The 288,358-nt window shown below is 31.0% G+C and overlaps 5 protein-coding genes and 1 non-coding gene across 6 annotated transcripts; 4 read left to right on the forward strand and 2 right to left on the reverse strand.

Moving 5' to 3' along the window:
• Window positions 1-3,700: 3,700 nt before the first annotated feature.
• Window positions 3,701-131,982, reverse strand: Fur2 (furin-like protease 2). Its single transcript, XM_088235057.1, has 17 exons — window positions 131,881-131,982; window positions 100,909-101,094; window positions 89,323-89,457; window positions 37,737-37,896; window positions 32,843-33,146; window positions 29,537-30,703; window positions 29,267-29,454; window positions 29,022-29,178; window positions 28,787-28,942; window positions 28,552-28,667; window positions 26,941-27,103; window positions 25,763-25,933; window positions 24,957-25,099; window positions 23,944-24,139; window positions 19,885-20,018; window positions 18,227-18,462; window positions 3,701-7,404 (listed from the first exon to the last, which is right to left on the reverse strand). Exons 1-17 carry the CDS (start codon window positions 131,920-131,922, stop codon window positions 7,222-7,224), a joined length of 3,837 nt encoding a protein of 1,278 aa, XP_088091183.1. The 5' UTR covers window positions 131,923-131,982; the 3' UTR covers window positions 3,701-7,221.
• LOC148275900 (transmembrane protease serine 9-like) lies at window positions 42,265-53,317 on the forward strand. The gene is made up of 10 exons (XM_088235053.1): window positions 42,265-42,333; window positions 43,514-43,694; window positions 44,549-44,789; window positions 47,406-47,552; window positions 47,665-47,804; window positions 49,736-49,740; window positions 50,243-50,450; window positions 51,025-51,280; window positions 51,448-51,594; window positions 53,119-53,317. The coding sequence occupies exons 1-10, from the start codon at window positions 42,273-42,275 to the stop codon at window positions 53,260-53,262; spliced, it is 1,530 nt and encodes a 509-aa protein (XP_088091179.1). The 5' UTR covers window positions 42,265-42,272; the 3' UTR covers window positions 53,263-53,317.
• LOC148275901 (chymotrypsin-2-like) lies at window positions 55,543-72,259 on the forward strand. The gene is made up of 7 exons (XM_088235054.1): window positions 55,543-58,373; window positions 60,422-60,660; window positions 60,883-61,029; window positions 64,234-64,441; window positions 65,403-65,649; window positions 71,760-71,906; window positions 72,047-72,259. Exons 3-7 carry the CDS (start codon window positions 61,023-61,025, stop codon window positions 72,212-72,214), a joined length of 777 nt encoding a protein of 258 aa, XP_088091180.1. The 5' UTR covers window positions 55,543-58,373; window positions 60,422-60,660; window positions 60,883-61,022; the 3' UTR covers window positions 72,215-72,259.
• On the forward strand, window positions 77,496-83,338 carry LOC148275902 (chymotrypsin-1-like). The gene is made up of 3 exons (XM_088235055.1): window positions 77,496-77,726; window positions 79,079-79,241; window positions 83,187-83,338. Exons 1-3 carry the CDS (start codon window positions 77,496-77,498, stop codon window positions 83,336-83,338), a joined length of 546 nt encoding a protein of 181 aa, XP_088091181.1.
• Window positions 131,983-142,650: 10,668 nt separating the features above from the next.
• Window positions 142,651-142,732, reverse strand: TRNAL-AAG (transfer RNA leucine (anticodon AAG)). Its single transcript has one exon. It is a non-coding gene; the product is annotated as a tRNA-Leu (tRNA).
• A 56,081-nt stretch (window positions 142,733-198,813) lies between these two features.
• On the forward strand, window positions 198,814-199,779 carry LOC148275904 (histone-lysine N-methyltransferase SETMAR-like). Its single transcript, XM_088235056.1, has one exon. It carries the CDS (start codon window positions 198,814-198,816, stop codon window positions 199,777-199,779), a length of 966 nt encoding a protein of 321 aa, XP_088091182.1.
• Window positions 199,780-288,358: the final 88,579 nt, after the last annotated feature.

Consider the following 288,358-nt stretch of genomic DNA (forward strand, 5'->3'; position numbering starts at 1 on the left):
CGGAAATACCAAGAGGCTTTTTAGCCCTATAGGAAGTTGTTGCGTCCGTTCTTAGAGTTCTATATTAATTATAAAACCAAATCAACTTACCTTATTTTCTTCTCCAAGGACTCTTACTTTAAAATCATTTGTTGTTATTTTAAATTTAGTAAAGTGCCAGAATTTTTACTCATACTCACGTATTATGCCGGGAAAATTATTAAAGTTGATTGAAATATTGATAATAATAATCAGCATTTCGTTTTGATCAAGTAGCACATAGCACTGAGAATATCAAAATCAAATGTAAATTTGGTGACAGTTCAGTTGTTATTGGGCTGGAGAGGAAAAAATTGTGACCACAGTAGTATGGTCCCAATATTTAAACTAGGGCTCAGTACGTAGCAATAAATTTAACAAATGGCAAATGTGGCTTAACCAGTGACTAAGGATGTTATCATTTATATATTGTCCAATGTTCATTTTACTTCCTCACGAGATTTTGAGGTAGTAAACTAAATTCCGTGTTTCTCAGCGATTGTATATCCGCTCATATCAGTAATTAAACGCAGTTGTGCAGAAAGCAGCCAGCCATAGAAAAGTGAAACTGAGATAATAGCACTTTTGTGAAAAAGGTGAATAATCGAATCTACACAACAGTTGGAATGTTTTTGACTTTAATAAATGATAAACAATGAATACACTTGTTATTCTACGTTAAAAACAAGAATCTTATTTTTTATTTAACCAGTTGTAATGATTTTTAAAGAACCGTAAGACTTTTATAGTTTTGCGGGTGTTTTCTGCAAATTGAGAAATGCCATTTTTGAGATATATACCATTTTCAAAAGGTAAATAATCACCTAATACAGCTATTTTGTATGAAAGCGGTCTAGCATTTTTTATCAGAACATAAAATTGACCTTGCTGAACCCGATAACGTCAATATCTAATTTTTTGAAAATTATAGGGTGGCTGTTTTCTGCATAACTGCGTTCAATTTATTAATATTTAAATAATTGTTTTACAAACTAATTGTTTACATACAGAAAATGTATGATTTTTTTTCTGCTCTGTTCTTGATAGGACTGTGTTCTCAGTAGAATTGATTTTCAGGTGACTATTACTAACATATTATTAATAATATTTATATGTAGTTCATATTAAATAATACTATGTTGTTTTATATTGTTTACTAACATCTGTATTATTAATTATTATTTTTCTACATTCTTCTAATTTTGAGATTTTTTTTAATATAACCGATGGGAAAAAATGAATTTCTGTTCTCTCTACTTGAATATATGTACGTATGTACTATATGTAAGATTAGTTTTATATGTTTTTATTTTCTTTTTTATATTACTTCATTTTTTATTTTTTGCTACTTTTGTGTAAAATATGTCTGTTTTTTCATATATAAATATCTGTAAAAGCTTACAAGGCGTCGAAATAAATAAATATTAAATGTGCTTAGATATAAATTGTATCAATTTATCTATGGAAGTAAACAATTAATTCATAATGTTCAAATGAATTTACGATCTTTGCGCCAATAATGTTTTTTCGGTTATTTCAATCCAGCCAAAGATTTTCTGTCGGTCCAGTTCGTGTGAATTTGGCGTTATGTAAGTGAACGCAATTTACACTAATTCCGTTGGGAACGCACTACCGGAGTTGATGGGTTATGTTGATGTGGGTGCCAGGGAAGTTGTACGTAGATACACATATACTCGTACATACACGCAAGTTCTAGCAATCAAATTAATTGGCGGTTTGTTGAACACGCCGTAGTCATCCGACACAGTTCGACTTGGGAAACTGGAGGAAATTGCGTGAATGTGCAAAATTAAAGCAAATTATTACAACACGAATCTTATGAAATAATTGAGCCATGATAGCCAAAACATCGTCACCGACAGGAACAATATTTTACGGGAGAACACTTATTTCTTTCAATTTTGTTTGTGTATTTATTAAACTCTTGTGTGGCTGTGATGTCACACTAGTCTGAATCTGATACGAACATCGAATGTTAGATTTGTGAGCACTCTGACAATTTATGAACACATAGAGACAATCAGAATGCATTGAAGATGTTTGTTCTGCGTACTGCCAGGGTTTTCGAATATTTTCGAAAACCCTGGCGTACTGAGAACTCTTTACAACTCCTTGGTGCGAAGTAGACTCGATGATTTGGGGACCACATGAACTGAAAAACTCTCTTATGATAGAGAAAATCCAAAAGAAGTTTCTGAGATATTTCTACATGAGAGAGTCCGGGTATTATTCTTGGCTCTACCCGACCGAGTTTCTCCAGAGTATGCTTGGCTACAGCAGTTTAGAGACTAGAAGGAATGTGTATTTGACTACATATTTTTATCGATTGTTGCGCGGTATGATCGATAATTCTGAAATTATGATGAACATTGGTTTGTATGTTCCTGATAATTACCTAAGATAGCGTCAGCATAGATTGTTTCATATTCCAATATTCAGGACCAACTTGCCTATGGTTATGCCTGTTGGAAGGGCTACCGCTATGCTGAACAACATCGCTCTGGATATTGATCTGTTCCATGTATCCGAAGGGGTTTTCCGGAGCAGGATTCTCCTACTACTTTGATTTGACATGAGTCTCTCTCGTGTATTTTTTTTTCTATTTTTTAATATGTACGTATTGAATATATTTTTGTAATGTATATGTAATATTTAAAATAAATTAATTGAATTGAATAGTCGACATAAGACACAAGATTTGGTTTATCTCTCTTATTTTTTTTAACGATGAATTAGTATTTTTTGTAATCTTCACATGAACATTTTCACACCGGATTTAGAGAGTAAAATTTGTGTAACTACGCTGGATTTATTGGATGGACAAAAAATATTTATTCTTGATACACGAAGAATGAATGTCCGCTAATTCAGTAACACATCTGTATAAGAGAGAGAGCATGAAGATAGAACTCATAACAAGGAAGACAGAGATGCTGTTCTTTGACGTGTGTTGTGTAAAACAGATTCAGTCTTCAGTCGGTTAATGAAAGTGATGGGGGATGCACGAGCGTAATATAGCGGCGTATTTGTGATTTTTATTTTATTTTGCTATGGCAACATACAACTTGGCCTTGTTATAACAAGGCTCAATTGTATGTTTATTTGCATAAATTACGAAAAAGGAATTATTAAACTTATTGTTTTTTTTTTCAATTGTCTGAAATTTAGAATATTCTGTTTTTTACTAGTGGTAACACAATGTTACATCACTGCGCGCAAAGGGATTATTTACCACAGTATTTAAACCCATTCTGCATATTAAACACATAAGTTGATATGGCAGACATACAGTTTATAGTAACACAACCAGGAACGACCCATGCCTGTGAATTTACCCCGATTTGCTAAAAAATCCATGTTGATTCGGAACACAACAAGGTATTTCTATACAGAAAGTTTTAGACTTTCAAGTCTTTCTAAAAAGAAAAAAAACAAAATTGGTCAGTTTTGGGATGCGGAAATCGGGAATACGAGACCTCGATTTTGTCGATTCCTGTTAGGCACAATCAGTCCGACGCAACGTGCAGTTGTCTTTTTTGCTCAAAATATCAATTCATAAAACTCCTCTTCACCGCATATCATCTTAAGCATTTTCAATTTTAGCCCATGAAATATCATTGAATTTTAAAATAATTATATATATCAAATAAAAAAACACCAGTAAAAAGTACTTTTTTATTTTGTCGTATTAATAATAGATTACAACTTTTACACATTTACTTCTTCATTCTTTCCTTTCCCATCGAAATATATATTTATAAATATCTTACAGTTTGAGAAACATGCCCTGTTACAGTTCTGTATACAAATCAGTGTTGGTCAATAGTTATCAACAAAGTCAACTCTTATATTCAACAACAATAAATTTATATTTACAAAATGACACGCGGATTACAATTTTACGTAATTTAAAACAATATGACAACGCTTTGTAAAACTAGTAAAAAGGAAACACTTATGTATTATGTTGAAAAATTGTGAAATTAAAAACCATTTAGGTAAAAAAAACCACAACTAGACAGAAACGAGTCCAAAAATACTTATTTGAAAAAATAAAATTATTTAACACTTTGAGTAAAACTGAGTTGAGTCATTTGTTAGGGTAATTTTTCTGCGCGTGTCGAGAGTCGGTTCGGGATATTGAAGTGGCTTTATTCTGTAATCAATTCATTTCGTAAATTCATTTGTTTCGTATGAAAAGGAACGAGAGCAAAATACTGCGTTAGATTGAGATTGAAATGGCATATGACGAACGAACGAATTTACAAAACGGAATTGTGACATAATAAGCGCGCAGATTTGGTACGCCGCGTTGAAAATTATATTACCACTTTATGTAAAATTTAGAGAATATGTAAAGCATGTCACAGTTTAACAAAATTAGACTTACTGCACATCTAAGATCATCGGAAGAATAATCTCAAGTTTACAGTACCTGTTGTTCTGTTTTGAAACCATCAACAGTATTTAAAACTTTTTGTAGAATTCAAAGACATTTTTAGGCGGCCTCCGTGGTGTAAGGGTCAAGATGCTTGATTCACACACGGAACGTTCCGGGATCGATTCCCGGTGAGAACACAAAAACTTAACGTGATGTTTCTTAAGCTTGCGTGTTCTGTGATGTAATTCACCACTAGAATTGGGACCCTCGCCTGTTGTGGTGCAAAAAAAATCATTTGAATTATCATAAATTAAACTTTTTATTCATTTACACGTAAATCATACATTTTACAATTAAATTCGGATATTTTAGCATAATCAATTCAGTAATAAAGAATAAACATTTTCTATCTGTTCAAAGTGGTTTTAATTTTACAATTTCTGTATTTTAATAAATATTTTGGACTTATTTCTAGTCTAATCAAAAAATTGAATGAATTGTAGTATAATTGTTGCAAAATTAATGTAAATAGTATTTCTAAATCATATTTGATAAAAATTAACATTAAAATAAATAAAAAGTGTGCAAAAAAGTTTGTGTCATGATATAAAGTAGCAACTAAATATTACCAAAAAAATTATAAAATAGATCATCAAATAGATAAAATACTGTCGAAAAACATACAAAACACCAACAATAATAAACTAATTAATTTGATAAAGTTTTAAACACACTTTCATGAATTTTTCATCTAATTGTATTACACCATTGAGTCAAGTAGACAGTTAATGTACGAAATATGAGTTATGATGTAGATTTAATTTATTTATAATATGGACACAGATTAAAATAGGTAAGTCTATTAATTTAATAGTAGAAAAAACTAAATTTAATAATTTATTTACATTAACCCTCAAAATAACACCGAATCACGATATATATAATTTTTAATTATCCATTTGATCACTATTTTTGATTTTATTAATGTTGTTCATTGGATAATCATAAGATGTTTTTAAATTAAATCGATATAAAAACAAATATTGTAAAACAAATAATATTTAAAAAAATAATAATATGTTGAAACATTGCTAAAAACGTGTTGAAACCATAGAATTGTAATACACCAGAAAGCGCGAAGACCCGACATCCCGCCTGCGCCCATGCGTGAAGTGGACTCGTATTATTGGCAGACCGTGAACAATATACACAAATACAAGATAATTTTGTGTTATGTTATATTTTACCGACTGGACAGTAAAAGAAAACAGGTACTTTTATGAGGCAAACGTAAAAAAATTCATTTAATAGTCATTTGGTAAATAAGTAAATTAATACCGTTTAATATTAAACTAAGACTTTATTAATAATTTTCTATTGAAAGCCGGGTAAAAAATTAGACTAAGGTCAAAGCACCAGTAAATGACCACCCCCCAGTAAATGACCATTGGTTAATAAAACTATAATAATAATTGCTACATATGTCAAGTCAAAAAACTTTTAACACTAGAAACTATGACAAAATCAGTAGGCGGACACATCTTTTCGTAAGAAACAAATCCTTCAGTTTTAAACTGTGAGTTGTCAAAAGGTAATAGTGCGTCTTCCCATTATTGTTATGAGATTGATTGTATTTTTATAAAGAAAGGTGTGATAAGTATTTTATTTGATGCTTTTTCTTATGCAATTCTTTGAATATATCGGTATTCTAATGTGTGAGGGTGTTTTATAATATTATGATGTAACTCAATCTTAGAATTATTTTTACTGGAGAAGTAGTGGTCATTCACAGGTGATTCTGCTATTTTTTTAGAGTAATATTAATTATTACTCGTATTTCAATAAAACGGTAAAAGTACTTAGAAAAATTGAAGCTCGCTTCTTACACATGAAATGGTATTACCGTATTTCCTTTTAATCCCAGCAGTTTTTTGACACTTGCAAACGACACAACATGGAAAATTTGAATTTAAATCGGCAGTTGCGCACTAAACGACGTCTACACATGGCTAAATCGTAATATTATGCATTTGTGAGTTGTATAGTCGGAATCAGCCTGATGTGCGTATGCAGTTTCTGGACTATTCTAATTTTATGGTTGAAACATTAGTTTAAAGCAAGTTAAAACATGTTTCATCTTCTAATCAAACTGTATTTAAAAGTTGTGTAATTCTTTCAATTAATATAATTTTACTACCACTTATGAACATTTTTAAAATACCAAGAGTAATTAAGTATTTCTACTAACTCAATATTAAAGCTCTTTTTCAGATTTTCAAGAAGGTCTTTAGAAATTTATATCTACACCTTTTGTTTTTTATGCTCCTGACTCAGCTTATATTTTTTTCAAAGTCTCACGTTTAGCACAAATTATGTTTTAATTTATTAATTGTTAATTCGTCATTATATTTACGGAAGTGTTTTGTAATAAAAATTATGTGAGATTTTATGAGATTTCTGATTATAAATCAATTACATTTCGTTAATAAAATGAAAAAAAAATTCATCGAGGAAACAACATAAATAATAGAGTATTTTAACAGAACAAAGTAAATTTTTAAAACTGATACATAAGTAATAGCAAAATTAGATAACACTGTTGTAAGTGAAAAAAATATTCAAATTACCAACATTAAAAATCACATTTACATTGAGTTACATTTAAAAGCCCATTGGACTGCACCATTTATTTAAGTATAAAAATCATTTAGCCTAAGTAACGCCTTGTATTTTAGAAAATAAAAATTGGTACAATTATCAATAATATTAATTATTTAGCTATCTATACAGTGGATAAGGCGCTATGTCCTGGTTACAAGGGTTGTTTCTTCATTATCACTGAAGCCTTCGGGGTCCAGTGAGGCTTCGCTCTCCACCAACAGAACCTTCTTCTCCAACAGCAAGGAACCCTGGCTCTCTTCCTGGGACGGAAGGCGGGCATAACTCACCCCTCTATTGCCAGGGGTCGAAGGCTTTGATCGCTTCTGAAAATGAAAAGGAAATTTGTTGAATGTTTATGTTGAAAACCAGTAGATGAGAATTGCCAATACTCAATTTCAAGATTAAACGCATGTGCATTTTGGAAGTCACCCAAGTTTGTTTGATAATTTAAAATACCATAAATGTTATTTATCGGATTTTTAAAAATGGTATTTTACAAAAATTACATAAAATTCGTTTTTGCTACCGGTTGTGTTGTAATAGCAATACGATCATGGGGAAGAATAACAGATTCAACTTACGTCTGTTATACAAATAAGCAAACACATGATGCAAAAACTATGAAAACTACTGTTTACTGAGTTGAATAAGATTGAAATTGCTGTATTTGAAATTGACATTGAAAAAAGCAACATGATTTAAAAAATCCAATGCTTTTAGTATAAACGAAGCCGATAGAATGACCCTTGGTCTTTAACTCTCAAAAGACTATGATAAATAACTCCTTTGCGTGCTGTGGTGAAACATCGTGTTAATAAAAGCAAAAAACAATATTCTAATGTTCAGAAATTCAAAAAAAAAAAAACATAAAGACATACTTTTCAATAATTTGTTTTCCATTATTTATAAAAATTAACATTTTATGTAGCCCTGTTATGGAAAAATTAATTAAAACCTATAAATACGCCGGTCATCTCCTATCACTTGTCCGTTCAGACATTTGAAAAAAAAAGCATGGAGACATACTGTTTAATAATTATTTTTTCATACTTTATGCAAATAAACATATATAATTTAGCCCCGTTATAGCAAAATAAATTTAAAATCATAAATACGCCGCTCATATTACGCGGCTTCACATGACACCCGCAAGAGCCTTTTTGTCTTCCTTGTTTTGAGTTCTATCTTCATGCTCCCTCTTAAACAGATGTCTTGCTGAATTAGCCGACAAGAATTTTTTTTCTTCTGTTAACATCCAGCATAGTTATACACATTTTACTTTCTAAAACCGGTGTGAAAATGTCAATTTGAAGATAACCAAAAATATGATTCCATCATTTAAAAAAATTAGAGAGATATATCAAGTCTTGTATTCTATGTCAACTAGTGTGACATCACGGCCACACAAGAGTTAAGGGTTTCTTACATGGAATTTTTCTCCGTTGAGTCAAAAACTCTCGTCCAGGTTTTCTATTAACATATATATCCAAAATATTTAAATGAATCTAAAATTTTGATTTAATTATTTCAAGTGGATTGAATATCAGTTAAATTTGTAAATTTACAAGTGTTAAAATGATATCATTTTTTACAAACACCACTCAAAAATAGTCTTACGATCTATTTAAATTTATACAAAACATGCTTTTCTTAGACGTTTTAAGATCCAAAATTACTCATTACAGGTATATCTTTTTGATTAATTTTCATAACCAATACGTTATATATTTTTTTGTTGTTAGCAAAAGAATAAACATAATTAATTAAAGAAATAATAATTATTCCCACGAGGTACAGAAACCACAAACTAAATTGATGATCCTGGAGTTACTTCAATTATTTTGCTAGATATTTACGTTTATATTTTCGTTATAACAAATAAATCAAAGTTAGCCCATGTGGGCAGGTAAGATAAAATAAAATAACTCGATAAATAAGGATAAAGTGATTTTTCAAGCTTGATAAAGGGAAAATTTAATATTTGTGTATCTCAAAAATCTACAACTTATGATTGATAATATAAAAGTGGCAGGAAAATAAATATGAATTGATTGATTGAGGCGTCAAAGATTTTTATTAGATTTAAGAAAATATTACGGCCAAATAAATTTCTTTTGTAAAATATTAGTTATACGGCTTCTAAACTTAACTGTTTTAGATATATTTTTCTGAAAGTAAATTTATAATTTTATATACTTGTTTCGGGTTGTGAGGTCACGTGGAAATGTGTTGATGATTCAAAGATCAGAAGTTCGAACCCCACATGATAATAATGGGATTCCATTTTTTTATTACCGCAAAATTACCACCCAATAAAAAATATGAATAAATAAATACTGATAAAACCTTCTAAATGATAAAGTTTGAGAAAACAAGTTGTAAATGCAGTTGTATGTCATTGTTAGAGCTTTATCAATTGAAAACATTTTTTTAAAAAAAAACTTAAGCATTGGTTTATTACTAAGTATTTAAAAAAGCTTTTACTATTGAAAACTATTAATTAATTTTTTTTCGGTTCTCATCCATTGAAACAATTTAAATGAACTAAGATGGTTTTATAAGTATATATTATGCTAAAAATTTAAAGTGATTTTTCATCAGTACAGTCAATTTAGAGGTTTTTGCCAATATACTGATGATATTATATATTAATTTTTAAAATAATACGAAAGCAATATATATTTAAATATGCAGATGAATTCAAGCGAATAGGTATAATACAAGTATAAAAATGCATTTTTCTGACTAGCTAAAAAAACGTCCTGATGAAAAAAATGGTACATCTTGAAACCGGTATACATAGAAAAGTCAATAAGTGGTTACATACAAATATTTATTTAAAAAAAAACGCTACATTCTGATATCAGAATGCATCCGAATTGCAAAATAATAAAAAAAACTAATAAAAATATAACCATAATCCTAAACAATACTTACACAAATAGGATAGTAATATTTATATAAAATTATTTATCATTAGCCTACGATTTTATGTGACGTTTACGTTTAATTTTGTAGTAATAATATTTTAACGTCACAATAACTCTTCAAATACTGATTTAAAAAATCTCACATTCGATACTATTTCCGGGGTATGTTTTATTTGTTGTTTCATTAAAGCGTATATGTATTCTTTAACTTTCTCATACTTATAATTAAGAGCCAAAATCACTTGCAAGCGAATTGAGTCGAACGTATGAAAAAAAGGATCAGGTTTCCATTTACACAGAATGCGAAGTCGAAAAATTCAATTTTATAAAGTACCAAATTTATTTATTTATTTATTAACGGACATTGTCCATGTATACAATTTATAAGGTTTAAATATTACAATAAAAGAATAGTTTAAAACATTTAAAGAAAAAAGAAAGAAGCATTGACAAACATAAGGGACATCGAGACAAGATCTGGACTATTTATTTAGTGCTCGTTTAAATCGTTGTAAACTTAAACCAAAAAAGTCCAGATCCTGTCTTGAGTTAACAATACGACAAAGGCGGGTCATTGGAGAATTTGGGCCATAGTTTGTTATATGCTGATCGATGAACAGTACTTCATTGTTTCTCAATCTACGAGTCAGAATATGGAATTTTACTTGTCCCAGTAATGATGGAACATCGATTATACCATTTAGTATGCCGAACATATATATGGAGTCAATATTAGTTCTACGTTTTTGTAGACTAGAAATATTTAACATTGACTCTATTTCAGCATAAGAATAATTATCTCTCTCTAGTCCAAGCATCCACGCTATTTTTCGAAGCAAGCGATGTTGGACTGATTCAATGTGATTTATGCGATTGACATAGAATGGAGACCAGACCACTGAGGCATATTCAAGATTTGAACACATTGTTGACATTGTGTGTTCAATAATTTAAAACTGGCATATGTTTCATGTTATTATCAGAGCACATATTAAAATGTTTATGTGTATACTAATTCAAGATATTTATAAAATAAAATCCCTTTTTATATGGAATGTTTCGTTATTTTATTTATATAAACGCCCAATGGGCATATTTAAGACATAAAGAAAATTATTACATATAAAAAATTATTGTAAAAGAAAGTAGAAAGACACAACGGCATAAATAATATTTGGTGGTAATAAAAGCAAGAGAGAAGCGTTTCTAATTAAATTTGATTCAGAGATCTAATGAAAAAAGACAACTTGTTATCAAAGAAATCATGACTGGACTGTTTGTTGGCCGACCTAAGAATTTCGGGCATAGAAAAATGAAAACCAAAGTTAATTCTATGTTTATCGGTATGAATACACCTAGTTTTGTCTAAGGTTTCTATTCTAGTTGAAATATTTAATTTTACTGACCTCAGTAGTTCAGGCGCATCAAAGAGTGTGTTGAATATTTTAAATAGGACTAGAAGGTCGAATTTATTTCGACGGTCTTGAAGAGAAGATATATTTAAGTTAGTTTGTAAATCATTATACGCCCATAGGCCCCTCCAGCCTGTTTTCTTACAAATCGATGTTGAACTAATTCAATATTTTTGATGTGAACATCATATTATGGAGACTAGATAACAGAAGAACACTCTAGATGCGGGTGAACTAGGGAACAGAAGAGAGTTTTGTTATTGATCATGTCATTGTCCATATCGTCCACTATTTCTAGATAGTTAAGTGTTTAAAATGAATTACAAGAAATTAGGTTTTCATTTGTTCATTAAGGTTTTTTTGTTTGTTTTTTATATTAAAATATTTATAATGAGAATTTTTTATTGTGTACGTGCTGTGACGTTAAACTAATTTAATCATGTATACCCATGCACAAGCTATGCTTATGTATATTTTCTGTTTTTATTGTGTTTAACGTTATGTTTGTATCCATCTGTGCCATCTTGATGTGCCATATATATATTTTTTTAAAATTATTTTCATGTTTCTGATCCTTTATTTGTGCTAATATATTCATCTCAACACAGGACTTTTAGTCTCATGGAGTTGGAACTTATATATCAAATAATGTGCAATTAGCTTATTTATGTTAATAAATAAATAGTTATAATGTAATTATAAAAAAAACGAAACAGTTATACTGCCGTCATAAAAAAGAAGGAAGCATCTAACATTTTTTTTGAAAATGAGTTAAATTCATATTCGGAATCAGGAAAAAAATACGCATCGACTAAAAATACACCTATCTTCCTCAAATAACCACAACCCAATCATTTTTTCTAATACATGAGACTAAACTGCAAAAAGTCTTGAAGATTACTAAATGTAAAAGGCTGTTTGGACTTTAATAATTATTAAAAACTGTAATCAGTTCAATCAGTAATAATTCTAATAAATACTTATTTTTTCTTCTCTTCCGTTTTTAAAAACATCTGAAATGAATGTACCTACGCGTTTTCAATTAAATTAAAAATCTGCTGGTAATTTCGAAGTAAATTGATTATTAAGTCGGCGTTATTGGTTTGAAAAACAGCTAATAGCCAGTAACGTCTATTTTATTTAGTTGAGTAGAATCAATTGGCATATTAACACTGAAAAAAGACGTTTACTTAATTACTTGATAAAAAGGGCTAGAAACGTCTTTTCATTGAAGAAAAACATATTTCCTTGTAATTTTTTTTACTAAAAAGAAGATAAAAATGATTTTTTTTAAATATGTGACTTTTAAAAATTTTTTTTACATATATTCCGTTGAGGAAAATCTTAATACATACTGTCGCAAAATAATATACTCAATTTTTATAGCATTTTATACACAGCGAATTTTTCAATCTCTGAGTTACAAAATATTTATTTTGTCCGTTTTTTATTTTTTGTAGAAACGTCCTTCTTTCTTATGACGGCAGTAAAGGAGGATAACATTTTCTTTAGTATTTAATATTAAATACAGCAAAATTATGCGCACTAGTGATAAATCGATTTATCGAGTATTAAACTTATGACGTTATTATATCGGAATATATATACTTCTCTAATAGTTCTGTTTACAGTTTCAGGAGGCGTAATGGCTTAACTATGGTGAGTTTGTATCACGTGTTTGTCACATGACTATTATAATTATTGCCTACACCCTTCAGTTGATACTCTTATACAACGTATCTGGGGATATCAGAGTTAGAACTCGAAGTAAATTATATCAAAGGTGATTAAGAGGATTAAGAGATTTAATAAATCAAGTTGTGGAGATGATACATATACCATATGAATACTACCTTGACTAAGTCCAAATCCATGTGGACGAGAACTGGATTTAACCCCTAGGGATTTGTCAACGATAAATAATTATGAACTTAATATTAAATCAAACACTGATTTGAGTCAACGTATTTTATATATATTTTTAGTAAATATTTTCTAAAATATTTTTTATAGACGTTTACTAATTTGCTAATTATTTTAATTACTTATCAAGTGAACTTATGTGAAGTAATGCAGAAAGCAGTCAGTCCAATATTTAAAAAATAATATATTTATTTATTTATTAATTTACACACCCTACGTGCTTTAACATATATTAGAAATACATTTGAGTGCAGCAATGAAACATAAGTATGTACACAAGTTAAAGTTAAAGATAACATAAGAATAACTATTAGATACAATAATAAGTAAAAATAAGGAAATGTACCAACATATGTAGGTATATGGGTACATGGAAAAATATTTAATAAATTTACATATGAAAACACACTCACACACATACACATGCATACATACAAACACATATACATACATATGCATACATACACACACATATGCATACATGCATATATATTCATACACATACACACATATTGATGTTATCGGGTGCAGGAATGTCAATTCTATGTTCTGCTAAAAATAGTCAGGCCCCTTTCATACAAAAAATATAATTACCTACTGAAATTAGTGTTGATCACAAAAACGACCGTTTTCAGTTAGCTGAAATATTTTTTAGAGTTAGTAATTGAAAAAAAAACATAATTTTTCAGGCATTTTAAACGTAAATGGACGTAAAATAGTACATTTGTGGTAAAACCGAAGACGAACCTCGGACTTAATGATCCGGAGTCCACGACTCTTTCATTGTATCACAAACCATCTCGAAATCATAAAAATATCACGAAAACTATTGATGAATGTTTTTTCTAAGAAAATTTTTCCAAAAAAATAAAACAAGAAATAAAATTCACGAGGGATGAAAAGATCTCAATCTTGTTTTGAGTTACAAAGGACAACGATGAGATGATTAATGTTCGGAAAATATCGAGATGTCGCCATTATCGGGCGGGTTGATATTTATTTCTTAACTATTAGGTTTATTACACATTTTTCGTAAACCCGCTAAAGACCAGCCGTCATCGCGTGAAAATAGACCCGGTAAAGATACGCGTAGCTTGACACTAATATTCAAACCGGTATTAAAATGACAGGTGAGATAATGATAAATGACACGTGACACCTCAAACACAAATTTGATGTCGCCGTTTTGTAAAGCGGTATTATGGTGCGTGTGAAAAGGGTTAAATACAAGTATCATTTACCATAGTGAATTAACGATATTTTTTTTTTACGGTTTTTATACATACGATATTTGATTATAATTAGAAGGTTAGTATTACGTTGACACTTTTTGATACCCGAAAATTATTTTGAGTGATTTTTTTTTGCTTTATACATAGATAAACTCTTGTGTGGCTGTGATCCCACACTAGTTTACATACGATAAAATATTTTATAAATATCTCTCATTTTTAAAAATGATAAAATTGTATTTTTGCTACCCTAATTTGAAGTGAAAATGTCTACTTAGACATTTCCGGTGTGAAAAGTTAAATTTGTATAACTATGCTGGTTTTTAATACGAAAATGTTTATCCTTGATACGCGAAGAATAAATGTGACACCAATAAAGCAATAAATCTGCATAAGAGAGAGTACAAATAAAGAACTCATAACAAGAAAGACAGAGACGCTGTTTTGTTGCCGGTGTTCGTGAGAAAATAAATTTAGTCTGTCAATACAGTATGAGGAATGCACGCACGCACGTAAGATGACCGGCGTATTTATGATTTTTTACTATAACAGGGTTGAATATGTTTATTTTTATAAATTATGGAAAAAGAATTTCTAAACAGTATGTCTCCATTTTTTTTTTTCAAATTACTTAACTTTAGAATATTCTGTCATTTGTAATTGTAATGCATTTATTTACATAGTTGTAGAAATAAAATTTGAACAACTAGTCATGGCTTAACTAATAAACAATAAATATACAAAAATAATTTTAAAAACAAAACATTATTATAAAATCCAAACGCTTTCCAAAGACACTCTATCTACCAACGTGGTTTTTAATTTTTAAAAGACTGTGGTAAATAATCCCTTTGCGCGCGGTGATGTAACATCGTAAAACTTTACCACAAGTAAAAAATGGAATATTCTAAAGTTTTTTTTTGTTTATTTTTCCATAGATATATTTTTATAGAATTTTAATTACAAATATACACTTAAATACATCTAAAAGGCTATAACAAAATTTGGAAAAAAATGGCCACAAAGACTTCAGTGTCTGAGCGTAAGCCATTCCTTTTTTAATGATTTATAAGTCTGTAGTACATGAATATGGTATGATATGACCATGAACAAAATAAATCATGATTAACATACGCTGATAGAACAAAAACAGGATTTATTTGCAGTATGCCTTTCATTTTAATATTTTTTTTTTTTTTAAAGAAGGTGTCTATTTATTCCTTCCATGCTAATCCAAGACCTCATACCTACTTTAAACGGTATCAGTGATTAAATGTTTTGTATTTACTTAGGTAGAAGATTGAAGGATATTGGACCAACATGAAGGGAGTGCCTCTGTGAGAACTTAATTCTGCATCCTGAAACTGACAGTACGCAATCGAATCTATTGCAATTTAAATTATTACTTTATAATTCCCTATTTAAGTAAACAAATTTCAGGCACTGAAACTAATATCATTTTCTAAAACGAAAGAGTCCACTCTCTACGTATAGTTCATAACTAGGAAATAGTCTATATTTTTTGTACATGATCTTAATAATACTTTTCTGTGCAATTTCTTTCGACTATGCACGTCCAAGACTCCTCCCCATCCTATATTACCATATGTAATTGGAGATTGACCGGTTTTTATATACGAGGTGTCACATTTAGAGCAACAATACTTTTCGATTGATGTTTCCCACTTCCTTGTAATTACTGATCGACTGTACGTTATTCCTTTGTGATTTCAGGAGATTAATTAATATAATTTTAAACTACATAAGAACGAAGAATAAGTTATTATCGTATCCGATAGTTTGTTCGCTTTGCAAGTTCCAAAGATTCCAAACCTTTTTTTAAATAGTCAAACGATCCTCAAACTTAATATTAATCGAAAAGTAATTGAAATAAAAAATATTTAATTCTTCGAAGACTCGGGTAAATTCCAATAAAAGTTGAAATTAGTTTCTGCCATTGGCAATTTTAATGAATAATTTCCATTAAATACTGTAATAAAAGCATTTGAAGTTCCGCTATTTCAATTTTTGCAGCGCAAATACTTGAGGTTAATAAATTAAACATATTTCACAATTATTGGTTTTATCTGCTTCGTCGTCTACTGGTTATGGTGTTTATTTATCATGCAAAAGATTCAATTTCTTACAAAATTGATAGTAAATATGAATTTCAAAAGTTATATTTACACTTATATACTTATTTATACTTATAAGCACACTTACACATACTCAATTTCTTGTTTTAGGTCTTTTACCTGAGAGTAGCTATTAACATAAAAACACGTTGCGAAAGTAATTTAACACAGACACAATAAATATGAATATATTTTTTTTGATTTGGTTCATCGGGAATTTTTTGAGATTAACACATTTGTACATTTATTGAGAGAGGGGATCCGTTGAGATAGTCAATTTCAAGTTTAAACAAGTTGTGATTTCTCATTCAGCTTCTGGCTCTGGAGCCAGAAGAGAGAGATCGTGTTTACCGCGTCTGTCGCGCATCATGGATTTCTAACAAAACGTTAATATTAAATTACTCAAAAGTGTAAAAAAAAACACATGAAATATATATGGCAATAATATAGTGGCTCAAACAAGTAGGCAATTTGAAAGTGGAAATGAGTCGGCTGAAGACGAGCAACGGTCAAAACGCCCATTAACCTCAAAAATAGACTAAAATGTGCGAAAAGTTTCAAAAATGATTAATTACTTAATTACAATTGAACGTAGTTATGCAGAAAGCAGCCATTCCACAATTTAGAAAAAATAAGATATTGTTGTTTTTGGGTGCAGTTAGCTCAATTTTATGTTCTGCCAAAACAGCCAGACGGTTTTCATACAGTTAAACTGTAATAATCACCTACTAAAAAAAGTGTCGATCACAAAAACGGCTTTTCTCAATTTGCAAAAAATACCCACAGCACTAGAAAAATCTGACTACTTTAAAAATCATTAAAGCTGGTTAAATACACATTATATTCTTGTTTGTAATGAAAAAAAACTAATGTATTCATTGTTTAACATTTGTCAAAATCGAAAACATTCCAACTGTCGTGAAGATTTGATCATTTACTCGTTTCATAAAGGTGCTATTATATCAGTTTTACTTTTCTATGGCTTTCTGCATAAATACGTCCAATTAATTGATTAATAACAAAACCAGCAATTATTTGAGAGCTTACTAAAGAACACAACATCTCCATACAAAGCATTAAACATATAATTTTCAAATGAGATGAGTGAGTACAAAATTTGTTTCCAGACTTTGTTTGTACCTCGCTTCTGATCCACGAGTTTTTGACCGGAAAAAATATTCCTGTCTATCCATATCCACTTAAATCCCAAGATTTGTGCTGTAATTTCTGGCTCTTCTTAAAAATGAAAATCGCGATAAAGAGAATACACCATTTCCGACATTAAAAGGGCCACGACAGAACAGCTGAAGACCCTTCCGAAAGAAGCTTCCAGAAATGCTTCCAAGCATGGAATCAACATTTTGATCAATGGGTCGCTATCCATATTTTGAAGGAGATCAATTCAATTTTGATGTACGTTTATCAATTCATTCGTAATAAAATTATTCACTGTATTTTTTAATCAAAGGTTAATTGGATGTTTAGTCTAATATATAAAAAATATGTAACAAACCTGAAGCACTAGGAAGATGATGACAAACGCCATGACAACACAGAGGCACGCGGCCACCGCAAGGCCAGTTATGGCCGTGAGGCTGGCTATGGGTGCTGACGAAGCCCCAGGAGGGGCCAGCACGGCCGAACCATCCACGGGCATCTCTGCAGAACCCAGTACCTGGAAGGCCTCAGCCCTTTCAGCAGAGACTGCTATCCGCCGCTTGCCCGCGGGAGAGGAGTTCTGGCAACCACCTGAAAATATTAATTAAGTTCTAAATTTCTAAAATTCCAAAATGATGTATGCTATTTTATTATTAAAATAAATAAATATGAAAACAATATTTGCATTTGATGCAACAGAGAGGAAAAACATTTTGGAGAAGGAAATATGCAAGTCTAGGCATTTACAGGGCCTATTGTCATTGGCTGGTTTAAGTGGCCACTTTACACACCGTGTAAAATTCACCATTCTGCGTATGTTTAAACATCCACATTTACTCAACTCTTCCATCTGTTGACTTTTGTGAAGTAAATGAGCTGAAACCTTTATCATGTGGGTGAGATTCATCCGGCTGGACCAATTCACCTACTAGGCAACGCCTAAAAACTATTTTCCAATTTTCGTACTTTTTTTTCACATTTTTGAGAACAAATTAAGATCTGAATAACTCTCTAGGGAGATCCAGCCAGTCTGCAAACATTTGGACATACTCAAAACACTGTTGAATCAACTAACTGGTAAAAGAAGAAATACAAAAATTGGAAAATTAATTTCAGAAAAAAGTTTTCACAAAAAAAGTTAACAGATAGAAGAGTTGAGGAAATTTGGATGTTTAAACATAGGCAAAATGGTGAATGTTACACAGTGTGTAAAATGGCCACTTAAATCAGTCAACGACAGGTCAAAAGCCTCTCAAATGCATAGACTTCCCTTTTCAAAAATGTTTTCTCCTTGTTGCAACAAATTTAGATCTGAATAACTCCCTAGGGAGAAATCCAGCCAGTCTGCAAACATTTAGACATACTTAAAGCATTATTTATTTTGAATTTAATTTAGTGTCCTATTCATATAATTTAGTTTGTAATAAATTCAAATTAATATTTGTGATATAAAGTGATAAGTTTTTTGCACGTAGACATTTCTATGCCCGCTCCCTAGTTGAAGTATTTGGTGCCATAGCGTACAACCAATGAAAAGAAAAAAATGTGCCAAATTCCGAACTGAAAGAGAAAAAACTAGCTGTGCTAAAGAAACCTAATTATTCTACCCATCCATAAAACGTACATCACCTATATCATTTGCATAGCCCTGCATAACGTACACTATTGAATAACCCATCAGCGCCTTACGCAGGATAGAAACTTGGTTACGTTTAACAATGATAGAAAATCAGCCAGTTGGTCTCTGTATGATAAGTATGTTCCAAAAAGAGAGGGTCCTAAAACCTAAAAATATTTTTGGAAAATAAATTTTGTAAAAATTTTGTTAAAACTCACGTATGCTAGTGCTAAAATAAGATTAGGATAAGTTCAAAAAGCATAAATGTTTAAATAAAACCAACTAACAAAAAACTGTATGCTGGAGAAAATTCTGGTTACGCCCTTGTCTGGTGCCCACAAATATTCTCCAGGTAAAGCAAACACCCGCGCTATAGTCCTAATCAGATTTCTTACCAGTCTCCTTGTCACATTTGCAGCAGTCTCCCGGCCCTGCGATGGGCGTCCCCCCTGGGCCGGTGGCTATGCTGGCATTAGCGGCCAGTGGAGGGGCGTTCTCAGCGCAACATGGCACGCATTGGTTGTTCAGTCTGCGAAAAATGTGAAAGAAATATATCGCACCAGTCCCAAGAGTTGCAGCATTCATAACATTGGAGTCAGTTTCGATGGCCATATTTATTATACTGAACGTGTAATATCGTCGGATTTCTGACACAAGTTGGTAACTACAAATTTTAGAAAAACCTGTTTATAAATGGCATGAAATAACCTTTGTTTAAAAAGTAAATAAAAATATGTTATATTTTATAGATACACAAAAGCAATATGTTAAAATTAACAGCTCCCCAGGTAGTTGAATCCAGTCCTTGTCTGCAAAAATTTAGACAAACTCAAAATATTGTTGATAAATCCACCTGGTCCATGAAGAAGTGTAGAAATTGAAAAATAAAATTTTCAGGCGTTGTCTAGTATGTAGGTGAAATAATTTAATTAAATGAATCTCACTCGCATAAATAAAAGTTTCAGCTCTTTAACTTCACAAACATTAACAGATGAACGAATTGAAGAAATATAGATGTTAATAATAAGCCTTGTAGATGCCTAGACTTCTCTTTTATCTTCCCCAAAATGTTCTTCATCCCGGTTGTAATATGTTGCAATTTTTTATAGGTACAAACTTGTAATTTGTACCGTGTCGCAGTCGGCACATTTCGTGTCATTTCCGTAGTGTGTATTGCCGGGAACCATGTTGAGCTTACTTTTAGTCAGTCGGTTTATGTTATTTGGGTGTTTGTGTATTTCAATCAGAACGTCTGCTGACAAAATTAAAATGACCATGTTGATGGCAAACCTCTACCATGGAGTGGTACCATAAGAAAAAGAAGAAAGAAAAACATTTGTTATTCAGAAATATTTAAATATAAACTTGGCACTACAGCTCTGAAATTGTAATGCAGTTATTTCTGCTGCCTATTCGATTTGATTGCGAATTCAATTGCAGGAAAATTACAAAGGAACGGGAAAATTAATTATAAATTTTCCTAACTGTTTTGAACCCTAATTGAACCGGTAAACAGCCCAACTCTGACAGCGCAATGCTGAATATTATTATACCAGACAATGGCACTTTTTACGGTTCAAGTGTATTGTCAACGCTGATTCGAGAGCAAATTAAAAAAATAATTGTTCTGATTTCATTAGTATTTCCGTTTCATTGTTTGATATCAAAATTTTAGAGTGGAATGCTTTTGAGCCAAAGAATCCAATTTGAAATTATCAAAGGTGTAAAAATGAATTTTAAAGGGAAAATGTCTTGGAAAGATCTGAAAAAATGACAGTTCAAATACTTTCTAAAATTTAAAATTATATTCCTCGGTTGAATTTCACGTCTCAACAAAAAATTTACGGTCATAGAACATTCCAAGTTTGCTGTGGAACCTTAATATCATCGTCGTCATCATGATTTTATTTTCTGCACCCAGAGGCGCATGGGGCATCTCATTGCTACTATATATCTCAATCATCTAGCATCAATCAACTGTTAAGTGAAATTTTTTTATCTGTATAATTTCCCTATCCGCACGCAGTGATGCAGATTATTCCAGCATATTCGAATATTTTTGTTGCATGAAAACTAAGGTGATCAGTCTTTCGCTTTAAGCGCCTGTCCCGGGACAATGAAATATTACAGTGAAGAATCACCATTGAATGCAATAGAGTCGAATGTATTTGCCCAAGGTTCTGGTTTACTTCAAACACAGAATTATATTTTTTCTTACACAGACACATAAAATTGCTTAATAATATTATGAGTTTTTCTTAACTTTGTCAATTTATAAATTTTTGTAACTTAAAATCTGAAATATATATTCATGGCCATAAGTTTTCTCCTGTATCATTATTAATCACAATAACATGTTAGTATATTGATGCCCGTATTTAGAGATAAAACTCAAGATGAGGAAAATAAATTCCATTGCCCTTACCTTCAAGTTATTCTAGGCATATTTCTTTATTCATTTAAATACATAAGTTTACTGTACATTATTTGAGACATGAGTCCCAACTCAATGGGACTAAAAGTCCCGTGTTGAGATGGGACTAGCAATTAGATGACGCAGACACAGAAGTATATCACCACAAATATAGAACCATAAAAAAATAATTTAAAAATAAATATATATATATATTTGTGGCACATCAATATTAAACTCAACAGTAAACTCAAACATTCGGAAAATCATCAAGGAGTTTCCTACTGAAATTCTTCTTACTAAGGAAAATCCAGTCCTTTCTTGAAAATAGTTTTTGTCCTTGAGAGCTTAATACGCTCTTCCAAAATATTGAATGCTCTCGGTGCGATAAATGATATAAGTCTCTGTGCAAAAGTCTTACGGGTTTTGGGTATGTCATAATTCGTGCTCTGGGAAAACCTCGTACGGACATTTTGCTGAGACCTCTCCTTATTGTTTGTCCAGAAGTTTGTAAGTGCTTCTTTTAGGTACAGCTGTCTCATACCTAGCTCTTTCATGTATTGGAACAACTGTTCTGACGGGTATGTTGAAGTGCGCCGGAATATTATTCTCAATAATAATTTCTGTGAAATTATAAGAGGTTTGAAAATAGATGCCGCGTAACTCCCCCAATCAGTTATTCCATAGGTTGCAGTGGATTGAAACAGAGCAAAATACTCACTTCTGAGAGTGCCAATATCAAGAATGTCTCTAAGAGAGCAGAATAGATGGCACAGATTTCTCAACCTAGAGTTTAGTGACTGGACCTGAGCCTCCCATCGCAAATTCCTATCAATGATAACACCAAGGTATTTTATGGAATCTACCCGTTGCAGAAGTTGTTATGTTATTATACAAAATTATTAAAATAATATAATATAAAAAGAATTATTATTTAAACGAAATGCAGATATTTTGTTTAATTTATATTAAGTGTAAGAAAATTCTCATCTAGCCATTATTTAACAATGTTTTTACCACAGTTTGCTTTCTGAAAGACAGAATTCTAGTCACCAGCCTCAAATAACAAAACCGTGTCGTCGGCAAACGAAATAATTTTTCCGACATTGTTTATTTCGCAAAGAGAGTTTATGTAGACTTAACATGAGTATGAGATCAGAATGTACTTTCTTTACTTTAAGTTTAGTCTCTGAATACGGGAGTGAATTTTTCTACTGACATTTTTTGGTGGAACTGCATTTGAATGAAATAATCTCCTAGTAGCATTTATTGTTGGCAATCAGTACGGCCGACGTGACTTACATTGGCCTTACTGATTGCCAACAATAAATGCTTCTAGGGTAATATTACTACATTTAGTTTTTTTAGTTTTATTATTAATTTTAACCAGTAACCGACACCAGTCTGACGATGTCAGTAACGAATAAACCGGGTCACTGCTGAAAATTCAAATTAAAAACTAAATTCAGTATTTTAATTTTCATAACATTGTATTTTTATTATTCAGAAAACACTTTCTGGTGTACTCAATGATAAAAAGGATGCTTATTAGATTTAAAAACAAAGTTTACAAAATAGAGGTAAGACTGCAACGTTTTATAGTGCAGATTGCTGGACACCATCCCAAGGAACAATTGCTGCACTCAATGATTATATTAAAGGGTCATTCAAAGTAACACTGATAGCTTAAAAGCTGAAAAAAAACAGGATATGCAGAGAGTATTAACATCCCTGAGGTAGAGACAATAAACCCCCAGCAACATGGCGGTCTTATATTATTAAGGAGTTGGCGGCCCAAAATGTCCCCGTAATGTCAACTTAGGAGAGAAAATCTTGGCGCTTTCGTGTAAGGAAGCCCAACTCTGGATGAACCTGTTTAGAGATGCACGGAAATAATAATTTAATAATTGAAATAACGTTCAAATAATGAAATAACTAGTTATAATCGCGTTCGTCTGAATATCTCCGCATACAAAATATTCTAACGAGTCTTTTGTAAAAAATGATAAATACGAGATACGAGTATTTAAGGAACGCTCACCTGTCCAACCGGAGCGGATACGCGCACGCGATGCAACTGAACGCTCCCGGTCCCGAGCACGACCGGCACGCCTCGTGGCACGTCCGGCACAGCTGTGTCGGTGTGTCGTAGTACTGCGAGCCGAGGCACTCCATACACAGACCCCCGTCCAACATGAAATGTGGCGGACATGACGTACACTTCAATGGACCCTCGCCTGAAAGAAAAAACAGTTTCTAAGTATAACATTATTAATTAAATTTTAATTCAGAAAAAAAAATCGATAATTGAGGGTATTAGAAGCAAACGAAGAAATCTCCATTAAAAGAGTTACTGAGATATTTGCGAAAAATTTTGGAAAAAAAAGTTGTGAGATTTGTTAAAATTGTGCTTCACTAACTCGATGGAGAATTTTTAGTTTGCGGTATCAAGTAGTATAATTGAAATCCGTTTTTGCAAGATTTAGAGACGGTTCTTAATTACGCTATTTTTAAGATAAGTTGGTTTTTATGCACAGTTTATTTTGGCATCAATAGTTTTTCAGTTTTTGGTAAAGATTTCTAAGTTTGCTTTTTATACCCTCAATTACATATCTAATTAGAATGAAAAAAACAATAGACAAAATACAAACTTGAAATTTTAAATTTAAAAAATGAGCAGCTACCGTCCACGGACGACAATGAGTAAAATATTTTTGCCAAGGTTGATTTAAGTGCTCTGTTCCCAACACTTGTCTTCCTTTAAATATCTTTTTCAGTCTTTCCATTCCGTATAAACAAACTTACCAGGTACACATTCATTCACTTTATTCAGAATATTTCCGTCCACAATGACCTCACATTAGGTCATTCTTTCATAGCTTTCAAATACCATTTTTTTTTCATTTATCAACAGCAAAACATTATCCTTACATACACCGTAGACCTTTGTTGTCAATAATTGCAGATCATCTTCATTGCTAGCAAAAAGCAGAATCATGAAAATAGTTTGTGAAAATTTATATAGTGACTTGACGTAAAGCTCAAATCCTTTACCGTGGCAGTTTCTGCAGTAGTGATGGCACTTCTGGCACCCATAGTCAGACTTAAAGAATCCTTCAGGACACTCTGGGTGGCACTCTCCTGCTGCCAACTGCCATCCTGCAGGACAGCTCACGCACTGATCCCTGCGAGGACCTCTGAAAAACGGATAAAACAATTGTGATAAATATAGGGTTTTTTTTAGATTGGTAAAAATTTACGTAAAATTATATGAATTAATAAACGCTGTCCACTGCTAAAAAAATGTAGGCAAGATATGCCAGAACTATAGGACGCGAGCTTGATTAGAAAGAGGCTTGATATGAAGGCTGTTTGTTTTAACCATATCCTCTAACAAAAGAACGAAGATTTTTTTATGTTGCATTGTTATAATTTGTAATTCCGACTTCCGTCTGAAACAGATTTTTTTCCATCCCGTGGATACAAATTAAGCATTCTTTCGAAATATCGTAAATATTACAAACAGTATAAAAATTAATCAAAAACCGAAAACATTCATTTTGTGTAAATTAATTATGGAGAATAGACAAAAGCACACGGTTAGCTAGCAGGTTAATAATAAACATTGTTGAAAACAAGTCATTGGTTTACTTTTATTCAACTAGTCAAATCATTATAATATGATTTGTTGAATCATGACTTTTCCTTAATAATTGAAGCATTGATAGAGGAACATAAAAAAAACTTATTTAGTGAGTTATTAACAAATGCTATTTTGAAGCTGCCTAGTTGTAGTAATTACCAAGCAAAATGGAAAATATACTGCTACAAAATAAGTGCATACGCAAAATCATAATTACCCGCAAGTTTGACAACTCAGGTAACACTTGGAGCAAACTCCTCTATCACTATAGTACCCGGGTGCGCATGACACTCTGCATTCCCCGCTTTGCAACTTCAACCCGGGTGCACACGTCGTGCAGTTCAGGCGCGACACGCATGCCGTGCACGCGTGCAAACACGGGGCGCACCTGAAATAATAAAAACAATCACTATGTTAAATACATGGAATCGCCATTTCATTTCCGCGATTTTTAAAATTGATTATTTAATAAAGAAACCTTTTGGTTTATATATTTTATTTTATTTTTATTTTATTTTTGTTTTATTTTTATTTTATTTTTATTTTATTATTTTTTCACGCCCATAAGGCTTTTACATACATGAAAGTTATAAAAATATAAGTATATAAACAACATTAAATTTAAAAAATACAATATAAAGCAACAAAAGATAGAACAGTGTTAAGAAGTAAAGTTGGTATAAAAAAGAAGATGAGTATATAAACAACATAGATTTAAAAAAAAAAAATTAAAAAAAACACAATATAAAGAAATAAAATAAAGGAACAAAATAAAGGAACAGTGTTAAGAAGTATAGTTGGTATAAAAATAAAAAGATGAGTGTATTAACAACATATTTTTTTTTTAAAATACAATATACTGTAATAAAATATAGAACTGTGTTTAAAAGTTAAGTTGGTTTTAAAAAAATTAAAGCAATATATATATATTTCTATTTTTTTTTTTATAAGCTAAAGAAATACAATTAAAGGTTTAAAGCAGCTAGGTACATAATGTTATAAAATACAATATGAACAGAATATTAAGTTCTATTTGATAAGGAACATATACATTGATATTTAAAATTTACAAGACTCACGCTAAAGACATCGATGTTGTTAGCATATTGGTTCGCGAGTACATGCATCCGCATTACTGGCGAATTCGTAAGTTATATAGTTTATTTATTTATATTGTTTATATATAAAACAAAGTTTTTGATTTAAAAAAAGACAAGATAAAGTCACCATTAATGAAACTGTTGATATGAATTGTCCATGTCTATTGTTTTATACTTTTTAAAAGTTAAATGATTTTTTTTTTTTAAGCCAAAATGATAAATACGATAATAATCAATAATTTAAAAAATATGTGGAAAGATTTTTTTTTTTTTTTCAATTTAAAATATGCATTACCGCCCAGCTTCCTGATACGCCCCTGCTCCACACACTGCAACGCAAGAACCATCCTGTAGAAGTAAAGGAGAAGCGCAGGTCAAGCAGTTATTTTCTGTGCCGCCATTACACGTCTCACATGTCGAGTGACAGCCTCTACAGTGCCCGTCAGAGTAGTACTCAGCTATAAAGGAAGAAAAACAGTAAAATCAGTTATTTGTTGAAAAAGCATAATAAATGAAAAAAAAATATGAGCAAAAAATGCAGTGTCGTCTAGTGACCGACCGAAACAATATTTTCATCCAAAACCGAACCCGAATTTCGGCTTCTGTTCTAGTTAAGTACTCAGCCTCGTAGCGTAATAATCAGCGCGTTTGCCTACCATGCAAGAGGTCTCAGGTTCGATTCGCGACATGGTAAATATATAATATTTATTTAAAAATTGTGTCTATACACTAGAATACTTCATGGTTTTTCAAGCGTAAGACTGATCATCTTACTTCCATGTAACAAAAACGATAAAGATACGCCTTGATTGGTTTACCATTGCAGTGTCTTATGCACTATAAGGCGCGGAAAGAGGAATGATGTTCTAGTTTCAGCCGAAACAGAAATTTATTTTAAAAAGATAAAAGTCACTTCAAAACGCCTAAAATTATGTGTTTTTATTATTCAACATTATAAACTCATTGAATAAAGCGACAAATAAAATGCACAATGAAATACAAGGCTTAAATTAAATGAATAAATTACTTTATTTTTGGCAATTTTTGGTTCGTTTTTATGTTATACATATAACATAGGTTATATATAACAGTTTTTCAGTGTATTTTATAGGAACTTTAACTTATAAAAGAATTACAAAAATAAAAATTTGAAAGATTTTAGAACTACTAACGATAGTCAATAAATCGCAAAAAAAAACAGTCTACTTTTTATGTTAGACAATGGCAATACGCGGTACAAAAACTAATTATTTGAATAGACAACGATCCAATATCTCCAATTGTGCTGGTTTTTTCATATTTGACAGTAATGTGAAAAACTGAAACAAATTAAAGGTCACAGATCACAAGCCATAAAATGCACCCGAGTACGCCGAACGTAATCCGACACATCCCGGCCAATTTTTGGTCGAAACCGGAACGCCAGTCGCAACTTGTTTTACTAGCCGAAACCGGCCAAAACCGAAACTGAAAACAAAACTTCGGTCGGTCACCAGTTATGTCATTTTTCGAGCTTTTTTAACTGATAAAATCCTCTCAACCTCCGAGGTTTTGTTTCAAAGTAAGCATGTACACAAACCCACTAAAGGTACTTTTTTTTCCTAGAATGTATTCTAGTCTTTTAAATGGTATTTTTATTTTAAGCCATTAAATTCATAATATAAAATATATTTTTTTAACAATATTATGTATTTACTCTCTATTTGATAATGACTAACACTAATGTCTGGGCACCCGATGGCAAACTATGAATAAGTCAATATTTTACCGGGACAAATGTTGTTAAATATTATATGTTTTATTATGTAAAATAATTAACATGTGTACCTATTTACATTAAAAAAATAAAGAATCTCCTTAGTTTAAATAAATGAACACAAAGCAAAAGTGAATAATTCGAAATTACCTTGGTCGCAGTGGGAGCTTCCTTCAGGAACGCATTTTCCTTTTTTATTAAGTGTCCATTCAGGATCACAAGTTTGACATATGGCACTGTTACAAGTTGCACAGCCAACGGGGCACCTGTTGGAGAAATGCCATGGTTAAAATCGGTCAAAACGTATGTAAAAAAAAATACTCGTCATGTAGACAAAGGTTCGGAATTAAGAAATCTGTCCATTTTAATTATCAATGTTACTTACGTAAGGCACTCTCTCCTCTTTTTATCAGCATAATATCGATCTGGGCAGGTTGGTAAACACTTTCCGTCAAGAGAGTACTTTCCTGGTCTGCAGGATATGCACTGGCTTTCGGAAGAACCATTGCACGTCTCGCAAGAAACATGACAAGATGCACAGCTAAAATAAAATACGTTATGAGTAAGAAGATAAGAATAGGTGTGATTTTTATATATTCATTGACACAAAAAAGACATACTTGTAGTCTTCAGTTTCATAAGTGAAAGGTGGACAAGCTGCATAGCACTTTTGCTCATGCATAACCAAATGATGATCACATGATAAACACATATCTGGTCTTTCTTGACACGAACCGCAGTTGGCAGAGCAAGGAACGCATGTATTCTGGTTAAAATCTACGAAACAAAATATTGTTTTAGTTAACTTATGTATTTTACAAAAAAGGTATCGGTTTGATCGAAAACAATCAATTATTTTTCTTACTCTCATAGTATCCATCTGGACACTGTTGAAGACAGACAGCCAAGTCTGTAACGCGTAAGTGAGCAGGTGCACATGTAAGGCATGAATCTTGTCCAGCTCCAGCACAGGTTTCGCAAGATTCGTGACATGGCCAGCATACTCCACCTTGATTGGGGAAACTTCTAGGCGGGCAACGACTGACGCAACTACTGTAAGAATAAATACAAAAATTTATTTTTTCTCAAATCTCAAAACATATTATGTAATTGAAAAATGCGAATTTAAACTTACTTATCGAGACGATAATGTTTACAAGCGACGCATTGAGTTGGTCCTTTTCCGTAGCAACCCTGCTGATCACATTCTGGATCACAACTGTGTAAAACTCTTTTATTGTTAGCATCAGCCATTACATTTTCTCTTTGAGCAGTAGGAATATTATGTCCGTCCAAAGTGGCTACAACTTTGTCGATTTCGGAACCAGCAGCAGTGTAAATATTTTGATCATTTTGGAAATTGGTATTGTAATTATAGAAAAAGTTTCCTTCGGCGTTACCGGGAGGTGAATGCAAAATTCCATCCGAAGCAGTGGGAAAAGTAATAGGAATAGAGGAATGGATACCATTTATATTAGATATTTGAGAAGTTAATCTTATTGGATTCGTAGAAGTTCCATAAAATATCAGTTGCCACTTCCGTAAAAGTCCAGGTTGATTAACGTGTCTGTTTCCGGCATTTACAACTTGTAAAGTCCACCGACCTTCTGCTTTCTCGCCCCAGAAGTGCACGCTTAGGAATGGCCATTCATCATAGTTTGAATTAACGACATCTCTCGGTCTCTCAAAAAGTAATGTTGAAGTTGTTCCCATTGGAGACGTAAGGAGAATTCTCAAGTTACCTCTTGGGAAGAATCTGAGTGAAATCTTGCATTGTACATGTTCTAAGAATCTAACTTCATTTACAGTCCCACTGCAACCATTTATATCCATGTGTACCGTCTTTGTGAAACCGTATGTTGTGTCTATACTCATGTCTTCATTAATTTCTTGCGATTTGCAGATATGTTGCGGAGGGACAGTTGTCCATTGTTCGGCCAAACTTACCATCGCTCCAGCGTCCATCAAACCATATCCAAATTTGTGGCTAAATTTTCTTTTAACTCCATTTACAATCCAACCGGTTTCTTTCTCGAGAGGTGCATATCGAGAAGTCATGACAACTAAGTATTGCATGTCTCTCCACGTAAGGTTGGGATTAGCTTCAAGAGCCAGAGCGCATATCCCAGCAGCAAGGGGAGCCGAAGCTGACGTACCAGTATGTTCTACGGTACAAATGTAATCAGGTCTAAGTTTCCCATCCATGTCAACTGTTGCAATACTTTTATCGTGACCGGGAGTACCTGAACTGTAAGTTGAAGCTAAAGTAGATGCACATTCTTCCAAATACCATGGTTTATATCTGAAAAGAGATAACAAAATATGCTCTTTAGTTTAGAAAGTGAATAAAAAAAAGTATCAACTGCTGGGTGTATATTAAAATTGGAAGATGTTCATATTTAAACTTTGTTAAAATAATCTGACCAATACACTGGAAAATGATCAGATAAAATATTCCATATTTCCAGTACATTTGACAAGATAAAAAAGGGACCAGATGGTGTGATGGGCTTTCTCTTAAAGTTGTACGAAAAAGATAAAAGTTCGGACCCTAATAAAGTTTGAAAATAAAAAGGGGCTTTTGGAAATGGAATTTATTCCTCTTCACAGTTTTCTACCTAAAGTGGTGTTCAAATAAAGCGTTTATTATGAAAGGAAAAAAAAATATCTCAAAATGTTTATTTTGCAGCATTCAAAACCGAGGTATAAAATATTTTTGTTTCATGTAAAATAAATAAGTATTTGAGAAATGTAAAAGTACGCTTATTCAGTCAAAAATATAAAAAGAAAAAAACCATTCGTGTTTATTGTGTTATATTCAATTACATTTAATTATCACTTAAGACCAAAGGTCAGCACACTTATATAAGTCGATTATTTTCAGCATTAAACTTTCATTTCTTGACGTCAATGAAAAGTTGTTTATTGGAAATTTTCGTGTTACACGATTATTACGTTTGGCATTTGAAAAATATCGATTTTCAACTTCTTTAACTGAATACAATACAAAATAATTGGCTTAAGAATTTAATCAATAACTGCGAATGCGTAATGAACGGCACTTAAGCTCCAGTGCCAGTGGTTTGAAAATCAGTTTGTTTAAAAGCAAAGCGCGTGAATACAATTTATATTAATATTCTTTCATGAAATAAAAAATACAGAATTTTAATACTGTTCTCATTTTACTACTAACATGATAAGCATATTTTATCGAAAATTTGAAAGGAATAAAAAAATGAAATTAAAGACTAATATGAAAGTTCTGTTAAAATTTCTGCAAAAACACATGTTATGTTTGTCTTGTGCACATAACGATCGTCAAATGTCGAGTACATTATATTATGGTAACGTGTCAAACAAGTCGGCTGTCAAATATCAAAACCTATTAAGCGTATTGCAGGAAAACATTCAGGAGGGCCAAAAAATAAATTAAATTCGAACTACATATATCCAAAAACTAAATGTTTAGGCTGAACAATTTAAATGACTTGTGAAATTTAAAATTCGAAGCACTGAAAAATTTATATTTTTTTTTAAATGACATTATAATATATAATTTATTGTGTTTACACGTGCTTAGAAAACAACAAGCCAAAGCTTCGTTTCTTCTCACTTTTATCGTTTCTCCATCCGCACTTAGTGGTTAAGGTATAAAGAGCACTACATTGGCACTCAAATTGCAGCTGTCTAGATAATTTATGTAATAAAGAGAGTAAGGTGATCGATAGTTGGCTTCAGGTGCCAGTCCAAGAACATGCCGTTTAGAAAAACCTTTTAAAAATTTCATGTCCAGTTTATGTAATGTAATGTATTTATTTTAAATAATCGTACAAAAATATATATGAATTTAAAAAACTTATTATTCTATAACGAATAAAAAATACATTCAATTGTTTTTTCAAAAACAAAACATTGTTATTAAAACCAGACGCTTTCCGATGGAATTTGATCTACCCATAGGGATGTGTGTTTTTAACGAAAACCATTATCCCACAAAACGATAATCTAGACTCACCTTCCCTAATCTCTTTCGGAAATAAACTACCTTTTTAAATCAATAGGTAAGATCTAATTAATGCAAAAAATTGGTCAACAATATCAAAACCTGGTATGAGCCGTTACGCAGTAAGTGGCTATTGGTTACTAGGTTTTTATATTTTTGCTGTGACATACGAGCTTTCAAATCTGTTACTTAGGAATGGAATGTTCTTTGCTAGATTTCGGACTTTTAAATTTACCTTATACAAAATAATTCCAAAAAAAATTAATAGTAACCACAGAATAACAAAAACATGCATATTCAAAAATATTTCCATTACTGAGTTGTAAAATTTGCCAGCCGAAATTACGAACGTTAAACACCGTGAGTATCCGGTAGCCACTCGCAATATTTGACGATCAAATTTGGAGTTGTGTGTAATAACTTCATCAAATAACTTACCCTCCTTGAGTGGCGCTGGAGATCGAAAGGGTGAATATACTATTCGTGTATCCATCACAATTGCAACTGTCTATATGCCTTCCTCCATTTCCCGACGCCCAGACAAAGATGGAGCCTTTTCCTTTCCTTCCGCTGGTCACTCCGTAGATGAAGGCCCTTCTAGCTAGAGGTCCTGGACCGTCGACAGTCTTGCCGTCATCCTCGGGACCCCAAGAGGCGCTGTATATATCGATGTGGTCAGGATTCAGGCCGAGGGCTCTGGCCTCCACAGCGTCGTTGACAGTGCCGTCCAGCATACGAACGCCTGAAAAAATATACCAAATAAGAATAACGTCAATGGAAATTGAAAGTGCTGTAAGGCACAAAGCGAAAATAATTCAAGAGAAAGAAAAAAAAAAAAATAATAATGCAAAAATACCACCTCCCTCTTATCAGCTCTCAATCGTGTTTAGAACAGCAGCTTGTCCTAATAGATTTTGTTGTTAAATGTATTAATTTATTTACTGTATGGACATATTTCGTATTTGGGTATATACTTAACGCCCTAAAGGCTTTTACACAATAAATGTACATATTAAGGGAGAGGGTGTATTGTCAAAAGGTAACCTTTTTTACCTAACCAAACCATTAGATTTGTAAAAAAAAAAACTTGGTAAATATAGACACACTAAAGTTTAATAAAAACATTTCATTTAAGAGAAAAGTAAAATTGACACTTTCCCTTAATATAAGAATGGGGTGAAGTGAGAACGAATGATGGAAATGAGGAAACGAATGGAAAAACTAAAATATTGAAAAAATAACATTTCAACCATAATTTTAATGTAGTAGTCATGACTTTTTTATGAAAAAAAATTATGGACGTTTTAATGATTTAACCGAATATTTTATTTTTGGGGGCATTTTCAACGAGTTGTAAATAACACACTATTAGAAAATGGGAATTAATTTTGGGTAGAGTGGGGTTTGACCTTAGACCTTTGATCCGGGAGTCCCCAACATTAGCCAGGAGACCACAACCCGATTCAAGTCTTTGCCTTAGTAGATTATTCCACAATCTAGCAGCTACAAAGGTAAAGGCAGAGGTAAAATAATTATTTATTTATTTATTTGACACTTTATATACATATACAATAAATATACATATAAGGGCGGGCATATTGCCTTAAGGCAATTTTTTCTTACCTACCCAAACCGTTCAATTTGAGAAAATTATAAATACATGGACATATTGAATCTTACAATTTTATACAAAAATTAAAAGCAAAGATTAACAAAAATAAATATAAATATATATATAAAAAAAATAAAAAATATCACTATACTATGAAGAGAGGAGAGGGGATGGGAAGGAAAGAAGAAGGATAAAGGAACAATTTAAATATTTAGATAGTGACATTTCAATCTAGACTTAAATGTAAATAATTAATAATTAGAGCAGAGGATAAAACGATCAGGTCTTCGCTTCACACTACAAAGATTTACATGCATAAATTGGAATCGAATTAACGGGCAAAAAAGTTACAGATTATTATAATACTAGTTATTTCCACATTTTTACTTAGTAGTGTATGGCAGCGGTGGCCAACCGGTGGATCGCGGCTCTTAGGCCTTTCGATCGTGACAAGGGAAAGAAATTGCTCGGTTGATTAAATTGATCAGTTATGATGCCTTTAAAAATGATATTTATAACACTTACAAAATGTCACACCAATTTACAGAGATGTTTTAAAAGAACTGTTTTAACGGAAAATGAAATTCTCTATCGGCGATGCAAAATATTTCTGAAAGCAAGGTCAAGTCAGGTTCTGGTCTAGATTTCAAGACATTGGTTTCCAAAGAGGAACATTTAAATTTTAAAAAAATATGCTGAACAATAATTTAACGTAGTTATGCAGAAAGCAGCCAGCCATAAAAAAGCGAAACTGAGATAATAGCACCTCTGTAAAAAAAAATGTGAATAATCAAATTTACACAACAGTTGGAGTGTATGTGACTTTGACAAATGATAAACAATTAATTAAAACATAAGTGTTTTTATATTACAAACAAAAATTAAATGACGTTTTCAAAAACGTAGTAGTGTATGGTCAAGGTAAACCTTTTAATGGATTTTAAAGTATCGTTAGATTTTTCTAGTGCTGTGAGTGTTTTCTGCGAATTGAGAAATGACGTTTTTGTGATCGACACTATTTTCAGAAGGTGATTATTACAGTTTTTTGTATGGAAGCGGGCCGGCTGTTTTAGCAAAACATAGAATTCACCCACTGCATCCGATAACACGAATATCTATTTTTTTCAAAATTGTGGACTGCCTGTTTTCTGCAATATAACGTTTCATTGCGTTTTGGTTCAAAATATTTATGTGAGTCGGCATTTTCACACTTAAAGCAAACAAAAAATTAAACACTGTTTTTGCTTTATAGACGCTCGTATGTTAGATTCTTTAAAGTTGGCAATAACCAACTAAAAACCTGACTTCATTACTCAAGAGAAATATGCTCACACTAAATTACTAAACGAATACCATTTACTAAACGAATTTAAAAAATCGAATACTTCGTTTAATGTATCTTATCATATTGTATGCGCAGTAAAAAATAAATTTTTAGATCCCACAGACTCAGGAAAGTGAAAAGTAAATCTCGGATCCGATTTAGTTGTCCACCCCTGGGGAGTGGTTAATTTGGGGATTTTAATTCTTTAAATGCAACGGTACGTTGCTTCCATATAATAGCCAGACTGGTGATTAAACGTCAAATTATGTATAAAATTGTATAGAAATAAACGAATTCGGTTTGTTCAATGCGTTATATTTAAATGTTTGGGTAATGATTACGACCCCTGGTGTAAAGGACTATAGAGCACTGCATTGATATTTAAATCCTTACAAACACTGAGCGTAAAATCTGTCAAAAATTAGAATAAAAACTAATTTTCTTCAGCCTTATTATCTCCACTGCTGGCCTCTTCCAAACGTCTCTATTCCTTCTTATCACCCGCTTTCATCATCCATGTTTTACCGGCAATAGAGGCGATAAAATCGACCCATCTTTTCAGTGACCTTCCAACAATACTTTTGTTTGCTCATGGTCTCCACTTTATTATTCTGGGTGTCCATTTGCCATAATTTTACCTCGCTAGGTGTCCTGCTCACTGCCATTTCAATTTTGCTGCACGATACATAATATACACGACTCCGGTTCGGGGCCTTATTTCTTCATTTCTTATTTTGCGAAATTTCTCTTAGACATACACCGAGCATCTGTCTTCCCATGGATCGTTGCGTGCATTATAATTTCTGGCTACTTTTTTGTGTTACGGACATGGTTTCTAGTCCGTTTGTTGTCACCGGCAATATGCACGATTCATTCGACTGCGACTAAAAACTAATAATAAATATTATTTTTAGCCGCAGATTCTTAAAACGAATTAATGAGAATACTTTTAACCGTCCGGTCTGAATGACGGAATATTTAATATGACTTCGGCATGTTTTTTTACTGCTCAAACTATTGTATGTAAAAGAATAACTTAGAATTCCGCACTATTAATAAGGCTTGCCCCGAAAGTTAGGCCAAGACGTGTCAGTTTATCGAAATAGGTAACTCGATTCTCCCAACTTCAGAGTAACTTGCGGATATTTTATACAAAGAGGACTTCCAAAATACTTCGCAAGCGTTACAAACTTTTAATAGAGTGGGAACGTTGTCTGCAATATATTTGTTTAGGGAGAATTTATTTATTTGTTTTATTCATCGAGAACTTTAAATCTTTATTTTCAAAGTCAATTATAAAAAGACGTAAAAATATCGTAAAAAGACTCAAAGACATATTTACAAATAAAATAATAGACTTGCATTGTGCCACTGAATGTCAAAATTATAAAATCCGTTTTTGATTAAAAAATATTTCTTATTACAAAGCTATGAAAACTTTGATAGTTTATATTTTTTTATATCTAAAGTGGTAAGTTTCAACGTTTAACTATGAAAAATCCAATTCAAAATTTAATTTTACATCAAAATTGGTTTTTTCCGTACCATGTTTTATTCAAAAACCAGCGATATCTGATGTGGCTAATCCTCAAAGTAATTATGCGTAACCTAGAGAGAAGCCCTATCACTATGTTTTATACAACGCAAGCAATGTTGGTTTGTTGGTAAGCAACCAATTGGTGGTCGTTTTATTTGACAACATAAACATAACGGTTCGATCGGATGCTTTTGTAGCTGTGCTTGGCTTTATTCGTAAATAACTTGGATATGTACGTTATAATAAATAAAAATCGACTATGGTGAATTGCAGTATGTTTGGTTGCAGCAGTAGGAGCGTCAAATGTGTTAAAGAAGTCAGTTTTCACAGATAATTGATTCCGAATACTTTCCCGTGATTTACATTGATTTTTAGCATTTATTGTCCCGACACGTGTATTATGTTGCTTGAAAACTTTCCTTATATCAACATATTTACTTCAGATACTATTTTTTCTCATTTAAGGGGATAAATTTGTGAATGAAAGTATGTTAACTGTTGATAATGACAGTTGATTATGGGCAATATGTCAGGGGCGCACTAGGCATCCATATAAAAATTGAGTTTTTATCGAGTAGAGGTCGATTAAAATTTTACTCGAAAATAGCAACGTTAACCTTGAAATCGCATCTAATATTACGTTTAATATAATTTTTAAAAATATGACTATTTGTTGGGATTCGGAAGCCTTTTCAACCATCAAATATGCATTTTTTTTATTTTGCCAAGATCAGAGTTAAACCAGCCAATGACAGGTAAATCTTAGGTTATGTAAATGCCAAGACTTCCGTACGGCCTTGTCATAAATATCATACATCTGCATTGTAATATGTTATTATAACTTAAGGTGGTTATCTACCTCCGATGCTGGCGTTGTACGCGACGCCTATGCCGCAGAAAAGGTTGAAAGCGACTGCGGCCACTTCGCCCGCACACCTGGTCCCGTGCTTATTATCTCCATCGTCTTGCGGCATTGGATCCGCATCATTCCCGTTGATGTCCGTCGACGCTGATGGATCCTGTGGACAAACATACAAAAACATTTAATAATACTGTCGATAAAAATTGTACCTTCAATAGAAAGCAGGGCCTGGGAAAATTTTGAAATCTTTTAAGCAAAGTACTGAAATGTTAACTGTTTTAAAATTATATGTAGACTGACAGTCATGAATTTATTTTAACTCTTAAGACTGCTAAAAAACTATTTTGCACGCGGTGCAGTAACATTGTGTTACCTCAAGCAAAAGACAGAATATTCTGAAGTTCAGAAATAAAAAAAATAAAATATATAGACACACTGTTAAATAATTATTTGTCATGCAAAATACATTAAAAATCATATATACGCCGGTCATTTAACTAGCGTGTACTGTCGCTTACTGCCAATAACCTGCCACAGAACAGCATATCTGTCTTCCTTGTTATAATTTCTATTCAGTTTAACAGATTTATTGTGATTTTGGCATTACTTTCACTCATTCAATTATTTTTCGCATGGTGAGGATAAACATTTTTTGTACCAAAATCCAGCATATTTATAAAAATTTAACTTCCGTAATCCGGTGTGAAAATGTCCATTTGAAGATTACAAAAATAAAAGTTTCATTTTTAAGTATGGTAAAAAATATAAAGTATTGTATCCTACGTAGACTCGTGTTACAGCACAGTCACATAAGAGTTTAAAATATGCATGTAAGGCATTCATGTCTTATGACCTCTCACTATCTGGTTTTTGCAAACACTTCAGTTGGTGCCAAACATGGCCTAAGTAAAAGAAACGGATTCAAAACCGTATGAGAATAAACAAATAAACCATCACGCCTTTTTTTCGTAAGGGTAGGCAGAGGGGATATAATGCCACATCACTCTTTCTTTGTATACATTTTTCGCTTCCTCTCTACATTCATACATCGTCTCATGCACGCGCGCCGATTATTCCTACTTCTAACATGTCCATCTTTCAATATTTGTTAGATTTAGTAATGCCATGTCTTTTTCGGTTGTCTTCTAGAAGTGTCACATCAAAGAACAACGCGTTTATATGTATTTATTTAATCAAAGCTTTAAGTACAAAGAATTGCGGGCTTTGGTGGACTAATTGCTAAAAGCAACATCTTCCAGCCAACCAAAAACCGACTGGTCAAAAGAAGAGTTGTTCAAAAATGTGTACCAAGAAACCATAAATATATGTCAACAGATACATACATAAAACAAACCTAATTAATTAAAAAATAACAGCTGTTTTTCAATTGGGAGATAAAGCTTGCACGTATTAACTTTCTTAAAAAGTACATTATGTTATAAAACTTTTAAATAATGATGAATGTGGAATCAGATGAGTTTAGAAAGGAGAAAGAAAAAAAAACCATGAAAAAAAAAAGGAACTAAGGAAAGAAAAAGGGATAAAAATACATATATAAAAAAACAGTAAAATTTAGTGAACTCAGGATTAGAGGTGGCTAAAGAAGGTACATTTTTTATAAAAAGAGGTAGCTCATTCCAACGTCTAGCAACTTGGATAAATAAGGAATTTCTGAAAAATTATGTGCTGTGTGGAGGAATGGAAAGTGTTCTCTTCTAAGAAGATCGAAGCAAAAGACCATGATTGGAAGGTAAATGAAATTCTCAGTAAGATATTTGTAAGCGGAAGTGTTGTGAAGAATAATATTAAGAAGTGAGAACTTATGTGCTGATATAAACGAAGCCACTTAAGTTCCGAGGAAAAGAGTGATACATGGTCATACCTTTTTAGATTAAAAATTCAGCGTTTTCATTGTTGAGCAATATTTAAAAAATAATATGAGTGGATGTTGATTTTTCAAACAAAATCATTTTCAGCGATAAGGGTCCTTTTTTTATTTAAAGTTTCATTAATTGTCAAAATTGTCGCATTTGGGGTTCAAATGCATCCATAATGTCGGCCTCCGGTGTGTAGTGGTCAAGACGCTTGACTCACACACGAAAGGTTCCGTGTTCGATTCCCGGTGAGAACACAAATATGAAAATGTGATTTTTCTCAAGCCTGTATGTTCTGTGATGTAATTCACCTCTGTAATTGGGCTTCCTGGCCTGTTGTGGTGCAAAAAAAATGAATAAATAACAAATCACTTTTTGGTGTTGATTTTAGGCTGGAGGCATCATCGAACCATTATTTCTCAAAAATGCGGCTGGTCAGGCAATAACAGTTAATGATGCTAGCCATCGCGACATTATAATCCAGTTTTTTGTTCCTAAATTGTAATTTATATAATATGTGGACATGTGGTTTCAACAAAACGGTCCCACATTTCATACAGCCGGAGAAACAATTCAAATACTGCATGATTCATTTCCTGGTCGTATGATTTCCGGTTTTGGTGAGCAGTATTGGCTGCTTAAATCATGCGATTTAACGCCGTTGAATTTTTTTCTTATTTTAAATCCGAGGTTTATGCCAACAAGCCAACGACCATTAATACTAACGAAATTAAGCCACGTTAATGCAAAATATTATATTTTCATTTTAATTTTAACTTTTACTTTTAATTTTAAACATTTGATTTCAACTCCTAATTTATACTTACCTACATCTACTACCTGCATCGAATAATTTATTGTTGGTTGTGATTTTTTACAATTAAATTTAAATGTTCATGGAAACAGAGAGAGAGGGAGGAAAGTAGAGTAGCTTTACAATGTCTTCTCCTTTTTATGAACTTTTGATGTAATATTTTTATTTTTACTTTTTTAGAATTAAATTATTTTTCCCCTCTCCTCCTGCATTCATTAGTGTAAAATCTGTAATTGGTCTTACTTTTTTACATTGTTCTTTTGTACCTTGTTTTATATAAAGACTGTATGATTTCATTAATAAATAAATAAAAACGGTAGGGAAAAATTTCGACAAAAGAGTGCGTATGTACTAGCAAAGCCGTGGAGATTTTTTATCCTATTTGCTATTTCATATGTAAATGCACATAACTCCATTCTGTATACCTTATAAATCAATGAAAAAAACAATTTTAAATTTAATTTTGTGTTCTTGTATTTTCTGGCAAAACGACTTCTTTTACGAATTTTTGTGACACCTTTATAATATTAAGATAAACAATAAATTGGTACCTATCATGTAAATATTTCTTTACAAATTCCGTTTTTTTATCATTATTCAATATTTTTTTAATTTTCACGTCACTACTAAAAAATTTTTTTGGTCGCTCTTTATGATTTAGCTAGCAAAATTATTAAATAAATGTTTATTTGTATTGGATCATCATCGACAAGCCAATTTTAAAAAGCCAAAATAAACAATTTTATCAGAGAGCACAATTATAAATATCCCAACTTGTTAGAAAATTTCGTGTTATGTCGGGACTCTTCTATATATAAATCAAAAACACTTATTAACACATTAAACAATGTACAAAATAATAATAGAAAAATATAAATAAATAAATTTAAAGTAAATTTAAAGAAATTTTTTGAACGCGTGTAAAAACTACATTACATTTTAATTAGTATGAATGTATTATTGTTTTATGTTTTTTCTTTATATATATTCTATGTTTTTATTTTTATTCTATGTTTATATTTATATATTCTATGTTTTTACTTTCCAAGCACGAGAGTTAATTTCTTTTTTGTAGAGTTACAGTGATAACATTTACTAGATGTGTAAAAGAAGATATGTTTGGAATTTTTTAAAAATATGTACCTTTTATGAAATTTATTAATAAATTTCATAAAAGTATATAATAATTATAATTAAATTGGCTTGGTGAGTCTTGTAACTAATCACATTTGGATGTGTCATTATTTTGGTTACCTTGATTGTTTTACAAAATTCATGTTTTAAATAAATAAACAAACAGGCAAAATAATGAACGCAGGCAACGACAGATTTAACTATCTCTCGATAGTAAAAAAAGGGTTTATTAATTTTGACAAATGTCTTAATAAATATATAACATTAGATTGTAAAGAGGTTGACAACTTTTTAAGTCAATATTTTGAGAGTATTTTTCGAACGGTAATACTGTGTACTGCGTAGTTCATTAATAAATCAACTATTATCACCTTCAAAACACCTACATACCTATCGTATCTTTAAACCATGAATGATAAAATAATTTGACAAATTGAGGACAATCAGATGCATAATGTTCTCATTGTAATATCCTTATCATTTTATTTTGACAATGGTGCTGTCAAACTAGTTTGAGCATCAAAATTTTATTTTTAATTCGTTTGAGGGCCAGAACCTGCTTTTTATTACAGTTAATTATTTTGATTAAATAATCTTAATTATTTTGATCTAAAAAACCGTTATTTTTACAAGGTGTGTTTTCATTTTCGTTATAATATAAAACGAGGACTCGTCCTATATTTTGCATTCAAGTCACGTATTGTTAATACAATGGGTTACATAATATTTGTTTTGCTGTCTTTAAGTGTTTGCATAGCGTTTGTGAAATGCGGTAAGAGCACTCTAATATTTTTAAGTAATCTGCTTATTACAGATTTTATATCTATGGGGGGCGACTACTGACGCTAACTTTGTCGGTATGTATCGATGCAGTATTTGTATTAACTATCTCTATTTACCTAGGCATGACGAAGCTGGCTCTACCAACGTGTAAATACGTGTTTTCAGAAAGGTGAAAATGAAATAAAAATTATTTATGAAAAAAATAAAATAGTAATATTTATTTTTTACAGTGGCAACATTCCGCCCGTAAAACATTGGTAAGTGCATTTGTCTACCTAGTTCGAGGTCCTGGGTTAGATTCCTGGCAGGATAGACGTGGTTAAAAATAATGGTTTTAAAGGTGGTTCAAGACCGTAATATTTTAATGTTCCTGGACTGGCAGCTAAAGCATAAGACTGATCATTTTACCTTAAAAGTAACGAAATGATCGAGGTAAGTTGCAATTGGGATGCCAATGGAGTGCCTTATGCACTACCTGGTGCCGATATGGAATTGATTATTGATTGACTCAAAAGGTTTTTTCTACCTAACACCTATATAAAACAAGAAATAAACATGAAGTAAGACTACTATTTCGTAAGAAAACAACTACATATAACTCGTTGATGCACCGAGCTGTACAGTTATATTATAAGAAAATTCCATAAGAAATAAGAGAGAAAAAAAATATTATTTCATTCAAGTGTCAGTTAAAAAAACATGTGTTTAGCAGATAAGTTAGTTTTGAAAAAGCAATATTATTCGTGTTAGCTTTATAGGAGTTTTATTTTTAAGTGTTCGTATATTGATTAGAAATGTTGATAATTAGTATATGTTTTAATAATAGTTAGATATAAGTTGATATTAGGACATTCATTTATTATGTTTGTACTATTTTAAGACTAAATAAAAAAAATAAAAAAATGATTTTATATTACCGTCTGATTATTATAAATTAGAACATCATCATCACACCTCTTTTTAAAACCGATGGTGCATACGGCAATAAATTAATAAACTTAATTTAGCGTTGACCGAACATCTGTTACATCATTTTGATCAGCCTTACTTAAATAACCGCAAATATAAATTCTGATTCAAGTAAAATGTCAGTCATTAGGTTTAGCTTATATTTCTTTCTGCTTTTTCTTCGTGGAGTGATGTTTTTTTTCATAACATTTTCCTTTTAGGCTTTCCGATTACTTCAGACACATTTGACCTGATAGAACAGAGGGTTGTCGGAGGAGCCACAGCATCTGAAGCTGATTTTCCTTATCAGGTGTCCTTGAAGGACCAAAATCGTTACCACTTCTGTGGAGGAACTCTTCTAAATAACAAATGGATAGTCACTGCTGCGCATTGTGTTGTAAAGTAAGATTAACATCCTTAAAAACAAGTCAATTTACACATTAATTAAACAAAAACAAAAATTTGGATTTTGAAAAATTTAAATAATAGTGAACGTTAAACAGTATGTTTAACGTTCACTTAATTAAATCAGCAAACAAACAGTCGTAAATCTTGTAAATTTTAACCACTCATCTAATATATATTTCATCTTTGTTGTAATTCGTTTATCATAAATAAAATAAACCGATGATAGACCTATACACAATTAAAATATTAAAAATTCCCAACCTCATCATATAAATTGTAATAATTGTTTTAAAAAAATCAATTTAACTCAAATGTTTTCTAGCTATTTTAATAAATAACATATACGTACTGTTATTCCAGAAAACAAACTTAGAAATCGGTAAATACATACCTTAACTAAACACATTGCAGTTTCTATATTTGTGCAATAATTTATTCATGTTTTCACGTACAAATATTTTACTCATTCGTGTATTTTATTCATTTTTGTTAGTTTTCCAAATGCTAATGGTCATAAAGTTAAATTTAACCATGTTTTATTTACGTCTTTTTTTGGCTTAATTTGAAATGATTTGAAAATTTAAAAACAAAAACAGGAAAATACTTTTTCCTGTTAAATTCCCAATTGTAAACAAACATAGGGCATAAAGCTTTAATAATCCTCGAGTTATCGAATTAAAATTGGTCTATGGGGTATTTGAATTCCCCTTTTTAGTCAAGCTAGGTTAACCAAGAAATTAAACTGTTGAATTAAACAATTTTCTGTGAATTTATTTAAAAATTATCTTTTATAAATTAAACTATTTGACAAATATAATAAAAAATTATTTGTGTATGTTTTTTTACAGTTTGCGAACTGCAAGCATAGTCGTTGGTACAAACAAAAAAGATGCCGATGGGGATTTATACAAAATAAAAAGAATAATCCCACACCCTAATTACAATGGCACTACTAATCAGAATGATATAGCCCTTATTGAAACGTTGAAACAAATCCAATTTAGTAAAAAAATTCAGCCGGCAAAACTGCCAACCAAAAACACGAAGACAGGAACCATGCTGACTCTGTCGGGCTGGGGAAGAACGAGTGTAAGTAAAAGAAATTGCTGAAATTTTAAAAATCATTTTTAATTTTCAACTAATGGAAACAGCTTACTGCAATTGATTAACGAAACAATCGACCAAAACACCACTTAAAAAATATTTAATAAAAATTATACTGACTAAAAGGTCATGTGGGATAAGAAGGTCATACTTTTTTGTATATTCAAATTAAAAGCTCTCTATGTCCGAAATTTCGTTTTTTTTTTAAAACATTTTTTTACTTATAATCGAAAAATCTGCACTACTTTTCCTTTAGCCCCGTTACCCGGAGTAAAAGTATCTTAACAGGATATATCATAATGCGCCTTACTCATAAACTTGGTATAAAGTTACGCCTCGGCACAGTGGTAGAATACGGATGGGAATACCATCCTTATTATAGTGAAAGAATAAGACGAGTATTCCTATTTCCTTATTCTACTACTATGCCTAGGCGTACTGTTTAGCATATTGATGTTCCATATATTTATATGTTTTTTTGAATTATTTTTTGTGTTTCTGAACCTATATTTGTGGTGATGTATTCATGTGTCTGTGTCGACTAAATGCTCGTCCTATCTCAATAAAGGACTTTTGTCCCATGGAGTTAGGACTCATATCTCAAATAATGTGCAATGAACTAATCATAATATAGATATCATCTCATGAAACCCACTAAACCGCGAAACCGGTGTCAGTAATTACACTAAAATTCTAATCCCAGTTGATTATTGGAACTTCTATTGCAGTATTAACCCTAATGACAATACTTTCTTGAAGGTTGATTTTCAGTGCGATATAATTAAAAGCAAAGGTGGTGTAGACATCTTTAGATCTTTTATAATTATGGAGAAACACAAAAGGTATTTACATCTGAGACGGCTTCTTAGCATGTGCACAAGTGCAGTGAACTGCCAAATAAAAATACGTGTGAATAAATAAGGAATTAATATCAAACATATGTAATGTAAAAAAAAACAGAGATTCGTTGCAACGTTATATTTGTTCAACATTTATTCAATATTAGCGCCAAAAGATCTAGCGAGATCTAATCCAGCGGACGATTTTATAATCTTGTCTACGAATTCGCAATCGTCACAATGCACATTCTGTTTTACACAATCTTTAACACCGAATTTGTAAGAAAAATACCATATATGCTAAAACTGTGATTTGAGCGAGATAGACTACGCTTTATAACAATGAATCGTGCGTTAGAGGGAGAATACAATACATGTATTCTACAAGAATTGCCAACGCATACGCAAATTTGAAGTGTGACAGGCGCTTTGGTGCCGTTGGTTAGACGGCCAACTGTAAAACTGGCGTCGCGGGTTCGATTCAAGATCCAAATCCAAGAAAGATTTTTTCCTCAATTTTCGCATTTCGACAGCATTCAACCTACTTCCATCATTTTTCCAATTCCATACTTCGCTCCCATATATTTGAGTTGGCACTAGAACTCCGTTGTGAACTGCTAGTTTAGCCTCCTGCGATGAACATTTGTTTGCCAAAGTAGATTTCAGTGCACCGTTCCCCCTGTTTTTTTTCTTTTTTTTTCACATAAGCATTCTTCTGAACAATTTTTTTAATTCCCGCCAAACTCCAAAAGCATTTTTTTTGCAGGGATTTCTGTCTTTAAACATTTTGGTAACACAATATGTTTACAAACAATTTTTAAAAATCTTAAATATATCAATAAAATAAAAGTTTAAAAAAATTTAATACAAGTAAATCAAGTCTTTTAAACGAAATATATAAAAAATAATAAACAAACACTTTTTTTGACCCTGTTTAAAAAATTGTTTGGTTTCCCCATTTTTTAATTTTTTTTTTACACACTAAATTTAGAAGTTAAGAAAATGATTTTTAAAACCAATTTTACTCTGTTTTTATTTATATCACTGTTCTTTATTTCGTCCGGGAGTCTCTTTACTGTGCGAGGGAGTATATACGCCCTGGTCCTCTCTCCATATGCATTTATAGCTCTTCTTTCTGTGAAATTTCCTTTCACCTTTTGGCGCGTTTCATGCTTATGTGATATTGGCGTTTTGTAGAAATTCATGAAGTCCTCTGTTACCAGGTGATAGTATATCATATTATGTACCGTCAAATTTTTACACATCGGGAAAAGATTTTCCTAGTCATTTTGACAAATAATCATGTTGGTTTTACTTGCTAACATTTTAAGGAATCTAATTTGTAATTTTTTTATCCTATTTGGTTACGTTGGAAATGTTAGCCCGTAACAACTCACTCCATATGATATAATTGACTCAACCAGCGCATGGTGTGTTACCGGCACTCATCCTCCTTTCAATATATTTCTCGGCCTTTCCGTCCCTAGTAAACACACTTCCTAGGTACACAAATTCTTCTACCTGATTCAGAAAATCTCCGTTCACACTGATCTCACATTGAGTTATATTTTCATCCCTTAATATACAAGTTGACAAAATGTAAAAAAACGCACTACCAAGGATTTTGGTCAGAAACCACCAGTGATTTACATTATACCTTTGTACGCCAAGTGGTATTAAAAAATAAATAGTCAACAAATCCATAAAAAAAATAAAACATGTTTATTGATGAGTTTTGCATGTAATTCAAACTTTTTTTTAGTATCCCGGTGATCCTGCAAGCGATCTACAGTTTATCAAACTCCCTTCAATAAGTGTAGAGGAATGTAAGGACAAATTTTCAACAGTTAATCTTATAACTGACTCTCAAATATGCACTCTTTCCAAAGTGGGACAAGGAGCTTGTCATGTAAGTTAAATAAAAACAATTGTAATAATTGTAAAGTTCAAAAATTCCCAGGCATCGACCATTGAGTGGGGGAGTATATTACTGATTGAAAAGTTATAATTTCATTTTACAGGGGGACTCTGGTGGTCCTTTGGTTACCAATAATACTCTTATTGGGATTGTTTCATGGGGATACCCTTGCGCAAGAGGATATCCAGATGTTTTCACCAGAGTTTTCAAATTCGGAACTTGGATATCAAAACAAATGAAATCGTAAAATCAGGAAGAGTAACGATCATATGACAAAAATTAAAACATATATTAAAACTTGTATTTTATTGAAAATAAATTTGTGATGAAACTTGTACTTTTGTTTGTATGTGTAATTCCAGATATTCTATTAAACATTTTTTTGAGTTAATAAATGTTAATTTATTGATGCAGAGAAAAAATAGATCATCAAAAACTGAGATCAATTTTGAAAAATGTCTTCAATACTATTTAAAATCAAAATAGTCATACTATTTAAGTAAATGGTTGATTGTTCAATAGAATATTTTAAATAACCGTTAAAATTGGTAGTTTTAAGACAGTACAATTTTTTGAAATCATGGCACTGCATCTCCAAAAAGACGTTTTTACTGACAAATCTTACTTGCTTTGCATGAAAAAAATATAATTTTACGATAAAGATTTTTTATACAAAACCCAATTTTTTCTTATAGCAGAAATTAAGTGAAAATATAATTTTTCTAGAAAAATAATCACCAATTCAAGTAATCTTTAGAAATTCTTCATTCAATTTCTAAATTTTATAATATAAAAAAACAAAGATTTTAGGAAAAAAAAAATACATTATAAATCTTATTATCAAGTAATTTTATTTAACAAAATGTATAAGCTAAACACTTATCTATTGCAAAGTTATTGATACAACAAGACTAATTGAAAACGTAACTATATTTAATTCTGAAAATCTTATCTGTCATTGCAAACAAAATGACATTATTGAATTCAATTCAATTACTGTGACATGATAAGGATTCCTACTGCTCGAACCAATTTAAAACTATTTAATTTTCTCTGATAAAAAAATACCTTTACTATATAACGCTGCCGAACTCAATTGCTGTACAGGATAATTGAATCATTACTCATACCAACATGTCAATATGCTTGTTATTCTTCTGTTGTGTGAGCCTTGGATCTCTTGTGAGAGGTAATTCAAACTATTTTTTGTATTTCAAATAATATTAATAATTGTTTATTAGTTTTTTTTTCTTAGTTTTTTATTAAAGTCGCAACAACATTGCTATCCCACGATTAACATATGTAGTTCATAGTAGAATCTATTGCAACACTGAACATATTGTCAATATTTGTAATAATGTATTACATTTTTTTATTTTTTTTTTGCACCACAACAGGCCAGGAGGCCTAATTACAGTGGTGAGTTACATCACAGAGCACCCAAGCTTGAGAAAATTTACATTTTAATTTTTGTGTCCTCCCCGGGAATCGAACCCGGAACCTTCCGTGCGTGAGTCAAGCGTCTTGACCACTACACCACGGAGGCCGCCAATTATATTGTCTGTACTAAGTACTTATAAACATTTACAACATCAAAACATAGTCAAAATGCTAAAAATACTGATTTTGGCGGGAGCAATTTCACAGTTCTTGTTTTACGAACAAAATATCCTTGTGAGCCTTTCTTAAACCTTTGAAATTCACAAACCTGACTTAATTATGCGTTTAAATAGATTTTACTATTCTTAACCTCATCTAATTTCTAATTATTTTCTATAGAAGAGATGCCTCATTTTAAACGCAATTTACTTCTACTAGTTATCACATACAAACACTAATACTACGCCATTTCTATGTACGCATTGACAGATATAATGGTCTATTTTGTGTCTTCATGTGTCTATTTTGACGTATATTTCAAACTTCTTTCAATTTTGCAAGTCTTGTCATAAATGCCCTTCGATATTGATTGCCCTAGATCTAACCAGATTTAAAATTTTGAAAATATCAAGTTTTTATTTATTGTTTGTCCTCATCCTTTGTTACGATTTGTTCTTTCATATATATACAGAGCATTGAGTTTATTTATTTATTTGATTTATTTGACAGATTGTAGTTTGCATTACTTTGCGGGCTGTTTAACGTAATTCAGACTGTTAATATATTATCTGCAGAAGCCGTATTCAGCAAGCAAATTGCCTTATTAATAGGTGAATTCTGATTTGCATATTTACGGCTTCTGGCTGTGTAAAATAGTGCATGAGTTCTCGTTTTAGTTTAATTATTAGGAGCATACAAACTGAACTTTTTTGATTATAAACTTCAAAAAATCAACTTATAGAAATGTTTCCACAAAAAAATTGACGACGAGATTCAAGGGTGTAGTAATTCAGCATTTCTGCTAAAAACAGAACACCCAGACTTAAGAAAAATGACATTTAATTTTTGTGTTTTTACGGGAAATCATACCCCGGAACCTTCCGTGTGTGAGTCAAGCGTCTTGACCACCGCCTTTAATCTATCTGACCATGGTTTTGGCATTGTTTTCATTCACATCACCGCTTTTTCAATAAGTTATGACTTACTAAATACATGAACATCTTCTAATTATGTGATGCAAACTATCGCAATTTGTTATCTTTCAACGCAGTAATTAAAAAAACTTATTTTTTATTTTTAAGGGGATTCAATGGACTCCAGTAGACCGCTGCCAGAAGAACTACAAAGAGTATTAGAAGTGAAATATAGTGAAAGAATCGTTGGAGGAGAAATTGCTAAAGTAGGAATTGCACCGTATCAAGTTTCTCTAAGGACTCGCAATTTTCATTTCTGCGGAGGAAGTATCATAGATGAGAAATGGATTATGACAGCAGCTCATTGTTTGACTAGGTAAATGATACATATGATTTAAAACCCTCGTTTTAAACCAATTGTAAACGTATGGTTAAAAAAGTAAATATGAAAAAAAAAATTACAGAGGAAGCATGGAAAATATATAATGTTGTTATCATGCAGTGTTTAAAAGAATTTGCATCGATGTCATTGTACTTTTGATATTTTGAATTTATTTTTCTTTGCAAAAATAATAGAGGCAAGTAGAAACATAGTAATAATTCAAAAATATTTTTTTTTTAAAAATTAAAAGAAAGTACCTATAAAAGCATGCTGCAATGCAAAATCAAAAGTTTAACTTAGCGTAGTAAAAATAATATTGGGTGCAGTAAAAACTGCGAATCTAGAATGTTTGATCTACATTGAATTTTTTTGGTTGATGAACAGTGAGTTGTTTTCTCTTTTTACCCGTGTTTACGATCACATTGTATCATCAATAAAAAAAAATGAATCTGCATCTAAACGACCATGAAAATCGATGAAATTTAGATTACTTATGTTGCTTATTTTTCAAAATGAATCAAATGATAAATTTCTGAAACAAATTAAAAACATCGACTTTTATTTTTAGTTTTGAAGGCAAGGATAATCCAGATTTAAAAGTGGTGGTAGGAACCAACAAACTCAACTCTGGGGGAGTAAAGTATGGCGTTGAAAAGATCTATATCCACGAGGATTACGACCCTTCAATAATTGTAAATGACATTGGACTTATTCGTTTGAATAAATCAATCGGTTTTGATGATATGGTACAGCCTATTCCACTTCCAAAGGAAAATACCGAAGGAGGTGAAAAACTCACACTCACAGGATGGGGAACGACAACAGTACGTATTATCTTAACCCATATGTGAAATACATCGATGGCAAGGTGTGCAATTGTCCATGCACATACCAAACAATAATGCTTCAATTAGAAAGTTACGTATGAAGATAATATCTTTTTTACTGTTAAATGTGATGATTTTATTTGGAAATGTTTTTATTTTTAAAGTATCCCGGTAGTGCTCCCAATGATCTTCAAATCATACAGTTGAAATCTTTAGCTTACGAAGACTGTAAGAACAAACTCAAAGATGTCAATCAAGTATACGAAACTGAAATTTGTTCTTTGACAAGATCTGGAGAAGGAGCTTGCCATGTGAGATTTTTTTTTATTATTAGCATATCTCTTTGCCCCATTGAATTCATATTTTTCCCATGTCATCGTGGAACGTAAGATGCATCAAAGTCATCTATAATTGTCATCATCATGTACCTATCTGAACCTTGTAGTGTATAGAACACTGCTTTGGCAAACAAAGCGCAGTGAATTTCGATCGACAGTTACATGAAGGTAAAGTGATTAGTCTTAAGCTCCAGGTGCCAGTCTAGGAACAATGAAAAATTCCAGTGTAAAAACAACATTTCAATCAATATTTCATGTCAATTATTTTAGGAATCTAATCCAGCACCTTAAGGCTGTAGTCTGGTAAAACGAACGCAAAATTAGGAAATCATACGATTTTGCCATTTTAAAACAATTTTTTTTTTTTAATCGCGCTATTGACCTTCAGGCCAGCCCTTATCACGTAAAAGTCAATAAGATATTGTTTTAAATTAAACATTGCAACCAAAACTTTTTTTTTCAAAAAAAGAGAATAAAATCCTATAAAAAAAGGTTTCAATTAAAGATTTTTTTTTTTTTTAAGTATTTCTGAAGGCATATTTTAAAGTAGAAATAAAGGAAAATGTCACAAAAATATAAGTGATTTAAAATGCTTGTATTTTTTATTGAAACCAAAAATTCTAAATTTGATCGCGGCCACTTTTATGTTAAATTTATTATCTTCAAATTATTGAACATAGCATAAACCACTCAAGACGTACATTCAGCCACTATCCCAAATAATCAACTTCATGAAGAAATTTAGCGCAGTTAAAATGTCTACATCAATGCTGAGTTCATTCCAAATGTTTATACAAATACATGTACACATTTTCGAACAGAAAACTAGATTTTATTTAAAAGACAATTAAAGATAACTTAGTTCATTTTCCAATGTAATTGCAAACCTGGATGTAAAATACAACCAAAATCATTGAAGAGTGTTTTCAATTCCTTGCCTTGTTTTAGGGAAAAATCATTTCAAAAGTAGTCGAGTGGAATTATATCGCTACGTGAGTACTAAATAATGTGCATCTAATATTTTCGAGACCCCAGGTTGAAAGGTGTTTTTTCACTAAAATTTTTGATGTCCCCGAGCATGAAATTAATATGTTTGCCTTGAATATTACGAATAATTGCCGATTTGCTGCGATTGTAGTGCGAATGCAGTGCCCTAAACACCATTATGAGTAGGTTATTAAATAACGATATCGAACAAAACTTTTAAAGGCGTTAAAAACATTTTACGAACTGTACTAGAACAGTCAAATAACAGCCTGAATATGTCTTTGTATCTGTCATTATTTGTTTTATTCATGTATTATAAAATATTTACGCAAATACTGTTTTTAATGTGTCCCAGTCCTTCTGGGGTGTCCATGCTGAGGATACTTGGATCAAATAATTCAAAAATAAATATGTTCGTCATAAGATTTTATGTAATATATTATTATAACCCATTACCTTGCCTCCGTCTTGCTGGACTTAAATAAAACTTCATTTATTGTCTTATTTCAGGGAGACTCAGGAGGACCTTTGGTTAGTAAAGAAGCAGTTGTTGGTATTGTGTCCTGGGGGTTGTCTTGTGCTAGAGGTTATCCTGACGTATACACAAGAGTATATTCTTACATTTCATGGCTTAACAAAATTATGTCGGCCTAAATTTCATAACAAAAATCATGATAAATATTAAAGCTAAAAAAAATTTTAACTCTTACATGTACATTTGTTTTACTGTGTTATTTAAACATTTTTTTCTACTAAAACAACAATCAATTAGTATGCTGCGTTGTTGAAAAGCGGAACGATAGATATGTATGAACAATGAAGAAGTAATCGGCAAAACCTGATATGCATTTCAATTAAACTTTTTAGTAAAACGAGGTTTTCAATCACTCCTAAGTAGTAGTTTAATGAAAGTTATCCGATATGTACCAATCGTGTAAGTCTCTTTTTTTCACAATTCTTATTTATTTGACGTTTGGTAAGTAATTTTATTATTTTTATTTTTAAAAGAATTCAATTGCTGATTCTGTTAATTGTCTTTTTTTAAAACACGTTAATTTATAGAAATAAGGCCTTCCTGGTGTAATAGTTAAAACATTCGACTCACACGTCGAAGGTTTCGGGTTTAATTTCCGATGAGAACACAAACGTTTAAAGTTTTTTTCTCAAGTCCGATGTATAGTTGGGCTTCCTGGCCTGTTGAGGTGCAAAAAAACATTATAAATATGTCAATAAATTTGTTTTATTACTTTTGTTTGCTTCGCAACAGTAAGAAAGTATGAAAAAAATAAAACAAAAGGTTACATTGGTATGCAGTTTATTGATCGTGATCACTTTATCCATACCTGATAGTGCATAGGGCACTGCAATAGCAATTGAAGTAAAGAGTGTCACGATCGTCTATGAAAGTAAGGTAATCCTTGAAAGGTTGACACGAAATATTGTTTTTAAATTTGGTTTTACACTGTATTTCATTGTCACTGAAATGGTACTTGAAGTATAAGACTGATCTTCTTACTTTCCTGTGGCGGATGATAGTGATAACCTGCATTTATTTTGGCAATTCAGTGGCCTATACAACCCCAGGTGCGGATCGAGTTTGATAATGATAATTAATATTCAGTTACATTCATATATCCTCAAGAAAAAAAAACAATCTTACTCCGCATTTGGTGCACCAACGCAGTATCTTTTACACCACCTAATGTGGAGAAGAGATTGATTATGATAATAATATATTTATTTATTTATTTTATTTTATTTTATTAGGGAAATCAACAGTTCTACATACATATTTTTAGTAAACAAACAGATATAGTGTATAAACTCAGAACTAATAACAGATTTCCACATAGTATACAAAGTAAGTAAAGAAAATATATATTACATATCAAATAAATACATACAATTTATACATATAAAAATGTATAATTGAAAAGTCTACTAAACTCGTTTTATGTTCATATTATACCGACTTTTTCTTATCTTTTGTATGCTGACATATGAGTACATAATTGTTTATAACATTTTCTTGTGATTTTTATTTCTCTTTTTATATATCCATGTTTTTATAGATTTTTTGTTTTTATATAACTGAACTCATTAAAATAAAATATTTTATATTGTAAGAGGCACTTGTGATATATAATAAATTAATTAATTAACGGAATGTTTGGTTGATATAAACATATTATTTATAATGTTTTATTAAAACTATTGTTTGTTTTTAACTTAGATATGATGAAAAAGCCGACAGAACCATTTTTTAAAGATAAAATTACTGAAACACAAGAATTAGAAACCCATTTATTTGGTTCTGAAAAAAATAATATAGATAAAGCGACTTTTGCGGACACGGTAAAATCGGAGAAAAAAAATGACGGACCGGAAGATTTGCTAATATCCGATGAAAAAACTAGTAATAATAATAACGTTGAAGTACTTTTAAAAGGTGGTGGTGGCTATAGTAATAATGCATCGAAACTTCCAAAAGCGTTAAGTTTTAATGGCGACGTAGAAAAAAAGGTACTTGACAAAGACAAAAGCGTGAGTATTAAAAAGAAGAAAAATAAAGATATTTCAGCAAAATTAAGACCAAAAAGACAGATAAGTCTGATGGAACACCAAACCAAATTAAATTCAATAGATGTGCAAAATAAGAAGCTCGATGTAAAATCAAAGGTCATTGGTGGTACTACTGCCACGGACGATGATGCCTCTTACCAGGTTTCAATGATGAAATTTGGTAAACACTTTTGTGGAGGAGCTATTTACAACGAAAAGTGGGTCATAACCGCAGCTCACTGTGTAACAAGGTTCGAAAAATTGAAATTTATTTATATTTTATGTAATTATTTAGGTATTCGTAAATTTAGAGTGTTAGGTAAATTTATATCTAAATTTGCTCCAAGAGAGAAAAAAATAAAATTTTTGAGATGAACATGTGGAAGTCTAAGCATTTACAGGGTTTAAAACCTGAAAATGGCTGGTTTAAGCGCAAAAGTCAACAGATGCAAGAGTTGAAAAAATATGGATGTTTAAACAAAGACAGAATGGTAAATGTAACACAGTGTATTAAGCCAATGACAGGTCATAAGCCCTGTAAATGATTAGATTTCAGTATTTCCTTCTAAAAAATGTTTTTCCTCTCTGATCAACAAATTTAGATCTACTCCCTAAGGAATCCAGCCTGTTTGGACATTCTCAAAACATTGTTACATAAATTTACTTACCAAAGGTTGACTACCTTTACATGGCAGCTTGATGAAGACATAATCTCGGTTTATCATTGAATTAATTAAAGAAATGATTATATAAATGTCGCACAATGTTCCACTCCAAACGAACTTAGTAACAGGGTTGCGGGAAGCAAAAATGTAGGAAGTTTTTCTAGATTTTAACAATCACTAAGATAGACCAGATTTAGTTGTGGGGTAGTAATGATTATTTAATTTTTGTCAAAGCTTTAATTTTTTTACCACGTATTTTATTTCAATTGTACCTGTATGTATTATAGAGAAGTGTATTTACCATTTCTGAATGCCTGCCTCCGCATTTTAGTAAAAAAAGGCCACCTCCGTGGTACAATTGTTAAAACACTTGACTCACGCACGGAACATTCTGGGTTCGATTCCCGGTGAGAACACAAAAACTGACTGTGATTTGATTTAAGTCTGAGTGTTCTATGTTTGTAATACAACACTGTTATTGGGCTTCCTGGGCCCCGATTATTATGAGAAGATAAAAAAGTCATACCTTCACCTTGACGGTATAGTTGAAGATAAATTCCCTCTAGCGATTATAAAGATATACTACCAACCCCCCACAGTAAGTTTTGGGTAGGTACATCGATATGAATTAAGGGGAAGCGTACGTCACGGTACACATATTTACGCTCTAAAATGACATAACTTCAATATGACGTCATAGTTGAAGATAAAAGTCTCCCGACCGACTACAAACGTATAGTACCAATACCCTCTACCATCAGGTTTTGATGTAAGTACATCATTTTATACCGATGAGTCTAGAACCCCTCGATACGTTTATCTACGCATTAAAAGTGTCAAAAATTTTGTCTCACCGAGAAATTTTTCCTTTAATTTTGAATTATTAAAAATATTAACTGTTTTGAGGTTGGCACTTTTTTTTTCTTAAAAGCCTATTAAAAATTTGAGAAAGAAATAAGTAAGTTTTGAAGTCGAAATAAATTCCGACATAACTGTCACTTTAATAAAAGAAACTCCTAGATGTGAAATAATGTCACTAGGTTCTCTCCTATTATTAAATAAGAGTATCTAGGCGTCAGACACAGATTATATGCGTCAGAAAGTTACCACTCTGAAAAAATAATTTAGTTATTACATTTTTTCCATCTGTTTAACTATATTTTCTAGTGTATGTATCGAGACGTTATAGGAGCCGGCTTTGTATTCGATCGGTACATATTGGTAGATACATATAGACGATCGTTAAGTGTACCGTCTAGGTGATTTCCAAAAGTCATGCAAAATTCATGTTCAAGCGAGCACTTGTTGCTTGAATTGAGATTTATTGGAGTTTAAAATCGCTTTGAAGTGAGCACTTTTTATTACAGAAGCCTATTTAAAATATGCCAACTCTTGAGTGATCGCTAACGTCGGAGAGACCTGATATGGCTCAGAAAGAAGATTTTAGCTATAAATGAGAACTATTGTAAATGTTAATGACGTAAAGAACGCGGATTTATTGTTCGCGGTTATTCAATTGGCTTGTTTCGATTATATGATGTCGATATGATAAGTAGGTAGAACATACCGAGGTAAGATATAGATAGTTCAGAAGTTAAGTATACCGTCTCGATATAAACAGATGAAGATAGCGTTCATAATCGAGGCACTGGCCCGTAGTGGTGATAATAAATATACTTAATACGTACGCAAATAAATAAATAAATTAATAATTTATTGTTTTTTTTTTTTTTTAGTGAAAGCATGCTAAATTATGTTAAATTAGTGGTAGGAACCAAAAATTATAATACCGGTGGTCTTGTGCTTTGGGCGAGTAAATCATTTAAGCATAAAACTCAAGATTTGGCTATGATTCTGTTAAAAAAAAAACTAAAGTTCACAGACAAAATAAAGCCTGTGAAACTACCAGGACGAAAAATTCAAGATAAAGCCTTAGTAACGGCATCTGGGTGGGGACTTATTGACGTAGTCGTAAGTATATATTTTTAATTTAACAATAGGTACATTATTTGGCGTCCCTCTTTATGTAATAGCTATGTCATTTGTGTTAAGTACAGAGGGTTCCGAGTTCGTTCCCTGGTGAAGTCACACGAATCGAATGTGTTTTCTCAATCCTGGGTATTCTTTTTAGTAATTTATTACTATTATTAAGACTCCTGGCCTGTTGTTGTCCAAAAAAAAAAATGAAATTACAAACTTCTCATGGTCAATGTTGCATTGTTTGTTTGTTTGTTTTATATAAATATGTTTTGTAGGACGTTTTGTCGTTCTAGTAGATTATTCGTTGGAGCTCAACACAGGACTTTGGTCTCATGAAGTTAAGAATTGTGTCCACATAAAAGTAAATGAATAAATTATATGTGAATGAAAAAAAAAATTAAAGTTATAGCTGTATTGGTACGCGGAAAAAACCTATGTACATAATTTTAATATGATGATAATAAATTTATTCAAAAAAAGACCTAGAATATTGTACCTTGCAGCTTTTTAAAAAAATCATTCACTTTGGCGAGATTCAAACCGTTGACCTCAAAAATGGTAAGCAATCAAATCTTAATTAGTGCATCTATATAATTTATTTATTTGGCACTTTATATATTATATACGATTTTTATAAATATAAGGGCGGGCATATAATGTATCTGTATAAAAAATATTTTCCTAAAATTGCAACTCAACAATGATGGGCATTATTATTTAATTATTTTATTATTCAAATTTGACAGATAATTTTTTTTTCTGTTTCTGAAACAAAAGAATAGTATTTTAAAAGTTTTTCTATCATCATCATATTTTTTTCTATCCGCACACAGTGGTGTATCCAATTGAAGAGTATCTAGATCTTGTTTGTTACATGGAAGGCTAGGTGACCAGACTAACGCTTCAGGTGTCAGTCCAGGAAAAAAAAAATATTTCAATATAGAACCACCTTTGAAATCGATATTTCACATCCACCCTGCCAGGAATCTAATCCAGGACTTCTAGGATGGTAATTATAAATAAAAATTGTTATTAACTTTTGAAACATGCGACTTTGACACTTTAGCAAGACGGAGAATTGCTTTAGGAGTATATTGGTATAAAAAGATAATATATATATTTTTTTTAATGTATTACTAAAAAAAAGGCATCTTATATTTGTATTTTTAATAAATTTCATAAGATTAACTTTATATATTATTTAAAATAAACATAAAATTATAAGTGTGTAAATAAAAACGTGAAATAACAATAATGCTCTAAGTTAATGTAATCACAACTTAAAATGCATAAAACAGATACACTAATTATAATAATTTATTATAAGTTTTTAAACGATTTCCTAATTTGTTCAGTTTGAATCAAGATGCTCGTGAATATTTTGTACGGTAAAGGATATTCATTTTTCTTCAATTATGCCCGTAAGTTATTAAATGTTTTTCTATAAACATTTTCCCAGATTTACGAACAATTTTTTTGAAATTATTTTTTCTTTTTAATTCAGGCCATGATTTTCTCAATCAATGATGACACGTATTCTAAAGTCCGTTTTTGTATGATTTCTTCTAGTTTTGGTTTTGATTTGCTTATGCCACGATTTATTACTGTTTCGGAATTTGACGCCGGTAATATCAGGGATAGATAGTAATAGAAAAATGGTAGGCGAACGCATTAACCACTACTCAACGCGGATTTATATCCACACGTTAGACTTATTCAGAACTTATACTTAATAGTAGCCATATAATCAAAATCACTCGTCGAGGGTTCTGGTTCTATTTTACACACTGAACCGTACTCTTCATCTACCTGGACACAAAAAACCACTACAAGTTGTAACAGCCATTGTTCTTAAATTATTTAATCTCTTCATTTCGTAACAGGTAAAATTTTTATACATCCCAGAGGAACACTATTGTTTTTTAAATACGAAAAACTGTATTATAAATATAAAATGTTGCGTCTACAATCAATTTTTTTTTCAAATAATGGCGTAATAAAGGATCGTTATAACTGTGGTGAAAACAAAAATAAGGAAAATTATGGATTATACCACGTTTCCCTCCAAGACGAAAGTAATTTTCACCTTTAACCACCTTCTTAACAGATCAGTAGTGGGATGGCAAAAGAGCATATATGTCGTTTTTTTATTATGCAGGACAAGTCAAATAAGCTAAACCATTTATGACATAAGTGATATGAACAGATGAGCCCCATATTTTAATATGGCCATTTTAAGGAAAGCACTAGAGAGATATATTCCTCAGTTATACGAAAGAGTATCAGATTATAAAATGTCGGTTTTGGAAAAAGTGGCAGATTTACCCTTTTGCTATCATCACACTGGCAAAATATTTTATGTTGTCCCTCCTAGGAATCAAATCCAGGACCTGTAGCAAGCTATGCAAACATGTTGGATGAGTAATATTGGTTTTGCAAGTGCTTTTACAATGCAATATTGCATTGTTCCTGGACTAGCACCTGAACCACAAGTCTCACCTTACCTTCTGACTGTCATTGAAATCTTCCGCTTGTTTTTATACATTCGAATATGCTAAAAACGTAGTTTAAAAAAATATTATTTGTTTAATCAAACATCATTTTAGAGAAAAGGCAAGGGACGTGTTCATAGAAACTGTATGTTAATTGATAAACAATGGAGGAATTACTAAAGACATATATTAAATAATTATCCGCTCAAAATTCCAATGGCGTAAAAAACCACATCGCTTTTCTTAAGGCAATAAGAACCATCCAACTTAGTGAATTTGTTCAAACTGTTCTTTTACCAAAAAGGAGTCTCAAAAACAACATAACGGTAGAGGCTACCAGCTGGGGATTATCTGTAAGTACTGGTAATTGCTTAAAAAATAACTTGTCTTTACCCGCTCCCTATTGGATCTGTGGTATCAATAAAACCTATTCAAGTCACATGTGTTTTATCAAGTAAGATCTGCCAAGTCTACGTCTAGTGAGCATTTGCGTAAATATCCGACATGACGTGCGGAATATATCTAGTTTATTTGTATCCATGAATGATATTAAAAGCAAGTATTATTCCTTTCAGATGCTTGAAAATGGAGAAAAAGATATTGAACTGTTTACTATGGAATCAATGTTAATAAAATATTGCAAAAAACAGGTGTTTCCCAGTGAAAAATTTGATAATACCCACCTTTGTACAAAAACAAAGATGAAAGAAGCTAAATGCTTGGTAGGAAATTTATTTAAATTAAGACTTAAAGGTAGTTAGTTTAATATACAGAATCAGGCGCCATCTTTTTTTCGGGATGTAAACATTGAATAACTTTGACATTTATCAACCGATTGACTTGAATAAACATGTATTTGAAACGTCACTCCAGTATTATTTCATGAAACAACGCGCCAAAATAGAAACACTGTACATTGTACATAGTCGTTCAGTAGTGTTAACTCAACGTGCATAATATCGTCGAAAATATCGTGGCCAACAAGCACCATCTGACAACACTATTTGTCATTTGGTGTCAAATTTTCTTGAGCACGGGACAGTGAGAGATTATCACATGCCTTTAATCAACGCTCTAAATGTTCCAATGATCTAGTTAAAGCGGTAAGAGAGAGTGATGCCGAGAACGCACATGTGTCGTATCGTCACCGCGCTCAGCATTTTGGCGTTAGTGGAACCACTTTGCGGCGCATTTTCAAGGATGATTTGCATTTATTTCCATATAAAGTGCAATAGATTCAAATAATATTGTAAAGAGTTTTTGTCATTTGGAATACGGCCAAACAGCCGCTCGAATGGCTGACACTGAACCTGATTTTTATAAGCAAAATGACAGACGAGGCCCATTTTACATTTTCTGGCACCGTTAACAAGCAAAATTTCCACATATAGGGAAAGAAAAATCTAGAAAAAAAATATGAAAAACCATTGCATGGCCAAAAAGTGACTGTTTGGGCCAGCGTTTGCGCAAAAACTATTTATTATTGGGCCATTTTTTTTTCAGAGAAGGCAAAACAGTCGATAGGAATCCATATCGGTGAATGTCGACTCATTATGCCAGCCCACTAATGAGTAAAAAGGTCTAAACGGTTATTGGTTTCAACAAAACGGTGCGCCATGCAACACTGTAAATCAAACAATGCAGTTTCTGCAACGAAGATTCCTTAAATGTCAAAAAAGAGTGACATTGACTGGCCACCCCAGACCTCATGATTTGACCCCTCTGGGCGTCTTTTTGTGGAGTTATTTGAATAACAAACCAGCAAACCTCGGATCATTGACGAGCTCAAAGTAAATTTTTATGCCGAAATCATCGCTACATCACCCGAGATGCTCGAAAAAGTGAAGTGGAAAATGCAGAATAAACGGCAAAAATGGCACACTTTGCTTTGGCCAATAAAGGCGGCCACTTGATTGAAGTTGTATTCAAAATCTAAACCAAATCAAATAAAAATACCTCATATATGGAAATCACTTGTTTTAAAAAAAAAAGTTATTTAATATTCACATTCCGACAAAAAAAATGGCGCTTCCTGTGTACCTACACGCCCAGGTAAAAATACAAAGTTACTTGTGTAAAATACTGGGACAACAAAATGTTTCCTACAATTTGTGGGCAAATTTTTTATCTAGAATATTATTAAGAACAATCACCGCACGCGCGGATCATTTATGTAACTGTCCTTTGTTTTCTCCCTATATTTTTGCATGAGAAAGAAAGAGATGAAACGTATCGTATGTACATGAATATCAAAACATTTCACCCAAAATTATTTGAAACGCGGGAATTGTCCCGGTTGAGATAACAATATGAAATAAGAAAGATTAGAATAAGATTGATAATAGGAAATATAATATTGGCATTAGTCTAAACTGGAAGATATTCGATGATTTATGATTTCCAATGTATTTTACATACCAACACTAAAGAAGGACGAATTTGTTATTAGTTAGTATGTGAATATTAAGACCAAAAAAATAGTCAAATTGTTAAATGGTATTTTGTGAAACATTAACATAAACATAGGTAAGTAAATTCATGTATTTTTAGGAAAAAAATTAATGTGAAAATTATTGTGAAATGCATACTCGTGTGTACCTATTTAGTAAAAAAAAATTACCCCCCATTCTTTAATAAAAAGTTATTTTCTTTCGTACTTTAAAAAATTGTAGACTGTATTTGGTGACCACATAGAAGATTTTATATTAGATCTAAAATTTTAATGTGAAACACAATCCGATTATAATCACTACAGTAAATTTTGCAAAAACAGCATCATTCGTAAAACATGTGATATGATTTAAAAATATATATTACTGGAATTATATTCGCATTAATGTTAATTACGACCATGAAGATAATCAACCTCGATTAACTTAATTAACCATATTATTTCGATATCAAATTGTTTTCTCCTGGCGTGATATGAATTAACTAAGCAAAATATTCATTTGACTGATTACAGTATCGTTATGTTTTTTGTAAAAATGACCGCCCCACTATTAATCGCAATTTCGTTCGCAATACAATTACAATTGGGTAATTATTATTATATATTTCAAACAATTATGTCAATGGCTGTATGCATTGTTTTTGTGTTTGTGTACATATTTTTATTCATTGTCCTTTCGGATTTTATTCATAATATGCGCATTGTATTTGTGACCATATGTAACTTGTTTTCGGTCCATTTTACCATGTTTTGGTAGAAGGCCTCAATTAAGGTTCCGGGTACGATTTTCGTAAGAACTCCAAAATTTTATCTGATTTTTTCAAACCTGGGTGTTCTGTGTCACCACTGTAATTGCCCTCCCTGGCCTATTAGGTGCAAAAACTATTCTGTAGCGTTGTCATGTGTTTACGTTAAATCTCCATGGCAAAAAAACAGTAACTAAGATTTAATATTTCCAATAACTGTTATGGATTAGAAGGAAAAATATTTATTAAACGACTGTGTTGACCTTAGAGTAATAACCTAATTGAGTCGCCAATATGGATAAAAACTATACCACAATTATTGACCACAAAATTAACTACAGATTATAGTTATAATATAACGGACCTATAGGTACTTTTGTAGAAAATTGCGAGCGCTAACCGAAACCGTCCATTACACAAAAAATTTGGAACGCTTTTGTTCTATTCAATAAAGCTTTAAGGCTTCTCTATAGAATTATTACTCTGAAGTGTTGACTAATTTATATTCTATCTAGGCCTGGAGATTTTGTTATTTAAACAGAGCCCATAATATCCTGACTCTCAGTGGTAAACATGAACTATCAGATGAAATATCAGCAGCCTAACAAATCCAGGTGTTACGACTAAATACTAATTTCTGTAATAAATATTGATTGTATATTTAAGAGCTGTGCGAGATATTTTTACATAAAAACTTATTTATTTTTGCTAACCGTTTCTGATTGAAGGGGTTTTAGTGGATGCCGCTGGACCTCTATCAGAAAAACTTCGAATGATGCTAGAGATTAAAATATCAAGAAGGATCATTGGAGGAGAAGTTGCTCAAGAAGGAATTGCTCCGTATCAAGTTTCTTTAAGAACAGACAATTTTCACTTTTGCGGCGGGAGTATTATTGCTGAGAAATGGATTTTGACAGCAACCCACTGTTTAGAAGGGTAATAAATAAAATATAATTTTTCATACAACAAAACCAACGTTTCATAATCATAGAATAGGAAAGTCAGCTGTATTTAATTAGTCCAGTTACTTCAACTACCTCCCTAGTACCTGTCATACATTGATTCATAGTGCAGTTTGTCAAACGTATCTCCATCATATAATATAATGTGATGGATTGTCTGTTAGACCCCCTTAACACACTGGTTTAACAACTGCCCAACTTTTAGGGTGTCCAGAGTTCTTCCAACCCTTGTTTTCAAGATTTTGAAAGATTTCTAAATGAACCTTTTTACTGTGAGAGCTAGGGTATGGAGGTGTATTTTAACTGAGTTTGAAAAATCTTCCCTACCAAAAACAGAGTCTCGTTTTTTAAACACAATACAACTTAAAACGTTTACCCGCATGTATACAAAGGTATTAAATGAGAAAATATAAATTCTTTAACTGTTATTAATACTTTTTTACTTTGTGTAGTAATGAGGCTTCTGCCTACATTTCGGGCAAAACGATTGAAATCAACAAAATCGACGTTTTGCTGTCCCGTTTTTCAATTCTCAAAACTGAACCGATTTAAAAGTTTTTTTTGGAAAGTGTATCAAAATAAAAATTTTGTGTTGGTACCATTTTTTTTTAAAAATCATATTTGTATACTGTACATCCGAAGACGGCAGATAAAACTGGGTGCTCTTTTTAATTTTTTGATGGTTCTAGCTACCATAAAATACAAAATATTAATTTAAGAAAAACAATATCAGCTACCATAAAATAAAAAATATTAATAATAAAAAAACAATATCATAGACACACGCCAATTATAAATATTTACAGTGTTTTATTGCTTAAGTGCCACAATCCAAGGAGAAAACGAGGGACTACGTTTGTAAAAAGAAAATTTTGACGACGTTTCCTCTTAAAGCGACGATATGTAAAAAAAATATTAAATTTTCCTTATTTTAGTTGGAGGGCATCTCATATATCTGTGGTGGTAGGAACAAACAAACTCGACTCTGGAGGTGTGAGTTACGACGCTGAAAATATTATTTGCAACGAAAATTACGACCGTTCAGTCATTGTAAATGACATTGGACTTCTACGTTTGAAAGAATCAATATCTTTCGATGATTTAGTACAGCCAATTTCATTACCAGAAGAAAATACGGAAGGCGGAGAAGAAACGACATTGACAGGGTGGGGAACTACATCAGTAAGTGGTGTAAAATGCACATACTCATATATTCGTGTCGTAGAATAAACCAATTCATATTCTTTAAAAGGATTAACCAGCTTAGCTTGCGCAGCTTAGCAGGTGGAAAAGAGATGATACGGAAAAAGTATCCTAAAATACATAACACCTAGACCAGTGATCGCCACACGGTAGCTCGCCGAGCCATTTTCGGTGGCTCGCATAAGTTATTAAATTTGCCTAGTAAATGTTATTATTGAACTCCGAAAATAAATAAAAAATGTGCTAAATTTCAACGAAACGCTCAAAAAGTCGTTGTCAACGTTTTTCACTATGAAGTTTGTTAAGAGTAAGTATAGAAACAGACTCACAGATTTACATCTTGATGATTGCATTCAGATGGGAGTGACAAGGTACTCACCGTGACTTGAAAAAAATGTAGAGGAAAGTTAATGCCATTATTTTCACCAAATAGTTCTACACACCTATTTTCAATTATTATTTTGATTACAAATACATATTTAAAATACGCATAATACGTTTTATTGTTAATCTGATGTTCTGATTTATTTAAACTTCTTCTTCTTCTAATGTTTTCTCTCCCCGATGGAGGTTGAAAATCATCATTGCGATTCTTACTTTATTGGCAGCTGCCCTGAACAAGACTGAGTGCTGCAATGGAACCAGTCGCGCAAGTTCTTAAGCCAAGAGATGCGCCTTCTACCGGCACTGCGTCTCCCTTCAATCCTTCCCTGTAGAAAGACTTGTAAAATTTTATGTTTTTCACCTCTTATCACATGCCCAAAGTACTTAAGTTTTCTTTTCTTTATGATCTTCACTACCTCTTTATCTTTTTCCATCTATCGGAGAACATCATCGTTTCGGACTCTATCCACCCAGGAGATTTTTAATATTCTCTTGTAGCACCACATTCAAAGGCTTCGATCTTTTTTGAAGTGTTTTGGGTGAGTGTCTACGTTTCGACGCAGTAAAAATGATTTAAAAATATATTTGATTATTTAAACTAATATTAATATATAATGTATGGTACGATAAGGGCCGATGATTAAAACTATTAAGAGGAAATTTGTATGGGTAGCGTAGCTCATCAGACAAATTCAATTTCTGAAAGTAGCTCACATCCTTATTGAGTTTGGAGACCACTGACTTAGACGAATAATTGCAAAATAATCTTTCTTGGATTTTTTTCTTGCAATTGGTAAAATTCAAACCCGTGCCGCCAGATTCATTGAAAAAATCAGAATTCTGGACGTTTGTTGACAATGTCTAATGTCAGGTAAAAATCTTGTAAAAAAAATAGAATTGAGATTAGTTGGCCACGTGATGTACTGGCTAATGCGTTGTCTGCTATATGAACGCAGTTATACAGAAAACAGCCAGTCCACAATTTAAAAAAAAAATAGTTATTGGTGTTATCGGGTGCAATAAGGTCGATTCTATGTTCAGCTAAAAACAGCTAGACCATTTTGGATATAAAAAAAACTGTAATAATCACCTACTGAAAATAGTGTCGATCACAAAAATGGTATTTCTTAATTTGCAAAATATACTCACAATACTAGAAAACCCGTACGGTACTTTAAAAATCATAAAAACTGGTCAGATACACAATAAAATTCTTATTTATAGTTAAAAAAAAACTTACGTATTCATTGTTTATCATTTGCCAAAGGCAAAAACATTCGAACTGTTGTGTAGATTCGATTATTATATTTTTTCATAAAAATGCTATTATCTCAGTTTCTTTTTTCTACGGCTGGCTGCTTTCTGCTTATCTACGTTCATATCTGAGGTTTGAGTTCAATTACCGGCAGAATAAATATGATATATTTGCTTGAAACCTGATATTTTTCATGTAAGCAATTTCGCATAGCGAATAACCATTCGTAAAGGTAATCGTAAAATGTTCTTAAATATTTCGGTTCTTGTATTTAATCGTTTGTAATTATTTATATTTAAATATTAACATTTAGTTAAATTACAACTAATCAAAATCCCCCAAACTAATCCATAAACTCGCATTAGGCCACACGAAGGATAACGACATCTTACTTACGAAAATAACTGACATGTGCCATCACGATACGCCAAAACCAAACAGCAAAAACAAAAATAGAAAAACAAGGGAAATTTGCTAATTGGCAAAGACTGGAGAAGGATCTTGCTACGTAAGACATTTTTAAAAATTCAAATTAAACTTTTGTTCCATGGATTGAAAATACTTTCAAAATATGATACATTTGTTAAAAGTAAAAACATTTAGCATGGAAATCAAAATGTAAATTTAAAAAATAAATCAATCACGTCGGGGTCACCAATAATGTAGAGGATATTATTTCGTGTTCAATGAAATTTAATGTGTGTATTAATTAAATTTTTTAGGAGTTTTGCCGTAAGGTTGCGTGTTTAAATTAAAAATAAAGTTTTTTTTTTGCACCACAACAGGCCAGGATACCCAATAACAATAGTGAATTACATCACAGAACACCCAGGCTTACGAAAAATCACATCTAATTTTTGTGTTCTCATCGGAAATCGAACCCGGAACCGCCCACGTGATTCAAAGATCTGGACCACTACACAACGGAGGCCGCCATTGTGAACAAAACGTTAATTTAAGAATTTATTATATATTAAATAGCTTAAATAAAACACTAACTTAATATTAAATTAATATAGATATCTAGACAAAAACTGATTTTAAATTAAGCCACCCATAATATAATAAATTGATGAAGTCAGGTTTAACTAATAAGATTAAGAAAGGGACACTAAGATGGTTTGGACATGCAGAATTATTGGTTGACAAAAGAATTTTAAAACAGATATATATGGTGAAAATGAACGGTGAAATAGGACAAAAACGACCAAGTAAGATATGGCATGATTAGATAAACCAAAATCTTAAGTCTGGTCATGTTAAAAGCAGACTCAACCATAGGGCATGTATGACAAGATATATGAATGATGAATGTGGAAGAAGCTAGGAATGTATGCCAGTATAGACGTGTGTGGTGGTCTTTCTTTTCTGCTTACCTCTACGGGGAAATGTCGTAATGGTAGTAGATAAATATTTGTTATCTGTGACGTTTATAAATGCATCAGTAACCATCGGTCATGACCATGACAGATATGTTTACTAAATACAAACAACAATTGTTATATAGATTTCCTTTAAGCTAAAATTTCCATCTATTTAAAAACTTCCACATGGACCTGATTATATTTTCATCTTATTTCAGGGAGAGACTGGAGGACCTCTAGTCAGTAAAGGAGCATTTATAGGCATTGTATCGTGGGGTTTATCCTGCGCCTAAGGACATCCTGATGTTAATACAAGAGTTTTCTCCTACCTATAATGGATTAAACAAAAGATTGAAGAATACAGCACCAGTGGAAACGATGACTAATTAAAATAAAAATCCTAGATTCAATAAAAAAATATATCCAACAAACATATTTATTTGTTGTTCTTAAAACCTCTCATTATACTCAAAAGCATGAAACTTTAAATGTGTCTAGATGTCTTATTCAAAGACAACATTTGTGTGTAAAATTATATATTTTATGTGGTAAACTTTTAACGCAAAAGCGATTTGTGATACATTCGTAGTTTTAAAGAATTAACTAATTGCAGATTGAAATTACCGTTAAATATAATTCAATTTAAACATTTTTTAATTGACTCCTCTGAGGTTCTCTGAATATAATATTTCTGCATAACGTTTATATTATTTATTTTTAATTCACTTTTTGTAAACAGCAAATGTATGTTAATAAGCCTATTTCTTTGAGAAATATATTTCAACCAATCAAAAACAGACTGGTACTAATTTGTCACGTATTACTAACCGACTTACTGCTTTTAGGTACTAACAGTCAACTTCAAAAATTTAAAAACAATTTTAGCGCAATATTTTTTTTCGAGACACACAAGGCATTAGAAATAAAAAAAAATGTTGCTTCTAATACCAAAAAGATTTGTCTTAGATAGATAAATAATGTACTTCCTATTGTTAAATACTCATTGACGCAGTCTCACATTTTTCATTTAAGACGAATTTAATTGTTTTTACCAAAAAACTTTTTTTTAATATTCGTTTTATACTCTAACATGAAAAAAAATAATAACGCAACAAAGTCAACACAACAAAAAATTAGAGCATAACGAATCTGATGATCCAAATGCCACTTTTTCAAAATCAATAAACAAAATTCTACCATGTGCAAAAATTTGTATGAGGAGGAACAAACCATTTTTTTGGATGCTTAATTAACAATTGTTAGTCTGAGTTTCAATTCAACCTCTCCAACAATCAATTATTCGCATATCTAGGAAGATAAAAAAAAACTTATGTTTCAATTATACAATGAAGCCAGAATCCAGGACAAGTGATTTCTACTCGAGGGCAAATGTGAGCTTTAAACTCGTGTAGGTCTACCTCATATTATTTATTGTGTGGCTGTGATGTAACACTTGTTGACAAAGGACACATGACTTAAGATATCTCTCTTATTTTTTAAATGATTAATTCGTGTTTTTTGTAATCTTCAAATTTACATTTTCACACCCGATTTAGAAAGTGAAATTCCAATAACTATACCAAATGTTAAAACAAAAAATATTTATCCTTGCTAGGGGAAGAATGAATGTCCGCTAATTCAGCAACACATCTACACAGATACCTTATACAAGAGAGAGCATGAATATAGAAGTCATAACAAGGAAGACAATGACGCTGTTCTACTGCGGGTGTTGTCTAAAACAAATTTAGTCTTCATTCGGTTGATGACAGTGATGAGGGATGCACGCGCATAACATGGGTGGCGTTTTTGTGATTTCTAAATTATTTTGCTCTAACAGGGCAAAACTTTATGTTAATTTGCATAAATTATGGAAAAGAAATTATTAAACAGTATGACTCCATGTTTTTTTTTCAAATGTCTGAACTTAAAAATATTCCGTCTTTTGCTAGTGGTGACACGATGTTACATCACCGCGCGCAAGGGGATTATTTACCACAGTCTTTTAGAGTTAAAGTGATTGGCGCGTTATTTAATAACCTTGCAATAAAATATTCATAAAATATGGGAAAAAAATCATTTTCAATAAGTTTCAAGGTAGTGGTTCCTAACCTCTTCAAAGTCACGGTACACTTTTGATTACAAAAAAAGTTGCTGTGCAACAAAATAAAAAGGTCGGAAAACAAAGAAAATCATTCGAACATAACGTATGACAAATAAAACAGATTAGAGCTATTTTGGTTTTCGCTATTTGGCAAATATTTCTGGTTTTATCATTCAATCCTTCGTGGTGCAACAGTTAACCCGCCCGATCGTGTGATATAACCAGCGAAGTAAATTGACTTTTATTAATTAATACCTCGGCAACTGCTCTGAATATAACAACAATTTTTAAAAAAATCTTCAAGTAAACCTTTACACACACGCAAAAAATATATCACACATTTTGTATAATAATTCTAAAATATATTTTCCGTCAGGATATCCGAAAATGACAAAATATCGAATATCCTGAGACTGAAATAAAATTAAAAAAAATAATTTGAGAGAAAAAAAACTCTAATTATATCACTGAGCAAGACGCACATTCTAATAATTTTAATAAGACAAAAAGAGGCAGTGATTATCAGGCAATTATTTCCTAACCTCGAGTTAAGCTAGGGTTTCCTAGGACAGCGGTGCCCGTATCTTAACGGCCGTAGTGAACGGTGATGCGATGGACAGCCGTCGTAACGGTGACTAGAGAGTGGTTTCCTAGGAAAACGGTGTTAATAAATGTTATCAAAACAGTTTTCCTAGGAAACCACTCTCTAGTCACTGTTACAACGGCTGTCTACCGCATCACCGTTCACTACGGCCGTTAAGATACGGGCACCGCTGTCCTAGGAAACCCTAGCTTTACCACACAATTTAACCCAAGGTAAAGAAATACTAATTTTGTCATAGAATTTACGTTCTTAAACATTTCCTCTATTTTATTGTCTATAATTGATGTCCATATTAATTAATGAATTGATATTGTAATTAGATATAAATATTTTATTTATAAATGACATGAAGATATCCGTTTTTTTTTTTTTTTACAGTTTCCGGGAAGTTCTCCAAACAATCTTCAAATTATAAGACTGAAAACGATATCTTATGAAAAGTGCAGGCAAAGGCTGGCAAATATCAACAAAGTATTTGAAACTGAAATTTGCACACTGACAAAGGAAGACGAAGGATCTTGCCACGTAAGAAATTATAATATTACTTATTTTACCGTCTTATTTTCGGAAACAAATTTTTATTGTTTATTTATTTATTTATTTGGGATTCAGATATCCAGAAAAAGTATTTGTATGAACCTGCTGATAATAATTTATAATTTCAGGGAGACTCCGGAGGACCTCTGATGAATAAAGGTATTCTTATTGGTATTGTATCTTGGGGTTTGTCCTGTGCCAAAGGTTATCCGGATGTATACCGAGAGTGTTTTCCTTTGTACCATGGATTACTAAAAGGATGGAAGAATACGAAAAGAAATAATGGATACGCTTAAAAAAAAAAAAACAAAAATAATTAAAGTTATCTTAGTTATTCTTTAAACCGTTTCTTTAACTTAAAGGCGATTTACCTGGACATTTTTTTATAAATGTACCTATGATTCGAACAATACATTTTTCCAGAAATAAGTTTTTTATTGCTCAATCTGCGTACCTACTCTGTTACTTCCATAGTAAAAAAAACACTCTTTAAAAATGGTTTTATAAATGTTTTCATATAAAATTTATTTAAAGAAAACAACAGCCATTACAACAAAAAATACAGTATATACAAATAAACCAACATTTTAGGCCAATTATAGTTTTCTATATAAAAACTAAATAGAATGTAAAAAATTTTAAAAAAGCGTACCTGTATTAAGCCACTCCGTATCATATCACTTGCAAAAAATAAAAAAATTAATAATAACTAAAAGTACAAAATTTTATTTATTATTATAATTTTTAAATAATTTAAAAAAAAATCATTTTACGGATCCCCACGGAGTAGCTTCAGATCAGCTTTTCCTCTTAGACATAAATACATAAACAAATATTATAATAATATATATCTTATGTCGTCGTGTTTTTGTATTTTTTGCATATTAACTTATAATTATTTTTTTTGACTGTCTTAGAACAGTGTTATTAACTTAAGACAAAAGTAAGTCTTATATATTATTGTTATAAGGGTTTTATGTTTATACCTACACTTATAAGATATTTTTGTTTAAAATAAAAACAGCATAAGTTTCATTTCGAAAATTTTACAAGTAAATATTTGATTGATCTAATAATACAATTTGTATGTAACATTATTCTGAATTAATAAAGTAGCCGGTTCGATTGATGAAAACACGAGTACTTTTTGAAACCGGTACAAATAGAAAAATCAGTAAGTGTTTACCTACAAACAAATATTTAGTGCACTGTCTGAATCGTCACTAAACAAAATATTGAAATTCGTAAATTGACAAATTTTTCCCAAAAATTCTAATATTTTTTGTAATAAGATTAAATGGGTTCATGAAAGTTAGTTTGAAATTTATTTTTCCCGAAATTCTCATATTTGGATAAAAGAAGATGCGGAAATAAACAGGAATAGCATCATTGTTCCTTTACAATAATTGATGATCAGAGTGTGGGAAGAAGCGAGATGTCTGAAGAACTGCGTGATTTGGGAGAAATATGAATTGAAAACAAGGTTACTTATTTACCTGCGACAACTTTGGAGGCATTACGCTACATACTTAACCAGGTAAATGCCATAAGCACGTTGACGCGCTCTCTGTTTTCGTGCTCGAAGGGCAGGCCATACAGAAATAACGCGTAAAGACGCGTGCCTTTGTACAAGCTTTACGCGTCGGGGTCAAGAATTCTGAGTGATTTTAGATTTTGTATACAAGGAAAAATCTGTAAAAAGCTTGATGAAATACTATAAGACACGGGTAATCATCAACATTATCGACACGGCTGCACCAACGCAGCGGTTCAAAAAAGAGTTTCTAAAACTTGCCTAAAATTTTACAGCCTGCTGGGAACTTCCATTGCAATACTTAGCGGCACATAACGGGTTAATGTTTCGTGTTATTTGTAAATATGCTGCCAAATGGTCATTTGTCAAGCGAGATAGATTTTTTTAAATTTCATTCCTTGTAGGAAATGTAGACTCGCAGAGGAAAGTGAATCCAAAAAATGTTGTCAAATACGCCGCCGCCGCACGTCTCTGCCAGTGCCGCGATGGTGCTTTCAGTTTATGTTTCGAAAAATCTCTTATGGGGGTGGACAAAACTATGATGGAATCATTTATATGAAAGTTAAACAATAGGTATACACTCTTGTTATTTGACCGCGGAAAAAATGTACTGTATCTTATGAAATCGAGCAAATTGGTTTTTGCGTCGATGCATCAGACGGGCGAGCGACTAAGAATGGATATAAAGTATTTAACGAAAAAAGTTGAACAACTTAAAAACCTTTACTTAAATTTGAATCGCTTTTTTAATTTCCAAGATTTCTAAGTTGTCTAATTTTAATATTTTATTTTCAACATGTAGTACTTTTGATCCAGTGTCTTTATTGAAGTTATGATTACTTGGTGTTTTATTTTAAAATACATTAGGAAATATTTTTTTCTATGCTACGTTAACTAACTTTATTTTTATAAGTTTACAGCTTTGAATGAACTGCGTTTTGATATGGTAAAATTGTATAATTTCCTTCCGTTTTATCAAACTACACCCAGAAAACCTGTTCGTATCAAAAATAATCATTTAACAGGTTGCGTCGTATATAATATTATGTATGTAGCACCTACATAATAGATTAATTGTGCAAGATTTTTTAAATCACATTTTTCAATCCCAAAGAATAATAAAAAAAAAATAAAAAAATCTACGTGATTTTGTAACGTGTTTCAATATTAACAAAATGAGGAAGCTTGGTGCTACAGGAAATTGGATATAAACAATGTTCACTTACGCTCGTCCCGAAGATTCTCAAAAATAAATGAAAAAAATAAGAAAAATGTTTTTTATAAAAATTGATTACTTAGGACGACGTCACAAGTTCTCCAAAATCAACCAATGGTAGAGTGTTGTGATAGATTTCCGGTTACCAAGAAGCCAACTCACTAATTAAGACAACTTACAGAAGAGAACTTTTATTCCGAAATTACAAAACTGTACAAAATCATAGTGCTGATAATAATTATGGGATGCATCCAATTTTTTGGAATTGTTTGATAATCTATTAACAAACAAAATGAATAAAAAACCACCAAACATAGAATTAAGAATAGTCCAGAAGGAGCGTATAATCATATTTGAATACATCGGACTGTGTCCAATAATCCCCCACTATGCCCCACTTTCGCCGGGCGCATTCGTGATGTCAACGCGTAATTTTGCACGGTGGGAAAAAAATAATCATAACACAAATGTAAGGTAAAAAAAGTAATCTGTTAATTTCTCTAAAATTTTATTGTGCACGCGGAAATATTGATTGAAACAACAGTTAAGGTAAGTAAAGGGTCATTTAATAAGAGTAACTGAATTCATGAACTTTAAACTTTAAATATAAAACAAATTTTATTTTACATAAAACAGATATTTTTATATCATGTTAATTTTTTTTTTGATGTTTTGAAGATAATGTTGGTCAAATGTGCACCACAAAGTTGTTTAATTTGAGGTCCAATTTTCATTAATTCTCTCATTTAGATGAGCAAAGTAGGGTATAAAAGTTTACTACCCTGGCAACACTAATGAAATTTACATTTTGTTTTTTCGACAATCTGACAGATGGAAAAATGACTTAATTTTAAAGTAATGCATTTGCTACTTAAACATTCGTTTACTAATTACACATAAAATGTAATACCAATTTGTTCCTTTAAGATCCTAGCAGTATTTCTACACTTTAAAAGGACACAACACGGCATAGTTGAATTCAAACCAGGAGTTGCGTATTGAGCGACGTCTAATAAAAACTAATGGAGTCAAAACGTAAACCTACTCATTTATGAGTAGTTAAGTCACCTTCTGTTTGATGTGCGTATGCGGTTTCCGAACTCTTCTTAATTCTTTGCCACCAAACTTAATTAACCTTGATTAAACTCGTCAGAAAATTATATAACTTATCCATAAGTAAACGTCATTTATTTGAGTTCTGCTTGGTTTCTGTCAATAACAGCCGTGAAAATTATAAGTGTTTAACAAATTCGAAAATTTAATCATGTACAAGCATTCGTTTTGCTTTGGTTAGAAATAACTTTTTTCATGAAATGTATTAGTATATTTAAATAATTTCGTAAAAATGTCAGCCCCGCTGTTTATTGCCATTTTCCTTGCAATATATTCCTTTTTAAGTAATCAGCATTAGCTATTATATTTGTAAAAAGGTGTTGCGTGTTAATTATTATTAATAAGTCAATGTGTTGTTAATTTTTATTAAAATATACAAATTTGTAGGCTTAAAGACGGCGGAGAAAGTTGAAAACCAAAAAATTCCTTCAGAAATTCAAACAAATTCCCCTGAAACTCAAACGTTTATACCTAGGTCAAAAAAAATTACATCTGAAATGCTATTATTTGAATCGAGAGTATTAGGAGGTTTGAATGCTAAAAGAAATGAGGCGTGCTACCAAGCATCCGTTCGTCAATTTGGGAGACATATTTGCGGAGGTGCCATCATCAAACCCCAATGGATTTTAACGGCATCACACTGTTTGATAGAGTTAGTGTACATATTAGCTACAATTAAAATCATCCATAAAATTCCCTTAACCACGCTTAGGATCATTAACATCAAACAAAGTTCGGTTAAAAAGGCTGTGCCCGAGTTTTCGTAGAAATTGACAAAATGCGTTGCTTGAACTAAAAAAAATATATTAATTTTTATGAGAACGCAAAACCAATTATAAGAGTCGACAGCACTCGTCGGGATTCAGCTTTGTTTTCAGATATGAACAGAAGCACTACGCAAAGACGTTTTTAATTTATCTACTATGTTAATGCTAAATTAAATTGAATTTATCTACTATGCTAATTGAATTTGAGAGAGCGTCATTATTTTTGCTTTCTTTTTACTTTGATTTAAAAATGTTTTTTACTATATTTTTTAAAATGTTTCCTTATTACGTTATTTTCAACATGTTGATATTTTTTCAGAATATTGTTCAAACTATTTTTTCTCCGTATTAATAAATGTTTTAATCTTTTTACTGTCTTAGAACGGAGTAAATACCCGTAGATTATATTTATAATGATTAAACATTTATACAAAGTGGCTCTGTTTAGATGTGTAATTTTACGTATTTCGTATGAAAATCAATAATTAAAATAATGAGATATACATTAAAATCGAGTTATGGTCCCGTAGTAGTATTGTGGACTCACGGACCAAAGGTCCCAGGTTCAAATCCCACCCTACCATAACTCGATTTCTATTTTTTCAGCACAAGTTATTTACGACTTCTAGGAAATGGTCTGAAAATTGAAGTGTTTGAGTTAACAATAAGAGCTGAAGTATTTCTTTAAAAAAAAACTTTAAATACAGAGAAATTCCGTTAAAAAAAGAATAAGAATGTCAATGTATTTAAAATTTCGGACCTTTTACATTTGGCTACTTCACCTTAGCTGTACCCAAAGAAAAAAGAATCGCTCGTTTCAAAAAAGAAGGAAAAAATTTCAAAGGCGCATGTTTTGATATTTAAAAATATCTGAACGTAAAATCCAATAGTTGATAAATGTACATTGATGTTTATTTTTTAGTAAAATTCTCTCGGAAATATCTGTAATGGTTGGTTCAAAAACACTTCACACTGGTGGGGGGGTAATTTACGCCGTAGAACATTTGATAATACATTCCGGTTTTATTGCGAAACCTCCAACAAATGATATTGCTTTGATTCAACTATCCGTCGATATTATTTACAATGCAATGACAAAACCAGTGAATCTCCCATCTACAACTTTTGATGATTACGCTGGCAACCACGTGGCCAGCGGTTGGAGTTTCATGGATCAGGTAATAAAACTCCATTTATTTTCTTAAATAAAAAAAAATCGTATTTTTTTTTTTTTTTTTAGAAAAAATACATATATTTAAGTTCTTATGATTTACAAAATATTTAGATTTTGGGTCTATTTTCAGTGAATTGTAAAAAACTCACTATTAGAAAAATAGGAATCAAGTGGGGGTAGAGTGGAGTTCGAGCATAGGTCCTCTTATCCGCGAGTACGCAACGCTAACCACGGGAACATAACCCGATTCAGTCAATTAGTACATTTACGTTACTTCGTGAATTACCAAGCTAGTTTTTTCACCTCTATACCCTTTCTCGTCAATTTATTGTACCCATAATATATTGTTTTAAAACCAGAAATTACTTTGTTTAAAAAATAAATAAAGTTATTTAGATTTTTTGTTAAGAAACTGCAGTAGATCGAGACAGAAATTTTAATTTAAAAAAGAAATATTTGCGTTGTTATGATTTACTTCAATATTTCATTTTGAGGGCCATTTTCAACGAGTTGTAAATATCTTACTATTAGAAAATAGGAATCAAGTTAGGGTAGAGTGAAATTCGAACCACGGACCTTTGATCTGTGAGTCCGAGACACAAGCCACAGGACCACAACCCGACTCGTGATATTTTAGCAGTGAATCAATAGTAAACGAATAAAAGTTTTGGTGGCAAAAACGTTTTTCATTTTTTGTATGACACTTTACACTATTTTTTAATAAATTTGTCTATAAATTATTATTTCCTCATCATCAGTTTTGATAATAAGGAAGTTACCTTGAAACTGGTGGACGTATAACTAAACATAAAAGTACCCTACACAAATATGTAAAAACCAACATAGTGAAATTTTATTAAAATAAGAAAAACACGAAAGTTTTAAACAATCACTGAGATAGACCCGATCTTGTCTTGAGGTAATAATTATGATTTAATTTTTGTCCTAGCTTTAATTTTCTTAAGTAGTGTTTTGATCAATTATACCAGTATATATTATAGAGAAATGTATTTACCATTGTTAAATGGACTTTATAAGTCCGTCAGTAAACAAATAATATAAAAATAAGTTAGGTTTTGGCTTTTATCAAACTATTGTTTAGTCTTACAGGAATATCCCAAACGACCTTCAAGTAATTCATTTAAATACTTTGCCAATCCCAGAATGCAAAGAGAAATTTCCATTTGTAGATGATACAAGAATATGCACTGTGTCTCCAGCAGGCTCTGGATTATGCATGGTATAAATTTATAATACTTTATTTTTAAAGCAGCCCTGTACCACTGGGGGCGGAAAGTGGAATGATGATGATAATGATTTATTAGTTTTCATATTTCAAGCCGTATTTTTTTCCAGGGCGATTCGGGTGGACCTCTAGTAAGCGAAAATACTATTGTTGGGGTGACTTCGTTTGGAATCCCATGTGCCAAACTTTACCCCGACGTTTTTACACGAGTAAAATCATACGTAGCATGGATCAATGATGCGATAAAATCTAGGGAATACTATTACTGGGACAGTAATATTTATTTTTTACCACCACATTTACAGCATGCAATATTAAAACCCATGTATTCGTACCCAGTATTTCATTATAATCTAGGTTAAGAAAAAAAATACTTCAAAAATTGGTTCCTTACATTAACTAAGTTCTATGCCAGTTTTCAATAAACTTTAAATATCAAAAATATATATGAAAATCACCTTATCTGGCAATAAAAAAGAACATCACACAGAATATAAAGGAAAAATAAAAATTATTATCATTACCCATTTTTATTAATTTTTTTTTGTATCCTGTAAAAGGCTTAAAAGTACATACCCATTTTTGGCAAGATAAATTGATTATAATATTTAAAAATATATTTATGTTCTAATTAAGAACGTAGTCATGACAAAGTTTTTTTATTTCCTACCCACTATTAAAGATATTTCTTCAGTATCTCTGTTTAAATCACGCATGAATATACAATTCATTTCACCTGCTTAATTTCGCTTTATTCCCCTTTCCAATTAAAAACAAGTATTGATATTAATTTATTTATATCCACTTATTACGAATTTTATTTTTGGATTTATTTTGTTTTTATGATTTAACTCGCATACGTTTTGAAACCTCAATTATACAAAAATCGTCAATTGACAATAAGCCACAACGAACAAAAATATTTAGGGAAAACAAAAGTTGAAATAAAATATATGAAAAATAGAAATATATCCAGTTTAAAATTTGCACAAATATAATGACAGATCTATAGAAAAATATACAACAGAAAAAATATATATAAACACAGTAAAGATAAAAATAAATAAATTATGTTATAAGACAAGAGAAAAAAAGAGCTTGTAAGAAGGTTAAGTGACACAATTAAAGGTACATAAACTTATTACGAACTGACAACTGTTTCATTTAACAGTGTTTCAAAAAGTATTTTTCGAAGTCAGAAAATTTTGTATCAAACATATTTAAATAAGGACAAAATAAGTTAAATTTGAAGCAGCTACAAAAAATAAACTTTAGTTTTGAACATAATTGATTGATTAAAATACACTCTTAAAGCGGAATAGAAGTCTTTCAAGAAGGTTAGAAGAATCAATTTCATTATTGATTAATTTGTTTAAAAATAACTGGTCTAACATTATTCTTCAATTTTTAAGAGAGTTTATTCCATTGTGCTGCATAAATTCAGCATGTTTAGAGAAGTTAATGTGTAACAGGTAGTCGACCTGCAATTTTTTTGTTGGGTTCTTTCTAGTCTATTATTAATTACATTACATTATATTACTTATAAAAGTTTTGGTATATATTTGGACGTTTTAGAGTAGTTTTGACTATTTTAAAATAATTATTACAGTTCCAAAAAATGACTCCCTGCGATCAGTTTTGCGTAGAGCTCTCATCTGTTTAGTTGTGAAAAATTACTATTTCTTTACAAATATAAATGTTATTTCGGTGCCCGTAATTTTTTTTTCAATATTTTTGTTACTAGATTTTAATGATGGTTTTCATTTATGTTTGTAAAAGATTATTTAAAAAAAAAATCAATTTGTTTATATTGTAGTTCTCTGGCCGGCGAGTGGGAATATTTAAAATATTGTAAAGAATTGATAGAATGTGAATGTTTCTTCTATGCCTGGTATCGAGCCAATGTAGCTGCGTGCGATATTCGGTTATGTAGTTAAATTTGCGAATATCAAAGATATAACGTTTACAAATATTTTTAAACAGTTCGAATTTCTGAAGCAATTCAGAATTAGCATCTGGATAAAATAATTACGTAAATGAATAACTTACCTTCATGTTACAAAAACATTAAGAAACGCTGCGGTTGGTGGACAAACCAGCGCCTTATGCACCATTTGATGCGGAGATAAAATGAGAACAAGATACTCGGTTGGTTCTATTTAATATGAATATTTCAGTTTTAGTTTCTTATACAAAAAGTTTAAAATAGGGTTTAGGTGTTTGGACATTATAAACATTTTAAACAACCTGTTTTACAATGAAAAACATGCAAATTGAATCAAATGAGTGGCTGGCACCCGGATTTTGAGAGATTTTACATAATTTGAAAAATCCCGTGGCGGTAGCGAGGGTAGGATAAATATTCATGACAGCCGGAAGGAAGTTACTCTCTTCAAAGAAGAGAATAATTTTATTCATCGTTCCTTCACGTCTCTCCGTAAACTACCCTTCATTGCTATTGTTCGCAGTCATTACAAATGCCCAGCAACTACCCTCACTTAGTAATAATAGGATCGGCATTATTGGTGCAAGAACTCAAAAAAACAGGCCGATCGCTTTGTTGACAGCACTCCAACTTCTTCGAGAAACCGGACATTTCAGACGATATTATATACGTAAATGCATGTCAAAGAAACAAAGGGTCGGAACACATAAAGATCACTCAACTTCTGTTGTACAAAATAAAAAGAAAGCAGGCAATTAATTATTTATTTTATGTGGACAGATTGATAACGTACAACAGACAAATCGGCAAAAGGAAAACGTAAATCTTATTTATCATGCATATGGGTTTTGCCAGCAAAAATCGGATCTCGGAAATAAAATTCTTCAGAACTGAGCTCTAAGAAACATTCTTGGACTGAAATGGGATGCCCATGTCAAGGATATCTACCGACAAACAAATATGCTTCCTTTCAAGGTAATGCCACTGCATGACATAACCAATACTATTTTAAATATCATAAACTTTTCTGCTCACTCAAATTTAAAATACACATTTGGTCATAATATTCATAATAACAATACGCGTTATTCAGGGAATCTTCATGTATCTATGTTTCGCTCAACAAAATTTGGCAGTAGGTCTTTGAAAAATATTGGCCATTCCGAATATAATAAACTGCCTGATTAGCTAAGACACGAATAATTGAATAAAAAAGTGTCGCAAGTAGAAAATATTTCTTAAATCTTTTTGATAGATATAATTATTAATGTAATTTATATAATATGGTGTTTTATACGATAATGTTTTCTTTCTATTTCGGATGTATTAATTTGTATGATATTATAAATTGTCAAAAATATGTTTTTTCTTATGTACGGTCCCAAATGAGTTTCTTACATAACTCCTGGGAGTATAATATGTCCTTTTTGTATTTTATGTTTTATTAATAAAAAAAATAAAAAAAATAATAATTATAATTATAAATACATGTAAACTCAAAAAGAGCAAGCTTTTAATTTGTCGTCATTAGAGATACGTAGAACAGAAATGGACCTTATGCATTTCTAAACATTTATTGCTATCAGTAATGTCCCATTTTTTGCGATAAATTTATTTGAATGTTCCCAATCATGTTCCTTGAAGTCGAAATTTGCTATTTATCAAATCTTCTAATAGAATATTTGTTTTTACGCCCCAATGTCAAGAGTGTGTAGATTAGTCTATTCGTCGCACGGCTTGAAATTCTTTGGTATAGATCTTTCGCCATTAAAACTATGTGGGATAAATATGAATTGGCATAGCTTAGTTTGAAGTTTTATATGCTGATCGTGTTTTTAAATACATTATTTAGCATTATTTTACTGCCTTTGTTTGTCTTTGCTACACTGTTTTATAAGCTGTTGTGCCTGAACATCGCCCAATTTACGAAACCAACCAATAAAAAATGATGATAATAAAATTATAAATAAATTTATCAACGAAACCTCTTGGTTTAGTTTTACTTTTTATTATTTTGACCAACGAGCTCTTTTGCCTAAGTAGGCATCTTCAAGACTCTTCTTCTTCAATACTGAAGGTCTTCTTCTTCTCCAAGACTGGAGTTTTATCAAGAAATATTGACAAAAAACGTCAATATTACGACCAATTGAAGGCGCTGTCAAAACGAAATAACAGAAAAACCTTAAAAAAATAGACCGAAAAAAGGTTATCGATGGAAAAAAATCCCAGAGTTGTAAAAACTTAGCATGATTGTTTATTGGTGTCTACTGCAGAATACACTAAAAGCCCCCGAGGGTGGGGTCCACTAAGGGTGGGGGGTGGGTTTAAATATTGCTTTCGAAGGTTTGCTATAAATATCTCCAAAACTATCACTCAACAAAAACTAAATAAATTTATACCAATTGACTCTAATCCTACATACTAATTTTAAATGAGATAAAGCATATTTTTTTTTTTGAAAAATCGATAAATAGTACAGTGATATGATGCAAAATATTTAATTTGTTATTTATGTAATCTAAGAAATCCTGCAGCAAGTCATCGCAACTCTTTTTTTTTGAAAACTGTATTGATAAGGATCTATGATGTTGATTTTTAAATAATAAATATCTAAATAAATAAACATGTATTTTTCCAAAAAAATTTCAGCGGCAGGTAAAAGTGAAATTGGTCTTTAATTAATAAATTTAATTCTTAATGGAACTGCATTTTACAATAGAGTGATCTTCCCCCTTTATAAATTGGACTGATATGTTATGTTTAAACATTTCCAGTATCACACCAGTATGTAAAATAATATTTATAAGGTGGGTTATTATAGGATCTAAAACCGAGACATGTTTTTTGATATCGCAAATTCTTATATTGTCTATACCGGTTGTTTTTGAATTTCTCAATAGTGTTTATAATTTTTACTATTCAAGAAGTTTAAGCTCTGTAAATAAATACATTAAATTCTGTTTTGGTGAAATCTCAATTTCAGTGGTTTTAATAGTGCATCTGTGCCGCAAATTATTGACTCCAACCTCAATTTTTTTTTTTTTTTAAGAAATATTAGCGTTCTTATAATTTACCCAAATATTTCAATTTTGGTGGCCATTTTCACAGAGTTGAGAATAACTCACTATTAGATAATGGAAATCAAGTTGGGGTAGAGTGGGGATCGAATCTCGGACCTCTGATCCGTGAGTTCGCAACACTAGCCACGGGACCGTAACCCAATTCAAAAAAGATCCAAGATCAAAGAATCGGGTTGTGATCCCGTGGCTAGTGTCTCGGACTCACGGATCAAAGGTCCGTGGTTCGAATCCCACTCTACCCCAACTTGATTCCCATTTTCTAATAGTGAGGTATTTACAAGTCGTTGAAAATAGCCCTCAAAATTAAATATTTGCGTAAATCATAAGAACGAAAATATTTCGAAATAAAAAAAAAGATCCAAATTTTTCTGTTGTATCTTCTGTTGAGTTTTTCTGTAAGAAATATTTTACAATAACCGCGTCACAATCGGTTTTATTTTTTCATCCTTATACTTTACGAGGCCACTTTACGAGGCCGAGTTAGTCAGTAAATAAATAAATAAATGTGAATTAAAATTAATCTTTGTAATAATGTGAATTATGCGTTTCGCTTCCTTTGAGAGTGTCTCTGCATTATTCAAATTCAAAATAATCCCTCTCTCTCTCTGTTAGTGATTCGTTTTGTATGCATTGTATTCTCGACAAAAGGCAATGAGTTACAACGGGCTGGCGTTGCGTAGCACCGCGTCATTACTCGGGGCGAGGCGCGAGGCTTGTAAGAGAATACTGTCCGTTATTCCGTTATTAGCGCCAGTTAGAAACAGTCCTCTGGGTATAATCCACGGATTTTTTATAAACGCCTTTTTTTGCTTTTGTTATATGTAGATACCTACGTATTTCAACTATCCAACTTTTTTACAGTGCATACGTACACTGGCGGGATTTCGGCTTAAGAAATAATTATTCATTAGCAATATCATTCAAACAACTAAAAAACAGACTAGTAAAAAGAAAAAAATTGACAAAATTTGGACTAAAAAAAAATTAATGAATATGTTTGTTATTTATGTGTAAAACATTAACTTTGTGGTCTTACATTTAAAATAATGGTAGTAAATATGAGAATTGAACCACATACCGACTTTTTATGTTTACCGGTTTCGAGACATACCCATCTCTTCGTCAGGACACTCACTACACCAACATGCAAATACGAAAATACACTATAACATTTACCGTCAACGTAGTTTAAATAGTACTTTCAAAAAATATATAAATTACATGCAAACATCACCATGTCTAAAAGCTTTAAAAAAGAATATTCCCCTAAAAATAATTTAATTACTTTTTGATAACGCCCCCTTTTTCATTTTAAAATGTACCAATTGTGACACGTTCAACCACTTATCCCTTTCCCTTTCTAACCCCTCCCCTGCAAATTCTATGACATATCGCTAAATTTTATCAATCTAATTTTAGTGCATGTTCGGACATGCTGGTGTTTGCATCCCCTTTAACTCGTCATTTTTTCGTGAACTCTTTGGTGATGGTAAAGGTGAAAGGGTATTTTCCTATTTGCATGTTGGTGTCAGGGGTGTCCTGACGAAGAGACGGGTACGTCTTGAAACCAGTGAACATAAAAAATCGGACAGTGGGTCAATACGAATATTTACTAACATTAATTAAAATGTTTGACCACAAAATTAATGCTTTGAACATAAATAATAGTAAAAGTATTGCGAGTTTTTTCAGGCAGTCTTTATCTAGGTGATTTATATTTTGATAGAATTATATGTGTATTATAAAGTATTTTGTTTTGTTTCTTTTGTAGTTTTTGTATTGTTGTTTTGTTTCCAGTTCCCCAAAAAGGTATGAGATAGTTGAGTTTACTTTTTACATATTCTTGGTACGTTAAGGTATTTTTCTTTCTTCTTGCGGAATATATTTTTTTATTTAAAAAAAAAATAAAAACCAGGTTGTGGTTTCGTGGTAGTATCGTGGACTTACGGACCAAAATTCCGAGCTCACTCTTCTACAACTCGATTTCCATTTTTCTAACACAAGTTTAGCAAAAGTCGAGTTTGATGAATGCTGTTAAAATTTAATTATTTGAGCAAATAACAATAACGCAAGTAATGTTTTACAATTATTTATGTTTTCTTTTTTATTTTTCTGCATGCAGTTAAGTTTTCTGAGTTGGTTCATTTGATTTCTAATATGGTTGTTCTATTTAAGTTGTCTATCGAATGTGAGTCCAAAGTGTGATGTGTTTTTTAGCTCTTTAAATTTGTATTTTATGTATCTTTAAATAAAAACAATGCAAAATGTTTTCCTAAGCATAGTACACCAGTTAGGAAATCTTATATTTTGTTTTAATGAATAATTGTAAAAATTATTAAAAAACAAATAAACAAACAAACGAAATCAATTTTCCATTCAAAGTCTCGGTTAGAAATATACAAAAACCCACAATACAAAGAATGTGATATTTAAGTTATCAAATTTAATTTATAAATCTGCCCGTAACTGAAAACGAAACATTTTTTCAGCAAAAGTTTGTATCTTAATCTGGAGCATCTATTTACTGAAAACGTTTCAGAGTTTTTGCCTGAAAAGATTCTTCACCTTTTTCAGATTAAAATAATAATATGATGTCGGAGGCTGGGTGAAAAGTTTCAAAATTGCTTTTTAATTAAAAAGAATAAACGTGGCATTTTATAAGAGGAAGCGGTGAATTATATTTTCTCATTAAATGCTCAATTTTGACCGCCTTCGTTTTATTAATTGCCAGATCATGGTATGTATGGGAGAAAATTAGATTATTACATAATAAGATGAAATTAATAGCGTAGAAGGAAAATCAAAGAAAAAAATAATGAAGTAAAAATTAACAAACAGACGAACCATCACACCATTTCTCCGTAGGGTTAGCCAGATATAAAAAAAAGCCACATTACTGTATTTGCAAATATAGCATTCTTCCTCTACATTCATACATCTTCTCAGGGACGCATGGCAATTATAACCCGTTTACGTTTACCCGTTTTGAATAAAACTAAGTTGAGAATTCGATCTAAAAAAGATGCATTTATATACTAGTAATGTTTGTATTGTAGTAGAGTAGTTATCCCGTTTGACTATCAGGCACGGCGTTCCGAGTAGAGTTTCTGACAAAATGTACATTTAAACCATTTTTTAAGTCAGTCTTATATTTTATCCGCAAACGCATCTGCCTACCAAATTTGAACATTCGGGTTTAATTTCAGTAGTTATCTACGGCTTTGTTTTTCTTTGCAGACTGTATGTTTTCAATGGACACTTTACCATTGACAATAATTAGAGTTATTCCAATTTTTCGTAGACAAGGACCAATGATTATGTTTGGCCATCTTGGGAGTTTTGTTCTTATTTTATGCTGGTACTTAAAAATCAAAAACATCATTATTCAGACAATTTTCAATAAAATACCTAAGCACAAAAGAAAGAAACCATTGATATAACTTTTTTTAAAATATTAACATTATTTCTGATGTGTAACGATGCTTTGTATGTATTTTATTTCTCTTTTTATTGATAAAACTGTTTCTTTTTTTTTATCTTAAAACAATTTTATTTAATTAAAAATCTGTATATAATAATTCTAACAATAAAATTAAACAAAAAATAATTTTCACAAGTCTGCCTCGCGATATATCGACCATTATAATGGTCAGCGCATTTGTCTACCATGCAAGAGGTCTTGGGTTCAATTCCCGAAATGGTCGATAGAAAATATTTATTTAAAAGGGTGTTTCACTCAAGAATATGTCATAGTTCCTGGACTGGTATCGAAAACAAAGACTGATAATCTTACCTTCATGTAACAAAAATGATCAAGATACGCTGCGATAGGTGTACCAATGCAGTGCTCTATGCATCATTTGGTGCGAAAAGAGAATGATGATGATGAAAACAATAAATTACATTCTCAGAAGTTACTATAACTCAATTCGGGACCTGATTGATCTTATATATTTTTTTTAAAGCTTATATACAGAACAACAAATAAATAAAGCTAGGTTAATTTCTCTGTAAACAAAATAAGTAAGTAAAAAGCACGATCAAAATGGAAAAAATGGTAAATGTATGGCTAAGGGAGATAAGGTCAGTAAAACAAAGTAGCAGAATCAGGAGATTATTTGGTTTTATACAATATTTATATTAATTCCTAGTTTTTACATTTTCTATCTGTGAAAAAGTTAGTACCTCCTAACAAATCAATCTCGCGGTTTAGCGGTTGTTAATTAATAATAATTTTTTGCATGTTTTTTTGTCATATATTTTGAAAAATTCAATTTGTTTAAAATCTGTAAAAAAATAATTGCACGCTTTTTAATGTATTTTGTATGTTACCATAGATTTTAAATGCTTCCCGAGAGCTTAGTGTACAAAATATTTAAAAAAAAAATCATAAGTAATATATGTGTGTAATAATTTGACATTTCTATCATATACATACTTACCGGAGTTAGTAACAAACGATGTAATTAATGTTGATTGATTTAATATGTGTAACAAAGGAACACGTGTAAGGATGATTGATAGGGTTAAATTATTCAATACGCACGCTTTTAGAATGAATTTTGATCTGAATTCATTAATTTATCATCTCTATGCTTTCTATGGTACAAAATACGAGTAATTATCTGTACATTTTAATCTACGTAATTTGTCGAACGTATAAGAAAATTAAAGCAATTTAATATAAGGAGTAATCAAATGCCAAAAAAGTTTAAATGAAACTTACTTTGGGGAAAAAATAATCACTACAAATTTATTAAATATCGTACAATTAATATTTAAAGCATTAGCTTTTAGCTTTAATTATACATTTAGCTGGTATACATGGGTCAAAGCAAACCCATCTTAAATTTTACACGATCATTATTTATCAGCCATTTAATATTTACATACATTGAACGTTTTTAAGAACACACACAGCTATAAAAATCAGAGTCACATACCCTCTTGGGTTAAATTTTATTTATAACTAGTACATTGACAGACTTAGCAATATCTTCCAGCCAACCAAAAAACAGAATGGTCACAAGAAGAGTTGGTCAATAATTTGTAATAAAAAAATAATCGAAATATACATATATAAATGAATCTAATTAGTTAAAAATAACATCTGTTTTTTAATGGGGAGGAAAAGAAAACTGATTGAAGTATACCGTCAGTTGTTAAAATATAGATATCCAGTTAGGCGTCAATAATTTAACTGTGTCCAGGCGTATAAAAAAAAAGTTCTGTAAGTAAAATGCTTTTTTCAGTAGATCTTATTCAGTATACAATGCTTAATTTAAAGATTTACACTGTACACTCACATATTTAAAAAAAATGCACTTACATAATTTTGAGCGAGGTCTGGGTGGTTGGTTTGTATTCCATCATCGAGGATTGAAACAACAACTCCTTTTCCCGTGTATCCTTTCTGCCATGCTGGTCCCAGGTTCATATCAAGGCCATCTTTAGCTCCACCGTTCTGCAAAAAAAAACAAAAGAGTTGTGCCAAATTCTAAGTATTATCAAGTTTGGTAAGGTGTAAATATTATATTGATAGCAGATGAAATCTAAAATACATCTTGAAAGCCTTTTCTTTCAGCTAATTTATTTATTGAACACTTTATAAACATATACAACATATATATATATATATATGTAAGGGCGGGCCTATTGCCTTAAGGCGATTTCTTCCTACCTACCTAAACCGTTCAGTTTGAGAAAATAACAAATACATGGACATATTGAATCTTACAATTTAAAAAAAAAAATAAAAACAAAGATAAAAAAAAAAACACTTTACCATGAAGAGAAGAGAGGGAATGGGAAAGAAAGAAGAAGGATCAAGAAACGATTTAATTTTTCGATGAATATTGACATTTCAATCTTGACTTAAATGTAAATAAAGAAGGGGCGGAGCGTCTCTAACATTAGTGAGTAGATTATTTCATAATCGAGCAGTTACTACTGTGAAAGAGGAAGCAAAAAAATTAGAGCGGTTGCAGGGTATTAAAAGAGTTCTCTTGTTCTCTCTAATTCGATTATTCTTACAATGTACGTAAAGAAAACACATTTTATTTTTTGATTTTAAATTGAATAAAACAGGCAGGTTCATATAACATTGAATAACACAAATTAAAAAAATATATAAAAAATTATACATATTTAAAGTAAATACATACATCATAACAGTTAAGTTAACATATTTTTTTTTCATATGGTTTCAAAGTTACTTTTTTTTAGTTAAAAATTAACTTTTAATTATATTATCAGGACTTTTCTCTCCAAACCCAGTGATGCATAAGGTACAGTAATATATTTGATTGCAGCATACTGGATTTCTAGATGATCAGTCAAATAAATAAAATCCAGAACCGCAGGCGCCGTAGGCAAATACGCTAACCAGTAAACCAAGAATCGAACTAATCTCCATCCGATTCCTTTTGTCAAGATTTCAACCAAAGAGAAAATTTTCATCCAGAAAATTTTCATCCAGGCTTTTGCTTTTTTATATTCTAGAAGACACAAAGCTCTTTGGAATATTTTTAAAAATGGAATAAATCATTAAATGAACTTGGTAATGGACTAAAAAGTAATATTTTAATTATTAAACAATTTTCATTATTAATTTGAATAAAACACTTTGTTTTGAGTTTAAAATCGACCTGTTACGAGGTTACTACCTCATCATCAGAGCTTGACGATTATGTAATAACGTAGTAACCGTTCGACGCAGAACTCAAAATTCAAATTATTTAGACAAAATTAATAAATATATTTTTTAACACCATCTTAGAGAGAAAAAAATTGGATTAAAAAAATATTTTTGTTGTTAATTATTTAAGTATTTACAAGTACATTGGTTTGTTATTGAATAAATTTTGGCGATTGGTTATTTCAATTTCATTAAATCTACGCATCCTATCAAACATTAGGTAGGTACAGCAAACGATGGTGGCTCTAGAAATGGATTAAATTATGATCCCTACTTACAAATAAGCCAGAGGGATGAGAGGATTAAAACAAGGCTATAATAGACCTTTCCGGAAACCTAACCCATCGAAACTGCAAATTCAGAAGAACCCTTTCTACAGCAGTTTTGGATATGTACGTTTCCTTAATAACTCAAGATGTGAGTAGTTTTGGTAGTTATATATTCAGAGTATGTTGTTTAAACACAATGCAAAGATTTAATTATTCTATAATTGACAGTATAATGATTGATCAATCTTAGAACATTAATAACATAAACGTTCTAAAAAACAAATTAAAATTGAATTAAAACATTACATTTTACAAACAGATTTTAAAATACTTTATAAATATAACCATTCTTTTATGGTTGATTTAAAATTTAATTTAGAAAAATAATATATTTGTATACCTTCCAATGAACTACAAATACGCGATTCAGTAAATTTAAAATGTACCTAGCAGATTATTTAAATAGACAAAAAGTTTCAAAATTATTGAAGAAATACAGAAATAAAAAAATATTTTCAATTTGTGCAAATATGTGTAGACAGACCGCGTTAATTAAAGTTTAAGCTCTTTAACTTCACGAAAATTGACAGATAGTATAATTATGACAGGTTACAAGCTCTGTAAATGCCCAGACTTTCATATTCCCTTCTCTAAAATGGTCTTTATCTATCTTGTAATGTCACTTGCTGAATATTTGAGTTTATCCTTTCCCCTCACTCTTTCCATTTCACTTAACCCCCTCTTCTCTTGATAGAAAAGTGTAGATATTTAGTCAATTTTTATTTCTTAAAAAAAATACAAATTTATCAATATTGTGTTTAAATATGAGCCCATTATAATATACCAACAATATGTTCATATGCGACTGATTTTCTCGAATTGAGCGGTTTGGGTAGGTAGGAAGAAATTTCCTTGAGGCAATATGCCCGCCCTTATGCATATGTATGTTAACTATATATGAATATTAAATATTTAAATAAATAAATTGTATATTAAATTTAGACGTTTCTTAAAATAGAAAACAATACAAATAAAAAAAAATCAATAATTAAAATCAAAAAAAGTTCTTGCCCGTCAAGGAAAATTTCGGCAAATATATATTAACGTATTTATTTAAAGTTTTGTTTAATTTATTTCAAATAATTAATTTGATGTTTATTTATTCCTCTTATTCAATGTCACTTTCACCCATATTAAGCCTTGGACTCCTTGAATAATCGCCTCCAAATCCTTCTCTCATCCGCTGGAACCCTCCAGATATGTTAACAGTTCTGAAAGTTGGGATGCATCCTTTTTTGGTTTGTTTGTTAGTTTGTGTTTTTTTCACGTCTCAACAGAGTGACCGATATATATATATATAATTTTGTGCATAGGGATAGGTTGAAGAGGTGAGAAGTAAAATATAATACTTATTTTTTGTCCCAAGTAAAAAAAACACAATAAAAAAGTACATAATGTATCAATCATGAGTAACATTTTTTGAAAATAATTAGGCAGTAAAGTGTGACGTTGAAAAGAACCAACATAAAATCAATTATTAAAATTTGAAAAATTGATTTATCTATGATTAGTTTGGTTTACTTTCCGTTTTGGTTTAGTAGTAGAATTTTGGATTTGTGAACAGAATTGCGATGCTACTTCACCATAGACAAATGAATCATTATATTTCTTTCATAGCGATGGTTGGAAGATTAAGCTACTTTCAATCCCGATAAAATCTATTTATCATCTGGGCAAATTCTTATTGGTAATCGAAAATTCTTATTTATAAACGACACAACTAATTCATTACTTAAACTATTTTTTTCTTATATCACGTAAGCAAAAACGCGGTTAAAAGCAAGCGATAAATAAATAACAAGAATAAACACATGAAAAACTATATTTTTTCCAATCGGATGCTGCTGTTATTTTGAATGATTACATTAACTCTTTTTTAAATTCTGCTTTGAATAATAATAACCTAATAAAATATAAAAAAAACACCAATCCACCTTATTCCAAAAACAAAATATCGTGGATGTGTTTTCCTTAAAAGCATCGATAGAAAATATTTGTCAATAATATTTTTATGTTTTTTCATTATGAATTTTTGTATTATTTAATTAAGTACTTACTATTATTTGGCATATATTTTTATTTCTCCTACTTCTCAAATTTTTAAATATAGTATTGAGTGAATTTCTAGAAAACATATCTCAATTATTATTTTAATTATGTTTTTATATATATATATATTCTTTTTCTATTGATTTCAATCATACAATTTTTTTATTTTTTTTATAACGATATTTTACCATTATTTTGTTGATTTTTATGATACCATTATTTTGTCTATTTGATTATGTATGAACCTAAATTTGTATAATTTATATTAAAAAATATATTTCTGATTATCTTTTTAGCATTGTATTCTTTGAAATTGTATTATTTATTACTTGTGCCTTTTTTTAAAAGATTGTTATTCTATTGCATCACATGTCATTATAAATTAATCTTATTAATTTTACTATGTATTTGTGTTGTTATTTTTTATGGCTTGACACGGACATAGCCTAAAGAGCTTTAATAAATTCATTAATATTTAAATTTGTGTAATTTTGAATGAATAAATAAGTAAATAAAATATAATTGAAAATTCTACGTCATTTTTTGCCTTCTCTGAATAACTCGTTAATTACGTCACATTCAATGAGATAAACTACCCGGTTGCAACGAGATAAGCACACTTTAACCTTTCGATAACATGTTATGTTAAATAATCCCAGTTGATTAATTGAAGCATCCGATTGAACAAGAAGGTTTAATTCCTCTGACCCTACTTACGATTTAGATATTGAAACTTTGTAATTGATGGTCGTATGGGGAGCTCAATGAAAGAGATTTTATCCCGACTTCTCTACAAGAGATGAACCGGATTTATTACCAAATAAACTGATACAAATCTAAACCACTGTATTTCAATTATAACGCTCAGTGACCTTTGTAAATAATAAATTTGTTAATCACTTTCAAAAACTCTTATGTTACCAAGTGTTTTTTAGAGCATTTATTTAATTTAATAACTATTCATTTATACATTTTATCACTAGCTGGGAAGGTTGTGTAGCATCCGTCATAAAGCTTCTCATAATTTCACAGACATTATTTCCATGAATAATATTTTGATAGCATTCAACATATCCGTCCGAATTAGAATTCTTAATTGAACATTCTAGGAATTGATATAATCATCAACAACAACAACAAACCATCACGCCGTTTCCCCGTAGGGGTAGGCAGAGAAGATAGAACGCCATAACACTCTATCTTGGCATACAGACCTCGCTTCCTCTACATTCATACATCTTCTTATGCACGCACGCCGATTATTCCTACTTTTGACATGTCCATCTTCAAGTATTTGTTGGACTTGATCGTGCCATGTCTTTCTCGGTCTTCCTCGTTTTCTGCATCCATCAACATTTGCATCGTAGATCCTTTTAGTCGTTCTTTCGCTGTCCATTCGCTCTACATGTCCAAACCAACGCAGCACCCCTTTCTTAATTCTGTCAATAATGCATGTCTCAGCCTTACACATTTCACGGATCTCGACATTTGTGCACCTATCATACATCGTTTTACCACACATTCGCCTGAGGGATCGCATTTCGACAGCATTCAACCTACTTTCATCATTATTTTTCCAATTCCATACTTCGCTCCCATACATTAGAGTTGGAACTAGAACTCCGTTGTGAACTGCTAGTTTAGCCTCCTGCGATAAACATTTGTTTGCCAAAGTAGATTTTAGTGCACCGTTCACCCTGTTCCCGGCACTCACCCTCCTTTCAATATCTTTATCTGCCTTTCCGTCCCTAGTAAACATACTTCCCAGGTACACAAATTCTTCTACCTGATTCAGAATATCTCCGTTCACGCTGATCTGACATTTAGTTATATTTTCATCCCTTTCAAAAACCATCACTTTCGATTTATCAACATTCATAAGCAAATCGCTTTTCTTGCATACCTCGTAGACTTTTGTTACTAAGAATTGAAGGTCTTCTTTGCTGTTATCATCAAAATATTAATTTCCACTTCCGCACCTAGTGGTGCATAGGACACTGCATTAGTACACCAACCGCAGGGTATCTTTATCGTTGTCATTACGTGAAGGTAAGATGATCAGTCTCATGCTTCAGGCGCCAGTCCAGGAACTGTAAAATATTCTAGTGTAACAGCTTTCACTGAATACTGCATGGCTCCAAGATACCTATCGGACCTTTGTATTAGGGAAAATACATGTCAGAGAAAATCTACTCTCAGGTCAGCATTTGATTCACGAAGAGGAAAACTTATCGAAATCCGGCGCTCCACAAACACTAGATTTTTTGGAGATCGTACTTTTGCCGTTGCCGGCCTCTCTGCCTGGGCTCCAATTACAATGGGAAGTAAACAGATTTACCTTTGACTGTCTATAATAAAAAAAACAATATGTAATTACGAAAATTAGTTTATTTTCATCGGTAACCTATAATTGAACATATTTAAAAGAAAAAAATGTAGGTATATTCTGATTTTCATACAGGAAACTTAATTTTACTTTATAAATAAAATTGAAGATAAATATTAACTTCCCATTTTATTCGAGGCCTTAAAACCAATTGCCTTCAAACTAACGATTAAGTTACAGCCCCAGTCAGTTCAGATTCTAACCAAAATCTCATTTCTTTGGATTATTATACCCTCAATTTTAAACCAGAAAATATTAAAGCTCAGTTTTGTTTAGTTAGAATGTAAGTTTATGTAGAAAATTGTAAATCGCCCTTGAGGTAATTTTTCACAAAAATGGCGATATACCATCATCATCATTCCCTTTCGCACCTAATGGTGCATAGGGCACTGCTTCAGTACACAAATCGCAGCGTATCTTGAACTTTTTTTTTGTTACGTGAAAGTAAGATGATCAGTCTTACGCTTTAGGTACCACCAGTCCAGGGACTATGCAATATTCTGGTTGTAAAAACACTCTTTCAAATAAATAATTCAAATAAAACATGTCGGGAATCGAACCCGAGACCTCTTGCATGGCAGTCTAACGCGCTGACCATTTCACCACGAGGCCGGCATAAATATGAATCAACCAAATATATTATTATCGGAAATTGAACCCGAGACCTTTTGCATGGCAGGCCACTACAACAGACTGACATCTGCACCATGAGGCCGACAAGATTGAGATATTCGTGTGTAAACGCTTAAAAAAATCACATGTTTTAAACATGGAATGAATAAACATTAATAATCACTTATATGCCAACGATGGGTATATAAACTTGTCTATTAGCATATCTAAATTAAAACAAAGACAACGAACTAGATAACTTAGTCAATTTGGGTCAAGTATTGAGTCTATCTTTCAAGATGCCACCTGTTGAGAGTTATAGAACTGCAAGAGAAGTTGGTATCTTCAAAACGGAAACCTACTTATACTACTATAAAACACTTGCTTTGTTTTCTTGAAACAGTGTATAAACCGGGTACACGGAAACACACCAACCCCAGCAAATCTGGATAGTCAATGAATTAATTGATCACTTTATAAAGTAATATTAGGTCAGTTAGGATTCTCTCAAACCAGTTACTAGCTTTTGCCAGACGTAAACATAAGTTTTTTGAAGCCAGTTACTTAAACATTTCATTTTTTGAAAATGTATAGTTTGTAACTTGTACCAAAAACTCGAAGTTAGTATGTTTTTCTTCTACTTTGTTATGTTTGTCGTATTTGTTGATGCCCATTGGACACACATTTAAATAAATAAATACATTATTAACAGCTAAAAAATGCGGCGTATAAATGAAATAAATTAATACAGAAATGTGCGTGCTGCAAACCAATCCCGGAGATCGGAACCGGAAGAAGAATCACAAATTTAATAAACTAATGAACACAGGTCCCAGTTTAGAATTGAAACAATATGAACTTCTATTATTTAGATGACTACATTGCTAATAATAGTCATGTAATTTATGAGATGTCACATTGTTGTTTGTAGGGGAGCAATATTGAAATGTGTCAAGGGATTATGCGCCTTAAGGCGTGCGACGTGACTGACGGTAGTTTGTGCTCACGGTGCAAATGCCATATCAGATATATGACACATTTTACATAATACATGTGAACGTCGCATCTACATAACAATACGATGAAAGGATATATCGTCGGCGCGAATCCATTACTGCCTGAGTCATTTATTTACATTATTAGGAAATATTATAGGATATTATTTGTAAACCCGGCAAAATCCAAAATCTTAAAAAAAGTAAGATATTATAATAATTTAAACATATTATCAGAATGCAATAATTTAAACATTGTCAATTCAAACTACTTTATTTGTGACAATCTGACTTTCAAATAATTGTTTGTTTTTTTTTTTTTAACGAATCCACATGCTTAAGGAAGTCCTAATTGATAGGCATTATTGACGAAAAACATGTTGAATTTAACTTAACCTAAACAATCTTGTTTACCGCAAACATGGCAACCTGTACTTGAGTATTGCAAAGTTGGCAATCTCCAAATCAACGTATTACTATTATTTATTGAAATAATCATTATTATTTCATTACTAGTTACGTTATAAATATTAACTTGCTTAAAAAAAAAATAAGGAAAAAAAAAAGTTCAAAATATTATTTATATGGATTTTGCCGGGTTTGTAAATAGCATCCACGTTTAAAGCCTTTTTTGAGTTTGTTTTTTTTTTGTAGAACTCTGAATAAATCACTGATTTGAGTCTATTAATTAAATGCTTCGCCTTATAAGAACATTTTCAAATTAAAGTAAGGATGAAGAAGACAAAAGGTTCTTATCCAATTACAATTACACAAGTCTGGCTACTTTAATAATATTTGAACGCATCATGCTTGGACTAAATTTCCTATCGTAAAACAATCTCGCCTCACACTTACTTTCTTCTTGTTTTTCCTATTATTATAATATTTGTGTGGAGGTCTTTAGGCTTCTACGTAAAAAAACAATGCCTATTATGAAGAACCAATATGTTGGGGAAGAAAATGACTTAAAGCGATATTTAAACAAACTCTTATTACACCAGGTTAAAAAAACAAAAGAATGAAAAGTATAATTCATGATTGTCATCACATTTAAATCCTTACAGTGAGAAAATGAAAATAACTTATTAAGCATATCAATTTGCCTCTGCCGTTTTTTTACAAAATTTGAGCACATAGACATTTATGATTTTAATATTGTCCATCGCTGGCCACTACTTTCTTTCATCTTTCCTTTCGGGCAGTGTACGAAGCCCGCGTTGAAAAAACTGATCATTTCTAAACCAAACCACGAATCAATATTATTTTTTTAACTTTTTTATAAGACCACAAGTGTTGGTCAATTAGGCCGTGTATCATTATTCGAATACTGTAAAAATTAAATTAATTTTATGTATTTTACTTAACTACCCTTAAATAATACCAACTGTACAAAACTTTTTGCTTAAGGCAGTTTTAATATTTCAAAAACATTGAATAACGTACCTACCTACTTTAATGTAGTAGTTTATAAATATATACTTACTTATCTGTGAAGCACAATGTAATTCGAAACATTTTAAAAGTATTTATCAAAAATTTGTTTATTACATAAAGGTCTTGTTATACCTCGGAACGCTTGAATGTGAATTTTGTGCTGTCATGTAAAAGCCCTCTGGGCGTGTATAATAATTATTTTATAAATAAAATAAAGCTTAAATATTTTATTTATCTCCCTTAAATACAAAACATTAATTTGAAATTATTTTCACAACTTTCCGAGAAAACTGAAAAAATCCTGCAGTATTCTAACCAGTATTTAATACCATGATGGTTTTTATGAGGTGATGGATTCACAACGACGCGACGAAATGCTACTCACATAGAATATCATAAACTCGTATTTTACAAGGCGTAAATATAATATATGTTACTTTGATCCTTAGAGTAATGGATTCGCGTGTATTAAACTTTTGTAATAATAATTCATACAATGATACTGGTAAACGATTGAAAATTTGGATTGAGAGATTTAATTGAAAAAAACTCTCTTGAGCAACAAATTTGACATTTATCAAAAAGATTTTTGTGTATTTTTTAAATGAATGATTTTTTTTTCTGCTAATGTGTTTTTACGTAGTGCAAGATTGATTTAGTTTTAAAAAATCAATACACAAAACACATTAGAGATAAAATGCAGCGTGCATCGATCTGCTACATAAACAAACAAATCATCACATCGTTTCCCCGTAAGGGTAGGCAGATATAAAAGAATGCCAAATCACTCTGCCTTTGCATACAGATCTCGCTTCCTCTTTATTCATACGACTTTTTATGCACGTGCGCCGATAATTCCGACTTTTTTAATGTCCATCTTCAAGTATTTGTTGAGTTTGGTCATCCCATGTCTTTCTCGGTCTTCCTCGATTTCTGCGTTCATCAACATTTGCATCATAAATCAATTGAGCCATTCTTTCGCTGTCCATTCGCTCTACATGACCACACCAACGCAGAACTCCTTTCTTGATTTTATCGATAATGCTTATCTAAGCCTAACATAATTTACAAATCTCGACCCATAGCAACTATGACGTAGAAATCATAAATATAAATCAAATCAAATAAAAAATAATATGGTACAAAAAAGCTATGTAGAAAAAAAAATACGATAATTGACATCACATTAAAGTGGGTAGCTATAATAAACATTTACGAGTACGTATTTTTGAGATCTATAAAAACGATAATTGAATAGAACGGTCATTATATAAGAAAACGTTTTACAAATATTTGACTTTCGGTTCAAGTATTTTTTTTTTAATTTTTAAAAATAAATATTTCTGTTCTTACGATAAACTCAAGTTTTTTTTTTTGAGGGCATTTTCAACGAGTTGTAAATAACTCACTTTTAGAAAATAGGAATCAAATTAGGGTAAAGTGGGGTTCGAACCTTGGACCTCTGACCCGTGAGTCCACAACAAGCCACGGTACCACAACCCGACCTGACTCGAATTGAATAATAAATTTGTATATATTTTGTTTATTATAGAAATAATAGACGAATGATCCGTTAATTTAAAAAATCACTGGTTTTTTATTTCCATGATAAATTACAAAAATTTTCAGTAACAAACTTGAATATATTTTTGTGTCGACCTCGTGGTGTAATGATCAGCGCGTTTGTTTAGCATGAAATAAATCTCGGATTCGATTTCCGACATGGTTAATGAGAAATATTAATTTGAAAGGGTGTTTTTACACAAGAATATTTTATAGCTCCTGGACCTTAAACGTAAGATTAATCATCTTACCTTCAAGTAACAAAAATGATCAAGATACTATATTTTTTTATTTTATTTATTTCAATTACAAACAGATGTACAGGTTAAATGAATATTTAAAAAATATATATATATATATAAAATGTAAACATAGTAGGGCCTGCCATCCAATTATATGTATTCACTAAATAATACTGTAATAAAGCGACGACGGTTTGAAGTTTAAACTATATAAATAATAAATATACCATATATTAAAATAAGATAAATATGGACAAAACAAGGAGATAGTGGAAAGGAAAAGAAGGAAATTGATAAGGAGTGGTAAAGGATGATTGAAGGAAAGTGAGAGTGGGAAATTGCATTGCAATTGTTGTACCAATGCAGTGCCCTATGCACCATTAGGTGCTGAAAGAGAATAATGATGTTTATCTAAATTGGTATATTTGAATAAATATGTACGAGTGTTAAAATAATTTAACGAACTTTATGAAAATAAAATGGTTTCCATGCATTAAAAATATGAAAATAAACAAGACAAGATTCAAATCGAAATTTGCGTTTCTTGTAAAATATTGTTTTGGTATTAAGCCTCCGGGGCCATAAAATAACGTAACAAAAATACTTACCAAATACCACTGTTCCTTGAAGAGGGGATCAGGAAATATATTGATGGCCGACAGAGCCCTGTAGCGCTGGCCCTGGGCGGCGGGCGAACGCCCCCATTGCGGGTACCCGGCTCGAGGAGCCCTAGGCTCGGCAGTGAAGTCCCGCTTTAAGCGTCGTTTTTCGTGTTGTTGTTCAAACCAATGGATCTGAAAAGAAAAATCACAGGTTAACATATTTTTGTTTAATTTAATTTGATAAAACATCAGCATATTAGAAAATATTTATATATTATAAAACAATGTAATAAACCATATATAGTTTTCTACTCATAGACATGTTTATGAACAACCTATAAATTGTGTTAACATGGAATTTAAAACAAAAAAATGTAGACAACTGAAATAATAGGTATGGTTTGCATATTTTAATTTAGTTATGCAGAAAACGGCCAGTCCACAATTTTGAAAAAAATATACATTTATGTTATTGGATGGAGTAAGGTCAATTCTATGTTCTGCTAAAAACAGACAGAGCTCTTTCATACAAAAAACAGTATTAATCACCTTCTGAAAATTGTGTCGATCACAAAATGGCATATTTCAATTTGCAAAAAAACACCCATAGCACTAGAAATATCATACGGTACTTCTTGTAAGTAAGTAAGGTAAGATTCTTGTTTTTAATGTAAAAAAAAATAGTGTATTTGTTGTTCATTATGTGTTTAAGTCAAAAACATTCCAACTGTTGTGTGGATTCGATTATTCACCCTCTTTAAAAAAGTATTATTATTTCAGTTTCATTTTTTTATGGCTGACTGTTTTCTGCATAACAACGTTCATTTTAGATTCATGTAAACTATTTTAGTAGTTAAAATTCATTGAGCCCCTTTTCAAATCAACTCCACGCACTTATTTGGATCTGGTCTTGGTCTTGTGGCCTCTTTTCAGATTAGCATATTGCAAAAACATTTTTTTTTTATCTGTACTAAACGTTTGCGTTTTTTCTTTTAATTTAAATTCATTTCTTTCAATATCCCCATCACCATCAAAGCAATCTAAGTATTTACAGTCAATTTGTATGTTACCCTTTAAATAATTTTCCAAACTCTGACGGCGATAGGGTATAATCTTAGTTCATTAGCTTGTTAGTAAACCGGAAGAAGAGGATAAGTCCAATCGAGAGAACCAAAACTTTTGCCACCTCTTAACAGGCCAAATAATTCAAACCTATTAAGCCTAAAAAAAACATTGTTCATAAATTCGCGCTATTCCTAGCACCAACCTATTAAAACGAAAACTTATTCAAAACCTGGTATCACCCTAGTCAAGACCTGTCAATCAATCTATCAACCGACCTATAAACGAACCTATCAGCCAACCTTATTAACCCCACGCAATATGAAAACCCAATCCTACATACTAGGACAGCGTCCTCAATAACACACAACGCTGGCGAAGAAGCAGCCCAGCCCGGCCCCCGACCGATACACGCTTCCCAATCCTACTCGTTAGTGTATTACTAGATAAACCCTTTTTCCTTTTACAGAAATAGACAACACACGATTTAAATTTGGTTCTGCATTGCCACCATGAAGATCATCCTCCTGAAATTTCGTTAGAGCCAAAAAACAATGCCCATTTAGATTCCATTTTATTCTGCATGGATAAAGTACGTGTAAGTCAATAAGTAAATTTATAAAAATGTACTGGAAAATTGTAAAACAAAGTATTATAATACAAATCATGTTCAGAAAGTAAGTATTCTAGATTAGAAAAAAATAATTCAGGATATTATTATTACACTTAATGACTATTTTGTCACCAAATTACCATCTCGTTCAATGCATTTGGTGAGCCATGGCACAAGTTTCTTTATGCCCTCCACAAAAAAACTCTCTGGCCAGCTCCTTTACCTATTTCAGAACTTTTTTCTGTAATTTGAAATTTAATTTCATGCGTGCCTTCAGTTAAAAGATAATAATTATCTAAAGGCGCCAAGTCAGGGAAATACAGGGGGTGGTTCAAAAAATGAGTCCATGAGCGCCTTGGTGGCTAAGGCTGTGTGAGGATGGGCTCATCTCATTTATTAGGGATGCTTTGAACCACACACCGTATTTCCCTGAATTAGTGCCTTTAGATTATGATGTTGTCACCTCCCTTAAGGTTTACATGAGTAAATCAAATTTTCAACCTTCGAGCATGTGAAAAATAAGTTCTGAAGAGAGGAAGATTTAATGATCAGCGATCACCCTGCCTTTGTGTAACGTATAATCAAAATACGTAGCGTTTACTTTACTAAAGCAGTGCATGATGTACAATCAGGTGAGAATAAGGGTTTGGTGATGATGAATCCGCATTCAAAAATTGTCTAGCTTATTTATTTGGTCTGTATCAACATTACATATTTATTTATTTATTTAATTTTACAATACGCCCAAGGGGCATTTACAAAAAATATACAGGTAAGTACAAACATAGTGCGTAAAAATTTAAAATATAAACAACGCTTTTTTGTATACATGTAGAAACAATAAGAAGCATACTGCCATGCAAAATAAAAAGTAAAACTTTACATGGTAAAAAAGAAAAAAAATTAAATGGATATAAGAAAAGTAATTGAATTAAAAAGCAAATTTTTAATAACTTGTTAGGAATTCAAACAAAAAATAAATACATGTTTATATACTTATAAGTATAAAAAAAAATGGTATCAACAAATTATTGTTAAAAACAAATAATGAAAATTAGTTAACAGTAAGTATATATTTGAAAATAATATAATATACGGTACACAAAAATATTTGATAAATTAATATTAGAAAGAGATAAGATAATATAATTTTAATAATATGATTTTATAGTTCCGAAAAAATTCGCGGAGTTGGATGCTCGGTCTCACCTTTGCGGGCAATTTTTGACCATTTGCAAAATCTCACTTATATTAACGTTAATAAGCGGACTTAATTTACTTTAGCACGCCATTCTGGCTGACATAACAATAAAAGGCATACAGAGTTAACCCTTTTGTTTTCTCTAACATTACGACCTTTCATTTGCTGGTCCAATGTTTGCCCGCTGTACCCCGAGGATCTTTCAACGGCCCTAATTTCATTTACAAGTTACGGACACAATATGAGACCTTTAATGCGACCAAATACTACAGAACCATGATAATGATTGTAAAGTAATATAAAATGAGATTAACAGAAGTGGAATTCATATTTCTAGTCCGTGACCCGTGTTAAAAGTACTGTAACTACGTTAGTTATAGTTGAAATAGAAGAGCAGGTAACATTTTTGAACGAGTTAAACATTATATTAATTTATCGTGAAAGAAAGATTGTTAGCTTTTGTGCCAAAAATGTCTGCATAAAAGAAAAATAAAAACCTCAATCTTCATTGAAAGTTAAACTTCAGTGAATTTTTTATACTTTACTCAATTAACCATAAAATTAGCGACGTTAATACATGAGTATGTGGGTATTGAGAATTATTAAGGCGATAAAAGGTATTAGGTACGAGTATCATACACATTTTAAAAATCAACCTTGGAAAATAAATATTTGACGCAGGAGGCGAAATTGGCTGTTCACGATGGAGTTCTAGTGCTGACTCTTATGTATATTAGCAAAGTATAGAATTGGAAAAATAAGGATGAAAGAACATTTTGAAATGTAATCTCTCAAGCAAATACATGTATGTGTTAAAATTATGTACGATAGGGGTTGCACAAAAATCGAGATCCGTGCATAATGTAAGGTTGGTTCTGCGTTGTTTAGAAATTTAGAGCAAATGGATTGCAAATCAATGGCTAATATTTACTATGAGATAGACGCAGATAACGAAAAAGACCGAGAAATATATGGCATGACTAAATTCAAAAATACTTGAAGAAATAATTGGCGCGCGTGCATAAGATAGTATTAAAGCAAAGACAGAGTGATATGGCGTTATATCCTCTCTGTCTACTCTAACGGGAACACGGCGCGATGATTTATTCGTTTGATTGTTCGTACATGTACATAAAAAGTAGGTAATAACTTTTATATAAAATGCCTAGCACTCATGGTTTATTTATTTATTTATTAACGCCCTAAGCGTTTTTATATATACAAGGTAGAGGTTAACGATTCACAAATATAAAACTAAAGTTGAAAATTAAAATTTATGCATCAGTATAAAAACAAATGAAAATATTAGAAACTCAAATATCATAATTTTTTAAAATGGTAAATGGTTCTTGAAATTTGATAAAGTTAAAGCAATTTCTGGTTATCAGTGTGTAAGAATTAATGTGCAAGTTTGAATAAGATATGTTAATATCTAAAATAAATATGATGCCTTAATGGCCTATTAAGCACATGTAAATAGATATGTTTGATCAAATCAGGACTATCAAAAAGATTATTTACAACTTTATAGAACAAAAACACCTCGGATTATTATTCTTCCATCACTAATTTTAAGTCAATTTAATGTAGATAAGAGAAGATTATGGTTAATATTTTTTCGCGTTAAATGCACTTTTAAATTTATGTACCAGGAAAATTAATGCTAAATTCTTTCAATTTTTTTCATTTGTTACATTAGGTAGTGTTGAAAGGTGATTAAATTAAAGCATTGTATTCTTAATGACTCATAATCAATGAATAATTTAATTTCTGAATTGATAATATTGATCTAAAATCTTTTGTAGCATCAATATAAATCCAAACATTTGCATATCCATAATTGATTTATAATCAATATGACATCATCAAATATGAAACCACAGTCTTTTATTAATTTAACAGAAGCAAGGGTAACACTGTCGAGTGAATTAAGAAAAGTATGATTCTTTTTTGAACGATTAAATCAAATGACTTAAAACTTACTCACATTTAAGAAAAAGTAATTTACTTTACATCAAAGAGAGGAACAGTGTACATTTTTTTGTAAAACAACGCTATTTGTTCTACATTATGGATACTTTAAAAGAGAGAGAGAGATTTAGATTTTTTTTTTTATTTTTTTTTTTTTATTTGAAAATTTATTTATAAACCCTTACGGATTATTACATTCATATTACAAAAAATAATTTATACATTTTTCGTTTATACTCTGTTGTTCAAGATAATATTTTTTACATCTTTTGAAAAATTTGTCTGAGTCTTTGGTTTAGTTTTGTCTGGTAGTTTATTGTATAATTTCAGTCCCTGGTTCATTAGTCTTGATTGTCCTTGTCTTGTTTTAGAAAGTTGTACATGGTATTTGTCTGATATTCTCGTATTATGTCCATGTTGACTACAATTTTTTACTAGTTTAAGTTCTTCGTCTACAATTATATTAGTGGCTAATTTATGGATAAATTTTGGATCATCGGCAAACATAAAAATCTCTTCATTTAAAAAAATATTAAAAATGTTATTTATGAACAAAATAAACAAAACACTTAAACTTACTTCACTTACTATCTTGTTCTAGAGCTTAAAACTTATCTCTTTCAGTAGACAGTTTGTTACAAACGTATTTATCTGCGTAGGGAAGAATGGCCCATATTTAGTAACATAACGGCTAATGTGAAGTAAACACCTTGCGTGCCGTTAGATTTGAGATTTACGAAACGCAATTTCGGTCAAAGTGCAAATTACAAAGCTAGCTTTATCCTTCAGATCGTTCGACTAACCGCTTGACAAATAGCCCAGTAGGTACTGTAGCAGTTCCCAGTGGCAAGCAGGCGAGAGACAAATAATAGTAAACCGTCCGGCAGATGAGAATTTATTTGGGGCGGGAACCCGGACATCGCCAGTGTTTAAGTGATTTATGCCCGGAGCCCACTGCGTCGCGTCCGCCATACTAGTATTAAATTACTTCATTTTTATATCACGAAAATGCACTGTATGAATTACATAGTTTACTATGAAAAAAAAACGCAAATTTATAAAAAAAGACTAAATAATATTTTGAGAGTGTTTGTTCAAATATTTACAATCAAGTATTGTAATAAATAAGAGCGAATTTAACACAACATGTAAAACTGATCACTCAAACTGGCTTTTTATTTTATTTGATTCGAGATTTATTTTATTTTTTAAAATTTTATTTATTTATTGAAATCTACAATAATACGGTTATAATACTTAAAACTATACTAAAAATTATCTTAAACTTAAAATTATCAATATATGTAATGCGTCATGAATAAAGTTATATTATACAAGAAAAGAATTTGGAAAACCATAAATAAAATGATTAAACATATTTACGAATGTAAATTTAAAATAAAATGAAAAAATTATATAAAAATTTGTAATTTTGGATTCCCGTAAAAACGGTCATTCCATTGGCCACGCCCCTAATACGTCACGATTAATTTATATTTTTTCCCGCTCATTCAAATATATTTAGAACATTGCCACAAATCTTGATGTCAGAACTACCAAGGCCAAACATGTTGCGTTTTTCAAGCAACGTATTTTTATTAAATTATTTTTTTACATTTATGTATGAAAACATTTCTCCACAATATCCACATTGATTTCAAAAACACAATTTATTATTCTAAATCCACCCCGGCAAAGGTACTCGGAACAATTCGTTATTTTTTATCTTGGAAATGGGATTTTTGATCAGTGATTTTGGTTTATTACCTGTATGAGTCCAATAACAATTGTCGCAAAGTCTAAGAACAATAGCGCGTGATAACTACTTTTAACGACTATTTGAATATCTGTTAAGAATAGTATTAGAATATAAAACATTTTGTTTATAACTATTTACTATTTATTATTTTATCCCCAGATAAAGAATGGTTTTTATTAAAATTGGATTAATTAAAATCCATGTGCAGATATTTAATATACAATATATTATATGAAACAGTTTCAGTAGTTTTTTTTTTTTTTTTCAGTTTATTCAAAAAAATATACACATTATTACAAAATTAATTAATTTTAAAGAGAACAAGGTATTATAGTATATTTTGTCCCGATAAACTATTCATTAATATTAAGTTTATATTTGAAGCACTAACTTTGTGGTTATTCATTATAATAAAATACATAAAACCACTTTGTTTTTAACCACTATTTTTTTTAGGTTATTAGCTACGTAAACCTTGACGAAGAAGCTTGTTTGCTTTGAAACCGGTCGATGAAAAATAAAAATTAGTGGTTAAAAACAAGGTTGTTTTATGTATTTTATTATTTTTAATATTCAATAATAGTTTTTCATTGGGTGCTCAGACAATAGTTTTAATTGATAATTAAATAAATAGAGTACAGACATAATATTGTATACGTATAAAATAATAAACATAAAAACATAGTTGATAGTAATATTGTTAAATAGATTTACTGGGAGATAAAATTATTAAGATTAAAATTATTAAATTATAAGAATGATAAAATACATAATAAAATTGGAGCACGCATTTTCATATATTAGTGTGCACTATTTCAAGATGTAAAATAAATCAAATAAAAAGTAAATAATTGCACATAGGTATTACATTAAAGCATGTCCTACCAACGTTTTATTTAGTTCTGGGAAACCGCTGAGCAGTAAATCGGAGCGGATTTTCGGTTGATCATAATTACGTTGTTCAATGAATCGTCCGCCATTTGCTTTAGTGATATAGTGCTCAGCTCCAGTAGGTGAGCAAATACATTACGAGATTTGCAACCGATGAAAAAAATCAGACAGCGGATTAACACCAGTGCAACAATGCACTATTCTTTTGACTATTGATATCCATTGTAACGCATAAAAACAATTTTGATCATAATTTTAATGCATAAAATATTAATAATACGCGTTATTTGAAAACGTTTTTATACAATCTCTCTCAAAAAGTTCAACATTCTTTGCAAATAATAATTTAATAAATTCCCTCCAGGTACCCCAGCGTCAAGTTATTTGAAGAATTCGAGATCTTAGATATAAGGCAATTATATTTTTTTTTTTAAATTTATGTTTTCGAAAGCAAATTATTCTATCAAATCCCAAAAAAAACACTCCCACACTACCAGAAGTCAAACTAGAGGATGGGTCATGGGGTCAATCAGAAAACTCTGGATTCGAGCAAAGAAATTTCAGGTTTCTGGGCTCCAAAATATTTAATATGTTACCCAAACATTGCGAAACCATTACCAGGATTCAATTCAATAAATCGGTGAAAAATTGGTTACTGGGTTTACGTCGAGAAAATCAGAAAGTATACTCAAAAACATTATTACATAATAAATGGTATAAAATAATATTGTATGACTGTATAGTTGATTAACTAGTAGGTGGTAATATTATTGTTTATTTTGCATAAAAATGTCTGCCTTAAAACAGGTTGTACCTAGTTAGGCAGACTAGACATGATCCAGAGAAATCGATTACTTAACTGCGAATGTAGAAGATAAAGTACTTGTTATTTTTCTTAATAAACCATGATAATAATAATTATTATTATTATTTTATTATTATTTTAATTAGTATTAATATTATTTTTATTATTATTATTAATAGGAAAATATCACAAACTATGAATACCTACATTGCTAGAAAACGCGACGTGTTTGGCCTTGGTTGTGGTAACGTCAAGATTTGTGATAAAGTTCGAAAAAAAATTCAATGGCTAGAAACGAATAAACATGAATCGTGACGTATTAAGGACGTGACCAATCAAATTACCGTTTTTGCGGGAATTCGAAATTTAAAATATTTTTTAATCTACTATTAATTACCAAAAAAAAATATTTTTTTACGGGACAATATTTCATAGACCTTTACTACTTTAAAATGTTTTTTAAAAACGTGATATTTCCCAATTGTGTCATTGTTTCAACGTAACGGTTACATCGGGCTTGTACAAAATACGTTTGGAATGTAAAGTAAACATTTTAAGGGTCGTTAAAGAGACCCTCATATACAATACGACCAAGCAAGTTAGTTAGCGTCGTAATGTAACAGGTACGAAATAAAAACTAGGAACATGCCTGTCTTATCAGATTAGAGGTACGGGGTTTAAAAAGGCAAAAAGAAAAAAGGCCACCCCAATTTATGGAGGTTGTAATGGTTAACGTTTCGGTGAGCGATAAGGCTCCACTCTTAGGGGCTGTAAAAACTCTGTCGCTCCCTTTTTGGAGAAACAGTCGTGTATCCATTCTAAATTTTACGTGTTTCAACCCTTCACGTGCTTTTTAGAGAGACATTTATTAAAAAGAAATGCAAATAGTTTTTTTAAGACAGGGATAATTTTATTGATACAACAATAATAACTAACCATCACGCCGTTTTCTCGTAAGGGTAGGCAGAGAACGCCACATCAATTTTTATTTGCATACAGATTTCGCTTCCTTTTTTTATACATCTTATCATGCACGCGCGCCGATTATTCCGACTTTTTACATGTCCATCTTTAAGTATTTGTTGGAATTGGTCATACCACTTTTTTCTCGTTCTTTCTCAATTTCCGCATGCATCAACATTCACTCCATAAATATTTTTAACCAGCACAGAACTATTTTCTTGATTTCGTCGATAATGCCTATCTTAGCCTTACATAATGTACGGATCTCGAAATGAGTGCATCTATCGTACATATTTTTTCCACACATTTGCCTGAGAGATTGCATTTCGACCGCATTCAGCCCACTTTCATTCCTGTTTTTCCAAGTCCATACATCACAGTCGGGACCAGGACTCCATTGTGAACTGCTAATTTTGCTTCTTGCGACAATCATTTGTTTGCCAAGTTTGATTTCAGTGCGCTGTTCATTCTGTTTCCGACACTCACCCTCCTTTCAATATCTTTTTCAGTCATTCCATCCATAATAAACATACTTCCCAGATACACAGATTTATTTAAAAATAAATCAAATATATTTTTTTACCAGAACTTCAACATATAGTATGTTGATATTAGAAATCCAATATGTTAAACTTGAACTCCAATATGTAATATGTTTATGCTATAACTGCAACATGTAATATGTTTTATACTAAAACTTCAATTGGTTATTTGTTTTATATAAGAACTTCAACATGTAATATCGTTGGTGATACTGCGATATCGCGTATATTTTTTTTTTACGAAAATATTTTAGAGCGACAAATTTCTTACAGGGACCAGGGCTCCGATAACAAACGAAAGTTAAGATTTATCTTCAATTTTATCTACAAAGTAAAATTAAGTTTTCTATATGAAAAACAGAACATGCATACATTTTTTCCTTTAATTATATTTTTCAATTTCATGTTCAATTATAGTTTACCGATTAAAATACTTTCAATTTTAATGAAAATATACTCATTTTCGTACACATATATCGATTTTTCTTTATACACAGTCGAAGATAACTTTGTTAACTTGCCATTTTAATCGGGGCTAAAGAGCCGTTAGTTTTAAATTATTGAAATTTTTACTCTAAATAATGAAAAAAAATACTCCATCGGTATTTTTGGTTGATTACAATCGTAAGTAATATATGAACAAAACGTTTTTTAGGTTCTCATTCCAAAAATGTAAATTAATAGTTAAACGGAATTGCAGTCACCTACGATATGTTTTACACTAGAACTTTAACGTATAAAATGTTCTATTCTAGAACTTCAACGTATAAAATGTCTTATTCTAGAACTTCAACGTGTAATATATTCTGTATCAGAACTTCAACATGTATTTATGTTTTGTACTAGAACTTTAACACCTTATATTATTATGTTAAATGCTATAACTTTACTATATTTGAGATTGTCCAAATGTTCGTGGCCAAAAGAGAAATAATTCAATTATAGGAATCTCACCCGCATAAATAAAGGTTTCAGCTCTTTAACTTCACAAACATCAACAGATGAAAGAATTGAAGGAATATAGATGTTCGAATATGGGCAGAATAGTGAATGTTACACAGTGTGTAAAGTGGCCACATAAACCAGCCAATGACAGGTCATTAGCCCTGTAAATGCCTAGACTTCCATATTCCCTTAGTTAAGGTATTCTCCATCCCTGTTGTAATTTGTTAAGCTATAACTTTAATTTATCACAACTATATATGTCCACTAAAAATATTTATTTATTGAAATCACTCTTTCCACACACTGAATAACCGTTTTTAAGACCAAGAGATTTTTTTCGGTTTCTTTCATATCATTTAAAACAGTTCTTTTTTTAAATCACGTCAATTTTAAAACGTTAAAATTTAATTTAAAATATAGCCCTTCTGTCGTTTTTGTCCCTGTTACTAATCAAACAGCTTTAAAATCTACTAGTACAAACATTGACATACCCGTCTGTTTTTTTTTTATTTGGATAAATCGAAAATGTTGATATAATTAACCTTTAGATAAAATAAAACATTAGAGAAACCATTTTTATGTAACTACGTACGTATATAAAATTGAATCTCTCATGTTACCCTTGTAAACATTTTTTCTTACTTTTTCTAGACTCTGTTTCTATCAGCTCTCTTATCCTTCAAAGAAAGAAAAAAATGTTGTTTTTCTTGTGTTTAAAGCGTTGTATTTCAAACCGAAGACACTGGTGCAGTAACAAGATGAGAACATAATAAACCTGCCAAGACGCCAAGCTATCTCTCTATCTCTCCCTGTCTAGAGATGCGGAATATTTCAAGTGTGAATAGGAAAAGAGTACGTGTTTCCATTTCAAGAAGACAGTTTCAAAGAACTTTCGAGAAACGGAAAACCCGAGCATGATCCAAAGATGGAATCAATATGAAAAGAACTTAGTTCAAATACAACCCGAGTATGCGACTTATAAAATAATATTTTGCGCATTCTCTGCAGAACATATAACATAGTATTTTGTTTGTTACAAATAAATAACGCAATAATTTGCATATGTGTTTCAAATTGCATGTTTTTAATCTTGTAATAGACAAAACATTGAGTTTGTCAAAATATTTAGAAAAGTAAAAATTACTTAATATAAACAACAATATTTTTTTCTAGGAAGTCAATCATTTAGACGGAAAGATGGAAAAAGTTGAAAAATGCTGCTTTTCAAAAAAAAGGAAGCCATTGACAAAAAAAAAATAAATTTTTTTTTGAATTTATTGTAACAAACTTAATTTTATTTTTTAAATATTTATATTTTTAAATATAATTTGGAATTTATTATAAAACAAATTATTTTAATCTATTATTGCTGGGAGGATACTTTTTTAATTTATGTATAAAGTGTTTTAAAAATAATTTTAAAAAAAGAATAATATTTCATATTTGTTTGTGTATTTATGTTTGTATGTGTCCACACGTGTGTGTGTTTGTATATCTTCGCTTTCTAGGCATTACTTTAAAATATTTATTTATAACAATTTAAAATAATTTTAAGAGTATATTTTTATCATTTTGGATATTCGTATTAAAACATTTTGTGTATATTTTTTATTTATGTATTCTTACAAATACAAATACATTACAAAAAATATATATAACGTATCCCAAACTCTACAAGTCCAAGATCCCTGTGTTTGGTTGGGATACAACAAAATGGAAAGTGGAAACATGCATTTCAATATACATCTGGACAACACGCTTAATAGTTTATGAATCTTTGTAATATCTCACATCAGTCTCCTGCAAAGAGAGCTTGTTGCCAAAAATTGAATTTTTTTCCAAAAACCCAAAAAAAATGTGCTATTTATTATTTCAGTTTCAATACGCATACCAAAAAAACTATATAAAACAGTTATTTAAACTAAGTTGTAAGCTTGTAGGTTTTAGTAGGTTGTAGGTCGCGTAGGTTCGAACGCCACTCTCCCCCAACTTGATTTCCATTTTCTAGTATTTACAACTCGTAGAAAATGGCCTCCAAAATATTTGGGTAAATTATATAACTGTTTGTTGTACGAATAAATTTACACAAGTATTTCGTTACATTTTTTTGTTTCTTGCGTGGGCAATACCTTTAAGATACGCGTTGAAAGCGATACGCGTTGCTTCTATGAAGGAAAAAAAGCAAGATGGCGAGGAGGTGACGGGACGTATTTTGGTCGTGCTAACAAAAGCCGGAGGGATCCGACAAAACCGGTAAGCGCTTTAATAATGCCAGTAGTCTAATACCCGTATGCAGAGACAAAACTTAAGGTGAGGAAAGTACATTCTAATTTCAAATGCAGAGAATAACCGGAAGGTGAAGACAATAGAATGTACTCTCCTCACCTTAAGGTTTGTCTCTGCATACGGGTATAAATCATTTAAATCTAATCTTGCGTCCATATACTTATTATTTGAATTCGACAGGATCCCTTTTATCCCCATATATTCAATTAGTAAATAACCTTATATGCTTATTGACCACGTGCGAAATTCATCACTAACCTTGTCAAACCGCTACAGTATGGAATAGCTGAACGCATTTTTAGAACATATCATACGCCTTCCATAAGATCAAATCAGGGACACGATTTTCGTCAGTTAATTTTCCTGTTGACTTCTTTTCAACAAGAAGCTGTAGCACCAAGACGAGCTGGTAAGGCAAAGTACTGCCGTTTATCTACAATTTTTTTTCTAGTGAAATTTTCGGTCTTGTGTTTTCAATTAAATGCATGGAGATATGTCACAAACAAAACAAGTTTACATTCGCGACGAGTGGAAGCATTCTTCATCTCGTGGATTACAAGGAAAATTTTGCTTAAATTGGATGACGCGGTGTAAATTGATTAAACTAATTTAATGTCGTATTTTTTCACCTGCATTTTAAAAATACAGAATTATTTCCGATGGTTTCGTAGATTGAATGAGAAATCGCTGTGTAAGATTTTTACCTTTATTGTCAAAACCTAGAAATGTTTCAAATAGCTTTGTAAATTGTTTTAGATAATATGCATTCAAACAACAGAATATTTCCATAATTTAATCAGTGCATGTTTGTCCTAATCAGTGCATGTGCTCATTAAAATGCATGTCGTGTTGGTATTATATGTTTATGCAACAACTATGGTGAAGGTGTATAGTGGTTTCGCATGTTGGTTTGGTTTGGTTTAATTGGTGTCCTGACGAAGAGACGAGTACGTCTCGAAACCGATAGACAAAGAAAAGTCGGTAAGTGCTTAAATACAAATATTTAATAACATTTAGTAATATTTTTTGTTACAACCATCATACTTACATTCAGCGTATATTATTCGAATTAAAGCAACTATTATATTGAAATGTTTTGATTTAAAATCAAGGAAGACTTTTCTTCCAGAACTATGTATATTATATGTGAGATCAAGGTGTTTATAAATAATATATTTTTAAGTTCTTTTGAAATTCATAAAACAATAAGCTATATATGGTGTGTCTACATTGTGACGCTTCATTGGAAGAATACATTTTTATATGGTGTTTCTACGTGAATTATCCAAATTGATAAGGTATTACGGCTTTTTAATTTTTAATATAGAATAAAGTTATTTTGATCTTTATCAGGGTCAATATTTTAAGAAGATTAGAAAAAACAAATGTTGAATTCGAAAAATGACTGTGAATGAATTCGATAATAGACTTCGGGAGTTGAGACTTTTGTCTAAATAATTAATGTAAACAAAAATAATATTTAAGAATTAATAAATAAACATATGTTACACAACACATACACAAAGTCACAAGTCACCTTTACTCGAACGTCAAAGAGCCTGAAAAGTGTTTCGCGCGGCAAACTACAACTATTTGCATGTCGGGTGAAACTTTCTAAATTCGTATTTGTATCCGGTCTGTAAGCTGAAGTTTGCAAGACTGTCGGCCTTAGACCGGGGACGGAGGTAAAACGGTTATTACCTCATTATTCAAGAGGCTTACCTGGAGTTAGGGAGCTACGGAGGCTGTGTGCGGAGCCATAGTGTACTGAAGATAATCGCTACACATTACGGCCTTCGAGCAACACTTGCCCGGGAACACTGTCTTGCAGTTGTATGCACAAACATTAAGCTTCTACACTATGATAAACAAAAGTAGGTACTAAAATAAAGAAAAAAATAATTGTCACACATTGTTTAAATGAACGCCAAACAACTTCATAGGTTCATTTAGACATAGATAGGTACCGGGAGCGTGCGGTGGGGTTTTTGATTAGGTAAGCAATTAGTATATAAGTAATTGGTACATAATAATATACACTGCCCTCAAGAAATTAAAGATAAACTTAACACCTATATGATTAGAAATAATAGCAATAATTTCACATATCTAGTAATAAATTGAAATAACAAATCAACCAACTTCACATATATATTATAATGAATAACTGCGAGTATTTTGTGGCGTTATATTTTATTTGACTAAAATGCAGTGAAACCAAAATTGTTCATTATTTGAACCCAAAAAACCAATAATGTAGTAGGTTATAAACTGTTTTCTTAAAGCAAATAAACATTACCGAAACCGAAATCGCATCTGCTGCGCGGCGCGGCGCAGCATTACGTTCGCATCGCATCTAAACTACATGGCAAAAAACGTATTGGTGTGTTTCAATTGCTTCCGTTGCCTAGTGAGAATTGAAGTCTGCGCCTTCGCCCGGACTGCACGTTCAGTACGGCGCTAGAACGGAATTTCGAATTTGCTTCCACCGCAATTGTTTTTTAAATCGATACCCAGCCAGCCGGTAGCAAGTACTCGCCGATCAGTACGCGCATGCAAGTGCTGGTGAACGGATGTGTTAGTGGGTTGCGTTGCTTTTTAACATTATTTATAAAGCGATTGTACAATTCTTTCGCAATTTGTTGTGATTATAAATAAAATATATATTTCATTATTTGTTTATAGTAATCTAAATGTTAGGTATTATGACTGATAATTAATGTATTAAACATGATATTTTATAAACATTATTTGTCATAATTATCCAGAAATAAGTCGAGTTTTTGTAGATATATTTTTCAACAATTTTATTTCATAAGTTATGTCTGAAATAATTTCTCCACAATATCCATATTGATTTTGAAAATACAAATATTTTTTCGCAATACATTTCACATATTTTTTCGGTATTCGTAGTATGTGATATTTCCTTATTATATTACGTATGGTAATCTATGCATGTAATTGTATTTTCAGTAGTTTTTTTTTTTTTTTTTTTTTTTTATTTTCTTTTATTCAGGAAACATACAGTACAGTTACAGAGTTTAATATTTTACACAATTGGACTTAATTCTAATGGACCAGTGAAGTTTCCATATTAAAAAGCAATAAAATCTAATGTTAATTATGAAAGTATAACAAAGAGAAGGAAAAAGAAAACATAAATGAAAGTTGTTTAAAAATTTAAATTTAAGTGAAAAAAATATATATTTTAAGGTTTGTAGTTTGTAGTGAGTATTTACAAATGGAAATAATATTAAAAATGAAGAAAACTTGTAAGAGTAATTAAGAATTAAGAATGGAAATAAAGAATGAAAAACATACTCAGATGTAAAAATAAAATAAAATAGTAATAACATTTTTTTTAAAAAAAGGAAAAACATAAACACATATTTATTTTAAGGGATTCAAAGAACCGATGAGAAGAATCTTTAAGTGAAATATAAGACAGTAAATTAGTATGTCATTGTTCTTATAAAAAATAATTAGTTATTTAGATTTCAAAAATATTATTTTCATCTTGGTGAACAACCACAAAGTAAGTTCTAAATATAAAAAAATATGTACAATAATGCACGTAAAAATTGAATTTCGTTTTTACTCGTTGATAAAACAATCACATCGCTCGGTTTAATAATTTTAATTTTATGAATCCACAAAATAAAAACTAACTGATTAATTATTTATTTATTAACGCCCAAAGGGCTTTTACACATACTTATGTTATAAACTATTTACAAATATAATAATGCAATTGGTTTTTTTATAATATACATAGGTTTATATAAAAAAAACAAATGAAAATACTAGAAACTCAATAAATATTTATATATGTTTTAATAATTGGTTTCTGAAGTTTGATATACATATATTTTTATTATTTTCAGTATGTTTGTTTCCGAAAGAGTGAATTCTCGGTAACAGAGAATAAATGTGCGAATTTGACTTGGATATATTAATATTTCCAAAACAAATATAATGCCTCGTTGGTCATAAAAATAATGAATAATAATATTTAATTACGAATACATAAAAAGCTTATTTCAGTATCCTGTTAGGCCGGGAATTCTCGTGGCTGAGACGCCAAGACAAAGCGCGGTGTTACGTTTTAATAAATGTCCTCAAAAGTTGGCATGTGAATTTATAAATACGAAACATAACCCATAAACAACGTCAGATTTACGTAGCAACTTTGCATACTTAAATAGTTTCACAGTATGATGAATGGCGATAGACATGACGTTACAAAGTTTGAGGCATTCCGCCTTCACTCAACACTCTGCCATAGTTTTTGAATGAACTCACGTGTGTTTGAGTGAAGAGAGAGAATAGAACCATTTAGTATCTTGTACACATTAAACCTTTCATGGCAATATTGTCTAACCATAAGAGTCAGAAGTTTCGAACGGGGGTTAAGAAGATCGAGCGTGACACTTTTCTAATTGACAGGCTAAATAATTACTCTTTTAAGGGGTTTTCCTATCCGCAACCAGTGGTGCATAAGGCGCCGCATTCCCGCATTGTAACTCTAACTGCAGCGTATCTGGATCACATGCGTTATTTAGACATTCCCCTCTAAGTAACAATACTTGCTGCCTAAAGTCTGTTCATTGTTACAAAAATTTTCGAACAAACAAACTAGCATCATATCAATCTAAACGGCACGGTAAGATAATAGTGGAGTGACATTTTTTATAAGATTTGTTTGTTCCTATTCAAATTTGAAAATATTTACATTTTTCGTTTTTTTTTATAAAACTCCACAGTTAATGATTTTAATAATGTTTTAGTACGTTGATGATCGATAAAAACGCTCTGGTTATTATATAAAAAAAATAAAAAAAATTAGCGTTCTTATAATATACCCAAATATTTCTGTTTTGGTGACCATTTTCAGTTTTAAATAACTCACTATTAGAAAACGGAAATAAAATAGGGGTAGAGTGAGATTCGATCCTCGGACCTCTGTTTCGTGAGTCCGTAACACTAGCCACGGGACCATAACGCGATTGAAATAATATAGTTTAACTTAACAAAAGAGATTTTAATGATGATTTAATCAAAATCATTATTTAAATTTAGCAAGTAGTCTCAGGTAAAAATTCTGCAAAAGGAAATTAGTATTTCAGCGACTGGAGATTAGTCAGTTTTCTGGCATACTGATTATTGCGTTTGCCAGGCATTAAACATGAAATTATTGTTAAACAACAAATATGGATTCATCGTACTGTCTTTTATTTGCCGTGGTGTGAAATGCGCCAATTATGCGAAATCACGCAGTGAGCTAGTGGTTTTCACGTGCACAGCGATCCAGTCTCCATGAATGTACGGTAATTCCTTAATCTTTTGATGCATGTGAGACTTTGACGACACAAAATTCGACAGTGAAAGTACTTCCTCCACATACACGAAAAACCATTTTAAAGATCGTGAGTCTTCCTATCGGTTTCGCTCATACAAAAAAACAATGTTTTTTTTGTCAATAATCTAGTTACTCTTTTAATTATTGTTTTTAAATTTTTAGACGACAATTTAAATTGAATCTAACTCATCTACTTTCACTACTTCTTTCACTTTGAGTTTTGTGAATTATAAAAAGGTCCTTTAACGGATGTTGTCATTCTTCTTCATTACTCTAATTGCAAATGCGAATGTTAACAAAACGATTGTTTACTTGTAACAAATTAAGTTACAAAAGTCAATGTTTATGACGGTTTTTATATAAACTTTATAGGAACTTTATAATTACATTATTATTATCCTGTATTTTTACAACTTATAAATACTTATCGTTTAATAATCGTTTCGCTTTTAATTGATGTTTTTATGTCCATAAACAACTTGTAAGCTAAAATTACTTAAGGGCTTATGACATTTTTGGTCAGGGAAATATAAAAGAACGTATGTAGCGTGTTGTTAATAGAGTGAGAAATACGCATAAGAGTAAGGAGCACAGACCACAGACCACGGCAGGATATACAACAACTTCTAAATTAATACTAGTCACGTATGAAAGACGGCTTATGAAAGAAGACAATAATCTACAGTAGGGATCGTCAAACTTTTTGGGCCAAGGCCCATATAGATTATTCAGCAAACAGACTAGAAAGCCTTTTACAAACTATAAGTATTTTGAGTACGCCAAAATCGTTGAAATCAGACGCACTAAATTTAACCGTCTAAGACAGCAGTTTTTAACCTTTCACCTAAAATTGGTAATCCCCCCCTAAACATCTTTTTAAATTTTAAGTTAATTAAAAAAACGATTAAAATAATAATAGGCGTGTTTATTTTATTCAAATGACAGATAATAAAATTCTTTCGTTATTGTAACGGTTACATTGCTAGTTGTCACAGATAATATAATAATACTACCAATCTTTTGATTTTTTCTAAGCCAAATACGCATCTACAAAGGCTATCTCTGCTTTTTTTCTCGTCAAAATGTGAACGGAGTAGAACATTTATATTTTTTAAACTCATATTCTCATATGCAACTCTATTGTGACCGTATTCCAATATGAAATTGTTACACAAACACCACATAAAATGCGGTAATCTAATTGATTCAGTTTGAATAGTTCAGGAGTAGAAAGTTCAATCAACCTTTTAAATTACATTGCACACAATTAAAAGAGGGCCAAAATAGAATCTATCTATGAAAAAATAGCTTATCAAGAAGCTGTCATCTGTTATCTTCTGAGAACCTATTGGCGTTGAGGTTATGACTTGGAGCTGGAACATCCATTACTAAACCTGATTTCAATCCCAACCAGATGACTCGGGACTTCAACGAGAAGACTGAAGAGCATTGAAGAAGCTGGCCTTAATTTCGTTTTTCAAGATTTAATTTAAGAAAAAATAATTTCAATAAAGTAAATTTTAAGTATCTCCTATTTTAAGTCATTAAAATTTTGTTAGCAAATAATAAATATCATGATCTTATATAACAAATTACATTAAAAAATAAAATATTTCAAGAAATTAAAAAATATCCTCAAAATAAATTTTGGGGTACTATTAAATATAAACTCAAAATTAAAAGTACTGTCTTTAAAAATAATTAAAAGAAAAATTTATTATGGTTATAATAATAAATTATCTCTTGTAAATCATTTTAAAAAACGAATTTTAGAATAAAGTTAGAATTATGTGAAGATAATTCATTTTCTTTTTTTCGTCGCATTGCGCGTGTAACATAAATGAAGGGTAATAAGATAAAAGGGTGAACACATCTCTCAAACTATTCAATTGAAGTCTCAACTTTTTCGTGTTGATCACTTATTTAAATATCCGTTCATCAGAATTAAACTTTTAAGTTTTAGCTAACGGAGAAATGACTGGGATAGAAATTCACCTTATATAAGCAGATAACGTTTGTACTGGAAGATATCATACAAAAAAACTGGATCTTTTGCATTATTCGTGTGTGGTAGATGGGCCGGCACGGACTGAAAGAAGAGACTATCACTTGTTATGGAACCATGAACCTAGATATGAGTTCGTATCAACTAGTAAAACTTTCCAATGCTGTTACATGATAAATTCTTAGAATATTGTCCAGATAAATACATCTTTATCTCAGTAGTATAATTCCATTCACCCTCGATAGTTAAAATCAATGTTTACTTAAGCCCAGTCCAAAAGATGACACCCGCGGATCAATATAAATACTAGTTTGATGGTTCCCAGTCTCAGAACTAATTTAGACGTTAAGACATTAACATCGTTTATCTAAATTTATAACCTAAAGTTATTTTAATTAAATAAATCACAACTAAACAAACGTTTATTTTGTCTGACCCTTAACACACTCCCTCTCTCTTCTGTTCAATGTAATTCATAGTCCTAACGCTCCAATATACCTGTGTGAAAAATTTCAACGCTTATCAGTTCATGGTTTACCTCTTCGTTTTCATTCTTAAGGCACTCTCTTAATACCCATACACAATTCCTCTTTCTTCTCTAACTCATATAGTGTCCATACGGCTCGACTGTGGAATCATCTCCCATCCACCATCAAAGATGTTACTACATTATCTCTGTTTAAATCACGTCTGAAGAAACATCTCCTTTCTCTTCCTTAATCTCTCCTCCTTTCCTTTTTCCTTTTTCCCATTGAGTAATAGTTTTGATTTGAGGTAATTTATAAACAAATACATTTATTTCTATTTTTATATATTTTCAACTTTTTAATCTTTTTTTTTTCTATTGAATATGTTCTGTAACTTGAATTGTAAAAATAAAACTTTTATTTTATTGGTTGGTTGGAAGAAATTGCCATTTGGCAATAAGCCCGCCAATGTACAAATAACATTATGTACAAAAAGTTTAATAAATAAAGAATTACTATATTTACGCGATTGACGATTCGTACGTCAATGTGTAGTATCCATGCATTATAATATATTAATTTATGGGCACTTACAGTTATAAATATACCATATATGAGAATAAGGGGGAATCAGTGCGACGCGTCCGAGCACACGTGTCATTCGGGTTTTGCCTTCCTAGTCGGTCACACGTCCTTGATATTATAATTGTATTGAATCTCTAACATATTGTATAAAGAAGTATAAGAGCTTAATTATAATCTCATAAGTATTTAATTGAATCTATCAAATTGTGGTCACTCGCTCCTGAAGTATTTAATAATCCGGGCCAAGGATTTCACATTTATTTTTACCTCCGAGTGGTAGGACACTATTTACAAAATAAATTATATTGTACAAATTTGAAAGATAACAAAAAAACAAATTTGAGATAAACAAGTCACTCAGATACCAAAATAATATCAACATTTCTTAATTCCTCACAAGTTACGGTCAAAATAGTTATGTTTTCAAAGGAATTAAAAATGACAAAAATCTTCCCAATAAACTAAAATCTATTCAAACTAATATATCGATAAATAAATTATAAGTAAATTCAAAGAAATTTTTTGAACCCGAATAAAAAGAACAATTTATTTTCATTCGTATTATTGTTTTATTATTTTCTGTTTTGCTTTTTATTTCGTATAATTTCAATTTTTTTCTTACACATATTTTTAAATTATATAACTTCAAATTACTTAAAAAATATAACAGTGTAAGTCACTCTCCAAGCACAAGAGCTAGTATTTTTTTTTTTTTTAAATAAGTTAAAACATAAACAAATTATAAGAAGATTGTCATAGAAAAAAAAACATGCATCATTTATAAAAAATAAAAATAAATAAATGCCGCGCACTAGCCGTTACGAGGAGTAGTGGAGTTTTCGTGCCACTCTTGGCCCGCGGATCGTAGTTTGAAGACCGCTCACCTCCAGCTTGGCTTATTTTAATTAAGTTCTTCTTTAGATGGAGTGTGATATTATCACTTCGAGTTTGAAGAACTATTCAGGACTCAGATTGTAACAGAAGTTCCTTAATGTGTGATACGTATTTCGCTGTAAAATGTCATTTTGACAAATAATATGACAAACAAAACCATTTTTACGATGTACAAACATTCGCTCTTGTATTTTATAATGTCAAAATTCATTTAAAAAAACGTTCCACTGGCAAAATTAAGTAACATAAGATAAATATTTTCACTCTAAGTTGTATGATCATCGTACCATTCGCACTAGATGGTCCTCAGAACACTGCATTAGTACACTAGATGCAACGCATCTCGATTATCTATTACAGGAAGGTAAGGTGATAAACCTTACGTTTCAGATGCAAGTCAAAAAAAAAAATATTGCAGAGTTAATACTTTTTCAATATACCCCAAAACCGTTTTAACTCTTGTGTGGCTGTGATGTCACACTAGTCGACATAGGACACAAGACTTGATATATCTCTCTTATTTTTTAAAATGATGAGTTCGTATTTTTTATAATCTTCAAATGGACACTTTCACACCGGATTTGGAAAGTGAAATTTGTACAACTATGCTGGATGTTAATACAAAAAAAATATTTATCCTCGCTACGCGAAAAAAGAGTGTCCGCTAATTCAGCAACACATATATTTAAGAAAGAGCACGAAGATAGAACTCATCACAAGGAAGACAGAAACGCTGTTCTATGGCAGGTGTTAGTGTGAAAGAGACAAAAACAAAACTAAGTAAAGTGCAAAATAGAGTCAGATTTCAGCCGGTTGATAACAGTGATGGGAAACGCACGCGCGTAATCTGAGCGGCGTATTTATGATTATTAATTTATTTTACTATAACAGGGCTAAATTATATGTTTGTTTGCACAAATAATGGAAAAGGGATTATTAAAAAGTATGTCTCCGTGTTTTTTTTTTTTTTCAATTTTTGAATTATAATTATTCCGTCTTTTACTAGTGGTAACACGATGTTACATCACCGCGCGCAAAGGGATTATTTATCACAGTCTTTTAAGAGTTAAAGGTCATCCTAACGGTTTCGCTCATACAAAAAACCGATATTTTTTGTCAATAAACGAGTTACCCGTTTTTCAATTTTCCATTTTTTACCTGTGACATGCCATCGAGTCGTAAATACTCATCCGGATTTTTAGTTCTATTTTAGAGATTGTAGTTACGACTGTAGTAATCCACTGGATAACCATGTTTATTTATTTATTTTATAGATTTATTGCATTGGATTATTGAATTAGTATACTTATTTAATACCAGTGAATCTATTTTAAACTAATGAATTAGAAAATGAATACGGAGCGTCCTCAGGTTAGAATAATCTCCATCTAACAGGACTCAGTCTGTTCTAAGACGGAGATTGTGAGACATATGTGGTTGTGGCTAGTGGAATCTATACATAACCCATTACTTTGTCACATTTATTTTTAAATATTTTGTCATGGATCTATAATATGTTAAATACTTATAATAGACACAATTGACATGGACAATTCATATCAATAATTTAATCAGTAAAGTGGCGACATTGTTGAGTCTTTTTTTGAAAATCTTAAATTTTGTTCCAAAAACGGGAAAAAAATCATGTTTGAAGACTATATAAAAACTAAAATATGTTATAAGCAACTTTAACGGGGAACAGAAAATCAAAATGACATAAACATACTACAAAGACAGTAAAATAAAATACTGAAGTTAGTTTATGATCTACATTATTTAAAAGACTACTCCAGAATATATAAGAGAACTTTGCATTCCAGGTGAACCAGCTGAAAGACGTCTTAAGCTTAGATCAGCTACATCTACGTCGAGAGAAAAGTTATTATACCTCCACGCAAACAGCGCTCTAAATTCGGCGAACGCGCATTCTCTACAATACCGCAGAGTGTGTGCGGACCAACTAATGCTTTACAAAATTATGACAGGAATGGTTGACTGTACAGAGCTGCTTGGTTTAATAACAATACATGTCCCAGCTAGGATTTGTAGACGGTACCACCTGTTTCATGTACCAATAAGTAAAACATCGTATGTTAAAAATGTTTTTTTTCGTATTACTTTTTCAGTGTGCAATACAAAATTTACAAATATAGATTACGCAAACATCACTCTGTCAGATTTGAAATTTACACTAAAATACATTATGTAACTTAGTAGACATTAAAATAATAAATATGTACATCTCCCTTCCCCTCCTTATCCTCTCTTCAAACATTCTCGTCCCAATCCCGCCCAATTTACAGTAACTTAATGTTCTTAAAATAAAATATTTTAAAAATCTTTGATTATTGAGTACCTGAAAATAACATTTTGACATGCATAAATTATATGTATTTATTTGATATGTAATATATTTTCTTTACTAACTTTGTATACTATGTGGAAATCTGTTATTAGTTCTGAGTTTATACACTATATCTGTTTGTTTACTATAAATATGTATGTAGAACTGTTGATTTCCCAAATAAAATAAAATAAAAATAAAATAAAATAAATTCGTCGCATGTGATAACAAAGTACATTATTTTTCATAAATAACAATTTTTTTTTAATGTGTCGGGTTGTGGTCCCGTGTCAAGTGTCTCGGACTCACAGACCAAAGGTCCGTGGTTCGAATCCCACTCTACCCCAACTGGATTCCATTTTCTAATAGTGAGTTATTTACAACTCGTTGAGAATGGCCCTCAAAATTAAATATTTGGGTAAATCATAAGAACGCAAATATTTCTTTTTTTTTTAAAAAAAAATATATATTTTGTTTATGTTTTTCCTTTTGTAAAGCGCTTTGAGGTATTATATAACGAAAATTGCGCTATTTAAGTTATCAAAAATAAATTAAAGGAAACTTAAAAACTTCTTAAACAAACTAATCAATAAAAAGTAACTGAACTCTTTCAACTAAAATCCTTAAACTTTATCCATAAATTATCCACTAATGTAATTGCAGACGAAGAACTAAAACTTGAAAAACCATTGTAGTTATCATGGACACAATACGAGAATATCAGAACAATATTATATACAACATTTTAAAACGAGACAAGGGCGAGACTAATAAACAAGGGACAGACGTTATTAAAAAAAACTACCAGACAAAACCAAACAAAATACTATTATTAAAAATATTATTAAGTAAGCTTTCCCGTCATAAAATGAAAGTATTGTCCTTACTTATGATGTAATAATTTGTATCACCCTGCCTGTTACTTTGTTGTATTCACGTGTTACTTTTCCACCTTTTGAATAATTAATATTCCTTAATCCCAATTTCAGTCCATTAACAAACTTTCCTAACATAAAAATGAACTGTTTTGTTTTGTCTGTTCCTAAATAAAATACTTACCTGATTTTCTTTTATCCTTAAAACCTAGTTAAAAGTAAAGTAAAAGTTGGAAATCTAGAAATTTAGAAGGGGTCATGAAGATGCCTACTTAGGCGAAAGCGTTTATTGGTATAAAACAAATTAAAACTTAACCAAAAGATTTCAAATATATTTTTGTAATGATTATTTATTAATTAAAAAAAACGGCAGTTCGTGACCCTAAAATGAACTGATCAATTTCCACTTCAACACTATAATTTCTTCACTAGATTTTTTTCAATGTTCGTACATTACATATTATAATGTGTTCGCATAAGTTACATTTGTTTTTTCCAAATTTAAAAATGACCACCAAAAGTAAAACAAAACTGTTAAATGAAAATGAGTATTTTTGACGTCTCTCTCTGTTCGCGTTCAATCGAAGGAATAAAGTTGCTCGCGATATTTGCGCAGCGTACGGTGAATATACCGTGAATTATTAACCAATTTGTGGTAAAATAATGACGGAGAATACATCATTGACTAATTTGTCGCTATTTTTTTTTTGGAGTGTCGTCTTGTTGAAGTTCACTTGGAAAAAACAAATGTAACTTGTGTTAACACTTGATATTATTCCCTTAATTTTATCTACAGAGCGAAACGTTCAACCAATTCGATATGATGGACTATAGAATTAAGAATAGTCCAGACGGAGCGTAGAATTATATTTGAGTACATCGAATTGTGTCCAAAAAACCCTTAATTCTCCCCACTTTCACCACGCGCATGCGTGAAGTCACCGCGTAATGTTGCCAGATCGCGAAAAATATATTCATAACAAAAATGTATGATAATTATATTTTTAAAAAAGCAACTTGTCATCTATTTAATTATCTAAAATTTTTTTTTACACGCGGAAACGTTGATTGACACAACAGAGTAGATAATTAAATACTCGTTTAAGAAGAGTAATTTAATTAATGAACTTTGAACTTGAAAAAAATAAATTTTATTTTACATAAAAATAATATTTTTATGTCATGTTTAATAATATTTGATGTTTTAAAGATAATATCGGTCAAATGTCCTCCACGGTGTTGTTTAATCCGAGAAATTCAATTTTCATTAGTTCTCTTATTGGATGAACAAAGTAGGGTAAAAAATTTGAAATTTCTGGCAACACTCACAAAATGTTTATTTTGTTTTCTTTGGCAATCTGACAGATGGAAAAATAATTTAATTTTAAAGTAATGCATTTGCTACTTACACATGAAATGTGATGTCATCCTGTTTCTTAAAGATTTGAGCAGTATTTCTTTACTTTAAAACGACACAACACGGAATAATTGAATTTCAATCGGGAGCTGCATACTGAGCGACGTCCACAAAGAAACTAATGTGTTAAAACGTAAAACCACGCCATTATTAGTAGTTTAGTCGCCTTCTGTTTGATGGGCGTATGCGGTTTCTGGGCTATGCTTAATTCTGTGTAAAGGACATATGTAGGTTTATTATTTGTGTATTTATGCATCTCAATTAGTATGCAATATCTCACAGAACAGATGCCAATGAGGTTCTCTTGTGTTCGATACAATTCCGCATTCAGTACTGACTTATCTAGCGTTGTCCAATCTTCGGTTTAATACAACAAACGGAAGGTTTGAAGTGTAATACATCAATATAAACCATAACTGAACGTTAAACTAATGGTTAAGACATTTAAATGGTATATCGTCGTTGCACATCAAATATGTGCTAATATACTCGGAGCACATTCTGAGAAAATCACCAAAATACGACTTTTTGGCATAAAGTAATTAATATTTCAAATAAATATATTAATTTATTAAAAAATACTGTATTTTTCCTACTTCGTTCATACACAAAAGTGTTATTTTTGGTTTAGTTTTTTTTTTTAAATCGTTTTTATCGATTTTCTCAGAATGTGCCCCGAGTCACATGGACCATATTTGATGTGCAACGACGATAAAATTCAAAGAATAATATTAAATCTCTCACATGCGATATCTTTCAATAAAATATTTCCGGTGTTAAACATCGAAATTACCACATTCGATAATAATTGTTGAAATCGATTCGAGGTAAACTGTCGAAAGTGAAATATCTAATAAAGCATCAATAATATCGAAAAACTAAAACAAACATGACAAAAACTACCTATAAACACTACAATAAACACATGTTTGGCAATTGTACCATATCTGACGGCCTCTTAAAACATTATCAAACTTTGTTTTTGCTCTCCTGTAAACCTTGCAAAATCCAGATTCGATAGTATACGTAGGGGCCGTTGATATACTAATACTATGGATTTTGAAAGATAAGCTCGAACTTGACACATAATAAATAAACGTTCAAATAAATATGTGAAATTTCTTGGAAGAGTTTTTTTGTATCTCATCTCATCTCATTTTTAAAAAAAATAATAAATACTAAGTTGAAACTTAAATCCACTAATTAACGAAAAATAATTGGTTACATCGCTCTCACGACATCGTAAGACGAGTCAGACAAGTTAGACAAGTCATTTATTGAAAGCAATAAATTCAACTAAAAAATTTTAATAAATATTGATGAACAATATCCAAACATAGCGGCAATCGGGTCGTGGTCCCGTGGGTGGTGTTGCAAACTCACGGGCCAGAGGTTCGAGGTTCAAACCCCACTCTACGCCAACATGATTTCCATTTTCTAATAGTGAGTTATTTACAGCTAGTTAATAATGACCACCAAAATTGAAATATTTGGGTAAGTTAAAAGACCGCTAGTATTTATTTTTTAAAAAAACAAATTGTAATTATTATACCAATGTCGTATGTATTTTTTATTGTTTGTGAACTCTAATAAATAAAATAAATTAGAATATAAACGAGTATTTTAGTATTTGCATGTTGGTGTATTTTGACGAAGAGATGGGTACGTCTGGAAACCGGGAACGCAACAAGATTTAAAAAGACGTATGTCATCATCATCAAATGATGACAGGCTTCATTATTTTCATATCGAGGCGACGGTGGAAAAGAAAAAGTATCTAAGCGACGAAAATATGTAGCAGCCCTAGAGAAGAGCCGATTCAAGTTGTTTTTTTTTTCAATCATAAAAAAATCACATCTTTGTTTAGCTATTATTTTGGCGTCATTACAACATAGTCTTTTAAAAAACGAATAAATAATATGAAATTTATTATTAATTTTAAAAAAAACTTCAGTTGGTTCTTCCGTAACGTTGACTAGGAGCTAGGAACTTTTTTATTTATACCGTCGAGAAACCTCCACCAAATTTTGATCTTATTACATTAATGTTAGAATTTCGAAATAATAACATTTAATTCATTTTCGAGTTTATCCCTTAACAAGAACGTTCTAGGTGAATATACTATAGTATCAAATCTTTTCCATAAGATAAATTCCCTCAATTCTACCATCAAGTGCAATCAATAAATTGTAATTGATGAGTTGCCATAAAGGTTGTTTATTTTTTGTTAAGTTTTTTTATTCAAAAGAAATACGAGGTTGCTGGAGATGAGAAGAGAGGGAGTAAGGATGACGTGGAAGGGTTGTTAAATCGACCGTCAACAGCAAAAATTATTCCAAATAAAATAGGGAGCGAATATAAAATATGGCTCAAAGCTCGCCCACACGACTTTTGATCATTTGAAAAGCGTCAAAGGATTATTATAATTCACAGAATGCATCAAATTATAAAGAAAAATGTATTTAAAAAGTATTTAGGATACAATTCAATTATTGTATGGAATTTAACACATTATAAAGCAGTTAACCCGTTTGATCGCAACATTTGAGATCCCGGGATTGAATTTCCAAATAATAAAGAAACCGGGGAAAAAAATGGATTGTTGTCCTGTGGTAATATTGTGGACTCACGGGCCAAAGGTCCGAGGTACAAATGCCACTCTGCCACAACACGATTTCATAAAATAGAAATGGTCATAAAATTGAAATATTTGGATAAATAAGGAAAACTCAAATATGTCTCTTTTACAAAAAAAGTATTTAAAAAAAAGTAATCTTTCACAATAATATTTCATTAGGTTTACTACCTAATGAAATATTATTCGTCTAAAATGTACAACGGATCACATTGATTTAACAAAAACGGCGAGGATCGCCGCTTGCTTAGTACCATATTATCTTGACTGGTTAATTAATTAATCAATTTACATTTATTACAAAAAGTAAAGTTAAATAATCATATTAACTCATCAATGCCAAATTTTTCTAACTGATAACAAAAAACATATTTTAATATATGTTTTCTTTTATGATACTGGGAAAAATAATAAAAAGAGAGTAGATTTTTTTGTTTTAATATTATATTTCAGTTTATGTAGACAATATGCTATATCGGGCATTAAAAGGTTAAAAAATACAAGAATGTAAGGAAAACAAGAAATAACGATTTTACGAACATCTGTTTATATAATAATGAAAGTGGCGGAAACAATTGAACGTATTTATGCAGAAAGCAGCCAGTCCACAATTTAAACAAAAATAGATATTGATGTTATTGGGTGCAGTAAGATCAATTCTATGTTTTGCTCAAAACAGCCAGACCGCTTTCACAAAAAAAACTGAAATTTATAAAAATAGTGTCGATTGCAAAATTGGCATTTCTCAATTTGCAAAAAACACCAGCAGGACTTGAAAAATCTGACGGTGTTTTAAAAATCAATGAAACTGTTCGAACAAATAATAAGATGCTTGTTTGTAATACAAAAAAAAACTAATGCATTAATTGTTTATCATTTGTCAAAGTCAAAAACATTCCAACTGTTATGTTGATTTGATTATTCACTCGTTTCATAGAAGTGCTATTATATAAGTTTCACTTTTCTATGACTGGCTGATTTTTGCATAACTGCGTTCAATAATAACTTCAAATCTTTAAAAAAAACACAAAAATCACCCTTTGAACTTAAGCTAAATTACTATTTTATCAGAATACGTGCAACTGACTTTTTGTTTCAAATTTTATCGAAAAATTCTACATTGGGCATTGTAGGCTTTAAAAGTCTGCTAGTTAATTGGTAATATTTAGAAAAGCAAAAATATCACGCATTTCATTTGGAAAGGAATGAAAGCACGAACCATAAAGCATAACCCTAACGAAAGGATATTGAATGACCAAAAGAAATATAAACGATTTTTTTTATGGCAAAGTCAACAGAGCCTAAGATTGAAATAGTTTGAGAAAAATAACAATAATTTGATCAACTGGTTCTTACCTCAGGTTCATCTTCCAGCTTCAGGTGGTGATCAAGGCTCATATTCAGGGAACGTCTGTGGACGTGATTGTGTTGGAGAAGATAGAAGCCTTTCAATGCTCCAATCTGAAAAACAAAAAACCGTTATACGTTAGTGGGTGATGAAGTAATAGTCACATATGGCGGATATAAATAGTAACACGGGACAAGAACGGCGAAGATTTACTTGTTACAATCTGGGGTTGTATTATGGATCTTCCTACCCCCCAGAGAGTGATTAATTTGAAGATTTTTACATTTTAATGTGACAAAACTTTGCTTCATATAATGGTCACACTGATGATAAAACGTCAAATTAAAATAAAACTAATACGGGTAGGTAAATTTTACCTAATTTGTGTTTGAAGTAATGTTTAACTCTTAAAAGACTGTGGTAAATAAACCCTTTGTGCGCGGTGATGTAACATCGTGTTACGACTAGTAAAAGATGGAATATTTTAAAGTTCAGACATTTGAAGAAAAATAATAACATAAAGACGTTCTGTTTAATAATTCTTTTTCCGTAATAAATGTAAATAAATATATAATTTAGCCCTGTTATAGCAAAATAAATTTAAAATCACAAATACGCCGCTCATGTTACGCGCATGCGTCCCTCATCACTGTCATCAACCGACTGTAGACTGAATCTGTTTTCAACAACACCCGCCGCAGAACAGCGTCTCTATCTTCCTTGTTATAACTTCTATCTTAGTGCTCTCTCTTGTATAAGGTTTCTGTAAAGATGTGTTGCTGGATTAGCGGACATTCATTCTTCGTGTGGCAAGGATAAATATTGTTTGTATTAACATTTAGCATAGTTATACAAGTTTTACTTTTTAAATCGGGTGTAAAAATGTTCATTTGAAGATTACAAAAAATACGAAATCATAATTTAAAAAAATAAGATAGATACACCAAGTCTTGTGTCCTATGTTGACAAGTGTGATATCACAGCCACACAAGAGTTAAGGTCGCAATAATGTTTTAAATGAAACTCGTCATGTTCGATTTCACGTGTTCATATTTTTTTACATTTAATCATGTGACGTGTTAATTGTGGCCGTATATGAACAATTAAAAAAAAATCCCCAAATTAACCCCTCTCCAAGGGATAGAGAAGATTGCTAGACTTTGGAATGAGCTACATCTTCATATAAAAAATACACCTTCTTTAGCTACTTTTAAGAAACGCCTGATACAAATATATTATATCCTCAAAATTTGAATTTTTCCGGTTTTTATTTTAAATATATATTTTTACCCCTTTTTCTTCCGTTGGTTCCTCTTACTCTTTCCTTCCAAACTCATGATCTGATCCCACATTCCTCATCATTTAATATGTATAACATAATGTTCTATTAAAAAAAAAATAAATGTGCAAATCTTATCTTCCAATTAAAAAAACAGCTGTTAGTTTTAATTAATACAGCTTGCTCACCACATACCGCAAACCGAATCTGAGGACATAAGTCTCCTTCCACATACACGGAAAGTTTCCTCGTGGTCACACGAGAAAAGCTGCCCGAAGGAGCTCTCTAAAATCTGGTAGCCTTAGCATCTTTGTGCTGAAAGAAAGTAATCCAAAAGTTCACAATATGTACTTCATTGGATTGAGAAGATAAGGAAATTAATGTTTCACTGACTGGGATTAAATTGATTAGACATGATCAATTCGCCGAAATGATTACAAAACTTTTTAAAAGCCTTGAAATTCTTTTTAGAAGCCACCAGATCTGTATATCCGACAGGACCTATAACAGGGCCACGAATAGTAGTGAGAAGCTTTATTCGGTAATCATAATCAAAGTTTTAATTAATTAAGTTAATTTTATTTTATGTGTGTATCTTTAAATATTTAATATTTATGGTTTTTTAGTACAAATTTTCGACCAACTCTTCTTTTTGATCAGCCTGTTTTTTGGTTTGCTGGAAGATATTGCTTTTAGCAATAAGTGCGCTAAAGTGCTTATTTTTTGTACTTAAAGTTTTAAATAAATGAGATTAATAATTGCACCCCTGGGGCTGGAACTATATTCGTGTAAAACGCTCACTATTCATTTTTAAATGACGAGTATTTCAATTTCATTTTAACTTAAGCAAGTTAAAATTAGAAAAAGCGATATATATATAATGATGTTGGTGTTAAAAAAAAGTACAAATAATAATGTCATCATTCTCTTTCTGCATCAACTGGTGCATAGGGCACTTACTTGTTACACTGGCAGTGTATCTTGATCACTTTATTGTTACATGAAGGTTAGGAATTTAGTCAAACACTTCAGGTACCAGTCCAGAGACTATGACATATTCTAGTGTAAAAACACCCTTTTAAATAAATATTTTATGTCAACCTTGTCGGAAATCAAACTTAAGACCTCTAGCATGGTAAGCAAACGCTATGACTCACCACGAGGCCGAATAAAAAACATGTACATGCTTATTTCCAATAGCTTTTAAATCGAAACACAATTCTAAAATTATTTTATCCGCCGTCGATGTCAAAATACATATTTAAGATAAAAATGGGGATATTAAGTAACTAATAAGCTTTTGAATTTTATTACGCAAATATGCATTACACATTTCGTATAAAATGTCAATGGGTTTTATATTGAGCAAACAATAATTATAAATGTTGCTGTGTTTCAGTAAAACATTTTCCATAGTCATAAAAATATCATCAACATCATTCCCTTTCCACGCCTAATGGTGCATAGGGCACTGCATTGGTACACCAATCGCAGCGTATCTTAATCATTTTTGTTACATGAAGGTACGGTGATCGGTCTTACGCTTCAGGTACCAGTCTAGGGACTATGAAATATTCTTGTGAAAAAACACCTTTTTAAATAAATATTTCATGTCAACCATGTCGGTAATCGAACCCGAGACCTCTTGCATAGTTGGCAAATGCGCTGACCAATACACAACGAGACTGACAAAATAAAAAAAAACATAAAAATATAACTTACACAAAATTGCTAAAGGATCTAGTTTGGCTAGAAATAATATAATATAGCGAAATAAAATTGATGTTTAGAAGTTACACATAAGCCATAGATAGATAATACGTATTTGTAAGTGTTGCTACTTTTCAATTCACTTTTTAATTTAATTGTCGAAGGTTTTTCTATGCAATCGAGATGACCACTCGACTATTGTCCAATGGATGACATACTGTCACGTCTTACCAACATAAAGCCCCCGGTACATAAAATATAATTCAATTCACTGATCAAGTCAAAAGTAGAAACGTAGAAAAAGCAAAAATTAATTATATTCCTTCTCCTACGGGAAAACAACGTGACGGAAGTCAAACAACAAAAGGACTTCGTAAATTAAAAGCGTACTGAAATAAAATAATGTTTTATGTTGAATCGTTGATTCAAACTTCATCTTAGTACTGGTCTTATATTTTAATCAAGTAAATGGACATTGAATAATCCAGCTTGTCTTATTCAACACGTTGAAAAGAGTTAAACAAAAATGAATTAAAGACTGGGAGCCTTGTTATAAAAAGAATGTAAAGGCGTAATGTGGTTCTCTGGCTTGCTAGAAAAGTGGAAAAGTTTTCTAATTACACGATAGCTCTGTTGGAGTTTCTATCTTTTCTCTGGTGCAAAAATCACATAGCGATTCGGACTCACAACTAGTGTCTAATGCATAACGTGTACAGATAACAAATTAGGAAAGGAAAAACAAAATAATGAACGTGGTTCTCGCGTATTGGTACAATCGCATCAACAAAATAGGTAGGGAATCGTTTAACGCGTCCTACAGGAAACATAATTAATTATCGTTTTGGAATCGTGTTAAGTAGGTAGTAACCTATTTTATTACAATTTAAGTAACAATATTTTTTTATCAAAAACCTTTATGCAATATACATAAACATAAATACATACAATTAAAGTTATATTTTCCAAAGAGAGTAAGGTTCTTTTATTTGACAATTGACATACTAACTTGAACAAATGAATAATAATGCCAGTAGGAAGAGCAATATCTTTACTCAACCGTATCTCTTCGGATATTGACATCTTTCATATTAGTGAAAAAAAGTTAAGAGAGGATAGCATTCTTTTTCTATAATTGCTGGGTATTTTTATTTTATTGTATTTTACATTTTTGTATTTTTAAATTTTAGGATTAATTTTTTCGTTTTATGTATACATTGAACTTTTTTGTAATGTACATAAACGTTTACATAAAAAATAAATTGAAATTGAAATAAAAAATACGTAAAGAATAATATAAAACAGAAAGAAAAATAAATATGATAAACATAATACAAAAAAAAGGGAAAAAAAATAAACGCAAAATCAAAGTGTATTAAAAACTTTCAGTTTTAAAAATATTTTGATACATTTTTTAGTTTTTGACGCTTCATTTCTTCTTATAAATTTTGTGTTAATTGTGAAAAGCTTCCTTCGCGTAAACAATATATAGTGATGTTTAACGTTAGTACCTTTTACTTACTCTAAAACGGGGTGTCCCGTTCTCATAGCCGTCTTAAAATTAAATTAAAAAAATATAATTACACCTTTTGTTATTTTATTTAGTTGTTATTTATATTTGAATCACGAATATTGTGGCTGTTAATGAATTGAGGAATTTCAAAACTTAGGTTTTAATACTTTTACAATTTTTAAAAAAAATAAATCATTAAATTATATAAGACAGAATTTTTCAATTTTTCGGTTCAGATAAATTATGTGTAAAAAATCAAGGAGCCCGCTTAATTTTAAAAACTAATTTGGTTAATTATTTTTACACATAAAAAAAAAATATTCTACAACAGACCAGAAGGCTCGATTATAATGTTGAATTACATAGCGGAACACCCGGGAGTGAGAAAATTCTCATTTCATTTTTATGTTCTCACCGGGAATCGAACCTAGAGCCTTCCGTGCGTAATTCGAGCGTCATTGCCATTAAACCGGGGAGGTTGCCAGGTTGCTTAATCACAGTAATTAATTAATAAAATTGAAATTTCCACAGCTTTACTTATTTTATAAAAAAAATATAGAAACTTAATTGAAACAAAGATTTTGAGTCCAATACCTAGTAACAAACATAATGAAAATAAAACTATTAGTGCTGCTGACGAGAACATTAACATTGTGCACAAAATCAAATTGAAAAAACTTAATCAAACTAGAGTTTAACAAACAAGCCTAAACGAATTGGGTTAAGTTGGGCTGTTTTGGAAAACTAAAACACGTTTTCAGAAATTATAAGAACACAAACAATCAGAAAGTCAAAGGCTCCAACCCTTGTGTTCTGCCGGCGACAACATACGATCTTGAAACCATGTTACTCACTGCAAGAAGTGTTCACAAAATTAAGTGCACTAAGCAGTCCATGGAAAGACAAATGTTGGGCATCTCTTTAAAAGACCGAATAAGGAATGAGGAGATAAGGCATCGTACGAAAGTGACCAATATTGCAAAAAGAAAGGTCAGCCAAAAATGGCTGTAGGCGGGTCATGTGGGGAGACAAGAAGTTGATAGGTGGACCCCCAGAATACTGAATTGGAGACCCTATGAAAATAAAACGAAAATGGGGAGATCACAGATGAGATGGACTGACACATCGTTGAACTCATAGGACATGGGAGGAAATAGTGAACCCAGGACTGAAAAACAGGAAAAAATTTGGATGACTCGTAAATCCAGTGGTAGAAAAAAATGGGTTGATAAGAAAAAGAAGAAATTAAAACTGTTTTTAATAATGAGATTTTTTATAAGCGCAGCGGAGCGGTGCAAAAATTATCCCTTCAAAGATGAGCCACACCTGACTGAGTTTTCGTGTTCTATAAATATATCTGGTATTAAAAAATCAGTACACAAAACAGGTAGTTCAATGCATCATATCTGCGCCCGGCAGCGGCCATACTGCTACTCTATTGCAGGAGTGATGCTGGATAATATAAGAGCCTTGATTGAAAATTTCATCCGAGCGTTATGGGGATAACAATAGTAGAGGGCGCAATTCAACCCCCATTGTAATGAACAAGGGACAAAAGGATAAAGAAATAATCATCATTCGGTAAAATACGTATGTAAATAAAGGCAATGTATATTTATTAACGTTGAATGGAGGGGAATCTTTGCAAAGAGTATTGGTATTGTACAACAATGGTGCTTGCCTTTTATTTTCTTTCAACAATTCAATTAATTGGATAGAAATTTACAGTCTGAAAATTAACTGTTCGTTTCTTAAAATAAACGTTTTATTTATTTACAAGTAATGATTATGCATGTATAATCTAAAAAAAAATGGTTGTTAGTTTGATGAATAACTTTGTTGAAATTTGTAAAAAAAATTCATTTAGAAAAAGTAATTAAATTCGTAGAAAATCAAGAACAAAATGTCATTTTCATTTTTGTTTTAAAAAACCTTTAGATTTATTTAATTATTCCAGAAACACGGAAATAAAAATACGTGCAAAATTTTTTTTTCAATTTATTTATTTAACTTTTTGTACATGATGTTATTTGTACATTGGCGGGCTTATTGCCAAATGGCAATTTCTTTCTACCAAACAATAAAATAAAAGTTTGATTTTTATAATTCAAGTTACAGAACATATTCAATAGAAAATAAAGATTAATAAGCTAAAGATATATATAAATAGAAATAAACGTATTCGTTTATAAATTACCTTAAATCAAAATTATTACTCAATGGGAAAAAGGAAAAAAGAGGTTAAAGGAAAGGAGGAGAGATTAAGGATGAGAAAGGAGATGTTTCTTCAGACGTGATTTAAACAGAAATAATGTACTAACATCTTTGATGGTAGATGGGAGATTATTCCACAGTCTAGCCGCATGGACACTATATGAGTTAGAGAAGAAAGAGAAATTGTGGATGGGTATTAAGAGAGTGCCTTCAGAATTAGAATGAAGAGGTAAACCATGAACTGATTAGTGTTGAAATTTTTTGCGCAGGTATATAGAAGCATTAAGACTATGAAGTACATTGAACAGAAGTGAGATGGAGTGATAGTCTCTCCGCTGTCTAATTTTGAGCCATTTCAGTAACCAATGATAATTTGAATTACAGAGCATAAAATCAAGTATCACAGAGCATATAAGGTGAAAATTTCAAACATTCAATGATGATTCATTAATTTTATAAATGCTAAGACTCCAAAAAACAAAAGGGAAATTCCATGTACAGTGGGAAAATAACGTAAATTTTTAATTTCTATTTATCACATATATCTAGCGCCTTTACCTACCATGCAAGAGGTCTCGGGTTCGATTACCGACAAAGTTGACATGAAATGTTTATTTAGAAGGATGTTTTTTCACTAGAATATTTCATAGTCCCCGGACTGGCACCTGAAACGTAAGACTGATCATCTTACTTTCATGTAACAAAAAAGTATCAAGTAACGCCGCGATTGGTGTACGAATGTAGTGCGCTGTGCTCCATTAGGTGTATAAAGAAAATGATAATGATAAATGTAAAATCTGAATATTGTTTCATTCAGCGATGATATTTTAAACGCTCTCGCAGCCGTAGAAAAATCTTTGATCTTGCGTATTTACATACAAAATACGCGAGATAAAAGTATTTTCTACGGCCGCGAGATTGGTTTAGAATCACACCGTGGGTTACGATTGTAAAATGTATAGTTCAAACGAGGACAAGACAAAATTGTCTTGTCCTAGCTTCGGATCTATTTTCCTAGTGTATACGTTACGGGCAAAGTTAGATAAACTATTAAACCTAGGTTTACTGGAGTAAACTTCGTAATACTCAGGAAACATGAGTAAAGTTCAAAGTATGTTTTAAATTGTAAATGTTGTACAATTGTACAAATGTTTACATATACAAATAAACATCAATGCGTGTTGACTGGTTAAAAACTAGTCCATTGAAAACGGCTGAACCAGAAGCCGCCGGGTTAAGTTGGGATAGGTTGGATTAGATCAAGTGAAAAAACTAATTTTATTTACTATTAAATTTAACTAAAACTATCCTTACCTTGGGGTATTTTGGAGTTTACCCTGGTAAACTAAGGTTTTGATCAGTCCTACGCTTCAAGTACCACTCCTGGGACTATGAAATTGGTAGTCAGATGTTAAAAGGGACCATCAGTATTTTTTTTCCGTTTTTTAGTTTTCAAAAGTTTTAACTAATATTTCAGTAAATACACATAGAAAGGAAAAAGAGTTGCATTATTTAGAAATTTTTTTTAGTTAAAAGTAACACTAAAATATTACAATTTATGGATTGAATTCTTGACATTGAGCCTTATTTCAGCTCCCTTGAATATTTTTGAAAATTACAGATGGTCCCTTTTGCCATCTGACTACCGAAATATTCTAGTGTAAACACACCTCTTTAAATAAATATTTCATATCAACCACGTCGGGAATCGAACCCAAGACCTCTAGCGAGGTAGGCAAACGCACTGGCCGTTACACCACCAGGCCGACTATCTAAATTTACCCGTAACATTTACACGGGAAAATACTGTATTGTAATGTATGTCGTATTGCCCTTGGATGATATCCGATAAGATTGTGATTCTCTAAGAATTTAATTAAGTCATTATTTTACACATGTTAGTAAGTATATAACCACTTACCAACTTATTTATTCTACCGGTTTTGAGATGTACTCGTCTCTTCTTCAGGACACTCACTACACCAATATGCAATTACTAAAATTTACCTTTACCTTCGCTATTACCGTAGTATATAGGTAGTATTTTTAACAATATATCAATCACTTGCAGATTTATAGAGATGCGAACACCACCATATCAAAGCATGCTCTAAGCTTGGTTAAAAAATATTTTATTATATTTCAAAGAATTGGTAAAGGAGTTGAGTGGGAAGGGGGGTAAGGGTAGGGTTATTCGATTGGTTAATTTGCAATTATAAAAGAGGGCTGTGCTGAAAACTTATTTGATTATTCACTAAGGAAATATAATTTTTTAAGGCTTTTTTAATGTGAAAAATATCCACATTATTTAATCTTAGTCCTTTCTAATCATTTGAATGTAAAATTTTTACTCCTTTTTCCTCATCAAAATCGTGATTTGAAGATATAAGATGATTAGCAAACTTTTAAAAATTATTATAATTTAATATCTCGTGTGTTCTTTAATGCGAATATTAAAGCTTCTTGACGTCTTCCCAATGCATCTCGATAGGTATGAGCTGCATTGGAGTTGATAAACTCCTGAGTTGTCAAATCACTTTTGTCTTTACAATTAATTAGTAATTTTTCAATTTTAATTTTAGTGCAGAATGTAGGTTTAATATTTTTGGTAAGAATTTGAAAAAAACAAAGAGACGGGTACGTCTCGAAACTTGTAGACTAAAAAAGTCGGTAAGTGGTTATATACTTATATTTACTAACATAAGTTAAGCTGTTTGACCACAAATTTAATGCTTAAAACATTAATATTGAGTTATCATTTATTTATTTTGTGTAAACATTTGATAAAAATATATTATATTACTTTTAAAATATATAAAACGGGACAGCCAAATGTCGATGTTGTCGATTTTAGTAAAGCAAAATTAGTCCGATGTGCAGTTGTCTTTTTTGCACGGTATCGAGGAGGCGTCTGCAAAAAAGTGACAAAAAGACAATGTCTAAATACCCAATAATCGAAAATCCCTGTCGCTGCCTGTTCTTTTAAGGCTCTAGTCATTGACAAAATATTTTAATACGCAAATAATTATGCTGTTACACAACTTCGCATAACATCTGGGTATAACGATAGCAAGCTGGTGACATTATTTATCTGAAACACATTCACTTTTCGTGGTCTAGCCACCCCATAATGTGGTCAAAAATGAACAATATTATGCTTTTCAGCCTAGTAAAATAACCACCCAACTCTGTAGGTTTAACATATGTTACAAAGCACAAACTTCAGTTTAAAAAATCAGTAAAAACTGATGAAATGGATTTAGTTTAGTTTAGTAAGGTTTAATTGTATTTTCAAAATCAAAATGGACCATGTGGATAAATGTTTTCATATTTAACTTTAAAAAAGATTTTTTATTTTAATATGTTCCTAGAAAAACAGGACATGTGACGTCAAGATTCGTGACGATGTTCTAAAAACATTTTTTACTGATTCAAACAAAAGTTTAAAAAATACATGAATCGTGACGCATGGCTAATGCAACGACCGTTATCGCGAGAATTCAAAAGTATAAATTAAATGGTTTGGTATAGTTTTCCAAATAAAAATAATAAAATATAAAATAAAATAAAATAAAATAAAATAAAATAAAATAAAATAAAATAAAATAAAATAAAATAAAATAAAATAAAATAAAATAAAATAAAATAAAATAAAATAAAATAAAATAAAATAAAATAAAATAAAATAAAATAAAATAAAATAAAATAAAATAAAATAAAATAAAATTTAAAAAAATAAAGTAAAATAAAATAAAATTTAAATAAAGATATAAAGTGGAATAAAATAAAATAAAAATAAAATAAAATAAATAAAATGTTTTTTTTTGCTACTAATAAGTAGAATTTTTTTTCTAGAGTAATTTATAGACCCTGATTTATTAAAAGTTATTACAAAAATTAAATTCGTTATATTTCCCTATTACTAATACACTGGTTAAATAAATACGAGCCTATTTATTTAAATATCAGATTAAATATAAATTCTAGTGCTACTCATATACGCATATTTTTTTTACAAAAACACTTAAAATATACGAGAAATAATTATTAAAACAAAAAAAAACCTGGCAGCGGTGGGATTCGAACCCACGCCTCCGAAGAGACTGGTGCCTTAAACCAGCGCCTTAGACCGCTCGGCCACGCTACCGATGATGCAATGAGCCTCAAAGTATTTTCATATCGTCAAATGCGCATTTGGATCACGTCCAAGATTAGATAAACATCGCTTTTACTGAGCATACGGATACCAAATTACAATGACTAAGATGTCAACCAATTAAACAAACACATGTGTTTTGTAAATTTTTTATTTACATTATTTTGTTTTTGCTAGATAAACATTTATAAAGGAAAATCCAATTTCAAAATGTTCTTAAAAATTATTTTATTATTGAATTTTATATAGTCATCATTTCCTTTCCGCACCTAATAGTGTATAAGGCACTTCACCAGTACACCAACCGTAGAGATAATTTTTTGTTACATGTGGGTAAGATGACCAGTTTTACGCCTCAGGTGCCAGTCCAGGGACTATAAAATATTCTAATTAAAAAAAGCATTAAAATATAAAAGTTTTTATTCAATAATGTCTGGAATCGGACCCGAGACCTCTTGCGCGGTGAGGAAACGCGCTGACCATTAAACCACGAGGCGGCTGCGTGCAAATGTGACGTACCTAATTAAATTACTATCTGAACATTTTGTTATTTCTCTCTGTATGTTAAGTATTCTTTGTATATTAAGTGTCCTGAGGTTACGTTTTTTTCTATTTTTAATCATTGTTTATAATGTGAAAAAAAAAAAAATCCTTATAAAGTTTGGCCTCCGTAGCTTGACTCACCGGGTACCGGGTTCGATTTCCGGTGAGAAAATTAAAAATAAAATGTGATTTTTCTCAAGCCTGAGGGTTTTGTGCTGTTATTCATCTCCTGTAATTGGAACTCTTAGCCTGTTGTTGTGCAAAAAAAAGCACGAATATATAAATGTATGTGTGGTGCAAAAAAAAAATACATGTATGTTGGATAAAACTCAATATTGCATTGTTTTATTTTGATACATATAACCAGCTAAGCCACCATTTAAGTGACTTGCTAGTAGGGTAAGAAAAAAATTGTAGAAAAAGGAAATATATGAAAGGAAGTTATGAAAAGTATACTTCAACACCCAGAACAAACGAAAAAATATAAACCTCGGTTTATTTTATTTGCAACTGGCGAGAGTCAAACCCGCGGGCGCGACTTGACGTCTGTTTCACAGTTGGGTGCAAATACTTGTATAAGTTCGTTTATACAAAAATATTCGTTTGTTTACATAAAATAATTTTACTAATTGCGTTACATTTAGGAGTCATACAAAGTCAAATGATGTTAATAGATTATCAATTTATTTTATTTAACTAGTATTTAAAAATAACACCTGTACAATGTATATGTCATCGCCAAACTGTTTAATCAGACACTTGATTGGACGGCTGGGCTGTTCATGAAATGGCGGCATTCAAACGAATGACTAGGCTGTTCGTTGAATGCATTAAGGTAGCTTAATGTTCAACGCGTTGAACTAGCTAGCCCTTTGAAAAAGGCCGAACCAAAAGCCTAAGGTTAGTTGAATAAAATATTTTGTTTATTATTAAACTAAACCCAACATAATTTTAGATAACAAAATAAATAAATAAAGGAAACAATTATTATTGTTGTATTTAAATTAAAGAGACTAAGCGACAATTCACCCTTTCATTAAATTTTACTTTCAACATTTTGGCTAAGTGTCCGTTTGCCATTAAATTGAGGGTCGGATATTACGATTTGACGGATTACATATCATATTTTAAAATTATTTAATGAATATATTACATTTTACGTAATACTTCGACATGAGTTGTGCCTAGTGAGGTGTTCATTTAAAAAAAATAAGTTAAAAAAATAAATATTGGTGGGTGGAATATTAAATATGATACAGCATGTTAAGTGATCACTTAAACCAGCCAATGACAGGTCATAAGCCCATCATATGGCTTAACGCTTTTTTTCTTTCTCAGAGAGATTCTCAATTTTAACTGATAATATCTTTTTTAAATTTAAGTAACCGAAACTTTTATAAAATAGTGTGGGCGAGATTTATGTAATAATTCAGCCAGAGCCATTTTTTACAGTGATAGGGTAGGTAAGTTTATTTGTTTGTTAGTAGACGATAGAACCAAGGCAAATCGACAAAGGTCAACAGATAGAGTAGAGTTGATAAAGTGGCCTCTCAAACAGACCAATTAGTCATAAGCCACATTGCCTCCTCAAAAATGTTTATCCTTTATGTTGGAATAAAGTAAGATTATGATAAATCGCTTTTTGACTACATGTTATTTCAGGTAAAAAAAAATATTAAAAAGAAAAAGCTAATGAAAATGAAAAGGTCATAATAATATTATCATCGCTTTGACAAAATACGGGACACGGGACGGGAGAAAATAATTTAATTTTAAACAAACGACACCGGTTAAATTAAATATATTTCACAAAACAACCCTCGTTTGTGAGTTGATTCCTCCCTAGAGACAACCTGGTCAAATCGCTCACGAGAAAACGCCAAAAAGACGAGTAAAAAAGTTCAAATAAAAATTCCCATTCAACAAGATGTCTAACTTTTTTCGTCGTTCTCTTTAAACTCTATTTTCTTGTTCAGTCCAAAGAATTAGCCCCGGTTAAGAATATAAAAATAAAAAGTCCTCTGAAATTTTGAAGTCCTAAAGGAAAACCTTTCTTACCCATCCCCTATTTATTATAGATGTAGATGTTTAAGCCTGTTTATGTGTGTTGTATACTTTTCAAAAATATGTTATAAAATTCAAATAATTTCGGATAATAAACAAAATGGATAACTTAAATAATTTTATGTGGAAATCATTTATGGGAAACTAATTAAAGGCAGTTTTTTAACCAATTTTGTTAACTGACGGTCAACGGTAAGGATTTTGATGGAAATATAAATTGTAATCTGAATTAATATATATATTTTTTTAATGCTTCAAATTTCAATATTTATTCAGAGAATCAAAATAATGTAACGTTACTTGGTGGGTCAATAAAGAAAGGTATGTTTGCATACCTGAACTTCGTATGATATATTTTTATAATATAAAGCGGAATAAAATCGATATTAGAATCGTAATTAATTTACAAGACAATTTAACAAATCGCAAATGAATTATGTGACGAACGAAAGAAATGATAAAAAAACGATTAATCAATTAATTCATTTTATTAATGTATTGCCTAAATAAGTATACGTAAAACTAGTCAAATAGAAAGTGAATACGAAACATCTTCTGGTAAGGAAAGTCTCCATCTCACATGGCTCAGCTTGTTTTAAAATGTGCTCTATTCACAATGCGTCAAAACATTAGCCAGTGTGTACGGCAGAGCAGCGGTGCGGCGCTGAAGGAAACGAATCGTAATGCATTTAACTAACCAATATCGGGTAGTTACCATTTAACCGACTGGTAACTCAACAAACGTTTGCAAAACGCTTAAATTTACGGGTATACCAAATATTGTCTATAAATTATATTGAGCTAACCTACGGGTATTCATAAAACCACCCCAAGGAGTAGCAATTTCCGAAAGGGTTTTTCCCAAAAACTCATTGAATATAATTTAAAAATGTTGTGACACGTTCTTCAAATAAACCGAAATTAAGTAGCAATAATACAACATCTATTTAAAAAAAACATAAGATCATGCGAAACGTTTGGTGAATTTTTTTTGAAGTTCATTTTAAGTACGTAAAAGAAAACATTTTGATATTTAAATTAACACATTACAACAGAGATGAAGAACATTTAAGTGAAGGTAATATAGAAGTCTAGGCTGGCTGACTATGGCTGGTTTAAGTGGCCACTTTACACACTGTGTAACATTCACCATTCTGCCCATATTCGAACATCCATATTCCTTAAATTATTTTATCTTAGATGAATCTCACCCGCATAAATAAAGGTTTCAGCTCTTTAACTTTACAAACATCGACAGATGAAAGAATTGAAGGAATATAGATGTTCGAATATGGGCAGAATGGTGAATGTTATACAGTGTGTAAAGTGGCCACTTAAGCCAGCCATAGCCAGTCAGCCTAGACTTCTATATTACCTTCACTTAAATGTTCTTCATCTCTGTTGTAATGTGTTCATGTTAACAGCGCCCCGGGGAGTTGAATCCAGTCCTTGTCTACAAAAATTTGGACAAACTCAAAATATTGTTGATATTTAAAGCTATTCATTTAATTGAATATATACTAGGGTTGTGGGTTTAAAATTTTTATAATATTTGGTAGGTAAATAGCAATTTCTATATATCTTACGACATCGCTATACCGGAGAAAAACTGTGAAAACAAATACTTAATATCTACTACAAAAATATTTACATTACCGCTCATTTAATTTAATATTCACTGTGGTTGTTGGTCTTTAATATTATGTCAAGTTTAATAGATAAAGAGCAATTTTCATATCTCTCATGACATTGCTTTACTGGAGAAAAACCATAAAAACCAATCTCCTACAATTTTTTTAATAATACTCTCATCCTTACAAACAAATAATAAAACTTTACAGCCTATAAAACTATTTATTATAAATAATAAAGTGAAAATATCTTAAAAATCATACCAGTCGGACGATGTCACGAGACTGATGAAATCAGTTATTGTTCTAATAAACTAAATGAATCAAAGTGTTCTCCTGTCATAAATAATGACAAAGATTTTTTCAAACATCTTATCACTAAATTCATAATTTAAAACACTAAAAATCGTCACTTTGGTTCGTTTTTGTTAAACATATAACTTTAAACGAAATTGAGTTACGTGTACAAAAGTTCGAAAAAGCCTTTATTCATAAAATACAAAAGAAAAAAAAATGTATTTAAATTGTAAAAGGGGTTTTTTAAAGGAATTTTAACATAAAAATTGTGGTCATTGTTTATGCCTATTTCGTGAAAACAACTTGAAAGCTTTATTTCTGCAGATTTGTGTTTTGGTCAGTTAAATAAAAACGTACTGAGGCGACGAAATAAAATGCATGTTTTATAAACGAGATTATATGGATAATACAAAATACAATAATTAAACGGTTCTCAGCTGTGTGTGCAATGTGTTTATTATTCAAACGTAATGCAAAAATGCATAAATCCTCTTTGCACTTCCATTTGTTTGAACAAAACTGGATCTAATCCGATTTCAGTGCCAAACGGAAAAGGTTTAACGGTTAAGCGCTTTGAAAACAAATTTATCAAATAACCGACGCAGCACCGTGAACTTTTGTAAAACCGAAAAATAAGAAAAATCAGAATGATGTATTATAAAATATTAGAATTTCAAACAGAAAAACTTCGAACATGTTTTCGTAAAATTTATAAGCATGGTGTCTATTACGAAGGGTGGTCCAACCATAACGCACGATGTTAATTGTAAATAAAACAAAAAGTTTTCAGAGAATTTACTCAATTTTTAAAAATATGATCGAAAAATCTATGACAATTATGTGTGAAACAAAATATCGGCCAAATGCTCGCCACGGCTTTTGCGGCTAACCTTTATTCGATGGTCCATATTTTCAATGACGCTGAGGCATAAATGAACATAGTTATGCAGAAAGCAGCCAGAGATAGAAAAGTGAAACTGAGATAATAGCACCTTTGTGAAAAGAGTGAATAAAGAAATCTCCACAACAGTTGGAATGTTTTTGACTTTAACAAAATGATAAACAAGGAATATATTAGTTATTTCTTTACTTTACAAACAATAATTTAATGATTTATTTGACCAGTTTTAATGATTTTTTAATTCTTTAAGATTTTATAGTGCTGTGGGTGTTTTCTGCAAATTGAGAAATACCGTTTTTGTGATTGATACCATTTTCAGTAGGTGATTAAAACAATTTTTTGTATGAAAGCGGTCTGGCTGTTTTTAGCAAAACATAGAATTGACCTTACTGCGCCCGATAACATCAATATCTCATTTTTTCAACATTGTGGACTGGCTGCTTTCTGCTTAACTACGTTCAATTGAGGTTCAATGTCGTTAATGTGCTGAATTACCTCATCCTGTCGCTTTTGAATTCGTTTTGGCTTATTGACGTACACCTTTTCTTCTAAATATTTCCAAACAAAGAAGTTCAACGGTGTCAAATCACATGATCGTGGCGGCCAATTGACATCACCACGACGTGAGATAACACAGCCATTGAATTTCTCTCGCAAAAAAGCCATTGTTTTGTTGGCTGTGTGGCAAGTGGCACCGTCTTGTTGGAACCACATATTTTTTAGCTCCATACCCTCAATTTCTAGCCACAAAAAGCCTATTATCATCTCTCGATACCAAACACCATTCATTATAAATGCTTGACTGACCTCATTTTCCAAGAAGTACGGCTCGATGTCACCACCAGTCCATAAAACGCACCAAACAGTCATTATTTGTGGATGCATCGGCTTTCCAACAATCAAAAACAAGTGTTCGTCAATAAGCCAAGAAGAGCTCAAGAGCTAAAAGATGAAACAATTCGGCACATCAATAACGTTGAACTCAATTATGCTTCAGCGTCATTGAAAATATGGACCATCGTATAGAGGTATGCCACCAAAGCCGTGGCGAGCATTTGACCGATATTTTGTTTCACACATAACTGTCATAGATTTTTCAAACATATTTTTAAAAAATTAAGTAAATTCTTCGAATTTTTGTTGTTTTATTTACAATTAACATCGTGCGTTATGGTTGGACCACCCTTCATAACCGACACCATGCTTAGTATTTTTTTCATTGTCGATTTGATACAGCGCAGCGTAGGGATTAAAAATGTTCATCGATAAAAATTTGCTAAAGAGAATTCATTCTCTCGACAATTAGCACTGGGCTTTGTAGGCGACAAAAACAGGATTAATAGAAAAATCCTCGATTTAAGCGGTTTTTACACATCCCATTTACATACCTCTGGATGCGATTTATCGGGGGATTACCCCAATTCGACGTTAGTTTCTATGTACTGGAATCCAATAAGCTTAGCGAGTTATTGAAAACTGTTTCCATGTAATCACTCGCGATAAATTCCAACGTATTTAGAACTCTCAAAAGATTAATAAAATTATTGAAATACATACAAAGCAATTTGATGAAATATTATCTCTGCCCAGGCGGATTAACCTTTTAAATACGGTGGGAAAAAATTCCCTCAACTCACTGTGTGGTAACCTGTGGTTAGGAAAATAATCGCCTGATAATCAATGTACATTCTCATCTTAATAAAAATATGTGTATTCATTTATTTTTTTAAATATTTAATTTATTTTAATTATTTAATTTATCTTATTTTTTTTATTTATTTTATTAACATAAACGGCAAATCTTATTTTTACAAACATTTATTATACTAACATATTTGGCTTAATATATTTATATTTTTTAAATAACATAAATTTACTTATATCCAAGATTTATTTTTAAAAATTTAACCTTAAAGTTATATAAGATTTATATTTAAAACATTAACCTAAAAATTATTCAACATATTTAGTAGAAAGTTTAAATAATAAAACATTCTACAGTAAAACAACAAGAAAATCATAAGTACTATTTCATACAGCTGGGCAAAGATAGATTAAGATTTTTATAGATATTGTTATAAAACTAATTAAGGGCATGTTTCATTTATTGTAACATGTTTCCCTCGGCATGGGACACCCCAGTGAGGGAACATTATTCTGTATGAAAAAAAGAATACAAACATTGTAAAAGTATAAATAAAAAAATATCAAGTCTGAAATCCGTCTCCTAAATTCCAACTTATCTAGATCAACATGTTCTAGGCGCTGATCATAAGACTGAAGGGTTCTGCCCAGGTTACATTTAAATGTAAGGTTATAAAAAAAATATACCGATATAATTAAATTAATGCGATAAAATAAATAAAACAACTTTGTTTTGAACCTCTATTTTTTTTTTTATATAAAATTTATAAATCAATGTGAGTTATGTAATGTGGTGACCAGACTACAGATTTAAATATCTTTGGACTGGCTGACTCCTAAGACTAGCCACTTTACCTTTATAAAACAGCATATGATAACAAAATAATTTGTTTTAATTAAATTACAAATTTAAAAGGTTCAATTAAATTTATTTATATATTGTTAATATTTAAAGCGCCTTTGAGGTATTATTTTACAAAAACGGCGCTATATAAGTTATCCATAATAATAAAAAAAAGACAATTTTTATACGCTACATTAGGTGAACCAGTGCAGTGCCCTATGCGTCATTGGTTGCAGACAGGGATATGATTATGAAGATTAATGAAATTGAACTTTCTGAAGAGAGAATATTGAAGTTGCAGTGTAGATAAAAAAATAAATAGATTCATAATAATTTTAAATCTGGATTTCTTCATCTCAACATGAACATAAGAATGCAGATTTGTGGCGCCTTAAATGGTAGAAGAGACAAATGAAACTCAAGAGAGAAGGAACAGAAGAAACTTAGGCATTGTAGTTCCTTGAAGCGTACAATTGCTTTCAATTATTAGGACAAAGCATTTCTCTTGGATGGGGCTCAAAAATTAAAAGAGCACTCAGGAGGCAAGAGAAAGGAAACATTGAAAGAAAAATGGAAACCCTCGTCTAGAAGATCAATAAATAATAATTATTAATAAATATGGCTGAAGAACGGAAAAAAACCTTTAAAAAATATGTAAGATAGTCGATATAAGGGTATACAAAATACACCCTCCATTCAATCAAATTCATTACATCTGTTTGCAACCTGGGCGAGTTTTTCGACTGGATATGGCTACTCTTAGATTAGTTATTCTCGTAGTGTAATGATTTTGTCTGTGCCCGGGCAGATGAGAAATACAGTTCTGTGGATGCAAGTAAACCAGAATCTTGGACGAGCGTTTTTTATTTGATAGCTGTTCTCCGCCATGTCGTGTAGCGAATAGCATACCATGCTTGGGAACCCAGGTTTAGTTCCCGGGAAAGGTGACTAGATTTATTTGTTTTTGAAGGTGGTTTTCCACTAAAGCATTCCATTTAAGCTAAATACTGCAGGAACGGAATGACGTGGATTTAAAGTTACGTGAGCAACCGATCCCAGCAAGTTAATGTTAATAGTGCAATCACAATCTTCCAAATTATTTTAGTGTCCCACAAGGCAGTGTACTAGGGCCAACTCTTTTCAATTTATACATCAATGATGTACCTATAAGTGATTTAATTTAACGGTGAAGAAATATTTTTTTTGTGGATGATACCGTTATTCAAGACAATTCCTGGGATTTTGCAGACAAAAAAGCTGAAGAAAACATAAAAAATGTAAAATCATTGCTAGATTGAAACCCCCTAACATAAACTCTGATTAAAGTCAAAACCTTTATTTTAGCATAACGATTCTTAAAACGAAATATATTAAAATTCGACGAAAACTCGTTTAAAAAAAAAAAAAACTAGAGCACAGCTAATTTAATAAATAAGGAAACCCAAGTATTTTTCTAAGTGAGGAATATTCGACGGAAACAAGAAAACGTGTAAATGCTGTGCGTCATTTATTTTCCAGATTTCTGAGAAAAGAAAACCTTTCTTTCCCCTCTGTAATGGTGAGAAAAAATTCGCATGTTTTTGTTATTTAGGGATGTTAGACATATGAAGAATGACGTCATTACAGGATTGTGCAGTTGTGCACGTAACAAGAAAACGTTGCACGAATACGTCATCCATCCCTCAACTTCTCGTATTACCTATATTTATGCTTTATTTTTGCCTTTGTAAACAAATTGGCTAAAATCTAATAATAACATACAAAATTTTCATTGTCAAAAAAGTCATTGTTTAACTCCTTAAGTCACAACCGATTATTTTGTTTAAATATATCAAATTACTCTAATTTTTTTTTATTATTGAACGTAAAAAAATTTCCTTCTTTTGCCACTCCTACAAGATAAGTAGGTGACCATTATTTTTAATTCATCACGATCCTGAGCCAGTCTTATTAGCGCTGTTGTATTCGGCATACCGAACCACTGTCAAAGATTTCAGAGCCGTGATGCTTTTTTCGGCCCATATCCCGCCTGCCCACTATCTTTTCTTCCATAATACGTTGGAAAATGGCACATTATTGCAGAATATGTGACCAAAATATGAGACTTTTCTTTTTTTGACAGTGGCCAGTAGCGCCCTTTTTTTGTTCACGATGCGTATAACTATTTTATTGAATACAAGCTCAGTCTGTGAGATTTAAAGCAAACCTTTGCACAACCAAAGATCAAAGGCCTTAATTTTGTTCATCGTTGAGTAATTGAGAGTCCAACCCCTCTGCTCCATACAACACTAGTAAATATTCATAGTGCCATAATTCAGGGTGAAAGTACAGGAATACGCTTGTATAAAGAAAAATCAGACCACGATTCCTCTCAAGATAAAACATTTTAAAGTATAATTACAAAGTTTGCCTAGTTATGTTTTTACGTAACCAAAGAAACAGGTTCGGTTTTCTTGAATAAAACTATTGAACTAATAGTATACATAAACGCACCTTAAGCCCTCTAAAAATATGACACTCAATCATACCCAACCGCTCAGTCAAAACCAACGCATATTTAGCCGTTCTTCAACCGCCATTCAGTTTTGACGTAAACTTGATATTTCATTTAAAACCCAAAAAAATTGTGCGTGAAAGCGTGTAAAAACTATTCGGATAAAAAGAAAAAAAATGGTGTTACTTTTCATTGATAAGTAGGAACCTAAATTCTTGTTGATGATTGATTTCCAAATCAAATAATAATTTATATTCAAATACTGAATTTGAGGAGGCACCTAAGAACTTGTTTATTTTTGAGCTCAAAACATAATATAATTCATTTCAAAATAAAGAATTCTTTTAGCAAATGTCAAACTCTGCTCTTTTACCCACAGGGGCGCACTTTTTCCAAAAAAAACACCATCCATAAAAAGATAATGTTGTTAGTAAACATTAAAAAACCAACTTCTTTCATTTACTAAAAAACCAGATCCCTCCATTTTTTTGTCTATGCATTCCCGTCGAATGCAGACCTGGTGAGCGATGAATCAATCAGTTTTGCTCCTTACTTTTTTTCTGCTTAACAGATTGAAGATTTTAACTGCTTTAAATATGTCCATATCGTTTTGCTGAAAACCTCGCGTAAATCGGTCCAGTAGTTATTCGGTCTATCGAGAACACACATACAAACATTACCTTTTATACATATAGATTAATACGTTTATAACAACTTTTCAATAAAAATACCAGTTGTGTTATTTTATTCCTTTCATTTGTAATAATTGCCTCTTAATTGTCCGTGTTTATTAACCCCGAGATATGTGGAAACAAGTCCTGAAAGCGGGGTCAGTTGACATGTGAGGAAGTTATTTAAAAAGTTGTTATTACATGTTCAAATCCATTGTGTAATTTGTACTTTCTGGTTTTAACATAGGCATAAAATGATTTTTAATTTTGTTGTGACAAAACAATTGAAATTAAATTCACAAATAAATAACAAAATGAAAGTGTAACAACTGTATGATGCCAGTACTCCTATATGGATGCAAATCCTGGCACCTTGCCAAAACTCAAAACACCAAACTTGTTTTGAGAGTAAATGCTCGAGGAGAATTTTAGTAACAATACAGAGTGATTTTAATACTAACATTGATGTCCGAGAACGGACGCAACAGCCTTCTACAAGGTGGATAAAAAAAGTTTGGAATAATCCTAAAAGATGACATTGGTACGCACTAATGTGAACCAAACATAAAAAGCTAGATTTTTCATTAGACGTCTGTCAAATTTCTGCCATTTTCATTATCGCATTTGCAAGTTACAACAGTGAGAAGCCACCAACCTTCATGTTTTTTTTTTAATGAATTTTTAAATCTGAGTTTCGTATTCATTTAAAATTATTAATTTGTTTAATTTCTAGTAGAATTAATTCGACTTTGAAAGGGTTAACCATAATATTTATAAATAACAAGCGTTTCAAATAATTTTATTTGAGCATCATAAAGATGATCATGTAGATTATTGCAGAATTAAAAATTTTAGATTTAAACACAGAAAATAACGGGCGATTATTTTTTCAAAATATATAAAACATTTATGTAAATATAACATGGAGTTTTAAAACATCATTTAGGACAGTATGTAAAATATTTTAACATGTGACAATACACAATACAATAAAGTAAGAAAACACATTTAAAAAATCAAAATACAGTATTTATAGAAAATTTACTCAAGACTAACAACTTTTTTTTAAAATAAGTATTTTTATTTTATTTTTATACACAAGAGGCCAGGAGGCCCAATTACAGCACAACACACCCAGGCGTTAGGCTAAAAATTACATTTTAAATTTTTGTGTTCTCATCGGGAATCGAACCCAGAACCTTCCGTGTGGGAGTCAAACGTCTTAACTATTACACTAGGGAGGCCGCCAAGGTTTTAAGAACAAACTTTGAGATCTATCAGACAATTTATTATTATTTGTTTACTATTGTTTATTGGAAAAGATATAGAACAACAATATTTTTCCAATATGAAGAGTGATATGAAAGTATAAAAATATCGATTTTTCAGAAAACTGTGTTACACAGATACCCGTAAAATGTAACATGTGTTTTTATTATCAGTATGTATATAATATTCTAAGCAAAATACGTGAATTATTATTTTTGATAAACGGTATGCATTCCTCGCTATGTTCCCGCTCTTTTCTCGCGAAAACGAAGCTTTTCACTTAGCGACTAGCGCCCCTCGCGGCCGGAATACTAAGCAGGGGTTTCCCGCGCGAAACTCGCATTGAAAAACTTTCCCGCGCAACGTGCGCACCGGATATGAATGTAGATGTCGCGCCAAAAGGGTCGCGGATCCGGAAGTGAGGGTTGAACGTGTGGGACCAAGTGTCTGACTAGGATGCCATCTTGCGTCGAAAGGAAAAGTAAACAAATAAACAAGAAAAGAGAAAAGTCATTTTTGAAAATAAGAAACACAATAGATATAAGTAAATAAGGTTTATGTTGAATTTTAAATTTATTTAGTTTTTAAATGACTTACGATACTATATTAGCGAAGAGTTTTACGCTAATTCAAATAATTCAAATAAATAACAGTAGAAATGAAAGTGTTGACAATATTGATAATATTAAAAATAGCACAGTGCGTAAAGTGGCCACCTTAACCCGCCAACGTAAAGTCATAAGCCCTGTAAATGCCTAGACTTCCATATTCCACTTTCGAAAATGATTTTCCTCTCTGTTGCAGCAAATTTAGATCTAAATAACTCACTAGGGAGGAAATTCAGCCTGTCTATAAACATTTGGACATAATCAAAACATTTTCAACAATATTTTGAGTATGTCCAAATTTTTGTAGACAAGGACTGGATTCAACTCCCTTGGGAGCTATTATATTAACATATTACAACAGAGATGAATAACATTTTAGAGAAGGTAATATAGAAGTCTAGGCATCTACAGGGCTTATGACCTGTCATTGGCTGGTTTAAGTGGCCACTTTACACACTATGTAACATTCATCATTTTGCCCATATTTGAACATCTAAATTGATTATATTCTTTCATCTATCTTAAGAGTTGAGTAAATGTGTATGTTTAAACATAAGCAGTATGGTGAATGTGATGCAGTATCTAAAGTTGCCGCTTATTAAAAATGAATATATCTGTGGTGATTTTGGGGTTGTGAAAAAGAACTAAAAGATTCAAGACTTCGATGGTGCGGACGCGTGAACCATTGAAATGACGATCACGTGGTCAGACATATGCTAGATATCCCCACACAAGCGAGAGTTTGAAGTTATCCAGAAGCCACTTGGGCCGCGATTATGATAAGAAACTAAGCGCATCATTCCTTCATTATGACGGTATAGTTGAAGATAAATTCTCTAGAGCGATTACGAAGATACACTATTGACCCCCACCTTCAAGTTTTGATGTAATTACATCGGTTCGGACCGTAGGATCTAGTACCCCTCGATACGCATATTTACGCATTGAGTGATAAAAAAGTTATCCACCAAGCAAGTTTTCTTTAAGTTACGATTAATTAAAAAAAATTATGATTCTGAGGTTGGAACTTTTTTTTTAAAGCCTAATAAAAGTTTGAGAGAGAAATAATTAAATTTTAAAGTTGTATTAAATTCGGAAATAACCGTCAGTTTTTTAAAAAAACGCCTAAATGCATAAATAATGTTGCTAGATTTTGCTCTATTTACATATAAGAGCATTTAGACGTAAAAATGTTGCCTTTATAAAAAAAATGTAGATAATATATTTACCCTTTTTTTTTAATTTTTTTTTTTTATTATATAAATAAAACACGAGTGATACTTTAATCCACAAATTTGGAATATCCAGTGACCGGTTTCATCGCTTTCGCGACATCTTCGAGACTGGTATATTTATTAAAAAGTTAAATGTATTTATACAGAACAGAGGTAAGGATACATAATTCAAAGTTATATGTAAGTAAATTAAATAAAGTTATTTTTATCTTAAGGATCATTATCGACAAATTTTCTATGGGTTAACAAATGAATGTATATATATAATAAATTACAATGAACTTCTATCAAGAATTTTCACTTACAAACTTAAATGTTTTTATATTTACCCATTTGTTTTACAGTCTTTTTGAGTGTGCGTATCGAGACGTCAAAAGAGTCGACTTTGTTATCACTTGGTAGATAAACACAGACAACTATTAAGCACACCGTCTTGCTAATTGTCAAAAGTCATATAAAAATCTTGTTCAAGCGAGCATTTCTTGCTTGAATTGAAATTTATTCATGTTTAAAATCGCTTTGAAGTTGCCACTTTTTATCACCGAAGCCTATTTAAAATATAAATGAGAACTATTTTCAATTTTTCGGTAGCATTCCACCATATGATGTCGAGATGACAAGTTACTAGAATATATCGAGGTAGATAGTGATGGTGCAGAAATTAAGTATACCGTCTCGGTATGTACATATGAAGATAGCCTTTATAATCGCGGATTTGGTAGTCTAATATTAAAAAAGGACCTGAAAAGGAGCCGCTCACCAGTGAGATGACACAAGAAAGAAAGACTTGGAGACCAGTGTACCAGAAGGTCTGACATCAAGTGAACTGAGAAGTGAGAAGACAAAAGAAGTCTTTAGTATAATTTATTTCTCAACCCTAGAATAGTGACACATTTTATTTAAGCGTGAATGGTAACTCTTTGGTAAAACTAAAATAATGTTAATTGACATTCAATACATTTTCGAAAACCGCATTCATAAATTAAGTGCACCCCTGTTGGTGAGAAGAGCTGAGTTTGACATTATCAAAAAGAATTCTGTATTTGAAAATGAATTATTTTATGTTTTGAAACCAAACTGTAAACAAGTACCTAGATACCTACTTAAATTAAATATTTGAATATTTATAATTTTTAGTTTTTGAAGTGCCTAGGTACCTACTTATCATTGAAAAGTATTTTTTCCAAGCTAATAGCAGGCAAGTCAACATTCAGGCAGAACAACGTCTGCGGGTCCGCTGGTTATAAAAAAAATCACTTTTTTTTATGAACCATTTATTATTGACACAACCAACTAGTTTCGGCATCTTCAAGTTGCCCTTTTCAGGGTTAAATAATAACTACATTGATTGTATCATAAAACAAAGTAATTTTATTTATATATCTCTAGCAAATAAACGTCGGCCTCGTGGTGTAATGGTCAGCGCGTTTGCTTACCATGCAAGAGGTCTCGGGTTCAAATCCCGACATGGGTGATATGAAATTTATTATTTAAAATGGTGTTTTCACACTAGAATATTTTATAGTCCCAGGACTGGTAACTGAAGCGTAAGACTGATCATCTTACCTTCTTGTTACATTTTTAAAAATGAAGATATACTGCAATTGGTGTTCCAATGCAGTGCCCTTTTCACCATTAGATGCGGAAAGTGAATGATGATGATGATGAACAAATAAGCTGAATCTGTTATTTGGAATATATAAGGTGTGCTAACATTATTGTGTCCGTTTTTTTCAAAATTTAAAAATGAGTTCCTAATGTTAGAAAAAAAAATTACATTATTCAATTGAAAGATTTTTGGTCTTAGCGAAAATTAGTTTAATTTTACGTTGCACAATTTTTTTTATTTTTAATTACAAGCCTTCAAAATGGAATGTCAAATAAACGAGAGTGACCATTTTCGACAGCTTTTTCTGATCAAGTTAATCGAGGAAATGAACCTGTCAAAACTGCTCGCGATATTTGCGCAATGTATGATGAAGATGCTATAAATTATTGACTAATTTGTTATAAAATAAAGAAGGAGAATACATTATTGACTAATATGTTAGGGATAACATATGTTGTATCCGTTTTTTTTCAAACAATGAGAATAAGAGAACATAAAAAAAACAAATAAGTCAATATCGTGGGGGCATTAGAAGCAAACTTACAAATATTTATAAAAGGAGTAACTGAGATATTTGAGAAAAACTTAGAAAAAAGAATTGTGAGATTTTTAATTATGCTTCACTTGCTCAATGGAGAATGTTTAGCTTTTCGTGTAAAGTAGTGTAATTATTGAAATCCGTTTTTGCAAGATTTTTAGACGATTTTGAATTACGCCATTATTTAGGAAGGTAAGTTTTTATATTTAGTTTATTTTGGCATCAATAACTAATTTTCCGTTTTCGGGGGATTTTCTAAGGTTATTTATAATACCCTCGTGTAGTCTCCTTATTTGTTTTATCCTTTATTTCCTCGATTAAAGCAAACAGAAGGCGCCTAAAATGCTTTTTTGTCTACTTGACATTCCATTTTTAAAGGGTTATAATAAAAAAAAAAATACATGTAACGTAAAAGGTATGCCAGATATGCTTTACCATTTTCTTTTAGTTTTTTAGTTTGGAAAAAACCAGACTCAGCGTATGTCACATAAGTTTATTATATTGTTGAATATAAACTAAAATTAATTAAATTGTTTAAATAAGCTGAAAAATACGAAAACCAAAATCAATAATACTAGCAAAAACTGTGACTTCATGTTTAACATTTTTTTATTCCATTACGTTCACGATCCCGGTCATCGACATGTTCTGGTGTCATAAACTACACCCTAGACTTTTATTTCTCCATTCACATTTGTTATATAGTTTTTTTACAACCTTTGCCATTTTTCGCCATCAAAAACATCTTCTCCCGCGCAATACCAGATTTACGATGGCGGAAAATATTTTTCATTCGAAAGCATAAAATTCCTAAAATAATTCAAGAACAAAAACGTTTTGCTCGATAAATAAAACATGATGATGAAAAAAGGGTAGTCACGTAAAAAATAAATTTATTCCGTAACCATCTTCTAAGGCGCAAGAAATCTCGGTGTTTGATTATTTGATCTTAGAAAGGTTAAAGCAAAAAATATTGAATATGCCATTTGACAAGAACTTCGATCTATTGAGGCTCAGAGATTATTACCTACTTCTAGAAACATCGAAGCTTTAATTTATTTATAACAATCGTATTTTATTATATATATATATGTATATATATATAGATTTAGATAAAGATAAAGATATAGATAAAGATAAAGATATAGATATATATAATAGATATAGATATAGATATAGATATCGATATAGATATAGATATAGATATAGATATAGATATAGATATAGATATAGATATAGATATAGATATAGATATAGATATAGATATAGATATAGATATAGATATAGATATAGATATAGATATAGATATAGATATAGATATAGATATAGATATAGATATATATATAGATATACATAGATATAGATATAGATATAGATATAGATATAGATATAGATATAGATATAGATATAGATATAGATATAGATATAGATATAGATATAGATATAGATATAGATATAGATATAGATATAGATATAGATATAGATATAGATATAGATATAGATATAGATATAGATATAGATATAGATATAGATATAGATATAGATATAGATATAGATATAGATATAGATATAGATATAGATATAGATAGAGATATAGATATAGATATAGATATAGATGTAAATATAGATATAGATATATATGAAGATAAATATATATGTATATAGTTTTATATATAGATATAGATATTAATAAAGATATGGAAATTCCCGAGATGGTTGAGCTAAAATATTTATTTAAAAGGGTGTTTTCACACAATAATATTTCATAGTCCCTGGACTGGTACCTGAAGCGTAAGACTGATTACTTTATCTTCATGTAACAAAATTGATCAAGATATGCTGCGATTGGTGTACTAATCCAGTGCCCTATGCACCATTATGTGCGGAAAGAGAATGATGATGATGATAGACATAGATAAATCATATAAATTTCTCCATAAAGTATATGGAGTTTGAAGTTGTCAATTAGTTGGCCAAAAACAGGCGTTCACACGGTGCTACTCACCTGAGCGTCCCAAACGGAGTGTGTAAGCGCTGCCTTTCCAAGGATTATATCAAGCCAGGCTATAAAAACTATTCGATATTGTGTGAAAAATACAAAGTTATTGTTCTAGGAAAGTTGAAGGGAGTGATGAGGAGAAAAATACGCTAGAAAAATTCATTCGTCATAAGCACGTGTAATCAAGGACTCACAACTGGCGACTGTAATCTGAGATGTTGTTTGTGCAGAAATTTTAATGTAAAACGGGAAAATATTAATGAAACACTTTTTCTATTTTCCAACGGATTTTAGACATACTACTACACTACTTTAAAAACAGGGAGATTGAAGATAATATTATATACCTAGTTAAAAATAATTTCGTAACAACCCAGCCAAGAATCGAATCTTAGACCTTAAGGATGGTAAGCGAAAGCACGACTCACGTACTCCTTTATTGCTCCTTCGTCTCTGTTGAGATACCAGTCAACGTAGATATTTTATATTCCGATATGCTAAAAATATCGAATATAATAGGGTAAATCCCGTATTCTCCAGACAAAGCAGCGATTTAAGTACTAAATCCGGGATTTCCCTGCAAATCCTTTAGCGTCGGGTCACTTTACAGTGAACTACGGCCACCCTTAACATAGGGGGTACATTCCAAGCGGCGCCCGCCATTGGGGACGCGGCTTGCAAGAGGTTAGAAGGTGAACTTAGCGTGAATATTCATGAAGGAGACCTGTTTTTGCTAACTGTAAATAAAACAAATATATATTATTTATTGAAAATAAGAATAATTATTTTTAATATACATTTTTTTTTTAAACTTTACGTACAAAATTATATGCACTTTGGAAGGTTAGTTGCGAAAAACAAAAATATTTTCAGGCCAACCAATAAACAGAAATACCAAAAATTGTACTTGACCCTTTCAGCCCTCATGCCCTCACAACCAGAGGGTGCTCATTCTAATATATACTAATTTTAAGATTTTATTTTTTTTGTAACCGAAATTCAAACGAGGCGAGTATATTTTTTAATTACTGGAAGCAGCAAGTACGCCTTTTTTGTATACGTCGGTAATCAGCATTACAAAGAAAGATCCGTTTTTAACTTTGACAGCTGGCTTCTGGCTGGTGTATTTGTTATGGAGTGAATTCTTCCTGTCCTTATAAAAAATATTTAAGACAAGTTTGAAAAAAATAAAATGAACATATACTTTGAGATAATCCAGCCGGCTGAAAAATTAACGTTCAATACATTAATCGTAGTATAAAAGATAAATAAACAGTAAAAATATTTAAAATTTCAAACAATTCACTTGGCACAAACATATTAAACATATGTTTTATGTCTACAGGAAATTTAGATCTGAAGGGTAAATAAAAAAATATGTACAAAATTAAGTTAACGTCAAAGCATTTAGTTTTTAACCTCTTATTTTTTATTTAATTACCGACAAAAAAATATGAGTAAAAAATTGAAATTATAAATTCATTCGAATATTTTAATTTACATAGTTAAAGCACCTTCCAGTGTGAAATGTGTCAGTAAGAAAATGGAAATTTCTAGTAAACATGAATCGCATTGAAAGGTCGTTCGCTCTACAAACTGATTTTAATAACATTATTTACGTATTATAATGTTCTGTTGGCTTAAAGTTTACAGAACTTCGGGTATTCAGAAACGTTTTTTCAATTGTTTATTTAAGGAAATAGAAAAATATTTTTTAAGAATATACTGAGTGGTAATGCTTTATTTTTTTATTAAAATTAACAATTTTAAGCATTTTCTAATATTTGTAGACAAGGCTCGATTCTGCACTTCGGGGATTTATAGAGATAGAAATTTATTGCAATACCTAGATAGAAAAAACATTTGTGAGAAAGAAAAAAGGATGTCTAGGCTTATGATCAGACGTTGTAATAGAACATTTTAAGATCGAACATATATATTTCCTCAACTTTTTCATCTGTAGACTGTTAGAAAAGTAAATGAGCTAAAACCTTCAGTGATGTGGGTTTCTAATGTGAGATTCATCTGATTGAATTATTTTACATACTTAGACTGAAAATACTATCCAATGCTTATAGATCTTTACTAGTAGTTTTATCAACAATATTTTCAGTATGTCTAAATGATTGTAGAAAAGGCTGGATTTTACTACCCAGGAAGTTTTCAAGGTCGCAATTTATTGCAGAGAGAAATGTAAAACATTTTTGAGAAGGATATATGAAAGTCTGGGCATTTACAAAGCTTTTGAACTGTCGTTGGCTAGTTTATGTAGCTTATTTATCCCCACGTGGATTAATCGACCCGTTTCTGTAATGTTATTAGAATTAATTAATGAATATTTCCACGTTTTTTTTTGGAATTTACATGTTAACCTTAATACATAAGACGTATTATGGTTTACTAGATAATTTTAAATGAAATATTTTGTCTACCAGGAACTCCGAAAATGACAAAATATCGAGTAGCTTGAGACAGATATATAAAACATTCATTTGTGGGAAAGAAATGTAATCTAATTAGATCACCAAGCAGGACATACATTTGATTTGAAAGAATGAGACGAAAAGATACAGATCGATACGGTATCAGGCGATCATTTTCTCAATTTAAGTTTCCTAAGGTAATCTAAGATAAACAAAGGTAACCACATATTAACTTGAGGTACTTTTTCCACGCAGTACTTAAAAAGATAAACATAAAACAAACTTGAAATATTTTTCATACGTCAACACAGCAATCGTTAAGTTATTTTTTAACTTACACAGGCAAAAGTATTACTCAAATTAGATGAGCTTTGTACTGGTTGTTAGATGAAAGTAAAAAAGGCTAACTTATAAATCTTGGTTCCGTATTCCACCAACACATAAGGTATAAACGTGAAGCTTTCAAATTAAGTCGTCTTATTAAACATGACGCAGCATAAAGCGAGCTACATTTTCTTTTCCCTTTAAATTAACATATTTCCTTATGGGAATAATTCGGATTTATTACACACTTACCCAAATTACACGCGGGAAGCCATATTCATTTAAATCTCATCAGCGTGATAGACGAGTCGGCGACATAATTTAAAATGCTGACAAATATCAAAACATCAACAAAACTGCCGCGAATTTGACGACGACGCTAATGTCTAAAAAAACTCAAAATGGCGGTGGGGGGCGAAATGGCGTCTTCTTTTTCACGCGGGAGCGAAAAAGGCATCACTCACACCGGAAAAAGGTAAAAGTTTCCATCGAGAAGGTGAAAAAATCTGCACGGCTTTTTGATTGACCGTCTCCAAGACGAATGGCGGCCAAAGCGGTAACAAAACAGGCGGGAATGGAAAGAAACACATCATCGTTCGGCCGTAACGCTCCTAAATTACTTCCCGTCGATGGAAAAATAGCCCTACGGGAGGGGGGGAACAAAAAGCGGGAAACGCGAAGAAGAGGAAAATAACAGTAATTTGGCGGGAAGTAACCAACCTCACACTGGTGCTGCCAGCTCGACTATGATTGGAGCTAGTCACGCGATGCTCCAGTAGTTTCGGAACGTAAATGTGATTTGATGTAAACAGGAAATTAAGGATGATTTTGGTGGCTAGATTGCCTCGTTTTACTCTTAATTGAAAATATAGTACCGAAAGGTTTTTAATAATAAAATAACATTCATCCAAATTCTTACACGAAAAATAAATTGCCAACATCGTATCAGATGGTAGAAATTCAGTTTTAATCAGGTTTAAGTCACAGTACAAAAAACAAAGACTTAATATTTATATTGGGAATATTTTCCTTCAAACACGACATCGTGATTTTTTTTAAATGAGATTACGGCAGTAAATTAAGTAGATTTTTTTTTGGGTACAACGGGTCAAATAATGTTTTATTTAATTGTGAGCGAGGAATAAATAAATATTGTTCACTGTAATAATAATAATTTTAAAAAAAAACTAGTTTTAAAATAAATTATAAAGAAAACATAAAATGCGTACAAATAAAAAATGACAAACGTTTTTAATCAAGCATTCATCTTAATACAAAAGGCGAAATAATGAAACAAAATAATAAATAATTATTTTAACAATAAAAATTCAAGAACGCAAGTAAAAATAATAAAAAAATAACTTTGTGCGTTTAATCGTACAAACCAATGATTTGAAAAAATATCATTTGATTTATTTATTATATATACGGTCTAAGCCAATAACAACAGTTACACAAAGAAACATAAATGCAAGAAACTGAACAAAAAGAGCATAAAACTATTTAGCAAAGACAAACAAGGGCAATTGTATTTATCGAACTTTAAATACGAAAAAGGAGCTCTTTGGCAGGCTTACTTACTGCTTAGAGTAATATATTATAGCCAACCATAAAACGGATGGATCAAAATATTCTATCTTTAAAAAAATATATACCAGTATACATATTAAGGTATTTTCAAATTACAGCTTTTTCTTAGAGGGCAGATAGAGAAAGAGCTACATAAACGTATTAATAACAACTACTTTTCTTATACACAATACATGGTAAGGAATTTGGGATCACATAATTAGTTTGGAAGAAGATAAGAAGAGTATCCTGGAAATAAAATCTTTTTTTTTAATGAAGAGAGAGAAGTTAGGCTTTACATGTATATGTGATAACATTTCACGTGTTTCTTAAAAGTTGCCAAGGAAGGTGCATTTTAAGTTATTTCGTTACCCGATAAAAAAAGGACATAGAATGTTTTTAAAGTAATTTTATGTTTTATGTATTAATATAATTTATTTGACGTGTTGGTTTTTTTTAACAAGAATGGTGTGATTTAAATAAAAAAGCTCAACAAATAGTACTACTATTTTTAAACTATTTATTTTCTTGGCTACAATAAAAAAGCCGTGAAAATTACAAGAGAAAAGAAAAAGAAAGTCAGAGGCGGGATATTAATAATATGGTGAAAGCATACAAACAAAAATACGTATATCAAACGTATTGTGTTGAATCAAAGGAAAACATATGAAATGAATTCATTTTATAGACAAAGTATCGCTTTAGATGCCTCCAAGAACTCTTATGAATAATATATGTTAAAATAAAGCAGAAATCTTTGTTTCTTTGATTTGCGCTTAAAAGCTTCATGCAAATGTATTTTTGCTTGATTTGTAGCAAAATAAATAATAAAAAAGTCTAACAAGCGTGTAAATTTGTAATTATTTTAATTATAACCTTCTTTGGAAAGTACGCGTTACTTCTTCATTTTTTGGTCAATGAAAGCGACCTCCGTGGTGTAATGGCTAAGATGCTTGACTAATGTTTGGAATATTTTAAGTTCGATTCTCAGTGAGAGCACAAAAAAATTATCAAGCTTTGGTATTCTACGCTGTATTTCACCATTGATTGGGCCACATGGCCTGAAAAAAATAAATAATAAGAAAGCATAATAAGTCGTTTTTGAGCTACAAATGGGCATAGAAACTTTAAAATAGTTTTTTTTTACGAGTTGCAAAAACAATAGTTTGTTTTTAAAAAAGTTTAATCAGATGAATCTCATCTATAATGGTTTCAGCTCTTTACCTTAAAATAACAGATGGAAGAATTGAAGAATTATGAATTTTCAAATGGTGAATTAACAGTGAAAGTCACATTAACCAGCAAATTATATGGCATAAACTTTGTAAATACCTATACTCTCATATTCCGTTTTTTCGTCTCTCTTAAAATAATATGTGTCAATCTTAATAACTCCCCAAGGGGGGAAATTCAGTGATTGTCTACAAACATTTAAACAAACTCAAAATATTATTGATATGATAAAAGGTTTCAACTCGGATAGTTAAAAAAATCTATTTAACAAATGTGCATGATAAAACATGCAGAATGGCTTAAATTTTGTGTAAATAGACTCCCTCAACTAGCTTATTATATATTATCTACCCTATAAATTAATGTCTAGACATTCATATTTTATTCTCAAAATGTTTCCAAGATTAGTTAAACATGAAGTTTTGTATTGGGCATTTATGGTGTGAAAATAAAGCCCAAAACCTCTTGAATTATAGGTATATTATATTATGCCTAAATCAAATTGAACAAACACTAAAATATCCAAGTATTTTTTCAAACGTAGTCGAAATATGACTTTTAAGGACTAATAACTATTTTTTGAAAGAAAAATATTTCGAGAGAATATTGGAATGGAATGTTTACTTCCAGTTTCCACTATTTGAAATAATACAAAGAGTAGGCGATATCAAAAAACCTTTAATCTATCGGGGCCAAGGAACTTTTGTTTGGGAGTAGAAGCCGATTTATTTCCAGCTCAAATAAGGATATTTCTCGGGATTAATACAGTAGAAATGAAAGTAGGTTAACAAGAAAATTACGTAAATAGAATAGTATTTTTGTTGACATGTCTGAAACCCCTAAATTCGAGGAAATATTCGTTGAATACCAATTTCCATAGCAATGTACGGTCGAGGAAATAAAAACTTTTGTATGAAAAGATTCAGATTTTCTCATAACTTTTGTAAATAAAAATACACCAGCAAATGGTATAAAATATTTGTATGTAACCACTTACCGACTTTTCTATGTCTACTGGTTTTGAGATGTACCCACTATAAACCTTTACTATAATTGTTGCACAAAAATATTGTTACTCTGTCAGTGGTAATATCCAAATATTAAAAGACATTTTGTAAAATGTTACACCATAAAGTTGATGCTTTAAATATAAATAATAAAAATTCACAAAATTTTATTACATATTCATGTTATTTTAACATTCTTATTTGAAGTTGATTGAGTGGAGGTCTTTTGTAAGATATCTAAATCGTATATAAAACTTCCGCCTTTTCCCAAAACGATTCAGAAAGATAAGTCTTTCTATGGTTTACCACCGCAAAAAACTACGAAAGCTTTCATTGCACCCCTGACTGCATTATAATCAATTTGTGACCAACATATGAATGTTAGTTGAAATTAGTTAGTACAAAACTACTTCTCCGTATCTGGGCGAATAAACAAACCAGTAATGTGTGTAATAGAACCAGAAAATTGGATGATTGCTTTTGACTTGGTGGCTTCTTTCAGGTAAAAATCCCGAAAAAAAAGAGTTGAGGTAAGTCTGACTCGTAGTGTGGTGGTTGGCGCTTTCGCCTTCCGTGCTTGAGGCCCCAGTTTAATTCTCAGGGAAGGTCGATATGAAATATTGATCCGAAAGGTGATTCTACCTGTTATATTTGGTGTTAATAAACTGGCACCTAAAACGAAAGTCTGATCAACTTACCTTCAAGTAAAAAATATTGGTATACGCAGCAGTTGCTGTATCAATTCAATGCCTTTTTACCGTCTGGTATGGACAAGGATATTATTATGGTGATGAAACCACTTACCGACTTTTGAAAGCCCACAAAAAAATTTTTAGAAAGAAAACTTATTTGACCATCAAAACGATACTTACCAAACGCGGACAAGGGAAGCGGCTGTGTAAGGGAGGGGTAATGGTTTGTAAAGGGATGGAAGTCTAAGAAATAAAGGATTTACTGCATTTTGAAATCATGAAAAAAAAACATTTTTTTATAAAAAAATAGGTTTTGAAAAAAAAAACTTTAGGATTTTTTTTACAGTTCACCATAAGAAATATTTTCTAAAAATCACAGTCTGGCCGTGAAAGGCCATATTTATACTTAAACTATATAGTAATTAATGAAATCATTACAGGTACAAACGTAAAACCAAAAATTAACAAATAAATTACAAAAGTGTCAAATAATAACTTAAATTATTTTATGTAGCATTTCAGATGTAAACAGCTGTGATCTTTTAAAGCCCCATACATGCAAACAGTCACAATCCACGACACTTCAAAAATACATGCAACAATGGGAGACAGGGTGGAAAGGGGCAGGGGCGGTCTTAGGAACAGGGGCGGTTTCGGAAGCCGAAACGACATTTATTTATGCGCCGCTCTAGAACAGACGTACATAGATAGTATAATTTTAATTCCGGACGTCAAAGGCAAACAGAATACGGAAGAAGTGACAATCTTGTATCCCCGTACGCTAAATTCAACTTTTGTGTGAATGTAAAGTAGCACTCATCTACATGACAAAACACGTAACGCCAAATACGGTCTGAGAAAATATAATATTGCATAATCCTCCTGGATATTCAAAAATAACAGAATATATTTTTTTGTCTATTGAGATGTTTATATGTTATAACTGTTTACAGTCATCATCATGGTACTAATTATTTATTGAATTCACCAATTATTTGCATGCAGTGACTTGCAAATCAACACAGTGATGATTTAGATTGATTTTATACCACGTCGCTGATGATCAAGTCCTGTGTTTTAAAAAATAATTAATAACTGAAAATTCAAGGAATGATAAGTTCTTTACTTTTGTTTTTACTCTTTACTCTTGTTTTAAATTTCATTTTACATTTTTTTACTGTTTAGTATTACTATTTATATATACCGTGATAAAAACTTTTTAAATTTCCGTTTAAAGCACTTTTTTTTTCTCTTTCTCTTCATTAAAATTGCTATTTTCTCTAATGTACCATTCTTTTCTTTAGATAAATATTTATATTTGTTATAGATGTAAGTTTTTTTAAAATATAAATACTATTTATATGTTTATATTGTATTCTTTTATTTATATTGTATACGGGTTGGCCGGAGAAGTGACGTCCAATAAAAAAATTTAGGTGCCAAAAATATAAAAAATTCTACCAAAACTATTAAACACTTTTTTGTTAGTTTGCACAATTTTTATCATAATACACCTTAGGAATGATAAAAAAAAAAAAACTAACTTAGGAATTTTAAACCTCAGTATCTTTAAAGGCTACTACAGCAAATAATAGCCGATTAAGTAATACGTTTTTTGTATTATTATAAAAGCTGAAAGTTCAAGGCAGTTTTTAAAGTTATCCAAAAACTAAAAAAATGCCTTTTAAGATTTTAAATTTAAAGTCGAAAATTCAAGTCTGACTCGCTAGAACATAAATTCTCATTTTTAGGTCAAAACTTTTGTAGGTTTGATTAATGTTACGAAGCTGATTATTTTTTGCGTAAAAGTACAATTTAAATCAAATAAGATACAAAAAAAAACCCAAAAAAAAAATCGATCCGATCGAAAATTTTAAAAAACACATTAGAAAAATCATAACTCGAAAACTATGCAATATCGCGAAACATACTGGTACATGAGGTTGATTCGAATACCCCTCAACATGAGACACCTACATTTTTCCTTTGGACGTGACTTCTCTGGCCACCCTGGATATTGTATATATTAAATTTATTGTAGATAGTTAATTTTTGTACTATTTTTGGATGGTTTTGTTCTTTTTATAAGAATATTAACGAAGAAAACCAAAACCTCGGGTCAACAGGAACTAAAAAAAAAAAAAATGTACCAATGCAGTTCCCTATGGACCATTAGGTGCGGAAAGGGAATGATGATAATGATTGCTTTTTCATTTAATGTTTCGTTTCTGGTTTTATGTTTCTGTCTTTGTTGTCTTTTTCCGTCTGATTTTTTTAAATTTTTTATTTCATTTGTTTACAATGGACTCTCCATAAATTTATTGAAATAAAAGAGTACGCAAAATAGAAAAAAGAAAAATCGCAACAAAATAAATTGGAAACGAAATGCAAAACTAATAAAAACAAACGTTTTCAAGTCGCGATTGGATATTTCTCGAATAGGGTTGGCGATTTTCTCGTTTTCTTCTTTACGGTGGAGCATCTATCATCTGTTGAGTTTTCTAATAAAAATAAGAAAATCAACGATAACTTGAAACCACAAAAATACCAACAGTATCAAGTGGAATAGGGTTGCAGAAATAATGAGGGTAGGCAGGCAAGCCATAGAAGATAGACGTACATAATACAATATCATTTGTGAAACATTCCGTGCATCTTCAATACTCGAGTAAACGTAATAAGTATCGATCTACTCGTATATTGTAAGCATCTACAGTACAATTAAGTTCTTGTTAGCATATTATTTATTATTTATGTTCAAATCATTCACTTTGTGTTCATATATTTTATTTGTGTGAATAAATATTAGTATTTAACGATTTTTTAAGTCCACCGGTTTCTTCGTCGGGACACTCACTACACCAACATTCAAATACTTTAAATATTTATTTTAATAAATTTTACATTTGAAGCACTAACTTTGTAGTTATTCATTTCACCGGTTTCAAAGCTATACAAGCTTCTTTATCAAGGTGTACTTAACTAATTAATTCTATCTTATTGTATTTTATCAATGTTAATTTAATATCAAACTGCGTATGGAACTAATAAATCAAGTCGTTTTGTCTTGCAAGGGTGAGAAACAAAATGTAAGATGGGTACAGGAGTGGACTAAAGAAAATATTGTTTATTTTGTTGTTTTCGATTTTTTTCTTATTATGAATCGCTTTTTTAATTTTTAATATTTCCAAGTTGTCTAATTTTATTACTTAATTATATTTTATTTTCAACGTAAAGAGCTTTAAATCGTTCTTTAGAGCTTTAATATTTCTCGATTTACTGTTTGTATTTTAAATTGTTTATTTTACCGCTTTGCCCTTTTTTCACATACTAGTTTTTTTATTGTAAACGTGCAGTGTCGCCCATTTTACGTATACGATCCAGGGTCTTGCTTCTTGTGTGAGTCACGACACGTCACATAAGTTAAGTGTTTAACTTTGAAGCTTTGAAAACGGATCTAACAAGTGGGTGCTGGTTGTAAAGTAGATTTTACCTTCTTCGGGAGCGGAGGTGTGCGAATGAAAATGCAGGTGATCTTTTGAACCAAAAATCGAAAATGCAACATAGATAAGACTTATGAGATCCTTATAAAATTAAATAAATAGTTCAAACTAGCAAGAAACTCGACCCCACTGGCCTTAATCAATCTGTTCTCATTGCCTAATTTTCTTGAGGTTTCATTTTGTATGGGACTGGTCGCACATTGTTATTTGGTGTGTAGCCGTTAAATTTTAAAATAAAATGCTTTTTTTTCAGAATACGGTTTTGAAATTTAAAATACTTTTAAAGAATTAAATTTTATAACATTTCTTGAATAAAATTTTAGCAAAAAGGTTTCAAACTTTTTACGAAGCTCTTTTTTGTACTATTTTTAATATAATTACCAGTTTTAATCATTTTTTTTATATATTTACGCACCTACACACTTGCACCCTCTCCTTCATTAGTTCACGCATACACACATTCACATACATATGAATACAAACGTCACACACATACAATTACGTAAACTCTTTTCTTTTATATTATATGTCATTAGATTTACAGTGATTTTTTTAACTGGATCTAGTATTATTTATATTTTTCTACTTATTATGTAAATGTAATAGCGGTAAAAATCACAAATAAAATAAAAATAAAAAAATATCACGAAAATATATTGAAAGGTAATATTATTATTATTATTGTAAAAATGATTTTATCTCTGGAGGGAGGGCCGCCGCGTCCAGTGCACCGGACGCACGTGCATAAATAGCTTATAAGTAGAAAAAGGTTAACACATCTTTTTTAATATTTTTTTCTTTAAATTTTAAAATTTTTTGACTTAATCCTTTATTTTGCCTACCCTTTTTCTAGTTTAAGTTCAAGGATGTTCAATTATTAAGATATCAGTACGCCCCGAATCATCAAATAAAATCTAATACTAGAAGAAATTAACCTTTTGAATTATTTCTGTATTACATCACATTGATTAGAAAAATTGATAATTGACCAAAAAGATAATGTTAAAATACGTGTGTGATATGTGTGCAAATAAAACAATCATTGTCATTTTTGTATAACTTATTTGTATGACATATAATATTATTATTTTAATATTCATAATCAAATTTAGATATTTTATTAAATAAACGGAAGCCTTCCTAACTTTTTGAGATTTGTTTGCAAGTCATGAATCGTTGAACACCTTCAAGTCTCCATAAAATAAGTTATTTTGAATTCTTTGGCAAGTCTGAAATCATCCATACTTTACGTTTTTCAACACAGTGATCTTTAAAACAGGTTCAACTAAAAAGAAAAACTTTAAAATTGAATTTTAATACAGTGTTTTCTCACGAAATATTTTCTTTAAAACAGTATTAATTAAGTCTATCATACAAATAAATTGAAAGTGATCTAAATCTAGTCGTGCGCATAATTTCTTAGCGAAAAGTTAGATTATTTTTGTACACAAATTATAATTTTACTAACAAAAAAAGTTTTTTAAATATCTCAATTATCAACTTGTAGAATCAGTGAATCAAAACAGACTATTGAGAAAAAACACTAAATATTTTTTTTATGAATAAATGAGAATTATTATTATATTAGCAAAAAACAAAAAACTTATTTTTGGGATTTTTTTTAGTACGTGAAAACAACTGTTAGTAATTTTTTCAAGGCGACATGCCTTTGAAAAAAAAAACATTACTAAGTCATGATAAAAAATTTAAAAAATGGTAATAACTATAAATTACTATCAAATTAATACACCACGCAAAATAAAATCTTTTGTTTAATACAAAGATTACTTAATGTACAAGTAACATACGAGTATGAGCATAAAAGTAAAAGAAAAAACAAACTAAATATTCTATGTTTTCGCTTTAAAAGTTTGTGGGTTATAAATGTAGATAAGGAAAATTTGATGGGGTAGATACATCCCTTATTTAGACAGAAGAAAACTTTGGAATCGTAGATAGTACGGTTTAATACAAACCAACCCTCTGGCTAACTCATCCGTGAGATGTGTACTTCAAACATTTGATACAATATGTGCGTAAAATGTTTAGTATTGCGTTTGAACTAAACTATAAACGAGGCTATGGTGAAAGGGTTCAACAATACAGGGAGGGTAACAAGCCTTAAGGTTTTTTTTCCAAGGAAATGAGGAAGCCTAATACCATAAAATACAAACAATTTATTTTGGATATTTTCTAGAAAGACTTTTTGACGGAATTAGGGGTCACAAAGCCAGACAGGAAAGGACGCTGGCGCTTTCATTCAAAGACATAAAATTATATGTGGTTGTTATGTTGGAATTAAACTGCCAGGACTTTTATTCAACTGAAACAGGACGTCCCATTAACGAAATGAATTATGTACGATGTCAAATTAGACACGAGAACAGAACGTTTATCAAGAAACCATTAATATTTAAACCGCAGACAAATACATTATGTTGGTATTTAAAAAAAAACAGACATCTAAATTGCTTATTTTTTTTTACGCAAAGACGTAATACTTTTTTTGATGTTCTTATTTGCTTGTAAAAAGTACCGAATAATGTTAAATATAAACCGTTATATATTCATTATAAGCGACCGAATTTATTATTACTCAATAAACGTTAATGTAAATATATGAATTTGATTAAAAAATAACATTTAGTTGTAATATTGTACTTTTATTTGTTATTAATAAAAAATATGTAATAATAACCAGCCTAGCCTCTATTTTAGAGTAGACTTATGACCCAAAATACCAAGCTTGGATTTTTTCTTACAGCTGGCAGGAATCGAACCCGTGACGCCAGATTCATAGTTAGCCGTTGAACCAACTGCGCCACGGTGCCTGCCTAGTAATTTATTTTAGTATCGTTACCTCTTTTCAATAAGCCTTAGAGTAAATTTAAATATCTTGTACTAATTCCGCCAGCGCCGTGGCGCAGTTGGTTACAAGGCAAACTCTGAAATTGGCGACGCGGGTTCGATTCTCGCCAGTGGTAGTAAAACCATGTCATATGCATTATTTTCTATGTGTACAATATAATGTCTGTACTCTCTTATTTAAATATAACCAACAAGAATATCTGAGCACCCGATGACAAACTATAAGTGATAGTTAATCAAGATGAATTTTACTTTTTTTATAAAATTTTATAATGTAAATAAGAAAATTTACATTTTTGCATATTTTTAAAAATAAAAATAAAATGTACTGTATTACAATAATCTATGAATGCAGCTTAGAAGTTGGAATGGAGTGGGTTTCAAAATATGATTTTTTAACAATATTTTGAGTTTGTCCAAATTTTTGTTGACAAGGACCGGATTCAACTCCCTGGGAGCTTTTTATATTAATATATATCAACAGAGATAAAGAACATTTAAGAGAAGGTAAAATGGAAGTCTAAGCTTCTACTACCTTCTCTTAAATGTTCTTCATCTCTGTTGTATTATGCTAAAATGATTTTTTAAGTTTGAATTTGAGTAATTTTATAATTTCTGTACTTTTTTATTTCGGAAGGTATTTTATTAATATTTATTTTTTCCGAGACAAAACGATAATATTGTATTGCAATAATGTCGCATCTATGCACGTTTATATCAAATGATAATATTTATTTTCAGAAATTTGATATAATATGTTTTTTTATTATAAAAGAACGAGGATTTAGGTTTGCAAAGTTAACTATCTAATGAAAAATTTTCGTAGTGATTTTTTTTGCGTTACATAACACAAGGTTTTTTCAAGAATATTCTATAAATTTGTCTATCTTTCTGATCAATTATTGCGCCCGAATAAAGTCACGACTTAGGGGAGCAATAGTTAGATCGCACGAGTAGTTTTTTTTTATTACGGTTGGATAATCCTTAACAAGTCTTTTCCGTTTAAGGCTAAAGATGGTCCCAGGTGACCTTTCGCTAAATCAATCTACAACTGGGAAAAGAAAATAAATATCACCCCACAACAAAGTGAGCTCAATTAGAACAAATAAAATAAGTACATCAAAATTTGTTTTGCTTTTCTAAGTTACAATATTTAGTGTTTTTATTTTATTTTCTCAGTTAATTTAGAATATATGATTACATTTTATTGCGCAAATATCACATTGAGGTTGAAAGGAACACGGAAGGTTTTTAAGATAAACAATTATTTTTTTACGGAGAGAGAGAGAACCACTATTAAAGGAGAAAGTTAAGTCTAGACATTTACATGCTCATAGCCAGTCATTGGCTAAAGTGATCACTTTCTACGTTATCAAACATTCACCATTCTTTCAATGTAAAAATATTGTGAAACTAACTGGTCCAAGAAGAATTATTAAAATTTATCAATATTTTCAGGCGTTGCCTAGTTTAAGGTTTAATTCTTCAGTCAGATTAATCTCACCCACATTAAAACAGGTTTAAGCTCTTGAATTTATCAAAAATTGACAAACGGAATCATTGAACAAATTATAATGTTTAAACATAGCCAGAATGGAGAATGTTAAGTGCCCATATAAACCCGCCTTTTTTATTTTTGTATTTTTTTAATTTAAAAAAAAATGTATATTTTCATGATTCACTAAAATATGTCAATCTTGGAACTTTTTTGTTTTAGTTGGAAAAAATAGTTTGAGAAAATAGGAAACAAGTTGTGGAAAAGCGGGGTTTGAACTACTTCTTTTAAAAAACACGCACTATCCTGGATTCAAAATAAATATATAAACTCTCTTTTTCTATGATATATTTTGTTGCCCTTTAATAAAAAGGAATATATTTTTAGTTTTTTTTATTTTTTTATTTCTTTTTTTAACTACCTACTATAAAAAAATACAATATTTTATTTTATCTTTTTTATGTTACACAAAAATATTATAACTGTCTATTCTAAATATTATGACATTTTCTTGTATACCCACGAACAGGCCATGCCTTTGTAGGATTTTTTTGTTTACTTTTTTTACTATTAATATGTATTCCATTGCTATGTTATTATCCAATTTTTTTAATACTCTGTTTTACCTCTTATTTATATTGTAAAAACAAAAACAAATATAAAACAATATTGAAAAAAAAGATTTCTGATCCAGAATTCGCGACACTAACCACGGGGTCACAACCCGTCTCAAGCCCTGAAATAGCTTGAACCTCCATATTTTTTTTTACTCTATTTATTTGAGATATCAACACTAATGCAGCAAATATTCATACATGTACAAACGAAAAAATATAAAATGAATTTACTAACAGATATCCACAAAAATACATAGTACTTAAATATGTCGGCATAGAAGAAGAAATTGTGTGTGTGTGTGTGTGTGTGAGAGAGAGAGATAGAAAGAATAAGAAAAGGTGAGGGAGGTCAGGTCGTGAGTATGAGGGTATATATTTGCGTGTGAAAGTGAGGGTAAGGGTGTGAGTATGTGTGAATATGTATCAATTTTTACTTTAAAAGTTATAGTGCAGAAGTGAGTATTTATAAACATTATGAAATTGCAAAATTAAGACTTTGTAAGAATAATTGTTAGTACGTAAATAAAAATATACAATGTGAAATATCACCAAAAACTTAAAGACTCGCATTGAGTATTTATTTTAAAGCTCGCATTTTGAGTAATTTTATTACAATTGAAAAGTTCAATAGAATGAAAGTTTGAATTAAACTCTCTGGCAAAGCGCACAAGTAAAGAGTTCTGGGCATAATTTGTACGATATACTTTCTCCAAAATATTTAACATCTTTCTTTTGATATTTTTTTTTATCGTGTTAAGTTATTTATGCTTTAATAAGTTAGTTTATAACATCTTAAGAACTAATATAAACATTTACTTTTACCAATAAAATACTTCACAACACGGCGAGACCCTAAAAAGGGAAAAAATAGCAATGGATAGGCCACGTAGCCAGAAGCTCGGACAAGAAATGGGCGACAATTCTGTTGACTTGGAAACTTCGAACAACAAAAAGAAGTGCAGGTCGGCCACGATTAAAAGGAGATATGACCTAGACCGCCATGTCGATGTGACTTGAATGCAGTCTGCAAAGAACAGTGTGACATGGAGGCGAATGTAGAAGTCCTTCGTCCAGTAGTGGACGGAAACAAGCTGAGAAAGAATACGAAGAGAAGTTGCTTTGTCAAATTTAATGAAATCCCCTTTGTTAAATCCGTAGGTATTTGTAAATAAATATTACAACACATTAAAAATATACCATCTGTATTTATGATTGTTTGTTGTTGCAAATTCTTTTTAGGTCCCAAGTACCGCATACAATATTGCTTCATACCCAAAAAATATAGATTCATGTTTTACTCAACATAATAATTTGTAAAAAGTTAAAGCTAATTCTAATTAAATACAGCTTCTCAAAAAAGAAACCGTTGCGTACTAAATTTGTTCATGATAATATTGTCAAATTACTGTCATTATGTCACATAAATGTATATGTATATGTTTGTGTATGTTTTATATGTGCGTTCATGTGTGTGCGTGGATGGCTCGGAGTGTACGTTCGGTATTTTAATTTATTACCTCCATGGAAAACGCAAAGGTTAACAATTATTATTTTCTCACTTGAAATTCTTATTAATTTTTTTGTCACATTTAATGTTTATTTCTTTTTCATAATTTATGAAAACTTAATGGGTCTTTTTATGTAAGAAAATTGTTGTTTTTAATTCTTATTATGTATGACTGAATGTTTTCAGAATAAATTTTTTTAAAAATATATAATAAACAATACCGTTAATTTTAACCTTCTTGCAAGAATGTTAAGGCTGTATAACAGCATAGAAAAAAAATATATTGGCATTTATCATGATGGAGCAAAAATGATTACAAAAACATATTACTATGTTTCTTTAATCAAATGTCGTATCTTTGTTTTTGTGTTTATAAATTAATTTTAGTTTATTTTATTACATGTTCTAATTTTTTCTTTAAAAAAATAAAATAGTTAGTTATCTTTAACTAAATTTTATTTTTTTAACTTAATTTTTGTTCTTATCTTTCACTTAATCTTTATTATAACTCAAATTGATTTAATTGAGCTACACAATTATTTTATATAATTTAAGATAGTGGATTTATATAATTGAGGATATGTATAAAGAATGTTTGCAATGCTTATATACAAATTTTATGTATTTTAAGTAACCTTGTTAAACATTAAAATATATTTTTTGTAAATAAAAAAATATCCTCAAGATATATATAATTACATACTAATTATATTTTTGAACAACAATAACTTAAAGTTAGAACAGTTCTCCTGAGATATTATAACGTAAGCCTCCACAAGTTCAATTTTTGTTTGGGCTGGTTCAAGGGCAAGCCTATTTTAAGTCTTGTGTGGCTGTGGTGTAACGCTAGTCTACATAGCAGACCAAGCGTGATATATCTCTTATTTATTTAAATTATGAGGTTGTATTTTTTGTAATCTTTGAACGGACATTTTTACATAAGAAAGTGAAGTTCGTGTAAATATGATGGATTTTAAAACAAATAATATTTATCCTTGCCATGCAAAGAATAATAATTATTAAATTACATTATAATACTAAATATTAGTCTAATGAAAGTGGGGCTGATACCAAAATAGTTTTTTTTTTTTTATTTTGAAAAGAGCACGACAATATAATTTAAAACAAGGAAACCGAGACAAAAACATAAGAAGAAATTCGTTCAATCAGTGGTTTATTGGCAGTAAGAGGAAGTACGCGCTAGTCATACAACCGGCGTATTTATAAGTTTAAATTTATTTTGCTATAACGCGCGTAAATTATAATGTAAATATTATAAATTATGAAAAAACAATATTATTTACTTGTACGTCTTTGTTTTTTTTTCAAATGTCTGAACTTCAGAATATTATTATTATTATTATTTTTTTTTTTGTTTGTTTACTTTTCCATACACATATAGAAAAATACATCTTAAAATTAAGCCATAACATGAATTGGAAAAAAATGTTATCTAATGCTTAGTGTTAATGTTAAGGCTATCTTTTGTTTGTACGATGTTACATCACCGCGTGTGAAAGAATTTCACAGCACAGCCTTATAAGAGTATCTCTCTATCTCCCAAAAGTATTTATTAAAAAAACTCAAGAAAACGTGCACTTATAACATTATTTAAAAACACGAAAAAATTAGGAATATTTCCAATTTCAAAAAATGTCCCCGGACACTAAGTGGTAATTTGCATTTGTAAGTAAGGATGAAGAAAAAACAGGGAAGTTATTTTTACCAAATTTAAAAAAAGGCTTAAATACTGAAGGAGAAAAATAAAATGATATAGGTAGTATATTTTTATGATTGTCTTGTGTCTTTATATTTTCTCTATAGTTCTATTGGTCACCGCCAGAGGCGCCGTGAGCGGCGCCGATGTCATTAGGCAACCCGAGAAGCGTCTAAAAGTAAGACTAAAAAAACTGAAAAATATTCATTATTTTCCACGCCATTAGTTTTAAAAGATAGTTGCTAGAAGGTAAAGGATGAGACATTCACGGAAAATGAGGAAGGAATAAATAATAATTGTGTTTCGACTTTACGGTTCAGAAGACTACCTCGGAACGAAGAAGTAAACATGAAATTGATATTCAAAAATAATTTATTCATAGCAAAGATGATACAATACTGTATTTTTGACAACAAGCCTTAATTTTTTTAATAAAAATTTTGTCTCAACATATATTTTTATGCTTATAAAAAACTGACAAATCTGAAAGTCTTTGAAGACAAGTGCATAAATAAAATATTGTCAAAAAATAAGTATACTTTTTTAAGTATTTTCATGCATTTGCAAATATAATAAATATTTAGTTTCACCTTAACCACACGAACAAATGCTTAAGTTTTTTTTCTTCTGAAAACTGAATGAATAAAAATTGCTTAAATTATCCAAAGAAATGGGAGTTACTCAGTTAATGCTTTATTAATTGAAAAAATAATATACAATCGCATATATCCCCTGATTTTTAAATATATCTTAAATCAACATCATGGTTTCCTGAAACAACGGTCAGTTTTATCAAAATTTACAATTTTCACAGATTTTGCTATGCAAAACATGCATAGTAACAATCAGACAGATGTCATATACATCGACTACTCCAAAGCATTTGACAGGGTAAATCATCAAATTTCAATTAATAAATTACGGTACATGGGTATCCACAGGAATTTACTCAGATGGTTTACATCATACCTAGAAAAAAGGTTACAATGTGCAACTATTTACATTTTATTAACCTTCTGGTGTACCACAAGGTTCTCATCTAGGCCCTCTACCATTTAATGCATATACTGATGACATAAACAAATGTTTTAAATATTGTAAATTTGTCTCTTTTGCTGATGACATGAAAATTTACGCCTGCATTAAATCTCACACTGACTGTGCAAAAATGCAAGAAGATCTCGACAGACTTTTTCAGTATTGTAATCAAAATTTACTGGAATTAAATAAAAGTTAATGTCATTCATTTTGTATTTCACGCAAACAAATGACGATCAGCTTTCCTTACTCTTTCAATAATACCCAAATCTCTATAACAGATAGTCAAATTCGCGACTTAAGTGTTATTATTGATACGAAGCTAATGTTAATATTCACATTGAATCAGTCCTAAAAAAAACATATAAAATGGTCGGCCTTATAATGCGAGTATTGAAACCATTTAAACGTGCCGATACATATGAAAAACTCTACGAAACATTTGTTTGTTCCCAGCTAGAAAACTTTACTTGTATTTGGTCACCTGAAAGTTTGCAGTATCATGAAATAAACTCTCTTAAAAATTGAAGAATAATGTTAGACCAGTTATTTTTATTCAAATTAATAAATAATAAAATTGATTCTCATAACCTACTTCGAAGACTTCCATTCCGTGTGCCATCTAGACCGATAAGACAAAATCTTCTGTTGTACACAGAAAACGCGTCAACAAACTATTTAGAACAATCTATGATACCTAGAAAATGCGACCAATATAACAATATATTTACCGACGCTGATATTTTTTGTGACAATGTTCGTAAATTTAGGTAAAAAAATTTTAGAAATTTTGAGAGAAGCAAATATTTAACTGAATTATAAAATACATATACACATTTATTATATTGAACATAGTTTACAATATTGTATTGAGTGAAAACAATTTTTTTTTGGTGTGTGCATGAGTGGTTTACACTAATATACAAAGACATTGACAATATTTGTGTACATACTGTTTGTTTACCTAATAAAATAAATGAATTAATTCAAATCTATATTTTGTTATTTTTAGTTAATAACATATATTTTATTAAAATTTTTGGAGTGAATAAATGTTTCTTTTGGCACAGGACATCCCAGTGAGGAAACAGATTTTTTTATTTAAAAAAAATCATGTAAATACTGTGAAGTAATACAAAAAAATATACACACATATATATACTTTTTTGAAAATAGGTAAATAAAAATCTATATTATATTATAAATACAATATGAAAACCATATATATGTTTTATCCATATGGCTTAGTTCCTTAGTTAGTAAGTAAATTTAAGTATTCATATAAAACATATACACAATGGTAACTAGTATAAGGAGTGGAATCGGTATGCAACTTATCACTACGTTTAAATAAGTTATGGAGCTGAGATATTGTTAAGTTTACTTATATCCGTGTGAAAACATTTACCTTACACGAGAAAACTAATGGTTTTTAAGAGTTGTACCCCTGTAGAATTGACAAGGAGTGTTTTATAAACGTGTCATAATGAACCGTATAATTTATAACTTTAATTTTTTAAATTATATCTCTAAGAGACTGAGCTATTAAAATATATAAAAAACAGAAATACATACATTTTTCTATTTGTTTAGTCATAAAAACTATAATTTTCTTCATAATTTTATACAAAAAACCATAATAAAATAAACAAAAATTTATAAGTATGTTTATTAGAAAAAACTTAGGAAAAACATTAATAAGGTTAAAATGACTTTTAAAATAAGGAAACTTTCAAATCAATACATATTAACCTAGCTGATTTTCATCAAGTGTCAATTGACATCGTCGGTGATACCGCAATACCGCGTAACCTGTTTTTAACCGTAACGTTGTTTTAAATAATGTTTTGCAATCAATTCGCTATAGAGACTAAAAGCCATTAGTTTTAAATTATACCTATTTTTATTCTAAATAATGATGGTTTTTGTTTATACTTCAGCAGTATTTTTGGTTGATTATAATAGTAAAATTTTTAAAAAACGCTTATTTGGTTCCTCTAGCAAAAATAATATTTAAACAAAAGTTACGCGGTACTGCAGTATTACTGAAGGTATGTTGATCAAACTTTATACAGAGTATCTAAAATAGGTTACCGCATTTAGTAAAAATATGGTCGCATAAACTATATTATAAAAATCTGCGTATATACTCGCTTACCTACATATAAATTCATGTATTACATATTACTTATAATTTACGAATTTAGTTGGTAATAATGGATGTTTCAAAACCGACGTAAATTTATTTCATTAGTTAAAACGCATTCGGCAGTTAAATTTTGAGGTTGTTTTCTTTTCAATGTAAAATATGGACACGGAAGTCACGTGTGAAACACAACATTTGACAAATACCCGCCTTAGCTTTGGCCCTTTTCATGAAATTTTCGATCACATTTTGACATAAATTAAAAATACCTACATTATAAAAACCATAAAACGCTTAGTACCTACAGCTAACCTGCCAAACAAAATTGATTTTTTACCCTTGAAAATAGACGCATTTTATCTGAATTGTGTTATTTACATAAATTATGATTTAACAAAATAGACTCTCTTAACCTACTCTCCAAAATTAATAGAATGTCCCCTTTTGCGTGACAAGAAATAATTATTTGTTCCATCTGACAGTCTGTAGCACTAACTATGCACAACACTTTTTCCTCTATCGTTCTTGCGCAAACTATTATGCTTTTTTTTCATCTATATATATATTTTACATGCCCCTTAATTTATTAAAAAATAAATTGAATCTCCTTATTTTTAGCTGCGAAACGATCCCGCTTACTATTTAATGATGCTCAAACTTACACACACCTGAATACTTACTCCTACACTAATACACATAAACACATATCTACACTAACTCTCATACAAATACATATAAACACACCCTTTTGTTGTAACACAATTTAATAATCTGTAGGATTCTTATTTGGAAAATTTGCTGGTCTGTCTTTAAACTGTATTTTTTTTATGTTACTATATTATTGTCGACTATTTGTTTCTTTGAAATAAAATAAATAAATAAATAATTGCGGATGAATTTCGTCAATAACTCGCCGAATTTCCATTTTAAGCTCCGGAATTATCTGTAGATTATTTGCATACATTTTTTCCTTCAAAAACCCCAAAAAAAATGTCAAAAGGTGTCAGATCACACGATCTTGGTGGCTAGTTTACTTCTCCCCACCACGAGATTACTTGTTCTGGAATAAATCTTTAAATATCGTGTTTTTCTTTCATTTTGAATACACGGGGTAAATCAGATATCCACAGCACTTAACTATTTTATCTTTAATGAAAATACACTCATTTAAGAGGGAAGGTGAACAAAATGCCAGGAAGGGGAACTGTAAGGAAAGTGACGGTTTAATGGCAGAGGCAATAGAAAACAGGTCGACCTTTGCAGCCGTGATAAAGTTTCGAAGCAATTGCTCGCTGTAAATCTATTGAATAGTTCTGTCTGGCGCCATATTATCCCGTAGAATGTTTTCTGATCCCCCTCACGGGTGGCGCTGCAAGGAAAACTTCATGAAAAGGATTCGGAGGAAAATGCGAAGGGATGAGCGGGAAATGAAGGACGATTAAGCAGACACATATTAAGGGAACGCTTTCAAATTTTCATAATTTGACGAAATCGTTACTCACTTTTGGCCTTTTAACTCAAACTTTAATATAATGTAGGTATGTTTTCAGGGTAAAATGTCCACTTACAATTTTTCAGATAGTAGATCTTTTCTGTACCACGAATATTTTTTTACCTGAAACAATAATAAAACAAAAAATTAGTTTATAATTAACAAGAAACATTTTCAGGAGTAAGAATGTTATATAGTCAGTAAAGTTATCAATCAAACAAGTAAACTATTCAATTAATTTTGTCTTATATCATGAACATGTGTCATTAGGCCTGCAAATGCATTATTTGTCATCAAAAAGGTTAAAATATTTGAAAAACGTAAATTGAAATCTAAATAAAATCCTTCAAGTGTTGTCCAATGTTTGTCTTATTTATCTATAAACATTTTTTATTTGTACAATATTATAAATAAATAAAAATATTATGTTTTCTTTTTTCTTTTTTTTCTCTGGCTGATTCTGTCCACTCTCAAAAAATACATTTTACAAGATGTTTTTTTCATATTTAAAATATTTTTGATATTTTATATTCGGTTAACATTTTTATTAGTGAAAAATCATCGTTGTGATTTATAGAGCTTAATTATTTTATTATTTTGAAATAAGAAATTTTTAACCCAAATATTTTGAATTATTTTTTGAACATTTTGGTGCTCTTGTTTTACTACTTTATTTTTAAATTTTATTAATAAAGACATGTTTATTATTTTACCTTTTAAATGTATTATATTTTTGTGTGTGTGTAAAAACGTATTGTTTATTTATGGCGGATTTCAATATTTCTTATAACACAAAAAGTTATTATTTATTGTGAGTTTCACAGAGTTTTATTTAATATAAAAAATTTCATGATTTTTTCTAATAAGATGAATGTTTAAGAAGTAACAATTATATATTCACATTGATCCAATTGTATCCTACTGAAAATTGAAGTAACTCCACAAACAACATAAAAAACTGACATAGAAACAAAATTTTAAACCTTCCAAAATATAAATCAATAATAAATATAGTAGTATCTCGGTTATTCAGCGGATATCGAACCAAAAAATTGCCGGACGGTGACCGACCGAAAAAAGATTTTTAGTCAAAGCCGAAACAGAATGTCAGCTTCTGTTGTAGTTTCGGCTGAAACCGAAGTAAAAAGTCACACCAAAAATTAGGCGTTTCATTGTTAAACCTTACGAGTTAATTGAAATAAGTGCTAAGTAAATTATATAATTAAATAAAAGGCTTTAATTTAATTTGTAAATTTGTTTATTTTTAGCGCGCTTTGGTTCGTAATGTTATACACACGACTAATATAGTTCTTCAATATTACTAATATTACTAATATTACGAAAAAAACCTATACAATTCAACTACCAACTAAGAAATACTTCCCTTTCAAAGTAAACTCTACTATTGTAAGCACATTGATAATATTGTAAACAAATCTCTCAAACTTCTCGGTTTTATCAATAGAGTGACGACGGACTTCAAAAATATTAATACCATCAAAATTATTTATTGCTCACTAGCGACCCCATCTAGAATACGCTTCGCCATCTAGAATACGAACAAAAATTGTTTAAAAAAAAAACGATATGAGAAAACAATCGGTCCTCATGGCGGTTGAAATTTGTAGTCATTACAAAATGATAACGCTTTAAAAATAAATCATTGCTTTTTTGTTCTGGAACTCTCCTACGAAAAATGAAAAGTCAAACTCGACTCAGGTAGAAATTGAATTGTGAAAATAATTTAAATGCCTACAGTCCATTTTCTTTGTTTCTTATTTCTTGCCCCATCTTTGAAATTTTCTCCTGTTCTTTATTCACAAACGATTAATGTAAAAAGTCATAGAATGGATTTGTTTGACCTTAAAATAGGTCCCTTAGAGCGTAAATTACGAGCGTATTTAAGGCAGAATTTTATAATGTCGAATTAATTATACCCCCTATAAAACAACGTAACGGGTTCTCGAATTTCTCATAGAATTGCCGAAAAAAATCTAAATTACGTTCTTTTCAGGGAAGCAATATATATTTTCTTTTGATATCGAAAAAGGTTTTACGTTGAGTACAATCAAATAGGCATTTATGAACAATTGATATTAGAAGTTTTCATTTATTGTTCACAACCTGAATGAAAAAATGCTTTGATAAAATGCTCGAATGAATAATCGAATAACTGAGCTTTAAAATTATTCTCGAAAATTTGAGATAGGCCTGGTCAAATGGAAGTTTTACGTTTGACCCTAGGAAAAAAAAACAATTTATATTATTTTGACTATAGTCTACTTGACGGATTTGGGCTTAGAGGGCGAGATTTAGCAAAATGAGAACTCTCGTCTTCCGCACAGAAGCGAGACTCTTCAAAGACCCGTTACAATGTCAGAAACGACGTCAGGACGATAGTACTGACACTCACCTTAAAGAATAGTAATATGAATTTGAATAGTCCATCATACTCTTGAGTTAGTTCTTCAGGTTGTGAAACATGTGAGCTACCAGCGCTGATTGGAAAGGGCCTGCCGGCTTTCACCTGGCAGAAGCTGGTCGTGTATTGAGTTTGTAAGTGTGGATATCTTGACGTTGATGAATTCCGTTTAGCGAGGCCAGGTTGTCTGACAGAAAAACATGTTTGTAGAGAAGTTTAATGAAAAAATATTTTTAATATTATGTTAATCATAAAGAAAAGTTCGAAAAAATTCAATGGACATTTCTTAGACATCTTAACTGGAGATGCAGGTATACCGATCTCAATTATATGTCTTCCTGCAAAAAGCACCACTTGCTTACTTTAGAAGATCGCCGTCTACTGTTGGACATGGGGGTGCTTCATGACATACTTAGTGGACGCCTTGATAGTCCGGCTCTTTTGTCGGAGTTATCATTAAATGTGCCCGTCACACGTCGAGCTCTCTATTTCATGTGCCAGCAGTTAATACGAACTATGCCCAGAACTCTCCACGTATACGTTTTGTTAGTGAATATAATTTGAACTTTCCCCTTATTGATCCATATGATTGTAAAAAAATAACATTTAAAATGCGCGTCTTAAAACATACTTTTTTGTCTTATACTTAGTTTCAATAATAAAGTCTTATTTTATCCTATCTTGTTTTATTTTATTTTATTTTATTTTATCTCTAATTCTTAATATATTTGTATTTTCGACACTTGACACAAGTGCAATATTTACACACATGTCCACTCTCGTTCCAATATAACACCCACTCACCCACCCTCTCACTCACTTACACTCACACAAACACACTAGTATGTATTGTACGTGTATCTAATGTATTTCTGTGGATATCTGTCATTGGTTTTATTCTCTTTATATTTTATTTGTTGTATTTTTGTTACATATATTACTGTTGATATCCCCAATAAATAAAAATAAAAAATAAAAAAAAAACATAAATTATTATACATAAAAAAACGTATTTCGGTTTAGGCAAAACCAAACACAAATATTTTAATTATTTTAAGGATATATTGAATTAAAATCCACAAAATATCGAACAGTCTCAAAGGAGTTGCAAAAACGATGAAATTAGTAAGTAGTTATTTCAAATTTCTGGATTTAAGATCACTCGTCTTTTAATTCTATAATAAATTGTACGACTTAAAACTAATCCGATATCCCGAAGTAATCTATTTTAGATAGTTTAGATACAGAAATACTCGAAGTTATTAAAAAAAAACAAATATAAATATGTTTTAAGTGATTTTTTGGTGTAAAAAATTTTTGAAATATAAAGTTAAGAATTATTTAAAGTAATGGATTGTTTTAACATACCTAAAAGTGTAAAAAAAGGTGGATTTAAGTTACATAAATATGCTAATTGCAATGTGTTTAAAATCAAAACTAAATAAGTTTATGAATTTAATTTTTCTTCAACTTTTTAATACCTTACCTACATAGAAAACTCATTCATAGATAAGATATTCATGAATGAAAGCGTTTTTCTTCTAAAGCAAAACTCCAGACTACGGTGCCTAACTCCACAAAGAAAAAGGAAAAAAGGATGATAATATTTTCAATTAAAATGGCGCTTTTCCCGCCACAAGTATCACGTAACATTTGTGTAGTGATTGCGCACGTACTAACACTTTCGTGACCCGAAGCCATAAAGGTAATGTCTCCATTCGGATCCTGTGACCGCAAAAGTAACCGAGACGTGTAAATGCGGTTTCGCGGTCTGGCGGTTTGCGGTGAGCCGCCTTTCTCGATCGCCACCCTGCGCTTTATTGCAACCGTTCGTTAGAAAGATTTTATATTTATGAGGTGTTTTTTTTTAATATAAACACTCTCTAACTGTTGACTGTAAATATAAACATAACATTCAAAAACATAAGACAAGATAACCAGCATAGGTAAACCTAGTGAAAAATTATAAAATTTCATAGGTCAGAGTAATCAGTTTTTTTATTTATTATACGAAATTTTTAATTTACGACATGATCATTATTTCTTAAATTATTTGTAAATATCATTTTTAATGTATTTTAATTTAAACATGAAAACAATGAAAACATTATTTTTAAAAATAAACAACGTAGCGACATGGTTCTATTATTATCATAAAATAAAATTATGGCCATGAATTCAGTCGTTCCTCACCGCGATACAAGAAGAAATGGAACATGACGCATTGTGCTTACGCAGTCAGACGATTTTTTGGGATAAGAAGATCCCACGTGCAAATCACGTGGTATCCCTCCAACCGGAAGTTTGGCCCGGCGACGCCGGGCCCGCAGGAAGTAGCGAGACCCCCCGCGGCCACGACCGGAAAGACCCTTGGCCCACCGCTGTTATATCTGTGTAGAGCCTTCGGTGCGTAAACTAACGATTACGGCCGAGAAAAAGTTAAAAACTGAAATATCTCCTTGAATCTGATCCTGCGGGAGAAATTATTCATCTATATTGGCTTGAAACTTTCAGAGATAAATGGACGAACGATAATACTTTATAAAGAAAAACAGATGTGCTTGATGTGAAAAATCACCATACAAAATTAAAATGGTTTGAAATTTTTTTCCCACAAATTTTTCTTGCATCGTAATTTACACCAAGGCAAAGAAGAAAAAAAAATGAACACTCATATACATTAAAAAAATAAGTAAAATTCTTTAAATAACCTTGCTCGTTTTTTAGAATATAATAACATATTTCAATTTATTTTTTACATAGAATAACTGATCAGTCAGCAAAAAAAAACTAAAATTGTGGACGACTATTCTCTACTCAACGGTTGATTTTAGAATCTTGGCATGTTTTTCTCCCATGTTTGAGATTTCGAATTTGATTCCTGGTAGAGTCAACATAAAATATTGAATAATTCTTAAATAAAGACGATTTTACGATGAAACGATTTTTTAATGAATTGATTTCATATTGACAGTATCAGTTTTTTTTGTATTCTTTTTACTTAATTTTTTTTGCAACAGAAAAGGGAATTTTTTTTAGCGAAAAGAACATGGAAGTCTTTGCATTTAGAGAGCTTGTGACCTGCCATTGGCTGGTTAAGTTGGACGTATAACATACTGCGTAACATTCACATTCTGCCTTTGTTTAATCCATTCAGTCTAACAGCATTTTAGATGTACTACTACTACTACTACTACCATCACGCCATTTCCCCGTAGGGGTAAGCAAAGAGAATAGACTGCCACACACGTCTATCCTGGCTTCTTCCACATTCATACATTTTGTCATACATGCCCTTCGGTTGTGTCTGCTTTTGACATGACCAGACTTAAGAATTTGGATTATCTGATCATGCCACGTCTTCCTTCGTCTCACGTTACTGTTCGTATTCGCCATATATACTTTTTACCACTTTTTCGTCGTCTATTCGTTCTTCGTGACCAAACCATCTCATAGACCCTTTCTTAATCGTATCAATTATACTTGACTCAGATTTACACTCTCGCCTGATTTCATCATTCGTAACCCTGTCATACATTGATATCCCACACATACGTCTAAGAGATTGCATTTCAACCACGTGCACTCGGCTTTCATCCTTCCTCTGCTAGTTCCATGTTTCACTTCCATACATTAGTATTAGGACTTGATTCATATTTATTTTTTACATCACTTTGTAAAGAATATCATAACCTCGTTATGATTATTTTTTTGCATAAAATATTTTTAGTTTTGATAGTTTTCTGCAGATTATGAAACACGTTTTTTTTAGTTTTTCATAATTTTCATGATTTTTTTTTTAAAAGCGGTAAAAAATTGGAGTCATTTGTGTCACATTATGTTTATCATCAAAATTCCCTGTCCGCACCTAATGGTTCATAGGGCACTCCATCGGTAAACCAATCGCAGCGTATCTTGATCATTTTTGTTTCATGAAGGTAAGATGATCAGTCCTACGCTTCAGGTACCAGTACAGGGTCAATGAAATATTTAAGTGTGAAAACACCTGACTAAATAAATATTTTCCGGTCAGGAATAAACCCGATAGCCATTGCATGGTAAGAAAACTCGCTTACCATTACACCACGAGGCCGACGTTTATTTGTTGGAGATATATAAAACTCTGAAATGGTTTGGTCATGTAGAACAAATGGACGACGAAAGAATTGTAAAACAAGTATATATGACGAAAATGAACGGTAACGTGAGACAAAGACGACCAAGGAAGACGTGGCATGATCAGATAAACCAAACTCTTAAGTCTGGTCATGTCAAAGGCAGACAGAACCGAAGGGCATGTATGGCAAGATGTGTGAATGTGGAAGAAGCTAGGAATATATGCCAGGATAGAAAGATAGTGTATGGCAGTCCATTCTCTCCACTAACCTCTACGGAGAAATGGCGTGATGGTAGTAGTAGTAGTAGTGGAAGTCTGTGTACTATTATGCTTGAGACAGATATTTTATTACTTTTAAAATTTGTTTTTTATAACCGACAAACTTATTTTCTTGGTTCCCCAATATTGAAAAATATTAGGGAACCAAGAAATATATCATATCGAAAAATTTGGCTGAGAAATAATTTTTAATATTTTTCTTTACGAAACGAATTGCAAGTTTTTCACCACACCAAAAATCAGGCAATTGAAAATGCTTGCACTCCCCATGCAAGGCTTATTCGTTCTATACACGCTTGTGTCTCGCATTCCCTGTAACTTCCAGTAACATTTTTACCGGAAATAAATTTCAGTGACACCTGTCTTCTTACGGACTGTTGCTCCTGTCTTTTGCAGGTTCGTTTCCTGGTCCTGAGAAGTCCTTACATCTTATTTTGAGAATCCTTCGCAGACTATTACTATATGATCATTGACATACGAATGTAGGGAACAGTAATATTAAGTACTACAGTAACGAAGCTGCCTTTATCTCAACTCGATTTATTTTTTCAGGATTTTTTCCAAACAAGAGCCAACGAGCCGAACGCACTCGACCAGGGTTTTGGTTCTATTTCACACATAAAACTGTATTTTTCGTCCGCCTTAACACATATTTTTTTTATTTTGTATTGAAATGGGCTTGGTGCTTTATTCAAATATTTATCAATTCATTATTAATACGGCCTAAGCCAATAAGAACAGTTGTATGAAGAAACAAATGTACAAAAAACCGAACAAAAAGAACATTAAATTATGTAGCAAAGACAAACTAGGGAAAGAAAATAATGATAAAAAATATATTCATAAACACGATCAACCTGTGGGATTTCGAGGTAGCCTTTTTCAGTATATATTAATCTCACTATATGTTTATGACAAAAATATGTTCGAAAAACCAGAAGATCTATCCCAAGTTGTATGACGAATTGACCAATCCACGCATTTTGAACATTGGGACATAAAAACAAATGTTGCTGTTAGAAGATTTGATAAATTGCAGATTTTGACTTCTGGTGACACGGTTGGGTCAAAAATTTGATTCCAACAGAGATCAAACATCACTTATAAGCATTAAAAAATTTTAAATGTATTTTTATTCATAAACATTTTTTCGATATCCACGAACAGGCCATGCCATTGTGAGATTTTTTGTTTACAATTTTTACTGTTTATATGTATTTCATTGCTAAATAATTATCCTTCATTTTCTTTAATTCTCTGTTGTACCTTTTATGTATATTGAAAAAAAAAATATAATAAAATAAATATACATATAAGGTCCATCTTCGTTCCACGTTTCTCCAATAAAAACAGATTGAGGGATTACTCCATTTCAAGATGGAAATAACAACCCCTTTGCAATTTGAGCAGCCATGTAACTTTTCGTAGAAAACGGAGAAGGACAAACTCAATGCAGTTGAAGTGAGTTCCATAAAATGGAGGCCAAATTGGAGAAGCATTTTCTAGATGGGGTCAAACTAGTGAGTAAACTGATGATATTAATATTTTTAAAGTCCGTTATCATTCTTTTGATGGAAGCAAGAAATTTAAAAGATTTATTTACAATATTATCAATGTCTTCATGATATGAGATTTGACATATTTTTGGCCATTTCTAACTAGTAACAAAAAACTTAAGAATAAACCTAGAAGTCACGATCGGTTTTGAACATCAGACATCTGATCCGTGAGTCTGCAACAATACTTAAAAATCACAATTATGGTTCTTATTATAAAGGCTTCATTATAAAAAACATGACAATAAATGAGTCAGGTGATCGAAAAAAGCCAAAACAGTATTATTTTAAAAACAAAATTGTATTTTGCAGCCCGGACGGAACAAAAAAGAACACATCAGCCGTTTTTGAAAAAATCACGTTGAGATTACGAAATTTGAAATTCGAGCTAAAAGTCATTTTTTTTCAGTATGTGGTGTAAGGATACAAAACGAAAAAAAAGCATCATAAATTCTCCAGTCAAGAACGCGGATGCCGCGAGTTACTCCTGCTACTCTCTCCTTCACCCCCTCTCCACTACTTTCTTCTCCCTGTTTCCCCTCTCATCCTGTGATGGATGGCACTTCCTCGCTCATAAAACTTTTCCGTCGTTTCCTTAAAAAACAAAGGAATAAACACGGGATAAGTAGCCGTTTCTAATAGTAGTACCGAGATTATTCGACGTTATTTATGCTCACGGTAAGGGCTTTGAATTAACCGTCTTATTCAACAAACCGGTTTTTTCACATCCGAAAAACCGGTACAATGAATTTTTTATTTTTTTCGAACTACACGGTGCAAACTTGATTGGGGAGTATCTACAGTACCTGGCAGCCGATAAAGATGCCCAGAGGCTGTTTGTGGGCATCACATGCTCCAACTAGGGAACGGATATAAAATGATGAATTGCAGCATGCTTTTTTTTGTTCCATCACATTATCAAAAAATTAACATAATGCCGTTTTTCTCAAAATTAGATAAATATACTGTCCATACAATAATTTTAAATGACTTTAAAATGAATAAAAAAAATCGTGAAACAAAACGAGAACCCTGAAACGTTATAGTTTCTGGACTGGCACCTGAAGCGAAAAACTGAAGACCTAACGTTTTTTGTAAGAAATGTTAAAGATACACCATACTTAGAATATCGATACATTACCCTATCTACCACTAGATGCTGATATGAAAATCACAATGGCTAATTTTTTGTTGTCTTTTTTTCTTCTTTTTATCTTTTCTCTCCCCGGTGGAGGTTGAAAATTATCGCAACAATGCTCGCTTTGTTGGCAGCTGCTCTGAACAAGGACTGGCTGATGCAATGGAACCTGTCACGTAAGATCTTTAGCTAAGAGATGCGCCTTCTACCTTCACTGCGTTTTCCTTCAATCGTTCCCTGTAAAAAGACTTGTAAAATGTAATATTTTTTGACTCTCATCACATGCCCAAAGTATTCCAGTTTGTTTTTTCTTTATCGTCTTCATTTTCAGTACAGTAAATAAACATTTATCAACAGCAAAAAACTTAAAAGAACAAAACAGATACGTATTTTAAAAAACAATATTTTTAGTTTGGCCAAATTTTGAATGTAGAACATTTGAGAGAAGGTAATATAGAAGTAGGCACTTTGTTGTAATATGTTTATATTAACAGCTTCCCAGGGAGTTGAACTCAGTCCTGTAGACAAACTCAAAATATTTTTGACAAATCCACCTGGTCCATGCAGAAATATAGAAATTGGAAAATTAATTGGCGTTTCCTAGTATGTAGGTAAAATAATTAAATTAGATGAATTTCACCTGCATAAATAAAGGTTTTAGTTCTGCAACCTCACAACCATCAACAGATGAAACAATTGAACGAATAAATATGTTCAACAGTGTGTAAAGTGGCCACTTAAACCAGCCAATGACAGGTTGTTAACCCTGTAGATGCCTAGACCTCTATATTACATTCTCTTAAATGTTATTTATCTCTATTATAACATGTTGGTCTTTTAATAAATTACAGAGCATAATATGTTAATATTGGAACTGTTTCTACCTACTCATACAATAAAATTTTTTAAAAAAGTAACTTTATATTGATTGCATACAAAATACAACATTACTCTTTACGAAAAAAATCAAAATAACGGTTAACCGGTTTATTTAATTCTGGTGGTTTGGTAACCCTACAGTGCAGCGAATTAAAGTTAGTTTGCACTGTTTCAAGTGTGGATTGATATACGCTAACCAGAACTACCGCGTGCTGATTTATACTGCCGCAAACGATGGAAAGCGTACTACGATTTACCTAATACAATGATGAGTGAAGTTTCTAAGCTAGAGGTGAATTTGGTTAACCCGCTATGGGCAATTTGCATGTGAAACACATATACCAAACTTTTGAATTACGTTATATTTACTACCGGAATCCGCCATCTTTGAATATCCGTAATTTTTGGAAAGGTAAGTATACTTAATAATTTATATCCGACTTTTTAAAATTTTATTTTTTATTTTTTGTTTTTTTACTAAAAGCATAAGTGATGAAACAGAATATTAAAAAAATTAAGCATAATTACATAGCAACAAAATACAAATTAATAGTAAAAATAATGAACAAAAAATCTCACAAAGGCATGGCATGTTCGTAGGTATATAAGAAAATGTTAATAAATTTTTGCTCCTATAATAAATATAAGACAGTAAAATACTTTTGTGTAACATAAAAAATAAAAAATGAAATATTGTGTAAAAGATTATATGGTATTTTTTTTATAGTAATTAAAAAAGGAAATAAAAAAAATATTAAAAAAACACAAAAAGATTCCTTATTATATATTACAACACAACAAACAACATATAACAAAATATGTCATAGAAAAAAAGAGTTAATATCTTTTGTTTAAATCCAGGATAGTGTATGTTTTTTAAAAGAAGGAAAATTTTGAAAGTTTGGAATCAATGAAATATTATCAGTATTTCTATGAATTTGCACCGCCTTTGCTATTGTTCTTTTTACCTTTTATATTGAAGTTAAAAAGGCTTTATAAAAACAATGCTAACATAAATAAAAATTGATCATTTTTGTTGACTATCTCTGTATTTTAAGTCTTCTTTGTTTATTCTCACATGTATAAATATTTCAAAAATAATATTGTTAAGTGTCTTTAGCACGGATAACCCCAGTGATTTCACATTATTTTTATTATAAATCTTTGTTTATTATAGAAAAAAATTAATATACAAATCAACAATATTTATGCTTATTTTTTTACCAACGCAAAGTCTTTTTTGTTTTGTGAAATCAAAACATCCTCACAAATTTTTGATATTATACTATTGATTTTTATTTTATAGATTGAACATAACATGAGAAATAACATAAGATATTGCATTCGAAATAATAAGGCAAAACAAAGGTAATATTTGTGGGCTGAAATGAGCAGCAAATAAGAGTAATGATGCCAAGAATTCTACTAATGAATGCGAAGGAGTTTGTCTACCTCGGAATTTGGTTCACCTGAGATGGTCAGTCAAATAACGAGGTTAATAAACGTATCTGTATATCAGCCAAAACTTACGTTTAACAGAAAACCTAAGTAATTGGAAACAAATAATGTAAATCTTAAACAACGCAGGCTCATTGTCAAGATCTATGAATGGAGTGTCTAAAAAACGGCTGCGAGACATGGTGCCTATCCGAAATAAACAAAAAGAGACTATAAGCTTTTGAAATGTGGTCCTGTGGAATAATTATTGAAATTTCCTGGAGAAATCGTACCACGAATGACGAGGTTTTTATAAGAATAAAAAGCCACCTGCTTAAGACTATCTCCGGAAGACGTGCTAATGTATTGGATACATAGTGCGTCGCAAGGGTCTCCTATATGAGATTAATTCAGAAGATGTCTGAGGGCACAAACTTCAGAGGGCGTCACCGTCGAGAATACTGCGAGAATTTATATCACAAGGCAAACCAGAGTTGGCATAGGACATGCAAAGCTTTATTCCAAAACAAACCAGCTTAGAGGAACGAAACCAGAAAGAAGGTTGTTTTGTATTGTAATTTATTATGAACAGCGATTTTTTCAGTCGAAAACAACGGTCCTATGGAGTTGCACCACAATTAAATTAGCATAACATGACAAAATATCGCGGACACACGGGTCAAAAGTTTGAGGTTCAAACTTTACCTCAACTTGAATCCGAATTCTAATAGTGAGTTATTTAGTGCTTCAAATATAAACTTAACATTTTAAAGTCATTCAGAATTAATGTATTTGGGTTAGCAAAACTACAAGGACGGCATATTTTTTCTTTGAACTACAATAAAACAGATTTAACATAATTTTTATTTACAGATAAGTAAAATTATTTTATATGCATTAATCAATGGCACTTTTTGAGAAAAACAAAAAACCTATTATGTGGACTTTAAAAAATGGCACCAGTTAAAAAATCGATCAGTACGTAATTTTAAAAAAACAAATATATCAATTTTTAAAAGCAATATCACTATTCCGTCTCTGCACTAAATGGTTCAGATGGCATTAACTGATACACCACCTGCAGCATATCTTTTTTTTTTTTGTAATATGTGGGTAAGATTGATTAATCTAAGAAAATACTGATTTTAGTCATAAAATTGCGTGGACGTCAACCGACAAGATGGACCAGCTCGGTCACTAAATTATCAGAATTTTATCTAACGAATGCCTATAAAAGAGTACAATACCATTCCAAATAGAGGGAAACTGTTTACAAATGACCCATGACTGGAGTCAGGCGTGATCACTATCCTCAGACATGAGGCACGGATTGAAGCGAGAGTCATAAAGTTTTTACAATTCAGATATCTTTTAACAGTGAAAGTACTTTTTCCACATACACAAAAACCCGTTTTAAAGAAAGTGGTTCTTCCAATCAGTTTAACTCATTGAAAAAGCTCTGATTTTTTCTCATTAAAAAATGTTCCGCAATTTAAAAAAAAATGTTTCAATCAATTTCTTATATCGCGATTTCAATTGAATCGAACTTTACTAATTTCATTGCGTCTTTTACTGTGTATTTGGCAAATTATAAGGAAGGCCTTAGTTGGATATTGTCATTCTTCCTCATAACCATATTGCAAATACGAATGAAAGCCCGGACTGTATTTGCTTGTATCAAATTCAGTTACAACAGTCTATGTCCATTGAAGTATTTTTTATAAATATAAAAGCATTAAATTACGTTATAATTACATCATTATCATTTGATTTTCTTAATTCCAAAGCATTTCATTTAATGTCATCAAAGACAAACTACATTATTATGCATCTTACACCGTTTATTAACTTCACAAATTTAATCGAATCACAGTGAAAGGATTGGTCGTAGGTTCAACGTTTGACGATTTCAACAAAAGAGGTGAGAAAAGCGACACTTCTTCCTTTTGATAGGAAAAAACGCCTTAAATGTTTACCTTTTGTCAAATAAGTACCCGGAAATTCTCATTTTAAATTTTCCCTCTGAGAGTATTTAAAAAAAAATTTTGGCACAACTGTCAGCCACTATTCTGTGAATTTTTATTGCTATGTGTCATTTAGTTTGGTTACGGCGTCATTAGGAACAAGTCAACCTTTTGTGTGCGTTGCGATTTTTACTATGGATAAAAATATCGAACAAAGAGTTTGTGTGAAATTTTGTGTTTCAAGCGAAATTTCTTGTGCCAAAACGTTGGAAATGTTGAAAAAAACATTTGGTGATTCAACCATGTCAAAAACTCAAGTTTACGATTGGTATAAATCGTTCAAAGAGGGGCGAGAAGAAGTGAACGATTTGCCACGTTCAGGACGGCCTTCGACCTCTTTAACTGAAGAAAACGTCGACAAAATAAAGGAAATGGTGCTCAAAAATCGTCATTATAGTTTGCGAGAGATAGCCCAAGAAATGAACATGTCTCATGAGACCGTTCGTCATATTTTGGTTGATGTTTTGGGTATGCGGAAAGTCGCAGCGCGATTGGTGCCAAAAGATCTGAATTTTCTTCAAAAAGTGAATCGCAGTAAGGTGGCTGAAGACATGCTTAAACGCGTAAATTCCGATCCAACGTTCATCAAACGCATCATAACTGGTGACGAGACATGGGTTTTCGAGTACGACATGCAAACAAGTCAACAATCATCAGAATGGCGCACCAAAAATGAGCCGAAACCGAAAAAACCGCGCCGAAGCAAATCGAAAATCAAGGTGATGCTGACCGTTTTCTTCGATATTCGTGGTGTTGTTCATTCGGAATGTTTACCGGAGGGCCAAACCGTCAATAAAGAATATTATCTTGGCGTTATGAGGCGTTTGAGAGAGAATGTTCGTCGCAAAAGACCAGATTTGTGGCGGAACAACAGTTGGATTTTGCACCACGATAATGCACCAGCGCACAAAGCGATCATTGTGAACGAGTTTTTGAACAAAAATTCAACAAATATCATCGAACAACCACCGTACTCTCCAGATATGGCCCCGTGTGTCTTTTTCCTGTTTCCAAAACTCAAATTACCACTTCGTGGAACCCGTTTTGAGAGCATTGTAGACATCAAAACTAATTCGCAACGAGAACTGAAGGCCATCCCGGAATATAGCTTTAAAAAGTGTTTCGATGATTGGATTGTTCGTTGGAAGAAGTGTATTGCCTCAGAAGGGGCCTATTTTGAAGGGGATATAATAAATTTAGATGATTGATAAGTTGTTTGTGTTTTATTTCAAATTTCCGGGTACTTATTTGACAGTGTAGTATTCAGTTCATACTCGGAGACATTGGGTTTGTTGATAACACACAATTTATCAACTATTTTGCCCATTCTCTTAAGGATAAAATTCCGCAAATATCGGTCACCATTATGGGGCACCACTGAGAATCTCCAATTTCTCAACCTATGAGCTAACAAACTAAGTAAATGACCTGATATTTTTAACGGTGTTTATGTTATTTTTAATTATCAGTTCGTAGGTAATGTCGGGAGACTACAGAGAAGATAGACTGACGATATCCTTGAACTTGTGGGACATAGGTGAAAACTGTGTCCTGGCCAGAGGCCTATATCCAGCAGTGGAGTGAAAAAGGCTGAAGGAAGTACAAAAAAATATTTTAAAATTAAACTTTGAAGCGCTAACTTTTTGCAACAAGTTGTTTAATATTTGTTTTAATACAAATGTTTTATTTGTGCGATCGTTTTGTTAAGTGACATCAAGTGAATTATGAAAAAAATTAAGTTGATTTAATTATTTAATAAAACTATTATTTACTGTTTTATTATACGTAGGTTGACTCAATAAGTAGAGGGTATAAAATAACTTACTTCTAATCCGTTTCCTTTTATTATTAAATTTCAATACATCCTTCACAAAGTAGACAGATTTATTGATAAAGTTCGCAAAGATAACTTGAACACTTTCGAAGAGCTTTTGTATAATCCGAAGCTTTATTAGATTACGTGACAACAAAGTAAATTCATAGCTCATTGGGCCGGTATTTACAGAAGTTTGGATGGTCTGTCATAAGGAGGCTGATTAAGTTATTTTAAACGTGGATTATCGGCACTAGACTCAAATTTCGGATTAAGAATTTATATTTGAAAATGAACTTTCGTAATCAAAATATTCTCACAAAATCGAAAAAAGCTCTATGAACACTTATTTCTCTTTAATTTTCTTGTATGTTTTAGGGCGAATAAATAATATAGTTTTGTATATGAAATATATCATAAATACTAAAAAAATGTGTTGACTTGATGGCTACTCTCAGATTAAAGTCCTGAAAAAGGAAATGGAGTGAAGAACCGCCTCGAGGAGTTGACATATTCCTTTATTATTTCAAGGCATCTAATATTTGTATTCAAGCCTAGTTTTTTCTACATTCAAACATTGTCATCTTCTCATTTACGTGCACTGTCATTCCAGCTTTTGACATTTCCATCTTCAAGTATTTGTTGGATTTAGTCATCCCATGTTTTTCTCGGTCTTTCTTGTTTTCTGCATCCATCAATATTCGCATGGTAAATCTATTAAGTCGTTATTTCCTTATCCATTTGCTCTACGGGTCCAAACTGAGGCAAACTTTTTTCTTGATTTTGTTGATAATGCTCATCTCATTTTTATATAATGCACGGATCTAAACATTTTTGCCCACCGTACAGTAAAAGAAAAGCATTAGAAAATTCATTATCAATAGTCAAAAGTACCTCTTTGAGTTCACTTTGTTGAGTATTTTTAAGAAATCAAACAAAATTTTTAACTGTTTGTTTATAAAAAAAGGCTGTTCCCTACATTTAAAATCAATAATAAAAACAGTTTATTTTCTGGTAAAATGGTTTAAACGTGCAGAGCCAATTCTGCAACATACAACAACAATATATGTAATAGGTGCGAAGCTTTTCACAGTCATCAATATTTTTTATTTTTGAGTGATACCGTGTGTGTTGAATTTGTTCCGACGTTTCGGCTACCATTGCAGAATCCATCTCTAGGTTAAAATGTGTGTTTTGTAGAAAAAAGTATGTGTCTATGTACTAGTAATTTGTACCGTGTCGCAGTCGTCAGTAGGCACATTTCTATTCGTTTTTGTAGTATGTTATGCTGGGAACCATGTTGAGTTAACTTTAAGCCCGTCGTCTATGTTTGTGTTATTTACGTGTTAGTGTACTTCAAATGCCTCTTTTATAATTCGTGCACTGTAATTACTGAGTTTATGTAAAATTTTTGGTTCAAAGGCGAAAAAATGGCCGGTGTCTATATAAAATGTTCCGCTATTGCGGATTTGTCAGGGTGCCTAAGTTAACACGCTCTTTTGAGTTCGTCAATCATTTTAGTTGCTGTGCGCCCGGTTTGTCCTACGTACGCTTTTTCACATCCTTGGCAACTTAGTAATTTTCATTTTTTGTATAACGATGCAGAGATAACCTAAATAATATGCATAACACACTTCTTTTTGAATAAAAGCTGTCTCACAAATTAAAACTAAAAAATAAAACAAAATGAATAAAAATAATCAATTTGTACGGAAAAAAAATGATTAAATGTTTTTTTTTTTCATAAATGAGAAAAGATAAAATAAATTCTCTCATATCTTGGCCTAATGGGAGTTTCAGCAATTGCAGCCATCGCTCAGCCATGGGAAATGAATTCATCCTGCAGTGGCTTGAAGAAGCGTTTTGTTGGAGCTTTTCAGGCGCTCTCATAGGCTCCAAGCTCTTCGGCGAAGTAAGGCAGCGAGGGATTTTATCCGTGCAGCGTAAACATTTCGGAGACACTGCAGTGCCTAAACAGCCCAAAAAAAATGCATATGTGCACTGTTATAGGTGACCTTTAATTCATTTCTCACAATTGACCTAATAGTTTTATAGTTTTGCTTTATGCATGGACGTCAAATACGATGTAAAGAGGATTTTCATCACTTCGTCAATGCACTGAAAGAAACGTCTTGCTAGTATAGAGGCCCTGCTATTGATGTCTCTTCTCTGTCTCAAGAAACTGTTCTTCATTACAATCAACTGTTAGTATGTGTCCTAGATGCTAGATTTTAGAAGTAACCATTAAACTGTGGTTATCAAAGAATACAGGTAATAGTAGTAAGTGCACGAATTCAGAAAATGACCGCGTGCGTTTAAATGTAAGTATAGTTAACAAATTACAACAGAGATGGAGAGCATTTAAGAGAAGATAATATGGATGTCTAGGTATTTACAAGACTTGTGAACAACACATTGGTTGGTTTAAGTGACCACTTCACACACTGTAACCTTAACCATATTGCCTTTGTTTAAACATCCTTTTTTTTTTTTATTCTTTCGTCTGTAGCTTTAATTAAAGTTAAAGAGCTAAATGTTTATTCCTGTGAAGAGATTAATCTAATCGAATTATTTTACATACTAGGCAACGCTTGAAAACAATATTCGAATTTTTGAACTTCTTCTTCAACAACAACAACAACAAACCATCACGTCGTTTACCCGTAAGAGTAAGCAGAGAGGATAGAACGCCGCAATACTCTATTTTTGCATGCAGATCTCGCTTCCTCTACATTCATACAGCTACTCATGCACGCGCGCCGATTATTACGACTTTTGACATGTCTATCTTCTAGTATTTGTTGGATTTGGTCATGCCATGTCTTTTTTGGTCTTCTTCTATTTCTGCATCCACCAACATTTGCATTGTAAATATTCTTAGCCGTTCTTTTGCTGTCCATTCATTCTACATGTTCAAACCAGCGCAGAGCTTCTTTCTTGATTTTGTCGATAATGCTTGTCTCAGCCTAACATAATGAACTTCTTCTTAAGCCCTGTAAATGCCTAGATTTCCATATATCTTTCTTTAAAATGTTCTCTATCCCTGTTGTAATTTGTTAAGCTTCTCTGGGTTAACTGACTCCATAGGGGGTGAAATCCAGTTTTTCGTCTACAAACTCGAAACAACCAAGTACAGTAATAAATTTAGTTTATTAATGTATGGTTATTATAAATAGTTAATATCTTTAATCCACAATTAGAACAATAAGCATTTACCTAAAATATTAATTTATTTTTCAAAAATACTGTGCAAAATTCCTTTGAAAAAAAAATTATTATTGTGCTTGATAAAATATAGGTATACAATTTTAACAATTACCCCAATTTTACTGTTCTACCTCTTCAAGATGAAGGACTTTTTCCTTGAATAAATAAGTGTTTTTCACGACAAAAAAACTCGTCATATAATAATGAATCAAGACAGTCAGATTTTACAAAGAAAACTAATTTGTTTTCTCAGATAAAGGGTTGCTTTGATATGTAAATTAGTTTTTTTTCTCTGGGGAACAACGAAATAAAAATAATTCTAGAAAAAAAAAACAATCCTCTCTTAAAAAATAAATCAGGTGATTTTTTTTAGGTAACGATGTAAAAATTAATTTTATAGAGTTTAGAATATATTTATGAATTCTCAATCAGGCTAGTGAAAATACGAGTGTAATAGTTTTAAAACGTTTTCGTGTGCTGTGTTACTTGGCAGATATTCTCATTTTTATCCATGTTTTTTTTTTTTTTAATAACAACCCGTTAAGCCTTTATTCTATAGGTTTATCAGTGGGTGGTAAAGAAAGGATATGGAAAAAAGTTATATTTATTACACCACAATACCTAGACTAATTTAGAAAAACATTTTTGTTGGTTTTTTTGCTTGCAACTGGCGGGAATCGAACTCGCGACGCCAGTTTCACAGTTGGTCGTACTGTTCTACAAAAACTATTTTGACTTATTCTTCCTGTAAATATAATATATTCAAATAATATTAATCACATGTAAAGTCTATGAAATTAAATAAATGGTAGTTAAATAATTTTCTTATATTATTAATATTTAAAGCATGAACTTTGTAGCCAAACATTTACCTAAATGTTATTTAATATTTGTTTTTAACAATGTATTTACCCTTTCTATGTCTACCGATTTTGAGATATACTCATCTCTTTGCCAGCTCATCAATTAAACTAAGATGAAAAAAAAATCTCCATACATACACCTTTACCAAAGTTGAAGAACAAAATATAAAACAAGCATGCCGATTTTAAACATGCGCTTAGGCGCTTTTTATAGGGGTGCGCCTGTAAAACAGAAGTTTAATTTTTCATTTTTGCAGATATTTTATTTGCTTTAGCGTTACACAATATATTATTTTATTTTATGACAAGTCTTAAAAATGCAATTTCAAGTATGCAAAAGTGAGCGTTTTCGATACCTCTTTCTTGTGTTTGTATTCAATCGAGGGAATCAAGCTGCTCGCTATAATTGCGCAATGTTCGTACCCCGTATTCATGAACTATTGATTAATTAGTTGTAAAAATGATGAAGAAGAATATATTTTCTAATTGGTTGTAATTATTTGTTGTTGTGTCTTTTTGCTCTCTTCATGCGGGTACAAAAGAGCACAACTTATGTTAATAACCAATTTATTAATTGGGTTTTTAAAATTATTTTTAATTTCTCTTCTGTTTGATTAGTTATGAGAGAAAATACAATCGTTTTTAAAATACTTTTAATTGACTCATATTTAAATCAGTTTGAATAAAACGGTTAAATCAAAAACATTATTTGGCTATCTTAAATTTAAAGGAACTTACCAGCAAGAAACACAGAATTGAAAAGAGCCCTGTAAATTTTAACGCCATTGCTTACATCGTCTGAAAGCGAGTATAAGAGAGGGCGAAACGATCGTTAACTTCACCCCAGATCGAGACCCGACAACACTCGAACGTTTTAGCCATTATTTCATACTGACGGCTAGAAGTAAACGTGTTCTCTGTAAAGTGTAAGTAAAGACACACAGTTTCGGGGTTTCATGTAAACCTGGTATGTTCAAAAGAAAGTGTTGCTACGCATCCAATTTTCTCCTTGTTTATGCCCGAAAAAATATTGCAGGAAAAAAAAATATGAGCAATCTCTATCACAAAATTACTATTGTGAAGACCTCAAATAATATCAAATAACCTAATTTTAAACATAAATGATACGTGTTCATTTCAATGTTAGAATTAGTTACAGAAAATTAAATTGCTTATAAAACTTTCCGAAAAACCATTTAAATTATTCGCGGATAAGCCAACAGGAAAGATTTTCAACAAATTTTAATTGCTCCAAGATAAGAGAATCTGAATATTTTAATGTAATGACTGTTTTAAATTCAAACCCGTTTTGGGTTAAAGTTTTAATTATTTTTCCAGTACAATAACGGAGCGATGAAAAGATGTACACAAAAGATTAAAAAAATAATGGTTTCACTCTTAAATTTACTGTGAAAAGTCGCCAAGAATGAAGTGGAAGACGGGAAATGATACCCGGCGAACATGAAAGAGAAGAGTCCTAAGAAAATACAATTTACAGGGGAACATAAAGCTAAGATTATTAAGATCATATATTTGGGGCGGGTTCTAAAATTGTTTATTATACGACTGTATAATAAAATCACGCCAATCATATATCAAACTGACACGTTCGAGCAAGGGTTTGCTTAGACTATAATATTATTTTATGGAACACGTGCTATTAACACATGCTGCATTAAAAAAGGATTCCTTCCTTTTATACGGCACGCGGAAGCATGTTAAAAACGAACAAGAGGCATAGCAGAAAGCGTACGTTTTTGAATATGAAAAATGTAGAATTTTCTCGAAACATGCGTTGTTTCGATATTGATAAATTGTTTTACGAACTTTGGATACTTTAATATCGAAGACGTACATCGTAAAAAAATCAAATAGTGATTTTTTCAACATAACTTAGAACAAGTCAAAATATTTTCATTGAATTATAATTTTAATTATCATGACAGCATATTCCAAATATGTTTTTTAGAGACAAATTAATTTCTTTTGGTTAAATGTAAAAATAAAACGAAAATTATTTACTCTTAACAACACAGCCTAGATTTAAAACATCGCTCTGTTTCAACTTCATTTTTATTTTCAAACTTAAAATAAATTTAGTTTAATAGAGAAGTTAAACATAATCGTGAATAAACATGAATCGGTTTGTGGTCCTGTAGCTAGTATCGTGGACTTACGGATCAAAGGTCCGAGGTTTGAACCCCGCTCTATCACAACTTGATTCCAATTTTTTTAGAGTGAGTTATTTACAATTCGCTGTAAATGGCCACCAAAATTGAAATGATTTGGAAAATCAGAAAAACCGAAATGTTTATTTTTTCTTAAAATAAAAATAACCGCATTGACAAAATACTAAAAATACACATTTTTATTTGGATCCTCTTACCATATTTTCTCTAACCTAGTATATAGCCAACGTTTATTTGAGTTTTTTTAGTCTTTTTTTTACCCTAAAAATTCTTTTTTACTACTATTTTTTAAGAATTTAACGCCTATTTGAATAATTTGTAGTTCATACAAGAATTGTAAATTAAATAGAGTGATATTTGCTGAAATTTATCAAGAATAACATCACATTATTTTTGGACAAACTTAGCATGATGTATGAAATGCAAGAAAATGTACGTATTAAAAATGAAAAAATTGTTTTAAAATGCCAAAATTGTGTATCTTTTCTTATAAAGGATTCAGTATCGCGCGGCGTATATCAAATATTTGTTTTCCATAAATAATCTAAGTGAGCGTTTACGAAAGCTAAAGAAATGGATACAAAAACCATGCAAGATAAATAGGTGTTTGTTCTTTTAAGCGAATAAATTGTCATCTTTCAGAGGAATCTGCGATTTATTTGGCCATTTGCCCATTCTCTACTTATCCTGAAAGTTGAACCGTGTGGAGATATATTTTTGTCGGTATCGACAATAGGGTTTCCGAAAGAATGTATAGAAAGGTTACTTACCCTAAGAGCGACATATTAATAAAATAAACAGTTTGAAAGTACATTTTGGTTGGAAAAAGATTATTTATTGGAGTAAAGAAACGTGTTAAAGTAAAATTATGTTTCTGATTTCTTGATGTTCCATATAAATCACATTTTTATAATATCAGAAGGAATAAAAAACCTTATGTATCATTATCATCGTTATCATACCCTTTCCGCACTTAATGGTACATACGGTACTGCATTGCTACACCAATCTCAGCGTATCTTGATAATTTCTGTAACACGATGATCAGTCTTGAGCTTCAGGTGCCAGTCCAGGGACTATGAAATATTCTGATGTAAAAACACATTAAATGAACAAGCAATGCACTTTCTGTCAAAAAATACATTTTCCCAATATACATATTAATATTGAATCGAGTAGCTGAGATATTTTAAACATTCACGTGTATAAAAATTAACATTATTTTTTTGAAATAATCATCGAAAAAACGCTCTGTTTTTAATATTTCTGTTATGAAATGGAAACATGCAAAAAAAATTAAAAAATGTTTTTCATTAATTTCACAATTTTTTTAAAACTTGTTCTTTTCTATATGAATAATTAATTGGGCATAAACCGTGCCGAGAGCTAAATTTACATTATTTTATTACATTGTTCTAATTACAGTAGTTAGTATTTATAATACGTTATGCGCGTATATACACACACATTAATGCATGCGTAGATGTCCACATAAATATAATATAAATAAATAGTGAAATAAATAATAAAAATAACAAAGAAATCATAAAGCTTGTATTTACATAAAATACATTCAAATCATTCTTAATATCTAAATCTTGTCCTTTTTTTACAGATTAACTAAATTGCGATAATCCGTTGAATGAAAACATTATCTTTGAAAAAAATTAAGTTAGAATTTAACCATTTTGTATTGTGTGGACCAAAGCTATTTGGATTAGGCGGGTTATTTGAATCAAGCTAAGAAAAGTGGCTGTATATTTTAGCTACTGTAACAAAATAACAATAAAAAATAAATAAACGTTGTAGGGCTATTTAATGGACGCTGTAATATAAAAAAAACACTGGTTCTACAGTTTGCGTGGTTAGACAGTTAAAAATCGATCTTTGTTAAGATCAAACAAGCTAGGCATCAAATAAAACGTTATGTAATATTATCTGCGTTCTAAGTGTTTTTTTGCAAAGGTGAGAAATGAAACTATTTTAAAATACTATGTATTTATATGTAAAAGCCAAGTTAACAGAATAAAATGAATTTCTTTGTTTTTAATGTTTTTTTCTGTGAAAATATAAATTTCCAACAATGATATAGCCAAAAACCACACAAAATCACGATTCAGAGGAAAAACTACCACAGGAAAGTATAAAAATATTCACTCTTTTTTTTGTTGGCTGGGGTTTCAAGATGATGGTTTTGCATGAAGGTTTTGTGCATCCTTTAAAGAATGATTGGATTCAGTGTTTTGCTTGTAAAGAGTAATGCCACAAAAAAAATTGTGGTAAAAAAATGTTCAATAATACTTTCATTTGTGCGATATCCAATCCATTTTTTTTAATAAGTGTCATAATTTGTATTAGCTATAAGCAAAAACTGCCAGTAGGGTTGCAGTGAGTCACATCTTGCTGGAGGATGTGATTCTATAAAATGCTGCAAATACCTAGTTGCATTCCACCGACAACATGACTGATAAGTTCAACTCGTTAGCGTCCACGTCGCGAACCCTGAGCAATGGGATCATATTCATAACGGTGTGATCACAACAGATAACGAGAGGATGAAAAACCTGTTTTTGGTGCTTCAAAACCAAAACCAACCAGCTAAGGGAAGGTAACCCCGACAGATAATCTACCAGAGAAGGCAACGAAAAACCACTTTGGTCATATTTTCTCAGGAATTACTACGGCGAGTACTTCAATAAGCAGTCGTCCTGGCTGCAAAATGTAAAATTAGCGCAGGACAAATACAAACTGCTTTCGTTGTAGTAATCGCCAACGTCGGGGGAACCCGGCGAGGCACTAGAAGAAGAATAAAGAATAAATTTTAATACCTGTTTTATTTTTTTATAATTTTCTTCATTTGAAACTATTTTATGGGTTTGATCCGAGTAACCCTACTGCTGATCCGAATCACAACATTATATATGTTGTGATTTGGATCAGTGAAGAGGTTTACGGGTTTCATTTTATTTATTGTTTGTGTGTTGTTAAAAATAAGTAATTCTAAAATGTCAAACATTTAATATTTGGTTTTTTATTTGCATTATTGCTTTTTTTTAAGGAAACATCAAAAATAATCCAAATAACCTCTGTCTACCGTATTAACCGACATATTATAATTATATTACAAACATATATATATATTATATATTTTTTACAAAAAACATGGACTATTTTCTAGAAATAAATTATTCGTTGAGAGTGGACTTAATTAAAGAAAATTATATTTATTTCAGTGCCTGAAATATGTTTACTTGAATAGATAATTGTTAAGTAACAATTTAAATCGAAATAGTAATAGATCTGATAGTGTACTGTCAATTCCAGGATGCAGAACTAAGTTCGCACAGAGGCACTCCTTACGTGTTGGTCCAAGATATTCCAATCTTCTAACCAAGGAACTACAAAACATTAAGGCACTGGTACAGTTTAAAGTAGGTTTGAGGTCTTGGATTAGCATGGAAGGAACAGATAAACACATTCTTAAAAAAATAAAAAAAATAATCAAAATGTAAAATAAATGCATGCTGCGAATAAATCATATTTTCGTAATATCAGTATATGTTAATTTGGTCTTTCTTTTATTTTTCTTTTCTTTTCATGGTTATGTCATACCATATATATATGCTTTAAACTTTTTTAAAATTAACAAATAAATGGCCCACGCTCAGACGCTGAAGTCTTTGTGGGCATTTTTTCCAATTCATGTCATTGCTTAATTTTAAGATGTATTTTTCTAAAGTGTATTTTTGTAATTGTATAGTATGGAAAAATAAACAAAATAAAAAAAATACATTGAACTCCTTAATAAAGATACCAGTCTCGAACATGTCGCGAAAGCGATGAAACCGGTCACCGAATTTTCCAAATTTGTGGATTCAAGTATCACTCGTCTTTTAATTATATATAGTATTACAATAAACTTTCATCAAGTATTTTCACTTACAAACTTAAATTTTTAAAATATTTTTTTTACATGGAACGGTGATATGGTGCGTTACCTTCGCTGTACAGAAGTCCGTATAGTCCGTACAGTACCACTCACGTATCGCACGCCGATTTATCGCCCCTGAGCGGACAATGTTTATCTCGGCACGTCTATTGTTGGCTAGTTTTATAGTTTACAGGTGCGCTATTCGGTCCCGAACAGTGCAGGTAAGGCAGCTATGAACGTTCATTTCGCCCCGTACTGGATAAGAGAATGTACTTACTAACTCAAGCCGTTTTGTCTAAACGAGATTCTACCCTGTAGATATTTGAATCAACTGCAATGACGTATAAATAAATAATTCATGCAAGTTCTTTTCTAACGACCGGCCATTCGAATATATAACGATAACAAATCGCACCCATGCAAAATAAAGACTTCTAAAACAAGGCCATACTACAACCTTTTTTAGCTAAGCTATTTATGGCTTTAGTCCTTAAAATATAGCTTGATTAGAATGATAGATGTCAAACTAATTTCATTAGTGGTGGGAGATTATTGATCACTGATCAAATTGATTTTATCAGTTTTTTCATGCAATCATGAAACTCTGTTTCCAAAAATTGATGAAAACGCAAAAACAAGCCTATTTTAGTATGTTGAATACAATTATTTACCAAAAGTAAGACATTTATACTTTTTTCGTGAACATTATCAAATGAATTATTTTTTTATTCGACCAAATTACATTGATCAAGTTGTCCCATCTCTAACGTTTTTGCAAAATTATGTAACCTTGTAAGAATGTCGTTAATAATTAGGTTTATTTTAGTTTTTTTTTAGTTTTGAATCTGATTTTATATATTTATGTTGATTTATATGTCAAGAATTGTATTAAAAAAAAAAATTAACTTACCAAATACGAATGATTTTTCGTGTGTCAATATAAATCACTCCTTAGACGTTACAACAAAATTATGTCGTCAGTTTTTCTGACAACTGTCATTTTAATCATCTTACATTTTAAGGACTATAGTTAAAAATGGCCTCAAAATCCAAATATTTGAGTTATTTTAATATAAAAAAGGTTTTGCCAATGATAGATCATAAGCCCTGTGGATGTCAAGACTTCTATTTTAGGGGGAGGGGGGGCTAGTTGTTATCATATTTATGATATCTTAATGTACATATATTAAAATATAATAAAACAATTAACGTGACTTCATACGAAGTCCAAAAAAACAATTATAGCATTTCAAAAAATATATTAAAACTTTAACAATGTGCCCCACACAGGAGCAAGCATTTACTATGTGGGAGGTCACAAAAATCAAACATGCATGTAGTTGTTGACAATAATAAGTAGAATATATAACAACATGTTATGATATAATAACATAAGCTTATGTATGCTGTAAGCTCCTTTTCCCGATCGACAAAAAATATTTGCCGAGGTTTGTTGTAACTAACAATGTTAGATGTGATTAGACCATTCTCTTGACGTTTGTAATGTCAAAAAAAATACTTTGTATGCTTCAGCAGCTCTTCGAATAGATACATTTTTTCTATTACTTCTTTAGCTGCTTTTTTGTAGATCTACCCGAAAATTAAACCTCTACTGTTTTTTTTAATATGTCCATATCATCGTTGTATAAAATCTCGAACAATAATAATCAATGGTTTAATAATTTTACATAAATATGCCATTTAAAGTAAAGGGAAACTTTGTGGAGCTAGTTGTTACAGTAACAACTTGTCGCTCCATTATTGTAACAACTAGCCCCTCTGACCCGAAAGAAAAACAAATTGTTACAGCATTAACACGGAAAGTGTTATTCTTTCGATATACTGTCTGAATGTAAGTACAGACAGGTAGAGTTTTACCAATTTACTTAGAATCAACTAACCTCTTATAGTGAGTGCACAATCAATCATCAAAATCGATCAACGAATGTTACTTTCAGATACGAAATACACTTTAACAGCTTTTTTTTAAATAACGCACGACTGGCAAGAGTGTCATTCCGTCGAGCATTACGGACCCGATAACTGAACGTAGTTATGCAGAAAGCAGGCAGTCCACAATTTCGGAAAAATGAGATATTGATGTTATCGGGTGCAATAAAGTCGATTCTAAGTTCTGGTAAAAACAGCCAGACCGCTTTCATATAAAAAAAAACTGTATTAATCACCTCCAAAAAATGGTGTCGATCACAAAAACGGCATTTCTCAATTTGCAGAAAACACCCACAAAACAAGAAAAATCTTACGATACTTTAAAAACCTTTTAAACTGGTCAAATACACAATAAGATTCTTGTTTGTAATATCTAAAAAAAAAAAAGTATTCATTGTTTATCGTTTGTTAAACTCAAAAACATTTAAACGATTGTGTAGATTTTGTAATTCATTATTTTCACAAAATGGCTATTATCTCAGTTTCACTTTTCTATGGCTGGCTTCTTTCTGTATAACAACGTTCAATTGAACATGCTGTGCAACACGTACGTCACAGAACCTAGTGGTGGGGGAGTTATTTAGAATGTAACAATTGCCCCCGTAACAACTAGCCCCAACTTCCCCTACATTATGTAAAATTTTCTTCATGTCTGTTGTGATATGTTAATATTAACAGCTTCTTACGCTTTTAAATCCAGTCCATGTCTATAAAAATTTGGACAAACTCAAAACATTGTTGATGAATCCACCTGGTCCAAGAAAAAGTATAAAACTTGAAAAATATTTTCAGGCGTTGCCGAGTATGTAGATGAAATAATTTAATTAGATGAATCTCACCAACAAAAATAAAATTTTCAGCTCTTCAACTTCATAAACGTCAACATATAGTATAGCTAAAGGAATGTAGATGTTCAAATACCGGCTGAATGGTGAATGTTACACAGTGTGTAAAGTGGTCATTTAAGCCAGCCAATGACAGCTCATAAGCCCTGTCGATGCCTAGATTTCTATATTCTCTTCGTAAAATGGTATTCGTGTCTTCTGTTATATCTTTATTTTATTAATTTAGTATCAAATTATGATGAATATTTTAAATATTTATTTTTTAATTAAATAATGGAACAACGAAATAGCTTTTACTTAAAATTCAGTAACGTACTGCGTCAAAACATAAAAAATTAGCTTTTCTCGATCATTTGTTTATCTTTTAGAATCATAAAATATGCACACGTTGCAGCCAAATAATTAAATCAGCTACCCAACCGAGTGGCAAGGCTGTTCATTAAACGCTGGCATTCACCTGAATGGCTAGGCCGTTCGTTGAATGAATTAAGATTACTAAACGTTCAACGCGTTGGTTGGTTGTAAACAACCTTTTGGAAACGGTCGATTTAAAGCCCGCCGGGTTTGTTTAGGATAGGTTGAGTTAAGTTTAATAATATTAAGAAAAAAAAAATTACTTAAATTATTAAGTCAAGTTAAGAATGAATTATTCAGTTAAATTAAGGATTGAGTTGAGTAAAAAATGTTTTTTTTTAAATCGATATTATTGAGCTTTACCCAATCATCCTAACCTAACCTAACTTATTATTGTTAAAGAGGCAAAGCGACGTTCACCCCGTTTGTCAAACGTTCATTCAGCGAACGTGTTGTCATATTAAAATACAATTTAAATTATTACAATTTTTTCATCTGTTTACTATTTTCCTGAATGGACGAATCGAAAGGTCAAAAGAGCTGGCTTTGTAATCGCTCGACAGTTAAATACATACGAAAATTAAGCCCACCGTCTTGGTTATTATCAAAAGTCATACAAAAAACTTTGTTCAAACTATCATTTTTTGCTTGATTTGGAATTTAATGGAAATCATAATTACTTTGAAGCTGCCACTTTTTATCACAGAAGCCTATTTAATTTTTTTTTTTTGTTGATTCATTCAAAATTACACGTTGAAATAAAAGTGAACTTATTAAGACTTTTTAGGCTATGTCCGTGTCAAGCCATGATAAATAACAATAACAAATCTATAGTAAAATTAATTAGATTCAAATATAATGACATGTGATGCAATATAATAAAAATCCGGAAAAAAGGGTATAAGTTATAAATAATAAAATTCCAAAGAATACAATGTAAAAAAGATAATCAGACATAAATATTAAAATGTAAATTATAAATTTTACAAATTTAGATTCATACATAATCAAATATACAAAATAACACCATCATTGAAATCAACAAAATAAAAGTATAATAGTAAAATATAGTAGTATTAAAAAAAAATTAAAAGAAATCAATAGAAAAAGAATATATATATGTATATTTATATAATAACATAATTTAAATGATAATTGAGATATGGTTTCTATAAACTCACTCTACACTGTAGTAAGAAATAGGAATAATTAATAATATGCCAAATGAGATTGAAGGCTAAATTAAATAATACAAAAATGTATTATGAAAAAAACATAAAAATATCAAAATATTTAAAAAGCAAATTAAAGTAAAAGTATGGAAGGAAAGCAGATTTTAAAATATAATGAGAACCATTTAGAAATTTAATTAAATTAGAAACGCGAACTAAATTTTCGGGGACATTCATTAGTTGGCTTCGATCATATGACGTCGAGATGACAAGCTGGCAGAACATACTGAGGTAGATAGAGATAGTACGAAAATTAAGTTTACTGTCTCGATATGTACCGATGCAGGTAGTCTTTATAATCGCGGCCCTGGTCACGAACAAAATTAGTTGTCATAGCGTTAAATGGAGGAAATTTTATTGAATAACGCCATTGTTAAAAAGGCAGTCAAATACGAGTATAGTATTGTAGTCCCTGCGCTGGCAGTAAAATTAACAAATCGCCAACGTATTGGGAATAGGAGAAACGTTCGCGAACGTGGCGCAGATAACAGCGACGCTAACTACTAAATACGTTAAGTAAAACACGTTATATTGCCAATGTGAGGTAAGTTTAAAAGCGCTGACGTATGTAAATTGATAACGTGATAATGTTGTAAGACCGAGACTTTTTCACCCAATATAAGTCCATAAAAGCTGGACTATTCAAATGACAAAAATGGTCGTGTGGTTTCATTTTTTAATGTTTTCTTTAAAAAATAATGAATAATTATTAATTTTGAAAACATTGACAATCAGACTGACGTGACAAAATATTTGGGAATCTACATGGATGCACAGATTTCATGGATTCACCATTTTGATTATGTTGAAACTAAAATCTCTTTTAATGCATAGAAAAAGTTCAGTGGCTTTTTTATTTTTCATTTGTTAATAGACTATTAAACTAAGCCAAAATATTTTATTTTCAATTTTTATGTATCGTATTGTCAGCGCTACGATTTTTTTAGTTTTGTTTTTTTAAATAACTCCACGCGTGACGCCAAAAGTTCTCTTCCGCTTTTTCTCGATCAGTTCTGCCCATTGGACCAATAGACCATTTACGGCAAGCAAACCGGAAATCTTCTATAACTCTCTTATATTGATTTATATGAACCAGTGAAGACGTTCAAAGTAGTCCGTTTTTTCGTACATTTTCAGGAAACTTTGCCGAATTCTCCAATTTTTGTCGCGCGCAAGAAAACATTTATTGTATCCAATTTCCCGTAGGGCTGAAGCTCCTCATTGGCAAAGTAATCATTAAAAAAAACCCATAGAAACAAGAATATTACGTACATACATTACAAGGTATAACTAGGTGTCTTTATTTTATTTGTACAACTATCTAACATAAGATACATTTAAACATTCTGCTTTTCGTAGGAAATCTTTTTTTTTATGAATGAATCTTTTTTGTGAAAAGTGTTGATTTGAAAATATTGTTACAATAAGTACGAATACATACATACACATTATGAATACTGATAATTAATTGTTTTTAGACGTATTTCTTTATCTAAATAATTTTTAAAAATATCAGTTTTGGTTTTTAGGCCAAATACCATCTAAAGAACAAAACAAACAAAAAAAATTCGTTGCAATAGAGAGAAAAAATATTTTCGAGATTGAAGAGTGGAGAAAATGTGGATGGTGAAACGTAGTCAAAATGTCAAACGTAGTCAAATGACAGGTCATAAGCCTTGTAAATACCTTGACTTCCATATTTATCGATAAACCCGTATCGATTTACCCATCCTTACGGTACTTACCTTACATCGAGATAGAAGAAATCCAAAATTGGAAGATTTGGATTTGAAACAAAACCAAACAACATTTTGACATATTACATTAGATTGCATAAAAATTATTAGATTCATGGCGCGTCGTTGTAAACAACGATACATTTCATAGTGTATTTCATCACCCAGTGCCCAAAATTGAAAAATATTCACAACGCATAAAAGGTAGGTCCATTCCATGTTCCTTTCCTTTCTTCAAATATTCCCAACCTTTCACAAAACTGAATGAAATTGTTTTTTTTCGCTACAGTCCGTTTTTCGTTAACACCCTTTTTAAAAATGTTTTCCCTCTCTGTTGCAACAAATTTTGATCTAGTGAGGAAATCCAGCCAGTCTGCAAACATTTGACACAACTTTTTTTCTTACAAAGAATTTGTCAATAATTCATTGCATCTTCACAGTACACCGTTGGCAGCTTCATTACCTACATTGAACGTGAACAGAAGGAGGTGTAGAAAATTTCATTTTAATAGCTTGTAATCAAATAAAATAGAATATGTAGCGTAAAAGCAAATTACATACTGTATTATCTTAAAAAGCAGAAAATCGACATTTGTATGAATGTTTGTACTGTTTTGTTTTACTTTTAGTTCTCATTTTTTAATTTAAAAAAAAAATGGACTCAACTTATGTTAACACCTAACGTGGTTAGTAAAAAACAGTAATTTTATGAATACAATATATAATTCTATGGTAAATAAAATCCCAACATAATGTATCAGTTATGTAAGTTTGAAGGTGTTATTGCTCCTTATTAGGTGTTGGTCGTTTGGGTTAACCCCTTGGCGTCCAACGCGATTCGCCAGACGCTGCAGTTATGTACAAAGTTTAAACTACCCCAGGAGATAATGATACCATGTTGGTACAATTTAACTCGTAAATGGTCACACCAAGTTTGCTTCCGATCATTGGGTACTGTTAAGTCGGTTTGTAAGTTGTAAGCTGATACGGAAAATCATAGCTTGGAATAAAGAAATGTAAATATATAAGAGTTTGAAAAACTCTATAGAAAAAAATATTTATGGTAATAATTATAATAACAAAAAAATAGCAATTTTACTGTCGGGAAAATATGATTCGTTAAAATTAATGAAATATGGATGCACAAACGTAGGCAGACGCTGAATGTTACACAGTGTGTAAAGTGGCGATTTAAAGAAGCCATAAATTTTCCATTCAGATAATAATAATAATAATTATGGATAACTTATATAGCGCCATTTTCGTAATATAATACCTCAAGAGCGCTATACAAAGTGATTTTATGAAGATATAAATTTAATTTTAACTTTTTAATTTAAGAAAAATAATGTCACTTTTCATATTTCTTTTCCACCACATGCTAAGAATTTATTCAAATGATTTAGAGAACAAGTGGGTTTTAAGTTACTTCCGAAATATCACGTCACTCTCACAGTTTCGGATTTCTGCTGGGTAAAACCACAAGTGTCAAACTTTTTTATTTATTAATTTTTACTGACTTATAAAACAAAAATAATATTACATTAATTTATCCTAGTTATGACGCTTTTCAAAAAAAAAATTCACCAACTTGTTCCAGAAACCTGACGATGTACAGAGGTTTGTCTCAAAAAGTACTATTGTATTATTTAAAGAAATAAAATATTCTCCTAATAGAAATTTACGTATACAGAGGTTTTAAATAATTTACATTTTCAAAAATGTAATTTAAAATAAAAAAATATATTTTGAAACTAATGAAAATACTATAAACTCAATTATTATCTTAAGAAATTAAGAATAATTGGTTCTTGAAGTTTGATAAAATTATAGCTCATACATCTAAATTTTGATTATCAGTGTGTTAGTTTCCGAGAGAGTTAATTCTCGGGAATAGAGAATAGGCTAAAACATAGTCGGCCTCATGGTGTGATGGTCAGCGCGTTTGCCTACCATTCAAGAGGTCCCGGGTTTGATTGCCGACATGGTTGAAATGAATTTTTTTTTAAATTCTGATTTCACACAAGAATATCTCATAGTCCCTGGGCTGGTACCTGAAGCGTAAGACTGATCAATTTACTTTCATGTGACAAAAATGATCGAAATACGCTGCAATTGGTGTACCAATACAGTGTTCTTTGCACCATTATGTGCGGAAAGAAAATTATGATGATGATAAGAGTTAATGTTTGAACTTGACATAGGTATATTGATAAATCTAAAATAAATATCATGCATTAGGCACATTGAAATAGATACATTATTTAATTTATTTTAATCGCTGCCATTCTCAAACATTGTCATATTAATATATTACAATAGACATGAAAAACATTTAACAAGGAAAGAATATAGAAGTCTAGGCATCCGCAGGGCTTATTACCTGTCATTGGCCAGTTTAAGTAGTCACTTTACAAACAGTGTAACATTCACCATTCTGCCGAAATTTGAACATCTATATTCCTTCGACTCATCCATCTGTTGAAGTTTTTGAAGTTTAAGAGCTGAAACGTTTATTGTTGCGAGTGAGATTTATCTGACTAAATTATTTTACCTACATACCAGGCAACGTCTGAAACCGTTTTTTTAATTTTTATACTTATTCTTGGACCAGGTGGATTCATTAACAACGTTTTGAAATTGATTTTTTGTAGACAAGGACTAGATTCAACTCCCTAGAAAGCTATTAATATTAACATATTACTACAGACATGAACAACATTTTACAAGAAAAAAATACTTGTAAAATGTTCTTCACGTTTGTTGTAATATGTAAAAAGAATGAAAAAATATTTGTAAAATATTCTTCTTCTCTGTTGTAATATGTTAAAATTAACAGCTCCCTAGGTGGTTGAATCAAGTCCGTGTTTATAAAAGATTGGACAAACTCAAAACATTGTTGATTGTAATATTATTTAAACATGACAATGTTCGAGAATGGCAGCAATGGTTCATTGTAAGTATCTATGTTATAAAGCCATAATTGGTTAAATCGCAAAGCTAGAATTATGCCTATTTTGTAGCATATGCGAGTTATTTTCATAATAAATTTAGTATATTTGAGTTTAAATCTGATTTTTCCATTATTACTCTATTTTATCGGAGGTGCGATATTTATGTCAAACTAATATAAGTACCCACAATAATTATCACAGAACTTATAAGGAAACCTAATGACGTCACACAACATTACTATAGGAAAACGGAGGTAGATGGATATAAATTGTAATGTGATATGAATATAGCTGCTAAAAATATTTGATGGTGAGTGCCGAATGGCCACATTTGCTCGCCCCCCTCGAGCGAAATAATGCGGCAATCCATCAACGAATACTGTCGCGCAGCACGCCATTTTGGGACTTACTTATACTCGTATGGTCGAGGTATTTATAGCACACAAGTAATTTAGTCTGGGATTATTAAAACGTAGGAAAATCAAGAAATGCATTACGAAATATTGAAAACTTCTAAGCCATCGCAAATAAAACGTCAAATTTGCTTCTCCTTTTTGTTTAAAAAAAAAGGTGTTTTTTTAAACAATTTTTTTTAAATGTTTAATTAGATACATTATCTCATTCACTCAGAACAGAACATGTGCATTTTTTTAACCATGTTTCACATTAAGAATATTGACACTTCACAAAATTTGAGTAGATTCTGTGTAATACGACTTGCATTTCTTTTCAAATAACTAATATTTTAACTACAGAGAAAGCCCAAGATTCTAAGTTTAAATAGTCTTTTAGAAAAGGCATTAGTTGGTCATGTACAGAATTACTTGCTCAATCAGACAAAAATGTTGTGTTAGTTGAAAATGCTTCTAGAAACAATTTTATGAAGTCATATTTAAAATTATTGCCTCAATGATATTTTTTAAATCCGTAAAATAAATAAAAATCAAATTGGTACTAACTTACGAAAAATCAGCAATTACACATGTAAAAATATTTTTATAAAGAAATTGAGTTCTATATAAATTGTTTTAAAGTAGTATTAAAAGGCAAAATATTTTCGAAAAATAAATTATAAACAGTATTTATTAAATGATAAATGCATTTAAATTGCTTATGTTTCGAATAAATAACAGTTAAAAGTAAATGTAAAGTTGAGTCATTTTTTTTTATGACCTGTATTAATTTATACCTCAAAACATATAATAATATTGTAGATTTTTTTAGAACCGTGTATAACAGTGATGGCGAACCTTATTGAGAAGTGGGTAAAACTTTTTTTTTCTTTGCTTGTGGGTATGTAATTCAGTGACATTACTAGAAAACGGGGAAAGGGGATGGTTTAAAAAATATATTTTTGGTTCACATTTTTAAAATATGATCACGTACGTCGTACACAGGTGCTTTGGTATGATAAAAAATCAGCTAGCCAATGTCCACTCGGATAAATTAATGAATAAATTCGACATTAGGTGTATTGAATACTTTTTCAATTTTTTATTTTTATTTTCTGTTCTCTATTTGTTGCAAACGAGAGGGAAAACATTTTTGAGAAGGGTATATGGAAGTCAAGGCATTTACAGAATTTATGATTTGTCATTGGCTGGTTCAAGTGACCACTTTACAGACCTGGTAACATTCATCATTTTTCTAATGTTTAAACATACACATTTTCTCAACTCTCAATTTTCTGTTGCAACAAATAAATGTAGATGTAAACAACTCCCTAGGAAAAAAATTCAGCTTGCCTATAAACATTTAGACTTACTCAAAACATTGTTTTCTCTTATATGATATGAGTATAAAAAAAAGTGTACAAAAATCAAAGCGAGGGCAATTTAAAAAGCCGGCGTGGGTCAATGTCGACCAGCGGGGCAAAGGTTTGCCATCACTGGTTTTCAGCTTGCCCACATAATACTGCACATTGCGCCTGAGGACCTCAGTCTCTTTGGCGGTGCCCAGATAGAATAAATAAAAGTTGCTGATGAAAAAAGCTGCCCAAACGAGTTCTCTTTAATCTAGAAGGTTTAGCGTATTTGTGCTGAAAGAAGGTAATTCAGAAGAACCTACATTATGCTACGGATTTTTTATTGGATTTTAGAAAAGAGGTAAGCAAATCCTTCTATGACTGGGATTAGAATGATTGGACGTTGTCGATTTGCCGTAATAATTATAAAACATTATAAAGCCTTGGAATACTTTTTGAAAGTAACCAGATCTGTAAGAGCACAACTTTCTACGCTTACATACGATTTTATAACATGCAGGATATTTTCTTGAAATAAATTATTACTCTGACTAAAATGAGGCGAAAATAGCTCATTCGTTCATAGTAGGCTTTCACAAATAGGAACATAATAAATAGTAGAGGTTTAATATAAAACAACAATACCTATCGTGTTACAGAATATTGTAGACTGGGGTTGCCTCGAAACCACGAACATTAACCAACCAAACAACCCTTTTATGATACAATACATGTCATACGAAGGTTTTCACCAACTACTATCAAAGCTAAAGAGATGATGGATAGTCTGTTAACAAGAAAACCGGCAAACTCGCATTATTTTTGCGTAGTTCCTCCCCAGAATGAAGGCACCTACCAGATTACGTGTATTGTAATGTAAGAAGATGATTTTAAGTAAATTGAAAGGATTTTTTTAACATCGGATGAGTAAAAAGGATTCAAAGAGGAATTATATTGTGTATATAATAGGATTGGAAAAAGTAATCTCATTGTGTGGAGATAAAATTTGTTTGACGTCATTCTTTAAGTGAAATGTTTCAGGAAAACGAAGGCTAAGTTATTTCAATATACCGACGAGTTTAAGTTTTTTTCGGGAATTTCAACAGAGTGCTTGAACAAATTGGCAGGTTTAATAAAAAAGTATACATAAGAGGAAAAAAACTAGTTTTTTCCAATGACCGCATTTAATAGTCAATTATAGTTTTTCAAAATTTTAACAACGTTCTTCTCGTAATTATTTTATTTATTAATTTATTAACGGCCGTAGCCAATGTGTACAAATTGTATGATACATTTAAAGTTATACATCGTTATACCCCGTTCAGAGTGAAATAGTTCTAAATTTGCCAACGTGGAAAAATCTTTTTTTTTTTAATGTTTGCAATTTTTGGACACATATCAATAAAAAAACATCGAAATCAATGTAAACAGTCGTATACCTACATACATACATTCAACAATAATATGAATTATTTTTGCAAGCAATAAAAATATTAATTTGAATATGGTTTGGGTTCTACCGAATGTACTGATATGGTGGCTTCCACAAATAATTTGAATTTTTAGAATTTTTGTTGCAATTACTTGGGCGAATTGATCATGTCTAATCAATTTAATCCTAGTTAGTACATAATTCACTTCCCTCTTTCCCTTGACCCACTAAAGAACATATTATGTACTTCTGGATTACCTTATTTGAGCACACAATTTCAAGTTGTGTGCTCAAATAAGGTAATTGGCGGCCTCCGTGGTGTAGTGGTCAAGACGCTTGACTCACGCACGGAAGGTTCCGGGTTCGATTCCCGGTGAGAACACAAAAATTAAAATGTGATTTTTCTCAAGCCTGGGTGCTCTGTGATGTAATTCACCACTGTAATTAGGCCTCCTGGCCTGTTGTGGTGCAAAAAAAAAAAAAAATGTAAAAAAAAAAAAAAAATGTAAAAAAAGGCTTCCAGATTAAAGCGAGCTCCCTCGGGCAGCTATTTTCGTTTGGCAACGAGCAGTTTTTCCTTGTATGTGGGCACCGCCAAAGAAACTTAAATCGTCAGATGCGGTGTGCGGTATTTGGTGGCATATTGTTTATTTGAATATACACCATGTTCAAAAAGTTCCGGGAATTTGTATTTTAAATGATGCGCGTCTTGGCGATTCGAAAAAAAAATTTGAAAATCAAACTTGAGCGCTATCTTTATCATTACTAGTTGTTTGGCGTCTGTTTACATAAGTTCATTTTTTGCGCATAGTCACATTTAAAAATGGAAAAAAAATGAACAGAGAATTTGTTTGAAGTTTTGGGTTTCCAACAAAATTTTTAATGCCGATGCATTGAAAATCCATCAAAAAGCCTACAGTGACTCTTTTCAAAAAACGAGCACAGGAGTGGTATTCAGCATGCAAAAAAGGACGCCTTTCAACATCGACAACCGATGATAACCGAAGATAACCGAAGATAACCGATGATGATGAGCTGGTAAACTCAACATCATGTATGGATTGGCACAGTGCATTGCACTGCATATTTTGGGCATGAAACGCGTTGCAGCACGACTTGTGCAAAATACCTGAATTTCAACGGTTCTGAATGACAGCGTCCCAGAAGATGATTTTTTAGATATAAAATGATCTTATCATGATACAACGGATAATTTCTGGTGGCAAAACATAGGTATACGAATATGATGACAAAACTAGCCAATAATCATCCAAATGGCGGTATAAAAATGAACCAAATACGAAGAAAGCGTGTCAATGTCTATCAAAAATCAAGGTTATGCTGACAGTTTTCTTGATTGTCAAGGCGTTGATCATTATGAGTACGCGGCAACGGGTCAAACAGTCGATAATTAGTATAACTTGGGCCGTGATTATGACGGGAAGTTAAGGACGTCATACTTTCACCATGACGGTAAAGTTGAAGATAAATTCTCTCAATCGATTACAAAAATACACTACCGACCCCCCATTTTCAAGTTTTAGGTGAGTACATCAATATGTAACAAGGGGAAACGTACGTCACAGGAAGCGTAAGTCAGGCTTCATTATGACGTCATATTTAAAGATAAATTGTCCAGAGCTATTACCAAGATGCACTACTGATCCCTCCAACATCAAGTTTTGATGTAAGTACATCGGTTTGTACCAACGGGTCTAGTACCTCTTGATACGCATGCCCACACATTAAAAATCTTGAAAAATTTGTTCCTCGAAGCGATTTTTCCTTAAATTACGATTTATTCAAATTTTCAATCGATCTGATGTTGGCACTTTTTTCTTAAAATCCTTTTAAAAATATCAAAGAGAAATAAGTAAATTTTGAAGTCGAATTAAATTCTAGCATAACTGTCAGTTTTAAAAACGAACGCCTAGATGCACAGATAATGTGGATAGATTCTCCCCATTCATATATATAAGCACTTAGGCGTAAAATGTTGCCACTATAAATAATAAATGTAGTAATTATGTTTTTTCCATCTGTTTACTATTTTTTTTTTGCACCACAACAGGCCAGGAGGCCCGACTACAGTGGTGAATTAGATTACAGAACAATCAGGGTTGAGAAAAATCACTTTTTTTAATAATTTTTGTGTTCTCACCGGGAATCGAACCCGGAACCTTCCGTGCGTGAGTCAAGCGTCTTGACAACTACACCACGGAGGCCTTCCTTTTCTTCCTGAGTGTACGTATCAAGACGTTTAAAAAGCCGGCTTTGTACTCGCTCAGCAGATAAATACAGACAATCGTTAAACATACCGTCTTGGTAATGGTCAAAAGTCATACAACAATTATGTTCAAACGAGCACTTTTTGCTAGAATTGGGATTTATTGGAGTTCATAATTGCTTCGAAGTGAAGTTGAAAAAGACTTTTTAAAATAAAAATGAGAACTATTTTAAATTTTCATGAAATAAGAAACGCCGACTTAATTATCGGAGACATTCATCGGTTTGATTCGATCATATGACGTCGAGATGATAAATCGGTAGAACATACCGAGGTAGATAGAGATAGTATAGAAGTTAAGTGTGCCGTCTCGATTTATACGGATGAAAATAAAATTCAAAATTGCGGCACTGGCCGCAATGAGGCGTTCAAGAAATGCTGTGTGAATATGACCGGAATTATGGAACTACAACTCTTTGATTTTGCAACATGATTACGCTTCCTCTAACAAAGCACGCATTGCGGCTGACTATTTGACCAAAAACGCAGTAGATACCATCTAACAAGCGCCGTACTCTCCGGATATGGCACCCTGTGACTTTTCCTGTTCTCAAAACATAAATTATCACTTCGTCGAAAGAGATTTTCGAGCATAACTGAAATAAAAGAAAATGCGGCGAAGGAATTGAAAGCCGATCCTTCATAAGACCATGAAAAGTGTATGGATGAATGTGTTAAGCGTTTGCATATGTGCATCGCTTAAGATGAATGCTATTTTTAAGGTAATAAAATAAATGTACCCGAAAATTAACAGAAAAACTGTCTTATTTACCAATTCTTAGAACAATTGGATCATAGTGGATAATTTATGAATATGATAGACTGCCACATGTTCTCCTTGAAAGGTTAAAATGAACGCTTCAGTAATGAAACATTATGCACAGCACACTTTATTCAAAACAAACGAAATCTCGTAAGGCTAGAGATAGAGGATACAACGCTTTATCATCCTGTTTTTGCGAACCGACCTCCATACACATTTAATTATGCCCGCGAGACGATTATTCCAACTTTTGACATGTCAAATGTTTTCAGCTGTTTGTTTGCCATCCACTCCAATATCGATAATGTCGATAATGCTTTTCTCATAAAGTACGGGTCTCAGTATTTGTGCACTTATCGTGTGTAGTTTAAAAACAGAGTGATCGGATTTCGACAACAATCAGTAAACTTTCATTCTTATTTTTTCAGCCCCATACTTCACTCCCATACATGAGGATCGGCACCAGGACTCCATTGCAAGCGACCTGCGAGAAGCATTTATTTGCTAAGATTAATTTTGTTCTCAATTCTACCAAATATCATTAAAGTCAAAAAACAAAGCACTATTTTTTATTCTGACGCTTTCGTCGATCTGATATGATCTACATCAGACAAAACGTTTTTTTTTCTTAAAACGATTTGAAATAATGTTAGTAAACGCACCGGATGTAAACTAAAGAATTTCCAAAAATAAAAAATGCCTCGAGAATTCATCTGGAACACAAGTTCTGATCGAAGCCAATCCTTCTGTAGAATATTGTTCGAGGAAAAAGTTTGTCTGTGGTTATCCTGCCTCTCTCTTCACGGGAAATAAAACTCGATATTGTCGAGAGCCGGATGTTTTGATTGGCAATAAAATGTTACTTTCTTATTTACGGCGAGAGTTGAAATATAAAGTCGGTATAAAGTACAAAGGGCCGCTTATTTTTTGGCAATAGAAAAACCAGTTGGAGTCGTTCAGTGATCAAATTTCTACAGTAAAAGCATTTCGAAACATAAAATAAGATACCTTTTTCGTTACTTCGATAGTGAAAATGGAACTGTTTTAGTTAATGAGGAAGTTCAGTGCTCCGGGAAATTGGATATAAAAAATGTTTTCTTATTTGCGAAGCATTTAATTGGATTGCGAATACTCTCAAAAATGTAAAGAAAACTCAATAAAAATGGTAAGTAAAAATGGTTTTTACTTCAAATTAATTACTTTGAAACGTCACATGAACCAATCAATAATATTGTTGTGATAGATTTCCGGTTTCTGGGTAACTATTTTTTTCAACGTTAAGTGTATTTTTACAGCTACGGGGTTCTCAGTTCAGTTAAGTTAAGTGCCGAAAATCGGCGTTTATTATTGTAAATAATACAATATATTATGTTTGCCAAACAGTAAAAAGTGGTGCAGTCAATTAAAATTATTTAAATTAAATTCATACTAAATTATAAGCCGGCATATTAGATACTGTCTTTTTTATTTATTTATTTACGGTTCCACAAACCTTAAACATAATTACAGTAAAATCAGTGAAAAAAATACAAAAAACACAGCGTAATATTAATAAAGAACAAAAACATAGAGTAAAGTATACAATGGTAAAAAGTATTTACATATATAAAAAAAATATATATTACATCTGTAACAAATATAAATTTTTAACTTCTATCCTCATTATGTAAAGTTAGTCCCTCTTCTGAGGTAGACAGCATTAACTTATTTTTATATGATTCAGAATTTTAAGTCTGAGTAATGTGTAGAGATTATTTCAAAATCGAAATCTTATTTAAGATAAAATGATATTTAAAAATATATTTTCTTACAAAAATGATGAAACTAAAAAAATGTAAATGTTAAAGTGTATAAAACTGAAGAAAATATAAAGAAAAAGCTCAAAAAGGTAAAAACTGGTAGAAAAATTGTAGAAGACAATGAAATATAATAATGTTTTACTTTTACATGTCAGCACAACTCAAACTCCCGAAAGGGTGAAACTTGTTTACAAAAATTTGTAAACTAAACATTGTTGACAAACATAAGCATTGGAACATTATCATTTTTTTCTTTTACGAAAAAGATACACAAATGAAGAAATAAAATAATTGCATATGTTTTTTGGTGATACAGGGAAAAACTTTTTTTGTATTTACGATTAAAATGATAAATATGTTGTTTTTCATAATTAATGCAATTAAACCATTTTCTCAAATTCGTCTTACATATTCTTCTCTAGCTTTCTTCTGTTCACTTCAAAATATAGACCTCTTCCAACTTCTTAAACTCGTCTCTGCCTTGACTCCTCAGCATCCAAGCACCACCAGCAATCTGAACAATGTCGTCGGTCCATTTATTTTGACACTCCTTTTATATTCTTATTTGGCATTTTTTTGTTTTTTTTTAAGAGGTTAAACAGAGTATTAAAAAAAAAGGATAAAATCACAGCAATGAAATACATATTAACAGTAAAAACAGAAAACAAAAAATCTCACAAAGGCCTGTTCGTGTGTATACAAGAAATGTTTATACTTTTTTATTTTATAGTAATTAAAAAAGAAATATAAAATATTTTAAAAAGAACATAAAAGTATTCGTTATTATTAAAGGGCTACAAAATATATCGTATAAAAAAGAGTTAATATCTTTAGTTTGAATCCAGAAAAGTGCGTGTTTTTAAAAGTAGGAAAATCTTGAAAGTTTGGGATCAATGAAATATTATTAGTAAAAAAATAATTAAAAATATTTGGGCCTATAAAATATGCAAGTCTCTGTGCTAGCTTCGTTTAACAATGTAGTATTTCTAACACACGATTCCTTCTTTGACTTGATCTATTTGAATTCCTTTTAAATTTCTGAAATATTTGTTTTAAACATTGAAAACAATTTATTTGTCTTATATCTAAAAGTTAAGTTTCTTGGAACGATCGGAAAGAGGAAAAAGTGCAATTTTTGTGAAACCTTTGACCAACCCATTTACTTTAATATTCGTAGGGCCCATCTAGAGGTCACTTGTCTAGCCGTATGTCCTGCTAATTGCCACTTTGGTTTTTTTACACGGTTCATGACATCAGCAACTTTGGCTATTCTTTATCTAAGACTTACACCAAGCATCTGCCGTTCTGATTATTTTAATTTTCTTTCTTTTTCCAGATCCGCTCCTAGATGGAGCATGTGGAGATCACCAGACGCCTATCGCCAGCCAGCACTCTCACCTCCCCCCGTGTCAATCCCGTCCCTAAATTCCGCTAAATAAAACCAAAAGATCGTCATCGATGGCCTTTCGGGACGGGGGGAGCCCGTAGGTGTAAAGAAGAGGCAACATGAAATAAGGCTCTTATGAGGCATGCGCAGTACATGTACAATATGGTGTGCTGATTTTTTTTTCTGAATTTTGAAATAAAAGGGGTTAAAAATTGCCTTTTGTATTACTCTGAATACAAAAAATATTTCTAAAATAAAATTGATACTTCTTTTGGCCCTCAACTAGAGCTTGAAGTTTTCGGAAAGGTCATTTTGTCATTCCGGATTTAAGTAAGAAAACCAGACCAATTAAATTTTATAATGTGCATTAAGCCTTATTAAATGAGCATCTTAGGGCGTAAGTTGCACTTTGTTTTGTTATAAATGAGTAACATTGTTTTAATGAGCCATTGTTTTTGTCAATATTAGCCAGGCGCTCAATGGAATCAGTTCCGCGGAGTGTAAACTTTTTCCATTTAGGTGGTTTTAAAACCTGTTCAAATTCGTCAAGTGGTTAAGTTATATCTTTACTAACAATTTTTTTTTTTTCAATTTAAATAATTAACAAAATATTCAGAGAGTTATAAACTTCAAACCTCGGTTTAAGGCCAAAAGTAGAGAGAAATATTTTTTTAGATAATTTCTACGTCCAATGTGATCCTAAATGCAACTTTTTAGACCCCTTTTACTTTGATGTCAAAAAACTTCATGCATTTTCGGCCCAATATAATGTCCGAGCCAGATCCACTGTCGCATCCTCAAAACGCTCGTTATAGGAGGCTGCTGCTTCTGTTCTCTTACTTCGTTAGTTATGAAATCAAACTGAATTTAAATGTTTGGACACGCCTTACTGTAAGTGATATGGTTTGTAGTCCGTAAGTTGCGTATCATTATTAGTGTAACAATACGTGACCCTAAATATAGAATACGATGCAGATACTTGATAATTTTTTTCTTGTTTTAAATAATTAAAATATAATGATTTACATTTTGTAATTCAGAGTAAATTGTCTTCGTGTTTCTTTGTTTTTTTCTTATACGCATTTTAATTTTGAGAATACAGTACCCACGACCGCATTTTTTCATTTTATCTTTGCACGTCTAAAATTACGTGTCTAAGGGTGGTTCGGGCAATAAATCCATAACGTTTTAACATCCCCCAGACACTTGGGGGTTGAAAGAGTAAACATTATGAGAAAGGCATGCAAAATTCACTTACTGCTACTATGCACACTGTTTCCCTGTGATTCTTGAACAACGTTTCGTGAGCTCATTAGAAACATATTTTTTTTAAATAATATACGAGTATGTCGCATTGTTAAGTTTTTTTTTTGATACTGCAAATCAAAATAATATATTATAATACACATATTACGATTTCTCGATTTTTTGTTTTGTTCAAAGATATGTAAATATTTTACTGATAATAAATCTATAAAGTTAACTTATTATTTAACACTTTTCGTTTGAAAAAAATAATTATTCAAACGTTAAACCGGAACGAAATTTAAAAATTAAATAAAACGGGTTTTATTCCCGTGGCTATTGTCGAGGACTGACGGATCAGAGGTTCGTATCCCGTTCTACAATTAAATTTCCATATTTTATAGTATATAATTTACAACTCGTTGAAAACAACCTCTAAAATAGAAATATTTTTGGAAATCTTTAGTACAAAAACATTTTTTTAAAGGTATTTAACGTTTTTAAATTTGAGGAAAAATGATAATTCTCAACAGTTCTCCTGAATTTTTAAGTAAAGAAATACAAAAGCAATTACGAAAAATATAACTATTAAGTAAAATCAGACCAAAATTAATGAACTTTCAGTAAAATTTTTAAAGAATGATAAATGAACACAATATCCTTACTAAAAACGTTTAAACTTTTGGCTTATTTTTATTAAATATAAAAAATAATAATTATTTTAAGCTAGTCGGTACAAAGATAAAAAATAATGTCATAAATACTGTTAATAAATGGCAAATAAAACATATTTTTACCTGGTAAAGTGGTTTATTTTTCATAAACATAGTAAAAAAGATTGAGCACCCAGCCCTTACCGTCACTCTCACTCTACACCCACCCCTTTTCTACCCCTTTAACAAGCCCGACGTGTCATGGTGCCAATTGAACCTTTTCTTTTCACGTTTCTCATCAGATTTTTCTTACCCCTAAAAAAATACCTAATTTAAAATTTCTTCATCCCGTATAAACAAGATTATATTTTTTCTCGTAAACTGTATATTTTTAAGACAAACATTTATGACGTGAGTTTAACACGCGTTTAACTGGTGTTCATTTATTTGCATTATTAAATTCTAGTTCATAAACTTTACCTTAAAATAACACGGTTTTTCCGTGTCTCAATTTTTCTCTTAAAATAAAAAATACATAGAGATTATCTTAGTAATGGGTTAAACAAGCCGTAAGGTAATGCGAACTACAACAATTGTCCAGTAAATAAATAATGACTTAGAGTGATTTTCCGATTTTTGAATTCAAACAGGGCTTAATACATGCGTATAAGTATTCTTATCAAACAAAAATACTTTTAAAAAATGTTCATTGCATCATACATTAGTTGATGACATGACCTGTCATTGGCTGGTTTAAGTGGCCACTTTACACACTGTGTAACATTCACCATTCTGCCTATATTTGAACATCTATTTTCCTTTAATTCTTTCATCTGTTGATGTTTGTGAAGTTAAAGAGCTGAAACCTATATTTATGCGGGTGAGATTCATCTAATTGACTTATTTCACCTACATACTAGGCAACGCCTGAAAATTTTATTTTTTCAATTTCTATACTTCTTCATGGACCAGGTAATTTATTAACAATATTTTGAGTTTGTCCAAATTTTTGTTTGCAACAGATGAAAGAATTAAAGGAATGTTCAAATATAGGCAAAATGGTGAGTGTTACACAGTGTGTAAAGTGGCCACTTAAACCAGCCATTGACAGGTCATAAGCCCTGTAGATGTCTAGACTTATATATTACCTTTTCTTAAATGTTCTTCATCTCTGTTGTAATATGTTAATATAAACAGCTCCCCAAGGAGTTGAATCCAGTCCTTGTCTACAAAAATTTGGACAAACTCAAAATATTGTTAAAAAATATACAGGTAAGTACAAACATAGTAATAAATAATTCAAAAAATAAACAACGCTTTTTTGTATACGTGTAGAAACAATAAAAAGCAAACTGCAATGCAAAATAAAAAAGGAAAACTTTACATAGTAAAAAAGGGAATAATATATGGATATAAGAAAAGTAATTGAATTAAAAGGCAAATTGTAAATTACTTGTAAAAAATTAAAACCAAAAAAATTTATATATAAACATATTCTTATAAAACATATATACATATTATAAAATTTTATTCAGGTTAGGACGCTGTTCGAAAATCAGATTTGGTATAGAACTTTTGGCATCATTGCTCTGGATAAAAAATTCACTCAAATGAAGCCATTTTTATTTTTGGCCGCTTACTGTACATGCAGTGAATATTACGCAGAATATATTTTGATTAAATTGTTATAAAAACAAAATTTTGTTATAAGTGTTACACAATGTTTGTTATTTTACAAGAACACCACGAATACACATTTAATCACCCCTCGCCTTTATTGACAAAGTTCCCTTTGCGACCTCCCTCACTCTACTTACTTACGTAGACCCACGTCTACATTCTTTTAGCCGAGTGATGTCTTCCCACATATCAAATCTTAGGCTTAATTATTATAACTTCCACTTATGTGCTTAATTTAAAAAAAATTTACTTAACGTCTTTTCCCCCATTGATCATATTTTTATATCTGTACTTTAGATAACTATCCATATATATGCTAACACATTAGATAAGAGAAAAAACCCCTCTGCTTTAAGTTTCACGGATTAATTTGTTTATTTTTAGTTTAAATTCAATGACGTTGTGTACAATATTCTGTGTTTACTATATTAGTTTTATAACACCCGTCGATGTTAGGAGTACTCTCCCAAAACTGTAAAAGTGTTTTTGTATAAGAATAAAAATTGTGTATTACTAATAACAAAGTTTTAGTTTTATAATAATTTAGAATGAAGTGTTCCGATGTGAATGAAAATTTAATTAACAATATATTTTATTTTGATTACTTAAACCAGCCAATGACAAATAATAAACCTTGCACAATATTATTTTTGGTATGTGTATATATATTTACATATTTATACACACACAATTCTGGGTTTTATCCCAAGGGGGAGTAGGTATATTATTATTTATATCACTACAGAGATGGGTAGAATTTTTGTTTCAAGACTCCCCCTTGGGATAAAACCCAGAATTGTGTGTGTATAAATATGTAAATATATATACACATACCAAAAATAATATTGTGTAAACATGATCTGGTCAAAAATTAAGTAAAAATAAATTGCAGAGTCATCTGCAGGCGATTACTAGTAATTAATTTAACTCGGATAGAGTCTTAGCTACATAAATAAAGTAATTTGCTTTAATACTTAACCTCAATATCAAATACATAGATGGCGCTCCAAACGCGCTAGCGAAAGCTTTCCTTGTTTCATGACATATATACAAAAACCAAAAATGTCACCGATATGGATATTCGCTAATAAGCGGAATGGGGAATGTTGTAGAATTCTACATAAAAGTGGCCACTTGAACCCAACCTATGACAGGTCATAAGCCCTGTAAACGCTCGAATATCCATAATCTTGAAACAAAAATTCTACCCATCTCTGTAGTGATATAAATTATAATAAACCTTGCACCTAAGCTTCCATATATCGTTCTCGAAAATGGTCTACCACTCCATAGCACTATATTACATTCTTTATGATTCCCTAGAGGTTGAAAAACAATCCTTTTTTTCCAAAAATTTAAACATACTGAAAACATTTATAATTAAACCGACTGCTTTAAGAAATATAAATATTTAAAAATAATTTCAAGCATTGCTTAAAAGGTGAAATAATTTGCCCAAACTTTTTCACGTCGAAAGGTTTCGGATTCAAACTTTACAAAAGTTGATAGTCAAAACAGTTGAAGAAATATAGGTAGATGGTCAAATATAAACATAATGTAGAATGTACAGTTTGTAAAATAATTAATTAAATTAGCAGATGACGGTTCATAAGCTCCACAAATGCTAGGAATTGAATTTACCCCCTCGAAGATATTTTTTCTCTGTTTTGTGTGGAAAATAGGCATTATTTAAAAACATTAGACATGCTAAAAATATTGATGATTATTATTTTTTAATTACGATGTCGACTCATGAAACAATCGTTTATTTATATTCTGTTTGAAAGAAAATGCAGTTTTGTGCGAGAAACAGAACCGGAATTACAGTCAAATGTTTTTGAATCAATGGCTGCTTCATCATGAGTATTTCTGGCTTAACGGTGTTAACTTATGAATAAAGCGATTCGCTCCGAGTCGGCAAGTAAAAGCTTGTACTGAAAGAAATCTTACAAAAATTGATCTTAAACAATATTTGTTTATAACAACAACACCATATAGGCATAAATCAGAGATTTAGAAGAAAAATATAATAATATAAATTGTGTAAATTAATTAAAAAATACATTGTTTTTTGTAGTTTTGAGAATATTAATTACATCTCAAAAATAATGTAGTCAACTGTTGAATATCTAAGTACTGAAACGCAACAGGAAATTGATGATCGTAATCAGCACTTGTAACGAACATAACATCGTTAGAATGTTCTGATTCAATAGTAAAGTAGGGTAGTAACAGAAATAGGGGTTATTATTATGATCCATTATAATTATTATTACGGATAACATATATTCGTTTCATAATATAATACGTCGAAAGCGCTTTCTATAATTTAATTACAATATTTTGAGTTTGTAAAAATGTTTATAGACAAAATACTGAATTTCACCCCCTAGGGAGTGGAGTCACTATGATTATATTTCCTTTTTTGAATTTTTTTCCATCCCTGTTGTAATTTGGAGATCTTAAATGAATTTCGTTCAATATACCATTTTGAGATAATTTAGTTATGAATACCAATATGTTCATTATCTTATAAAGCGTCCATGAAGCTAAAGAACTATTATTTTTTACATTAGTAAATAGTATTTTTAGCATTTTTTTAGTGCTTATGTCTACTTACTGATTTTATTTTTTTGACTTTGAAAACAAATAAAATGTACTTGGTAAAATTTGCAAAATGGTCTATTCAACATACTCGTTCAAGAACTAGGGCAGTAAAATGAAGAATTTTTTTTTTTTAATTTGGCAGAGAAATATTTTAATAATTTGAATATATTCTTACGCTTATGTTAAAGGATAATCCAAAAAATGAAACCATAAAAATAATGCTGCCTGGGTGACTCTAGATCAGTGGTGGCCAGCATTTTGTATACCATGCGCCAATTTTTTCACATACAAGGTCAGATGCGCCATACAACTCGAACTTTTTTTAGCTAATTACATTTACGTTTGGGGTTGTAAAATAGAGAAGGAGTAGGAACGGCTCAGTTTATGAGAGGAAAATTAATACCTCAATTACGGAATTCAAATAATTTATTTACGTAATGGTGCGTATTTTAAAAGAATGGCCACAAGAATGCAATGCGCCACCTGTGATTGTTCAATGCGCAACGTTTGGCGCATGCGCCACGGTTTGGCCACCACTGCTCTAGATACCAGAGGCGGTAAAAAAACTGTTATTTTAAAACAGTGGTCCTTCCGAAACACTTTTTAACAAAATAAGTAGAGATGTTATAAAAAATGTGTTATTGTTTCTTAAAAAAACAGTTTAGAGCAGCGTGGCTCGTTACAAGAAACAATTGGATTACTTTATTCTTGTGAAACTGCTGGCTGGTACTAAATATTTTGCCTACGCCGCTCTAAATTCTTGTTTAGAAACAGTTTCACAAAACAGTTAAGTTTGTTAGTAGGTAACTGTAACTGCTATTTCTTATAAAATACCGAAACGTTTGTCTCTACTAGATACCCCCCCACAGGCACGTGGACGTTAAGTTATAACAAAAATATTTGTTGAAAAGTTGCGAATCCGAACGACAGCGCGAAATTAGTAAATATAATAGAAACGATATTTTATTTTTCATAAACAATACTATAAATTCCATTTACGAGAGTATTTTTATGGTAAATAAGATTTTCGGCTTAGATCGGAGTCATAAAGAAACGTTAACTCGGATCATAATAATGTTACGGTTTCACAAAAAATGATATCTTTTCATCTTCTTTGGCTTTTGATAATGTCAAATGTCGGTGTCTTAAACAGTAAAAATATTTTTCCAAATGCTCATTGCCAGCGAGAAAATAACAATGACAGCAAAAATTGTGTATCGAATAGGCATTTAGAATAAATCAATAATATTTTCAGTCAATGCAAGCAATCCTATGAACTGGCACTAATATAAAACAAAAGGTAAGAAAATACGTGTTTCAACAACTTATAAATAAAATATATTTTTGTACATTGGTATTATTAAAGCATACAAATGAATACATGTTTATATTTTATTTTTATTTATTGAAATAAACGGCACTTAGTGCCTTTTACATATTAATTGCAAATACAACACATATGTTATTAGTAATATGAGGTCAAAGCACCAGTAAATGACCACCCCCCAGTAAATTACCATTGGTTTATCAATTTGTTTATTTTAAAGAAACAAACAGTTGACAATGATATAATAATATTTGAAAAAAAATACAGTTTAAAGACAGACCAGCAAAGTTTCTAAATAAAAATCATACAGATAATTAAATTGTGTTACAACAAAAGGATGTGTTTATGTGTATTTGTATGAGAGTAAGTGAAGATGTGTGTTAGTGTGGGAGTAAGTGATCAGGAGTGTGCATCATTGAATAGTAAGTGGAGTCGTATCGCAGCCGGAAAAAATAAGTCTTTATTTATTTTTAAATAAATTAAGGAGTATGTACAATATATCAATATATGAAAAAAAAAACATTGTAGTTAGAGCAAGAACGATAGAGGAAAGAGTGTTGTGCATAGTTAGTGCTACAGACTGGCAGATGGAATAAATACTTATTTCTTGTCACGCGTAAGGGGACTTAAAGATTAATTTTGGAGAGTAGTTTAAAAGAGTTTACTTTATTATTTAATAATTTATTTAAATTGAATATTTACACAGTGAGATATATCATTAACAGTGGCAAAGATCTTGGCATCGTCGGCAAAAAGTAGAAATTGAGAAAATTTAAAGCACTGATTTATATCGTTAATAAAGAGAGAAAATAAAATGGGAAAAAAAAACCCTGCGGAATACCAGAGCTGCAGTATTTGAAACTAGATAAGACACCGTTTATAGCTACTGCCTGGGATATATTTGTTTCGTAAGAATTCAACCATCTTAAAAGATCGACAAAACACAATATAATAAGAATTGCTACATGTTTCCAGTCAAAAAAAAAATTATCACTAGAAACTATAACAAAAGCAGTAGGCGGATACATATTTTGGTAAGAAACAAATCTATCAGTTTTGAACTGTGAGTTGCCAAAAAGTAATAGTGCGTCTTCCCGTTATTGTTCTGAGATTGAAATTGTTTTTATAAGGAAAGGTGTGGTAAGTGTTTTATTTGATGCTATTTCTTATGCGATTCTTTGAATATATCCATATTTTAATGTGTTAGGGTGTTTTATAATGATATTATGTAACTAAATCTGAGTATTATTTTTACTGGGGTAGTAGTGGTCATTCACTGGTGATTCTGCTATTTTTTTAGAGTACTATTTATTATAATTGTAATACTCGTATTTCAATAAAAAAGTAAAAGCACTTCGAAAAATTGAAGTGTTTTTTATTGATTTCTTTTATTTCGTACGTTTAAATTGTAAAATTTATACCTTAAATGTGGATTTCACTACAAGCTGAACCTGAAACGGTCATTTATTGGTGCTTTGACCCAATATCATTTAAAATAAATTAATACTAAACAGTTATTTACAAATTAAGAAGTCTAAAAAAGATGAACAGTTTATAATTTATATTATCAGTTGAAAAAATATTGATAAAAAAATTAATTTCAAGAAAATTGGTAAACATAGTACAACAGAGATGAAGAACATATTAGAGAAGGTAATATAGAAGTCTAAGCATCTACAAGGCATATAACAAGTCATTGGCTTTCACCATTCTGCCCGTATTTAAACATCTATATCCCTTTAATTCTTGTATCTGTTAATGTTTGTGAAAACTGAAACCTTTATTTTTGTGGGTGAGATTACGGGAATACGGGCAGAATGATGAATGTTACGCAATATGTAAAGTGGCCACTTAAATCAGCCAATGATAGGTCATAGGCCCTGTAGATGCCTGGACTTTTATATTACCTTTCCTCAAATATCTTTCATATTTGTTGTCATATGTTAATGTTAACAGCTACCCAGGTAGTTAAATCCAGTCCTTGTCTACAAAGTTTGTACAAACTCAAAATATTGTTAATAATTTCGTAGTAGAAATATTTTGATCGCGTAACAAATAATACTTAACACTAATTGATAAGAAAAAAATCATGTTTTATTATTCAAAACTACTACTTCGGTAAATAGTTAAAAAATTCAAACAATTTTAAACATAACTAAATGATAAACAAAATTGTTATCTACAACTTTTAGGTACTAGCTTTTCCTACCCGTGAAATACAGCAAAAGTCCCGTCCTGTGTGTACTTAACTTCACATGCAATGAGTCACAAACGTCTCGGTACTCATTGCCTAGAGTTTGAAACCTATTAATTGATGACTACATTTTTACCATATTATGAAGTAGAAGTATCGTTGCCACAGTATTGGTGAGTTTGCCAAGTTTTCGTTTTTGGTTCATTAAAATGAATAAGTGATAAAATTGCAACATGCGTACAAAATGTGTGCCCTAATTAAAAATAAACAAATAATTGATAAAAATCGCTACTTTCGAAGTAACAATGCCGTGTCATATGTGGGAGACTTTCAGGGTTGTCCCGATATTTACGGAATTCTCGTATTTAAGAGAATGTGTAGAATGGTCTTCAATACATTTTGTCAAAGAAATGTTTTGTGCTGTTCTTCCCCACCAAAGAGAAGTCGTGTTGCCTTTCTAAGCCTAGGTGTTGTAATTGTCAAACATAGTTCTTACAATCCTTCCATTGAAATAGTTAATCTTGAAAGAAGCTATGATAATTGAATGGTTACATAATATTTTTTAATGACACATATGAAGAACGTTTTAAAAATAAGACTTACAAATAAAAACCGATAACTTAATAAAAAAAGGATACGTATTTTTATTCATAAATGTTTCAGAATTTTTTCACAATTTTTAGCTAGGTACTCTCAGATTCTACACTGCTAAATAATATTGCATTGCTCCTGGACTAGCGAATGAAGCATAAAACTGATAATTTTACTTTCCATATAGCAAACATGATCCAGATACGCTGTATAATTTCTCTAGACACCACTAGGTGCGGATAAGAAAATGATAATGCTTAAATTCTAAAGGTTTTTTAGTAGATTTTTTCCCGAAAGTTATTACATATAACGAAAATAATTCCAATTCGCTGAGAAGTACCCTATGCATCGTTGGGTACCGACAGAGAAATGATGATGGTGATAATATATAAATTTAGAAAGTTTTTCGTTTTTCCGCCGAAAGTTACTTCAATAAGTTGAGGTTGTTAAACTTCGCGAAACTGAATAGTTTTGTAAATGGAATCTTAGGATGGCAAGGGTGCTCTCACAGAGGGAGGGAACTCGACGTGTGACGACGTAAATTATTTATGAACGCCAAAAATGTGTATGCAAAAAGGGAGTTGATGTACTTGAAAAATATACCGGAAGCTCCGAGAGAGATACTACTATTTGTGCGAGTTTTCATACTCCCATTTCGTCACGTCCACGCAAAATTTGTAAATTTGCTTTTGAAGAGTTTTAAAAAAAACACACTTAAATAATATTTTGTTGTAGAGAGGTCGAGGGAATTATTGAATTATGGCGTGGCAAATTTTAAGCGTCGTAATTTAAATACGTATTTATTACGTGTAAAATCACTGTATTATAATATTTCATACAAAAATATAGACTCTTAGATTCTCAAATCTCAGATCACAGAACAAATTTTATATTAACGCCCAAAAATTATCAAATCACGAAATTCTACAAGAACAAAACCCATTATTTTTTAATCATTCGATTAACAAAATAGATAAAGTATTCATGGAATCAGTATAAAAATATAAGATCGCGGTGTAACTTTTGACATCAAACTCAGTTTCCTATCCCATATAACCAAAATAACTAACAAAAGTATGAGAATGCTCGGTTTTGTAAAGAAAATTACCAAATACTTCGATTATATAAACACACTCAAACTCTTGTATACGGTGCTAGTAAGGATTCAATTGGAATACAATTCATCGGTTTGGGCACCAAACTACTTGATCCATTCACAATCGACAGAAAATGTTTTTCAAATATTCTAAGAGCAACTTTTTTTTTATGCTCCAATGTCCAGAAAGTGAAGATTATTCAATTCGTCGGAAAACTTGGAATTCTTTGGGATAGATCTTTCCGCTTTTCGTCGATCTCTTCGGCATTAATACAATGTGAGATGAAAATGGTATGACATGGTTTAGCTCTAAATGTTGTTTATTGATTGTGTTAAATATATCGAATGACATAATTTTTTAGCCTTTGTTTGTCTTTGCTACATAGTTTTATGTTGTTTGTTTTCAGTTTCTTGAAATATGGATGCTTAAACATAGGCAAAATGGTGAATGTTACACAATGTGTAAAGTAGCCACTTAAACCAGCCAATGGCACGAAGAAAAATAATTTGTTTCATTATCATTATCTTGTTACTTCTGCACGATTTGAATATTGAAGGGGTGGAACTTTAATTTCTTCTAAAAAATCGTTTGCAAAGTAGTCTTTAAGATGCCTAAAACCGTGAAGCTTTTGCAGATCGAAAGTTGCGGATTTTTTAGTACAGAATCACAGACGCATTGCAAGTTTTCTTCGGTTGATACCGTTGTTGGTCTTGGACCAGGCTCCGGTTTGTCTATTGCTGAAGCTGAAACTCTTAATTGTGCTACCCAGTTCTCAATTGATTTAGTCGATGGGTTATCATGAATGCGGCGTATGTTGAAGCTAGCACAAAACTTACGCCGCGCGGTAATGGGCGAAAAGCCATTGGTAAGGTACGCCGCAATAGCGTAAGCATGCTGCTGTCCTCTCCAACGCACGAACGCACCATAGTGTCCGACAAATCCGCAACGCTCATGATACCAAAACACCCCCTCACATCTCTCCCGCACTTTCTCAAAATCGGAAATCTGCCCCTGGACACTTGTATAAAGGTAAGATTCGGCCCCTATCATCTTATGATCAACGCGTTTGCTTAACATGCCAAAAGGTCCAGGTTCGATTCCCGACATTGTTAACATGAACTTTTAACAATATTTTATAGCACCTAAAGCAAATAGTGAATTTAAAATTATTTTTAAACAAAATATAAGTAAGTGCATTTATATACTAACATCACCTAAAAAAGAAAAAAAATATGTAAGTTCAACATAAATCAACGGAATTATATTCATAATTTCATTTCATTTGCACGAACCTAATAAAACACTAAGCCTTTGTAAGCAATCATATATTTATTTCATATGCAGGACGCTTTAACTGCCAAAGTTAAAAATTCACAAATTTAAAATCCAACCGGCACTGCTTGAAATCTAAACAACATAAAAGCTTGGAGCAAAAGTCGTGTAAGTCGCAAATTGATAAAAAAATTGCCAGACACTTAATAAAAAAATATATGTAATTTCTGGCAGGTAAATAAGAGTTTATGAATTATAACTTACAATATTCAAATACAGTCTCATTTAAAAATTCGTTTTATTGAAAAAATACTCCTACTATCATTTGAAGTACTCACTTTGTGGTTATTGATTAAAATAAAATAAATTAAAAGCGACTTTGCTTTTAACTACTTACATATTTTTTTCCTTATTTAAATAAATAATATTTATACTTTGATAAAGAAGCTTGTGCAGATGTGTAGCTTTGCAACAGATTGGAATAAATTAATGAATAAACAGGTTAAAATTTAAGTTTTTTTGAATATTTATTTTACTCTCACTATGTTTGATGTTGACCTGTATCGAGCAAAATTCATTTTTTATACCAGTATTACCATTAATTATTATTACAAAGACACAACAAGGAAAGTTAAGATCCGAATCAAACAAAACTTTGTACTTCTATGTAATGTGGAAAGGACGAATGATTTCAATTAACCTAAGTGGAATTTTAATTTATTCTTAAAAGGCGGTGCTAAATAAATATTTTGGGTTTGTGCATTGTGTTACATCAAGCAAAAAACGCTAAATGTTTTAGTGAAGAATTTTTGTAAAAAACATAGAGACGTACTGTTCAATAGTTTCTTTTCCATTATTTATTAAAATAATAAAATAATTGAAGCCTGTTAAAGCAAAACAAAATTATCATTATAAATACGCCGGTCGTGCAACAAGCGTACACTCCTTCTCACTGCTAATAACCGACTAAATTCCTTTTGCACAAACACCGACCACATAACAGCGTCTCTGCTTTTCTTGTTTAAAGTTATATTTTCGTGCTCTACCTTTTACAGTTAAACAGGTTTATAGCTGTATTGTCACTTTCATTCATACAATTATTATTTGCATAGAAAGGATTAATATTTTGTGTATATTAATACAAATTATTATCTTGCATATCCATAATAAATTTATCTTCCAAATTCAGTATAAAAATTGCCATTTAAAGATGACAAAAATTAAAATTTAATAATTTAAAAAAATAAGAGTAATATATTAAGTTTAGTATCCTATGTAGACTCGTGTTACATCACAGCCACACAATATTTACAACTCTAGTTTCATATTTATCATCATCATAGCTTTAAAAAAGTACACGCAGTGCATGTCAATCATTTGTTACAGGAAAGTAAGGTGATCAGTTTTACGCTCCTGGTATTTTTTTTTGATCCACGACAGGCCAGAAGACCCAATTACAGTACTGAATTACATCACAGAAAACCCAGGGTTCAGAAAAATCACATTAAATTTTTGTGTTCTCACCGAGAATCAAACCCGAAACCTTCCGTTTGTGATTCAAGCGTCTTGACCACTAAACCACGGAGGCCACCATCAATTCACGGACAGTGCAATATTGTATTGAGGGGATCCTAAGGCCTATCATCCACCCGCAGCTGTGATAGAGTCCAAGGGGACTCTCCGTCAGCTGCAAATGAAGGAAAGTAAGTGAAAATATTCCCAAGGAATACAAACTCTATGCAGAATGTTTAGACAGAGGCCAACACGTCGTCTCCACCTTTCAGGATCCCCTCAATATCTGATTTTGTTTATTTTTCAATGTTAATATACGTGCAAAATTTACAAACAACTTGCACACATAAAAGTAAACTCATATAATAAGTAAAAACTTTTGTTATAAAACACAAAAATGTTTTTTTTAATAAAAGCACTGGAAGGAAAAAATACAATGACATTATATAATAGGTAAACGAAACCAAACATTAATTGCAGTGTAAAAAATCACATTATAAACCAATATTTCATGTTGAACATCCCAGGAATCAAACCTAGGACCTCGAGTACCGTAGGGGAACACGTTAACCACTGACTATCCTACGAGGTAGACTTTTTTTCACTCGATTTCAAGGTGTAATATAAGTATGTCAAATACATGAAAACACGAATTATTAATTTTGTCAGTTACACACCTTTTGTTTTTGGCACTCAATTTTAAAATGTTCTACCCACGTCCTTTATAATTCATTAAATTCCACCTAGCTCACCATGCAACACCCTTAAACTACCAAATTTACGATCTTCATAATATTTCTGTTAACCCCCTCCCCCCTTTCCCGTTGTTATTATTTACGAGAGTGAAGGGCGAAAAACGCGGGAAAATAAAAGATGGCGGCATTCATAGGTCCGCTTATCGGCGGGAAAGTTTAAAAACAGCACGTAAGCGGAGCATTAAAAGGTGATTAAATTTCTATGTCATAAACAACGTAAGTTTGTAGCGGGAAAAGAGAAGCTAGAGATAACATTCCGTAAGGTGAGCATCATTAAAAGATGGCGGTGCTCTCAAAGGGTTATTCGTCGTTTTCGTTTATTACTGCGATGATTGCAAGATACAAGGCGACTTACGAGGGCTGTCCGATAATTTTATAGAATGACACATAGATGGCGTTGATAAGTCTGCATTTTTTTTTTCTTTTCAGTTGATATAACTTTTATATGAACACATGCATAATGTCATTTAGATGGGTTAGTTCATTATTTGTTTACAAATCAAGTAGATACAATATAAAATATCATGAAGTGATTTAATTCTTATTTTTGGAAGGTGTAAATACAAAACAAATTCATGGACGATTATTAGAAGTGTATAATGCCTCTTTAAATTTATTTGCAACACTATACAGCTGGATTGCTGAATTTGAGCGTGATTTTACAAGTCTGAAATATGATACACGCACTGGACGTCCAAAAACTGTCAAAACACCCGAAATCATTAAAAAAGTTTATGATATAGTATTATCAATGATTAAAAGTGCGTGAAATAGCTGGGACTCTAGGCATCTGAAAAGACCGGGTAGGTTATATTTTACAGGAAGAACTAAAGATGAAAAAGCTTTGTCTAATATGGGGCATTTCCAATCTTTAAGTCAAAAACGCATTAAAATAACGCGTTTCTAGTTTGCTAGTTTGGATCGTTTTAAGCGAAATATTTGTTTTTTTCAAAAATATTTACATAAAAGTCTTAAATTAAAGTCCCGCTGAGTTGTATACAAACAACTCGTCAGCGGGTTCTTATAAATTGCTTCGATTATTCATACTTAACCTACATTAATAATAATTTTACTTGGAAAACGTTACATATTATGTCATATTTCATTATACCATCAAAAACTTAAAACTATCACTAATACCAAAAAAAAAATTGACTGACCATAATTCAGCATTTTTAATATTTTTTGGTAACATGTTAAATATTTTAGGTGTACTTTAGGTGTCCTTTAGTTATATTTATTGCAATATCAAGGAACAGCTAGCCCTTCCATACTAGTAAACCTGGTGTTGTAATCATGTACAAACTTGTGTTTATACTCAGAGTGCGACGCATGCTGACAAATTACGTTGTACCAAAGTAGAGCCCTAACTGATAATTTATTTACAGAATTATATATCAATGATATTGAAATATTGTATCCCTGGCGATATACATCTTTAAGAAGTAGCAATTTGATCATGTAATTTTGCAAATTTTGAATCAAACTATTATAAGTGTCGCTTGATAACCTCCAGAAAGTTGAATTTGGAACGTCGTTTTGTGACTGTTGATAAAATTTGGGTCTATTAGTTTATACCAGAATGAAAAAAAAAATGGTCAAAGAAATGGATTGAAGCCAGTGGAAGTGCACCAGGCAAAGACGGTTCTATCAGCGGGAAAGGTTATGGCAACATAAAAATTGACATCCATAATTTAAATTCTATACCTTTCGTATGTAAATCAAACAATGTTATGCAAAACAATTTAAACCCCTGTATTTTTTTTTTTTTTTAATATTTTAAAAACTCTACTTACAAGTTCTTTTTGCACCCAGTTTCAAGCGTTAAGATGAAATTCGAGATTACCTGAAACAATATAAAAGAATAATGTTAAACAAAAAAATGTATTAAAATTCAATTAAAAGTAAGTGTTTTTACATCGCAATTTCAATTACTAGATGTAGGAAACATTTAAAGTACAAAGGCATCCAGCAATCAGACACTATTTCAATTAATAAAAGTACTGGATATAAGACATTTTTTTTAAAAGAGTCATTGACACATATCTGGTCATGTGGTTACAAGAGTAGATTCCAGCAGCTCGTACGAAGTTTGCCTGAAATTTGAATTATTTAATACCAAAAACCGCGTACGACTTTCGCTCGGAGAAATTTCTCTTTTGTGACCCCGAGAGTGTTCAATGTCTTGGGTGAACATATTAAGTTCTCGAAAACGAAATACATTTTCGAGAAAAGTGTGCAAGTTTGGATTTTTTTAAGGAAAGAGACCATTACAGGAGACTGCTTCGAGAAATTTGCATAGATTTATGTAAAGTACTATTAAGCGTATTGTCCAGATATTTATCTATATTTTTGTTTATGTATTTTATTTTTGTAGTATTCTTCAATAATATGCATTCTTGCACTTTTAATATTGTTATATTCCTCAACTCAACACAGGGCTCTTGGTTTCATAAAGTTAGGGAAACGTTATTTTAATTTTTTTGTAATATGTAAAAAAAAAAATGAAAAAACCATATTAGTTTTTTTTATTTACATTTTTTTTGTTTATATCTTGTACATTTTTTATTTCATAATATTTAACTACACATGAACGCAAAAAAAATCCCACATACGCATAGCCTGTGCGAGGGTATATTTATGGTGTGGATTTTATATTTTACATTTACATTTTACTTTTTTTTTTTGCACCACAACAGGCCAGGAGGCCTAATTACAGTGGTAAATTACATCACAGAGCATCCAGGCTTGAGAAAAATCACATTTTTAATTTTTGTGTTCTCACCGGGAATCGAACCCGGAACCTTCCGTGCGTGAGCTAGCGTCTTGACCACTACACCACGGAGCCCACCGATGCATAATACATAAAAAATAAAAAAAATATATAAATTTAAATTGAATGCTACATTCAGGTTTTTTTTTAAAAATTGAGTGAGAGTAAATAATCTGAATATAATATGGAAAGAAAATGTTTCTCTAAGTTTTTCAAATACAAATGTTGCGAAACCCTTATGTCATTATTATCATAGCTCAGATTAGCCATTGAGTCAAAAAAAGGTGTTCAGATTTTTTTTTTCTCAATTAATAAATGACTAAGTAATGTATATTATATACCGGTGGTAACGAGTAATAGCTCCCTCTCGGACAATTAGCGAATTTTATTATTACCACGATACGGTTCTCCGACCGCCCAAATGAGCTTTTGCGTTTGACCGCCGCTAATGGCCGGCGCTGCAGTCGGTTTGCGGTGATTTCACTTGTTTGGCACTAATTTCGGAAGTAAAATAACATGACGATTTAATTTAACGGAAATTCCGGTAACGCGAGTAAATAAACAAAACCTCAATTAGTTTAAAATGCATTTAACATTATTAACAGAGCGCAGTGTGTCAATCGATAAACAATGAACAATAATAATAACGAAGGTAAATTTAACGCAATATACAGTCCAGATGTATGGAAGCAAAGTGTGGATAAACATGGATAAAAGTAGGCTGACTGCTGTCAAATTGCGAAATCTGACAGCAGTCAGCCTGCTCTCATCGGTGCAGGCAATTGGTAAAATAAACCAAAGTAGGGAAGAAAATGCCGAACACTCCTCTAGTGGAACGGAAGGCCTGTTGGCTACTTATCTTTAAGAGTTCTCCTGAGGAGTTTTAAGTAGTTTCCTCTCCACATGAGCAAATGCTGAGAAATTCCTGATTAGCTCACATTAGTATATCCCTCCTGATCCCAACAGTTTATATAAACTTGAAGAAATTTAATTGCAGAAAAATTCACTTTTGAAATTTAAATCTTGTATATTATTTATTTATTTATTTTGTTCATCAACGCCCAAAAGGCATTTACAAAAAAAAATAAAAAAATACATGCTAACATACTAAATAATTTAAAATATAGAGAAAAAATAAGTGAAATTAGTTAGAAAGGATATAATAAAAAGTTTTACAAAGTAAAAACAACAAAAATAATAATAACAAAGGTATGCAAGAAAAAACAGTGAGCATATAAACAAAAAATGCAAAGATTTAAGCTAATGAACTAAATTCTGTGAAGCAAACACAGTAAATAAAGTGTTACGGTAAGCAAGAAAGACAAATCGGGTTGTGGTACTGAGGCTAGTGTCTCGGACTCACGACTCAAAGGTCCGTGGTTCGAATCCCACTCTACCCCAACTAGATTCTATTTTCTAATAGTGATTTATTTTCAACTCGTTTCAAAATTAAATATTTGGTTAAATCATGAGAACACAAATATTTCTATTAAAAAAAATAAATTAAGTTAAATTAATAAACAAGCAAGCACATATTCTCGCGAAAAAAGAAGAAATAAAAATATGTATATATGAAATACGTATTTGCCAATACCACAATGCAATTTGATATAATAGTAAAAAATAAAAAACAAGTTTAAGGTAATAAAAATACACAAGAAAATATTTTTTTAATTTATGGAATTGAATTGTCAATAATTGTTTGACGAGCAGCTACAAATAAACTTGATATTGTGGACTTATAAGATAATAAAGAATTGGGCGGAATGTCGGCATCCGTTCCATAAGTGTTACCTTACCTGTGCAGTCTCGGTATAGTGGGTTTGCATGTTGGTTTAATTGGTATCCTGACAAAGAGACGAGTTCGACTCGAAACCGGTCTACATTGAAAATTGGTATGTGGTTAAATTAAAATATTTAAAAACATTGTAAAGAAAAAGTATACCTCATTTGAAAGATGCAACGTAGAATTACGATTATTCGACCAATAGGCGGTTTCAGTCTAAAACGTTCATCACTAAACATGTAGTAATCTGTACCTTTAAAATATATTATCCTCAATTTATCCATCGGAAAGGTTCTTAAATTACATAACCGATACATAAATCAAAATAAAAGATTCGAAAAAGTTTCGAACGAAGGCGAACTTCGGGTTCAATGTTTTCATCCAAAATGTTTTTACTTGAATGATTGTCCGAAAAATTGAATATGAAAAATTACTGCACGTTCAATATACCTAATATGCGAGAGGAAATATTGAACCCATCAAAAACTTTAACGGGAAATTTTTCGCAAAGATGAAAAATGGTATTTTCCAACGGCGGAAGTGGAATTTTACATATAGTGAAAATGCTTAGAATATTATCTCACTACTGTGGATAAAATGCACTGAGTAAATACGTAGGTAACATTAATTCCTTGTCTCCTTGGCGGAGTTTATGCATTATTCACATACTGCGCGTGATCGTTAAACAACTATTTTACAAATATCAGATAATTTTTATAAAACCATGAAACTTTAAACAAGCTAAGCGTTTAAAAAAACGAAGCTTTAAGAATTATGTTGAAAAAAGAACCAATCACAAGAGTAAATTTGATTCTAAATCAATTTAAAGTACTAACATAATATAAGAAAACAATATTTTGCAATTCAATGGTATTTGTGTATAATATTAATACAGAATCTTGGGAAAAAATTTGATCAGAGCTAACATGATGATCACAATACCAGAGAAAAGGTAAAAATCAGACTCCTATTTTGAAAGAAGGCGAAGTCAGAAAATTAAATTTGATATTAAGCAGTAATAAAATATGATGACACGGGAAAAACATTAATAAAGAGAAAAAATAAATTGAATTCGTACCAAAGTTAAGGAATTTGTGATAAACAACTTATACATAAAATACATGTATATTGTTATTATTAGAGAACTGTGAAAGTGAAGTGATGTTTCGGAAACCCACTTGTTCTCTAAATCATTTGAATAAATTCGTAGCACGTGACAACAAAATAAATTATTTTAATTAAATTACAAATTTAAAAGCTTCAATTAAATTAACTTAACAATAGAATCGCCATGTAAAGCGCCCTTGAGGTATTTTATTGCGAAAATGGCGCTATATAAGTTATCCATAATAAATAAATAAATAAATAAAAATATATTTATGAGTACCCTATTTCAAGATTAACAAAAAAATAATATAATAAAAGATGCCGAAAATCATCTAAAGTACATTCACGGAGACCAGACTGCTTTACACGTGCGAACCACGAACCCACTGCGAGATATCACGTGATTAACCCATTTCACACTATGGCAAAAATCCAAATGGCATGATAAAACACATAGAGTGGAACGATATTTATTGTACAAAATACAATAGATTTTAGATTTTTTTTAAAGTACTCAATGTTAGTTTTAATACAGTTATTTTGAATGTTGTTATTCCATTTAGTTTTTTTTTTTAATCTTCATTTAGATTTATAATATTACATTCTAAACAATTACTTCTCAATATATTACAAAATATACAAAACAGATTGATTAAATAGGATCTTTTTTCTTGAAAAGAAAGTCATGTAAAATAAACATACATATTACTATTAAGAAATAACCTTCCTAAGAGAAATCGCGCTGTCATGATATATATCGACATCCGAGGCAAATTAATTGAATAAAACGATTGCTCTACCTGCCGACATAATTATTGGCAGGTTGGTTCTGCATAGTGGTAGGTTAAACAACCTGTGTTGCCTTTATTGTGCGTATTACCAGGGACAAATAGACTTAATTCATTCGGAATCTCAGAATTATTAAATAAAATGTTACTTTTTCTTCTAATTTACTATTTTATTCTTTGTGATTTATTTTTCGTTATGCGGGCACAGCCGAAAAAAAATACAATAAGTTCATCAATTAATGCAAGATTTACTAAATTTAAATGAATTAATAATCCAAAAAATCTACATATAATTAAGACATATAAAAACTGATTTCTTATGTTTTGAATAATTGTTAAAATAAAACTCCTTACACTGTCACTAAAAAAAAATCAATTATTTATTAAAAATTCATTTGTGTTTGTACGATCGTAATTAGGTTTAAAAAATAAACTATTCACAATGTTCCGTGTATGAGTATACGTGTATGACAGTGGCAAATGGTGATTTTATTTACAGGTAAGCTATAAAAAATATCATATTTGTGTACCTACATAGGAGGTACATAATATAATAAAAGTAATATGTACTATAAATTGATATTTGTCTGTGGTTCTGTGTGATACAACAACTCTAATCCATGAAATCAACTTTAACAATGTAATTTCATGACATATTATATTATATAGATATGTTATCCATTACTTTAATATATAATTCATGAAACGATAAATACAAAATACCACTATGAATCCAGTCGATATAAGGAATTTAATTAAAATGTCGACTGGCCGCATTGTTCTAGTGATTAATAGTGCTAAAAATGGCCGCGTGGAGTTCTATATGTCCTGCAATATGAAGCATGAAAGTAATTATGGTCTTATTTCAAAAGTATCATCTGAAAGAAAAATTGTCCTTAAGAAACAATGTTTGAAATACTGTTTTCAAAATCAAATATCTTCAAATAATTTGCGTAATCTGCAAGTTTAATCTAGGAGAAAAAACCCGCACTGGGGTTAACACATTCAAAATAAAGTAAACTCAAATGTATGAAAAAATAAGCTGGAATAATCGGCTAGTTTCTTGGCTACCCGCAGGCGCTGGGCGCGCTTCATTCAAAATTATATTCATATTAGGATAAAAATACAAACGGTGGAAATGATTTAAAATAAAAGGTAATTAATTATTTGTTTTTCTGTAAATAAAGTTAGAATAAAACATTATTATGGTAAGCTGTGCATAATCGCTTCTATACAAGGTTCGCCCCTGGTGTATGAGTGTAAGTGTAGGAGGGAGGGTGCGAGTGTGAGTGTAAGAATGTGAGAGTGCTTGAATGTTTTTGAAGCTTGCTTATACTGGAAGCTGCTTGCATCGTAAGTATTGCATTCCTCTTTAACGTTCTTGCACCAAAAGACAAACGAGAAATGCATACTTGAGATGTTGGCGTTGGTATTGTTAAGAAACAGGGTTTTCACAACTACTTGATTAACACAAATAGTTTTTTCAAACATCAAACATTTGTGTATATTAATTAACATAAAAAGAACCTAAATTTGAATTAGGAAAAAAAACAAATTCTGAATTTTTTTATTTTATTTTTTATTTTTATTTATTAGGGAAATCAACAGTAATACACGTAACAAAAATGTAACAAATAAAATATACAGAGAATAAAACCAATGACAGATATCCACAGAAATACATTAAATAAACGTACAATACATACTAGTGTGTTTGTGTGAGTGTAAGTGAGTGAGAGGGTGGGTTAGTGGGTGTTATATTGGAATGAGGGTGAACATGTATGTTAATATTGCACAAGTGTCAAGTGTCGAAAAAATAAATATACACAAAATATCAAGAATTAGAGATAAAGTATAATAAAATAAAATAAATTAAGATAAAATAAGACTTTATTATTGAAACTAAGTATAAGACAAAAAAGTATGTTTTAAGACGCGCATTTTAAATGTTATTTTTTAACAATCAAATGGATCAATATGGGGAAAGTTCAAGTTATATTCACTAGCAAAACGTATAAGTGGAGAGTTCTGGGCATAGTTCGTATGAACTGCTGACACATGAAATAGAGAGCTCGACGTGTGACGGGGTGCGGTTGCCGGGGACATTTTTAATGATAACACCGAATTGCTTCATAGTCCCAACATAGGCATTTATTTTTTTTATTTATTAAGGAAAAACAACAGTTGTTATATAAAAATACAAAATATAAAAAATAGTACATCCATCCAGTTTAAGTTTTTCACAAATATAATGAGAGAACATGTTACACAGTAAAGAGAAAAATAATATATGATAAAAGATTTTCATTCAAATTATTTATTGACAATTCTTGATGGAATTCCATAGTTATGATGTAATAACTTATATTTAGTTATAAGTAATTAATTTTAAAAAATACTTGGTACACTTCCACTTATTTATTTTGACCAATTAGCGCTTTCACCATCTAATGGGCATCTTCAGACTGATGTTTATTAATTTATATTTACATATAAGTTATTACATCATTATTATATAAGAAATGAGAAAAAAGAGCTCGTAAGAAGGTTAAGGGATAAGAAAACAGAGTGGAGGAGTAGAGGAGAGGCATTTTCATAATATAGTTGACCAATTAAAAATTTTGATATCATAATAAAATAAACATTTTTAAACACATTTAAATGTAAGACTTACCGTCTTACCGTGATATTGCAAAAACGATTAAAAAAAACGTTGCGGGTGGTGTACGAATGCAGTATCTTATGCACCATTTGGTACAGTTAGAAAAATGAGAATGATTGTTAGAAAATAAACTAAAAAAAACATATAAAAATCACCACCGGTCATTGGCAGGCGTCACATTAAACACAAACATTCTGAATATACTAAATGTTATTTAATATTTGTATATAACCACTTACCGACTTTTCTATGTCTACCGGTTTCGAGACGTCCCCGTCTTTTCGTCAGAACACCAATTAAACCAACATGCAAAACCCACTATAAACCTTCACCATAGTTGTTACACAAAAATATAAAAGCAACACGACATGCATTTTAATAAGCACATGCACTGGTTCGGACAAACATGCACTGATTAAATGATGAAAACATTTTATGTCGTTTGAGAAATACTTGAAAAAGGCCGGAGGGGATAGAGGGAAGAGGTGAGCTTAATAGGTTTAGGGTGACCATTACAGTGGAACATCGTATAACGGACTATATTGAAAGGTTGTTATTGAAAGGGTGCGTCTCGAAACCGGTAGACATAGAAAAGTCGATAAGTGGTTATATACAAATATTAAATAACAGTTAGTAAAACATTTAACGACAAAGTTAATGCTTTGAATATTAACAATATTACCTTAAATTTTTATATATTCAAATATTGATCAAAAACTTATTTTAACAAACAAATCAGCTTTCACGCCGTTTCTTCGCAGGAGTTAAAAGAGAGAACAGAAGGCCACACCATTTTATTATTATATAGTCTACTTGTTTCCGCACGTCCACGTATTGTTTCATACACGAACGTCAATTGAAAAAAATTTCGACTTATCCATTAAAAAAATTGTGAATTAACAATTTCTTATTTCTGCGTGGGGACCCTAAAACAGCCACGTGTAATGAATCATCCCGAACTTACACAAAACTCTAAGGCAAGAGTTAAGTTAAAAGTAACATAATATAATATAAGAAAGTAATAAGTGGATACACACGTGCTGTGCTTCCACTAACTTCCGCCATGAGAACTTATTTTATTTACTAAATATGGCATCATACCAATAGTAAAAAAAGCTAATGGCGAAATAAATTCTTCATTTAACATTTGCCCGCACCTAGTGATGCATATAACACTAGAACAATATATCGATTGCAGTTTTTATTTTATTTATTTATTATTTCACGTTTGACACAAAACTTTTTCTTTAAATATGAATACCTCACTGGGCACAACCCGTGTCGAGGCATTCATTAACATGATTTAATATATTATACTTATAGTGTCTAAAAAATATATGTAAAATACATATAAAATATTACATATTCACATTTAAATCCACACAGATATATATACATATATCATAGTAAGAGAGAATTTTTTTTTTAATTTAAAAAAAGAAAGAAAAAGAAAACAACATTATATTATTAGTACAGCTCACACATTTAATTACTGTGCAGACATTAGGTTAAGTAACAAGCTACCGTCAGCTCCCGGTAGCCCAACATCCGCACAAACGCCAAACGTACGAGTATATGACATATATTCATAGAGACACTGTGTGGATACAAATACAAAACACGAAAAGCAAAAAGAATTATATATTAACAAGTTTACTGCTTTGGTGGGGTGACCATCTCGAGACAGTTTTCGGGACAAAAATCAAGTAGCCACTTTTTTACAAATAGTTTAAATTGCTAAATGGCATATGGCAAGCATTTGTCAAGTTACATTATCATCAACATCATCGACCTGTTTCTGCAACCAGTGATGCAAAAGGTACTGCATTGTGTAACCAAATCCTGTATGCTTCAATAATCTGTTATATGAAGGTAAGGTGATTAGTAATATGCTTCACGTGCCAGTCAAGGAACAATGAAATCTTACAGTTCGAAAAACATTCGTAATCGATATATTTTACTTCCAACCTGTCAGGGCCGCGATAACAAACGCTTTCTTCATCGGTACATATCGAGACGGTAAAAGCTCAAATCGATATTTATATATGGAAATGTGTATATTTGTACGAAAATTAAAAGAACCTTCGATACCTGCAATTGTACGTGTTTTAAAAAATTGTATACGTATTGTAATGACTCGATGATCGAGTGAATCAAAGACAAGTTTATTACTCAATTAGAATGATAAGTGCTAGTTGCTTAGTAAATAAGAGGGAGAAACGAAATCAAGAAGCATTATTTATATTTTATATCAAAATTTAAAGTAACCTGTGCAAATAAAGAACAACAGTTTTTTGTGTAAAATAGAACCTGAACCCCAAATGAGTGTTTTCGACTCGATATCGGCTCTCAAATAAAACTTATGGAAAGGGGGAAAGTTCGCCTCGTGATGTAGTGGTTGGTGCTCTCGTCTATCATGCCTGAGGTTCTGGGTTCAATTCCTGAATAAGCAGATGTAAAGTATTGGTTTTAATAGTGGTTCTACCCTGCATTATTTTACTGTTTTTTTTTACTAGCATCTTAATAAAAAACACGTTACTTTAATGTCATTTAAAGATTATTAAAATACTTATGCATTTAGTTAAAAAAAAACGCGTTCTCTCCTTTCTTCATACGAATTTATTCCAGTATTTTTTCTTTGATTATGGCACCGAGCAATGATTTATTTACACACAGTAGGTATTTATTATTGGCGTGTCTTGAGAGTGAAATTGTTTGATTTATTAAAACAATTTATTACTATATATGCACAATAAAAAAATTGTAATATTATTTCTGATCATATGTTTGTTGTTTTCGCTTAATTTTTTAAAGTAATTATAAAGTTTATTTTTATAAACCAATTACCCATAGATTAATCGCTTTCCTAATCAAAAACCTCACCGCTCGCCCCTGCTATGTACAATCGGTTGCGTTTAGGGACATTAAATAGATTTTTTTAAAGTAATATAAAACAAATTACAACAGAGATGAAAAACATTTTAGAGAAGGGAATATGGAAGTCTAGGTATTTAAAGGGCTTATGACCTTCCAATTGTTTTCAGGCGTTGTATAGTATGTGAAACAATTCGATCAAATGAATCTCTTTATAAAAATAAATAAGCATGAGCAAAATGGTGAATCTTACGCAGTGTGTGTAGTGGCCACATAAACCAGTCAATGACAAGTCATAAACCCTGTAAATGTCTAGATTTCCACATTCACCTATCCAAAATTTTCTACATCTCTGTTGCATTTTTTAAATCTCAATGACTCACTAGGCAGTGAAATCCAGTCTTTTGTCAACAAACATTTGGACAAACTCAAAATATTGTAATATAAAACAATTTCAACTCATGTGTCTTCACTGGGATATCATGTGTTTTTGTATTTTTTTCAATTTATTCATTTTATAAACGTTTATGTACATTACAAAAAAGTGCAATGCATACATAAAATGATTTTTTTTTTTTTTTTTATTTTTTTTTTTTTATTTTATTAGGGAAATCAACAGTTCTACATACATATTTTTAGTAAACAAACAGATATAGTGTATAAACTCAGAACCAATAACAGATTTCCACATAGTATACAAAGTTAGTAAAGAATATATATATTACATATCAAATAAATACAAACAATTTATACATATAAAAATGTTATTTTCAAGTACTCAATAATCAAAGATTTTTTAAATATTAATTTTAAGAACATTAAGTTACTGTAAATTGGGCGGGATAAGGACAAAAATGCTTGAAGAGAGGATAAGGAGGGGGGGGGGGGAGATGTACATATTTATTATTATAATGTCTACTAAGTTACATAATACATTTTTAGTTTAAATTTTAAATCTGACAGAGTGATGTTTGTATAATCTATATTTTTAAATTTTGTATTGTACATTGAAAAAGTCCTACGAAAAAAAGCATTTTTAACATACGATGTCTTACTTTTTAAAAATAAAATTTAAATATACAAAAATGGTAAAATAAAAATACCCAGCAATTATTTAAAAAGAATGCTATCCTCTCTGAACTTTTTTTCACTAATATGAAAGATGTCAATGTCCGAAGAGATACGGTTGAGTAAAGACATTGCTCTTCCTACTGGCATTACCATCGGCAGGTTGGTTCTGCAAGCAGGAAGATAAAACAGCTTAAGTTGTCTATGTCTAAGGTAGTCATTAGGAACATAAAGAAAAATACTCTCCGTTACACCTATGTTGATCGTAATACCATGGATCAATCGGAAACAATACATAAGCAAGAATGCATTTCTTCTTTTCTCCAAACTATTGTAGCCAAGCATTCCCAGAATGGAGTCAGACGGGTACAACCGCGGATAATATCCGCACTCCCTTAAGTAAAGATACCTCAGAAATTTCTTCTGAACCATCTCCAGCATAAGAGAGTACTTCAATTCGTGGGGTGCCCAGATCAGAGATCCACACTCAATGTATATTTGGATACGTTTATTTATGTTCATTGTTTGTGTAAATACATATTTTTTATTTTAAAAAACAGAGGCAGAGGGATCCTGAGAGGTATGGACGACGTGTTGGCCTCTGTTTATACATTCTCTTCCCTCCTCCTTAATCTGCATAGAGTTTGTATTTCTTAAAAATATTTATAATAACTTTTCTCTATGCGCAGCTGATAGAGAGTCCCCAGGAATCTAAAATAGGCTGCGGGTGGATGGTGGGCTTAAGGATCCCCTCTCAATGGGGTTTCCCGTACCAATGACACCGAATACCCCAGTAGGGTCTACGATTTTTTTTAAAAATAGCTGAACAAATTAGCAGTTCTAAAAAATATAATAATGCAATTAAGTAATTAATTTTATAAGTTTTCAAACGAAACGTTCAAGAATTTCGTTTAAAAATAACTTATTTGAGAAAGTTTTGAAGAAACTGAATTCTGAAATCAACAAGTTGCTAATTATTTTGCAGCGAAGGAATTATCCTACAGCTTAAAATAATAACGATGAATAAACCTCGGCGGAGGGAAAAAAATGACGTTATTGAATAAGTTTGTATGTTTGTAAAGGAAGAACTAGAAACAGTTTTTTTTCGTTTATTTTTAAAGCTACTATTTTAGAGGCTTGCCAGCGGGTGGGAAGGAGACAATATGGAAAAAAGTTATAAAATACACACTAAAACACCCGGATCAATTAAGAAAAAAACTTTTTTTTTTCTCGTAACTGGCTGGAATAGAACTCTCAATGCCAGTTCCGCAGTTAGCCGTTTAATCCACTGCGTCACGGAGCCTGTCGCTTATCACACATTGAAAATATAAGTTTGATTTTATCGTAATAAAAAAATTCGTAACCTTCATAGGCAAAGTCGAGTTAATTATTTTAGAACCATGCCATGACCAAAATTTAAACATACTTGTAAAAGCTTAAATTGTTCTACGTAATATTCAAATTGAATAGTAAATTTCAAGTGATGATTCTTGTAATAAGGATTGGAGGAGGATTTGAAAATGTCTCACTAATTTATGAATATAAATTTAATATGTTAAGCACAAGTATTAATGGATATATACGCCCAATAGACATTTTTAAAAACATATTTATACACAGAAAATTATTATAAATAAAAGTAAAAATACACAATGGTATGTAGTAGACTTTTTTACTTATTTTGTTAAGTTTATTTTTTAATATTTTTTTTTTTTAATGAGAGTCTCAAATAAATCAATAAATAATAAAAAGTATTTGTTGTTAAGCTTTTTTTGATTTTTATTATTATTGAATATTAAACGGCAGTTTTACAATTACAACATTTTTTTATATATTTTTTTAATAAATTTAACTGAGACACTTGATGAGGATTTAGTAGAGACTTTTGATAAAAACAACCTTTAATTAATTGAGCCTTAATTTTACAACTGATCACGTTAATGAAACAAGTGGCCGAAATAAACTGCATTTAGATAACAGTGCACAATTGGATGAGAATAGAGGTATTATAAATTATATTTAAAATATAAAACATTAAATAATTATTGTGTCTTCCCCGAGCTAACATGTGCCTAGGACACTTAACGATTTTTTTTTCTTCCAAGAGTACAGACTAAATCTTTACATATAAACTTGATAGTAAATATGTATTAGGGTCAAAGCATCAATGAATGACTGTTTAAGGTTCAGCTTGTAGTGAAATCCATATTAAAGGTTTACATTTAATTATCTAAGCGTACAAAATAAAAGATAACAATAAAAAACACATTAATTTTTCTAAGTACTTTTACTTTTTTATTGAAATACGAGTATTATAATAATAATTAATAGTACTATAAAAAAAAATCAGAATCACCAGTGAATGACCACTACTACCCCAGTAATACTATAAAATACTCAAATTTAGTTACATCATAACATTATAAAACACCCTAACATATTAGAATATGGATATATTCAAAGAATTGCATAAGAAATAGCATCAAATAAAACACTTACCACACCTTTCCTTATAAAAACACTATCAATCTTAGAATAGTAACGGGAAGACGCACTATTACCTTTTGACAACTCACAGTTCAAAACTGATAGATTTGTTTCTTACCAAAAGGTGTGTCCGCCTACTGCTTTTGTCATAGTTCCTAGTGTAAAAAGTTTTATGACTGGACACATGTTGCAATTTTTATTATATTGTGTTTTATTAACAAATGGTCATTTACTGGGGGGTGGTCATTTACTGATGCTATGACCCTACGTACAAAATATTAAAATTTCAACTTTTTTTTAAAATCCCCTACGATTGCGTCGATATTAAGTTATTGTCTTTTAAATATACAATAAATAAAATTCTCCAAATCTGTAGCATACAAAAATCTGAATCGTTCACCTGTCTCGTCCATCCAGAATTATCAGTAAAAGATCCAACTGCCGCGCCGCGCCGACCAGAAAACCGCTTTGCGGTTATCCGCCCACTGTATCCCTAGCGCCAACATCATCCTGTAAGACAGTGAAGTGATCCAGAAGCTAGCTTTCAGCCCTCCAGTCAACTGACCGGGATTGATCCCGCCCCTCAATTTTTTTCTCTAAATCTCACCTTTCCGCGTGGATATATTACCCCTATACTGCATGAGTGTTATTTTCAATTGATGGTGATAATTTACATAAAAAGGCAATAGTAATTATTTTATTAAGTTCCAATTACTTTTTTTCAATTATTAGATGTTTATTGTTATATTCTGCAGTTTTAATGGGTGGAATTGCTCGCATGATCAGCTCAAACTTCTATTCTGCTTAAAAACTTCATGAATTTTCATTTCAGTACCTTGCGGCAAATGGACTCACCATTAGTAATAAGTTGAAACATTTTATTCCTCGATGGTGGACGGAAAACTTTTAATTCCTCACCATGCTAAAAGGGAAAACTTGAAAACCTTATTCGTCATATTATATTTTATTTAATCCCCAAACACTTCCCTTACATTTCACAGAAAAGTTTACCTGCGCAAAACAAAAAGGTTTACAAATAATAATACACACATTTTGAAACATTTTTGAGGACTTTTTTAAAAAGCTACATTCCTAGAACAAGTGGCATTCAATGTTTCGATCCACCAGTTGAAAAATAATTATGTGTTTTTCCGCGACCAACACAGCACAAATTAAAGCTTGCAAGGACAACTACTCCGACCGTGTTGCATTGTAAGCACGAGATAGGGTCTGGACTTATTTCGTGTAAGTCTTTCCAGATTTAAGGAATCGTTAAATATACCACAACATGTCTCAAGGTAATTATAATATATTTTTTTCATTCAGGCTATAATTTATTTGGTATATTTTATTTGAATTCTATCTGTAAATAAAAAAAGGTGTATTGTAACGAAACGGACTAAATAAGTTCGTAAATAAATACAAAATAATTATAATAATATTTTAATTTTATCCAAACGTTCGTAGAAAACGGCAGATTTTACTCCCTACGTAGTTAATATATTGAAACCTATTGCAACAAATAGGGAAAACATTTTTAAGAATAATAAACGAAAAGAGTTTATCTTTTACTTTACAAAAATCAACAAATGAAAGAATTGAGAAAATGTGGATGTTTAAACATAAACATTTTTAAACACTGACTCATTTAAAGGAATGAGAAAAACAGACGCGACTAATTTTTCCTTGTCTTATGCATGGTACACATGCATTTTTCTTGCTATCTTGATGCTGTTATCACTTTCACACAAAACACCGGCAACAGAACAGCGTCTCTTTTATAAGTTGTACCCTCATGCTCTTTTTTATATATTTAATATTTGTTATATTATACATTTATTAGCATCCGTTTAATTCTTGTTTTGGAATCACTTTCATTCATTTAATTATTCTTTGCATGGCAAGGATAAATATTTTTTTATTAAAATTCAGAATATTTACACAAATTTTATTTCAAAAATCCGATGTGAAAATGTCGACTCTGAAATAACTCAAAGTGCAACTACATCATTTTAAAAAATAAAAGAGAAATATCAAGTATTGTATCCTATGCAGACTTGTGTTATATCATAGCCACACAAGAGTTAAATAAAAATTACATTTTAATAACTGCAAGGAAAATATTTTATATAAAAGCGTTCAAGGTTGTTTTCTTTTTTTAAAACTTTTTACAACCCTTAAATTAAAATACCAGAATAATGCATAAATTAAATAATGGCATTCTATCACACAATTATACAGCATAAAGGGAATTTCATTACAGGCATTTTTATTTTTCTCACTCCTAGACAATAATGACAATTCTGCATTATAAAATATACTCCGACGCACGTTAAGCTTTTATAAAAACTATGATTTATTACTGTTTATTTCAGTTATTTAGCATTGCAAGAACGATTTAATAGTCAAAGTTCGAAACTGTAATTGAAAATAGATTAAGAAAAGAATGAGTAATTTATTTTTTTTAGTTAAAATACCTTTTTATTTTCCGACTAACTGAAATTAAGATCTGTGTTAAGTTGGGACTTACAAATGGTTTTTTTTTTGTTTGTAATACTTTTGTTGATGCAATTAAAAAATATATAAGAAAGAAATGGAATTAGTCTTTTTTAAAAATTTAAACAGAAGTTTTCAGAGATAGTTAATAATTACAACCAAAATATAGTCAATTTTATTTTCCTTTGCCCACTTTTGGACCAGAAGTGAATTGCATTTTTAAAATCCATTTTTTGATAAAAGGAAAATCGTGTAATGTATTACATGATAAAAATTAATACATTTCAACAGAATAAAATAAAATGTATGTTTTTTACCTTAGTATCTATCTTTATTCTAATAATTTTTTTATTTTTTTCCAAACATGATTTTAAATTTTTTAAATTTAAATTTTCATTTATTTAATTATTTTCTTTGCATTTTTCAATAGGTATATATAAGTGTAAAATAAAAAATACACCATAATACAAACTTTGAAAAAGAATCCCACAAAGGCAAGGCCCGTGTGTATTTCAAATATCAATAAAGGCTACTCGGAGAGTACGATAGATATCAAAAAATTAAAAATAAGTATGAATATTAGAAGACAATCTTTATCAATAAAAAAAGATAAGAATAATCAAGCATATTCTATTCATTAAAAAATAAATTATTTCAATTTCCTTTTTTTATCCATAATTTCAACAAAAATTTAAAAAGCGACAAATCCAAATAATTCATCTCTATCATGTTGTCTTTATGAAATGCATTGAATAGTTTTGAGGCATTTAATAATTTTGGGGCTATGAAAAATGAGTGTCTTTGCCCTAGTCTAGATGAATAATCACAATTTAAAAATAATTTTAAGCTTATCTACTTAAATAACTTAAAACTATTCATATTTATTTCTTTAATTACACTTTGTAACAAAAAGGTGAAAATATTTATTTCGATGAATATTAAATATTTTAAAACTTAAAATTGTATAACAAAAAAACAGCCGTTTTGCTTTACTTCAAAACTTAATTGTAATATTTATTTTACGTTATACCAATATGAACTGTTGACTTGAATCACTTCTTTAAGTTTCCCGAAAATGTATGAACTGAGTTCAATTTATTTAACATGGTTGGTAATAATACTATTGAATAAATATCTTTGTTTTCTTAGTCGATGATATAACATTTTCGTGTTTGATATTGTAAGGGTTAATATTCCTTGAAAATACGAGAAATTTAATTTTATGAACACGTGTACGCATGTTATATACATATTTGATCAGTCGTTAAGAAATATAGTTTCTTCTACGAAAATATTAAGTCAATTTCAAATAATCATTAAATTAAAATGTAATTTGTTATTAAATTTGAGATCTTAAACCATTCAAATGAAAATACAAAAAATGTATTTGATGTGACTCATTCTATGCATCGCTTCTTCCGAAACTCTTTTTTACTTTTCTTTTAATATTATTTTTTTCTTATGTATGTACTTTATTTTTCTTGTATTCATATTTTGTAGTATGTAGTGCTGGGAACCGTTGGCACATTGCTATTCACAAAAATGAATAAAAAGAAAATCCAGTGGAATAACATGAAAGTCGCCTCGTTGTAAAGTTGTTGGCTAGATCGCATACCATAATTAATTATCTTTATTTATTTATTTATACAAACACATATTATATATATATTATTACAAAAAAAAGTGCATTAAACTTCATGAGGCCAAGAGCCATGTGTTGAGTTGGGATACAACATAATGGAAAGTGATTGACAAAAATCAGTACAAATGTGCCTACTGCCGACTGCGACTCGGTACGAATTACTAGTAGTTAATCACATATTTTTTTTTATTTTTAAGATGGCTCCTGCAATTGTTGCCGAAACGTCGGAATAAATCCAACACACACGGTATCACCCAAAAAAGAAACGAATTGATAACAGTGACCGTGAAAACCTTCGCACCTATTTAAAATAAAATAATTTTTTCTATAATATTAATATATTTACTTTTTTTGCCAATCGATAAAAATAAACACTTTTTAACAAAAATAAACAAATATTTTTATCTTTAGAAGTTTTTTATTTTGAAATAACAAAACATATAACCAGCTTCATAAGGTTTTTGTTAAAATATATACGAGAATGTATGTATCTATTTCTCACTGCGTATTTATGAATTCTTAATTAAAAAGAACAAATTCTGTAAGATTTTTTAAATTAAAATAATTTATTTTTATTATTCACATACATGAGTTTATTGTACATTATTTGAGACATAAGTCCCAACTCCATTAGACTACAAGGCCTGAGTTGAGATGGGACGAACAATTAGTTGACACAGACACATGAGTATATCACCACAAATATAGGATCAGAAACATAAAAAATAATTAACTTTAAAAAAATACATTTATATTTACATCAATATGGTAAACAGTAAACTCAAACATTCGAAAAATCATCAAGGAGTTTCCTACTCAAGTCCCTCCCACTAAGGAAAATTCATTCCTTGACTCCTTTCTTGAAAATAGTTTTTGTCCTTGAGAGCTTAATACGCTCTTCCAAAATATTGAACTCTCTCCGTGCGAGTTGTCTCTGAGCAAAAGTCGTACGGGTTTGGGGTATGACATAATTCGTGCTCTGGGGAAACCTCGTACGGACATTTTGCTTAGACCTCTCCTTATTGTTCGACGAGAAGAGTGTAAATGCTTATTTTAATACTTTGATTTAAATAATATTTAATACTATGAACACATTAAACAAGGTTACATTGACTGATTTATCAATCGTGAAACAAAAAGGAAAAACGTCATTTAATAATAGAAAAAGTTTGAAAAATATTCGTAATAAATATTGTTTACTCATTTATTATATATGCCCAGAGGAATTTTTATATGACAGGTAAAAAAAAATATTCTAGCGTTTCATTTTTAATCAAGTTAATATTTAGATCTACTAAATATGTATCGAATAAACAAAAAAATATTGTTAATAGTAGTAAATATTAGTATTCAACTACTTACCGACTTTTAATGTCTACCGGTTTCAAGACGTCCCCGTCTCTTTGTCCGGAAAGGTGAAAGTGTATTATCGTATTTGCATGTTGGTTCATTGAGTGTCCTGATGAAGAGACAAGCACGTCCCGAGGGTTTGACATGTTTAATGTATACCGATGCATGGCTTATCGAAATTCAAAGAGGCATCTTGGCGATAAAACGAAGCCTTCGGAAGCCTTTTTCAGATTAGAGTAAATTCTCACCCATTGGGGCAAAATGGTGGGAGGTTGAAGAATTCGGAAGTTAACGAATTACTTCCGCTACAAGTGGCGCAGCCGACACTGATAAACTACCCTTTAATATTGATGAATTAATCAAGATTCCAGAGTAAGCTGAACAAAATATACGTAGATACAGCCTGCAAGTTCGCCTTCTAGGAACGTCCCCGAAGCCTTCTCCCCATATATCAAGAAGGATTTATTCGACACGACCTACGGAGTTAATTGCTAACGTCTCAAGGGTTAAAAATTATATCAGAGAAGTCTTCCAATCTTGTAAATTAGTTATTATATTGCAATTTGCAAAAAGCGTTCCAGTTTAATTAAATCGGAGGCCCAAAGAAGAAATCCTTTAAACATTATGAAGCGAGTAATTACAAAATGATTGTAAGAGAAACTGATAACTTCAAATTTATAATACATTTTAGTGTTCGTATTAATTTCAGGAAATGAGTTATGACCCACCTTTTCCCCTCCCTACTAACCTTAAAATCTTCAGCAATAACAAAATTATTTAATGTATTTCATAATGCTTGAACATTTTATTAATTTATTTATTAAACTTCTAGTCCAGTATCATTCTGTTCATTAGCGGGTTAATTGCAGTAAGCAATATCTTCAAAGAAATTATAAAAAAATATAACATTTTTAAGAAAGTAAAAAGCACAAATAAATTCTTTTAGTTTGACTAAAGACTAAAAGCCAGTTTGATTGTTTTCGCAACATCATCAGACTAATATGACTTGAAGTTAAAACAATACCTCCAGAATCTGTGAAGTTTAAGAATTTGGTGGATACATATTTTACAAAGTAATTCTTCTGGGTTATTATGCTGTGTTTCGTTCCAACTCTGAACAGACTTTTTGGATCTCATAACAGCGTCCATCATTTGTGCTATTATTATTATTTAACACTTTATATACATTTACAATATATGTACATATAAAGACGGACATATTTCCTTAAGGCAATTTCTTCCTACCTACCCAAACCAATCAGTTTGAGAAAGTTACAAGTACATAGACATATTCTTAGGAATCATACTGAATCTTAAAACTTTATACAAAATGAAAAACAAAAATTAACTAAAAAAATAAATTATTACTTTACTTTGAAGAGAGAAGAGAAGATAGGAAAAGAAGAAGAGGGATAAAGGAACAACTCAAATATTTAGATAGTGGGATTGCAATCTTGATTTAAATGTCAATAAAGAAGTCTCTAACATTAGTGGGTATATTATTCTACAACCGAGAGGCTACCACTGTGAAAGGGGGGGTAAGAAAATTAGAGCGGCGAAAATGTTTTAAAAGTGTTTTTTCGTTACTAGAACGAATAGATAGTCCACGTTGTGATAGAAGTAAAAAGAGCTCTCTCAGATTAACAGGAAGTAGGATTATTTAAAATATTGTGAGGAAGTGATAGAATGTGAATGTTTCTTCTATGCCTCCTTATATTGAACCAGTGTAGTGCAATAATCGGTTATGTGGTCGAAATTGCAAAGATTAAAGATGCAACGTATACAAACATTTAGCAATCGTTCCAATTTATCAAGCAATTTAGAGTTAGCATCTGATAACATACATCTGCATAATCAAGAAGTGGAAGAAGTAAGCTCTGAACTAATCATATCATACATCATTTGGATGACCCAGCCATGTTATTTATGCAGATACTCGTATGCGGTGTATATTATATGAAACGTCATGAAACATTAGCTTTAGCTGAACATCACATACGTTTTCCTTCGAGCTTTGATCTTAAGGAGATCAATGCTCTAGTCAAATAATTATGAGATTTATATACACTCCGACAGTATAAACGGAGATGAGGGATACGATTAAAATCATCTACACAGATGTAAAGAAATTACATAAAAGCGTAGATTTTAAAACGACACAAATCTTCATCCATTCCAAAAAGATGGTGTCCAAAAAGATTCTCTGCTGCAAGCACCTACGTTTTACCATTTTCCATTACATATACTTCCAGGTATTTAAAACTCTCGATCCTTTCGATGAATTGAATTGACAGATTCATGAAATTTCGGGCATCAATGCACAAAGTGCTACAATTTCCGCGGTGTTTGCGACATTTATTTTTAAACCTATGCATGCGGTGTTAACGAAAAGGTGGACTGTAATGGAAAAACAAATTTCATTCAGTTTTGTAAGGGGTTGGGAGTATTTGAATAAAGGATAGGAACATGAAATGGACACCTACCTTTGATAGGATGCGAATGTTCTTCAATTTTAAGCACTGGATGATGAAATACACTGTGAAATGTGTAACTATTTATGATAACTATAGAAAGACGCGCGACTATTCAAGAACTTTTATGCAATAAGATGTTATTTCAAAAATTTTGTGTGTTTTGTTTCAATGCAAATCTTCTAATTTGGAATTTCTTCTATCTTGGTGTTTGGTAGATACCATAAGGATGGATCAAGGGAAGGATTTGAAAGAAAGGTAATCGGCCAGGAATAATATCGATAAATGCTGTTATTTACTAAACATCCTATTGAGTCTTTCAACAGTAACTTGAAGACCCCTAATTAAATCGTTTTTTTTTAATCGCATCATCGTATACTTTATGTCACACAGTTTTTGGAAGGAGGAGATTGATATTTTTCGATCTAGTGGAATTGCCTTTTTTAGGATAAAGTACATAAAAATTATGAAAATTAACGGCGCAAGGAAACAACATTGATGAACTGAGGGTTGATGTTATTTGTGTAGGTATACATTTAATGCACTTAGAATTAACTACGTTCTTACATATTGGTTTGAGGTAACCACCGGAGTCAACCCGAAACGTGATTATTTAGGAAATGTAACCAAAACTTCTATAGTTACAAACAGTATTTATTGCTCAGTTTTAGAAATATTAACGTTGTGTTTTATCTACTATGAATGTACATTGAACGAGGCGATAAATCTGTTCCAAATTAATTTATATCGATGCAAAGGGTAATAAAATTGTCTCACGTAGATTTATTTACATTACACATATCGTATCTTGGAATTGCATGATACACAAAACAGTTACTACTTTTTTTTTCACATAGGTTTTAATTTATTTTTATTATTATTACTATGGGCAGTATATATAGCGCTATTTTTTGGAAAATCTCTTCAAAGACGCTGTACAAATGAAGTTTTTTCCCACCAAACTTGAGGTACCTGGTTTGATTTCTCGGAAAGTTTACATTAAATATTAATAAAATGTGGTTTTACTCTGCAATTTTTAATTTCCATTGACTGGTACTTAAAGCGCACGGTTGCTCACCTTATTTTCACGTAACAGATGATTAATATGCGCAGCATTTGGTTTACCAATGCATTGATAATAATGATTAATATTTTTCGATACTCAGTAGATATCTATCTTCAATTATTTTTTGACCTCTTTATTTATTTGTTTTATCAAAAGTCTTTGATTATTGATGTAAGCTCTAAGGGCAATTGAAGGAAAAATAATAAAGGACAGTATCTAGAATAAAAAATCAAACTGATTTGCGATACTCAAGACATAGTACGGTGGAGCAAAACAAGGAACAGAACAAGGAGCAGAACAGGGAGAAGATTCTGGAGAGACCACGTCAAAAGGATGGATAGCTCCAGAATTCCCTTTACCGTGGCCCATGACTAGCTGATCGCCGTTTTCCTGGAAGACCACCAAAGAGATTTTGTTTTAAAAGTTTTATTTATTTTAACAAATCAGAAACATACATAATTGTGTTTTTGTTCCCGCAAAGCCTAAGTTTGTCTGCGGGTTACATAACATTAAAAAAAAATATAAGTAAGTACATAGTTGAATAATAAATAAAGAATAACATATATTTATATGCACGCTTCAGTTTCACTTTCTGTTTTTAATAAATTGTTGACGATTTTTTAAAATGAATTTTGGTTTTTTCCTCACGATTTTCAACTGGTATTAAATTTTACAATTTGGTACTACACTCCCCATTGTTCTATTTTCCTAGTAGTAATTCTGTCGTGGCACCGTCAGCTGCTGTGCCGATATTTGTCGGGTCACGATCTGAAGATAAAAAGACAGCCAGAACCCAGCGTCTTAGGAATTACCCTGCAGCCGATAAAAGATCTAAACAAAGAAAAAAACAGACTTTGACGCATACGGAAGAATAAAATGAAACTAAATGTTTAAAAAAAGTGGTTTCTTCCTCAAAACCCAAATTTTATTGCCATTAAACTTTTATCTAGTAAAATCGTTGTTATTACACGTAAGTATATATAAACTACGTGCTCCTTATTAATATTAAGTCTTCTGAGATGTGATTCTAGACAACCAGCTGTCTCTTTCCCTCCGATTCAAGTCAATAAGGGAGGGAACAAGACGAAGGGTTGGGCTCAAGTACGGTAGTAAAATTCGGTCTGATATGATCGACACGTATCTAGAGTCAATCGAGCGCAAAAGTTAAATCGGATACGTCTTTACTTAGTAAACTTGACTAAAATTATCCCCTGACGAAATACAGAACCCCGAAAGTCGAGCTCATGTATTAAATTGTAAATATGTACCAAAACCAAATCATCACCATCATTCCCCTTTCTGCACCTAATGGTGCATAGGGCGGTGCATCAGTTAACGAATTGCAGCTTATCTTGATCATTTTTTTACATGATGGTTATGTAAGATGGTCACTCCTAGTCGAAAAAAATCCAGGGACTTTGAAATATTACAGTGTAAAACACCTTTTTCAATAAATATTTCATGTCAACCGTGCCGGGAATCGCACCCTAAACCTCATGCGTGGTAAACAAACGCGCTGACCACTATACTACGATGCCAAAACACAAATACAAGTACAAATTTAAAGATGTTTCACTAAAATATATTTATTAATTTATTTAACCTTTTATACATAATGTTATTTGTACATTGGCGGGCTTAGATAGCTAAATATAAAATAAAGATTAAAAAGCTAAAGATTAAAAGAGAAAAAAAAAATATTATTAAACGTATTTGTTTACAATTAAACTTAAATCAAAACTATTACTCAATGGGAAGAAGGAGAAAAGAGAAAAGAGAAAGGAGGAGAGATTATGAAAGAGAAGGGAGATGTTTCTTCAGACGCGATTTAAACAGAGGTAATGTAGTAACATCTTTGATGTTGGATGGGAGATGATTCCACAGTCGAGCCGCATGTATTAAGAGGGTGCCTTGAGAATTAGAACGAAGAGGTAAACCATGAACTGATAAGCGTTGAAATTTTTCACGCAGGTAAATAGGAGCGTTAGGACTATTAAGTACATTGAACAGAAGTAAGAGGGAGTGATAGTCTCTCCGCTGTCTAAATTTTAGCCATTTCAGTTGCCTACGATAGTCAAAAATGTGGTCATATTTCCTAAGACCAAAAATGTACCTTATGCATGTATCTACTCGTACATAAATTAAAAACGTATATTACTAATAATATTATGATAACGCAATATGCGTCGTTGGAATTGCGGAATTAATATGATAATTTGTTCGTAATGAAATAATTAAGAATGGCACTATAACTCTTGATAGGCGAACAGGTACTCTAAAGTTGATGAAGAGTTTTTTTTTCCGAATTTGGGTTTAAGTGTTTTCTGAATTTGGAATTAAAGTTTCATCCGAAACATCATTTATTTTCAAAAGTTTTGTTTTTTTGTTGGAAAAGCATTCTTTGCCCGCTACTGCAAATGTGCGTGTCCCGAATTTAGTGCTCTGGTGGCGTACAGTTTTAATGACTATTCATATTGATTTTACTGTTATAAAAAAAAACTACAGCACAACATCGTTAAACAAATAAAGGAATATTTTTCTTAAAGGAAATAAAAAGTGCATTCAAGAATACAATATATTAAGAAAGAGGGAAAAAATAATTTATAATTAATTTATAATTTATAATAATTATTTTTTGAGTAGCATTGATTGAAAACCTCGTTTATTTGTTTTTTGTAATCTGTATGTTACTCTTAAAATATTTATAATTAAAAATAAAATAAATAAATTATTGTAAAAAATTATAAAAATTATATTTACTAGTAATATTAGATACTTTTTTTTTATCTGAATAAACAAAAAAAAATGGAGCTGATCTAACATCAAAAAGTTTTTAAGAGACAAACCACTGGTCTGAGGTTCGAACTCTACTCTACCACAACTTGATTTTAGATTTTGGAGGCTATGTTTAACGAGTTGAGAATAACTAATTATTATAAATTTAAAACAAGGATATAGTAAAACGAGGTTCAAACCTTTTTTTTAAAAAGACTTTTTATTCCTAAGTCAAGCAGTAAGCAATACAAGCCACGAAACCACAATCTGATTTATTTCACAACTGGTTGAAAATGGGTCCAAATTAAAAAATATTTTTGTATTTTTTCACAATAAAAATGAAAACAAAGTTCAATATATAAAGTACGAGTGTCACTTTAGCAAATGTGATTTGAGAAAAGGAGGTAGTTTGTAGATTTATTTTCTCATTTCTTGCAATAAGGGTGGAGAGAATAAGCTTTATCCCGTAACCCGTTGCTATGCCGCATGATTGATTAGCTTGTTAGCTGAGTAGAGAGCGTACTCACCATGGGGCACAATGGACAATGGTTGAAAATAACCCTTTCACCAAATTTTGTGGATACGGGGTAAACATGTCTGTTTATTTACATTCATGCCACTTGTAAAATTATAATTTATTAACAAATTATTGATTTATTTACTTTTATTGAGACACAAGTCCCAACTCCATGGGACTGTTGTGTTGAGTTGGGACGATTAATATTATACTTTAATGTATTATTGTATTATTGAAAAAGATAATCGAGTACAGAAAACTTTTCCTCGTAGGGGAGTGGTTAGCGTGCTTGCCTACGTTGCTTGAAGTCCTTGTTTCAATGATAAAATAAATTTGTTTGAAAAAATGTCAGAAAATATTTTTTTTAAAAAGTGCTCACATTTTTCAAATGAAATGTAGAGAGTAAATTATATTGAAAAATATCGGGTAAGATATAATGTAAGTAGTGATAAAAAACATAAGTTAATATGAGTGTACATATAAAAAAAAACAGTTTAATTTTCAAAATTGTATTGAATTAAGTTTCGGTCCCGTTATAGTATTGTGAACTCACTGACCAAAGGCCCTAGGTTCAAATTCCACTCTACCACAACTCGATTTCCATTTTTCTAGCACAGATTATTTACAATTAAAAGTTAAAATATTTCAGTCAATAATAAGAACTCAAGTATTTCTCTTTTACATTAAAAAATAAATAATTAAGGACTGCAATAGTGAAAAAATGTTACAATAAGTAAACATGTATATATTGTATGAGACTTTATTTATCATGTAACTAAATAATAATAATAAAATATTCAAAAAATTAAAAACACAAATTGAAAGCACTAACTTTGTGGTTATTTTTAAAAATATAATAAATAAATAAAACAATTTCGTTAAAGCAATTTTTTTGTTTAAATAAAAAAAAATCCATGAATTAATTTACTTAATAAAGAAGCTTGTGTAGCTTTGAAACCAGTTGGTAGAAAAAAAAAATAAGTGATTAAAAATAAAATTCATTTTGTTATATAATATTTGGTTATAAAGTGGTTTTATACAGTAATATGTCTCAGTCCTTGAAGTGTTAAACTGATCACCTTATCTTTTAGCTACATGTCATTGAGATACACTGCATGTATTTTCCAATGCAGTGCCATATGCACCATGATGTCCTGTTTATGGTTTGATGATGTGATAATATCAAATCATAAAAAGAAATCATTAGTACGTCACAGCACATCAATATAGAAAGAACAAAGCAAAGACAAATACTTTATTAATGTACATGAAACTACCAACTCAGACCATTGACAAATCATAAAGGAGTTACCATTAAAACCCCTTCTCCTTAGGGAAAATCCAGTCCTGAATTTCTCGCTAGAAAATTTATTTTGTGATTAAGAAAACTATATTATCTTCCAAAATATTAAATACTCTCAGTGCGGTAAAGAAGAGGTGCCTTTGAGGGACTTTTAAGATCCCGCCTCGTGGTCAGTGCGTTTATCTACCATGCATGAGGTCTCAGGTTCAATTTCCAACATAAAAGACATGAAATATTTATTTAACGTTTATCTTGGCAGTACGTTAATTTTTCTGTTTGTTTTTGTTTTCATTAAAGTTTATTATTAATGCAATTAAGAATGAAAACTATGGTACGACAGTTTTGTTGTTTTACTTATGTTTTAGTTTACAAGAAAAAATAAAATCATATTTATTCTTCAGGATACATAACCAAGAAAGTAGTAAAGAATGTGTTTTTACACATTAATATTTTAAAGATTCAGGTCTTGCAGCTGAAGCGTAAGACTGATCATCTTACATTTCAATTTAAAAAATGATTGACAAACGCTACGATTGTTATACCAAAGAAGTGCTCTGAGCAATATTAAAGTTGGAAAAAGAATGGCGTTGAAAAAGTCATTATTTTTAGGAGAATAAAAATAAAAGAAACAAGTTTGTAAAAAATGTAACAGAAATTGAAACTTTGAAATTAAAATTTAAACAACGTTAAACGGTATTTCATGTTTGTTCAAATTTTTGTAGACAAGGATTGGATTTAAGGTATACTTATCATTACTGGGACAAGTAAAACTCAATATTCGGACTCGTAGGTTGAGAAACAATGAAGTACTGTTCATCGATCAGCAAAGAACAAACTATGGCCTTAATTCTCCAATGACCCATCTTTGTCGTATTGTTAACTCAAGACAAGATCTGGACTTTTTTGGTTTAAGTTTACAACGATTTAAACGAGCACTTAATAAAAATTCCAGATCTTGTCTTGATGTCCTTTATGTTTCTTTTTAATGTTTTAAACTATTATTTTTTTGTTATATTTAAACCCTATAAATTGTACACATGGACAATGTCCGTCAATAAATAAATCAGTAGCATTAATCTCACCCGCATCAACAAAGGTTTTTAGCTCCATAACTCAACTAAATTCAATTGATGGAAGAAATGAATGTTTATGAAAGCAGAATGGTGTTAAATGGGCACGTAAACTAGCCAATGAAAGCCATTTCACAAATTAAGATTATATGTATCGTATGCTCTAGGAGTCCACTATTTACAGTTCAATTAACAAATTTGTCTTTAACTGATATTATTACAATAACAAACCGATAATTAAATTAATTGACTTCATTAAATAGCTGGCGTGACTTTCGATTCACCTTTAGATCACCTCCCCTACCAGTTCATCTGTGACTCCCAGGGGTATTCATAATAATTATTGAGATATGAAACTGCGTACGTTGCGCGTCGTTTCGATTGATGTGGCTATAGCTACTCGTCTTGATCGGTACGTGAGATTCTAGTAATATTACGAAATAACTCAGACTAGGGTCTAGATATGACAACCGTTGAATTTACATCCTGCCATACGCCACAGGCACTGAACCTTAAACGGGGACCAACCCTCGAAGCATTCAAGTATTCACCATGTGAATAAATAGATAACTAAGCTAATTCAAATACAAAAATTCAGTTGGTTATTAGTATCATAATTATCATTATTGACACACCCCTATCCGGAGCCGAGGGTGTCAAAAATACATTAGTTTACCAAACACAGAAGTAGATTATAGGATTTTTTATGATTATAAGCGATTATTATTTTCAACAATATTTTGAGTTTGTCAATAGAGAAATATCACTTTTTTAAACGTTTTTAAAGTAATAAAGGTCTATAAAACACTGTCCAGTAAAAAAACATTTCTTCGCTTATTATTAGTAGCATGAAAAATAATTTTTCATTTGTAATTCTGAATTCCCGCAAAAACGGTCATTCCATTGGCCACGCCCCTAATACGTCACAATTCATGTTTATTTGTTCTTGCCATTGAAATTTGTGTGGAATAATTTCGTGAATCTTGACGTCACAAAAACCAAGGCCAAACACGTTGCGTTTTTCTACTTACATATTTTTATTGTACTTCTTTTTTACAGTTATGTATGAAAACATTTTTCTGCAATATCCATATTTATTTTAAAAATACAAATCATTATTATTAATCAATTTCACATAGTTTTATCAGTTATCGTAGAATATGATATTTCCCTATTATTTGATAAAACCAACGGGTCCGAGGAGAAGTAAAAAAAATAAATGTTTTCAAACTTTTCTTAAATTTATATTTGATTTAGTCTTTAAATAGTAGGTACAAACATAATACATGAATCCCCTTATAATTACGTTTATCTACTTATCATTAAAATACAAACTAGTTATTAAATTTTATAAATGTAAATGTCTACAAATGTTTGCTCATTTCTTTTTCACGTAGCTCCAAACCTATTTTGCATTAATATTTTATAAGTCACTAAGCTTTACAACGAGTTGAATCTGTTCGTGATCTTAGTGTGATTCTTGATAAAAAAAACTAGCGTATGAAAACCACATCGAAAATATAGTGAACCGGGCATACAGAAACTTAGGTTTTGTTATTCGCACTTGCCAAGTTTTTAATGATATTGGTAGTATCAAATTGATTTACTTCGCTTACGTTCGCAGTCTTCTTAAATATGCCTCCTCTGTGTGGTCTCCCCAATATTCTACACACAAGGTTAGGATTAAAAATATTCAACAACATTTTTGAGACATCTTAATTGGAGATCCAGATTTACGAACCTTATACCTCGTATATAAAACTTCTTGTCATAAACATAATATACTTAGTCTTGAGGATCGTCGTTTGGTATTAGATATAAGGATTTTACATGACATTCTTAATGGAAGTCAGGATAGTCCTGTTCTGGTTTCTGAGTTGGCCCTTAATGTACTTGGCTACCGCACCCGTCACACGAATCAATCTTTTTTCCATGTACCTACAGTTAGCACCAACTATGCACAGAACTTTTCTCCGATTCGCCTAGCGCGTAATTATAATGTATTTTTCAATAGCATGAATATATTTTATTGCAGTAAACCCACTTTTAAAATAAGAATAAAAAAATATTAGTTGAAAAAAATTCTGTTTTTTTATAAAAAATATATGTTTACATTATAAAAAAAATGTGTCTACATTATAAATTCAAACTATATTAATAAAAATACGTATATGGTTTTATTCCACTTATATTTATTTATTTTTTTTACATTTTTTACCAGTGACCGGGTTTCGTCGTGACCTACATCTTCAGACTGGTGGGAGACTAAACATATTTCTTTGTTATATACAAGTGCAAACAGGGGTTGTCAATCGTGATTTTTTATAATTATGGAAATAAAAGAATTAATATAAGAATAAAACTATGTACGTATTTTTATAATTAAAATGCAGTTCTACCAAGAAATGTCAGTAGAAAAACTCAACATATTATAAATTTAAGATGTTTCTATTCACTCATATCAAACACATACTCACCCTGTCCATAAACCCACTCTCACATCCATATACACTCACGCACATACTCACATAACTACCTAAGCCACACTCCACTCATTTACCCACGCATCCTCACGCATAAACTCCCACAAATGCACTTCTACATGTACTGATAACTAAATGAACTGAAGTCTTTGGAAAACTGATTTGGGTATATTTTATGTTTTTTTTTTGTGTGTTGTGTATATTTTTTTGTATTGCTGTTGTTTATCTGAATAAAAAAAATAAATAAAAGTAAAAATTAAAAATATTGCAGTCCTTACTTATTCACAAATAAAACCCCTTCAATACAATGATTTTCGTTAAAAACATTATCATGTCTTAATTTTGAAAAACCCACAAAAAAACTTCATTAAAGCAAACCCGAATACGACTTCTTTTTAAGAGCTAATTTATCTGTTACACATATGTTTTTTTCAACTTACATTTAATTTATTGTTTTCATTCTCTTATTTCAAATGGTATTTTCCTATAAAATAACTGTACAGCTCGGTGCATCAACGTTGTCTAAGTGAAATAATTTAATCAGGTGAATCTCACCCACATTAATTATGATTTCAGCTCATTAACTTCACATAAGTCAACAAATGGAAGAATTTCAGGAATACAGATTTTTAAACATAGGCAGAATGGTGAATGTTACACAGCGTGAAAGTACATTCCTCCACATACCCGAAACCGTTTTTAAGACCGCGGATCTTTCTGTCGGTTGTTCTCTTACTAAAAGCATTTTTTGTTGTCAATAAACAAACAAGTAACTGCCTCAATTTTTTTTTTATCGTGATAGAATTTAAATCTACTAATTTCACTGCATCTTTTACTGTGAGTTGGAAAAATAACATTTTGGGGGCTTTTACGGATATTGTCATTCATCCTCATGACCATATTTAAAAACACGAAATTATATTTACTTGTATCACAATAACCCATGTCCATTATAGTAACATTAAAAATGTTATAAAGTCAGATTAAATTATTGTTATCATTATTTTAAATACACAGTATGTAAAGCGGCCATTTAAACCAGCAAATAAATGACAGTTCACATGCCTTGTAAATGCCTTGTCTTCCATATATCCGTCTCTTTGATGTTCGCTATCTGTTGTATAATTTAACATTATTACTAAAACTTTAATTCTTGTTTTAAAGGATGATTAAAAACAACTTTAAAAAGCCAAGTGGAAAACATTAACAAATTAGTAAATAATATAACATTCCAAATAAAATAATAACAAAAAGCGTCAGCCTCGTTGTGTTCTGACCAGCGCGTTTGCCTATCAAGCAAGAGGTCTCGGGTCCGATTCTGGGCATAATTTATATGATATATTTATTTAAAAGGTGGTTGTCACACTAGAATATTTTATAGTCCCTGGACTGGTACCTGAACTACCTATTAATCAACCTATTAATAATAAAATTGATCAAAATACGCTGCGATTAGTATACTAATCCAGTGTCCTAAGCACCATTAGGTGCGGAAAGGGAATGATGATGATGATGAATAATAAAAAACATTTTTCATTTTCCGACATGAGTAAATTACAATTTACACAAGTAGTTTCAAATGCGCAGTACTATCTAAATTTTAAATATACGGTTTTTTAATATGAAAAGGAAATAATGCCTATACAATCATTAAACTTTACAAATTTTCGCTTCAGTTCGTATTTGTCCAACAGTCCAAACCACAAATCTGCAAAAATAGAGCTCAAAAGTTTTTTTTACGAAAAAGGCATAAATAATGGTCACAACTTAAGACGAAATTCGTTAAAAAACACTTCAAACAGTTTTGAAAAAATATTATTTTAATTTTAATTTCATTAATAAAAGTTTTTTCAGAAATCCTGTACACTTAACTCAATTTCGTTAAGAATGGTCTGTTAGACAATAATTAACTAAAGCGACGAAACGTTTTGAAGGTTTGGGTTTTTAACCTTTTATTTTGTTTATTTTAATTAAAAGTTCATTTTAAAAAGTACTTTAATACTACTTTTATTTTATTTTTAAATTTATTTTGTGCTATTATGGGTATATATTTTACTATTTTTAATACAAAAGCATCTAAACAAAATAATATATTTTGATCATTTTAATATATTTTGATCAACACGACAAGTTAATTTTTTTCATTAATTTTTTTCATTTTTTTTTCTTTTTTTAAAATATTTATTGCCCAAAAAAAATAACGTTTCAAACTCGTTTATTTATCGTAGCTGCTCCAAATTTAATTTACTTTGTCCCCATTTAGATATTTTTAGTACAACATTTTGTGACTTTAAAAAAAACTTTTTGAAACTCTGTAAAATAAAACATTTGTCAGTATGTAATGATTTAATGTTCCTTTAATTATGTTTATTTTAATGTAATGTCAAAAATTTTAATTGTTCAACAATATTATGAAAATCCCTCTCCTCCACTCCTCCACTCTATTTCCTCATCCCTTAACCTTCTTAAGAGCTCTTTTTTTTCTCATGTCTTATATAATATATTATTTTTCTCTTTACTGTGTAACATATTCTCACATTATATTTGTGAAAACTTTAACTGGATGTATGTACTATTTTTTATATTTTGTATTCTTATATAACAACTGTTGTTTTTCCTTAATAAATAAAAAAAAAAAAAAAATAAATTATATGTGTACAGAATTATGACAGTACTTTTTTTCTTTTATTTTAATCATAATTAAAACTTATATCTAAGTTTTCGATGAAAAACTATTATTCAATAGTTTATCGGGACAAAATTTATGATTTAATATTTCATGTTGTTCTTTTTATAATGTTTTAATTTTGTAGTTAAATGTGTATTTTATTTAATAAAAGCTCTATTATTATTAAGGGATTATCGTGCTTTATTGATAAGCATAAACGAACATGCTATGACCTATTTTGTAGTGTCTCTAAATGTGTCTCCAAGCAAATATCCCAACCTCATTATCCAAATCCTCAACAAATATTGGACAACTTTTAAGCCCACCGCCGTGCACTGGTCAAAGGGAAAGCGGTACATTACACGCCCGAGGTCTTTTCCCAATATCTACGTCAGTTTTTGAAGTGATAATAATCCCTCGGATATAAACCCCTACAAGGGCTTAAGATGTGCTCAGAGGTAACGCAGTGAAAAACATCCCTTTGAATCCTCCAATATTAGCCCTTCAGAAGAAATAAGGGAGCAGAACAAAGGTAATTTTTAGCTGGAAACCTTAAAGAGCAGGAAGTAATTAAAAAGTGCCGACTTAAAAACAGATAATGAATTTGGTTGACATCCGTTTTAAGAATTCTTGCGGAAAATAGTATCCGGAACAATATGATAATTCTAGCGCAAAAGGATCATATTGTAAACAAACCTGTTGTATAAACCGTTTCGCTTTTTTTTTATTGATTAATAAACAGAAGCTTTCATAAATGTTTAAACTTGGTGTACGAGTAAGTCCCTCTTTAAGCACAAGAGCTTGTGCTTTCGGATTGGAAGAACGTAAAGCTTAATTAAACAGCGGAGAGACTATCACTCCCTCTCACTTATGTTCAATGTACTTCATAGTCTTAACGCTCCTATTTACCTGCGTGAAAAATGTCAACGCTTATCAGTTCATGGTTGACTTCTTCGTTCTAATTATCAAAACACTCTCTCAATACCCATTCACAATTCTCCTTTCTTCTTTAACTCATATAGTGTCCATGCCACTCGACTGTGAAATCATCTCCCATCCACCATCAAATATGTTACTACAGTATATCTGTGCAAATCATCTCCTTTCAAAAACATCTCCTTTCTCTTCCTTAATCTCCCTTTTTTTCTTGTTTCCTCCTTTTTCCTATTGAGTAATGGTATTGATGTAAGGTAATTTATACACAATTACATTTATTTCTATTTTTATGTATCTTTAGATTTTTTTAAATTTTATTTTCTATTGAAGAAGTTTTAAATGGAACTATAAAAACAAAACTTTTATTTTAGTGGTTGTTTGGAAAAAATTGCCATTTGGCATTTAGCCCGCTAAGGTAAAAATTTTATTATGTAAAAAATTTAAATAAATAAAGCTTAAATACCGACAAATTATATTTAAACGGAAACTGTAAAAAAATGTGTTTTAATTCCAGAACATTGTTAATATTTTTAAATAAACGCTTTTGCATTGACTTTGTGGCCTAGCACTTAAATAAATGTTAATTATTATTTCATAAACGTTTTAAGACGTAACCGTCTCTTCGTCAGAACACTAACATAAAAATCCCACTGTACACTTTCACCATAGTTGTTGCACAAAAAAATAAAACCAACCATTTTAATTAGCAATTATTTCATGTACTGATAAGGTTTTGTATGTACGAGTACGTCTGAAAAACCAGTACACATAAAAAAATCGGTAGGTGGTTATATACAAATATTTAAAACATTTAAGCGTAACTTTGCTTAAGTGCATATTACTAGATTATAAAAAAATGTTTTTTTAGAAAAAAGTTTAGTGTTAACAGAAATCGTATCCATTTTTATCATATTGAAAAGAACCCGAGGAAATAACAAAGAAAAATACAACAAATTTCGTCAATAATGTATTCATCATCATTATTTTACAACAAATGAGTAAATGATTTTTTGGATCCTCACCGTACGCTGCGCAAATATCACAAACAGCTTTATTCTCTCTATTAAACGTGAATAGAAAAAGGTGTAAAAATTCCCACTTTCGTTTACTTGACGTTCCATTTTGAATGCTTGTTATAAAATTAAAATCATGTGTTACGTAAAATAAAAATAAAAGGTAAATTTTACAGTCCCTGGACTGGCACCTGAAGCGATTGATCATTTGACTGATCATCCCACCTTTATGTTACAAAAAATATATATTAAAGATACGCTGCAAATGATGTAACAGTGCAGTACCCTATGGACCATTCCGCGGGGGAAATGGATGATAATGATCATAAAAAGCAAACACAGCATCTGGTCGAACAAAATTTTTTTTTTTCGAATCATCATTTTGTTTTATATTGGTGCACATTTTTACATTCGGAAAAAAATGACTTAACGTATGTTAACAACCGTCAGCCTCGTGGCGCAGTGGTCACCGCATTTGCCTACCATGCAAGAGGTATTGGGCTTGATCCCAAACACGGTTGAAATGAAATATTTATTTAAAGGCGTGTTTTTACACTAGAATATTTTTAGTCCCTGGCCTGGCACCTAACACGTAAGACTGATTAACTTACTTTCATGTAGCAACAATGATCAAGATACCCACCGATTTGTATACCTTTGCAGTGCCTTATGTAGCATAAGATGCGGAAAGGAAATTATTATTTCATTATTATGTTAACGTCCAATATGTTAATATATTTCTTCAGAAAAGACAATCGCGATACGTCAAATAACGCTGTCAAGTGGCGCATAAAAGGACTTGCAAATCTGCTGTAATTACCAAAACCACAAATGTTTTACAGTAGCTACTATATTACTAGTACCACAAATATACAGTTACTACTAAATTGTTCCCGCAAATCCAATTGCAGCTAGTAGTTTCGGTCTACTGAATCGAAACCTTTTTTTCGCAGTAGAAAAACACTACAAATAATGGAGGAAAGCGGGGAACATAGTGAAAATAGAGTGCGTAACGCAGTGGCGTGAGAATTCGTTTTTGGTGCAATTAAAGCCTTCCATTGTTTTAAAAGCTACACATCATTTGAATAAAACATAAACAAAACTAAAATAAATGTTTTCCATATTCATACGATGGTGTTATGGAGACCAGGGCCTCAATTATGAACGCTATCTTCATCTGAACATATCAAGACGGTATATTTAACTTCTGTACCATCTCGACATCATATGATCGAAACAAACTAATGAATCACCCCAAAGATCAAGTCCGCGTTCCTTACTTAATTAACATTTAAAATAGTTCTCATTTATATTTTCAAAGGAATTCTGATGAAAAAAGCCCACTTTAAAGCGATTATAAACCCCAAAAAAATATATTCAAGCCGAAAATGCTCGCTTAAACATGATTTTTATCTGACTTTCGACAATTACCAAGATGGTATACTTAACAATAGTACTACTGAGCAATTAAAAGGCCGTTCTTTATACGTACACTCAGAAAAATATTAAAACAGATTGAACAATATAATAACTACATTTGTATTTTACAGTGGAAACATTTTACAGCTGATGCTCTTGTATGTTAAAATGGCAGCATTTAGCCAGTCTAGCCAGGGCACCAAGCCGCTCGATTTCAAAACTGACTGTTGTGTTGGAATTTAATTTGACTTAATAATTTACTTCTTTCTCTCTCATATTTTTAATTGGCTTGTAAGAAAAAAGTGCCAACCTCAGAAGGATTAAAAATTTTAATGAATCGTAAATAAAGGAAAATTTGCTCAGTGGAACAAAATGTTGTCATATTTAATGCGTCGATAAACGTATCGAGGGGTTCTAGACCCGTCGATACGAACCGATGTACTTACATCAAAACTTGATGATGGGAGGATCTGTAGTGTATCTTTGTAATCGGTCGGGAAAATTTTATTTTCAACTATGACGTCATAAACTATGTCATTTAAGTGAGTAGATATGTGTACCGTGACGTACGCTTCCCCTTGTTTTATATCGATGTACCTACCCAAAACTTGAAGGTGGGAGGTCGGTAGTGTATCTTCGTAATCGATCGAGAGAATTTAACTAGAACTATACCGTCCTAGTGAAAGTATGACGTCCTTATCTTCTCATCATAATCGAGGCCCAGTGAGTAGAGAAACAACAGTATTTATTTGTCCACTCGCTCTTCTCTACGTTCACCAGCATTCCTGTTTAGAACTTTCTAGCGTCTCTTTAATTTTGTAATTTATTGTAAACCAACCACATTTCCGTGAAATAAATTTTATATGTAAGAAACCCATTTTTTTTCCATTATATCAAAATATAATATTATGGCCGTTTAACTTTAACAATATGCATCTTTTTGGGTGATCCTGTGTCAGTTGGATTCATTCCGGCGTTTTGAAAACCATTACAGGAGCCATTTTCAGGGTTAATTGTGTGTTTTTGAACAAAATATATGCGTTTATACTCAAGTAATTTGAACCCTGTCACTGTTGGCATAGTCAAATAATAATAATTAAATAACCACTGAAATTTCTCATTGTTATATTTATTTAGTTAATTTTTTATTAATAGTTAAGAAAATTTAGTTTTTAAAATAATGATGTAACAATATTGGTGAAACATGTTAAAAATAATAATTTAAAAATCTCTATCTTAAAACAAGCTCAGCCATGTTAGATGGAGACTAACCTAACCAGAGTACTCTATATATTCACGTTCGTCTAGTGTAATAATTCCAAAAAGGCAAAAGCATTTATTACCAAAAAGCAAATTATTGAATAAATTGTACTTTCATTATATTTTAATATAAGCTGCAATTAATTTTGATTTTTATAACTCCTTATGAGGTGAATTTACCCATGTCTACAAACATTTCGAGATACTTATTGTTGATCAATATATTTTTTCCTTACTTTTACCCTTAGAACATCGAGTTTGAAAATAATTCATCGACTATAAAATCACACCAAGAAAAAGCTCAAAAGGCTGAAACACTCACAGCATACTGTTTTATGTACCCTTAATGCAGAAAAGCTTCCATATGGAGGTTGAAGGCATAAACGGAACTAATATACATACATACGTAAAGAGGTTCTTGTAAGTAATACTGCCTTAGAAAATTAGCACCTTTGGAGAACCGTTTTCAAACACGGTTCTTTTAAAGATATAGCTTTAGTAGATTATTATCAAAGTATTTTGAAAGAGCATTCATAACCTCGAGTTCAAAAGCCGCGCCCGAAACACTGAATATTCAGTTCTCCGTTTTATTTCTCCTATTATTAAATTTATCAGAAAGGGAAATCCTCAATTTTTCAAGCACAATATCATACATATATTTTTTTTTACTTATTTTTAACATGGTTATAATTTATTTCCACCTATCGGATATATGTAATGAAGGGTATTGTTGCTACAGAACAAGCCCATTTTATTTATTAAAAAATGGTGAATGGTAAATATACCTTTAACATGTATGGCTATTTAAATTTGCTATTTTTTTTTTAAAAATTAACTGCCTCTGCATGAATTTTATAATTTTAAAGTTATTTTTTTATTTCTAGTTTAGTAAAAAGAAACATTGCTTCGTGTATTAAACCAAATATTTTTTTAGTATAATTTTTGTATTATGCAACTCGTACCGTTTATACTTATTCAATATAAAAATATTAACTATTCGTTTCATAAGGTCTCTGGAATACATTGGTCGTATACAATTTAATAAACTGCCTGATGACCTTAAAAATGAAATGTCGAGTGGTAAATCTCAAAGACCAGAAATGAAGACCTATTTCTTGAATCTTTTTGAAAGTGATAGTTTTTAGCTCAGTTTCTGTGAATAGTCTATATATTGTGTTTTAGGTTTAAATGTTTTTCTTTTCTTTTTTTAATATTAAGTTCACAGAATGTTTAAATGTTTTTATTTTCTTTTTTAATATTAATTTCACAGAATGTTTAAATGTTTTTCTTTTCTTTTTTAATATTAAGTTCACAGATTGTTTGAATGTTTTTATTTTCTTCTTTAATATTAAGTTCACAGATTGTTTAAATGTTTTCTTTCCCTTTTTAATATTAAGTTCATAGATTGTTAAAATTTGTTAAAATTTTTATTGTTTAAATGTATACTATGTATTGTTACAAGAAATGTACTATTTTTTTATGTACCGTCCCAAATGAGTTTTCTCGTACAACTCCTGGGAATATAATATCATGATATTCATGTCTTATATGTTTTATTAATAAATAAAAAAATAAAAAAAAAACATTGTATCAACAATAATTTAAAAATATTATCAATAAGACATTGAAAAGAAAAGTGTATGAGTGGGTTATGGTCCCGTAGCTAGTGTCTCGGACACACAGACCAAAGGTCCGTGAGTCCATTTGAAAATTGCCATTTACCAATGCACAATTTACATTATGTACAAAAAAGTTTCCACTCAATACAGATTTTCTAGCGAGTCAGGGCAAGTTCATAGGCATGTATTCATCCCGGTTGTCACTATAAGCAGTGTTTATACTCAATAAATGTTCGCGTAATGTCAGTAAGAAATGAAATGGAATGGCCTGAAATTGAGCGCAATCTATATACTTACATTTCAAAACCAATTATATTTTGTTGTTTTTTTCACATAAGTATTTTTTTATTCATTATATAGACGGCTTAAATCAATTACAGCAGTTAAGTGAAGAAACATATGTTCAAGAAACTGAATAAAATAAACATGAAACTTTGTAGCAAAGACAAAAATCAGTAATAAAATAACAATACGTGTATATTCATAAACACGATCAACATATAAGACTTCGAGTTAATTCATGCCGATCTATTTTCATTCCACACTGTGTTCATGGCAAAAAGATCTACGAACAATCGGAAGATCTATACGAAAGACTTCTAAGTTGTGTGATGAATTGACTAATCTACACATTCTGGACATGAAGGCAAAAGTTGCTCTTAAAAGATTTTATAAATAGCAGTGTTTGGGCGAGTGGTTGATGGGATTGAGTGGTTTGTGGCTGGATGGACCACAAGAGGATGGAGGTCCATCTATCCTACTCCTCCTGTGATCTCCCAATTTTCAGCGTTTGTTATTCTCCTTGTTTCTATAGCCATGGGTAGCTACGGTTGCTATGGGAACAATTTTCCATATCCATAGCAACCAACATCAACAATTACACATTTTTTCTCTTTTAATAATTTCTGCCAACTTCCGCATGTTAGAGTTTTATCTGCCCGCATCTGCTCGTCCTATAATCATCTACCCGCATCTGATCTTCATTATTTTATCTGACCGCCGCTCCGCCACATTCACCATTATATTTTGCAAATAACTTTAGTGAAAGTGCCGTTTTCATCAGAAAGGAAAATATTACCCAGAAGCCAGGACTTGGAGATAACATCCGGATTTCTGTCCCTGATTCCCTCTCCTGTCTTCCTAAAGGTAAGATTTTTATCTTTTGTTGTTCGTTTGGCCGCATACTGTTCGATTCCGCATTTTCCATCTCCACGCAACGCATCTCTTATTTCCCCGCAAATTTTAACAAAGATCTACGGATTCAGTCAAATAATATCCACACAAAATTATAATCGCCACTCCAAGCAGATTTCGACTTCTGATGATACGGTTGGAAACATGAAAATAAATTTGTTGCAACAGAGATGGAAAACCATTTATGGCATTAAATATTTTGAAAAATCATGTACCAGGAATCGAAATCGGGACCTCAAGCGTGGTTGGCAAACGCGCTACACTACGATGCGGACTCGACTCCACTTGATTTCATTTTGGAATTTTCACCCGAGTGTACTTGTTCGCTCGTCCCGGGATCTGATTCGATTTCCCAAACAGAAATATATTCTTTATCAGCAAGGACATAGAATCCTGGCAGATAAAAATAGTGCTCAAAAAATAATAATGACATGTTTAATTTTATTGGGTGATTGGAAGAACATGTCATTTGGCTAGCCAATGTGCAAATATACAAGACAAATAAATCATAATTCTAAGGTACTACTTGCAAACCCGGCAAAATCCACAATTCAAAAAAAGTGAGATATTAATTGAAACTAATTAAGACTACAATTTTTTACAATAATTTAAACATTGTCAGTTAAAAATATGGCTTAATTTTTATGATTTGACTTTTAAATTATCGGCTTTGTTGCAAACATGGCAACCTCTACTTGAATATTGCAAAGTTAGCAATGTATATATATATATATTTTAATTTCACTACTGTTTTTTGACATAATCATGCTTATGTCATCACTGCTTACGTAAAAAATATTTTCTAAATTCAATAAAAAAAATAAGTTTAAAAAAAGTTGAAGTGAAGTATTGTATCAGTTTTTTGTGATTTGCTCAAAATTAAGAACGATAGATTTTTCCAGGTTTGCAAGTAGTTCCCTGATTTGTAGTTAAGTGCAAAAATAAATCACTATTTCTTTCAGTGTGTTGATTTTCTTTTTTTTTAAATCTATCTGAACATGGTGTCTAAGATGCTTCAAACCTCGAAAACAATAAAAAAATAACGAATGATAGGCAAATAGTTCGAATAATTTCTTTATAACAATAAACCTACCGATAAAAACTATAAACTTTATTTATTCGATATTTTATGGCAGCCGGGTCCCGATATATTTGAGTATCTTTCGAAAATTTGCAATAAAAAGGGAGAGAACGACTGGCGATAATCGGTACTGGCAAGTATACGGCAAGAAAAGGGTCCTTTGTTGTGTAAGGTCAATGGAGGACCGACCCCTGTTCCAAAACACCTATAACCACTTCAAAACAACAACCCTTATCTTTCCCCACGACCTTTGCAAAACGTGTCGATTTCAATAAAGGTCCGTGGCTACCGAAGCCCTTTCGACGGAGTGCAATATTTCAATTAATTATTGATACTCTGTTAACGAACGGAATTATTATTTTGTTTACAACGTTGAGCCAGCGACGGTGTTTTGGGAATCAGGAAATGAATGAGCGACTTTCCTTTTGAGAAATATTAATATTATGAAAAGGACCGCGTG

This window comes from Micrasema longulum, unplaced genomic scaffold (genome assembly GCF_059751315.1).
Source record: "Micrasema longulum isolate JH-2025_06_02 unplaced genomic scaffold, ASM5975131v1 h1tg001318l, whole genome shotgun sequence".
Taxonomy (NCBI): domain Eukaryota; kingdom Metazoa; phylum Arthropoda; class Insecta; order Trichoptera; family Brachycentridae; genus Micrasema; species Micrasema longulum.

Excerpts from the sequence above, each read along its gene's own strand:
- LOC148275901 (XM_088235054.1), top strand. Across the intron at positions 65,650-71,759 it reads CAGGGTGGGGAACTACATCA|TTTCCGGGAAGTTCTCCAAA; the intron begins GTAAGTGGTGTA and ends TTTTTTTTACAG. Across the intron at positions 71,907-72,046 it reads AAGACGAAGGATCTTGCCAC|GGAGACTCCGGAGGACCTCT; the intron begins GTAAGAAATTAT and ends TTATAATTTCAG.
- LOC148275900 (XM_088235053.1), top strand. The coding sequence starts at position 42,273 with ATGGGTTACATAATATTTGTTTTGCTGTCTTTAAGTGTTTGCATAGCG. Across the intron at positions 47,553-47,664 it reads TGGGACAAGGAGCTTGTCAT|GGGGACTCTGGTGGTCCTTT; the intron begins GTAAGTTAAATA and ends TTCATTTTACAG. Across the intron at positions 51,595-53,118 it reads CTGGAGAAGGAGCTTGCCAT|GGAGACTCAGGAGGACCTTT; the intron begins GTGAGATTTTTT and ends GTCTTATTTCAG.
- LOC148275904 (XM_088235056.1), top strand. The coding sequence starts at position 198,814 with ATGTCAAAAACTCAAGTTTACGATTGGTATAAATCGTTCAAAGAGGGG.
- LOC148275902 (XM_088235055.1), top strand. The coding sequence starts at position 77,496 with ATGGTTGGTTCAAAAACACTTCACACTGGTGGGGGGGTAATTTACGCC. Across the intron at positions 77,727-79,078 it reads GTTGGAGTTTCATGGATCAG|GGCGATTCGGGTGGACCTCT; the intron begins GTAATAAAACTC and ends ATTTTTTTCCAG. Across the intron at positions 79,242-83,186 it reads GGAATACTATTACTGGGACA|AATACACTAAAAGCCCCCGA; the intron begins GTAATATTTATT and ends TGTCTACTGCAG.
- Fur2 (XM_088235057.1), bottom strand. The coding sequence starts at position 131,922 with ATGAGCCTTGATCACCACCTGAAGCTGGAAGATGAACCTGAG. Across the intron at positions 29,179-29,266 it reads TCCAGATGGATACTATGAGA|ATTTTAACCAGAATACATGC; the intron begins GTAAGAAAAATA and ends TTTGTTTCGTAG. Across the intron at positions 25,100-25,762 it reads CTGAGTTGTCAAACTTGCGG|AGGTCCTCGCAGGGATCAGT; the intron begins GTAATTATGATT and ends TCCGTTTTTCAG.